The sequence below is a fragment of the Homo sapiens genome, chromosome 3 (assembly GCF_000001405.40).
Source record: "Homo sapiens chromosome 3, GRCh38.p14 Primary Assembly".
NCBI classification, from domain to species: domain Eukaryota; kingdom Metazoa; phylum Chordata; class Mammalia; order Primates; family Hominidae; genus Homo; species Homo sapiens.
In genome coordinates this window covers 107,988,995-108,249,168 of record NC_000003.12, presented here as the reverse complement: position 1 = coordinate 108,249,168, position 260,174 = coordinate 107,988,995, and the positions used below count along the sequence as shown (strand labels likewise).

The 260,174-nt window shown below is 39.4% G+C and overlaps 2 protein-coding genes and 5 long non-coding RNA genes across 17 annotated transcripts, besides 30 other annotated features; 4 read left to right on the top strand and 3 right to left on the bottom strand.

Moving 5' to 3' along the window:
• Window positions 1-24,684: 24,684 nt before the first annotated feature.
• Window positions 24,685-26,564, bottom strand: LOC124909405 (uncharacterized). The gene is made up of 2 exons (XR_007095999.1): window positions 26,483-26,564; window positions 24,685-26,223 (listed from the first exon to the last, which is right to left on the bottom strand). It is a non-coding gene; the product is annotated as an uncharacterized LOC124909405 (long non-coding RNA).
• Window positions 26,538-26,831: a silencer, noted in NCBI's record as "fragment chr3:107941185-107941478 (GRCh37/hg19 assembly coordinates)". NCBI's record gives its function as "represses an EF-1alpha promoter that drives an FKBP-Casp9 reporter gene in an ReSE screen in HepG2 liver carcinoma cells {active_cell/tissue: HepG2}" and the evidence as "EXISTENCE:reporter gene assay evidence [ECO:0000049][PMID:32094911]".
• Window positions 26,538-27,026: a biological region, named in NCBI's record as "ReSE screen-validated silencer GRCh37_chr3:107941185-107941478".
• On the top strand, window positions 26,745-88,357 carry IFT57 (intraflagellar transport 57). Its single transcript, NM_018010.4, has 11 exons — window positions 26,745-27,058; window positions 29,597-29,759; window positions 30,516-30,634; window positions 35,148-35,238; window positions 42,473-42,541; window positions 57,526-57,648; window positions 81,305-81,376; window positions 82,184-82,315; window positions 83,676-83,738; window positions 85,440-85,506; window positions 86,514-88,357. Exons 1-11 carry the CDS (start codon window positions 26,847-26,849, stop codon window positions 86,690-86,692), a joined length of 1,290 nt encoding a protein of 429 aa, NP_060480.1. The 5' UTR covers window positions 26,745-26,846; the 3' UTR covers window positions 86,693-88,357.
• Window positions 26,767-27,026: an enhancer, noted in NCBI's record as "active region_20217". NCBI's record gives its function as "activates an Ori minimal core promoter by ATAC-STARR-seq in GM12878 lymphoblastoid cells {active_cell/tissue: GM12878}" and the evidence as "EXISTENCE:reporter gene assay evidence [ECO:0000049][PMID:35858748]".
• Window positions 40,285-40,354: an enhancer, noted in NCBI's record as "active region_20216". NCBI's record gives its function as "activates an Ori minimal core promoter by ATAC-STARR-seq in GM12878 lymphoblastoid cells {active_cell/tissue: GM12878}" and the evidence as "EXISTENCE:reporter gene assay evidence [ECO:0000049][PMID:35858748]".
• Window positions 59,620-59,820: a silencer, noted in NCBI's record as "peak4761 fragment used in MPRA reporter construct". NCBI's record gives its function as "represses an SCP1 promoter by STARR-seq MPRAs in K562 erythroleukemia cells {active_cell/tissue: K562}" and the evidence as "EXISTENCE:reporter gene assay evidence [ECO:0000049][PMID:32103011]".
• Window positions 65,670-65,870: a silencer, noted in NCBI's record as "peak4760 fragment used in MPRA reporter construct". NCBI's record gives its function as "represses an SCP1 promoter by STARR-seq MPRAs in K562 erythroleukemia cells {active_cell/tissue: K562}" and the evidence as "EXISTENCE:reporter gene assay evidence [ECO:0000049][PMID:32103011]".
• A 22,201-nt stretch (window positions 88,358-110,558) lies between the features above and the next one.
• LINC01215 (long intergenic non-protein coding RNA 1215) lies at window positions 110,559-124,105 on the bottom strand. 2 transcript variants are annotated; one of them, NR_110028.1, is made up of 3 exons: window positions 123,261-123,348; window positions 113,819-114,025; window positions 110,559-112,855 (listed from the first exon to the last, which is right to left on the bottom strand). It is a non-coding gene; the product is annotated as a long intergenic non-protein coding RNA 1215 (long non-coding RNA). The 2 variants fall into 2 exon arrangements; NR_110030.1 differs by lacking the exons at window positions 113,819-114,025; window positions 123,261-123,348 and adding an exon at window positions 124,027-124,105.
• Window positions 112,457-112,596: an enhancer, noted in NCBI's record as "active region_20215". NCBI's record gives its function as "activates an Ori minimal core promoter by ATAC-STARR-seq in GM12878 lymphoblastoid cells {active_cell/tissue: GM12878}" and the evidence as "EXISTENCE:reporter gene assay evidence [ECO:0000049][PMID:35858748]".
• Window positions 115,087-115,246: a silencer, noted in NCBI's record as "silent region_14595". NCBI's record gives its function as "represses an Ori minimal core promoter by ATAC-STARR-seq in GM12878 lymphoblastoid cells {active_cell/tissue: GM12878}" and the evidence as "EXISTENCE:reporter gene assay evidence [ECO:0000049][PMID:35858748]".
• Window positions 116,915-118,114: an enhancer, noted in NCBI's record as "BRD4-independent group 4 enhancer chr3:107849902-107851101 (GRCh37/hg19 assembly coordinates)". NCBI's record gives its function as "activates an origin of replication core promoter dependent on BRD2, P300/CBP, MED14 and CDK7 cofactors, and independent of BRD4, by STARR-seq in HCT116 cells {active_cell/tissue: HCT116}" and the evidence as "EXISTENCE:reporter gene assay evidence [ECO:0000049][PMID:35650434]".
• Window positions 123,093-123,192: an enhancer, noted in NCBI's record as "active region_20214". NCBI's record gives its function as "activates an Ori minimal core promoter by ATAC-STARR-seq in GM12878 lymphoblastoid cells {active_cell/tissue: GM12878}" and the evidence as "EXISTENCE:reporter gene assay evidence [ECO:0000049][PMID:35858748]".
• Window positions 123,693-123,772: an enhancer, noted in NCBI's record as "active region_20213". NCBI's record gives its function as "activates an Ori minimal core promoter by ATAC-STARR-seq in GM12878 lymphoblastoid cells {active_cell/tissue: GM12878}" and the evidence as "EXISTENCE:reporter gene assay evidence [ECO:0000049][PMID:35858748]".
• Window positions 123,993-124,042: an enhancer, noted in NCBI's record as "active region_20212". NCBI's record gives its function as "activates an Ori minimal core promoter by ATAC-STARR-seq in GM12878 lymphoblastoid cells {active_cell/tissue: GM12878}" and the evidence as "EXISTENCE:reporter gene assay evidence [ECO:0000049][PMID:35858748]".
• Window positions 124,323-124,462: an enhancer, noted in NCBI's record as "active region_20211". NCBI's record gives its function as "activates an Ori minimal core promoter by ATAC-STARR-seq in GM12878 lymphoblastoid cells {active_cell/tissue: GM12878}" and the evidence as "EXISTENCE:reporter gene assay evidence [ECO:0000049][PMID:35858748]".
• Window positions 124,323-124,922: a biological region, named in NCBI's record as "H3K27ac hESC enhancer GRCh37_chr3:107843148-107843648".
• Window positions 124,368-124,868: an enhancer, noted in NCBI's record as "H3K27ac hESC enhancer chr3:107843148-107843648 (GRCh37/hg19 assembly coordinates)". NCBI's record gives its function as "activates a minimal SCP1, AML or CMV promoter by ChIP-STARR-seq in naive H9 embryonic stem cells {active_cell/tissue: H9 hESC(naive)}" and the evidence as "EXISTENCE:reporter gene assay evidence [ECO:0000049][PMID:30033119]".
• Window positions 124,533-124,582: an enhancer, noted in NCBI's record as "active region_20210". NCBI's record gives its function as "activates an Ori minimal core promoter by ATAC-STARR-seq in GM12878 lymphoblastoid cells {active_cell/tissue: GM12878}" and the evidence as "EXISTENCE:reporter gene assay evidence [ECO:0000049][PMID:35858748]".
• Window positions 124,663-124,922: an enhancer, noted in NCBI's record as "active region_20209". NCBI's record gives its function as "activates an Ori minimal core promoter by ATAC-STARR-seq in GM12878 lymphoblastoid cells {active_cell/tissue: GM12878}" and the evidence as "EXISTENCE:reporter gene assay evidence [ECO:0000049][PMID:35858748]".
• Window positions 126,023-151,632, bottom strand: LOC105374031 (uncharacterized). 3 transcript variants are annotated; one of them, XR_007095997.1, is made up of 8 exons: window positions 150,933-151,632; window positions 141,046-141,127; window positions 138,546-138,727; window positions 137,847-138,234; window positions 130,999-131,687; window positions 128,726-128,825; window positions 128,063-128,309; window positions 126,023-127,672 (listed from the first exon to the last, which is right to left on the bottom strand). It is a non-coding gene; the product is annotated as an uncharacterized LOC105374031 (long non-coding RNA). The 3 variants fall into 3 exon arrangements; XR_001740841.2 differs by lacking the exons at window positions 137,847-138,234; window positions 138,546-138,727 and having other exon boundaries at window positions 126,857-128,309; XR_001740843.2 differs by lacking the exons at window positions 137,847-138,234; window positions 138,546-138,727; window positions 141,046-141,127 and having other exon boundaries at window positions 126,857-128,309.
• Window positions 144,365-144,919: a transcriptional cis regulatory region, noted in NCBI's record as "candidate enhancer chr3.3177 targeted for multiplex CRISPR interference". NCBI's record gives its function as "positively regulates CD47 gene expression with high confidence in K562 cells {active_cell/tissue: K562}" and the evidence as "EXISTENCE:mutant phenotype evidence [ECO:0000015][PMID:30612741]".
• Window positions 147,734-147,803: an enhancer, noted in NCBI's record as "active region_20208". NCBI's record gives its function as "activates an Ori minimal core promoter by ATAC-STARR-seq in GM12878 lymphoblastoid cells {active_cell/tissue: GM12878}" and the evidence as "EXISTENCE:reporter gene assay evidence [ECO:0000049][PMID:35858748]".
• Window positions 148,884-148,953: a silencer, noted in NCBI's record as "silent region_14594". NCBI's record gives its function as "represses an Ori minimal core promoter by ATAC-STARR-seq in GM12878 lymphoblastoid cells {active_cell/tissue: GM12878}" and the evidence as "EXISTENCE:reporter gene assay evidence [ECO:0000049][PMID:35858748]".
• Window positions 157,525-157,584: a silencer, noted in NCBI's record as "silent region_14593". NCBI's record gives its function as "represses an Ori minimal core promoter by ATAC-STARR-seq in GM12878 lymphoblastoid cells {active_cell/tissue: GM12878}" and the evidence as "EXISTENCE:reporter gene assay evidence [ECO:0000049][PMID:35858748]".
• Window positions 157,595-157,644: a silencer, noted in NCBI's record as "silent region_14592". NCBI's record gives its function as "represses an Ori minimal core promoter by ATAC-STARR-seq in GM12878 lymphoblastoid cells {active_cell/tissue: GM12878}" and the evidence as "EXISTENCE:reporter gene assay evidence [ECO:0000049][PMID:35858748]".
• Window positions 157,665-158,414: a silencer, noted in NCBI's record as "silent region_14591". NCBI's record gives its function as "represses an Ori minimal core promoter by ATAC-STARR-seq in GM12878 lymphoblastoid cells {active_cell/tissue: GM12878}" and the evidence as "EXISTENCE:reporter gene assay evidence [ECO:0000049][PMID:35858748]".
• On the top strand, window positions 158,138-206,078 carry CD47 (CD47 molecule). 8 transcript variants are annotated; one of them, XR_924218.3, is made up of 11 exons: window positions 158,138-158,306; window positions 168,825-169,178; window positions 177,987-178,076; window positions 188,317-188,424; window positions 189,625-189,717; window positions 190,740-190,832; window positions 191,600-191,692; window positions 193,603-193,649; window positions 197,199-197,230; window positions 198,567-198,591; window positions 201,877-206,078. XR_924218.3 is itself a non-coding variant. In NM_001777.4 (11 exons), the coding sequence occupies exons 1-11, from the start codon at window positions 158,261-158,263 to the stop codon at window positions 201,879-201,881; spliced, it is 972 nt and encodes a 323-aa protein (NP_001768.1). In that variant the 5' UTR covers window positions 158,138-158,260; the 3' UTR covers window positions 201,882-206,078. The 8 variants fall into 8 exon arrangements, 4 of the variants coding, with proteins under 4 accessions (NP_001768.1, NP_001369235.1, NP_942088.1 ...); NM_001777.4 differs by lacking the exon at window positions 193,603-193,649 and adding an exon at window positions 199,518-199,550; XR_241522.3 differs by lacking the exon at window positions 198,567-198,591.
• A 3,163-nt stretch (window positions 206,079-209,241) lies between these two features.
• On the top strand, window positions 209,242-218,536 carry LOC124906265 (uncharacterized). The gene is made up of 3 exons (XR_007095995.1): window positions 209,242-209,812; window positions 210,597-213,371; window positions 214,941-218,536. It is a non-coding gene; the product is annotated as an uncharacterized LOC124906265 (long non-coding RNA).
• Window positions 222,086-222,607: an enhancer, noted in NCBI's record as "H3K27ac hESC enhancer chr3:107745409-107745930 (GRCh37/hg19 assembly coordinates)". NCBI's record gives its function as "activates a minimal SCP1, AML or CMV promoter by ChIP-STARR-seq in naive H9 embryonic stem cells {active_cell/tissue: H9 hESC(naive)}" and the evidence as "EXISTENCE:reporter gene assay evidence [ECO:0000049][PMID:30033119]".
• Window positions 223,132-223,655: an enhancer, noted in NCBI's record as "NANOG-H3K27ac hESC enhancer chr3:107744361-107744884 (GRCh37/hg19 assembly coordinates)". NCBI's record gives its function as "activates a minimal SCP1, AML or CMV promoter by ChIP-STARR-seq in naive H9 embryonic stem cells {active_cell/tissue: H9 hESC(naive)}" and the evidence as "EXISTENCE:reporter gene assay evidence [ECO:0000049][PMID:30033119]".
• On the top strand, window positions 233,226-238,312 carry LOC124906266 (uncharacterized). The gene is made up of 2 exons (XR_007095996.1): window positions 233,226-234,285; window positions 235,138-238,312. It is a non-coding gene; the product is annotated as an uncharacterized LOC124906266 (long non-coding RNA).
• Window positions 244,932-245,093: a silencer, noted in NCBI's record as "fragment chr3:107722923-107723084 (GRCh37/hg19 assembly coordinates)". NCBI's record gives its function as "represses an EF-1alpha promoter that drives an FKBP-Casp9 reporter gene in an ReSE screen in K562 erythroleukemia cells {active_cell/tissue: K562}" and the evidence as "EXISTENCE:reporter gene assay evidence [ECO:0000049][PMID:32094911]".
• Window positions 248,491-249,727: a biological region, named in NCBI's record as "Sharpr-MPRA regulatory region 1116".
• Window positions 248,791-249,566: an enhancer, noted in NCBI's record as "NANOG-H3K27ac-H3K4me1 hESC enhancer chr3:107718450-107719225 (GRCh37/hg19 assembly coordinates)". NCBI's record gives its function as "activates a minimal SCP1, AML or CMV promoter by ChIP-STARR-seq in primed H9 embryonic stem cells {active_cell/tissue: H9 hESC(primed)}" and the evidence as "EXISTENCE:reporter gene assay evidence [ECO:0000049][PMID:30033119]".
• Window positions 249,433-249,727: an enhancer, noted in NCBI's record as "tiled region #1116; HepG2 Activating non-DNase unmatched - State 24:Quies". NCBI's record gives its function as "activates a minimal TATA promoter and a strong SV40 promoter by Sharpr-MPRA in HepG2 cells {active_cell/tissue: HepG2}" and the evidence as "EXISTENCE:reporter gene assay evidence [ECO:0000049][PMID:27701403]".
• Window positions 249,433-249,727: a silencer, noted in NCBI's record as "tiled region #1116; K562 Repressive non-DNase unmatched - State 24:Quies". NCBI's record gives its function as "represses a minimal TATA promoter and a strong SV40 promoter by Sharpr-MPRA in K562 cells {active_cell/tissue: K562}" and the evidence as "EXISTENCE:reporter gene assay evidence [ECO:0000049][PMID:27701403]".

The following is a 260,174-nucleotide window of genomic DNA, read 5'->3' as shown; positions in this document are numbered from 1 at the left end:
GTCCACTGGTCTGTTTCTTCAGTCCAGAGGACTGGGGGTGGTAAGCACAATGGAGATGTCAATAAATAGGCCACATTTTGCAACATTTGAATAATTTGCCCTGTAAAATAAGTTTCTCAGTCACTATGAAGCTCTCAACAATTATACCAGGTTGGTGTAATTTTTCCAATAGGGTCTTAGTTGCTGCCATGGATGTGGCTTGTTGATACTGGCCTTTTACTTTTGGCTAAAGGACATGCCCTGGTAAGAGCATGCAGTTCTGCTTGTTGGGCAGAGTGGGCATGAGGAAAGTTAAATAAAGTGGTCAGATTAAGCAAGTTACATTGGAGGCTGGTAAGGCAAAGTGAGGATAGAAAGAAATCCCTGTAGTTTTCTTGAAAGCTTGTGATGTAAATTGAGGAGTGCCTCAACAGAGCATAGAACGTAGACAGTCAGGGGTGGCCCCATAACTATCTTTGTGGCTTTTACAAAGGAAGGGACAGCATCAACTGCTTTGAGACAAGGAGACCCTAGTATCCTGAGTCTAGCTTGTCCCCAGTTCTGAAATCTAATTAGAGAGTTGGTCAGATTTAAAAAGGGGAAATCCCTTGAATGTCCCTAGAGCATTCCTAGCCTGGATTGAGGGAAGAGGGCTGGGGGAGTTCATCAGGAATTAGTTAAAACCAAATATTAGGGGAACTGAGAAGAATTCAGGATCTAGTCCAGTCTACAGGCAGATAACAAGGACTTGAAGACAATGCACAGGGTTACAATCTAGTAACAAGTATACTTTTGCTTTCCTTAGAAACATAACTGTTTCTCTCCACATTGATCATATAGGAAATCTCAGATTTAGGACCTCTTGCAACTGGAAATCCAAACCAAGGCAAGCTTTAGATTTTACTTACCGTCTTAAGGTTCTTGGGCCTGCTAGGAAGTGACAGTTTTCATTCACTCACTGTAAAGCTGGGAACTCTTGAAACCAGGCATTTCATGTACATTTTAAAATGTGACATTTCAGTCCAAACTTTAGTAATATAACCAATGTTTCCAATAGTATCCTGCTTATAAAGAGAGATTTTTTTTTTTTTACTGGATTTACTAAATAAAAATAAGACCCACAATTTTGTAGGAGTCAAGAAATCAGGTAGAGGAAAAAAAAATGCTTCCACCATTGTTCACAAAGGATACTTTATCCAATTATTGCAAACTATAGAGAGGTTATGACAAAAAATTTCCTTGAATCTAGAAAATAAAACATTTAAGTCATAAAACATTATCCTTATCAATTACTTAATTTCATGTCATTAATTTTGTTTTGCTCAATCTTATTTGGCAATTTTGGACTACAGCCAATTGCAAATGCTTCCAGAGAAGAATTTAAAACAATAAACTGTGGTTGACAAAAACCTAGAACAGACATATTCAGAGATCTGATGAGAATTTACAATTGACAAGGAAATTTACATATTTCTTTGGCATGCAACCATCCAATACCATAATCATAATTATGACATGTATCTTGGCATATCAGTATTTTAGGAATCTCATACAATTTCACACCTCTTAATAACACACTTACATAAATATAACTTGAAGTTAAGCATCATTCCTTATTTGACAGCACTTTGCATATTATTTACCAAATAAGTCTAATCATTTAAAACCTCCACAAGGTGAGAAATATACTCTTTGATGCTCTCCAGGGGGCCCACCTGGAAAAATCTCAAAGTTAATTTTAGGCTAAGAGGCTTGAATTCAGATTTGGATCCTGGAAAATCTGCCAAAGATGTAAAAAATTAATAAATAAATAAAATCAAAGTACTTCCTTCAACAGAATCATATGTTGCTCCTACATAATAGTTACTCATTGAACCAGAGTGACAATCAAAAGACTTCTATAGCAATACAGGAAATTACATGGATGTAAAAACCTTAACCCTTTCAAAGCTCAGTTTTCCTAAACAATCTTTGCTTTTTAGGCCAGTAACCTTGAGCAGGGGAATACATTTAGTAATAGCATAGAAGTTCTGGTTACAGGAAACAGTTCAGACACATTAAGAAAAGACTAATACAAAATCAAGTTATACTGGAGTAAAACATTGCTTTTCTAAGACCTTCAAGATAAACCTGAAACCAGGGAAAATAGACAGTTCTCAGGAAGGAATGTGACAGAAATAGAAACTAATTCATAATTCAGAGAAAGGCTGTTAAAGAAACAGATTTCAGAATTAAAAATCAAAACCTCTCCCAATCTTATTAAGAACAAACCAATATTTTAAGAAACCCCTGTTTTAATATAGGAGGGCCAAAATTTTAAGTTCTGTATCAGTGTGTTTTAACATCAAAGTTCATTGTTTAGTAAGACTGTTAAAAATAATTATTTTACTTATAGCCAATTTAATCAAACCTGAAATTTCTTTCAGAAACTTTCTTTTTATAAACCTTATCATTACTTACTCACATGGTCAACAACATACTTGGACTTTCTGCCTTGCCTTATACTTTATCTTTCTTCAGTAATGAGTCGTTTCACACTAGGACAAAGATTTACTACATATGATTCTTCCTCATACAAACTATACATCTTCACATTTATAACTTTCTTCACGTCTCTCTCTCTCCTATTTGCTGGCTCCCTTCTATCTTGTTTCTAATTTCTTCCTAAATCCATATTTTAGACCTCCCTTTAAATAACTTCCAAATAAGACAAAATTACTCTTTTTCTCAATAAAGAACACATTTTATGTCTTTCTCATAATTTTTTCTTATTAATAACATCTTACTTTTGGCATACCTCATATATAGAATCACAAATTAGTTAGAATTTTTTTAAACTCTCAGTACTCCTAAATTTTATTTAAAACACAGTAAGCACAAAAACTTCCATTGTCTGTAATATATTAGTATTTTATACACAAAAACCATTTTATGATTTTTAGAAAAACATGTTTTCCTTTAGCATAATTTTTACACATATTTATAGACCCAAACATATTTAGTCTTTGTATTAGTTTGTTCTCACTCTGCTAATAAAGACATACTTGAGACTGGGTAATTTATAAAGGAAAGAGATTTAATTGACTCAAGTTCAGCATGGCTGGAGAGGCCTCAGGAAACTTACAAGCATGGCAGAAGGGGAAGCAAATGCATCCTTATTCACATGGTGGCAGCAGGAGAAGTGCTGCGCAAAAGTTGGGGAAGCCCCTTATAAAACCATCAGATCTCATGAGAACTCACTCACTATTAAGAGAATAGCATGAAGGTAACCAACCCCATGGTTCAATTACCTCCCACCAGGTCCCTCCCACAACACATGGGGATTATGGGAACTACAATTCAATATGAGATTTGGGTGAGGACACAGCCAAACCATATCATTCTGCCCCTGCCCCCTCCCAAATCTCATGTCCTCATGTTACAAAACATAATCATGCCCTTCCAACAGTACCCCAAAGTCTTAATTCATTTTAGCATTAACCCAAGAGTCTAAGTCCAAAGTCTCATCTGGGACAACACAAGTCCCTTCTGCCTATGAGCCTGTAAAATCAAAAGCAAGTTAGTTACCTCCTAGATACAATGGGGGTATAGGCATTGGGTAAATACACCCATTCCAAATGGGAGAAATTAGCCAAAACAAAGAGGCTACAGGCCCTAGGTAAGTCCAAAATCCAGCTGGGCAGTCATTAAACCTTAAAGTTCCAAAATGATCTCCTTTGATAGCATTACATCCAGGGCACACTGATACAAGAGGTGGGCTCCCACAGCCTTGGGCAGTTCCGCCTCTGTGGCTTTGCATGGGGTAGCCCCCGCTCCCAGCTGCTTTCATAGGCTGGTATTGAGTGTCTGCAGCTTTTCCAGGCATACAGTTCCAGCTGTCGGTGGATCTACCATTCTGGGGTCTGCAGGACAGTCGCTCTCTTCTGATAGCTCCACTAGGCAGTACCCCAGTGGGGACTCTGTATGGGGGCTCCAATCCCACTTTTCCCTTTTGCACTGCCCTAGAAGAGGATCTGTGTGAGGGCCCTGCCCCTGCAGCAAACTTCTGCCTGGACATCGAGGCATTTCCATACATCCTCTGAAATCTAGGCAGAGGTTCCCAAACTTCAATTCTTGACTTCTGTGCACTTGCAGGCTCAACACCACATGGAAGCTGCCAAGGCTTGGGGTTTGCACCCTCTGAAGCTACAGCCTGAACTCTACCTTGGCCCATTATAGCCATGGCTGGAGCAGCTGGGATGCAGGGCACCAAGTCTCTAGGCTGCACACAGCAAGGGGCCCTGGGCCTGGGCCAGGAAACCATTTTTTCCTTCTAGGCTTCTGGGCCTGTGATGGGAGGGACTGTGTCAAAGGCCTCTGACATGCCCTGGAGACATTTTCCCCATTGCCTTGGTAATTAACATTCAGCTCCTTGTTAGTTATGCAAATTTCCACAGCAGGCTTGAATTTCTCCCCAGAAAATGGGGTTTTCTTTTCTATTGCATCATCAGGCTGCAAATTTTCCAAACGTTTATGCTCTGCTTCCTCTTGAATGCTTTGCTGCTTAGAAATTTCTTCCACCAGATACTGTAAATCATCTCTCTCAAGTTCAAAGTTCCAAACATCTCTAGGGCAGGGGTAAAATGCCACCAGTCTCTTTGCTAAAACATAGCAAGAGTCACCTTTATTCCAGTTCCCAACGAGTTCCTCATCTCCATCTAAGACCACCTTAGGCTAGATTTCATTTTTTGGTCAAAGCCATTCAACAAGTCTCTAGGAAGTTCCAAACTTCCCCACATCTTCCTGTCTTTTGAATTCTTCAAGTCTATAGGAAGTTTCAAACTTTCCCACATTTTCCTATCTTCTTCTGAGCCCTCCAAACTGTTTCAATCTCTGCCTATTATCCAGTTCCAAAATCACTTCCACATTTTTGGGTATCTTTACAGCAGTACCCTACTCTACCAGTACCAATTTACTGTATTAGCCTATTTTCATGCTGCTAATAAAGACATACCTGAGACTGGATAATTTATAAAGGAAAGAGATTTAATTGACTCACAGTTCAGCATGGCTAGGAAGGCCTCAGGAAACTTACAATCATGGCAGAATGGGAAGCAAACACATCCTTCTTCACATGGCAGCAGCAAGGAGAAGTGCCAAGCAAAAGCAGGGAAAGCCCCTTATAAAACCATCAGATCTCATAAGAACTCACTCACTATCACAAGAACAGTATGCCCCCATGATTCAATCACCTCACACTGAGTCCCTTCTGTGACATGTGGGGATTATTGGAACTACTCAAGATGAGATTTGGGTGGGGACACAGTCAAATCATATCAGTCTATCAAATATAAGAAGCCAATCAGCAATTTGTTCTGGTTTTTGTCTAATTTGGAACTGAGCCATAGATTCAACGAGTATCTATTATTTAATTTAGGATTTCAAATTACATAAAAAATTTATTTATAGATATTTATCCCATTTACCTTTACCTAATTTATTTGTTTTTAGCAGTTTACCTAGATTACTTATGAGAACTGACACATTAGACAAAGCTAGTCATCATTACAAATTATCTGTTAATTACCTTATATAACTGCGTATCAGGTAGGTGTCATGAAAGTAAGAACCTTAAAGTTAAATTTCAAAAGACAAACATCCCCATCAAACCAACAGTTTTATTAAGACTTAAGAATAGTCTTATTCTCTAAATGATGACTCAGGCATGTGAACTTGAAAAGCATTGGCTTTTATTTGCTTAGTTTAGAAGTACTCATTTTTTTATATGCCAATTTGGTACCATAGACAAATACAGTTGGAGCTGTACGTACCACCAGATGTAAATAATGATCTTGTAGCATTAATTTTTAAAAACTTTAACCATGGGTTGGTACAACTCCCTACTTTAAAGGACAGTTAGATTCAAACTGTGTCTCTGTCAGACTAGAAATTTTAGCTGAAATTCATCTATCCCACATGGCTGAAGCCCTTCATCAAATTTTAGAGAGAACAAGGTAGCAAAGTAAAGAGGCAGAGCAGCAGGAAGGGGAGGCTAATGGAAGAAGTTTAGCTCTAGTGTCAGAAAGCCCATGAGTCTCTTTCCCACAGCAATTGTTACCCAGGGTTCCTAGATTGTAGAGGAGCCCCTGACCCTCAGGGTCTCATTATTTCTGGTTACTATCAGCAAACTGTGACATCTGCTGGGCTGATTGATGGGAAGCTTCTTTTCCTCCCTCTTCTATCTCCCAGAGACAGTTAGAATACTCCTGTTTCTAATTGCCCTCTAGTTTACAATATGCACATTGTTGTGGCCTCAAGGGTGGATAACCCTTTTGGCTAGGCAGTGGGGACCTTAGGGGGTCTTACCCATGGCTCTTTGTCTTTTCCTTGTGTGCTGGCTGGTTGCAGTTAAGAACTGTGGTAAGCAGCATAGCTTGTTTTCTCATCTCGAGTTGTTTTTGCCCTTCTTGGACTTGGTCATAGCTGTTAAATGCCTTAAAAGCAATCTTGACCAATTAACATATCAGCATTCCCAATTACCCTTCTACTTTTTGTAGTTTACTTGTATGACTTGTGCTGCTAGAGTCCTTTTACAATGTTTCTCATTTCCTAGGATACCTATTCAGGGTCTAGTGCAAGCCACCAGAGGCTTAGAGGCAGGATTGGTGGTGACACAGATCCCACAACTCTTGGCCCACTCTGGGTTCAACTATTTTTTTTTTTGAAACAGAGTCTCGCTCTGTCGCCTAGGCTGGAGTGCAATGGCACCATCTTGGCTCACTGTAACCTCCACCTCCCGGTTTTAAGCAATTCTCCTGCCTCAGCCTCCCTAGTAGCTGAGATTACAGGCACCCACCACCATGCCCAGCTAATTTTTGTATTTTTAGTAGAGACGGGGTTTCGCCCTGTTGGCCAGGCTGGTCTTGAACTCCTGACCTCAGGTGATCCATCCAACTCGGCCTCCCAAAGTGCTAGGATTACAGGCATGAGCCACCACACCTGGCCTTTTTTTTTTGTTTTTGTTCTTTTTTTGCATCAAATGCCAGAGCTCCAGTTTCTGGTGGGTGATCCAGGTTATGGCAAACAGGGCGCTAGGGAGACCAAGCCCTTCCGCCTCCTATGAAAGCCTGTCTCTCGACAAAACTAATTCCTAAAACTAGTCCCACAGTCAGCTATCTAGCTCCAGATTGCCCTTATCAGGACAGGAATGTCTCTGAATCCCCCAGATCACAAAGCAGCCAGGGACAGAAACACAATCAGAGATGTGCTATGCTTGGTCCAGAGAATTACCTTTCTAGTCAGCCCACAGGGCAAAGTTCACTTACTGCCCCAAAGGAATGTCAAACAAAAGGTCCCAGCGATCCATCAGGGTAGGTCCAAGCGACAATCCAGTGGGCAGGACACCAAGCTGGAGGTCGGTGGGAATGGCACCCAACCCCTCTCAGGCAACGTAAGTCAGTTAGTCCAGGCAAGCTGCCTCTGCCTACTGTTTCATTCGTAAGGAGCCTTAAAGGACTTTGGGATCAGGACCTGAGTCCCAATTCCATCTGGGTCACCAGAATTTTGTTACCTACATAGTGGGTTGGTTTGGACACTTAGCAGGTATCAACCAATGACCACAATGAAGGAAGGTTTAGCAAGGGGATTTTATGACTTGTAATAAGTAAGGAGAACACTGGTGATAATTCTCAAAGCAATGTTCCCCCAAGCTGGGGGCTGGGTCAGGTTTTATAAGCATGGGATAATGAGCTGTGACCTGATGGGATCTTGCAATGAGGTGATGCCAGGACGCATGATCTGACTGGATCCTGCCATGGAATGATGCCAGAGCTCTATCTGATTGGATCCTAGATCTTGTCATGCAATGTCAGCTTCTGAATTCAGTTCCCACTCTTTACGCACTTAGGCTTCCCCTGTGGTTGCACACTTGGTTCATCTGGGCATATGACCTAAGGTTATGTGACCTAAGAGTTCATGGCAACTGAAAAAACAATTTACAACTTTGTTAGATAAAAGTTGAAGCAGATTGGTCTGGTGCAACTACAAGCAGATATTGACAGAATATGTATATGATAAAAATGATCTAATAAATTTTCCTTATTTTTACAATAGTATATGATGATAGAGACTTTGGAAAATTAAAAAAGAAAAACATAATGCAATAATCATAATAAAATAACTTCTTAAAAATCTGATTTTTGTATGCATATATTTTTAGAACATGTTGTTTAACAATTTTCGGATCTACTTTTGTATTACATAAGTATTTTTCCATGTCATATCTTAAAACACCTTTTTCAATGTTGCCTAAATTAGCACCCATATATACTGTTAAGTATTAACTATGGACCACTGGACACATTAGATGATTCCAATTTTTTTCTATTATAGAAACTAATTAAAAATTCTATTTACATAAAACCTTGTCTGAGTTGACTATTGATATAGAAATGTTTGTATAGAGGGAGTATCAAAAAAGACAATATACTCTAAAATTCTTGATTTGCCTAGCAAATCCTTTACAAAAGGATGAAGCAAGGTTTTTAAGAAGCTGCTTTTTGGGGAGAAAGCATTTGTTCCTCTTGAATTAATTTCACTCTAACCAACATAAATTAATGTTTTTTGAAGTAGAAGTAATAGAAACTTTGGGAGAAAGTGAAAACACCTCACAATCTATTATAAGCAAAGAAAAGAATGTCAAGCACATTGTGAAAAATGTGCCAGATATAAGAAAGGTTTATTTCAAAACATTAAGAACATTGAAATGCCAGATAATCTATTATTGTGAAAGGCAGTTCCGTCCTGATGGGAGACTCAAACTAAACTCTGGCACCTGAATCACTTAGCAGGTAAAAGAGGAAAGAAAAAAGAGAAACATGTAAACAAATTCAACAACTCAGATTATAGTTTCAGGGAACAGGATATAACAAAAAACAATAAAGATTTGCATTAGGAAGTTGAAACTAGGTTTGCAGAAAAAGACAGCAGTAAAGACAGAATAGACTTTACTGCTTGAAAAATATTTTTAAAAAGTCATCAAGTGAAAGAAAGTAGAACTGTTTAATTTTGATTTTATTTTCTCTTCATAAAGGAGAAAAATCTTTACTGTAAGGTAGAATGGTATGAATAGGAAGTCAAAGCCCAGGATGAATGGAATGAAGTGAAAACTATGGGAGCAAAATTCACATTGCAAAATGTCACAGGGAAGTGTAGTTAATCTGACAAGCAGTAGCTTGTTAAATAGAAATAAGGTGGCTCTGAATTCTTATCCATAGCAACAAGATGCAAGCTAGGAGCAGTGACTTTCCTTGGAGGATAACTCCTAGCTGCATTTCAGAGTCAATGGCGGAAATTTAAAACATACAGACGTACAGCCTCCATCCAAACACCTACGTCAGAAGGCCCATGGTGGAGGATGGGCATCTGCATAGCAGCACAACTGCTGTTTGATGAACCAGTTTTCAATGGACCAGGATCATTTATACCACGTGTTTGAGAAGACTCCCATCAAATGGTAAATTTCGTCCCTAAAAGGATTAATTAATTAATTCTCAATTAATGACATGGGCTTCATAGCTAGAAACTACCAAGGACAAATAGGTATCACAAAATACATGTATTTCTGAATATACATTGAATGTTTGTATTCTCTTAAGACTTGGGTAAATTCAGTAAGTTTCTCAAACTAAACAAAAATCTTTATTTTTGCAGTCTTAATTGATGTCAGACATAGCTGCCCTGCTTCCCCTCTCTCCATAATTCTTAGAATTGGCCCCTAGTTGGGATATAGCTACCCAACCAGATGCTTTCTGGAGTCATAATACTTTTCAATATTATTTTAAGCTTTCAACCCAGTAGAATTTATGCTAAAGCAACGTAGAAGAGCTATTATCTCCCATCTCCACATATATATTCTCTCTTTGATCAGGCCTGCCAGAAGTGAGATAGGAAGATCATGGAGATAGCAAGCCACTTGGCTCTATTCCAGTCTGACTACAAAAACAAGGGGAATACAAGAAAGATAAAGGTGTAATCCTACCAATCTTCAAGAATTACAGGACTAAATCCAATAATTAGATTCTGCACAATTGAAGGCCAACCTATTGCTTTATTAAATCAATTACAAAAAGTATAGATTGGTAGAAAATCTGTTTTTCTAATTGTAATACATCCTTGTTTTGTCTTTAAAATTGTGTAAATTTCTTAAATTACTGAATTATGCAAATTGTCACAGCAAAATCAACTTCATAAATAAATGATATCTATTGCGGCAAAGGACTAAAGTGAGAATTTTGTATTTACTGATAGGTCAAAGCTAAGTTGCCAATAAGGATTTCATTGTGATATAGCTTTGTCCTGAGTTTTAGCTAGTCCCTGAGCCAATTTATTTTAAATGGTGGATTTTCTTATTTTCCCAACTCATTTTAGTTTGGAAAAACTGGTTTCATTCTGATACCTCTGAGTTCTCCAAACAATATCACAAATTAGCTAGCTCTTCATGTATAAATCATATGGAGATTAAACAAACTCAAGGGTAATTTGATGCACAGCCATAAGATGTATTTTGCTTTAGTTTCATTCATTTCCCTTTGCTTCTTTTGTTACTTTGCATGTTATCCATCGTGCAGATAGAAATTAAATACTTTAATCTATAATTCAATATTTATTTACATTTTGGTAAGATTTTGAGAGAGAGATATGACTAGTAAAATGTGAAATAATTTTTCTGAACATCCTTCAGGACAAAGTGTTGTCATTCTTCCTAACTCTCCTACAGTTCTCTTACCGTGGTAAACACATGGCTCTTGATTGCACTGAGAACACCCTTACGAAGTCATAGCTTACCTATTCAAGGCCATTTAATTGCTTTTGGGTAAGAATTCAGTTCCCTAATTCCCAGTTCATAAAGGCCATTTCTGGAGGCAAGTTTAGGTTTTGTTATTTTGGAATTATATGTCAGATTGTTGTTGAAATGTTTATCAACCACCTCAGAAAAAGAAAGAATTCTGAAACAGCTCCCTATAATTTGTTATTTGGATAATTCCTGGATTTCATTAACCTGGATTTAATTTATAATAGATGAGAGATCAAAGAAATCCTAGCTCTTATGGTATGATTTGGTCCACATGAACTTTAGATTTTATTTTTCTACCTTATACACTATTATATATGTTAATTTTGTGTCCAAAGTAGATTTAAGAGAAGAACAGTCAATTGAGGGCCTATTAAGCACCTGTGTACCAGGTGCAGGGAAAGAAGGAAGACTGAAACAGAAGTAAATAGGCAATACAATACAATACAATACAATAGTATTGTATCTTCAATACAAGTTGAAGATGGTTATGATGAGTATAAATCCAGGAAGCTAGCAATGGCAGGAGAGCTGAGAAGCAACAAATCAAGCTGCAGGTTTTCTAAACCTTCCTTACAGGAAGACTGTTGGCTGGTTGTGCTGCCTTAAAAAAAAAAACTGCCACGAAATTATTTGGTACTCCTTCCATCAAAAGGTGAGTAGAGAGTGGCCAAGATGGTCAACTCGAAGCAGCTAATGTGTGTGCCTCTCACGGAGAGAAATGGAAGGGTGAGAAAATACAACACCTTCAACTGAAACATTCAGGTACTTGCACTGGGACTAATCAAGAAAACAATCTGACCTATGGAAAATGAAGAAAAGCAAGACAGGACCTGGGAGCAACATGGAGCCAGGGGAACTGCCTCTGCCCAGGCAGGCGTTGAGAAAATGTGCAACCCCAGGAAACCACACTTCTCCCATGGATCCTTGCAACCCTTGGATTAGGAGATCTTTTTGTGAGCCCACCCCACCAGGGCCTTCAGTCTGACACACAAAGCTATGTGGAGTCTTGGTGGAGCAGCTGCTCAAGCATGTGTGGAGACCCTGGAGCCTTAAATACTCAGACTTTCCAGCAAAAGTAGTTGCAGCTCTGGCAAAGTGGGAGGGTAGACCCCCGTACATACAGTGGAAAAGATTGAATCCAGAGGGCTGAGCAGTAACAGCCTGCAGGCTGTACTTCCATTGTGCCTCAGAAAATCAGACCCACTGTCTTGGAATTTCAGCCACCCACCAGTAGCAGTATTGCACCTCTGTGAGAAGGAGCTCCTGTGGGGAGAGGTGGGCCTCCATCATTGCTGTTTGGGTGCCTTAGCCATTCCAGCCTTCAGGCTTTGGAGAGTCTGAGCCGACTAGGGGTAGAAGGGATCCCCTTGCAAAGCACAGCTCCTCTACCAAAATGTGACCAGACGGCTGCTTTAAGTAGGTGTCTGATCCTATTCCTCCTCACAGGGTGGGACCTCCCAACTGGGGCCTCCAGCCAGCCCCACTGGTGTTCTCCAGCCAACAGAATGTTGAATTCTCCTTGGGACAGTGCTCCCAAATGGAAGGGTGGGCTGCTATCTTTGCTGTTTGGGAGACTTAGCTGTTTCAGCTTTTGGGCATTGCAGTGTCTGAGCAGACCAGGGGCGGAAGGGATCCCCCAGCACAGCACAGCTGCTGTATAAAAACATGGCCAGACTGCTTCTTTAAGCGAGTCCCCAATCCCATTCCTCTTCACTGTGTGGGACCTCCCAACCAGAGCCTCCTGCCACCCCTGTTGGTGTTCTCTGGCTGAAAGAGATTTGTAACCTCCCTGGGATAGAGCTCCCAGAGGGAGGAGCAGGCCACTATCTTTGCTGTTTGGACAACTTAGCCATTCCAGTCTTCAGGCTTCGAAGTGTCTAAGGTGACTGGGGGCTGAAGCAGAAATGTGAATCAAAACCACAATGAGATATCATCTCACACCAGTCAGAATGGCTATTATTAAAAAGTCAAAAAGTAACAGATGCTGGTGAGTTAGTGGAGCAAAGGGAACGCGTCTACCATAAAAACACAGGCACACAAATATTCATTACCGCACTATTCGCAATAGCGAAGACATGGGATCAACCTAAACGCCCTTCAAGGACAAATTAGATGAGAAAATGTGGTATATATACACCATGAAAAACTATGCAGCCATAAAAAAGAACAAGATCATGTCTTTTGTGGGAATATGGATGGAGCTGGAGGCCATCATCTTTAGCAAACTAAACAGGAACAGAAAACCAAATACTGCATGCTTTCACTTATAAGTGGGAGCTAGATTATAAGAACTTAAGAACACAAAGAAGGGGACAACAGGCACAGGGGTCTACTTGAGGTGGGAGGAGGGAGAGAAGCATAAATGATAACTATTGTGTTATCACAATAATACTTGGGTGATGAAATAATATATACAACAAACCTCCATGACATGTGTTTACCTATGTAACAAACCTTCACATGTACCTCCAAGCCTAAAATAAAAGTTTTTTTAAAAAGGTATTTTCGTTCCCTCCTCCTGAGACTGAGTAGGCTTATGACCAATACAATACAGTGGATGCTATCATAAATGATGTTCCTTTCTCACTGGAATGCTTAAACTTGAAGCCCTAAGAAGTCTCACTACCCTGAAGTAGGCAGAGATATTTTAATGCTAAGCTAAGGCAAATCAATTTTGTAAGTATCAGTTCCCTGATGGAGAAAACCTGGAACTGAAAAAAGAGACTGAATATTCTGAGGAGGTTGACTCTACAACCTTCCAGATCCTGTAAGATTGCAGAGGTAGCCCACCTTTCCTTAGTAAGAACTAGTACTTCTGGAGCATCTCCCAGCACAGCAGGAGTCTTGCCCATATAAGGCAACAGATGATGCCCTGGAAGGCTACCTCTATTACCTCTCCTTAGCTCCCAGGCTAATAACTAGGGTTAAATCCCAGTGTAACCCACCTGGGGATGTGCTGGGCCTTATAAAGAAGGAAAGAGACTTTATACCTAAAGAATTATGTGAATGAGCGGGCATATATGAGCAGGAGTCAGTGAATTCCTCCTGAAAGTGGATTTTAGAAGTGCTTGATCAAAAAGGCCAGAAAGTACAACTGCATAAAAAGAATTCATTGACTTGGGAGCACTTTCTCAAGACCCAGGATTTAACACCCTAGCAAGGACTCCAGGGGATGGGTAAACTTACAGCTGGTGTAGCTTCTAGAAGCCTAGCCAATTCTCAATAAAGTGGGAATGTTCAAGGTGCCCTAGAAGTAGGGAGATGAAGGAGTTGAGGCTGAGGAAAGCAGACATGTAGAATGGATATACGCCATAAGGCCAGAAAACCCACCAGAAGATTATGTTCCTCAGAAGGGCCTAGAGAACACACCATTCCCCAAGGCCATCAGGAATATATTGGTGATAGGAGCACTAGCACCACTAAGGAACTCTATGATGGTTCCCTCTGTAGGCAAGGGATGATGATACTAGAGGCAGTCACATAGCTGGCCTGATTAATATCATTAAGATGATGGGGCCTTGATGTACTAGAGGCCAGATGGCAGCACTTATTATCAGGAGGCAGGAGGCTGTAATTACCATAATGACTGGCAAGGCCAGGGGGCGGCCAAGGCTGCTTGACCCACAGGGAATTGTGGAGATGGTTAACAGAGCATCATAGTTCTAGGGGCAAAACAGATGGGCAGTTAACAAGGGTGCTGCTTAACACTACAATGAAATAAAGACAAGAATGGAGGAGCAGGATGCTGGGTGGCTGCCCAACAATGTCACAGTTGCTTGCTTGGTCAGTTCCCAGACCACAACAAATGTTCACATCTATAACCCATAGGCTAAAGAAGGGCCTGGGGCCTTAGAAGAACTCTGCCTCACCACAGCAACTATGTTTCATGACAACAGAGTCCTTGAATGCATGAATAAAACTGATACATTTGGCAAGTAAAGTAATCCCCACACTAGGTTTCTAGCCTGTGGAGTAAGAGCTGTTACAGCGGGAACAGCCAAATGGAAACCTCTGAAACTGCCATCCCAAAGCAGTGAATAAATAACAATATAGTATCACCTGGAGAGGCAAGGCAAATATATGTGACAGCATTAAAGATCTGAAGGATGCAGGAATCGTGGTTCCTATTGTATCTCTATTCAATTTGCTACTTTGGCTCCTTCAAAAACCAGATGGCTCCTGGAGAATGACTGTAGACTATTACAGAATCAACCAAGAAGTATCCTAGTTTGTAGCTATTGTGCCCAGCGTGGTATCCTTGATAGAACAAATATGTCCTCAGATACACATTATGCAGGCACTGATCTAGTGAATGCATTCTATTTAAGCCCAATCAGGAAAGAGGATCAGAAACAGTTTGCATTCACAGGAATAGACACTATCTATTTAAAGTTTTCCTCAGAGCTGTGTTAACTGTCCTGTCCTCTGTCATAACAGAGTCCGAAGAGATTTGGACCTCCAGGACATTCCATAGAACATGACACTGCCCCATTATATCTGTGACATGATGCTGATTGAGTGGGAGCAAGAGGTGATTAGTATGCTAGAGGCCTCGGTAAGACGCGTGCACTCTAGAGCATGAGAAATTAACCCAACAAAGAGTCAGGTGCAGTCACTTCAGTTAAGTTTTGGGGATGCAGTGATTGGGGGCCTGCTGAGACAACCTCTCCAAAATAAAAGACAAACTATTGTATCTTGCATCTCCTACACAAAGAAAGAAGCACAGCATTTTGAAAGCCTTTCTGGTTTCTGGAGGTAACAGATTCCAAACCTAAGAATATTGATCTGGCCCATATATAGGATGATGCAGAAGGCTGCCAGCTTTAAGTGGGAGCCCTTAGACTGCATGGCAGCATAAAGCAAGCACTTCCACCCAAGCTTGCTTCCCTTTACTCTTCACTTGTGAACAGCCTTGCATCAAAATCTGACTGTGGTCCCTTCCCATGTTCTATCCCAGGCAAATAGCCTAATAAAATTTTTACATATCTAATCCCATTTTGGCCTCTGCTTCTTGGAGGACCCAACCTAACATAAATACTTTGAGAAAGGTCACAAAAGATAAAAGAATAAGAAATCACTGCTTTTTTTTTTTTTAAGAGGCTATAGAGGAAACAAAAGGGAGGACTAAAATTTACAGTATGAAGAGAGGATAATTATATAGGGTAGGACAAAATGACGACAGAATATGTGTAGCATTCCTATCATTAAATTTTCTCCAGTTTCAACTGGGGAAGACCCCTTGTCTGGCATGAGGGGTTAATCATAGGGCCATTAGCATGACTTTAGTGGTATTGACTGCAGAGCCAGACAAAGGTGTAAAAGATACAGAATCCAATCAGCCACCATTAAAATATCATTAAGAATTGTGACTCAGCCAGACAGGAAGATTGTTAAATAAATGTTTCAAACAGATAATAAAGGATTAATACAGGAAGTTAGTTGCTGCCTGGGTAGAGGGTTGCAATCTCAAATCACAGGAAAGTAATTTAACTAATTTTATTTAATTAGGTGATTTAAGGGCCAAACTTGAACCTATATGAAAACAATTTAGTCTTAAAACTATGAGCATAATATTCTCCTTTTAATGATGACTATAATAAAGGGTCAGCAAGTCTGTTTCTTGATAGGAAGCACCATCCTGGCTATATGCAGCCACCTTAACTCTTGAATTCTAGTCAGAGATCTCTGGGCTATAAGCAATGTCAGCTTGTTGGATAGTTACTTTACCTTGGTTGTTATTTATTTATTTAAGACAGAGTTGGTTGGTCTTAACTGGTTGTTGCCCAGGCTGGTCTTGAACTCCTTAGCTCAAGAAATCCTCCTGCCTCAGCCTCCCAAAATACTGGGATTATAGGCATGAGGTACCATGCCCAGCCTATCTTGGTCATTATTTATTGATCTGGTAACCTCACCTCATTTCAGATGATAAAACAATTCCCCAGTAGAGGCAGATGTACCAAGAGAGTAGCGCAGTTTATGTTCCAGGGAGCTTTACTTGCATGCTCCCTTCCAAAGTACTGTAGCTGATTTCAAATTCAAAATTTGGTATTTTTTATTAAAAATTATGCCTCCCTCACCCCCACCCCTACCAACTGTATAAGCTTCAAGCCCCACAAAGCCTGAATCTGTCCCTGGCGTTTACACAGCAAGCTAAGAAAACTGAATATTGTCCTGAATAGGGGAACCATGTAAGAATGTCGGGTAGTACAGAGGCATGTCCATATTTGCATTTCAGGAAGATTACTTTGGGAACAATGTAGACAAAAGACTGAAAGAGGGGTAGATCTGGAGGGAAAACTATAAGGAAGCCGTCATTGTATTCCAAGCAAGAATAAAGATCTTTTGCTTTTTATTTTATAAAAAAAGTTGGTGTTTCCTTTGAAAGAGCAAGATCCTCTGAGGCATTTCTAATTTTACTTATAAAAGCTCCCTCTTCCCATTTCAGAAGTATTATTCTTCCTTCAAGAAGCTGAGGAGATTAAAATCTTTCACAGTGTAATAGTCTGTTCTTGCCTTCAGAAAGTAAAATATGAAATTTTCATACTCTACAGTGCTAACTTACTAGCATAAGGAAAATAGCAAGTGTTTGTTTTAAAATAAAATGTCAATGTAATAATAAAAAAAATGAGTTCTTCTGTGACCTTCTTAGCCCAATAAGAGACTCAGATAGTACACACTGTATCCCTGGATGATATGCTCAATATTATCTATTAAAAGTATATTTAGAGTATATATTTCAAGATTAAATACATTTATAGTTCATCTTAAAAAATAAATGTACAGTAATCAAGAAGACTGAGAGAAAGGAAAAGGTGGGTTGTTCTACCAAAGAGCAAATCTTACTCTAAAGCCACAAAAACAGTTTTAGACAGCATAAAAATAAGCAAAAATATCTACTGAAGTCAGTTTGAAGTTTGAAGTCTAGAAATGGACCACATGAGCTGTCTTAGTTCATTTTGTGCTGCTCTAAAAGAATACCTGAGACTGAGTAATTTATAATAAACAGAAATTTATTAGCTCAGAGTTCTGGAGGCTAGGAAATCCAATATCAAGGTGCTGGCATCTAGCACGGACCTTCTTGCTGTGTCCTCACATGGCAAAAAATGAAATGGAGAGATAGAGCAAGAGAGGGCTGAACCCATCCTTTTATAGCAACACCAATCCCACCCATGAAGATGAAGCCTCGTGCAGCCTAATCACCTCTTAAAGGTCTTACCTCTTAATACCATTACAATGGAAATTAAATTTCAAAATGACTTTTGGAGGGGTCACATATTAACACCATAGCATAAGCATAAACATTTCACATTAATAGAGAAAGAATGAGCTGGTAGATGGTCAGCCATTTTTGCACAACTCTATGAGGTAAAAGGAAAATCATTATTGACTTCTACTTTATGGTTAAACTATGGGGAGGATCTCCCCTTCTTTCTTGAGGCTTAGATAACCATAAAGTCTACATTCAATTGTCTACTCTTCCTCAGAAAGTTGCTATTATAAATCCATGCTCTGCCTTGTGGTACTGGGTAGAAGGAAGAAAAGGCTTTTACAGAGCTTATAGTATTCCTCTGAAGTCTGTAGTAACAATTAAAAGAAAAAGTATACACTGGGCATGTAGATCAAGCAAAAGATCTAGTAAAAATTATAAGTTGTTAGGAAGTCACTAAAAATATTTTAGTTTATGCCTTTGATTTAGGACTTTTTTGGGGTGAGTTCTTTGGAATGAAATTAAACACGTTCCAATTCGAATTCTTACTGGATAGACATGTTGCTTCTAGATCCTGGAAATACATGACTATATCTGGCAGACCCCTTACTGAAGTTCTTAGCCAAAGAGAGTCAGCTTATACCCCTGTACACCTAGGCAAAATGGTAAACAGCACCAGCCTCCATATTAGACACAAAAGAAAGGAACCATCACTTTGCTCTGAAGTTTGCCTCTCAAGGCAGGATACCTACTTCAAATATATTGCTTCTTCTACTAATTTCCCTTGCCTAATTCTTCCTGATCCTTCCATGCACAGGATAAAAATGAGACTCCAGAGAGAGGAAGTACCATAGGCTATGGGGGTACAGAGGGGAAGAAATCAATTCTGTTTTTTGGAGGGGTTAAATAAATGTCTGGAAAGCTTTCATCCCAAACACTCTCTACTTCTCTAACATACTATGTTTCAGTTGCCAAGTACATGTGTCTCTGCATTAAAGCATGAGCTATTTGGGCATAGACACCAGGCCCATGAGTCTTTGCATTACCATCCAAAACCCAGTGCCTAACATATTATATGTGCTAAAGTGTTTGTTGTACCAAAATAAATACATAAATACATAAATCTTAGAAAATACTTTCTCCCTCTCTCTGTAGTTGCCAAAAAGCCAAAATCTGATCCCTGGATCTATTAGTTTGGTTTTTCACACTCTTACCTTCAGAAAGAAAAGAATCTCTCATTAAAATCTTACTAGATGCAAATGCAAAATGGATTACTTTTTCTCTTCAGAAGCAAAATGTACAGGTGTGGAGTAGGAATTCGTCTCCACAAATAGGAAGGAGCTACGAATAAAAATAAGGCATTTGGACTTAACATTTTATTACCGTGTAATGGTTTGGGCAACCGTTTCCAAAACCTCAAGATAAGGCGCCAATAACTATCTGTGAAACAGGCCATCAGAAAGTCTGGCATACTGTGCATTCAGATTCAGAGTTGTACCATGAAAGTATGATAATTACACAGGAGGTAGCATCTAGCAGATTCTGCTTTCGTTAGGCTCTAGGGAGCCCTATTAAGAGAGCTTTCTCCTATGACATTTATTTTTAACACTACTCTCTGTCTTAAATCTAATTTTTCCTTAGGGGAAGAATGTTGTGCCAGACTGTAAAATAAATTGAATCTTTTAAATCTAGCCCTTGAAGAATAAACCAATTTCTATTTAACCTTCAAAACTCTGACAGATCACATCAATCCTTCTTGTTAGTACCCAAAATGTATCAAATCAAAGTGTTACTAATATACATGATGCAATAGAACTCTTATCAGGAAACTAGGCTGAATGTTTCAATATTTGCAGTTACTTATATGCTATTTTTCCTATCTGACAGTTTGTATGGTTTGTACCTTTAGCAACCTTATTTTTTTTTTATCTAAGTTACACTACTTCAGTACATATTCCACATAAAGAAATTCAGAAGAACCGTATTTTAACGTCAACTACTGTAGCCAAAGCTGCTGGTGCCTGCCCAGATTCCTCTTTCATCAGGCTGCTGTACTCACTCTCCAGCTGCTATGAATATTGGCTGTTCAGTGTTCACAGCTGCATCTTTTTCCAGAAAATTACCTTTGGCCAATAAGAGCCACCCCAACCACAGATGTCTAGGGAAGCTCACAGTTTCCAGTGATACAGTGGTATAAAGACTACCTTTCTTACCCCAAAGTGGGCCAACTTCATAGTGCCTTTCATGCCTTAGAGAATATCTCATGGTGTCGGTTACTAAGTTCTGTTGAATCTGCTTCCTAAAGTCTGTTAACTATCATATTTTCACTATTGTAATTGCCACTCATCCTAGTTTAGGACAATCTCTCATTGAACTATTCAAATCACCTTCTGAATCAATTTTCACCTTTCTGTAGTCCCTTCTCTATATTATTGCCAGAACTCTAAAATGCAAATTCGAATGTCATCTACTCCAGCCCCCACCAGCACACACCTACTTGAAACCCTTAAATAATCATACACATCACTTACCCAGGGATAGTAACCTGAAGTCACTTCATACATACATTTTGTTTCTCCCTGAAGAAAATGACACCATGGAGCCAAACAAAGCCTTGTAATATGTACAATATAATTGGATGGCATTTATCTACCTTGAGAGCAAAAGTCAGCTGAAGCAGTTAACTATTAGGTCAGTGCAAAAGTAATTGCAGTTTAGACAAGAATTCCTTCTATGCTTGGCTCAGGAATCTCGCAGTATTAATCCATTGGATGGGGAAACTTCTTAGTCTTAGACTGGGATAATTCTTTCCCAGGCTGAATATATTTTAATCCTGGAATGTTTTGACATGAAGTACAGCAATGATGAAAGTAAGCCCATAGCAGTGATAATTCTGTTGAAGAATGATCTGTGCATATTTGATATTTAAGTATCTAAAGGTTGAAATTTTGGCCTATTAAAGAAACAGGCTGACTTGTGACTCCAGTTTATAACATGTAATTGAATAACTTTGACTTTTGGTTTTACATTGAAAGCTATGTTTACAAACAGGATTGGAATACTTAATAGAGCTTATCCACTGCATTACCCACCCCGCCACTACTACGCCCCTCCACCACCTCTTTTTCTTTTACTTTTAGATTTAGGGAATTTATCAGTATCTGGAATGGTTTGTCAGCCATTAAAGAGAATATAATGAGTTTATAAACAAGTAAAACCTCTACAGGAATTTAAATTGTAAACCACCCCCCACCCCCTTAAATAGCTGTAACAAATTTACTACATTTATAAATTGAACAAGATTTGAATGTCAAACTAAAAAGTTCAGAACAAGGCCTCTACATTTTGAACTTTAATGTATTAATAAATATCTTTAACAACTAAAGTGGCCCATGAAATATTTTCTGTGCAAAAAGGTCACCCTCAAGAGCATTAGGATCTCACACTGACATACAAATCTAGCTTCAGATCCTTGCAAAATCAGAACACATTGCAAAGTTGGGCTGCACTCTTGCCTGACAAAAATGCCCCCTCCTTGAGATGGTGCATGAATTTTCAGGGTCCCCATAAGTCTCTCACACACATGTCACTCATTTACCTTTACGTGCCTGGTCCTTATAAAGGCATTTGCAATTTCCATTCATGAATTTAGAGCAGTGGTTCTCAATCAGGGTGATTTGCCCTCCCACCCCCGCCCCCCGCCACCCACCCCCACCCCCGACCAGAGGCCATTTGGCAATGTCCAGAGACATTTTTCGTTGTTACCATTAGGGGTGGTGCTACTGGCAACTAGTGGGTAGAGGCCAAGGATGTTGCTAAACATCCTGCAATGCACGCACAGTCCTCCAACAATGATCCAGCCTGAAATGGCAATAGTGCTTAGAATGAGAAACTCCAACCTAAACGAACCCACCTACAATCCTCTAGAATGGCAGAGGCTTTGCAGTGACCTACTTGTGTATCCTGGAGATTAATCCATTGATATTACAGGGCTCACAAGTATCTTCTTTATTCACTGTTTATAAAGCCCTATTTTGTATCTGGGTTCTTAAATTTTTATAAGTTTCTCTTTTTAAGTCTTTTACGAACTCCTTCCCTACATTGAGGTTAAAGATACTGCTTTCTTCTACACATTACAAATATTTTACATTTGTCTTCAATCCATCTGAAATTTATGTGATGGAAATCATAGATGTAATTTTATTTCCATATGGATAGCCCATAGTTTTAATAGCATTTTGCGAATAGCTCATTTTTCTCCACTAGGAGGTAACACTGATTCTGCCGCAAACTAAGTTTCCATATGAATGCTCATCTGCTTTCAGGCTATTTTGTATATATTCTGATAATATCATTAATTTATACTTTTATTAGGAATCTTGCTATCTGATATATTGTAATTCCTACCTCAGACTTCTTTAAAATTTATGCTTACATATGAATTTCAGAATAGCCCTCCTGGAATTATAGTTGAAATTATGCTAAATTTATAGATTGGGCAAATATGCTGACTTTTCTCATTATAAACATTGTATTCCTATTTGAATTTTTCCAAAACTTTCAGTAAAGTTTAACAATCTCTCTATAAAGATAATGATAGGTTTGTTCCTGGGTGCTGTGTGTTGCTTATTATGAGGTTTGTTTTTCTAACTATCATCTCCAGTAACTTTTGGGGTTTTAAGTGCTTTTAATTCAAAATAGTCAATAGAATACTATGCATCCAATAACTCTTTTTAGTTTGGACCTCATATATGGCAAACTTGCTGAGCTATCTTAATAGCATGTCTGTAGATTCTCTTGGATATTTTAATTAATCACAGCAACTGCAATAGTTACTCCTATCTTTTTGTCTGAGTGCACTGGTTCTGGTCTATAGGGCAGTTTTGAAGAGGTAATGTAAATTGCTTTACGAGGCACCGCTTTTAAAGATTTACATATAAATATGATTTTTTTCCTTCTAGATTTTTGGCAGACACTTTTGATGAGGTTGAATGGGGCTTAGAACATGCCACCCCAAAATATGCTGCTGTTGCATACTGATTATTGTGATATGAAGGCACCTGCGATACAGCAGATATATGAAGGGCTCTCTGACCTTCCCCTTCCTACTTAAAAGCAAGTCATAAAATTTCCCATGAGAAAGAAGCCATCCCTGTACCAGGAAATAACATTTTTATGATGGGAGCCTGGAAATTAATGCTAAAATGGGTCTGCAGAAACAAACCTATTAAAATAATCTTTATCTTCCACTAATTTTACCCATATTTTTCCTAGTCACTTGTCTACAGTTTGTCAACCTTAAATCCCTTTTCCTTTGTCTTGTCACTTCCCTACAAATGTATCATTCTTTGTTTTCTTTAAAAAAAAAAAAGGCATATAAGCTGTTGGTCCTATCCGCTTCATTTTTCTTTTGAATGCTCCCATGTGCATGTAAAAATATTAAATAAAATTTGTGTGCTTTTTTCCTGTTTACTTGTCTTATGTTCATTTAATTCACAGGCCCAGCTATTGAACCAAAGAGGGCAGAAAAAGTTTTTCCTTCTCTATAGTTTCAAGGAAGATTTATTCAGTTAGCGATTTTCTAAGTTTTTAACAACCCAAATGGGTGGTACTAAGCCATTTATAACACAGCACAGCTTTGTTCTTTAAGCCTACCCAGTTTGCCTGAAGGATTTGCTCTTCTATTTGAAGGTGCAGCTGGAAAGCCTTCCTCCATTCTAGAATCTGCCTCCTTTTCACCCCCAGCCTTGCTAAGCACCTTTCAGGGAAATCCATTGAGCTTAAATTGGCTTTGACTGGGATACTTTTTTTTTTTTGAGACAAAGTCTCATTCTGTTGCCCAGGCTGGAGTGCAGTGGCACCATCTCTGCTCACTGCAACCTCTGCCTCCTGGGTTCAAGCAATTCTCCTGCCTCAGTCTCCTGAGTAGCTGGGATTACAGGCGCCCATCACCACGCCTGGCTAATTTTTGTATTTTTAGTAGAGACGGGGGTTTCACCATGTTGGCCAGGCTGGTTTCGAACTCCTGACCTCAAATGATCCGCCTGCCTCAGCCTCCCAAAGTGCTGGGATTACAGGCATGAGCTACCGTGCCCGGCCTGGAATGCTATTTAGTTTTCAGAGTTTCACAGAAAGATCCACGAGTTTTAAAAAGCTGAGGCAGGGGAACCGCTTAAATCCAGGAGGCGGAGGTTGCAGTGAGCCAATATCGTGCCATTACACTCCAGCCTGGTGACAGGGCAAGACTCCGTCTCAAAAAAAAAAAAAAAAAAAGTTACTTTCAATTACCTCACAGATAGTTTGAAAGAAATAAAAGTCAAAGTCAGAAGGCCAGCTATTAATAGTGGCGAATACAGTAAAACCAGGGATGAAATTGAGATTTTACAGGAAGAATGAACATGGCTCATTCTCTTCAAGCTCTAACTCCTTAGTCAACAAATAAACTAGTCCTGCAAACCAAAACAACAAAAAAAAACCTGATACAACTGTATTCCCCAAAGTTTCCAAGTGGCTGAAACAGCTAGAAGAGGATTTGAGTGCATTTTCACACACACGAAGAAAACTATCAAGGAAAAGATCTTTTGATGTGTTACAAACTATTACAGGTAAACAAGGAATCAGCAAAAATAATCCCTGGGCTTTACAAAACAATGAAATTTCAGTGTTCTTTCTAAAACTTTTTATTGGGGAAACATGCAGTATTGAACAGTTAGCTTTTTTGTTCTCTTTGTGCCACAATTACTGGAAATACTTTATATTTTTGGGTTTTTTTCTTCTTCACAATTAAGGGGGGAAATTATTCTGTATACTGCTTTCAGGCCAGGCTGTGTCAGTATTTTACCTGGGAAGGAAATGGCTAAGACCCTGGGAGTCGTTTTGTTTCCCCCAAGTTAAAATACATACGTTGCTGGAGGATTTATCAGCTAAAAAGCAACGTTTGACTATTTCATACTGTGTTACGTAACTTCCTGAAAATGTCAGAACATCTTAAGTAGGCAGCATGCCTGGCAGGAACATCTCCCTCCCTGAGTGTAATAAATTTACTTCCAAAGTCTGAGAGCTTTTTCAGAGTCATGTAAAAAGCCCCAGTTTGCTTGTTAGTTAACTTAGGACCCCAAAACATATCTAAGCTTTCATTTTTCAGTCTTATAAAGCCATACATCTATCTTACACTACTGTGACTGTTATACATACATATAACACCCCCAAGCTGCACATGTGGTGGTGGTTGGGGTATGGACTTATCGGGGAGAATCACTGTTTCAAAAAGGCAAAGACCAGGAAAGATCAATTTGGTAGTGGGGTAACATCAAATCCAATTTTCTCACTCAACTTTATTAAAAGCAGCTGGCTCATGACTTGTGGTAGGCAAGCAATGTTATTTATTTAAAAAGCAATTCTCAGTGGGCTGCCCTTCAGGTTATTCTCTACATAAGTCTGTAATTTTATGTACTTCCTTTCTTTAATGAAAAAATGGTATTTGCCCTTCTGACTTTTCACTTTGATAACCTTATTAGTATCAGAAACAAGTTAGCTGTAGACGGATTACAATGAAAAGTGTTCTCATTTTTTCTAATAAAAACAGGATATTGTAGATACATTTCAAATTTCAGTTGTCCAAAAATGTAGCCCTTCTATATTTTGTAGTGGCAGATACAAGAGATCAGAGAGCCCTTAAAAGTCACGTTATAAACATGAACATATGTTCAATCTCTTGTACTAAGTTTTCTTCCCAAAAACTGCCAGGCATCCACCACTTACCTCATTTTTTGCAACTGTTAAGAAAATTGCCTAATACAGAAGCCTTTTGAAAACTGTAAAGCTGGGCCATTTCTGTGGTCAGTTATGTACCTTTTCTTAAATTTTCTAGGTCAATAACTGCAGAATACAGTAGTAACACCCTATCTTTAGCCACCCTTAGAGCTTTAGGGCAGGGAAATTCCTTTTAAGACCATCTCTATTCTGTTGGATTTAACGAAGTACCCAAACACTTTATACTACATGTAATGGGTTTGAAACAGATTAAGCAGCAGGATGGAAGCTTAGTATTCTTGTTTTTGAAGTAAAACAAATCCTTCCAAATGCCTCCTTTTGTTCATTGTCTTCCTCATCCTTCCAACCACTTTCCTAGCACTGGAGTAACAGCCAGGCAACGTAATACAGTACTTCAAGCTTTACAATATACTGTTAAGTGCAGCATTGCCTAGTGAGAGAAAGATAAAATTAAAGAAAGAACGAGAGAAACCTCTCGTTGGAAAGTTCCTGCAGTAAAAGTGAAACCTATGGTATTGACTATCTTTACAACTATGAAAAACTTTTCAATTCTGAGAAAATAAAGGTATCAGTGAGCCAGTGCAGCCTTCAGTGCTACACGTCTTCACCTCCCTTTAATCTTTTTAACAGCTACTAGCTGACCCAGATGCCCGCTTAATTGCTTTTAGCAACCACCAGGTCCAACACACCTCAAGCCAGCTCAAGACTCACTAGGCAAGCGGAGCAGAAACGTAAGCCGGCTCCCTTCAGACTTTCAGCGAGGGAGAAGACGCAGCCGGCAGTGGGGCGCGAACGCCACGCCTCCATGAGGGGCGGGGCTGCTTCCCGACCACCATTTCCACAGAGGCAGGGCAAGAAGAGGGCCACAGGTGACGTCATTCAGGAAAGCCGCCCTGATTGGAGGGAAGGAGGCGGAGTCTAGTTTCCCTGGTGACGGATTGTCCGGTGGTCGCCTGGTAACCGGTCGTGGCTGTACTGGCGGCGGCAGGGCTGGCGGCTTAGGCCGCAGAGGTCTGTGGGCCTGAGCCCACGCTGGACTCTGTCCGTTCTGCGATGACTGCTGCTCTGGCCGTCGTCACGACGTCGGGTTTGGAAGATGGGGTGCCTAGGTCCCGTGGCGAAGGGACCGGGGAAGTGGTCTTGGAGCGGGGGCCCGGCGCGGCCTACCACATGTTCGTGGTGATGGAGGACTTGGTGGAGAAGCTGAAGCTGCTCCGCTACGAGGAGGAGTTCCTCCGGAAGAGCAACCTGAAGGCCCCGTCCAGGTGGGTGCCGGCGTCCCCGAGCGCCCGGGTGCCTGCTAGCCCCCAGGGAGATGCCCTCCTTGGTCCTGCTGGGAACCAGTTTCGTGAGAGCGGGTTAGCAATTCCTTGCCTCCGTCTTCCTAGCCAGGGAAGGGCACTTCACCCCAAACTCCCGGGAGGTCCGTGGAGCTCACGCAGCCCTGACTTGGTATTTTTGTAGAGAGAATAAATAAGTTTTGGAACGGCAGAAAGGATCGGAAGACAGCTTGCCTGTTTTTTTCCAACACACACGCATTACCAGAAAACACAAACTATATTTTCTGATTGTAAAGATGAAACAAATACTCATTGAAGAAAACTCAGAAAAACACAAGTAAATGTCTAGAAAAATTATAAGACCGTCCAAAATTCGCCTCCAGAGAGGAATGCCATTATCACTTAAGGCTTTTTTTCTAGTTTGGGGTTTTTTGTTGTTGTTTAAGACCCTGTTCATACAACTGGGGACCGTGGGTACTTAGGATCCTGTTAAGGAGCACTTTAAATGCGGTTAGTAAACTTGTTAACTACTTGCTATGGTTTAAAAGACTTCTGCCTTTGTAATAACCATACTCTCAGAAACTGAAAAGTGGAAAAGACGAATGACAACTATTGAATTGTCCCCCTATCATAGAACCTAAAGTTTTACCCTTGTTCCGGTGGGGGAAAAGTCCAACATATCCTGAAAGCAATGCCATTACTTGCTGAGGGTAGTGGTCAGCTAGGACCTTCTCCTCAAATCACTGTAGCTTAGCAGTAGCCAGATAAATCAGTTTTATAGCTTTTCTTTCACTTTAATACTTACATTTGTATATTTTATTCCATAAAAGGCAATCAGTATTAAGAATCTATAGTACTTAATGTCTACAGCCAGGCTCAAATAATTTCCCTTGATAGTTTTAATCTCATTCCACTGCTGTCTTCCAATAACTTGAATTGAAAGATATGTAGGCTTGATATAAACTGTTCATATTAAATTAGTCCATGGTCGGAGAAAAGATAAAGGAAAAAGTAGTGTTGCTTGATCCATGTTAGAAAAGGTAGTCCTGGGATTATTACTTAAAGTGAATTGATCAGGATAATATAGACAACCAACATTTCCTATGTTAATAAAAATGCATTTTTTTCCAAGTATATTTTTAAAATGAAAACAAAATGTCCTTAAGGTTCTGTTGATGTCATCTCTTGCACTGTGTCCTCAGGGGTTCAGCAGGATACTTTGAATCATGGATTTGTGTGGGGATATCCTAGTCCAATGGTTCTCAAAATGTGATCACCAGACCAACAGCATCAGCATCACCTGGGAACTTACTAGAAATGAAATTCCTCAGGCCCTTTCCCAGGTCTACCTTTTCAGTAATTATAGGGATGGGGCCTAGCATCTGTTTCAGTAAGCCTTCCAGATGATTCTGATGGACACTAATGTTTGGGAACCACTGTCCTAGGTTTACAGTATCTATTGGTGTTCATTCCTCTGCCCTAGAAGAGTTATCTGCCGATAAGGAAAAGATGACTTTTTGGTGGGTGGGTGCTTTGAAAGGATAGTGAGCATATACCTGGAAGGACTTCATGGCCTTTTTTCTTCCCAGCTTTCTGTTATCTTCCAGAACATTTACATTTATCCTGCAGGAAAAAGTTTGGGAAACATGAAGGAGTACACGACAGATTTTTATGACAATGGTTATAATAGTTGTAAATACATTGTAAACATAATAATGATAGCTACACATGAACAAGACAAATAAGATCTTTGATTAAACTGACTTGAATGTTGTTGCTAGTGAGTTTTATTCCTATAATGTTTAGGTATAAATCATACTGATCCTCGTAGAACTGTGTTTAGTAGACTAGGGGATTAAGCAAGAGCCCACAGATGTTTGACTGGTGATGTGACATTCACAGGTTCTTAATCCTGACTACACCTTATAAACATGTAGAAATCTTTTGAAATATACCCCATACTGGGCCTACTTTCACTGAAGTTCTGATTTAATTCATTCATGAGGGAAGAAGCAATGTTTGGTCAAGTACCAGTATTTTTATTAGCTCCTCAGGTGATTGAATATGCAGCCAACATAGAAACAAATGTTCACCATAGGTGATAGGTTAGAAACAGTAAAAATGCATAATGAGTAATCGTTGAGGTCTTTTTTAAACTCTGAGGTTCTTCCAGATTACCATTTTCATTCATAAGGTACTTACATATTATTACTGACACTTAAATCATTTTGGCAAAAATTCTACATGCTCTGTGCTCTAACATGCACTACATTTCCTGGGTGTAAGGTCTTTGATCTAATATTTTGGGTACAGTAGTAATTGCCCTAATCCTGCTGATTTAAAAACTTCAATGTGAGTGCTGTGGATTACTGGAAACTTCAAAGGGTGAATTATCGAGGTCTTTTGATGGCCATTTGGGGGGAAGAAAGATTGTTGGACAATTGTGAATTCGGCCCTATTAGTTATTATAGACTTATTTGCATTATTTCACATCCGCCCCCATTCCTCCTTGTTTTGAAACAGACACTATTTTGCACTGCCTACCAACCCTGGCGAACAGTTCTACATGTTTTGTACTCTTGCTGCTTGGTTGATTAATAAAGCGGGACGTCCCTTTGAGCAGCCTCAAGAATATGATGACCCTAATGCAACAATATCTAACATACTATCCGAGCTTCGGTCATTTGTAAGTGTAAACGACCCTTCTTTTTCCTTGTTCTCAAGTTATGAATTTTAATACTGGTAATTTAATAACAAATGCTAGCCATTTAGATGACTCCTCTGTAAATATGAATTTATTTTTAGGTAAAACCTCCTTAAAATAGTTTACATTATAATGTTAATGTCACTTCTGAAAATGTTCAGTATATACTCTTTATTAGTCCAAAGTAATATTTTTTTAAAAAAATCTTGATATATCTGAGAGGTAAATTTTGGGGTGGTTAATTCTTGATCTAAAAAATGATAATTAAAAAAAAATCCTACAAAGCCAAAACACTTCATATTCTGAAAGGGAACTTGTACTTAAGACCATGACAGCAGTTGTACTTTTTCATTTCTGACTTTTCCTGGGCAGGCAGTAAGATATTTTTGGCACAAATGTTATTAATTTTTGACAAGTGAATCACTCTGTCCTTAAACATAGTTGTTTAAATAGTTTTACTGGTTTCTTTTCACTCTAATAAGATCAATAATTTGTTCTGCTGCTATGATGTTATTGCTTTTTAATTTGATACTTTTAACAATAAAAGTCTTTGAGTATTTTTATGTATCAATGGGTTACAAAGACTTGAAATGGATTTGTATGAAGCAGTGTAATTACAGTTATTGTAAATCATTTGAAAGAAAAGTGATACATCCATTCAGCAGTTCTTTGCTTAAAATATTTGACATTTGGAGTATAACTAACAAATAATACCCTGTTTTTTCTTTTGTTTTTCAGGGAAGAACTGCAGATTTTCCTCCTTCAAAATTAAAGTCAGGTTATGGAGAACATGTATGCTATGTTCTTGATTGCTTCGCTGAAGAAGCATTGAAATATATTGGTTTCACCTGGAAAAGGTAAAAATTACCCACCCTGATGATAGTAATTTTATGGGCATAGCATTTGCCTCTGAGGGTACAGAGCTGTTCAATTGAACATAAAAGAATTATTCTTTTTGACTATTCTAAATTGAAAATGCCACAGATAATTAAGAAAAGCCAGTATAGACAAAATTAGAATGTCTCACGTCTTCAAAACTAATTCTGAAGTAATGTGTTACATATTATTATGCCGTTTTCCTGTTCAAATATGTAATTATTAAAGGTTTAACTGTGACTACATATCTTTGTAAATACTGGACTTTTTTTTTAAAGTCTCTTGTACATATGTTCACACACACAAACATAGTATATACACAGAGGGAACTGATAGCTACAGATTTAAGGAAAAATGGAAATTAATACAGTACTTTAAGTGGGATTTTCTCCTTTGCTAGTAGTTACTGGGCAAGAATAATACTGAAGAAACTACCTGACACTCTCCTAGACATTGTTCATTGCTTTTGTGTCCAACCTGACAGTGCTTTATTTCTATTATTATATTATATTTATCCTATGGTATAAAATTGTTCTTTACTATTCTGACATTCTTGCTAGAAATCATGAAATCTTCACAAGTACTCTGTTAGCATAATGCTTGGTGTATCTTAGATGTTTAATAGATATTGAGCATATAGATGAAATAGAACATTTGGAAACTCAATTTATAGAGATTATAATTAGAAAACATAAATTTTATGCTTTGCAGTTTGGGATTACTAATAGGTTAGAATGTAGAAGGCACTATTCAGGTAAAATGCGAGTAAGCAGTGTTTTTTTTTTTTTAATTAGAACTAACTTCGGTAGAAAGATTATATACACACACACACATATATATATATTATTCCCTGTTAATAACATTTTAATGTATATTCAATTATATTCTTTTAGATATAATCTCCCTATTAAGTTTAATAACTTCCTTGAATTAGGTTATCATTGGGATGAGCCATATGAAATTACTCATATTCATCTATTTTTAAACTAAAAAATGGCAATTTCATATGCTTCAATCCAAACATTATTATTTAGTACAATATAAAGAATGGCTACATGGTCCATAATACTTTATTAAATTTCAAGAGAAGATAAGTTATGAGATGTGCTGCTGTATTTAGCATTTTAAAAAACTGCTAAATTAATAGACTAATATATTCTAAATTCACCAGAAGCTATGGTGTAATATCTCAACCACTATTCTATTTTGCACTTCCTTTGTTTCTCAACACATCTTATTCCTGGCCTCTGTATTGTAAGTTGGATAATTTATTTTTTAGTTTTAATTGGCACATAACTGCAAATTTTGGAGTACAATGTGATGTTTCGATACATGTGTACAATATACAATGATCAAGTTAGTGAAATTAACATATTCATCATTTCAAACGTTTATCATTTTATTGTGGCAAGAAAATTCCAAATCTCTATGAGCTATTTTCAAATATATATTATTGTTAATTAATATATAATATTGTGAACTGTAGTCACCCTGCTGTGCATTGAACACTAGAACTTATTCCTCCTAACTGTAACTTTGTACTCACCCACTTTGACCAACTTCTCCCTATTCTCCCTTCCCCCTACCCTTCCCATCCTATGGTAACCACTATTATACTCTCTACTTCTATGATATTTGTCTTTCTGTGCCTGGCTTATTTCACTTGACATAGTGTCCTCCATGCTTATACAGGTTGCTACAAATGACAGAATTGCATTCTCTTTTATGGTTGAATGGTATTCCACTGTGAAAATATACCACATTTTCTATTCAACCTTTGATGGATACTTAGGCAGATTCCGTATCTTGAGTATTGTGAATAGTGCTGCAATAAACATGGGAGTGCAGATATCTCTAACATACCGATTACATTTCTTTTGGATATATCATCAGTAGTGGGATTGTTGGATAATAGAGTAGTGCTATTTTTAGTTTTTTGAGGCACCTCCATAGTGTTCGCTATAGTGTCTGTACTAATAATTTACATACCTACCAATAGTGTTCAAGGGTTACCCCTTCTCCATATCCTCAGCAGCCTTTGTTATTTTGGGGGGCGAGGGGTTGGGTAATAGCCATTCTAACTGGGGTGAGATGATATCGTGGTTTTGATTTGCGTTTCCCTGATGATTAGTGATGTCAAGCATTTTTGCATATATCTGTTGGCCGTTTCTATGTATTTTTTGAGAAATGTCTATTAAGATCTTTTGCTCATTTTAAAAATTAGACTAGTTTTTTTGTTGTTGTTTTGCTATTGAGTTGCTTGAATTTCTTATACATACTGGATGTTAAGTTCTTGTCAGATGGGTAGTTTGCAAATATTTTCTCCCATTCTGTGGGTTGTCTCTTCACTCTTTTGATTGTTTCCTTAAGTTTGATGTAATCGCATTTGTTTATTTTTGCTTTTGTTGCCTGTGCTTTTGAGGTCTTATCCAAAAAATTCTTGCCCAGACCAATGTCATGAAGTGTTTTCTTCCACATTTCCTCTAGTAGTTTCAGTTTCAGATTGTATATTTAAGTCTTTAATCCATTTTGAGTTGGTTTTTATAAGTGGTTAGAGGTAAGGGTCTAGTTTCATTCTTTTGCATGTGGATATCCAGTTTCCCCAGTACTATTTATTTTTCTTTTTTTGTTTTTTAGCACCATTTATTGAAGAGACTGTGACTTGGATAACTTATAAGGACTATGTTTAAATGAGGAATAAAAGGAGGGAGCTGAAAAGTAGTCAACATTAGAGAATATGTCAGCTCTGTAACATGTAAATGAGATAGACGTTACATATAGATGAATTTTTTATATATCTAAATGTCAAAATGAATCCTAGAAGAACATTGCCTTTGAGATATTTTCGAATTCTAATTAATGAAAAATTAGGAAATTTATTATTTAAGATGATTGATTTAGTTCATAGTATTTTGCATATTAGTAAATGTTGATTTTTGTATTTTTTTAACATGATTGAGGCATGGGTTTTCGTTTTTAAGACAGGGTCTCACTCTGTCGCCCAGGCTGGAGTGAACCTCTGCCTGCCGGGCTCAAGCGATCCTCCCACCTCAGCCTCCCGCATAGCTGGGACTACAGGTGCACACCACCACTCCCAGCTAATTTTTTATTTTTTTTGTCAAGACAGGGTTTCACCATGTTGCCCAGGCTGGTCTCAAACTCCTGGTCTCAGACAGTCCACCTGCCTTGGCCTCCCAAAGTGCTGGGATTATAGATGTGAGCCATCACACCCAGCCAGGTACAAGTTTTTAATACAAGTTTTCTCTCTAGCTTTGTTACTGGATTAAAAAAAGGAAAAAAAATATGTTTTCATAAATAAGCCCAAATACATTTAAGTACTTTTAATATAGGAAATGTGTCATTAATCTTGATGAATAAATGATTTTTTTCAAAGTTTAATGTTAGGATCACTAATTAGATTTTGGAAATAAGAAGAAAGCTGGACTCCTTCTTATTACCTATGTTAAAATAAACTTCAGATTGATCAAAGATGTAAATATGAAAAGTAAAACTATAGAAGTATTAAAAGACCAGAGGAGTATAGAGGTTGTGGTATGACAGAAAGCCTCTAATATATGATGTTAAAGCTAGGGTCTGTGCAGGAAAAGGTTACCAACTCTATCTAAGAAGAACTATAACAATCTTGAATAGCCAAGATTATAAGTAATACACTAGGGGAACAATTTTTGAGAGGTTAGGCAAAACATTAATTTTCTTAATATACAAAAAGCCAAAAAGTAAATGGTATAAATAGACATTTCACCTAAAAAGAAGTGCAAATAAGCAATTAAAATATGACAAGATATTCAATCACTTTCATGCTAAAGAAATGCAGTTAAAACAAGAATGAGATTTTTTTTCACTTGGTTGATTGGCTAAAATTAAAGTTTGTATTATATATCATATTGGTGAATATATGGAGATGGAGTTACTCTCCTTCAGTATTGTTTGGAGTCTAAATTAGGGTAACATTTTGGAAGCCAATTTTGGCAGTATATAGCAAAACAATACTGTACAAAGTTGTTTACCCTGCCATTTCACTTGAACAAATTTATTCTAAATGGTATGTGTAATGATAAATGTACAAAGATGATCTTTGCAATATTGTCCAGCAAAATAATTAGAAACCTCTATGTTCAGTCATAGGCTGCCAATTACATTAATTATGGTATTGATTGTTCAATGAAATACAGTGCTTGTATGTAAAAAATAATGAGAAATACATATGTATTTAAATATGGTGTATTAGTGAGAAGCATTAAGTTGGATAACACCATGCATAGTATCATCTCATTTTTTATAAATTTGGAGATAAACACTTTTGCTTTTTACATAGAAAGTTTTAGGAAAAATACATGAAACATTTAACAGTGATTATGGAAGCGGAATGAAAAAGGACAAAACCTGGCATAGAGGACATGATATTTGCATTATGATTTTTTTGTCTTACTAAATATTAAAATTATCACCTCATGTTTAATCTTATTATTTTAGGCCAATATACCCAGTAGAAGAATTAGAAGAAGAAAGCGTTGCAGAAGATGATGCAGAATTAACATTAAATAAAGTGGATGAAGAATTTGTGGTATGTGTGTAGCTGAACTTTCTGTTCATTTTCACCTTTCGGCCACTTCCCATTCTCTTAATTTCCCCCAGACTTCCATTATCTGGAATATATTTTATTTCATTGTTTCTAAAGAAGAAAAGCTTTTAAATACAGTGCTGAGTATCATCATTTAGACCTTTGGTTAAGTTAATGTTTGTATTCTCTAATGATTGAGGTCTGAATTTTAGCAGAGGTTCTTGAACTGTTCAGGGAAATATATACCACTAGTTATATGAGTAAATACTTTATTAACCATTCATGATGTTAAATAGACTGTGACTAATAAAGAATTTAAAACAGAACAAAAGAATTTAGGATTAATAAATTCTGCTTTATACGCATACCATTCATTTCTAAGGAATTCCTTTATTCATCTACAATTAGGATGAGTAGGAATTTTTTAATGCTTTTAAATGATCAACATTATTTAAGTTGTTTGGCAGAATCTACAACTTTTTACATGTTTTACATGCCATCCATAGTGTGCAGCTAAAGATGACAGAGACAAAATAACTTTTTCTCAAGATAATTCTCAGAACTAGAATTAGATTGACCCTGGTATTTTAGGAAGTGTGCTTGTGATTTGAAGCAGAAATGGTTGGGGGAAAAAACAAACTTTATAGTATACAGCTGACCCTTGAGCAATGTGGGGGTTATGGGCATCGGCCCCCACACAGTTGAATATCCACATATAACTCTGGACTCCCAAAAACTTTACTAATAGCCTACTGTTGACTTGAAGCCTTACCAATAACATAAAGAGTTAACACATATTTTGTCTATGTATTATATACTGTATTCTTACACTAAAAGTAAGCTAGAGAAAAGAAAATGTTACTAAGCAAGCCATAAGGGAGAGAAAACATACATACTATTAAGTGGAAGTAGATAATCATAAAAGTATCTTCCCTGTCTTCATATTGAGTAGCCTAAGGAAGAAGAGCAAGAGGAAGGGTTGGTCTTGTTGTCTCAGGGGTGGCAGAAATGAAAGAAAATTTGTATTTAAGTGGACCCATGCAGTTCAAACCCGTGTTGTTCAAGGGTCAACTATATTTTGCTGTCATAAACCAATTAAAATTTTTAGGTGATTTTTAAAATCAATAGATAATTAGTTTAAAATAAGTAAGTAATTGAAGTTTGGCATTGAGGTTAGTATAGTATAGTATTTAAGTTAGTATATGCATAATTTTAATAGCAAATGCTGAAAAATAACTATTAAATAGATTAGATGCTATCTGAATAGAGTATTATATAGCCATTTGTATTAGTCCATTTTGTGTTGCTGTAAAGGAATACTTGAGGCGCTGGGTAAGTTATAAAGAAAAGAAGTTTATTTTGGCTCACAGTTTTGCAGACCATACAAGAAGTGTAGCACCAGCATCTGCTTCTGGTGAGGGCCTCAGGAAGCTTACAATCATGGTAAGACAAAGTGGGAGCAGGCACCTCACATGGCCAGAGAAGAAGCAGAGGAGGGGAGAAGGACCAGAGACAGAGGAGGGGACATATATCCAAACTATATCACCATTGAAAATTGTTGGGTGGGCATGCTGGCTTATACCTGTAATCCCAGCTCTTCGGGAGGCGGTGGGAGGATTGCTTCAGGCCAGGAGTTTGAGACTAACCTGGGCAATAGAGTGAGTCCTCATCTCTACCAAAAGGAAAAAAGAAAAAAATGCCAGGCATGGTGATTGCTTCAGGCCAGGAATTTGAGACCAACCTGGGCATTATAGTGAGTCCTCATCTCTACCAAAAAAGAAAAAAATGCCAGGCATGGTGGTGCATGCCTGTAGTCCTAACTACTCAGGAGGCTGAGGTGGGAAGATCGCTTGAGCCCAAGAGTTTGAAAGTGCAGTAAGCTGTGATCATGCCACTCCACTACAGCCTGGGTGACAGAGCAAGACCCTGTCTCTACAAAAAATGTTTACAAAGTTTACAAAGAAAAATACAAAGTTACTGACATGGGAATGTAACTTATACTATATGCTATAAAATTAACTGAGATGATTCCAAATTTTATGTTGATATAACATTAACTATGTAAAATACGTTAAAAATAAATATATTAGCATTAATTATGGGTAGGAGAATTATGGATGATTGTTTTCTATGCTTTGTATTTTTAAGGTTTTCAACATGTATTTTTAACAGCAATGTAAATAAACATTATTTAATATATGTAAAAAAAGATGACTGTCATTTACAGAAGGAAAAAGACCATTGTAAAACTTATCAGTTTAAAAGATGTTTTTTAATGTGATGGATTTTAAAGGTCAAGACAAAGATATATTCATTCATTCTGCATATACTTATTGAGCACTTGTTATGTAGCAGGCAGTGGCCAAGGCCCTGACTGTGTAGCATGTGCCAAAGCTTTGAAGGCAGAAAGAAACTTAGCATGATCAAGGAACTTAGAGAAAACTACTGGGGCCAGAGCTCCTAAGTGAGGGGGAGGGTGGCATAAGATTAACTGGGAAGATAGACCAAGTTCAGATTGTTTTGGGCATGAAAAGTAGTTTAGGCTTTATTCTTTGTGTAACAGATCTTTCCGTTCAAGCTCAGAAATTAAGTACTCATATATTCCTAGTTGTTCACCTTATTTATTCCCTCATCTTGTCGTCTTAATAACTATTTAATAGTTATGAATAGTTTATGAACAGATACCTGGTTCTAGTACATTAACATTTAACTTCAAAGGCATATAACTAAGAACTGCTAGTCTGAGGAATAAAAAACAAACCCACTAGTCAGGAGGAAAATATCTGCAAGCGCAGAAACCATGTGTAATTTTTCTTATTGTTGTGTCTCCAGCTTATTGTGCAGGGCCTGGTGCATAGTACATACTCATTAAATATTTGACCATAAAATCAAACTATCGGCACATCGTTGTATAACATTTAGAAACTATAGCTCATTTTAAAGCTAGGAACCCTTTAAAGTTCAAGGCACCATGATTGGGGGTGTGAATTTAGAGAAATATACTGGAAAGCAGCCTCTTCACACATTTCTTCCCAGCCATGAGGTAAAGACCTTCTACTATCATAAGAGCAAACTGAAGGCCTTCCTCAAAGGGGTTGGCCCTGAGGCTATTCATTCCCTTGCATCAAGTCTCTTGAATTTCTTTTCTTCTTTATTGTCATCATATTATTCTAAGGAGCCCTCTTTTACTTCTACTCCTCTCTTTAAGGAGGACTGGGTCACCACCAAGAAGACTTTTGATGGTGGGATAACATGATTCTGTTGTCTGAGTTTGTGGCGTTGCTCAAGGATGGTAAAGGTTGGCCAGGTGTGGTGGCTTACACCTGTAATTCCAGCACTTTGGGAGGCTGGGGTGGGCAGATCACTTGAGGGTAGGAGTTTGAGATTAGCCTGGCTAACATGGTGAAACCCCATCTCTACAAAAATACAAAAATTAGACAGGCGTGGTGGTGTGTGCCTGTAGTCCCAGCTACTCGGGAGACTGAGGCAAGAGAACTGCTTGAACCCGGGAGGTGGAGGTTGCAGTGAGCCAACATTGCACCACTGCAGTCCGGCCTGGGCAACAGAGTGAGACTCTGTCTCAAAAAAAAAAAAAAAAAAAGATTATTTCTGACAGTCAAAGTTCTGCTATAATCATCTAGAAACTAGAAACTTTTAATTTTGAACTGCCCATATCAAGTTAGGACACATTAATAATTATTTTTATAAATATGTTGGGGTCATAACACAAAATATTCCCGCCTATTGTATGTAATCATATCCATAGTAATTGGCAGTCAGAATTAAGAAGGCATATTAGACAAATAGTAGGAAATTTTTGAGTGCCTTCTGAATTACTGAGATTAGAATCCTATTGTATTCTAATAGTTTACAAAACAATTTTCTAAGCCTGTTTACATTTGAATTCCTCTTGAATGCTCTCTTAATACTTAGTAACTTAATCCTTTTTCTATGAATTAGTTTGAGTTCTTCAGAGGAATAGAACCAATAGGAGGTACACACACACACACACACACATATAGAAAAAGACTAAGGAATTGGCTTACATGGTTCTGGAGGCTGAGAAGTCCCAAGATCCACAGCTATCAAGCCGGAGACCCAGAAGAGCTGATGGTAGTCCCAGTTTGAGTCTGAAGGCCTGAGGACCAGGAGAGCTGAGCTGATAGTTTGTTTCAGTCTGAGTCAGAAGGCAAGAGAAGACTAATGTCTTTAGTGACAATGAGGCAAAGATAATACATTCTCTTTCTCAGCTTTTTTGTTCTATTCAGCCCTTCAGTGGATTGAATAAAGCCCATCCGCATTGGTGATAGCAACCTGCTTTACTCAGTCTACTGATTCAATTATTTTTCGCATCCAGAAACACCCTCATAGACACACTCTGAATAATGTTTAACCAACACCAAGGCACCTTGTGGCTCAGTCAAATTGACACATAAAATTTACCATCAAAAGTCGACCCCTTGTCAACTTACCATCCATGTACATCTTCTTAAACCATAATCTTCAAATAAAGACCATACATAGCATGGTTATAATTTCATCTAATAGAATGTAACTGCTCTGCATACAACAGATGTTGCTCTAATTCCTTCTCCACAAGAGGAGATAAAGTCCATAAGTGATATTTACTCTTCTCCCTGATATCACTTAAATATTATAATATTAAAAGTAATAATACTTAAATACTGTGATATAAAGTCAGTACATCTATGTTACATGATAAGGGAATAAGAGTAAAGAAAACAAAAATACATACGAATATATTCATAACAATTAGGAAATATTCATAACAATCACAATTCTCATTTCTGTAACTGGTCACATGCTTGTAGTTTGTGTTTATAACTACCATCTTTCACTACCTATTCTGTATTCCCCTTGCCTTCAGTAAGCACCTCAGCTGGTTTCAGTTCTTTACCTGGTGGGGTGACTCAGACCTTTATTCCTGAAGTGTCTGGGCCATTAAGTAGACCTGCCTGGATTTGGTTGTTGTAGTTTTCTGTTGATTTTTAGTCACAGGGCATGGTAATACCATGCCTTAAAGGATCTCCTGTATTTTAGAATACTCTTCCTTCCATTTTGGAGTAGTCCAGTGTCCTGTTAATAGGATCAATCATGCCAGCCAGTACAGTAATTGCCTTCTTTGCCATGTTGATTCAGAGGTATGAGGAGCCCAAAGTGGCCAGGTAGCAGTCTTAATTTCTGTTCAATCAAATCATTGTTGTATCTTCTGGTTGAAGAATTCTTCCTTTTGGAACTAAGACCTCTAGGCCAGCAAAGCATAAGGTCATGGGAACAGGAAGCAAGAATTTTGCTAGTGGGCTACTAGGGGTAATAGCAAGTGGTTCCACTCCATTTCCACCCCTTGATTCCTGGACCTGTAAATCCTGGCTGTAGGAGAAACAGCACCATATATTGGTTGCTGATTCATTCTAGTAACTACTATTAAAGCTTTTTACCTATTGGTGTTCAGTCCAGTATAGTTTAAGAAGTATCTATTGATTGCTTATGTAAACAGTACTGATCAGGTTATTGTAAAAGCATTAGAAACTTGTCTCTTCTCCCATGAGCATTGAGTCATTGACATTTGAATCATTTACTCTGGTTGTTAAGTAGACTCTTACTAGTGCAAACATAGACTAGACTAAGCCATTTGACAAAAGTGTATACCTCTGCTTCAGTTTTAAGATATAAAGTGATCACTTTTGTCTGCACTTCTGTCCTACTACCCCACTCTAAAAAAAGTAAATGTCACTTGAGTGTATAGAATCTACATTTATGTTGTTTCCTATTTTACTAAAATCTTTCTGGTTTTCCAAGGTTTAGCATAGTTCTCATAGCTTACCTTAGTTGCCCCACCCCTATAGTTGCTTTTTTTTTTTTTTTCTTTTGAGACGGAGTCTCGCTCTGTCGCCCAGGCTGGAGTGCAGTGGCACAATCTCGGCTCATTGCAAGCTCCGCCTCCTGGGTTCATGCTATTCTCCTGCCTCAGCCTCCCGTGTAGCTGGGACTACAGGCGCCCGCCACCACGCCCGGCTAATTTTTTGTATTTTTAGTAGAGACAGGGTTTCACTGTGTTAGCCAGGATGGTCTCGATCTCCTGACCTCGTGATCCGCCTGCCTCGGCCTCCCAAAGTGCTGGGATTACAAGCGTGAGCCATCGCGCCCGGCCAACCCCCATAGTTTCTGAGGAGATATGGGATAGAGCCTTAGAATTTGCATTCTAAGGAGTACCTAGGTGATGCTGATACTGCTGCTCTCAGAACCATACTTGGAGAACCAGTATCTTACATATTTATAAATTGTTGAAGTTAAGAATTATCTTTGAAATCTACTACAGCTTTGTATAGTTCTACATATGGAAGTGTTCACCAACTGACATTCTCTTTTTTCCTTATAAAATCATGACTTGAGGACCCAGTTCCATTGGCTTTATTATCGTGTCCTTAAGGTTGAAATATCCTTGTTAAATTTTTGTTACTTACTATGGCACTTGTCACCACAAAGACATATGAAGAAAAGGGGAGCTCATGTTTTGTCCTACATGCTCATAGAACCTGCTCAGACTCCATATTTACTGCATATTGGGGAGGGAGTTGGCTCTCAAAGGGTCACTTTCTACCCCTGCCCTCTACATCCAATTGGTCTGCAGATAAGGATTAGCTCGGCATCCACCTATACTATCCTTTTTAATAGATTTAAGTACCATGGACCAACCAGTACTGGTAACCATTATTTTATCAAGCTTGAACATACCAGAGATGAGATGTCAAAAATATGTATCAATGTGATTGGTCAGAGAAAGTGAGAATATTCTCTGTCAGCCTCTCATTTTTGTCCATTTCAGTTATATTGCTCAAAAATATCCATTAATTCCCTCTATTTATACCAAATATGCCAGCCACTTGGGTTTGTTTCTTGCCCTGTTTTTATATTTATCTGTAGTTCTATAGCAATGGCTCCCTTCCTTTCCCTCCCCCAGTTTTTTTCCTTTCTTTATTGACTACAAAAATGGTTCTATTTAAGTAGTAGTACCATCAAAACCTCAAAAAACAGATGAACTGTTAATAATATTGTGCCCTACTTTATGCACACGTTCACTAGGCTTTTAAATACCCTTTTCTACACTAGTCTTTATATCAAGCTTAATATAGCTTAGTATAGCATATAGGTGGAAACTGGAAATATATTTTTTAATTATAATTTTTAATAATTTTTTAAAAATTTATTTTCTAAGGAAGAAGAGACAGATAATGAAGAAAACTTTATTGATCTCAACGTTTTAAAGGCCCAGACATATCACTTGGTAAGTTTCATCAGATACATGCAGGACCAACAAGCAATCAATGTACATGTTCTGCTGGAAATTTAAATGAGTAGAAACCGTTGTTGGCCATTGTTTTGTATGCTGTTTCAAAAGTAGCTCTCAAAATTGCTTTCCTATATATAAAATGTTATAATTATAGCAAATATAAAAATCCAGAGGAGTGAGTGAGGCAGCCTCCTGTCTGTATTATGGAAAATTGACATAGTGCTACTCATGCAGACTGAAAATAATTTGCCTGGTGACATATTTTATTATGAAAAGACATCAAATATTCTATTTCAAGTTATTTTCCATTTTAATAGGCCAAGATTTAATGATCTTGATTATAGGAAAATATTTAAATTGTAGCTCTTTAAATAAAATGGATTAAGACTGGTAGGTATATGAATAAGTAATCAGACATTGCTTTAAGTCTGTTTTAATTATGAAATAAATCTAATCTATAAAAGTACATATACAATGAGATATTTCAGATATATATTTTTACATTCACCATATATATTATATATCAATATATATTATTTATATATAATATATTATTATATATAAATAATATATAATATATATTATAAATAATATACAATATATTATATATAAGTAATATATAACATAAATATATTATATATTATATATAAATATATAATATATTTATATATTATAAACTAATATATTTATATATTATAAATAATATATATTAATATATAATTATGTATTATAAATATATTAATATATAATAAATATGTTATATAAATATATGTTAAATTAATTAAATAATATATAAATAATATATAATATGCTATAATATTTTGTATATTATATAATATGTTATAATATTTTATATATTATATAATATGTTATATATTAATCAAGGATATATACCTATTGTACCCTCAAAAAGTACATATGGAAAGTAATGCTCTATTAGTCCTTTATTTAATTTTTCTTATCTGAATCCTCAAGACAAGTTTGGATCTAGTTTTGGTTTCATATCATGAAGATTTCCTTGACTACCCCTCCCCAGGATGATCTTTGTATTTATAATAATGAGGATTAATAATACTAAGGCATCAATACTGCCTTAGTATTATTAATCCTCATTGATGCCTTAGTGATATTAATCCTCATTAGTTATTATTAATGATGCATATATGTGTCTGTGTTTTCTGCCCAACTTGAGATGTAATATAACGTTGTGGTCAACTTGCCTCAGTGTGTGACTTTACTCTAATACTTACTAGGATTCCAGATTTGGGCAAGTTTCCAAACTTCTTGTGCCTCATCTTCTTAAGCTGTAAATGAGATAAAAATATTACCTTTACCTTTGTCATAGGGTTTTTGAAAATTAAAGGAGTTACTACATGTAAAACACTATAATAATATCTGTCACATAGAAAGTACTCAGCACTGGCAAAAACCAAAACCACATCTTTCCTCCATATTTCCCCGTCTGAAATCTGATTTGTAAGCTCCTTGATAACGGAGATAGCTATCCTTTTTAATATTCCCCATAGTGTAACACAGAAGGTACTGAATAAAAACCTCTTAAATGAATGAAGGTATTTTTTATTGATCAATTGAAAATATATCAGAATAATATGTTAAAATTTAAATCTAAACTCCAGTTATATCAATACCTTACATTTGCAGATCGTTTTGTAGTTTTCAAGTACTTTAAAACACATTTCTTTACTGACCTTGTAAAGTATTTGGGTAGATGTTATCTCCATTTTACAAATATAAACACTGAAATTTATAACCTTGGGACAGTTTAATCTTTTAAGAAGCTAATAAGTCACAGTACCTGAATTTAAACTGCTTCTCCAAACTCCAAGTCTATTGCTTTTTCCGCTTTACCTCATAACAAGAGTTGAACAAGGTGTAGATATGTTTTGATTCCTGCCTTTAGCAAGTTGTAATTAGTAATGTTGGTGTTTACTTAATGTGTGTGTTGGAGATGATGATGACCGAGTGCTCCTCAAATGTGAGAAGAAAAATAAAAGTAGAGATGCACACAGTTATTCTTGGAAAGAAACTGTTGTTTGTGTTATTCATTCTTATATTGATGGTGTAAACAGAGAACTGTGAAGGCCACCTGGGATTCCTTCTGGACAAAGTAGTTTGAGTACTGAGAAGGAGCAAAGTAAATTAATTTGCTTCTGCCAGTACACCAATTCCTTATTGGTCCTGATTTCAATTTTTCATCGCAAACTACATGAGGAAGGGTTTTTCCAAATGGTGTTTTTGTAAATTATCTAAGTATTAGATTCTTTGGACAAAAATTATATAACATAACTCCTTTAGAGCTAAGACTATGTATAGTTGTATTTCCACAAGAGGAAGAAGAGTGAACACCAGGTGTTTGTGGATGGTCAACCATGGAGTACTAATGAGGCAGAAAACCCTTTCATATTTTAAAAAACCTGGCAAGCTCATGATATTGCCCACTAAAGCCATCTGCCTGAGACAGCTGTGTCTGACTACAGCTTATGATGGTTTGGGCTGCTCTTTCCCCAAGACAAAATTGCTATATAGGTTAGTATCATAGATTTAAGATTTTATGTCTCATGCAGCAGGTGGACTCACAATGCAGAGGAAATATTATTTTAGGAAAGTTGAGCATGATGAATTCTTCACTAGAACAAAAACAATACATACTGTCAAGGAAAGTGACTTTCTAAATGTATATGTGACTGTGCAAGCCCAGCCGTGTGTGGATTGCCGCATTTTCTCCCTGTCTATGGTTTTAAAACAATAAGATGCTTCTCCAATCATTCTCTGTCCTCTCACCCACCCTACTTTATTTTTCCTCACAGACCCTGGTATTGCATTATATTTATTAATTACTGATTTATTTTTTCTGTCGCAACCACTGGAATGCAAACTCCACTGGAGCAGGAGCTTTTTCACTGCTTTTTTCACCAGTGTCTTGTATGTAGGAGTTGCTCAATAATCAATAATATTGTATGAATACATGCCTGAATATGTGCTATTTTTGTACTTATGGTTTCATAGGCAATTTTCATAGAGAAAAGAACTTACTGACAATAATCATATCCTCTTCTGTGTACCATGTGGGCTAATGCAGGGAGAAATTACCTATATTCCTTCCTTTCATTAAATAAAGTGAAGTCTAGACCTTGAGAAGCATGCTCTTTAAGTATCATGATAATCCCAAGAGTTGTACCTACACAAGCATATTCCTGAGATTTGCAGTAAAATGAAGTGAGAATGCAAATGAAAAAGACATGTCATAAGCAGGTTGTGTTCTCTGGATGCAAACACTGAGACAGTTTGGAGTGCAAGATGTTTATTAGAAATAGACACATGTGAAAGGAAGGGAGAGGAAAGCAGGATTGGGCAGAGGGAGAAGTCATGCTGTGATACGGGCCTGACAAAGATTGGCCAACCTGGTAGAGTCAAGTGTTGCCTGCTTAGCTCACCCCCTGGAGGCCAGTTGCCCTGGGAAGGGCATACTCCAGGTGAAATGGCTCTCTGCGGAAGCTGACAGCAGGAGACTGTCTGCTGGCCACATTCTCTGAAGCTCAGCAGCAAGATCTTCCTTGAAAGAGGTCCTGGTGACCCATCTTCCTAATTACCACAGCATAGTTGAAGCCTGTAACTGCTAACTTGAAGAATTTGTAAAGAGATACCATCTGCCCATTGACTAAATTTTAAATGTCTGCCTAAGTGGATCATGACACAGCAGTAGTTTCATGAACACTGAAAAAGATATGTTCCTCCTACTGATGATGAATGCTTATAACAATGACATTGGTTTGTTTTGGAATGAGTTGCTTTTCAGAACATTTATTTGAGGTTTAAAAAATATATTTAAAGTCATTCTGTGTGATTTTCCCCTCTAATTCCCTTACCCCAATTATGATTTTGCCAACAACTGCAATTAGTGAGGCATTGCTTCATCTTCCACCATTTCATTTGTAATTTAATTACTTGAATTTTCAGATAGCTTTTCTTAGAAGGAAAGCATTACGAATGGATATTAGGCTTCAAGGCTAATCCACAGAATTCCACGTTCTTTATGTCCCTCTGATTCCTGAGTGTTCTTGAAATCTGAAATTTAGCCAAAGCTACCCTAAGAGTGGCCATGAGAAAGGACACTGGTGCCGAATTAAAGTTCTGACAGTTGGGCTGGGACTGTGATGTTTAGAAGTATAGTAGAATATTCAGCGCTGTAGGGAGTGGGAGCAGGAAAGGAAGACTCTAGTGATGAGGTGGTAGCAAGGTGTGCTAGTCATTTCCATTTCTAATTTGCATATGTCAGTTGGGCACTGCTTGCATGTTCACAGTGGCTATGCCGTAATTATGAGTAGTCTTTGTATCTCCCTTCACCCTTGTGAAACTCAACAGAATCACGGCAACAGCCTTCTGGCAGCATAATGCAGATGTGTCATTCTCCTCCCGCAGTGAAAAAAAGAGGAGAGGGAGCTGTGCACTCTCTGAATTCTATTTTTAAATGCCCATCACTTCATTTCAAAACATTTTTTCATACATGCCATAGATACTATTCTTCCTTGAGATGCTAAATTTGAGGTTTTGGAAACCAAATCCTGAGTTACACAGTGTAAAACCAAGTATCTCAAAAGGTTTAAACACAATTGGTTTTTAATTACTTAGCAAGAAATTCATTATACCAAGTAAGAATGAGAGACTTTTTAGCTTAAAAGGCAAATGCTGAAAGGAAGTAAAAATATGGTCTTAGAGTAAAAATGTCATTTCAGATTTAGTTTAGAGTTTCATCTAGGCAAAACTGCAGTATTGTAATCAAAGAGAGGAAGAAGATGGATCTTTTTTGGTTAATATCTTAAATACTTTAATTTTTTTAATTTTACATATGTTTTATATTTTTCTTTTAGATAAAATATTCTTACTGAGTAATCTAGGAGAAAAAACTGTTCTATGTACAGCTTGCCCTATCAGTTGCCATTAATTTTTGATTCCTGCTTAAGGAGAATGTTTTTTTCCTCTGCTTTCCTAAAACAGTTGAGTGTTAGGCCTCCTATCTGTGTTATGAGAGAAGTCTATGGTTGGTATTTCACAGGAGAAATTAAAATGCCACATGTTTGAGTGTGATGGGACACATTATGACTGAGTAAATGCTTTTATTTCTGTGGTAACTAACCCTTACCACCCCCATCAGTTTTACATCTGGAGGTGAATAGGAAATGTGGGCTAGAGAAAAAAGCTCTGCTTCTCACTGCTCAGTGGAGGCTCAAATGGCACTTCTTGCTGGGTGTAAAAGACAGTTTTGCTTGATCTTCAGTGTAGCTTTTCAACCCACTTTTGAAATAAGAGAGATCTTTATTTTCTTCTTGGTTTCATTGTGGGCCTAGCAAAAAGTAGGAAGCAAGGACTTTTCAAGGTCCCTTCCAGATCTGAGTCCATACCTTCAAGGTAGATTCAATGGCAGAAATAGCAGCCCGAGATGAATTCCTGACTCTGTGTCACTCGCCACATGACCATAGCAAGTTAATTAACTTCTATGACTCTGCTTTCTTATCTGGGGATGGGGCACAAATAATTCTACCCAGTCTTGTTTTGAGATTATTATAACCTAACCTGTGGACAGTACCTGACATTGTGCTGGCATAGAGTATGGGCTTCATGCATTTCTTATTTTGTATAATTTTTTACCTTTCCTAGAAACTGGAATTAGTTCTCAACATTCTTATGTGCCATAGAAGACTAGGAAAAGCCCCAGTCTCTCAATACAAAAAGTCCCTAGATTGTCATGAGTATTTTTGAGTAAGATACTTACATAGGATATAAGTTATCAAGAAGCTTGCATTTCTATGTAAATTGGGAAGCCCTGGTGATGTCATGGCTTTATTTTCATAATCTGTCACGTGGATTATTATTGAAGGCCCACTAGACTAAATTTGCTGTCACACAAGATCTCCCCTACAGAAATGACTCAAGGAGATCTGATGAAAAGTAATATAATGATTTTTTTAGGTATTATTTGAGAGCTGTCATTCTATAAATAGGTAGGTTATAGTTCCTTCCATCAACACTAGTAGCAGATATTTATTATATAATTCAATATATTAAATGGGTACCAGACTATATACATTTTTTCAGTCTTCTATAACTTTGTATTTTTTAAACCCACCCATCTCTCAAACCCTCATCACCACTTACCACCTACCCCTGGCAATGTTAGTGCTTTGAATATATGTCTGATTCATCTTTACCCAGGCCATCTCGGTAGTCATTAAGACCCGTGGATGCTGCCTTTGAAACATCTCCCATATCCATCCCTTCAGCTGTCTTGCAAGGCCATGTTCTTTTCATCACCTGTCTGGATTATATGACAGTAATGCTCTAAATAGTCTTTGGTCTTCCTCTTTCAATCCCACCCCCACTCTTTGTCACAATATTTTTCACCCTGCTACTCTGTCTGACTTACTGAAACATGGCTATTACAGGTCATTCTGAATTCAATGATTGATGGCTTTCATTGCCTACAGGTCCATTTATATAGAGTGTAGAGCAATAAAATTTTGATCTGGCTTTCAAGACCCTTAGCAATTTGACTGTTGTCTACACAGCTAACCTCATTTTCTTCTACAAACCCTTTATTCCAGTTAAATGGGTGCCCTCATAGGCTTTCAAACACCTTGTGAGCATATCTGCTCCCATCCAATGCTTCTCTTTCCTATTGTCTCTTTTCTAAAATACCTTCCCACTGTCTCTCTACCTGACTCAAATGTTCAAGGTTCAGCTCAAATTCTATCTCTTCTATCTCCTAAGTGACACTTCCCTTATCACCTTGCCCCATTTAGTCCCACAGCAAACCCAAAAATCTACAAAAACCCATAAATCTATAAAACATAACTAGCATGTTTTATTCGTGAGGATTATTGTTTTAGTCACTATTCCTGGACTGTAACAGTATGTGGAACATAGTGGGCACTAAGTAAATAGTTGTTGGATAAATATTAATAAATACAGTGATTGCACCTTGCCTATAACTTCTTGGCTTCTTTTCTGGCTGGAGGACAAAATTCATATTCCTTACCTTAGATTTGAAGGTCTTTCACAATGTACTTAACTCTTTTTTCCTCCCCAGTATTCACCTTTTTAAGCCCCTAGACTCTTTTCTCATTTTGATCTTCACAAGTTATATTCATTCCTATTTCAGTTTTTTGGCTTATGCCGTTTTCCTCACTGTAAACACTTGGCTTGTCTCTTTTCTGCCTGTCTATATTCCCATACATTCTTGTTAGGCTAAACTTAAAACTCATTATTGCATTAAAACATACTTGTCTTTCTCATTCAGACTCCTACAGCATACCACCTGTACCAGCTAGTTTTTGGAAGTTAATCAAATTTTATTTTTACCTGCTTATTGAAAAAACTTTATTCTTTTTTAAAGTAAAATATGTTCCGTGGGTTTTTTTAAAAAATGAAACAACAAAAGAGTATAAAGAAAAATGTGAAAAGTTTCCCAAATCTCAGCATTCAGATAGAAACATTGTACCCCTTTATTCATAATTAGCCCAAAGTTATGTAAGATGAGAACATTTGGAAGTGGTGTCTGAATGAAGGGTATATGGAAATTTTTTGTGTGATATTGATGCAATTTTTTATAAGTCTGAAAATATACACAGAAGTTAACAAAGTAGTATAGAATCTATAAAATAATACAAATATGTGGTAATGTTAGTATATGAAGCAATGCAAATCAGTGAGGAAAACTGAACTGTTCAATTAAATGGTAAAGAGATAATAGGCTAATCCATTTGTAGAAAAGGCTGGATTCCTCCCTCATACATTACACCCAAATTAACTCCACATGGATCACAATAACAAATAATAAGGCACAAAAATAAAATAAAAACACGAGGCCGAGTGCAGTGACTCACGCCTCTAGTCCCAGCACTTTGAGGGCCATGGTAGGTGGATCACTTGAGGCCAGAATTTCAAGACTAGCTTGGCCAACATGGTGAAACCCCATCTCTACTAAAAATACAAAAATCAGCCAGGCATGGTGGTGCATGCCTGTAGTCCTAGCTACTTGGGAGGTTGAGGCAGGAGAATCACTTAAACCCTGGAGGCGGAGGCTGCAGTGAGCCGAGATCATGCCACTGCACTCCAACCTGGGTGACAGAGCGAGACCCTGTCTCAAAACAAAACAAAACAAGACACACACACGCACACACCAAACATGAGGAGTGACAAGTGTTATAGTTTGAAGTAGGCATAATTAAGCATGACAAGAAAATCAAAAACATAAAATACAAATCTGAATGCATAAAAATTAAAACTTTATATTACAAGAAAGCAGAGTGGGGAACACCGTTAAGTTAAAATACAAGTGATGAACTGGAGAAAAATAATTATAGCCTATGTGCAAAGGGTTGATAGACATGTGCTAAGGTGTTTTAGAGCTTGTGCTCTAGAGTAACACTGCCTGACCTACCAATCACAAGATGTGACATTGAAAAAGTCATGTAACTATTCTGTGCCTCAGTTTCCTCACTTTAAAAGATGGTAATAAGACTCCCTGTTTCATGGTGTTATTATTGGGCATTTAACCCATATGTAAAAGCATCTAGTACCGTGTTTGGCATGTAATAGTAATGATAATAACTGCTAAAATATACCAGGGGTTAATATGTATTATACACTGTGCAAGCCTTTTAAATACATTGTCTCATTTAATGCTCACAGCAACCCTTCCAATGAGGAAGGTGCTGTTATTCTCATTTTACAGATGGGTACTCCGAGATTTAGAGAGGTTATGTAACTTGACCAACAGCTAGTAAGTCATGGAGGTGGGATTTGAGCAAAGATGTGATTCCAGACCCATCCTCTTAACATTTACACCATGCTGTTGTGACTCTTAAGACAACTTAGTTCCCTTTTCCTTGAGTCTTGGGAGTATTTAATCTTGAGAGTTAATTGGACTTTTAACACCCTCTCAGTAGGTATATGATATAAGCTCTTCAAATGAATCTGGACACTAGTATATCCATGAAGTTGCCATCTCATGTATATTTTTACAGAACATAGCCTTTCTTTGATGCTTGACCAAAGATTACTGGAACAGGATTCTAAGTAGGCTTTTAACACTGTATGTTTGATTCTTGAACTGACTTCGATGGTGTGCCCCACTGTTTGAGCCCAAGGTTACTTTATGGGATAGTGTAGACTGTTATTTTCAGTTCTTCCTTTGGCAGTTAGGATCAGTTCCCATCTCATCAGTTTCTCCTTTTACCTAGGACCAATTATTACTCCCATTAACTGGCCTCAGACTTTTCCTAGTAGTCTGCAAACTCTGCAGGCAGCATTTAAATCCTTTTAGCTTTCCACACCAAGCACAGTGCCTGAATTCTTACCTTGAATGTTGTAGGAGTTTAACAAATGGCTTATTAATTTAATTAATTATAAATGAGACTTCTAGATAACTTGTGTCTTATGAGCTTCTAATTGTTTCTTCTGCAGCAGTAACTGGAAAATGGAATTTCCCAAAAGCAATGCTTTATATTAGTTAATGTGTTAGAGAGGGACTTTGTCATGATGATATAAAATTTTGATTAAATGAAAAGCAGTTTATTTCTCTTGTACAAGTGACCCACATAAAGTACCATTTATGAAATGGAAAAACAATTGGGAAGAAAAATTTTCTCAAAGTATTATAACCAAGGCACAGTATAGTTTTAAAATGATTTATACTTTATATATAGGGCTTGCTCAGTTAATGTATCAAGTTATTAGGCATTAAGAAATGTTGAGTGAGGAATGAGGTTATGAAATAGATATGCAAACATGGATGTAGAAAGAAACTGTATAGTTTGAATAAGTTAATGCTGCTCTGCCAAACCTAATGTTCTCTTTTTGCCCTTTATTCACTTAGCAACTGGGCCATTTCCCCTAGTATATTAATTATGGCCTACGAGTGAGTGAAAATTTTTGAGCTCCTATGTTAAATCATTTTAGAACATTGGGAGTGGGAGTTAGCAAATCGTTGCTTAAGGGAACCAAATAATAAGCTAGTAAAGGTAAATGCAACTTACTAAAGGGCCCAACATAAAAACAAATAGCTTATGCAGTGGCATATCTTAATGCAGTGTTTGATCTTTATGTACCCTGCTGCCTCAGATTCTAGGTCTAGTTCAAATGGCCACTGCAAACCCATCTGCCTTTATGAAAAATGCCCTTCCTTCAGTAAAACATTTTGAGTATGTTATTCACAACTTGAACAATCCTACATCCAGGCCTGAAGAAAGTGGTAGTATGGACGGGTGTGCGCCCTTGTCTTGTTTGGTGATTCTGAACTTCAATCTTGTAAGGAGGGAAAGAAAGAGGGGTTGGAAATGAGGGTGGAAATGAGGGTTGGAGAGCACTGGCTTTGGGATTTAATCAACAGCATCTAGCTTCAGTTCACCCAAATGGTACTCCATAAATCAAACTTATTTTTATATATTTTTTATTTTTTTATCTTTAGTTATTATGAACACATAGTGCATATTTATGGGGTGTATGTGATATTTTGATACAAGGCATACAATGCGTAATGATCAGATCAGGGTAATTGGGCTATCAATCACCTCAAGCATTTATCATTTCTTTGTGTTAAGAACATTCCCGTTCCACATTTTTAGGTATTTTGAAATATATAATACATTACCGTTAATTATAGTTGCCCTATTGTGCTACCGAACACTAGGTCTTATTTTTTCTATATAACTAATGCAGTTTTAAATAACTATATTTTCATACCCAATAACCATTCACTTTTTATCCCTCCTCCCCGCTACCATTCTCAATCTCTGGTAACCATCATTCTACTCTCTACCTCCATGAAATCTACTTATTTTTACCTCCCACATATGAGTGAGAACATGTGATATTTGTCTTACTGTTCCTGGCATATTTCATTTAACATAATGACCTCCAATTCCATCCATGTTGCTACAAATGACAAAATTTCATTCTTTTTATGGCTAAATAATATCCCATTGTGTATATATACCTTGTTTTCTTTATCCATTCATCCCTTGATCAACACTTAGGTTGATTCCCTATCTCGGCTATTGTGGATAGTGCTGCAGTAAACATGCGAATGCAGATTTCTCTTTAACATACTGATTTCCTTCCTTTTGGGTATATGCTCCGCAGCAGCATTGCTAGATTATATGATAGATTTTTAGTTTTTTGAGGAACCTCCAAAGTGTTCTCCATAGTGACTGTATTAATTTACTTTCCCACCAACACTATACAAGTGTTCCCCTTTCTCCATATCCTTGCCAGCATTTGTTATTGCCTGTCTTTTTGATAAAACCATTTTAACTGAGGTAAAATGGTATCTTGTGGTTTTGGTTCGCATTTCTCTGGTGATTAGTAATGATTAGTGATCATTTTTTCGTATAATTGCTGGCCATTTGTATGACTTGTTTTGAGAAATGTCTCTTTTTGATCTTTTGCCTATTTTTTAATTAGATCATTTGGGTTTTTTTCCTACTGAGTTGTTTGAACTTCTTATATATTCTGATTGTTAATCCCCTTTCAGATGGGTAGTTTGCAAATATTTTCTCCCATTCTGTGGGTTGTCTCTTCATTTTGTTGATTGCTTCCTTTTCTGTGCAGAAGCTTTTTAGCTTGACATGATCCCATTTGTCCATTTTTGCTTTGTCTATCTGTGCTTTTGAGGTCTTACTTAAGAAATCTTTGCCCAGACCAATGTTCTGGAGTGTTTCCCCAGTGTTTTCATGTCATAGATTGAAGTGTTTAATCCATATTTATTTGATTTTTGTGTATGGTAAGAGATAGGCATCTAGTTTCATTCTTCTACATATGAATATCCAGTTTTTCCAGCACCATGTATTGAAGAGACTGTCCTTTCCACAATGTATGTTCTTGGTGTTTTTATCAGAAATGAGTTGGCTATAAATGCATGGATTTAAATCTGGATTCTGTATTCTTTTCCATTGGTCTTTGCATCTGTTTTTATGCCAGAACCATGCTGTTTTAGTTATGGTAGCTTTGTAGTATAATTTGAAGTCAGGTAATGCAATGATTCCAGCTTTGTTCTTTTTGCTCAGGATTGCTTTGACTATTCTGGGTCTTTTGTAGTTCCTTATAAATTTTAGAATTTTTTTTTTTATTTCTGTGAAGAATGTCATTAGTATTTTTATAGGGATTGCATCTGTAGATTGCTTTGGGTAGTATGGACAGTTTAATAATATTTATTTTTCCAGACCATGAACTTGGAATATCTTTCCCTTTTCTGTGTCCTCTTCAGTTCTTTCATCAGTGTTTTTGTAGTTTCATTCTAAAGATTTTTTCACTCCTTTGATTAAGTTTATTCCTAGGTATTTTATTTTAGCTGTCGTGAATGGAATTACTTTCTTGGTTTCTACTTCAAATTGTTCACTGTTGGCATATAGAAATGATACTGATTTTTATATATTGATTTTGTTCCCTATAATGTTACTGAATTTATCATTTGATGCAATACCTGCATTCTATTAAGAATCACTCAGAACTGCTGCTGAGAGGGCATGCTGTCTTGTTTCAGCCTGGTTTTGCAGGATTGGGATTGCCCATAACCCCTGGCAGGAGTAACCCTTTGTGTATACCCACACACATGCCCTGAGGTCAGGGCTCACATACCACTAGCAAGGCATATGTCCTCACTACCCCAGCCCCCATTAGTCTATCCTGTGTGGTATAGAAAATGAGAAGCTGGGTCTCGTAGAGTCTAAGACAGGTACTCAATGTGCCAGTGAATGTGCATATGCCTAGTTCTTCCAAACATATGCATCTTACTGATGCCAGTGTGGATTTACATGGCAGAGAACCTTCCCTATTGCTTTAGGTTTTGACACAGAGACCCATTATCTCTTTTCCTGCCATAGTACACATTCTCATGTAACTTCACATGTATCTGCTTTGTGAATGCAGCACCTCCTTCCCCAGCTATGATACTCTTGGGCTACCCTAGATCCAATATATATAGAAGTATACAGCATTAAGTACTCAGAATAATACAATGTTTCCATATTTAAATGTTTAAAGTAGAATCTTGAGCTTTTTTTTCACATTTTACTTAATGTTTTGTTTTTTTATACTTCTGGTTTTCTAAATGGAATGTAACTGAATACATTCAGACCACATATTATACAGTGTAAAAACATGTATTAGTTATCCATTCTCAAATGGTGAAGTTAGAAATATATAGTCCCTTGAATCTGAACAAAAAGCAGTATAGGCTTTAAGGCTCTGAGTCTAAACAGGACTTGCTGTTATGAGCTAGGAGGTAGGAGAGGCTTTCTTATGTTAGCTCTGTTCCAGAGTCTTAATTGGGAGTGAGTTCAAAGCCTCTAATGACCTCAGTCTCCCACAAAAATACAAACCCTAATGTAAGATTAATCTTCTGATTAGTGTTACATCTGATTGGAAAGACTAATCCAATGAGCTTTCATTTAAGAAATGTGATTTTAGTGACATAAATATATATTGAGAATGTAATTTCATCATGAGGTTGTTCACCTAGTTTTTGTTTTTAAATTTTGTGTTATGGAATGTTTCAAACATATACAAAATTAGAATAAGATAATGAACATGCCACGCTATCCAGTTTCAACAGTTGTTAACATTTTGTCAATCATGTTTTATTTAAAGCCGCCTCCCTTTTTTTCTTTGCCTCATAGTATTTTAAAGTAAAATTCAGACATTTTGTCAATTCATCTGTAAATATTTTAGCATTTATTTCTAACTTATAAGGCCCTTTTAAAAAAAACCATGCCATGTCATATCTATAAAATTAGTAATTTCTTAATATCATCCAGTATCTCCCATATTAAAATTTCACTGATTGTCTCAAAAATATCTTTTTATAGATTATTCAAATTAGAATTCATATAAGGTTCATACATTTTAAGTCTGTTTATATCCCTTTAGTATCTTTTTCTCTATATAAATATTGATATTTTAATTTTTTCTTTAGATTTACTTATAATTTATTAAGGGAGTTAAAGGGAAGAATTGGTACCAAAATTACTGCCTTAGATTTTATCTTTAAATCATTAATCTACATTATTCATATTTTCAGATCCATACATACTTAATGCTGAAATGTGAAGGGCTGAGAAAAAAGAAAAGAGTAGGCCTTTTTTGTTGTAATTCAGAAACAATCATGATTGATTTTTATTATTCCAATGCAGAAAGCAAATGCAGAAATTTGGCCCCCTCCCTAATTGAGTTCAAGTATGTCTATATTAAATTACGCTTTAAGCTATATTGTAATTTGACCTAATAAATTATCACTTCAATTATGAATACAAATTTTGTAAATAGTGATTCTTTGCTTCTGGAATTTTTTTATATTTTGTCTTTCAGATTTGGGGTTTGTATTTCAGTGTGATAAATTTAAGTGTTTCCCTTTTTTTTTTTTTTTTTTTTTTGAGACAGAGTCTCGCTCTGTCACCCAGGCTGGAGTAGTGCAGTAGCATGATCTTGGCTCACTGCAAGCTCCGCCTCCCGGGTTTACTCCATTCTCCTGCCTCAGCCTCCCGAGTAGCTGGGACTACAGGCGCCCACCACCATGCCCGATTTAAGTGTTTTCTTACCAAACATGAGTGAGTTTTCTTACCAAACATCTTCTCTACTGTTACCAATTAACATACCTAAATGGCTTGTTGGTCCATTTGATGGTATTCCTATTGAGTTCAATCTGATGTCTCAGAAACATTTTTCCTTGTAAAAATAGTTGAATCATATATTTGCTTCTTTTTTAATACATATTTTGCTATTCTACCAGGTTGGTGCATTATTTTCTTTCAACATTGTAGGAAGACAGAAAATAATTTCTTCTTCCACTATAATTTTAACACTACCAATTCTTGATTTAAATTGTGCAGTACTGCTAAAATGCCTCAAATTTTTACCATTTCTTTTTATAAACTCTCAATCTTGTGATATCTTTCCTTTCTTAGGATATGAACGAGACTGCCAAACAAGAAGATATTTTGGAATCCACAACAGATGCTGCAGAATGGAGCCTAGAAGTGGAACGTGTACTACCGCAACTGAAAGTCACGATTAGGACTGACAATAAGGTATCAAAGTGGGAACACATTTTCTTAAAAAAAAAAAAAAGTTATAAGGAAACTTCAGGGTTAGGGGTACTCCCAATTATAAAAATTATTAAAGAAGGGCAGTAGGATTCAGTTTTCAGCATTTTGTCTTAATAAGGATTTAACAAATTGTTGTTAAATAACTAAATAATGTAATGTGGTCCAAAAAGCAAAGCAAAGATCTTTAAAAGAGTGATTTGGAAGACATCATATTTGCCTAGTGTTGAGGGGTATTTTCTCAGAAGATTTTCTGGGAAATCATATTATGTTTAGATGAATAGGAATTCCATGACCATACCAACTGATTAGAGTTATAAGATGGTTTAGAGCTCTGCTGCATGGCAAAACAGAAAGCAGCCTGGAAGTGGTCTTAGATAATCTATTCAATACATGTGATTAAAAATAAAATGCTGGCCAGGCGCCATGGCTCACGTTTGTAATCCCAACGCTTTGGGAGGCCGAGGTGGGCAAATCATGAGGTCAGGAGTTCGAGACCAGCCTGGCCAATGCAGTGAAACCCCGTCTCTACTAAAAATACAAAAATTAGCCAGGCATGGTGGCACGTGCCTGTAATCCCAGCTACTCAGGAGGCTGAGGCAGGAGAATCGTTTGAACCCAGGAGGCAGAGGTTGCAGTGAGCCAAGACTGCACCACTGCACTCCAGCCTGGATGACAGAGCGAGATTCCATCTCTAAATAAATAAATAAATGTTAAGAAAATAATCAAGAAGTCATATTTAATAAGATTTAGGGATTAGACCAGATTAACTTGCCCATTGTATCAAGTTTCTACTTCCTTTCTAGTTACAATTTGATAAATACTGTTGTATTAGTTCGTTTTTGTACTGCTATAAAGAACTGCCCAAGACTGGGTAATTTTTAAAGGAAAGGTATAATTGACTCATAGTTCAGCATGGCTGGGGAGGCCTTAGGAAACTTAAACAATCATGGCAGAAGGCCAAGGGAAAGCAAGGCATCTTCTTTACAAGGCCGCAGGAAGGAGAAGAAGTGAGCAGGAGAAATGCCAGACAATTATAAAACCATCAGATCTTGTGAGAACTCACTCACTTTCACAAGAACCCCATGGGGAAACCATACCCATAATCCAATCACTTCCCACCAGGTTCCTCCCTTAACACTTGCGGATTACAATTCAAGATGAGATTTGGGTGGGGACACAAAGCTAAACCATGTAATTCTGCCCCGGCCTCTCCCAAATCTCATGTCCTTACATTTCAGAACACAATCATGCCTTCCTGACAGTCCCCCAAAGTCTTAACTCATTCCAGCATTAACCCCAAAAGTCCAAGTCCAAAAACAAGGTTAATCTGAGACAAGGCAAGTCCCTTCCACCTAGTAGCCTGTAAAATCAGGGTTTGAACTGCACAGGTCCACTTATAGGCAGACTTCCCAATAAACGTTACAACCAGTATGCCTGCTGTTCTGCGTCCTCTTCCACCTCCTCTTCCCCTTCTGCCTCTGCCACCTCTGAGACAGCAAGACCAACCACTCCTCTTACTCCACATGAAGACAATGAGGATAAAGATCTTTATAGTGATCCACTTCCACTTAATGAATAGTAAATACATATTTTCTTTCTTATGATTTTCTTAATATTTTCTTTAGTTTACTTTGCTGTAAGAATGCAGTATATAATACATATAACATAAGGAATACGTGTTGTTTATATTATCAGTATCATTTCTAGTCAAAAGTAAGCTGTTAGTTAAATTTTTGAGGAGTCAAAACTACTGCACAAAGTGATCAGTGCCCCTAACGACCAACCTCTGCATTGTTCGAGGGTCAACTGTAATGACTTCAGAATAAGTTAATAGGTAACTAGGCAATACTATTCTAGTGGTAGTGTAAATATCTCTACAAAAGGGGCTAAAGAGACATCTAGATAAAAAACTGAAGGAGAATTTTCATCCTTGGAGGAGGTTGTACATAAGCCCCCAGTGTTATGGAATGAGGTTCTAGATAAGCTTATCACTCTGAAAATGTGATCCTGTGTCTGCTTCCCCCACCAAAAAAACCAAAAAATCTTACAAACATTGCTGTTTTCAGAATGCCTTAGAAGCTAATTTATTCTTAGAATGTCTCCATTTGAGCTTGTACAACTGTGTCTCAGAGCAGGTAGGAAGTAAGCTAGATTCCTAGAGCAGTCCCGGGATAGGGCGAGAGCAACAGAGGTCTTACTACACTGTGAACAGCTGTAGAACAAATTCTATTCAATGTAAGTGGACAAATCCTGTAGTCCATTTACCTACTTGTTATAGAGGACAACTATTAATTGATTGCATTGCAGGTGAATTCTTTGTATAGCTCTCATATCTAAAAATATATTAATAAGAATTTCTTCTTCACTGATTAAGCAAAATCTTCTGGAAGTCTTCATTTGCAAAAATGTGATTTCTGATTTTTTGGTTTTGTCAGAACAAATTCTTTTCATAAAATTAAAAGTCACTATTATTGTGATTCTGGTTATAATGATGTGTTAAAATAATTGTATAGTTGGAAACTCTCAAGTACAGCTTAATCCCACAAGGAAGCAAGTTTAATTTGTTTACTTTCAAGCTAAGTAAACTCTGGAAGTCAGACATCTCATTTAAAGTCTAATAGGGATTTTTTAGATTGCGGTTATTGATTTTTGCATTAATAGGAGTAACTTAAGAATATAAATGTAACTGCTAACACACACTCTTTTACAAAACTATGTGCAGGTCAAATTCTATAACAGACCAGTATTGCCATCATCAAAATCCTGAGTTTTTAAATCATCAGTGTCCTCCTGATTTGGGGAAAAATTAATGAGTTGAAAGTTAGACCCTTATTCTCATGCCATTCTGTAGGCCTTAATCTTATGAGGATATACCCTGTCAAATTAATTATAAAATTAAGTTTTATGGCCAGCATTCCAAAATATCAGATAAAGGTTTTTTTCATTATTTTTTAGAATATGTAGATATCATTTTGAATTTAGATCTTTGTGGTAAAAACTACTGACCAAAGTCATATTCGATTGCTTTTTTAGAATTCTTCTTTAGATAGTTTGATCTTTGTGTCTAGTATTTTACAAACTTCTCTTTCTTTTAAGTCTTTCAGATATGGCAATTGGGAAATACACCTTTAGGGTCAGGTGAATTCTTTATTTAGCTTATTTAAAAATAAATGTATATACTGGCTTGAGAAAATAAGGAGCTAATGAAAAGTTTCTCATGCCTCAGAAATAAAAATAAACCATCTGGTTACATATGAGCTCTCTTCTCACAGACTCATTCTCCTCCAGAAGAGGTGGACTCCAGCATCGTGGTCGACCCTTTCCTTCTCCACTCCTCACTCTATCAAAATCAAATAGACACTTGGACACAGGAAGGGGAACATCACACACTGGGGCCTGTTGTGGGGTGGGAGGAGGGGGGAAGGATAGCATTAGGAGATATACCTAATGTAAACGACGAGTTAGTGGGTGCAGCAAACCAACATGGCACATGCTACATACGTAACAAACCTGCACATTGTGCACATGTACCCTGAAACTTAAAGTATAAAAAAAAAAAACAAAAACCTTTGTTTTCCCTTTGGCCAAAATAATAACCTTTCACTCAACACAGGCTATCTAGGACATCTAGAGATTTTACCTGTGTGTTTTAAAGAAAAGAAAAGAAAAGAAATGTATTATTTTGGGGTCAGTGTGTTTTACTGGTCAGTGTTGGATTAATTTTGAAGTGGTTTAGAGATGAGAGAGACAAGTAGTAAAGGACCTCTGTTATTTAAATTTGGTAGTAAATAAGTCCCATATTTATTTGGCTCTGGATCAAATATGTGTTTTGCGTTTTTCTCTCACACTTTTTTTTTTTAATCAGGCACCCTTCTGAGCCATAGTAGGCTCAGACACTCCCCCCCTTTTTTTTTTAACTTACATGAAAACAAGTTTAATTATTAGAGAAGTAAAGAAACAAAATCATGGCTACTCCATAGGCAGAGCAGTCTTCTCTCACACATTTATTCTTTTTATGCTTCCTAGCAGGAAATTACAGGAAAGTAAATCTCCTTCTCTATTCTTTTTATGTATTTCAATGTATGTGCTTTGATGAGATCTTATCATGTAACAATATTTTATTTTGTATATTCACCATAATATTGCAACAAGGTTTTTATTGCTAAACTAGCTTATCCCTATTGTCTGGCACCACTTGCTACTATTGCCAGTTCTCAAAGAATGCAAACTAATTTTAATATTAGCTTAAACAGAATACAATTAGGAAAGTAAATGTTGCCAAGAATACAAATAATATGCTTCACAGCTGAAGATAAAGAATTTTTGTTATATGCTGATTTGAATGGACCATATTAATGGTTCATTTTTTTTGGCATTGATTATAATGTTCCTGGTAATTACAGTTGACCCTTGAACAACATGAAGGTTAGGGATGCCAACCCCTGTGCATTTTAACTTTTGACTCTTCAGAACTTACCTACTAATAGCTTACTGTTGGCTGGACACCTTACTAATAACATACACAATTAACAGATATTTTGTATGTTATATGTATTATATTCTGTATTCTTACAATAAAATAAGCTAGATAAAAGAAAATGTTAAAAGAATCATAAGGAGGAGAAAATATATTTACTATTCATTAAGTGGAAGTGGAGCATCACAAAGGTCTTCATCTCCATTGTCTTCCCATTAAGAAGGCTGAGGAAGGAGGAGGGACTAGAGGAGGAGTTGGTCTTGCTGTCTCAGGGGTGGCAGAGGCAGAAGAAGTGGAGGAAGAGGAAGGGGAGGCAGGAGAGGCAAGCACACTGGTATAACTTTATGGAAATGCATTCTAATTTCTGGCTTTTTTTGCTTTTTCATTTCTTTAAAAACGTTTCTGTATATTACCAATTCTTCCGCAATTTGGTTTAATTTTTCATTGAAGGGTCCACGTTATAAAACAAGTCCAAAGTAGTCTTGAATAATCAGAGCCCTTCTGCCAGATTGTCCAGTATCAAATTTGTTTTCTGGTACTACTTCTTCTTCGTCTTCCTCCTCATTGTTTGGCATGGTTTGGAAGCACTTATCTCCATCAAATCATCTCCTATTAATTCCTCTGGTATTTTTATTAACTCTTGAATTTCTCCAAAATCCATATTTTGAAACCTGTTATCCCCACCAACATTTTTTTTTTTTTTTGGCATAGCCACAGTCTCTATCATGATTTCCTTGATTGTCTCTGTCATAAATCCTGTGAAGTCCTGCACAACATCTGGCACAGTTTTCTTCAGCAGGAATTTGTTTTAGACTTCATGGCTTTTACAGCTTTTTCTATAACAACAATGGTATCTTCATTGATATAATCCTTCCAGACTTTTATGATGTTCTCTCTTTTGGGGATCCACAGTGTTGACAATTCTTTCCATAGAGTACTATGTGTAATAAGACTTAAAGGTCCTTATGACCCCCAATCTACTAGCTGAATTGGAGATGTTGTGTTTGGGGGCAACTAGACCACTTCAGTGCCTTCGATGTTTAAGTCATGGGGTTCTGGGTGACCAGGGGCATGGTCCGATATCAAAAAACTTTAAAGGGCAGTCCCTTACTAACAAGGTACTTCCAGACTTCAGGGATAAAGCATCGATGGAACCAGTCCAGAAAAGGGGTTCTCAGTGTCTAGGCCCTTTTCTTGCACAACTAAAAGACTGGCAGCTGGTGATTATCTCTTCCTGTCAAGGCTCAGGGGTTAGCAGTTTATAAATAAGGGCAGTCCTAATCATAAACCCAACTATATTTGCATAAAATAGTAGAATTAGCTTATCCCTTCCTGCTTTAAATCCTAGTGCTGGCAGGAGAATCGCTAGAATCCAGGAGGGGGAGGTTGCGATGAGCTGAGATTGCGCCATTGCACTCCAGCCTGGGCAACGAGCGAAACTCCATCTCAAAAAAAAAAAAAAAAAAAAAAAAAATCCTAGTGCTCACATCTCTTAGTAATAAATGTCTTCGTGGCACTTTTTCTTTTTTTCATAACAGGGCACTTTAGTCTGCATTAAAAACCTGTTTAGGCAGATATCTTTTCTCCACAGTGATATTCTTAATGGCACCTAGGAACTCATCTTCTGCCATTTAGTCATCAGAAGCTGAGTCTCCTGTTATCTTGACATTTCTTAAAGCCAAACCTCTTTCAAAAATTATCAAACCATCCTTTGCTGGCATCAGATTCTCCAGCTTTAGATCCTTCACCCTCCTTTTGCTTTAAATTGTCGTATTATATCTTCATTTTTTCTTGAATCATAATGGAGGCTATAAGTATGTCTTTCTTATAGAAATCCTACACCCACATAAAAGCTGCATTTTCAGTATAAGAGAAAAAGTATTTTGCAAAAAGCGAAAGGTTTTTGTGCCTGCTGTCATAGCTGCAGTGATGGCTTCCTGAATTTTCTTTTTTTATAATGGTTCTTATGCTGGATTCATTTATCTTGAAATGACAAGAATCCTCAGCTGCAGACCTCAATCTACAGTACATGTCAAGCAATTCATCTCTTTATTGTAATGTCAGGACTTTTCGCTACTTCTTGGAAGCACTTCCAGCATTGCAAGTGACATTTGTATAGGTCCCATGGTGTTATTCAGGGTTTATGCTAAACATGAAAAATACTTGAAGATATTGCACTAAACATGAAAAGTACACGAAAACCTCAAGAAATAACTTTTTACTGTGATACACAATTTACTATAGAGACTAACTGCTCACTTGGACATGATTAACCTCACACATTTTAAGCAATATTTGCAACACTTGAGCTCATCACAATAATAAGAGGTGGCTACAAAATTATTATAGTAGTACAGATTGTACTACAGTTAATTTTATACACTTATGATTTAATACTGCATATCTACCTTTGTTTACATTTCTCTCAACTGTAAATGGTGCCACATACAGTCTGTGTTTGTGTGCATAAATTTTGGTAATCTTTAACTTTTTATAATAGTTTTTTTTGTATATTTATGGTAGTAAATAACATAGACTAGTATCTATGTATATTTTATGTGTTTATAACATACCTAACTTTTTCTTAATTTTTTCAATATTTTAGCCTGTGTGGTTCATCTGCAAGTTTTTTCAAATTGTTGCAAATCTCTAGAAAATTTTTTTGTATATTTATTGAAAAAAATCCGCATATAAGTGGACCCATGGAGTTGAAACCAGTGTTGTTTAAGGGACAGCTGCACTTCTAGGGTGGTTATGTATCCAGAGAACAATTCAGATCTGCCTCAAGTTGGAATAATGTGTCTAAAGATGCAGCCAGAAATTCTGCTAAGGAAGTAAAAATCAGCCAAATCCTAGCTCATGCCACTTTAGCAATGCCTCGGTTATGACCTAATGAGTATGGCTCAGGAGTCCATTTCTTAGAAACTGACTGTCTGAGGATGCCTAAACTAGAGTAGTACTTTAGGACAATTATTGAAGGATAATACTTTCCTACATAATTAAAAAATTTTAAATTCCTTATAGTAACATATAAACTTTTTAAATTTTTACATGAATCAATTGAAAGTTGCTGAGTTGAATATAACAATAGTTGAAGCTGAGCTGCCAAAGAATTCTCCATGTTCCATATTTCTGGAGAAATAGAAAAGGTGAATGCATATTCATATAAATTTTTACTTTCTGTAATTTTGATTAATTTTAAATTGCTAAAGAAATATTTAATGCTGTTTCTTGAGGAAGAATATTCTTTTTGAGTTTTTACTATAAAAAGCAAACCTTAGACTTTGTTAAAATAAATGGAGACCACGCAAGTGAGACCAAGCAAAGGCTATTTATTCAAAGCTTACTGTATAGCAAGGGTGTCAGCCACCGTCATGTGTGTTTGGCAAAGACTCAAAAGCAGGTAGGAAAATTTAAATGATTTTTAGTGGAAAAAAGGGAAGATTTACTATATGTTCAGATATGGCTGGTAATCTTCAGGTGGGCTAAACTAGAAGCAGGGTATAATATGTGACTGGCTGGTTAAGGGAGGGGAGGATATTTGGCTTGGTCTGGTTGGTCCTACATTGAAAGTGGGTGGCACACAAAAGTGGGGAAGCCAGCAGTCATTGATTAAACCCTGTTTGGGGCTGATTGCTACAGAGGCTGTGGTTTTGCTTCCCGGTCTGGCTGCTGCAGATTGTGGGTCAGAGTTATATATTTGTATATGAGCTGGCTGTTGTCTGTTGTTTATTTGTACAATTAGTGTCTCAACTTCATGTATTGACCCAAAGGAAAGTGGCTTCTAAAGTCATCAATCCTATTATTCTTCATGAAGAGCATGATTTTTTTTCAAGGCAAGTTTTTTTTAAATCACAATGGAAACCAAATAATCATTAATAATATTTATTCTTGTTCTCTAGAAATAAGGAAGAGCAGAAAGTGTGAAATCAGTTTTCAACTAAACCCTACTTAGGCCCTTTTCTTCAATTATGCAGTACTTATTACTAAATGATTGTGTGTTATAGTGATTTAATATTAGGCATTTAATGCAATGAAAAAATGTTCTAACATGCTTTAATGCCCTGTGGATATTGTAATTAGAATTTTGATTAATGACTTAAGTAGATTTTTTCCAAATTATAATTAAATGTTTCTTACTTTGTTGTTTTAAAAGATAGTTGGGTAGGTATCCCCTTCATTCCACCAAAATGTCTCTAGTATTAATAATTATGTAAATCTTCAGATTCATTACAAGAAATTTAGATAAAGAGATTATTTTTAAAAGGCCTTGGAAGTATTACAGTATGTTTTTCTAATTATCTCAAACCTTTGACTTACTGAACTGCTTTTTTTAATACTTACCTATTCATTTAGTGTCTGACTTAGAGTGCAGTTGTAAAAAGAACCTTAAACTTTAAATTTCAACTCCAAGCCATTGGATTTTGGTTTAACATAAATAAACTGTATAAGCGTTGCCTTGAGTGATTCACAGCAGGAAACATTTCTGGAAGAGTCATTGTGCTAAGGATGGAATCATTGCAATAGTCTTGAACCCCTGGGCCTCTCTAGTCACAGTGAGAGCCAAAACCTGAGAGGGAGAAGAGAGGCCTCCTTTAATCAGCAGGTAGAATTCCATTTGAATGAACCTGGAGGGACCACAGAATTGCTATATTAGATCTAAGTCTCTTAGAATTGGAAGCCAAATCCTGCAGAAATTTACAGTGGTAGGCGTTCTCATATTATAGACAAATCTGTATCCTCTAGAAACAATAGAGGATTTTTTCCCCCTCATTCCAAAGCAGTGGAGAGAGTAACTTGATTTGACCTTCTGCCATGGATGCAGTATAAGTGGGTATTAATAAAATTTAGCTTCTCTAAATATTTTTGACCTGCAGGGATTTATAAATTGTTATAATTTAGGAATGAAGAGTCTTTGTTAAGACTTATACTCTGGTTGTTAGTTAGGATATATTGATAGGATCCTTGCATCCATGAGCAAAAATATATATAAACTGTGGCCTAGAATATGGGAATACGTTTTATGTATATAATCGTTATTAAAATGGGACTCTGCCTGTTATTTGAATAATGGAGAAACTACAGTTATAATTCTTACAGATTTTCTGGTAGACCTCTGTTGAGAAATATTCACGTAATTTAAAGAAAAACAAGGTGCCAAATAAAAAAAATTAGCTTTTACAATTACCAGTAACAAATGTAAATACAGGTGGCAATAAGTCGGTCTCCACGTGGCTCAATGCAGGAATAATAGCTCCAATTACTGTCACAAATGTTTGTAATTGTATCTATTGCTGCCAGACAATAAATGCTTTTTAATATAGTAAGGCCATAAATGTACATGCTGCTGTTTAAACAAAATACAATTTTCAGCAAATTTATCCTTGAAACACCTGCTATAATCAAAAAGAGGTGAATGCTATTAAAATAAACTGCCTAAATTAACTAGACACACATACATTTTTAGAGCAGCTTGTATGATTACTCAACTGCCATGACATCTCAGAGAACGAGGGGAACTATTCACTGATGGACTTTTACAGACAAGCTTTCTTTAAGAGAGACTACATAAAACAGAATGTTGTTTTGGGCTGTTGTATTTTTAAACAAGTGTTATTTTGTGGACTTAAAGTTGTATTGCAAGGTCAGCTGTTTGTTTGTTTCATGTGGATCCTGGACAGGTATCAGAGTTGTGGGAATATTGTGCTTAAAATTATACATGTAAAAATACAGTAAAGGGGTGGAGAAAAACCTAGCTATTCTTAGCAACTAAAAAAGATTTTTAGTTGCTTCTGTCATAGTCTTGTTGAACATTCAGGATATTCTGTGTTTAAAGATAGTTGATGATGCCTGCCTTCCTATTTACCCTGAGTGTGATAAATGTTTCAACTGGATCAGAGAAAGGTTCCGTTTATCACAAGTTGAAATAAGAGAATGACTGTTTTTGCTTTAGAGATTACCGTAAGTTGTAACTAAAGAGCATCAAGAGTGGTAGCAGATTTTAAGGAAATAACCAATAGACTTCATGTTATATAAATACTGCAGAGGGAAGTTGCTAATGCCTCACTGTTGATATACCTCAACTAGATATTTGTGATTGAAAGCAGTGAATTAATACACATTGATTATAATTAAAATTTCTAGACTACCTAAATATTTTATGATTGCAAAGAATGATTTGTTTTTTAAAATTACTTAATATGAACTATGAATTGAAGCATAAAGCCTTTGTCATATGGACCTTGCTATAAAATATACTTTTTATTGGCTTGACTCATTTTTCTAATCAATTATATTAGAGTAGTTCTATCACTGAGTTTTATTAAAAATTTCTTAATATTCTAACAAATTTTACGCCTATGGTTTTTATCCCATTTATTTGATTTTGTTTCCTTCTACCAAGTAACAATTTATGTTTCTTGGTTTTTCAAATATGCAGGAGTTAACTCTTGTTTTTTAGAGTTTTTTGAGCTGGGAGGAAGTGGGGAGTTTTATCAGTATGAGATCCAAGTTTTGATTCATACATTCCTGAAGGTGGGAGTACTATTGGGGTCACCTGTTCTGGTGTTCCACTGTGGTTACTCAGCATCTTATAAAATAATTAAATTCTGATTTGGCCTCTGGGTGTTCCCACATTCTCACAGAGGCCTGATTCACTCCCTGTCTGACTTGCCAAATCTCTTCTCTTTGCTTGTAACTCCTTCTAAAGCCTGGAAACTCTCACACAGAAGATCGATGTGGCCATATGAAAGGGGTGTTAATGGAGTAAGCATAAATAATAGGTCTGAGTCAACATATGAAAACTCTTTAGTAACAGATGGTAGTTTGTAAAGATAGCCTTCGAGCGTGTTAGAAATGTAATTATTTCACTAAAAGGTATTATATTTAGAGGTTATAGATCTCCAGTTTCAATTCTGTGATAGGTAGGTGTGAGAATACCAGTGATTATCATAGCCTTCCTTACCGATGATGTACAGTGTTTTATTTTTCTCTACAATGAGATGAATTTCTAGAAAGCAGGAACATCCCTGAGGAAACACATATTTCCAGCGATCATGATTATTCCCACATTGCCTGCAACAAATACACCACAATATATACCACACATAGATACTTTTTTAAAGTAATATGTGTAGTTCTTTAACGCATAAAAATAAAAATTATGCTTTTACACCACAAGAGTGTACCATAGAAGACTTTAAGCTGCTGGCAATGGAAGAAAAAAATGTCAGATTTAAAAATTTAGGAAAGCCACATTCTATAATTATCCTGCAACCTAGTGGGCATTTTTCATTAGAAAAGTTATTCAATCTCATTTTTAAAAAGTTATTTAATTGAATAGACAGTCTCACTCTCTTTTTTGCTCTTTCTCTCACACATATACACTCACATACACAAATAGATACACAAACGGGGGCAGTAATGAAATGAGAAACTCTGCGAATGAGAAAAAGAAGAGATTGCAAATCTGCTTGTGCCAAGTGGCAAAAAGAGAATACAGATAATGTTCTTTTATTAGGGAAGGGAGGATTTTCTGTGGAGGACAGAAATATGCTGCTCATATCCTTGCAGAAAGCATGATAATTTATAGATTTTTGTCCGAGAAGTATTTCCTAGAGTAAACTTAGATATGTGCACCTCCTTCTATCATGGTATTTTCCTTGCCCCTTTTACTTAATCTGATTTTCTGCCATTCAGATTTGCAAAGAATTGTTGACCCTAGATGAGTTTTTAGACATGTCACAGGAAATCTCAAGACTTGTCACTTTTGGAATATAGCTCTCACTTGGCCCTACCTTTCTACCACTGCAACTAAAATTAAAAATCTAATAACTGAGTCTCTCCCTGTGGTTGAAATAGAGTTTGTTATCCAGATCCCCCAGGGCCTTGCTGCCCAGCTACAGAAAGTATGGTCAGCAGACAGCCTCTAGCTCTCCACTCTTTCAGTGGCGGATTTGCCTAACTCAAGGTCTCATCCTTCCTGCATCTGAGTATATGTGAGTTATTTCCAGTTTGGGACTATTATGCATAATGCTGCTATGAAAATTCTTCTATATGCTAAAACACATAGAAGAATTTTCATAGCAGCATTATGTACACATTTCTACTGGAATGTACACATTTCTACTGGAATTTCTGCTAGGAGTGGAATTGCTAGGTCATGGTGTAAGTATGTGATCAGCTGTAGTAGACTCTGCCAAATAAATTTTGAAAGTGGATAAAAATTATATTCCTGCCAGCACTGTGTGAAGTTCCAATTGCTTCATATCTTTGTCAACATTCAGTAGTGTTTTAATCTTTTTTATTTTAATCATTGTGGTAGGTATGTTATGATATCTCATTGTCATTTTAATTTGCATTTCCCGGTTGACTTATGAGGTTGAGCCACTTTTTCATAAGCTTATTTAGCTTTTGGATATCTTCTTTTGTGTTTAGCCATCGGGCCATCTGCTTTTCCTTTTGATTTATAGAAGTTCTTTATATATTCAGGATATGAATCCCTTGTCAGATATGTGTACTGCAAATATCTACTCTAGCTGTCCTTTTCCTTTTTGTATTATGATAAACAGTGACTTAACTTTAATATACTCAAAATGATTTTTTTTGGGGGGAGCAAGTGTGGCTAATACTTATGTTTTAAGAAATCTTTGCTTACCCCAATATTATGAAGATATTCTCAGACTGTTTTCTTTTTTAAGCTTTATTGTTTTGCCCTTCAGAAGATTTGCAATCCATCTAAGTTTGATTCTTGTGTATGGTTGTGAGGTAGAACTCAAGACTTACTTGGTTTTCATATGTATACACAACCAACCCAGACAGTTTACTGAAAAGGTTATTCTTTCACCAGTACACTGCTTTGTCATAAATCAAGTGAGCATGTATGTGTGAGTCTGTATCTGTACTCTGTATTTTATCACTTTAGTCTATTTGTTGTTATTTGATACTATTGAAAATGGTTTCTTTTAAATATATTTTATGTTTATTTGTTGCTGGTATATAGAAATACAATTTTTTATGTATATCTGTATCTAGCTGTGTGTGTGTGTGTGACTTGTTAAATTCACTTTAAACAGTAGGCCTGTAAGTTATTTTGACTTTTCTGATTTATAATTATGTCATTCGCAGATAACATCAATCGTCATTCTTTGTGAGCCTTTTGTGTTTTTACTTTCTCTTGCCTGCTATACTGGTTAAGAACTGTAGTCTTATTTTGGGTGTAAGTGGTGTTATCAGGGAGAATGCTTCCAGTATTTCAGTTTCACCATTAAGTATGATATTATCTTTATGTCTTTTAGAAATATCCTGTAGTAAATTAGGGAAGTTCCCTTGTGTTCCTTGTTTGCCAAGAGGTTTTGTCATGAAAGGACATTAAATTTTTTTCAAATTTTTTTTTCTTCATCTCTTGAAATGGTTATACAATTTGTCTCCTGTCCCCCCACCTTGTGTTGAATTATATTGATTGATTTTTTTGGTGTTAAACTAACCTTGCATTTTGGAATAAATGCAACTTGATTATGATATATTATCCTCCTTACATATCACTGGGTTTGATTTGCTAATATTTTAAGACTTTTATGTCTGTAATTACAAAAGGTATTGATCTGTAATTTTTGTTTGTTTTTAGGGATCTTTGTCAGGTTTGGGTATAATGTTATGCAGGTCTCATAAAACAAGTTGGCAGTTGCTCTCCGTTTTTTTCTATTGTATGGTAGAGTTTGTGTAAGGTTGTTAATTATTTCTTAAATGTTTGGGAAGATAATGAAGCCATCTGGGGTCTGGATATTTTTTCTGATAACACTGATAATTACATATGTTTATCCTAAGAATGTTTTCAATTCATTTTTATTGCATTATTAATATATGAATAACCTTCTTGTAAGAACTCAAATATTACAAGTGAACTGAAGTCTCCCCTAACCATTATCCACTTAAAATTTTTAGGTATACTTTACTACATTTTATCAAGGAAAATGATGTTATAATATAGTGGTCATTGCAACTTTGGGCTCTACCATGGATTGACCTGTGTGAGTTTACAGTCTGCTTAAAAATAGCTAAGTGTCCATTTCCTCATCTTAGTAGACATTTTAAGGGAATTATATGTGTTGATTTACCAGTAGTGCTTAGCATAGTGCCTAACACATACTAAGCATTCCATGAATGTTAACATTATAGTTATCATTATTAGATTTAAAAAGATCCCTGGAGGGATGTGATTGTTGAGGTACTACTCCATACCCAAGGAAGGAGAGAGAAAAAATTTCTAAGTAACTAAAGTGGATAACACAGAAGAAACTGTACTGAAGCTTTATGCATTTTGTTTGAAGGAGAGTCCTATAAATCCTTCTTTGGGACTTATTTATCCTTGTTTTAGTAATGGTTCTAGTAAGGTTATTTTATCTGGATTGTCTGTCTGCAGAAGATTAGAAGCAGCAACCTTCCCTCGTGTTCATGCTTTAGCAAAACGACCAGGATAATAAACATTCATTTAATGTACAAACTTTGAATTGAGAGTTATGAGAACTTCTTGTGCTTCTTACTGAAATTGGGTGACAAAGAAAGGAAATGAAGGAGGCTGCTTGATGTAATAGAAAACCTATAAGAGAGAGAAAAGATACTTGGTTTCCTATTCATTTTGTGATTGATGATGTTAAAAAATCACATGACCTCAATTTGTTACCCGATCTGTGAAATGGAGGTATAGGATTTCTTTCTCATACGTTAGAGTGATCTTGAAAATCTCTAGAGAAAATGAATTCTGTGTTGAAACAATGGCCTGAGAAAAATGCAGATGTCTTAAATGGAGCCGTAAGCGCCCTTGTAAATAGTTTTAAATTCACTAAAATAAAACTGCAAAACAGAACATTGAATTAAGGTTTCACCGGTAATTATAATGGAATTGTAATTACCATTATAATTGTGGGCAGTGAGAATAGAGAAGGGTAGAGTCAATGTCAGATAGAAGTAACGTTTTTTGATGGAAAGTGATTCAACACACATCAGAGCCTTGGAGCTCTGCTCTTGCTTTTTTGCAGGGAGAAGCAAAAAGTGCGAATAGACCTCCATGAACTGCTACAGTCAGTTGTGGTCTGGTGAGGGTTTTTTCTGAGCATAGAAAAAAGCATCCCAGCACACGGGAAGGTGACTTCCATGGCTTTTTTCTATCAATAATTCTTTAGCACTATGCCTCTCCACTCGCAAAGTCAAACTTTTTTTTTTTTTAAAGAAGGTTTGGTATTTTACAAGTTGTAAACTAATGAAACCGATACATAGATGTAAATTCCATTTACCATCTCTAGCTCTAGCTCATGATTTAGTTTCTCTTTTTCCTGCAGTTTCAGAGAGAAGCTTTAAGCATTGAGTTGGAGATCTAGACAAAGAAAATGCCTCTTCATACACAAAGGAAATCTTTCAAGTGTTATTGTGTTGAAGTAAAACCCAGAGATCCTTATAGTCTTGCGAGTCACCTTAACAGCTGCAACTACATCTCATACTTTTTGATTTTATGGTGTACTGTGAATCACCATCTCCAGATACTTCATCACAGTTTTTCAGTTTCTGAAGAAGGGAGATAGATAATATTATAATTTAGTGCTAAAGAATTTGGAGTGGGGAGGGGATCTATGGTTACAATGATACCTTTGCTATTTACCTAATAAGTGATAGCATTATACATGTGATTTCATATGAGAGGATTTTGAAACATAGAAATTCTAAAGAAATGATATACTGTAGTATTAGTGTTCTCAATTCCATTGAGAGAGAAAATATGCAAAATTGAGTGAAATATTCATCTTCAGTAGAAAGAAGAAATGATGCCTAATGAACACGTTAGAGCACTTTAGAATAGGTGACCAGTAGACCCCAGCAAGAACTTGATAAATAGCAAAAAGAATTCTCGGTTTATCTTATAAATTCTTTGGTAGTTTATTTTATCCCCCAAAAAAGCATTATGTAATATGCGGAAAATACACTGTTTTGAGATTGCTTTGCATTTTTCAGACATAAAACTTTGCCAAAGTCAATTAGCCTATCTGATTCTTAGTTTTTCTCACTATAAAATACATATATGTAGTTAATTTTTCTGCATAACAAACAACCCCCAAATCACAGTGGCTTGCAATAACATATTTATTTTCACATACAATACATATCTGCTGATATCTGCTTCAGCTGCACCTCTGCTCCAGCTAGATTCTATGTTTCTTACTCTCAGACCCAGGCTGAAAGGATAGTCCCTATGTGGGGCATGCTTATTATTATCATGGCTGAAAGAAAGAGCAGGAGAGCAGATGAATGGATGTTTCTGACAGCTTCTGCACAATCCTGGCATAGACCATGTCCACCATCATTCCACTGGCTAAAGAGAACCACATAGTGAAGGTCAGCATCAATGAAGCAGGAAAGTGTTCTCGTCCCACAACCAGCCAGCAAATCTCATAAACCTCTTAAAGAGAAGGTAGAAGTATAAGAAGAGATGACAATATCTATTTATCTCTCCAAACCTTTGGGAGTCTCAAATAAAGGAAGTCATATAAAAGTGCATTGTAATCTAATGGATTCTCTACTAATGTAAGAATTACTCTTATTGTTGAACAGTTCCTTTTAATGTTATTTATTTCAGGGATCCAGATAGATTTCAAGTCCTTACATATCATTAAAACCCACTTCTTCTTCTTCATTTTGACACAAACTTCTGTAAAGCTTTTAACTATCGCAGTTATGTTAATAGTTTTTCAAAAGATATATATTTTGCCTTTTTATATTCATGTTTTTAAAATGCCACAGTTATAATCATTTATATTTTTTTCCATTATAACTATATTAAACCCCTTTCAAGAACTTCTTGGGCATCTAGAAGGTTTTTGTCTTTTTTTCCTGATAATTAAAGTAATACAATTTCCTTATAGGAAATTTAGAATATTCTGGAATGGTAAAGAAGAAATTTAAAAGTACCCATATTCAAATCCCTGTCTTAAACACACACACACACACACACACACACACACACACACACACACACACACTCAAATATATGCAAATACTGATTTTTACTAAATAGGACACCTAATGAAAATACTCTTTTTGAGACTGTATTTTCCACTTTAATATATGTTGTTAGCATGCATGTTTGCTGTTCATTAAATATTTTTTGAGAACATGAATTTAACATTTTAATGTTTAATATTACTGTATATAATATACTATATTATATACACACACACACACACACACACACACACACACACACACACACAGAGTCCCTGACTTACCATGGTTCAACTTAACAATTTTTCGACTTTACAGTGGTGTAAAAGTGATATTCATTCAGTAGAAACTGTGCTTTGAGCACCCAGACCTCCATTCTGGTTTTCAATTTCTGTACAACATTCAATAAATTACATGAGATATTCACTATTTTATTATAAAGTAGAGTTTGTGTTAGATGGTTTTGCCCAACTGAGGCTAATGTAAGCCTTTCAAGCACATTGAAGGTAAGCTAGGCTAAGCTATATGTTCGGAAAGTTAGGTGTATTACATGCAATTTTGACTGGATATTTTTAGCTTATGATGGGTGTATCAGGTTGTACCCCATCTTAAGTTGAGAAGCAATTTTAATTATGAAGCCCAATAATAAACACACCCCCAACTTGAGAACTAGACCATTACCACCTGAAGTTAGCTGTGTGCTCCTCTGCTGCTGCCCCTTCCCACCCACAGTAATCACTATCCTCAAGTTTGTATACAGTGTCTTTGTGTGTGTGTGTGTTTGCATATGTTTGTATCCCCAAACAGTGTATCACTGAGTTTTACTTGGTTTCCAGATTTATAAAAACAGTATCATACCACATTATTTTTAGTAGTAGAATGAATATTACAAAATTAATTTAATCTGTCCTTTGCTGTTAGATATTTAGTTTTCTGCTGTTTTACTTTTATCAGTAACTTGTACATTAATCTTTGTGTATTCCCAATTATTTCTGTGAGAATAATTTCTAGAAGTTAGGGTAAGAATACTTTTTGACTTTAACTTTATATCAGGCATGTGTCCATCTAGAAGATTTTAATAAAACAAATATTCAGATTTGCCTCACAGGTAATTACAAATCATCACTGGCTCAACACTTTAATGGGCTTTATAAATACATGAATGTCCCAGTAGCTTATCAAACTTAAGTGCAAACACAAATTCCTAGTATTTTTAACTTCCCTAAAATCTCTGCTGTTCTTGTCACACTGTAGTATTAATATCCCCTCAGTTCCTCAAGCTGGAAACCTTAAAGACACATTGTCTCTACTACCCCACCTTCACTTCAGTCACCCCATATGCGTACTTCACTTTAGTCAGTCTTCAAGTTTTGCTAGTTCTGCCTCTACAATGTCCCTTGATGCATCCCTTCCTTTCTATTCTCACAAGCATTGCTCTAATTCAGACCTGGCTAATCTATATCATGTGGACTATTAGCCTTCTAACTGGGTCCCTACCTGCCTTCAGTCTCTTGCCTTTTTAATCAGTCCTTTACTCTGTTACTTTCTCAAAACATACACTTATCTTTAAAACTGAAACCAAAAATATCTGATAGCTCCCCATTATGTACATAATAAAATCTATACTCTTTAGTTGTTATAAGCAAAGCCCTTGATCTAATTGAACCTCTCTCTCCAGCTTTATTTTCTTGTGATCCATCCTCCCCAGCCCATCCCCAAGAACTTTGTGTTTTCCATGCTAGACAGCTGTTGGCTGCTTGGTCTCCATGTATTTTCCTTGTTCATGTTACTCCCTCAGCCAAGAATATGCTTCCTCCGCACATCTTTGCAGCCTGTTGAAATGCTACTCATGCTTCGAGGTTCCACAGAAATACCAGCCCCTCCATGGAGTTTTACATCAGTGTACACTATCGTAGTTATACCTAAATGAGTCAGGCATGGTTGCTTCTCTCGAAATGTTTTAAATGTCAATGCATGGCAAAAATATATTTATAAATAATGCTGGGTAGAAATAGCAGAACACAAACTATTTTAACATATCCATTATAATAAAAACTATATATTTGTATATGTATGTATGTATGCATTTTTCTAAATACATATATATGGAGAGAAACAGGCAAAGAGAAACAGAGACTGTTAGGAAGAGGGAAGCAATGTAAATACTTGAGCTTGGTGTTTATTAAGGCCTCTGAAATTCTTTTTGGAACCAGGCAGGATGAGTACTTTTTCAAAAAAAATTAATGATAATATAATGATGCGTGTTAGGTTCATTTTCTTTCATAAAGATGCTAACTTGGGCTCCAATAGGTTTCCATTTTGAGGCTCAACCATATTTGGTCCAGGTGCAGAAGGCCAGCCAGTTGTCCCTCCTCTCTATTCCAGTGTTGATTAGCTGACTTGGAGGGGCCTTGTTCCGTTGTCAACTCTGTGTAGTCATAGTCACGGGTGGTGAATAGTCCCCTCAACTATAAAATGAAAACGTTACACTAGATGATTGTTAAGTAGATGGATAGATGATCTCTAAGGTTCTTTTCAGCTCTCCAATTCTGCGATACTTTTTGCTCATGAAACAGAAAAATGCTTAAGGATAAAGGAAAGTGCTGATTTGTTTTCTACTCTAGCACCCTCACTATCAGGTAGCCAGTTGCCCCCTTTCTTTACGTCAAACTGCCAGTATGTGTTGTGTGGAAATTACTACATTTGGCTTCTATCCAGGTGCACCAATAGCTATGTGGCCTTGGGTGTGCCCCTTGCTGTCACCAGGCCTCTGTTTGCTTATCTGTGAAATGACAAGGGTGAGACTGGATGCTTTTTGAGGCTCTTTGCAGCTTTAATATATTATAATTTTATAATTGGTACATTTGAAGTACCCAAGCAGTTTCTTACCCTGCAGTCACTAGGCCATTTCAAAGTTAAATAATAGGTAGAATGGGACTATTCACAAAATATCCTTTTACTCACAAAATAGTGTAGTTAGCAAAGTGGAGCATCAGGGTATGCAAACAGATATGTGCAATGAAGAAATAGCCTAGTTGCATCACTTACTTTAACTTACTGTATTTTTCTTTTACAATGGGTATTTCTCAATTACTCTTTTAAAATTATTACTTTGTATTAAATAGGGAATCCTTTCCCCATTGTTTGTTTTTGTCAGGTTTGTCGAAGATCAGATGGTTGTAGATGTGTGGTGTTATTTCTGAGGTCTCTATTCTGTTCCATTGGTCTGTATATCTGTTTTGGTACCAGTATCATGCTGTTTTGGTTACTGTAGCCTTGTAGCATAGTTTGAAGTCAAGTAGCATGATGCCTCCAGCTTTGTTGTTTTTGCTTAGGATTTTTTTGGCTGTATGGGGTTTTTTTTTTTGGTTCCACATGAAATTTAAAGTAGTTTTTTCTAATCTGGGTAGAAAGTCAATGGTAGCTTGATGGGAAAAGCATTGAATCTATAAATTACTTTGGGCAGTATGGCCATTTTCATGATATTGATTCTTCCTATCCATGAGCATGGAATGTTTTTCCACTTGTTTGTGGCCTTTCTTACTTCCTTGAGCAGTGGTTTTTAGTTCTCCTTGAAGAGGTCCTTCACATCCCTTGTAAGTTGTATTCCTAGATATTTTATTTTATTTGTAGCAATTGTGAATAGAAGTTCACTCATGATTTAGCTCTCTACTTGTCTATTATTGGCATATAGGAATGCTTGTGATTTTTGCACATTGATTTTGTATCCTGAGACTTTGCTGAAGTTGCTTATTAGCTTAAGGAGTTTTGGGGCCGAGACATAGGGGTTTTCTAAATATGCAATTATGTTATCTGCAAACAGAGACAATTTGACTTCCTCAGTTCCTATTTGAATACCCTTTATTTCTTTCTATTGCCTGATTGCCCAGGCTAGAACTTCCAATACTATGTTGAATAGGAGTGGGGTGAGAGGGCATGCTTGTCTTTTTCCGGTTTTCAAAGGGAATGCTTCCAGCTTTTGCCCATTCAGTATGATATTGGCTATGGGTTTGTCATAAATAGCTCTTATTATTTTGAGATATGTTCCATCAATACCAAGTTTATTGAGAGTTTTTAGCATGAAGGAGTGTTGAACTTTATCAAAGGCCTTTTCTGCATCTATTGGGATAATCATGTGGTTTTTGTCACTGGTTCTGTTTATGTGATGGATTACATTTATTGATTTGTGTATGTTGAACCAGCCTGCATCCTGGGGCTGAAACTGACTTGATCATGGTGGATAAGCTTTTTGATGTGCTGCTGGATTTGGTTTGCCAGTATTTTATTGAGGGTTTTCACATTGATGTTCATCAGGGATAAAACTGGCTAGCCATATACAGAAAACAGAAACTGTACCCCTTCCTTACACCTTATACAAAAATTAGCTCAAGATGGACTAAAGACTTAAATGTAAAACCTAAAACCATAAAAACCTGAGAGGAAAACCTAGGCAATACCATTCAGGATATAGGCATGGGCAAAGACTTCATGACTAAAACACCAAAAGCAATGGCAACAAAAGTCAAAATTGACAAATGGCCTCTAATTAAACTAAAGAGCTTCTGCACAGCAAAAGAAACTATCATCCAAGTGAACAGGCAGCCTAGAGAATGGGAGAAAATTTTTGCAATCTATCCATCTGACAAAAGTCTAGTATCCAGAATCTAAAGGAACTTAGACAAATTACAAGAAAAAAAAAACCCATCAAAAAGTGGGCAAAGGATATGAACAGACGCTTCTCAGAAGAAGACATTTATGTGGCCAAAAAACATATGATAAAAAGCTCATCACCACTGTTAATTAGAACAATGCAAATCAAAACCACAATGAGATACCATCTCATGCCAGTTAGAGTGGTGATCAAAAAAGTCTGGAAACAACAGCTGCTAGTGAGGATGTGGAGAATAGGAACACTTTTACACTGTTGGTGGGAGTGTAAATTAGTTCAACCATTGTGGAAGACAATGTGGCAATTCTTCAAGGATCTAGAATCAGAAATACCATTTGACCCAGCAATCCCATTACTGGGTGTATACCCAAAGGTTTTTAAGTCATTTTACTGTAAAGACACATGCACACATATGTTTATTGCAGCACTATTTACAATAGCAAAGACTTGGAACCAATCCAAATCCCCATCAATGATAGACTGAATAAAGAAAGTATGGCACATATACACTGTGGAATACCATGCAGCCATAAAAAAGAATGAATTCATGTCCTTTGCAGGGACATGGATGAAGCTGGGAGCCATCATTCTCAGCAGACTAACACAGGAACAGAAAACCAAACACCGCATGTTCTCACTCATAAGTGGGAGTTGAACAATGAGAACACATGAACACAGGGAAGGGAACATCACACACCCAGGCCTGTTGGGGGATGGGGGATGGGGAGGGAGAGCAGTAGGACAAATACCTAATGCATGCAGGGCTTAAAACCTAGATGACAGGTTGATGGGTGCAGTAAACCACCAGGGCACATAGTATACCTATGTAACAAACTTGCACATTCTGCACATGTATCCCAGAACTTAAAGTAAAATAAAATAAAAAATTATTACTTTGTAGTAAACTGAAATATTTTTAATATATTTTGTAGGAAATTAAAATGTTGATGTAGATTTCAAATTTGCACACTAATTCAGATCAGTCTAGTAGTAATAGATGATATTTTAAAATACATGAACTCCAGTAATCATTATAAACTTCCTTTATTAAGAAAGGGACTCAAAAGGCTTCATGAAGATGAGGGCCCCATTTTCATTTCCAAGGGACAAACTAATCTTTGATATATGATATTTGAGTTCAGAATTGCTTTTGGCAAACATAATTGTTACTGCTTAAACAAGTAGTTCTTTTCTAGTAATTAGAATTTTTTTTTCATTTTAATGGGTAGTCATAAATATTAACCACCAGCAGTGCAGGAATAATTTAAATTGTCAGACATCACTCTGTGAACACGTGAAATAATTTACATTTATTTAGAACCTTTTATCCTAAAGTGCTCTACACATATTTCTTTATAATCTGATTGCAAGCTATAAATAGGGCTATCCCACCTGAAATAGGGCAGGAACCAAAGTAATTAAAGGTTACAACTTCACAAGAAGTAGGGAAAGATGGAAATGTAGTATTTTTTACATTATTTCTATGTGCTCTATGCCTGTAGGATTGGAGAATCCATGTTGACCAAATGCACCAGCACAGAAGTGGAATTGAATCTGCTCTAAAGGAGACCAAGGTATATGAATTACTTTACGTGAATCAATGTACATTTACTCATCTGTGGAACACCTGTTATAAGAGAACATGAAAGAATAAAAAGACACAATTTTTGCCTTTAAGGAACTTACTAATTGAATGTACCGTGTTACATTTCAACTGACCTTACATTTAAACCAACTAAAGAAAGCTAACTTACATATTAATAAAAGCTATATATATGTATATATATAAGATATATATGTATAATATATAGATAATACATATATTAGAGAGAAACATTTCATCATCCTTTCCTCTCTGAATCTTAAAGGAGGAAAGAACACCAGACCAGCAAGGTCTAGAACTTACAGCCTCCGCAGGCTTGCTGTCCTGCCAGAAACAAGGACTTTGGAGAATGTCACAAAGAAGCAAAGCTAGACTGAAAAGTTATGTGTCCCAGGCTAGAGCTATAGGCTTAGGGATCTATTTCCAACTGGAATATTTCAGTCACCTTTGAATCGTGCTATAGGAAACTCACGTTATTCCCTTACTTTGATTGTGAATGTTATATAATGCTAATTATAGTCACATAAATTTTATGGTATGTATAATGACAAATGAATTGACTAACACTGCCAGGTGCATTTTTATTCTAAAACTCTTCTAAGTGTGGTTAAAATATTTCTCATCACAGATATTTTGTGCTATTGAAAATTTCAAGCTGTCTTCTTTTGCACATGTAGTTGATTATTTGTAGAATGGATTGAGATGTAACCCATTTTTAATATTTTTGAAAAAATATGTTTGTGAGTTCTTCTATCTGCAAATTCCATGGAATTTCTAGGGATTTTTGGACAAACTCCATAATGAAATTACTAGGACTTTGGAAAAGATCAGCAGCCGAGAAAAGTACATCAACAATCAGCTTGAGAATTTGGTTCAAGAATATCGTGCAGCTCAAGCCCAGCTGAGTGAGGTAATTTAAGAATGATTTCCAAGGATTTATTCAAGTTAACAACCCTAAACCCTAAACTTGACACAATACTGTTCATTTGAGAATCATGAAATGCTTTTCATGAACAGCAAAACATCAATTTTCTGCCCACTTTAGGAAGCCAAGAGAGCCGAGTGAACTTATTTCCATTTCACATGTAATAGAAGTTGTTTTCTCCTGGAAGTCTTTAAATGCACGTCTTCATTTGATTTAAGTAAATGAAGGCATATGCTGTTGGGGGAACATAGCTTAGAACAGGAACAGAGTATCAGGACACCTGGTTTTGCTTCTATAAGTCTGTTGTTAATTTACCATTGGCGTAGGAGGAAGAAGAATAGTATGCATTTACATGTGTCAAAGGAAAAAGACAGTCCTTGCCATTCTGGCTTACAACCACATAATAAGGAATGTGAAAGCAAGATACATTCAGAGACAAGCAGTTTAATTAATAAAATGAGACAAATTTTTCATTCTTTCAAAGTTTTAGAATTTTAACCAAAAAATAAAATCACTAGACTTTGAAAGCACCAGTTCTTTGTCCCAGCAGTAGGGATCTAAAAGCTTTCCTTTGGGATTTGTGCCCCCTATTTTCTGATGTTAAAGAAGGCTAGTAAGGACAGTTGCAAACATCAGTTGAAGGCATATTTTTTGTCTTCAGCAGACAAAGTTGAGAAAGAGAAAAAAGTAGAAGTAAATTTGAGATACTTCTATACTTTCAGAAGTCCTCAAAGACTAAATAGAAATCTACACTTTTTGATGTTATTTGTTAAATGTATTATTCCTTCATATACACAATTACTTATGAATATTTTAACTATCAAAATGATGTAAAACTCTCTGATCAAAGCCACCATGTATTTGTCTAATATTAATATTATATAATTGATTGTTAGTTTCTGACATACTCCAGTTGAGTGTACTGTCTTACGGGATGTTAATCCTTATTCATCATTGAGCTTCATGCTCTACTTTGATTGATTTTTGGTTTTAGAACGGACTTTCTCTGCGGAGCATGCAAATTAGATTGACCAAGAGCCCCTCTCCTAAACTGTTTAGGAATGACCAAGGACAGTTTTTATTGTGAACCATGCCCATGCGAGGTACACAGTCAGTTTGTGAAGGTTAAGGTAGTTCATCATTTTGTAGTACTTAGTTAAATACATGCTGCCTATTAGGGACATAAAACAGCTACAGTTAAATGTCACTTTCACAAATGTATTCACAAACAAGGAGCAGGGTTGTCATAAAATGACCTGCAGAAATTGCAAACACAAAGAGGTCAGTCGTATTTAATCTGCTGCTGCTTTGAATTTGCCATTAAACAAAATGTTTTTCCTCTCAGGCAAAGGAGCGATACCAGCAGGGAAATGGAGGAGTGACGGAAAGAACCAGACTCCTCTCTGAGGTACACACTGATGCTCTTGCCCTGCTTCTCACCTGTCAGCTGGGCCCCAGCCATTGAGAACCTACAAATGGTTTAACACTGCTAATTTCAGTTGCTTCCTGTGCCTTTAAATCATTTTCTTTAGGAGATAATCCCTAATTTTCCTATGACTGAATCAATAATTGATACATTTCTTGTTTCCACAGGATGCCTGAAGTTTCTGTATTAAATTCAACATAAAACCTGCTCATAATATTAGCACACTTATAATTTTCCTCAACATTTTTTACATAATAATTATTATTAACATGGGGATGAATAGTAAAGCACTGACTTAAGGAATCTATAACAAATTTTAACGTTAGTCTGCAAGATATAAGGTTTATTTTTAGTGACTGTTATTGATAATTTGTGTGTGATCCTGGGTGTATTTCTCTGTCCACAATTGGGAGTGGCTTATAACCTCCTCCTTTAGAATATTTGCATAAAAATAAATAGTTGCATTTATTTTTATGATCTTGCAAGAGAGGTAGGACCTGATATATATTCCCATTTTTCACTGAAGAGCCAAAGGAGGAAAAAACCTTGAAAAAAGGTCAGTAGTTTATTTGGGACTAAAATCCAAGATGATCTTTGGTTACAATCCAGTATAATTGGAACAAACTTTACTGTTTTGACAGGAAAGAATTAAACCTCTTTTATAGAGATTATTTGAGGAATAAAGTTATTTTAAAACACTAAAAATATAACATCAGAAATATTTAGACTGTAATCCTGTGGTGCTTCTAAGCAAATAAAACAGTATGTAGAAGTAAAGTGTTCACTTATGTTAGGTAAATTAACACTTGAAGGGAGTCCAGGGAACCATTTACTTCTTTTGGAGTAGATAGTTATCCCCAGTTGTAACATTTCAGATGCCTGAAAAAATTAATTTGCTTTACTTGGATGAGCACTTTATTCCCAGGGAAAGTTTTACTCACCAGTATGATAAAAATAAAGCCTACTAAGTCACAATAATTATAGCTTAGTTGTAGATCATGTAAAAAATTTTCAATTTCTTAAAGATAGTATTTTCTACTTATATTAATGCTGGTTTGGAATTTTGCTAATAATAGAGGTTATAGTAGTATAATCGCCAGATAGAGTGCAGATAGGAACAAGTGTGACAGCAAAGTATGCCTCCTTGGAGTTCGGAGTTCATGATTTGGATAAAGCAATAAGAATATTCTTATATATAGCCATATGATATAAACATTTTTTAGTGTCCTATAGAGGAAAAAGTGACATAATGTCTTATAGAACTATAATATTAAGAAAGATACCCAGAAAAGCTTTAGAAATCTAAAATCTCTTCAGGATGTTTATACTATTTTAATTAATAACCAGTTATTAGAGAATTTCAAAGTATATGCGATGAGATAATTGCGAGGTTTGAGTGTCTAGTGACTAAAACAACTTTGATTGTGTTTAGTATATTGCAACATGAGAAAACAGATGTGACAGCCATTTGGTGAAGTTTAACATTAGGAGCATTCTGAAAAACTGAAAAGCTTTGTATATCTGCATACTTTATATTATTTGAATTATGTCCAAAATATTCCTAATATCTTTATTTTTCTATATGTGTGGCTAATATCTAAATTACATTTTCTTAACACATAATTCAAAAATTGTGAAAGTTTATTAAAATGTAATGCTCATGAAAACTTGTTTTCATGAAAGGTTATGGAAGAATTAGAAAAGGTAAAACAAGAAATGGAAGAAAAGGGCAGCAGCATGACTGATGGTGGTAAGTACATGCTCATTTTAGGGGAAAAACTGAGCAAGAGAAAAATAGCTCTTCAAGAAACCTACTTAACAAAATAGTATTAATATATAAAACAAATTATTTGTTGCTTGTTTGAAGAGAGATTCATTGTACAAAAATGTCTGATAATCAGCGTACTGTTTTTCTTATAAATCAGCTGAGAAGGGTAGGCTTTTTAACTATAATTTAGAGGTTTTTAACATTCAAACTATTGATTCAAAGAGTGGGAAATATTTAAATATGTACTTTGTTATGCCAGTTTAAAAAATAATATTGTGTTCTGTTTTCATCAAATGAGCTTCACTTTTTCTATTTTATATACAAAAGGGCACTAAGTATATGCCCAAATGACACTAAGGCAGTGATGTGATAACCCGTAGTTTATTTTCCCTCCTCCCCAGTAGAACTGACTGGGCAGGGGTCAAATAGAGAAGAATTAATCATCCTCTGGTAATCATCCTCCATTGTGAGCAGGTTACTTTGATATGGGCCAGTAGTGATTGCCGAAGGCTTTTCTATGCCCTAGAAAAATTTTCTAGAGTTCTATTGATATATACTGAATGATCTTGCAAAAGGGAATGTTTAGGATTTTTTTTTTGCAATATGTTTTAAGTGGGCCCATTATCTACATCTCAAAGATAATTCTCTCTTCCCCTTTTCCCCTTTTGTATTTCCTTTTCCTACAGACAAATATACTAGCTCATAAAATCATCTTGAACACATCCTTAAACACCTGTTTAGCAGCTCTTTCCCCTAGAAAAGGAAGAAAGTTTAGTCTCAATACATCAAACACTACATCATTTTTCCATCCTAAAAAATCTCAGGTGCTTAAAATGCCACAGCAAAACTGTGTGAATGTCAGTAAGTTTTTGGCTATATTTTTAACCCTATTTTGGGCTTAAGACAAAGTGAGGAAAATGTCATACAATTCTGTAATACACTGATACTCCAAATGAACATTTTTATTTCATGTTATTTTCATTCTGCAGCTCCTTTGGTGAAGATTAAACAGAGCTTAACAAAACTGAAGCAAGAAACTGTAGAGATGGACATTAGAATTGGCATTGTGGAACACACACTACTCCAATCAAAGCTGAAGGAGAAGTCCAACATGACTAGGAACATGCATGCCACAGTTATTCCAGAACCAGCAACAGGCTTTTATTAAAACATACTGGTTTTCATGTTTCTGATTAGTTGGGTTTTTTATATCAAACTATATTTCATGTTGCATAGATTTCAAAACATAATTTTATGTTCAATGGGTATTTTTTTACATATACATACTCACATATTATATCATGGTGATTATGATGGTTAAAGCCTTTACACTGAATGTAATGTTTAATAAAGAAATTACAAATTCTCACTTTCTAAGAAGCTTTCACTAATCATTACCTATGTTAAAGCTCCCACCTGGTGGCTCATTTTTCATAGCATTCCTTGTGTAAGCCAAGGTATATGACCTGCGTTTTCTGCAGATGCTGCTGCTGTCACAACATGAACTGCTGACACAGTCCTTTACCTTGCTCCACCTCTGCAGTGATCATAAGTGCTTTGTGCCCAGAGGCCACTGAAGATGGTAGGCAGGATTCTTTCCAAGAACCCAAACTGCCTTTGCCTCAGCTTTATGGTTACCTAAAATTGCCACTTTTTTTAGGTTAAAAAAAACTTCAGTATCCTCATTAACATTTGAAGTTGGTTTCTTATGAATATTTCGTGGCTAAAATGATTTTATAGGGAATCTATCTTCTAGGATCTAAGCCACTAAATAAAAGGATAAATGAATGATGATAAGTCAGTCACTCATGTTTGACTCTGTTCTTAGAATGAAGAGAAGGTGCATATGCATGTCTCAATTTCTACCTTTTTCTGTGGTATCGGCTATACTAGGGAACCATTTTGTAGAAGAAGGAACGATGACAGGTCGCATGAAGATCAGCCTCTAGTACTGATGATCTTTACTTATGCATCTTCCTGAGCAACTTTCTAGGCTAGGATTTCTAAATTGGTGAAAAAAGCAGCATTAGAGTGCCAGAATTAGCACTGGGGAAAACTGGCCAGGGGAACACAAAGCAGGAGACAGCCTGCGTTAATTTTTTTTTTTTAATAATTTTCAAAAGCAGTGGTAGAAAATTTGATAAGAATGCTTTATGTTTAGGACAACAAAAATAATTTTAAAAAGTTATTTTTTACCCTAATACTTTTCTCCACTGAATATTATTATTTTTTTCTTAGCTTTTTCTTTCTAGATGTATTCCCCAACATGCTCACATACACAGATCTTTCCCTTTCCTTACTAGACCTCTCTTTAGTTTAAGATAAGTTTAGACAGGAGAAAGTGTATGTAAACTACCTGAAAGGATGACAATCAATACAATGACAAATATGCCAGTTTATTTAATTTGTTTAAAAAAAAAAAGGCAGAAAACCCACCATGGGAAAATAAGCATTTTTTAAAATCTGAAGTTGCTCTTTTCCTGTGTGGTCTTTGGGAGGAGTCTAATACAAAAACTGAAAACCTTTGGTCCTGGGAATTTATTTTCATGGCTGTTGTCATGGCTGAGTAGTTTTTTGATGAATTCAATCAATGCAGAGAACGCTTTTAGATAAATCAGAACTCTCCTTAAAATGCATTTCAATCAGAAGCAAAGTACACCCATTATTTATGCAGACATGTAAAAAATCTAAAAATTCTTGCAATGAGTAGTATAAGCCACCTATTTTTACTTCCTTCTCTGAAATATTCCAGTTAACTCAGCTTGGGTTCTGTGCTCCTCCTCTCTTCCTATAGAACACTGTGCATACCTTGAATAAAGAGCTTATTATACTATATTGTTATTTTCTTCCATCCTACCTAATGAATTGAGCTACTTTAGGATAGGACAAAGTCTTTTATTTCCGTATTCCTTGCCAGGTGCCCAGCACATAGAAAGTGTCTAGTAAATGTATTGAGTTAGTAAATGGATGAGTAGATGACTGGCACTGTGTGGATCCAGGATACCTTCTAGCTCCCATTCTATAGCATGAAGAGTTTAATGACATTAAGCCTGTGTGCTTGGTATAGTTTCAAGATAGCGATTAAAAACAATGGGTTCTTTTCCTATGGTATTGGATTAGAATTAGAAACATCAGTATGAACTCATGGGTTTTTAAAAGTAAGTATAGATTAATAGAAATATAGAAATATTTAACATGTAGTAATACACACACACATATTTCCTAGTTGTGTCCTCTGATAGAGCCTAGTAGCAGTGACAGCCCAATTACAACTGTGGGCACTCAGATCTTGATGTCTAAATTCTCTTCTTTAAAAAAAAAAGGAAGTCTTAGATTTCTGATTCCTGGGCTGCAACAGGAAAAGCACAAGGTGAGTCTAAAATACTTGCTTTGCCAGAAAGGAAGTACTTAAATAATGATGGGAAGTATCTAAAGGACACAGCAGATTGAGGGTTTACCATCTGCCAATCTGGAACAATTTGAGCATCAAAGTCAATCGTCATAGTAATAAATAATAACACATGGAATAAGAAACCACAAGTCCACACAGATATAAATGAATGAAAGAATAAATGGAGAGGTGAGAAAGGTCTTCCTGCTCATGTAAAAGGAATGCTGGATTTAGAAAATCACCACATGGCATCTACCATGGTAGTAATTGTTTGGGCAAGACTCATCAGTGGATGCTAAAATTGGTAGGTGAAAGTTTGATAGAAACAGGATATTTACATAGTCTTGAATTATGTAAGACATTTTACAAGGAAAAAGTTGTTTACAGTATAGAAACCTGGTAGATACCACTTTAGGTGATAATAGTTAACACCACTAGTAATGGGACAAATAGAGACCATAGGCCTGCTGAGAAGAGCACACACTTACATGGTTCCTGCTGAAAATGCATAACCTGAATCTACTCATGAAATATCAGATGAATCCAAACTGAGGGATTTGTATAAAATAGCCTATATTCCTCAAAAATAATGTCATGAAAAGTTCTAAGGAACAGTTCCAGAGCAAAGGAGACTAAAGAGATAAGACAGCTAGATGCAACAGGAGATTCCAGATTGGACCCTGGGCCAGGAAAGGAAAAAATATGAATATTTTTAGTGTGTCTGCATATGTGTATATATATAATATATAGCATATATATGTGCGTGCACACACACACACACACACATATATATATATATAATATAAGCAGTCATCCCCAACTTTTTTGGCACCAGGGACCCCTGTTGTGCAAGACCATTTTTCCACTGACCAGGGGCAAGGGGGCGGGGATGATTCTGGGATGAAACTGTTCCACCTTAGATCATCAGGCATTAGTCAGATTCTCATAAGGAGCACGCAAGCTGGATTCCTCGCATGTGCAGTTCACAATAAGGTTCCCGGTCCTATGAGAATCTAATCATCTAATGCTGCTGATCTGACAGGAGGAAGAGCTCAGGCGGTATTGCTCACTGGCCCGCTGCTCACCTCCTGCTGTGTGGTCCAATTCCTAACAGGCCAGGGACTGGGAATGGGACTGGGACTGGTCCATGGCCTCAGGAGTTAGGGACCCCTGTTATAAAGGATATTATTGGTGCAACAGGAAAATTTTGAAGACCTGTGGATTGGATAATAGTATTAATGTTAATTTCTTGATATTTATGCTGTACATAAGATAATATACTTTTAACAATACACACATGTATTTGATTCTAAAGAGGCACCCTGTCACCAACTTACTCTCAAATGGTTCAGGAAAAAAAAAGGTATGTGTGTTTGTATATTCATACATATACAGAGAGGATAGTGAAAAAAATGTAGGAAATTGCTAACATTTTGGGAATGTGGGAGCAGGAAATACTGAACTCAATTGTACTTTTTAAAACTTTTCTATAATCTGAAATTATTTCAAAATAATAGTTTAAAAATGATAGTTCTTAAAGATTATGCGCTCTATATGGAAGTCAGTCTCTCTCTGAATCAAATAGCTAATCAATTTGTTGAAATAGTATTTCACTCTCAAAATTCTGTGGTCCATTGGATGCAACTTTAATAATTTTATAGTCATTGGTTTGCTGGACAAGTAAAACAATTTTTTGACAATTCTAAGGAAGTATTTTTCTACTGCCCTCTAATTTATCTAGGTCAGCACTTCCCATGAGTTTTATGCAAAAACAAAATTTGTGTAATCAGGGAAATTTGAGAATTGTTTCATTTTCTTCACAATTTCCTGTCTACACTGTGAATCTGCAATCAGCAAATGTCCCATTATTTTTTACAAATATATACAGTCACCTCTCAGTGTCCTTGGGAGATTGGTTCCAGGACCCCCGGAGGATACTGAAATGCATGTATGCTCAAGTCCCTCATATACAATTTCTCAGCTCCCTTCCCCTCAATTTTTATTTAGTCGGCTTGGGTAGGAATGAGGGGGGTGGGGTCAGAAATTTTAAAAAGCTGCTCATGTGCCTTTGATGCAGCTTATTTAGGAAGCACTTTAGGGAGCCACCAATCTAGAATTTTTCCCTGGCTGTGTGTAAACAAAGCATCTTAGCTCAGAAGGGGTCTTTAAATAGGATCTAAACTAGTGATTCTCAGTGTGGCCTGTGGATTGCCTTAATATTAGCCCTGCCTTGGAGATTTTTAATAAATAACCTAGATGACTTAATACACACTGGACTTTAAGACATATTGATATTAAAAACTATCACTTAAAAAAAATCAGAAAACCAAAGAGCAAGGTAACCAATTTCATGGTTTCCTAAATGGTTTTCAGTGTAGTTTGGAGCAGCCCTGTGAGAGCTTCATGACTATAGCTCCTGTCACCTACCTTGTCCCATATTTCAAGTCAAGATTATACAGTCATGTTTTCATTCATGCCCAGTGACTTTTATCCTCCCTATGTGAAGATTTGTGTATAGAATACACTGGGAATCCAGACACCTTGATTCCAATCCCAAATTTGCTAGTAAAAGGAAAAAAAAAGAAACACATTTTTTGTACTCACAGCACTTCTGACACCAAATGTGTGCGTTTTTTCACACCAACAACTAATTCTCCAGCTCTTTGAACGCCAGCTGAGTGTCCAACAATTCAATTCATTTCTGATACTAAACATCCAGTGTTAGCACAGACCTGACTGATTAAGAGCTCAATCCTGCAAGACTGCTCCCACTTTAGATGCCAATCACAAGTCAAGGCCTCCTACACTTCTGAACAACTGGCTGTAAGCTGGGGATTCCCATGACCTCCTCAGATTTGAGCATTTGCTATAACAGCTCATAGAACTCAGGAAAACACTTCACCTGTATTTGACAGTTTATATGATACAAATGAAGAGCCAGATGAGAGGGACATGGGGGAAGGTATTAGAAGGGATATGGAGTTTCCATGCCACTGTCCCAGCACTTCCATGTGTTCACCATCCTGAAAGCTCTCTGAACCCCTTTAGCTTTTGCGGAGGATCCATGACATAGGGATGATTGATTAAATTATTGGCCTTTGATGATTGAACTCAATCTCCAGGCCCTCAGCTCTCCCCAGAGGTCAGAGGGTAGGGTAGAAGTTCCTACTGTCTAATCACATGGTTCTTCAACCCGCTATCCTCCAAGAGATACCTCATCAGCCTGAACTCAAGTATGCTTGAAAGGGGCTTATTATGAATAACAGCTGATGCTCCTTTAATCCCTATCACTCAGGAAATTACAAGGGTTTTAGGAGTTTTGTACCAGCAACCTGGAACAAAGACCAAATATTTCTTACATCACAATATCATAGCTAGTAACTTTCTGCATGACTTTTAGGACGTCACTATTTTTCAGTTTAATCTTTTTTTCCTACAAAGTTAGGGGTAGGACTACAATATTCTGAGTGCTTTTAGTCCTAAACTTTCAGGATTTTAAATTGTTAGCAGACTATCTTTATTATTTACAATAGCTTTCAGTGGTGTGCTGGAGGCCACTCTTAACCATCTCCAAAAAGCAAACTGTCACATATTCAGAAACCTCAAAAGCTGGGTGTTAAACTTTTGGTATTTTAAAACCAGCCCCTTACGAGAGTACTGTATTTATATCATGGAAATAGGAAAACACTAGAAATCAAGGCTTTAAAAAGCAAAACAAAACATAGAGCCAGTTTACCAGCATACCACTGATAACAAGTGTTATAATGTTCCACAGACCAGAACCAGACGCAGTAAATACGTAACAGAATGCCCCACCATATTTTAAGGTAGATTATTATAGTACTAATTGAATTAGGGCAGATTTGTAAATTGTTCTAAAAAATCATTAAGTCTACATAAAGCTATTCAGTGTGTCAAATGTGAATCCCCTGCACAATTTTATTGATATTACTTTACTGCCTTCCTATCACCAGTTCCTTTTACTGTTCCTCAAATCAATAGGCTAAAGCAGCCCAAGCATCTTCCTATAAGATAGATTCAAATATCATGTTTGTACAACTGAAACAATGTAGAATGCACACTAGTCCCATTATATGACCATAAAAAGACTAGTTCAGCTCACTGCATCATTGATCCATTTAATTGTATAGCAGCTTCCTATTGATAAGAGGAAATGTCCCTGACCCAACCATGCTGAAAATGAAACTGGCCAGTTTTCCACAACCATAAATTTCAATAAGGATTCTACCTAATACCCAGGGACTAGATATCATAGCCAGAGTTTATTAGTTTTTTCTTTGTTTTACTGACCTATTTACCTTGTATGTGACCCAATTTCTCTTATGCTTCCTGGATTTCATTAGTCATTAAGTGTTAGCCTATACTTATGTTCATGACTATTTATTTATTTATTTATTTATTTATTTATTTATTTATTTTGAGATGGAGTTTTGCTCTTGTCGCCCAGGCTGGAGTGCAGTGGCACAATCTCGGCTCACTGCAACCTCCATCTCCTGGGTTCAGGCAATTCTCCTGCCTCAGCCTCCTGAATAGCTGGGATTACAGGCGTGTGCCACCACACCCGGCTAATTTTTTGTATTTTTTGTAGAGACAGGGTTTCACCACGTTGGCCACGCTGGTCTCGATCTCCTGACCTCAGGTGATGAGCCTGCCTCAGCCTCCCAAAGTACTGGGATTATAGGCATGGGCCAACACGCCCGGCTGTGACTAGATATTTTATTTCAAATAGAGATTGTGATAAATTTTAGACCATCTTTTCATTTGGAACTTGGAAAACATTCAGTGGCCTACAAGCATTACAGAGGGGGCTGTGGACCCAGAAGTGTCACTTTTAATCACATTTCTGGCCTCTTGGTTTAGGCAGATGTGACATGGTATATCCATGTCATGCAAATACAACAAACATTTGATGGCTACCCACTATATTTCGAACACAGTAATGGGTACTGAGGGAAACAAAAATGAACAAGGCACAATCCCTCCCTCCACACACTCATAGTCTAATGGGAAATATTTGTGTACATAATTAAAATGTTATAATGGTGAGTTTAATAATAGAGATATAAACACAGTATTATTGAAATGGGGGTGAAGAAGGAATTCTAACATGGAGTAAAGAAAGAATTAATAGAGTTGGTCCTTAAAGGATGAGTAAGATCCTGGTAGCAGAGAAAAATGGGAAGGACCATTCTGGGCAGAGAAAAAGACACAACGTTCTGAGGTCTGGAAGGGCATCAAGGGATCAGGTGGTGGAGGGAAAGAATTAGAAGACCACTGGGGGAAAAAGAAGAACAAAGTGGAGGGTTTTGAATGCTAGGCTAAGGAGTCAAGCAGGAAAAGTGGGCAAAGCAAATAGGCATAAAATAATAAAATATGATAACAAAACTATGCACAGTGGAGCACAGTTGAGAAAATATGTTGAGCCAGGTCTTTTAGAATTTTTCAAAATGGAAAAGAGAAGCAGCAGAAAGAGGAACTAACATGAGCAAAGGCACTGGGATAGTACTGATGATCATTTATTATCACTATGTGTGTCAGGCACTGTGCTGAGCATCCTACCTATATGATCACCTTTTATTTTGCAGTTGAGGGAGGCATAATTTCCATTCTACTGATATAAAACTGAGATCCAGAGAAGATAAGTAACATGCCCAAGGCCACATAATAGTGGACTTTATATGAACCCATTATGCCATAAAACCTTCAATCTGAGAAATGTAATGATACATGATACATGAGGACAATAGTAAGTCAAGATGGTTAACATGTAAAATTTTTTAAATTGTAAATACCCTTTATTGAGCAGCTACTATTTTGCAGGGAACTTTATATGTGTATTAAATCAATAGCTTGAAGAAAAAATTGACCAAAGTCACCTAGTCAGTAGCAAAGCTAGAAATTTCTCCCACATGAAAAGGGCAGAGGGATCTGGTGAGGGGAGGGAGAGAGGACTCCAGTCATGACTTTTCAGAGCGGTATCAGAGGAAAAACAGCAAAGAAGTTTCGGAAGCTATGGATGACTACTACACTATTCTGTGCCTACTGCCACTGACCCTTCTTACATAATGCAAACAGGAAAAGATCCTGATTCGGGGTCAAGAAGGAGACCCTACTAGATTTGAATTTTGTTGAATTTGAAGCATATTGGAAACGTCCAGATGGATATGCTCAATGAGTCAGCTGCAAATAGCATCAGACAATATTTGGTAAGGGAATATCTTATAATAGGCAATGGTGGGGCAACTGGACCAGAAACTATAACGAAATGTGAAGCAATGGCCAAGCTTCCATTCCTTCGGAGGAGGCAGCAGGGCAAAAACCAAGTCTGTCCAGGGATGCCATGATTTCATCTAGTTAGGAATGAGGAAGTGGCAGTCCTAGAGTTTCAATCTGGGGTAAGCAAACCAGGGATCAGGGCAGAAGAGCTGGTAGGATATCAAATACTAAACTTTGAGTAATGCCAGGTCGTAGAGAATGAGAGGAAGATATGGTCTTCCTAGCGCCTGAGGCTGGTAGGGAAATAGCAAGTGGGTAAGGATACTGAGTGAGATTCCCCCTACTTTTGGAAGGGATCCAAGAAGTCTGAGACATCAGAAAACTCTATGTGGCTCTCAGAAACCATTCAGCAGCCTACAAGCTTTACAAAAGGCGTGCTGATCCAGAGGCGCCCCCTTCAGTCATGTTCATGACATTTTAATTTCAGCAGATGCTATTTAGTCTTAAACTTACTGGGATTCTGAAGAGGCCAGAGGGACTTGCCTGACAACACCGGTTGCTCATGAACAATTAAGCCCGCTCATTTATGTGTTCAGGTAGCCTTCCGGGAGGGGGCCAGGCTGGCACGGTTCTGGCACTTGGGGTAGAATCAGAGCTAGAAATGGAAATCATCTACCTGGAAGCTGTGCTTCAATCCCAGAGTGCATAAGATCGGTCAGCAATAGAGGCTGAGAAAAGGACCAAGGCTTGGAAATGCTTCCCCTTAAGGACTGATCAGAGGAAGGAAACTAAGGAAGATTCATCAGAGAAGTTAAAGGCAACAGAGAAGAATGTAGCTTCCAACGTTTCCTCTCTCTTCTTCCCTCATTTCCTGTGTATCCCATTTATTTTTAGTTTTGATCTGTAACTGGAACAAACCTTCAAAAAGAAAACTGCCCTCTCTGGAAAATGAAGGTAATGATGCCTCCCTCGGGGGGAAGTTGTGAGAATTCAGTGGGATAATGTAGGTGTCTGCATCTATTTGGTTCTCAATCAAATGTGTATTAATTCTCACCACCCCAGCATCACTGCCCACTCTCCCCTTCCCAGGGGTTAACGTGCCTTCGTTTATTAGTCCTTTGCTCTTATCATCAAAACAGAAACAAGTCTGATTAAACTGGGTGTGACTGATTTCTACATACAGGCTTAACAGTGAGAGAGAAAAAAAGAAGCAAGTCTTTGGTTTTCAAATCAGCTTTCACAGTGTATTGAGAAGGTGCTCTTTGGCTATACCCTTTTATGGGTGAGAAAATTGAAATAATCGGCTGAGCAGAAGTGCCTTCTCCAAATTCATAGTTGTAGTCTGTGCCCTGGCCAACACTTTCCCGCCCATTGCTTACCATTTGGGACATTCCAAGAAGTGGAAATAAGCAAGATAATGAATCATTTAATACTGCTTATCCTTCCAATCCTGGAGCAAGCCAGTTCCCCAGAATCATGTGGTAAGATGTCTGTTGCTTAGCTATTACACCCCAGCACTGCATTTTACAAGTGCAAAGGTGATAATCATTGGCCTGTTACCCTCCCCCTTATCAGAAGTAGCTGGTGTTTATGTTTACTGGAGTCACCATTAGTTCCGCTTCATGGACCCACCTTTCCTGTAATACAGCTCATATAGTCTATCTTAGAAACTCACATGGCTTCCAAAGCATAATTCCATTATCCACATGTTAACTCCCTATGGCCAAGAGGACCCGTGATACTGGACACACCAAATGGGAAATCTAAAACAGTTCTAAAGCAGTGTTCCTCAGCTGCCAGTCCCTAGGAAGGTGACACATTTTTACATCTGGGCCCAGAAGCCTCTCTGCTTCCACCCTGGAGGTTGGGCTGAGCTCCAGGAGAGCAGGGGAAGTAGGAACTCAGGATCATGTTGCTGCAGTGCTAAGCTAAAATCACATCTCCCACTCCTGGCCTGGTACCACCCTCTCCCCACCAACCACCAGAGGACCCAAGGGTCCCCAAGGAGACCACTCCAGTTTGCCTCATGTCATGATCTGTGGTTGTAAAGGTATGAGTATGTGTATACACACACCAACATTCAAAAAAGACTTTCACATAAAAATCCAGATTGAAGATATCCTAAAAAACAAAAGATGCTACAATGCAAAGCCTGCATTCCCACCTGTGACAATCAGTTCAAGCAGAACACTGCTCTCCATTGTACCTCAGTCCTCACCACTCCCTACTCTCTTCCTGAAATGAGACCATCAGTAGCAGTTCTGAACACTAAATATAATGACCCTGGATTATAAGAATTCTTATCTCACCTGCTTTACTCTTCTGCATTATCTACTTAGCCCAGGTGGCATTCAAATGGAATCTAGAGATTCCATTTCTCCCCGCTGCCTGCTGGACTCTAATCATCACCTTAGCTACCAGCACCACCAGCTTCCATGTAGCCATCCACTTTCAGGGGGAAAAATAAAAGATCAACAGGTGGTTTTCCTCTCATTGAGTCCCTAGAGCTCTCATAATAAAACTCTGTACTAGGCTCCCAAGACCAACCAAAGGCCACAGGACTACCCTGAAGGATGCAATGCATGCTGGCAAGGCTCTGGGTTTGACATCTCCTAACTCTGCCAGGGCACAGAAAGCCAGTCCCCGCAGAGGCCAGTTCAATGTGCACTGACTGAAAAGATTTTTGTTGTTGTTATTACTGAACTATTATCCCTATATTTTATATCCATATGTGCATATTTTATATATATCTTTTATACACATTTTATGCATGTATAATAGGCCTACATGATTTTGCTATATTACAGTAGAAAATTTAGATATGTTACTGGTCTGTGGTTCAGTTGATAGGAAGCCCTTGCCTAGAGTATACTGGGCTTGTTTCCCAACATCTCAGTTTTCTTTTCAACTTGAAAAGTAACCTGTGTAGATGCTCATAGTAATATTAATCTTTAATGGACCTTATTCTGCTGAGCAACCTTGTACATCCATTCTCATTGGAATTTCCCATTCATCCACAAAGATGCTTGGGGCAGAAGTTATGACTACCTTGATATACTGAAAAGGAAACCGAGGCTCAGGTAAAGTGCTCAAGGCCATTCAGATGTTTGAGGTGGAGCCAGAGAAAAGCAGACTTCCTTGCCGGCAGCCCAAGGCACTCTCTGAGACCAATGACTCCATCAGAATTAGGTGAACATTTAAAACATATCTGCTAAATGGATAAACTACCCACTGTCTTTGGCAGTTAGTACATAAGAAGATAAAGCAGATTATTACAAATACATTTGCACTGTAGTGAAAGTTCCTAGGTATTGTATTGGAGTTAGAGGCTTAAAGAAGTTGTCAAGGTAGTCTTTAATGAAAAATGGTCATGGTTTGAATGTGCTCCTTTATCTCACTAATTCTATAACCCAATTTTTATCAAGGACCTCGGGCCTGAAGGCTCAAACTGCATTTTGAAGCTTATCTAATTAATATTCACCACCACAACCGCAAAGGGTGTGGAGCATGTATCATTAGCTTCACGTTTCAGATGGAAATAGGCAGTGAGAAGAAGCAGAGCCCTGTGTGTCTGGGTTCAGGAATTGGAGACTGTTTCCTTTTAGCACCATCGCCCATGTCTGATTCGGCTTTGCCCTCCCCCGTAAGGAACAACGCTGAGATAAACCACGTGGGGTGCTGTCATTTCAGCCTGATGTCCCCAGTATCAGAGTCTGACCAAAAGTAATAAGATCAAAGCCCTAAGGCTATGATGAAAATGAAAGTCCGTGATAAAGGGAGATTGGCAAAGAAGCCATTATGCGTAGGCCTGGGTACTCAAATGTTCTTAGAAAAATATCTAAAACACAGATATGTATTATTATACTATGGCAATTAAAACCTAAACTTCACAGTTAAAACAGCCATCTTAGAGATCTAAGCCATGGCCACACAAGAGCTGGGATTTTAGATTTGATTCTGCTCTGATCATTCAGCATCACTGTGAGCATCTATGTGTCAATTTCACTGCTTCCATCGCTTCTCACTATTTCTCATTCTGCAAAATCTCTCTGCATTTTTAAAAAAGCAGGCCAAAGACTCCTGGCATTACCAATCCCAATAAACACTGAAAGAACATACGCAGTGTCATACTGGGTAGATCAGTGGTCCATTTGATCAAGAATTCTGTCACCATTATCTGAGACATTCGTGGGATAGCATGACTTCCTAAAAACTAGTGTTGCACTTCTGAAAACTTTATCCTACAAATACAAAAATCACACAAGAAAATTCATTGCAGTGATGTTTGTAATGGCAAAAAAACCTGGGAATGAACTAAGCAACCCTGAATAAAGGATTGGTTGAATAAGTTGTGGTACGTATACAATGGAATATAACTCAGCTCTAAAAAAAAAGAATAAATAAAATTATGTATCAATAAAGAACAATCTCAAGGATATAATGTAAAGTAAATAAAGCAAGATGCGCACACTCAAGTGTGTATAGGATGCTGTATTAGTCTGTTCTAACATTGCTACAAAGAAATACCTGAAACTGGGTAATTTATAAAGTAAAGAGGCTCATGGTTCTGCAGGTTGTAGAGGAAGCATAGTGGCATCCGCTTCTGAGGAGGCCTAAGAAAGCTTCCAGTTATGGCAGAAGGCAAAAGGAGAGCAGGTGCATTCCACAGCAAAAGCAGGAGCAAGGAGGCAGAGGGACAGAGGGGTGTTACACAGTTTTAAATTACTAGATCTCACTCACTCTCAAGAGGACAATACCAAGGAAGATGGTGCTAAACCATTCATTACAAATCCACCCCCATGATCCAATCACCTCCCACCTTGTCCACCTCCAACACTGGGGGTTACATTTGAATATGAGATTCAGGCAGGGACACACATCCAAACTATGTCAGATGATATTAATTGTTTAAAATTGTGGGGTTAAATATTTTTAACCATTTGACATATATTTACTGAATACCTTCTGTGTCTCAGGGACCATTCTAACTACCAGGGATATGACAGTGGAGAAAACAGTTCTAACATCCTGTCTTCAGAAAGGTTATTCTATTTGCTTATTTATATGCATGTTTAAAAATCTTTGAAACAATACACAAGAAACCCATATCAGTAATTTCTATTTGGGGAGGCAGGGACTGTGCAGATGTGGGACAAATGTGAGACAGCAGGTTGCCACTGTGTAGACTTTTATGTTTCTTAAATATTTAAACTAAATAAAATACAAATGAAAAAATTAACAGGTAATTTTTAAAAAAATTTTTAAGTATACTTTAAGTTCAGGGATAAATGTGCAGAATGTGCAGGTTTGTTACATAGGTATACAAGTGTTATGGTGGTTTGCTACACCCATCAACCTATCATTTACATTAGGTATTTCTCCTAATGCTATCCTTCCCCTGGCACCCAACCCTCCGACAGGCCCCAGTGTATGATGTTCCCCTCCCTGTGTCCATCTGTTCTCATTAACAGGTAAAGATTAAGCACCTTTCTTTGTTAATCTGGTACTGATCTGCACTCATTAATTTATCCAAACCTGTCTTGAACCCCTTTATCGTTTACCTTAAGTGTTATGCCTTGTTAGCATAGCCTTTTCCATATATTTACTTGTGGAATTTAAATAAAATGGTATTCTTTTTGTTTCTCTTATAGAAATTTCTTTCTTAATTTCAAAACACCCCTTTCATCTAATATTCTGAGGTTAAATTAACAAATTCGTGTTTGTTGTCCTTGAACCATCCATTAACCTATTGTGATGGTTAATACTGAGTGTCAGTTTGATTGGATTTAGGGATACAAAGTATTAATCCTGGGTGTGTCTGTGAGGGTATTGACCAAAACAGATTAACATTTGAGTCAGTGGGCTGGGGAAGGCAGATACACCCTTAATTGGGTGGGCACCATCTAATCAGTCACCAGCAAATATAAAGCAGGCAGAAAAACGTGAAGAGGTGAGACTGGGCTAGCCTCCCAGCCTACATCTTTCTCCTGTGCTGGATGCTTCCTGCCCTCGAGCATTGGACTCCAAGTTCTTCAGTTTGGGGACTCAGACTGGTTCTCCTTGCTCCTCAGCTTGCAGACAGCCTATTGTAGGGCCTTGTGATCGTGTAAGCTAATACTTAATAAACTCCGCTTTACATAAAGATATACAAAGGGCTGTGCCAGGGATATGAAATAAATATATATATCCTATTAGTTCTGTCCCTTTAAGAGAACCCTGACTAATACACCTATAAACCTTAATGAAAACTCCCTGTTACCTTTGTCTTCTCTCACAGAAGAGTTCTGATTCCTGCTAACAAATTCATAATTTCCATACTGTTAGTTACATAAACTTTAATGTAAATGAAACCATCTTTGTTTGTAATTGAGGTGACTAGGACTCCATTTCTTCCTTCTACAAAAGCCGCCAGCCTCACTACCCCAGGACTACCTTTTACCTACATTTTTATCCATGAACTCCTTTCTCTCAGAAAACATCCAAAAATGATACTTTTGAAGCACAGAAAATTATTTCAAAATCCTAACAATAAATTCACCTCTTCCTGTCCCCCATCCTTCCTCTAGCCCCAGTTTTCAGCTCAGCTCTGACTCCCTTTATATCCTTGTCTGAGAATGATGCTGTGTCCATGTGTCCACTGTTGAGATTCCTATTCCAGCTCAGCTCCTAGTAGCACCAACATGCCTCTTTTCTCACCCATGCCTCTAATTGCCAAACTAAAAGGACATTTCCCCACTCAGATCATCCTTAGCTCTGCTGCAGTGTTTGACACAGTGTGAAACTGCTTATCCCTGTCACAGATCATAGGCTCTTATCATTAAAAGAGTTATTGCCTGCTTGTTAACCTCCCACATCCTTGGCCTCTCACAGACCCGCCTCTGGAGGATCCTGTGGTCCCCACTTACTCTAGTTTGGAGATATTCATGCATTCGCTGTAGAAGATACTATCAGGATGTGCCTGTGACCCCTGGGATCCATTTCTAGAGTGGCCAACTGTTCAGTTTGCTCAGGACTGAGGGAAGTTCCAGGATGCAGAACTTTCTGTTTTAAACATGGACAGTCCTAGGGAAACCAGAACAAATTGGTCACCCAAGCTTACCGTTGTCACACAGACTGCCTCTGGGTGTGCCTTCACTCCCAAAGACTGGCACCTGTGTCTCCTTGTTGGAGGACTTCCCTTAGGCTGCCAAATGCCCCTGTGTTTTCTCCCCCAGTGAGTGGGTCATGGGGACTGTTCCCCAGGGATACACTTCTCTGAAGTGACTGCGAGTTTTTGTATCCCTGACATAGCCCTTAACCAATGACTGACAGTTAAAGGAGTTTAGGTACTCTAGTGCCTTTGACCTGATTGGGTAATGCTGAGTTATGACTTACACTGTCTCCAAAACTCCCTGTAGGATTAAATCAAAGTTACCCTCCCCAGAACTTTGCTTGATAACACACCTGTTTGGTTTGCTTCACTTTATTGTCCCAATACTCCATGATGCTTCTGGTTTTCCCTGGGGACAGGTCGTAACAAATCACTTCCTTATCTCAGAAGCTGCTTCTGGAGACCCCAAATGGCTTGGTAATCTATTGCTGTGTGATAAACAACTGCGAAATATAGTGATCAAAACAACTTTTTAATTATTTCTCACAATAATTGACATCACAATTGGTGGGTCGGCTGGGCTCCGCAGGGTGGTTCTTCTATTTCACATGATGATAGGTGTGACTGCAGTCATCTGGGGGCTCTCCGGGCTAGAATGTCTAAGATGTCTCATGCCAGCACACTCATGTATCTGAGGCCCCCTTGAAAGTTCTGCATACTGGAATTCCCTCAGTCCTTGAGAGTTTAGTTTGCCTCTGTGAGGTCTCACATATCAAGACTTACCAAGCACATATGGTTGTAGTCAGACAGCAGCTAGTGCTAGAGTCAACTGAAAGGTTAACCAGAATGCTGGGATAGCTAGTCTTCCTCCCTTCTTCTCTTGGATAAGTTTCCTAGGGTTGCCATAGCAAAATGCCACAAACTGGGTGACTTAAAACAACAGATATTTGTTCTCTCACAGTTCTGGGGGCTAGGAGTCTAAAGTCAAGGTATCAGAAGGGCCATGCTACTTCTGAAGGTTCTAGAGAAGAATCCCCACTTGCCTCTTTTTAGGTGGTTGTTGACAATCCTTGATGTTCCTGGCTCACAGCTATATTACTCCAATCTCTGTTGCTGTCATCACATGGCCTTCTCTCTGTGTGTCTGTGTCTTCAGATAGCCAGGTCATAAGGACACCAGCCACTGGATTTAGGTTTTATCTAAACCAGTATGCTTTCATTTTAACTTGATTATATCAGTAAAGACCGTGTTTTCAAATAAGGGCACATTCACAGGTTCTGGGTGAGCATGAATTTTGGAGGGACACTATTCAGCTCAGTGCACCTCTCCATGTGGTCTCTACATGGACTCTCCATCAGAGAGAGAACTTACAAGCAGTTCAAGTTTCTCAGAAGCACAAAAGTGGAAGCTGCACAGGCCTTCTTAAGACTTATTAAGCACTAAAAGTGTGCATAGCCCTATTTTAAATGCTAAGGTGACAGTGGAGAACCAGATAGGCAAGGTGTCTGTTGTTATACAACTTCCATCGTAGTAGAGAGAATATCATTGACCATTTCCCTTACCTAGAGCTCTTTGAGTTAATGTGTTGTGGTACTGTGGAAAGAATAATGAAGTATATCTGACACCTGGACTCCAGTCTTGCTTTGGGTTCCAAACAGAATAAAAGATAATGTTGCCTATCTCCTGGCTTAGTCACATAATATCCCTGGGCCTTCATTTCCTCATTATATAATGGAGAGTTTGAACGAGATTATCTGAGGTCCTTCCAACTCTGATGTGTCTCCATCATTTATGCAACTGCTTTCCTTGTTCAAACAACTTTCTTAATTTCATCTCCTTCAGAAAGTCTTTGGGAGGAGGTAAAGCTTTGTGGATAAGTAGTGCAGGGGATGAAAACTTATAGAGGGAAAGGAAGAAAATGAATTTCCTGGACTGTTGAAAATTGCCTTTCCCATTACTTCCATATTCTTATACTCTTAAATTGTTATGCTTCCCTTAATCATTAATACACATCTGCTAAAATTGTGGTCTCCATCGCAACTGACCCACTTGGCAGAAGAGACAGTCTGCAAATTATAATGTAGGCTAACATCATATAATTCTTTTACCATTGCTATCTCTAGCATACACCTGTTACAGAGAACACCAGGTGTTAGTCTGCAGGTGTTCTTGAGACTCACAAAGAAAAACAGGTAATTGCTCCTGTATACTTCTTAGCACAAAAATACAATGATACCCATTACTGTACTGTAATGATACTGTAATGGAAGGGAACTGTGGATCAGCCCCTGTGATGGTATCTGTGTATGTTGTTCCAAGCAAGTCATTAGAAATGAGAATATAGTAGGGCTTTTTTGTTTTAAGAATAAGGGTTAATGTTGTTTTGAATAAAAGGTATCTCTCTTTTTTTTTTTTTTCTTTTTTTGAGACAAGGTCTTGCTCTGTCATCCAGGCTGGAGTGCTGTGGCGAGTAGCTGAGACTACAGGTGCACACCACCACACCGGGCTAAATTTTTTGTATTTCTCATAGAGACAGGGTTTCACCGTGTTGCCCAGGCTGGTCTCAAATTCCTGGGCTCAAGCGATCCACCTGCCTCAGCCTCCCAGAATGCTGGGATTACCAGTGTGAGCCACCATGCCCAGACAAAGGTATCTGAATGCCAGTATTTTTTCAAACTGCAAAACAGGGACCAAATGCCTCAGAATTACTTGGGCTGCATATTAAAATGCAGATTTCTGGGCTAGTCTCAGAGTATGAGAGTTGGTAGGCCTAGCACTTAATCATTTCCCCTGAAACACACTGAAAATAGTGATTCCTACCAGCATCTCATTCTTCCATGCAAATCCAATCATTTCCTGTCCTTTCTTCTAGACAGTTTGGATTTCAGGTCAGTGCTTCACAAATTCTCCTACTGCCAGGACCCAAGAATTAGTCCAGCCATCGGTATTAGCACCACCATCCCTTTGCCCCCACCAACCCCCAGCTCCCGACTTCTGCTGAACCTATAGGAACACAAAATTGAAAAAAAAAAAAAAGAGTTTGAGGAGTTGCCCCAGTCAAGTAGGTTCTGACATCAAGGCAGGAAGCTGGGAACCCCAGAAGGTGGAGATGCAGGGAAGTGTCCTGAGTGTGATGGAAAGCGGGCAGCCAGCCAGTGTCCTGGGGCAGCCTGCTCTCCCTCCAAACATCAGAGTGGGGACAAGTCTCAGGACCCAGGGAAGGGAAAGACCAGATCATGTTCTTCTGTCACATGCCACTGAGAAAATTAAAAGGATTATACAATGAGATATTCAGAGTATGTTAAGAAGTTCACGGCCGGGCGCGGTGGCTCACGCCTGTAATCCCAGCACTTTGGGAGGCCGAGGCGGGTGGATCATGAGGTCAGGAGATCGAGACCATCCTGGCTAACAAGGTGAAACCCCGTCTCTACTAAAAATACAAAAAATTAGCCGGGCGCGGTGGCGGGCGCCTGTAGTCCCAGCTACTCGGGAGGCTGAGGCAGGAGAATGGCGTGAACCCGGGAAGCGGAGCTTGCAGTGAGCCGAGATTGCGCCACTGCAGTCCGCAGTCCGGCCTGGGCGACAGAGCGAGACTCCGTCTCAAAAAAAAAAAAAAAGAAGTTCACAACAGAAGAATGGAGAAACATTTTAATTGACTTAAAATTTAGTATATGATCTATCATTCACCATAGATTTAGTTTTTACTCTTTAATCTGTTATATTTAAAATTAACTGCCAGGCACAGTGACTCACTTCTGTAATCCCAGCACTTTGGGAGGCTGAGGCAGGAAGATCACTTGAGGCCAGGAGTTTGAGTCCAGCCTGCGCAACATAGTGAGATGCCGTATCTACAAAAAAATAAATTTAAAAAAAATTAGCCAGGCATGGTAGGGCATGCCTGTAGTCCCAGCTATTCGGGAGGTGGAGGTGGAAGGATTGCTTGAGCCCAGGAGTTCAAGGTTGCAGTGAGCTATGATCATGTCACTGCACTTGAGTGCTGGTGACAGAGTGAGACCCTGTCTCAAAAAAATTAAATTAAATTAACTTTGTTGTGTTTTTAAAGTAATACATTCAATGAATATTTATCCAATGCCTACAGGGTATATACTGCTCAGCTGACATTGACCTGGTCCCTGCCCATATGGGGTTTATATTCCATTGGAGAAGACAGCCATTGCATAATCACATAAATAAAAGCATAATTATAAACTGTACTAGGTTTTATGACAGTGAGGTTCATGGTGTTGTAAGGGTATATGACAGGAAAACCTAACCCGGTCTGGGAGGGGGCCAGGAAAGATGTCCATAAAGAATTGATATATGATCTAAAAACTGAAGAATTAGTGAAAGTTAACCCAACTCAGGGGTAGAGAGCCTTCCAAACAGTGGGGGCAATAGCATGTGCAAAGGTTCTGCAGTGGTTTGAAGAGGTCCAAATGACAGAAGGCAACTGTGCCTGAGCGCAGAGCAAGCGAGAACAGATTTGGATGGGTTTGGAGTTCCAGGCAGAGGCCAGACTTTGCAAGGTCTCATGCTAAGCAGGTTGTTCTCTAAGAACAATGAGAATCATTAAAGAGTTGAAGCAGGAGTTGATATAGTCAGATTTGCATCTTGAAAAGATCACTTAGACTACGTGTAAAGAGCAGATGAAGAGGAACAAGGCTGTGTAGGAGGAGACCAGCCAGGTATTGTGATGGTTAATTTTATGTGTCACTTTGTCTCAGCTAAAAGCTGTCCAGATAGCTGGGAAAACATTATTTCTTGGTGTATCTTTGAGGGCATTTCCAAAAGAAAAGATCATTTAAGTGGGTAGACTGAATAAAGAAGATCACCTCACCAACATAGATGGGCATCATCTAATTTTTTGAGATCCCCATTAGAACAAAAAGGCAGAGAAAAAACAAATTCACTCTCTCTGCTTGAGTTGTAACATCCATCTTTTCCTGTCCTCATAAATTGGTGCTCCCTGTTATTGGGCCTTCAGATTCAGACTGGGACTTAAACCATTGGCCTGGTTCTCAGGCCTTTTGGCCACTGGCTGACTTGGGCCTCCAGCTTGCAGATTTCAGACTGTGGGACTTAGCCTCCGCAATCACATGAGCCAATCCCTCATAAATCTCTTTTTATACATCTATATATAGAGAGGATCCTCAGGTTATGATGAGGTCATGTTCCCATAAACCTTTGTAAATTGAAAATATTGTAAGTTGAAAATGCATTTAATACACATAGCCTCTCAAACATCATAGCTTAGCCCAGGCTACCTTAAACATGCTCAGAACATTTACATTAGCCTACAGTTGAGGCTGTAGGCTACATCAAACAGAAAGCCTGTTTTTTTTTTTTTTTTTTTGTGACGGAGTCTCGCACTGTTGCCCTGGCTGGAGTGCAATGGCGTGGTCTCGGCTCACTGCAACCTCCGCCTCCCATGTTCACGCCATTCTCCTGCCTCAGCCTTCTGAGTAGCTGGGACTACAGGCGCCCACCACCATGCCTGGCTAATTTTTGGTGTTTTTAGTAGAGATGGGGTTTCACCATGTTAGCCAGGATGGTCTTGATCTCCTGACCTTGTGATCCACCCGCCTCGGCCTCCCAAAGTGCTGGGATTACAGGTGTAAGCTACCACGCCCAGCCACAAAAAGCCTGTTTTATAATAAGGTGTTGTACATCTCATGTCATTTATTGAATACTGTACTATATTATGTCAAAACTGAGACAGGTTCACACCATTGTAAGGTCAAAAAGTCTTAAGTTGAACCACCCAAAGTCAAGGACTGTCTATATAGCCTATTGTTCCTGTTTCTCTGAAGAACCCTAACTAGCACAGCGTTATCCACTAGATTGGATGAAAGATAATGTGTCTTGGACAAAGGTGGTTGCTGCGAAGACAGAGAGAAGAGGACTGCTTTGAAACACATTTCAGAGGTGTTAATCACTGGACTTAATAATGGGTTGGGTACAGAACTGAAGCAGAGTGATGAGCCAGTGATGACACCGAGGTATCTGGCTCATCCCACTAATGGAAGATGATTTCCTTTCACTGATGAAGAAAACACGTAAGAAGATTGGGTTTGAAGGGGTTGGGGTACCTGAGTTCACTTTTCAATGCGGTTAGTTTGAAGTGTTCTTGAGACATTCAAATGGAGATGTTGAGTAGGCAACTGAAGTTTGGGAGTCATCAATGCTTTGATGGCAATTGAACTCAAAAGTGTGGATGAGATAACTTAAAGATTTCCATAGAAACCAATGCCAATATAGGGTAGTGGTTCAGAGCAGGAGTCCTAGAATGAAGCCATCTCAGTTTGCAGCCCAGCTCTGCTACTTCCTAGCTGTGCAACCATGAAGAAATTACTCAAATACTCTGAATTTCCCATATATTTAAAAACAGAGAATATACTATTCCCTACCTTATAATGCTGTTGGGAGTATTAAAATGGCTTCTTGCATTTGAAACTTTTAGCATAGTTCTCAGTATTTAGTAACCACTCAATTAACTACTCAATAAGTGTAGATTTTTCTTCTTTCAGAGAGCGTACAGGGTTAGTAAGTAGGCTTCCCTAGGACTAAGCCTTGAAGAAATCCAATGATTAATAGTTAGGTAAAGAAGGATGAGGAACAACCACATTATGGTCTGAATCCCTGCTGTCCCAAATCCACCCACAAGAGAAACTAGGACAGCAGCTGCATCTAGAGCCTGCTAGGGTGCTTATCCCTCCTAACAATGTGTATGTGTAGCCAGGAGGGAAGGAGCCAAGTGTTCTTGAAGGGATCCCAAAGTCAAAGGCCTGGTTCAAGGAATAAAGGAGGATATGAAGTAGGAGACTACAAAGCCAAGCTGGAAGCAGGTCAGTAGCAGGTCAGAAACCAGAGAAACAGGAGCTGGGAAATTACAGTTGACCCTTGAACAATGTGGAGGTTAGGGGCACCAACCCCTCATGCAGTTGAAAATCCAAGTATAACTTTTGATCCTCAAGAACTTAACTACTAATACCCCACTGATGGCCCAAAGCCTTGCCAATAACATTAACAGTCAGTTAACACATATTCTGTATATTATATGTATTATATACTGTGTTCTTACAATGAAGTAAGCTAGAAAAAGAATGTTATTAAGAAAATTACAACAAATATAGTTATTATTCATTAAGTGGAAGTGGATCAGTCATCAAGGTCTTCATTCTCATCATCTTCATGTTGAGTAGGCGGAAGAGGAGGGGGTTTGTTTAGCAGGAATAGCAGAGGCAAAAGAAAACCCATGTATAAGTGGACCAGTGCAGTTGAAACCTGTGTTGTTCAAGGGTCAACGGCACTGCTAACACATGAGACGCCCAGGACATCCTAATGAAGATAGGTGGACAGGATTGGAGAAACCAGAAGATTCCATAATATTCTTAAATACATAGATGCCTACTGCTCAGAACCACCTATCCTAGAAGTATTTAGAGTTTTCTGCTTATAAAGAATGAAATAGACCAGGTGCAGTCACTCATGCCTGAAATCCCAGCACTTACGAGGCCAAGGCAGGCAGATTACTTGAGGTCTGGAGTTCGAGACCAGCCTGGCCAACATGGCAAAACCTCCGTCTCTACTAAAAGAACAAAAATTAGCTGAGCTTGGTGGCATACACCTGTAATCCCAGCTACTCAGGAGGCTGAGGCACAAGTATTGCTTGAACCTGGAATACAGAGGTTGCAGTGAGCTGAGATTGCCACCCTGCACTCCAGCCTGGATGACAGAGCAAGACTCTGTCTCAAAAAAAAAAAGAATGAAATAGAAGAGTTTTATAGCCCCTTTATCAGTTCAGTGGTTTAAAAGTGTTCTGTGGCTGGGCGTGGTGCCTCACACTTGTAATCCTAGCACTTTGGGAGGCCAAAATGGGCGGATTGCCTGAGGTCAGGAGTTCGAGCCCAGTCTGGCCAACATGGTGAAACCCCATCTCTACTAAAAATACAGAAAAGTTAGGCAGGCGTGGTGGCATGCGCCTGTAATCCCAGCTACTCTGGAGGCTGAGGCAGGGGAATTGCTTGAACCAGAGAGGTGGAGGTTGCAGTGAGCCAGATTGTGCCACTGCACTCCAGCCTTGGTGACAGAGCGAGACTCCATCTCAAAACAAACAAACAAACAAAACAACAACAACAACAACAAAGTGTTCTTTATGTCAGTCATGCTGCAGTATGAAATTTTGATACTTATACGTTATGACAATATGTTACTTTAAAAAGTATATCTTCTCTGGTATTTTCAGCTACTGTTATTGTTTTGGGATATAATATATCAGACAAGAAGTATTTAACCAAAACCCAGCTGACAATTTCAAAATGTTCTAAAAATATTTATTGATATGTTGATAATGATTCCAGTAATAGTGATTGATATCATCAATGTTAGCATCAACATTGTTCAGTAACAATAGGATCTGGTCAAATGTGATATCTGTGTTATGAAAAGCTATACATGCATACTTCAGAGATAGTGTGAGGCAGTTCCAGACCAAAGTAATAAAGCAAATATTACAATAAAGTAAGTCACTTTTTTTAGTTTCCCATGGCATATAAAAATTATACTTAGGCTACATTTTAGTCAAGTGTGCAATAGCATTATGTCTAAAAAACAATGTACATACCTTCATTAAAAATATGTTATTGCTAAAAAATGCTGTCACAGAGGCAGGAAGTGAGCATATGCTCTTGCAAAAATGATGCCAATAGACTCACTCGATGAAAAGTTGCCACAAATCTTCAATTTGTAAAAAACACATTCTTCGAGAAGTGCAATAAAATGAAGCGCAATGAAACAAGTGTGTATGGTGTGTGTGTGGGGTGGTGTGTGTTCAGAAAGATAGGAGTGTGCAATGGCAAGGAAACTCAATTTAAAGCAAATTTGGATTGAGACCAAATATATAGTAATAGAATTTGCATTATTAAATAAAGTATTGACATTGACTCATACTCGTAGAAGTCTATTCTCATTATGATGATAGCTACTCTTTCTTCCATTAGATTGATGAATTGCTGAAGGAAGCAAAAAGTAAATTCATCTCAGTAAGTGAAAATCATTTCATTGAGCATGAATTTTTGGGGTCCAGCCCCATACTAAAATAGTCACAAGTTGAATACCAAATGGTCTCTAGCCTAGGCCATTCTCAGTCAAAGGCAAACATACAACGCTTGTTCAAAGGAAGAAATATTATTACCTGAAATTTAACAAAGATCTTGGAAAATATTTAAATAGGCTAAAGCGACTTGTAATTTTTTTTCCCCCGAGTAGGCATGTTGTTCTGAAAGCTCTCCGGGCTGACATTGCCTGTTTACTTATTGATTGCGTCTTTTTCACTGTGCCAACAGCATTCTAGCCTCAGGGATCATTTTCCAATGTAGCTTTTTAAATGTTTTTAATTAGGACATTGTAATGGATTAAAGGCAGGCAGAGACTGAAAAGTAGCTACCTTTCTACACACACCTTAGGCAAACACACACTTCAAAAACATTCCGTCCGCCCCCCTCCCCCCGCCCCCCCCCCACCCCAAGTTTCAGTCTCCCTGTTGCTGCCCTGCCCCTCTCTCTTCAAGAACCCTTGGTTTCGGTTGTTGGAGTTTGGGGGCAGGGTGAAAAATCAATCATCCAGCCCTCACCTTCCAGTTCCACGCAGTTAAGAACTTGGCAAAATGAGCAAGCAGAGGATCAAAGCGTGGTATCAGCTTTAGCAGTGGTAAAGCTGGATTGGATAACACTACACGTTCCAAGCACAATATCAGCTTTAGGTAATGGGCCAGAGAGCACAGGGTTCTTTATTAAACTGCAGGAAATGCAACTGGACCCACTTCCCTTCTGCTCTATGTCTGCACTGGGGACTCACTGGACCAGGACTTATTAGCCATCTTGAAGCAGAGAAGCAAGAACGAAAGACCCAGCAGGACCCACCTGTAACGAGCTGACTACATGGGGACAAAGACAGGCATGTACAGCTCCTAGGAGCACTTGTGAGGCAGGAGAATAGGGTCTGGAGGCAGGGAATGTAAGGCCAATTCACGCTGACTTCCTAGAACTAAATCAAAAGGAAAACCCCCACTTTCCACGCCCAAGTGCCCAAGTAACAAAAGGACCAGAGGCTACTCCCTTTGCAACACCCCTCACCTGCCACCCTTTTTCTGCATTGCAGGTGAAAAACTGAAAGTCCCTCTGATTGGTCCCCTCTCACAACCAATCAGGTTGGTTGTGGGCCAAGTCTTCATTTGCGTGGGAGTATTACTTTGTAACTTCACTTCAGCCTCTAATTGGTCACTTTCCACAACTAATCAGACGTTTGCATTCTGATTGGTCCCTTCCAACCAATCAGACTGATCACAGGCCACTACTTCATATACATAGGGTGTACACCAAGTAACCAATGGAAACTTCTAAAGGGTATTTAAACCCCAGAAAGTTCTGTAACTGGGCCCTTGAGCTGCTTGCTCGGCCTGCTCCCACCCTGTGGAGTGTGTTTTCATTTTCAATACATCTCTGCTTTTGTTGCTTCTTTCTTTTCTTGCTTTGTTTGTGAGTTTTGTCCAATTCTTTGTTCAAAGCGCCAAGAACCTGGACACCCTTCACTGGTAACACTTGGGTCTGAGAGACCTAGAGAAAAAGAGAAATGACTCATGAACACTTAACTTTGTCAGGTAAAGAAACCTGGCAGAGTGGGTATCAAGTTTTCCCCAGTCTCACCAATCAGAAAAACCATCTTTCTCCCAAGAAAAGAGATGAGTGAGCAGGGAAGGGAGGGGCTGTAGTACTTTCCCCAAGAAGGCCATAATTCTAGATACACATGGAGAAACAATTATATTCCATTTATCCACTAAAAATAATACACAAGTTTTATTTTTCCCCCTTTCATATCAAGCACTGGTTAGAGATGACCCAGAAATCCAAAGATGGAAAGAACTTTACTGAGGTAAAGTTTATTTATGTTCATCATTTGGATGATATTAACCCTCTTTTTCAATCGGAAGCAAAGGATTTTTAGATGGGTTAATTCAGTCTCTCTGAGGAGCTGATACAGTTTGCTGTAAATGTGTTTTGCTTCACAGACAATAGTGCTGTGATGGAATGGTTGGTCCATGAGTCTGTGAATAAATGAATAAATCACACACCTGTTAAATTGTGTGCTGCACATAATCAAGGGGTTGTGATGTTGTTTTTTTTTAAAGCAAAAATGTTGCTTCTCTCCATTTGCTGCTCCTAAACAATTTCTAAATGTAGTGTCTTGTATTTTCCCCATTTAGTGAAGTTCAAAGTACTTCATGGTGCTCACACATGTGAATTCTAAATCTATGTATTGTCCCCATCAATTCTCAGAGTTGCAAATATAAGCACTGTGATTTGGCATAGGAGCAAATTAAAATATACCAACATTCTAATCCTTCCCCAGGTCATATTGTAAGTCAGGGTTGGAGAAGTAGGAGTGATAGAGTCTGAAAGGATACCATGAAGCATGCCACTCACCTGGGCAGGCACCCCGTGGGAGTGTATAAGGATGTAGGATTCTGGAGGAACCCACAAAAGTCCTGGAGCCTTAGGCTCCAATTCAAGAACACCTACCATGAATGACATCTCCATGCCAGGAACGTGACCACTGTGTCCACTGGCCAGGCCAACAGAAGGAGGAAACCATGAAGCTGCTGGGTTTTAAAACTTATGCATGGATAGCTTCCAAGCTCTCAGTTGTATCATGTAGTTTTAAAAAAAATGTCCTCTTCCTGAGTGGGGAACTGCAATCCATTATGAATGAAGACACTGCATTGTTATCTAAGTAGACAATAATGACAATATTGATTTTTATTTACTTTGTACCAATTATCTCCCAAAATATTCAGAGAAAAGGGTACAGACTCTGATGCTTCAAATTCATGCTCCATATTCTAGTTGTTTGTCATTGGTCAAATGACTGAGCCTACCTGAATTTGTTTACTAAACCAAAAAAAGGGGAGGCATAAAATTTTTATAGAGTAGAGGTGTTGAGGGAATTAAATGAGTGTGGTGTGTGTGTGTGTATGTGTAAAACGTGTAGAAGTTATAGGCTTTTACTGGGTTTGGCCACTTTGTGTACTACTTAGTTTCTTGGTCTACCTGGTTCATATATATTTGTCTATGGCAGCATATAAAGACATTCTTTAACTTGATGTATGATAGAAAGAGAGAAAATGAGAAGGAAAAAAGGAAAACGAAAGGAAAGCAGAACTGAAAATGACTGAGTGTGGTATCACTAAGAACTACATCCAGTTGGTTATATAGCTGTCTTAGCCACAGTGCATTGCTAAACTCTGTTATATTACAATGCAGGTCTAATATAAATCTACAATTCCCCCTCACTAACAACTGAAGAAGACTCTCATGAGAAAGGTTAAACGAGTGATCTATAGTCTGGGGTAAAATTTCCTTTCCTTGTATTAATTCAGCTGAGCCTTCACTGCATGCTCTGAGAGGGTGCATTTTTCTCAGCCCACCCGTTTTCAGTGTTTCCTCATTCACTTGCTCCAAGTTCACTTTACTTTGAGAAGAGCCCTTATCACTGTGTTGCTAGTACATTGAGCCAAAACTCTAGCCACTATTTACTTGGAATGCCATTGAAATACTTTCTTATTTTTGTTTTCCCAAAGCCTTCTTTCTCTTTCTTATCTGAACTTTCTATGTCATCACTGTGGAGCTGAGGAGATTTTGTTTTTGTTTTTGTTTTTGTTTTCGTCCTCTGCTCCTTTTGATGGAAGGAGTAATTTCCATATTGGTTTCGATTTGAACAGTGGATTTTCTCACTGGGTAAAACAAGAATGCCATGACACTTTCTGTGTAATTTCTGTATATTAAAGGTATCTATGGCAGTAGCAGACCGAGGCTACCCTCCTTAACCATTTACATCCAATGCTGAGTGTGATTCTAAAGCACTTAAAGTGATACTGAAAACTATTACTTTTAAGTGGCATTTTCAGAGGTTTGTCAGTTATAAAATAACCAAGTAGGAAGCATCAGTGAAAGCCATCTGGCCTTCAAATACTGCTTGTCTCTCCCTCACTCTATTATCTTTCTAGAGTCCCTGAAACCCTTAGCTTTGTTCATTCTTCAACAGACAGTATTTATTAATGTCCTTCAAGTGTTCCATCAGGGAGCCGGGTGGTGGGAATTAATACAACAGTATATGTGTATGAATATACATGGGGCTGTACCCACAGAGCTTATTAAACAAGTGTTGTCAATGACGGGTGCCAAATACCATGACAGGAGAAGCATGCTTTACATAGGAGCCTTCCTGGGAACTTCTAATCCATGAGGGTAGAGGGAGGCAGAAGCTTCCTGGAGGAAGTAATATTTTTAACAACCCTACCCTGTCATTCTTTTGAACCAAGGCATTTATTTATCCTTGTTGAAATGCAAACTACTTACCACTTACCCAGGAGAATAACACTTTTAGATCATAAGAACTCTGGGTATGTTGGCATACATTAGCTTGTCCACAAGCTAAGGCCCTGAGGAAATGAATATTAGAATTATTAAATTTTAGATGGCAGCAAAAGGAAGATTAAGCCCATGGCTCTGTTTAAAGATCAGGAGGCCACTTCTATGGGGAACTTTTTGTCTGCAGAACTTTGGGGTTCTGGGGATTAAGATAGGGCTTAGGCTCAAGACACTAAAATAGGATTCAGGTTACATGGATGATTTCCCCTACATTATAGTTTTGCCTAAGCCTATTCTACTCTTGAGCTAGTCCTTACAACTCCCACTCATCAGGGAAAATGCCTCCACTTGGCTTCTGGATAGTGAAAGTGAAGTGTGAAATGTAAGAGGAAAAGTATCTTTATAAAATCTGATATGCCCAAGATAGTTCTGCACCAAGACAAGTTTAGCTGGAAAAAATTCATCTTTCTGTTTTTCTACAGGTTATCTCTATGATCTCTCCTTGTATGTAAATTATTTATAAGAGTGTGATTCTAAAACTCAAGGTAAAAATTCGTCACTCACTTTTTGTTTACATGAATACGTGCCAGAACCTACACTTCCCCATTCTTATAGCATTACAAAAATGCCGATACATGAGTCTCCTGTTTATTAACTGGAAAAGCTTTCAACTGAAAATCCCCACTGTGTAATTTATACAGGCACTTTGAGATGTAATAAAAATCCCTAACCCTAATCTCAACCTCTGTCCTTTTAAAATCCAATTCAGAACACTTGTCAAGTGATTGACTAGAAAGGTGCCTTCCATTAAGCAAATGCCAGGAGGTGTTTTCTTCTGAAAATGAAGAGAGTTAGCAAGTGATCAGCAACTAGGAATTTTGTCTCTATCCTTCCTGTTGTGAGAGCTCTAACTCTGAGCCAGGATCCCTGCCTCCAGCTCTTAGGAGTTTGAGTGCATGTGTGTGTGTGCGCGCACGTGTGTGTGTGTGTGTGTGTGTGTGTGTGTGTGTGTGTGCATGCATAGTCATGCTTTGGAGTGAAGAGGAAATTCAACTCTGAGTTTCCACTTTTCCTGTGGACAAAGATCTGTTCCTTGTGTCCCCACATGGCATGGTGGAAATGGGGCATGCGTCACAGAAAGGATAACATTTTATAGGCTACAGTGCACTAGAGCACGTTAACTTTTATCCCAACAACAAACCTGCAGAAAAAGAGTAGGTTAGTTACAGATGTTCTTTTGCTTACCAACTTTCAACCTATGGATATTCACAGATAAAATCCCAAGCTCTCCTGTGAGAACATACTACATGGTAACAGCAGATGATATGGAATGTACACTGCTGCCTTTTGAACTCAAAAACTGTGCTGTTCACCATCAATGCATTTGCTGTGTTTGTGAGAGTTTTTTTTGAGAAGTTTTCCCAAGCATTATTAACCACATCAGATTCAATAAATCCAAGAAAATGGAGAGTGTTCAAAGTCCTTGTTGATATATACAATTACCATGGAAACAGAAGAGATTTTTAAAAACTGGAAGTGATGAGAAAAAGAGGAACTCTTCACACGAATATAGGATGAATTATTCAATAGTAGAAATGATTATAAAGGGCAAAGAGCAAATCGTGCAACGTACAAAAGTGCTGTGCCTGTGTCCGTGGACAATATCAGCAAGAGAATGGAAGAGGAAGACAAAGGATGACTTCTTGAGTCGGCACCTTGACACTAGATGGGCAGAGGAGCCTCCTGTTCATTCCGGGGAGGGCTAACTTGGGAGAAGTTTAAGAGCTGGCCAAAGAGACTCTGCTCTTGAAACTGTTGCCTCAAGGCAAAGGGATGCCTCTTCCAGTCTGGTTCACATCCACATGAGGGGCGAGGCGACGAGAATGCAGGCTGTGGCTCCTAAGGACCTCCTCAGGACACTTGGGAGATCCCCAAGAACAGTTATCTGCCCCCACAGACTTCCAGCAGAGACAAATGACAAATGACAATAATTTTGGGGAAAATGTCCTTCACTCATTCAAAAGCTATATTTTTAGTGCCTTCTATGCACCAAACATTATTTTATCACCTAGGCAGACATGGCATTGAACATGCATAAACAAGAACACCAGCTTTTATTAAAAGCTTTGAGAAACTGATTCATGCTCCTATTCCTGGAAGTGCATTTGTGACAGCAAGCTTAGTCACTTTGGAATTTCCAACAAACAGATTCAATTACAACCATATTGTAAGTAGAATAGTTTCTGTGTTAGTAGTTGCCAGTCTAATAATGAGGAAACTGGGCTATGCAGGGCTTAAGACACTTGTCCTAAGTTGTCAGAGGTGGAATGGAGTCAAATCCAGCTGTTGATTTCAAACTAGTGCTCTCATCTATGCATCTCAATTCTTTACAATATGATCCAACATACTGTCCTATAGATGAACCAAAAACTGACTCTAAAATTTCCTTTCTCCAATTCTTGGAAGCCAATGACATGCAATGTCTTCAGTTTTATTTTTTGCATATGATGAAGAGCTACTTTCTAGTAACTTACTAAGTATTTACTAAGGATTACTACATTATGGCATAATGATCTAAAATTAGCACATTATTACAGTTTACCAATGACTTAATTCTGTGCTATACTAAGAAGATTGCATAGCACCAAAGAACTGTTAATTCTGGCATGTGACTCACTTAGAGACAAGGAGATAGTTTGGAACTTCTGTAATTTTTAGTAAATAGGCTATACATTTTGAGTGTTGTTATCATGAGTGGGCTGGAGATTTCCATTTCTGCCATTCTTACCTTTCATTATAACTCACTGTTAATTTGATTTTTAAATTCTCATTTAAATTGTGGTGGATTGTTGGGTTAATCCTACAATGAATAGTAATGTATCAACAGCATTTCACCTTAAATCTATCCAATGACTGGATTTTAAGACATAAGTCTATTAAAATTCAAAGTAGTAATTTATTTTGCTAAAGCACAAACGTGTAGAATCCACACTCACCTGGCAAATATACTGAGATGCTCATTATATTTATCAAATTCTTTTTATTAGAAAGCGGAAGTGAGTAGTAAAGGAGTGAACGCAGGATATTTCTGCTCATGCTTGAGAACATCGAGTATTATTTTAACCTCTAGAAAACTAGTACTGCTATCTTTTAGGTCTAAGTACCATTCCCTATTGGCAAGCTACCTAAAAGCTATGTCTAACCCCTTCTCCCTTGCTGCCTCCCAGCACAGAGGCTGGAAAATAAAATATGTGGTTTGCCCATCTTTCTTGAAGCTAGGGACAGTCATGTCATCCTGTCTGGCCCATGAAATGTACATGGAATTCTTCTGGGGGAGACTACTTAGAGAGTTTTATATTTCCTGATGAATTACCTCCAAATAATATTGAAGACAATGCCTGGAACAACAGCCATTCTGTAACTACAAGGAAAGTAGCAAGAGAATCACAAAGATCTGTTGCTAAAACCCTGAACCTATGCTGATAGTTGCCTACCTACAGATTTCTTTTTATGGGAGAAAGAATAAAACCCTATTTGTTAAGGTCAATGAGCACTGAGTTTATTGTTAGGATCCAAAAGCAAATGCAGTAATACTTATATATAGATAGGTAAGGATTTAGATGCTGACTTTTGTATATAATCCTTATTTGTAATATTGCCTCTGGGAAAAAGGTATTCTGGGTTTAAACAGATTTATTAATTAAAAAATTAAAACATAACCTTCTAATTGATAAATAATTTCAAGTGTGTATTTTCATCACCTCTCCCTCAATCTCACACTCTCATTAGCACCCTCACAAGCATTTGAGCACACACACCTGCTCCAAGACCTGTGTTTTTCCCCTATTACCTAGTGATGGGATGATAAATTGGTTTCATCTTAGGCGCCAATGGTGATAGATTGGGAATGGCTGTCTGGATCACAATGTTGAAAATAATTTTGAGGCAGACAACACAACTCATAAGGAAGAGTGCTGTGATCAATCGGCCAGGTCTGCCAGGGATATGAAAAATGGACTGGCAGCACCTGTGTTTTTGTAACAGTTGACCTGATCCAGTGTATCAAATTTTAATTGCTCAATCTAGCATAATCCCTTCTCTTCTCTCAACCCTGTAGGTAGGAATTTAGGATTTTCAAACTGGGACATTTGGTCTCTATGTTGGCTATAGTTCACTAACTAGAAAGTCAGGGTATAGTAAAGAAAACAATAGCCAGCTAAAGTATTTAAGTGGGAATTATATTAAAATGTCATGTCTTTAAAAATGTAAACATATATAGTCATGAGGTGCACCACTTGCTTTTCCCTTCAAGGAATAACTTGCTGTCGGGTTGCAAGATGTGCAGTTAGCCAACAGCATCCAGCTACACCGTCTGTAGAATCCACCTTAACTTTCAAGCCAAGGCCATGCACATCCTAGGCAGACCCAGACATTGCCTGAGCATGGAGGTTCATGGCCAGGCCAGGCCATTTCTATCCAGTGTGGGACTCTCTTGCAGGCAGTCTTTGCTATGGGACTTCCATTATATTGGCTAAGACTTCGTCAGATCTACATCATGGACTGAGACACTCCCAGCTCCATCCTGCTTCCTTCTGCCTCTCCTTTCATAAGTGGCACATCAGCACCCCTGTCTGATATGGTTGAGCTTTGTGCCCCTACTCAAATCTCATCTTGAGTTGTAATCCCCAGGTGTTAAGGTAGGAACCTAGTGGGAAGTGATTGGATAATGGGGAAGGTTTCCCTCAAGCTGTTCTCATGGTAGTAAGGAAGTTCTCATGAGATCTGATAATTTTAAAAGAGTGGCACTTCCTCACTCACTGGCTCTTCTCTCTCCTGCCACTATGTGAAGAAGGTCCTTGGTTTCTCTTTGTCTGCCGCCATGATTCTAAGTATGAGGCTCCCCCAGCAATGTGGAAATGTGAATCAGTTAAACCTCTTTCCTTTATAAATTGCCCAGGCTCAGGTATTTTTTTACAGCAGTGTGAAAATGGACTAATACATTGCCCCACCTTGATCAGTCTCCCTTTATCTTTCCCAGGTGTGACCCCCTCCTCCTCATACACTCGTAATTCTGCTTCCTGGAGAATCCAAACTGATACCTATACCTACTATGGATATGACTACTTAAATATACCAAGCACTTATCATGAGTGGGCACATACAACATGACCAAAGAGGCAAAGTGCTAGGTTGGCTTTTGCATCAGAGAATATTGATTAAAATCCCAGGCACAAATCATAGAGTGGCTTCGAACTAGTGTCTTATTCTTAAGGTGAGGATGATCATGGTGATACCTGATGGGACTGTGTGAGGATTAAATGAGATAATCATGAAGTTGATTTCTAAACTATTATGCACTGTATTACTTTTAGTTGTCACTATTATTTTATAATTTCAAGCAATTTTACATATCAATTACCAGCTGATTAATTAACATTCCTTTATAAATATTTATTAAGCCTTCACCATGTAACTGGTACTGGTCTAGGAACTGAGGAAGGCAAAGTTCCTGCTCTAGTGAATCTCAGATTTTCTAAATTAATCAAGTAAATATGAGTTTCATTTAAAATAAACTAAGCAACAGGTCGCTAACATAGGTGGTCATATCTTTGCTTGGTTCGATTCTAATAGCAGCTTGGATTCGTCCCAGGATTTGTCTTTGTTGATCTTTCCTGCTGAACTACCTTTTCTTTCTTTCGGTTTCACCATCCTTGATGCTGTGAATCCTGCAGGGAGCTAACAGGCTGGTGTGATAGCTTCTTACTACACCTACAGCTCAGCGAGTCCCGCCACTTGCTTTATACACTTTGATTTTTCTCTTTGCTTCTCTCTCCTATCTGACCCCCCTTTTCCTGAACACTTGCTGCCCCCTATTTCTCTTTTCTTCACTTTTGCTTTACTTCTTTTGCTGCCCCATTCCGTGGGAGACCCTATCTCTGTTTCTTCAGGTGGCCCTGTGGGTGTGAAAGAACAAACTTCTGGGCAGGCATACACCAGTGGTACACCAGCGGTACACAGGAAGACACCCCTCCCAGGAAACAATACCTCTGCCTCTGACACTTCCGGGAGCCTTGTAGCCACAGGAATCAACACATGTCTCTGCAACACTTCAAATTAACTCAGGCCTCAACAAGGCAGAGAGGGGTGTAGCCATACAGGCATGATCAGGGCCAGCTTATCACCATTCACTGGGAGACTGGCTGGAATGTGGATGTGCCGAGTGAAAAGTCAAATGTCTGCCTAATAGCAGAGCCCTCCACTCTGAAACACAAATGGCCCACTACATTCCTCACTCATAATTTTTAAAAATTTTTTAAAAAAATCTTTTACCCTAATGTCCAGTAGGCTATTGAACACTAGCTATCAATTTTTTGCCCTATGCCCTACAGTTAAAAATAAATGGCCAGGCAGGGTGGCTCACACCTGTAATCCCAGCACTTTGGGAGGCTGAGGCGGGCAGATCACAAGGTCAGGAGATCGAGACCATCCTGGCCAACATGGTGAAACCCCGTCTCTACTAAAAATACAAAAATTAGCTGGGTATGGTGGCATGCCTGTAGTTCCAGCTACTTAGGAGGCTGAGGCAGGAGAATTGCTTGAACCCGGGAGACAGGTTGCAGTGAGCTGAGATCATGCCACTGCACTCCAGCCTGGGTGACAGAACGAGACTCCATCACAAAATAAACAAATAAATAAATGTGTGTGCATAAATATGTACACACATATACATATGTATATTTTATATACACAAGTATTTGTATATCTAAAACCAGTTTCACAAAACAGTACCCTCATTACATGCATAGCTCAAATTTTTTAATTTCTTTATAATCTAGTTATCTTAATAACTTTTTAAAATGCTGGTTTTGACCTAGAGATTTTTAACCTTGTGTGTGTGTGTATATGTGTTTGTGTGTGTGTGTGTATCTGTTTGTGTGTATGTGTGTGTGTGTATGCATGTGTGCACGTGCCATTTCTACCCCATGTGATGAAGCCTATGGATCCTTTCTTGTAGTGTTTTTAAATGCATAAAGCAAAACTCTTAGGCTTACAAAGGAAATCAATGATATTGAAATACAATTCTATCCTTGGGCCTCTTGTGGGGAAAGGGCAGTGTCCACAGACCCAGGTTAAGAATCTCTGCATGGGTAAATTGATTTCCCAGCTGACTGCTGAGCCACAACCTGCAGTTTGGAAAATAAGGCTGTACAAAGCCTCAGAACATTTTGTTGTAGTTAAGTATTTCAGATGCTTATTATCCTGTCACGGTTTTAACCCTCTTTTCCCTCCCTTTCCCCATGCTCCCTCTATCCAGTCACCCACACCCCACCACATGCACATGCATGTGTACTCACTTACATGCATGCACATATATGTTGCCACATATCCACATACACATAGGCACACACATGCACAGGCACACACATGCAGATCTTAGGTCACATATCTGGAATGAGATGAGGCACTAGACCACTGGGTCCAGCCCCTCCTGTGACCCCAGTCCCACTCCCTGACTGCCTCTGTGTCACAGCTCCTCTGGCTCCTGCCTCAGAACTACTCTAGTGGCTCATTATCTCTGCAGGGCAGCGCTCACCATCACGACTTTCTTGTTTTCTTTCACAGCATTGTGAGCCAATAGGTGCATTCTGCCTCAGAATAGTGGTGGAGACTGGTGGTGGCACAGCCCAGAGCTCTTGACGTTTATTTTCTCAGGCTTCAGTGAACCTTCTGTGGCAGGTGTTTCCTTTTGATAGGCGGCAGTTCCTCCCTGGGTCACTCCAGCCTGCAGCTGAAGCCCTCACTTAGCTCACTGTGGCTGTACTGAACACACCACCTCCCAACATGGAGCAGCCTAGCCAGGGGGTGCGGGAAGGAAAGATGGTTGCTGCCACAAATGAATGACTCAGCTACCTTCTCCAATGGTTTGATATTGACGTTTCCTCCTGTCATAGCAAAAATGCCCAGGTGAACTGTTTTCTCCATCGCATGTAGAAAGATGATGGTTGTCTGAACTGGTTCCAGGTAATGGACAGTGGTAAGCGCTCCCTTCTCTTATAGTATGTTATGGATTGAAGTGTGTCTCCCCACAAAAAGATATTACTGGAGTCCTAACCCTGAATATTTCAGAATGTGACCTTATTTGGAGATAGTGTGTTTACTGAGGTAATCAAATTTAAATGAGGTCATTACAGTCTCTAATCCAATAAGACTAGTGTCTTATAACAGAAACGAACGCTTACAGAGGGAAGACAATGTAAAGAGACACATGGAGAAGATGGCTGTATTTCCATTCTCATGCTGCTATAAGGACATACCCAAGACTGGGTAATTTATAAAGGCAAGAGGTTTAATTAACTCACAGTTCAGCATGGCTGGGGAGGCCTCAGGAAACTTAGAATCACGGCAGAAGGGGAAGCAAACACGTCCTTCTTCAAGTGGTGGCAGGAAGAGAACTGAGTGAGTAAAATGAGGAAAGTCCCCTTATCAGATCTCCTGAGAACTCACTCACTTTCACGAGAACAGCGTGAAGGTAACTGCCCCCATGATTCAATTACCTCCCCCGGGTCCCTTCCATGACACGTGGAGATTATGGGAACTACAATTCAAGATGGGGTTTGGGTGAGGACACAGCCAAACCATATCAACAGCCATCTGTAAGCCAAGGAGAGAGGCCTGGAACAGATACTTCCCTCGCAGCTCCCAGAAGGAGCCAATCCTGCCGACACCTTGATTTCAGACTTCTGGCCTCCAGATTGTGAGACAAGAACAGCAACTCGGCCTGTGTTCTCTGCCCTTGAGGTTGAAACAGGGAGCAGAAGGTTTTTTTTCCCCTCTGTGTTGCAGCATGGAGTTCTGAATGACAGATGAGGGGTTGATCACCCTCCACACCCATGCTAAGCCTTATGGCTTCACGGGGTTCAGGCTTCCTGTGTTCAGTCTTCTGTGTTGCCAGAAAAATTTGCATACTCCCATGGACAAAGAAAGCAGCAGAGGAGAAAGAAGAGCTTTCATTCACTTCCTCTTTGGGGTGAGAGCAAGTCTGAATGCTCTAGAATTGATTCTATTAGAAAAACTCTCTGACCCCAAATATGAATATTTTCACCACACCCAATACTCATAATTTTAAAAATAGATCTTTTGAGTTTCATCCTGACTAGTAACCTAAAGATCACTGACTTCTGATTTATTTTTTTATCATGCTCTACAGTTAGAAATGCAAACATATAGACTAGAGAGGGCCACAGAGGTGTTTGATCCCATCACTTCATGTAGGTAGGAAGATGTTGAACCCCTGAGAGGGGTCGGAACTTGTCCAAGATCACACAGCAGGCAGAGTACATCAGGACCTCAAACCCATATCTTCTGCCCTCTCCTCCTAAGGTCTCCATCACTAACACCCTGTCACGGTCCATCCTGCTAAGGAAGTCTCTACTATAAAATCCCATACCTTGAAAATTAATTGTTTTTCCACTCACACGTTACCACCCTTCCCTCCTGCAAACATTTGGAAGTTGAAAGGTCGCACAGCCTTCATGAAATTAACCAGAAGAATTGAAAGGAAGCTGATGACAAAAGTACTTCAAAATCTGTTTTTCATGAAAACAGCTTTTTCTTTTCCCCCTCAGATCAAACTGAATTTTTCTTTTTATTTTTGCGGTATTCTTCTAATTGTGCCTTTTTAAATGTGTTTGAAATAGTTCTTTGTTTCTGTAGATTAATCACCTTTCAATGCTCTCCTTTTTTAAAAAAAACAAAATTTTAAAACTTTTAAATAAAATTTTCATTTGTTAACTCTCAGTCCTTCTCCTTTATCATAATTCACTTTTCCTATCATGTTCAGTGAATTATACAATTAATTACTTTTTCAGCTTGCAAATGGTTTGCTATTGTATATGTCATGTTTTCTTTTGGATGAGAAAACACTTATTTCACACAATAGTGCCATTGCTTTTATTATTCTTCCTGTCACTGAGAGGGGGGAAAGACCAAGAACCAAACAATAAGACTTTTATTTACAGCTACTGGAAAGCTGTCCTGAAGGTCGCTACAAGCCTCTGCCATTGTGTGCTTCCATCTTGGACATGCCATCCGAGATGCCTAGAATGGCAGGGGTCTTCCAGAGCATGGAGTCTTATCTCGTTTCACAGTTGAAGAAACTGAGGCACATAGGTCCTCCCAGGGCCATGCAGCTACCTAATGCCAGATCCGGAACTAAACTTCAGGTTCTTGACTCCCAACCCACTGTCTTTTCCACTGCCCAGAAAATCCCAGGAATTCTTTCCAAGCTCCCTGAATTCATCCCAAGCTAGTGTTGCAATCCATTTGCTTTTATCTCAGCAGCGTTGGAAAAAAGGGGCTGTCATGAATCCTGGCTCAATAATAGGAGTTTACATAATAATTTGCATAATCTGGTTGATTAGTTTCATGTTGCGCCAGCTCCAGCCTTCAAGTCATCTTCATAAGTTCTTTCGTGTATCAGAATCCAGAAGCTGTCAGGAGGAATCTGCACATGGGCTTGTGGGGGTAAGAGGATGGGATCTGGTGTCAGACCTGGGCAAGTTATTAACCTCCCTCTGCCTCCACTTTCCCTGATATAAAATAAGGATACTGAGAGCATCTCTGTCATGTTGCCTTTTTTCAGGATTACATGAAAAAAAAGTAGGCTTAATATTCATAACAACTCAATAAATATTTATTATTCTTGCTACCAATGAGGACATACTATTTGATAGGGGTTTAATAAAAGTTTATAAGGAAATATAAAACCGTAATTAGTGCAACTGCAACAGTTGTGGTGTGGTGCAGTAGAAATCATTCTGGGCTATGAATTGGGATATCTGAGCCCCAGATTCAACTTCACCATGAATGAGCTATGTGGCCAGCAAGGAGCTGTCTCTCCTCTCTCGGTCAGTTTCTTAACCAACAAATCTAATCCTAATCTCCAAATGGGAGAGAGGAACTCCCTGAAAAGTACAATTTAACTGACTCACAACCTGTCAAAGCTACCCAATCTTACAGCAGAAGAAGGGGAACCCCTGCCAAGAATTATTGTCCCCTGCTCAATGAGGAAGGTGATTCCTTGGTCCGCCTCCATGAGGAAGATAATTGTTGGGCCATCACTCTGAAGCATCCTGGCCCTAAAGCAGGAATAATTCCACCCTTGCCTTCATGGGAGCCACCTGCCTGAGCTCAAGCCGGAGAAAGGAGCAGATGAACAATGAATGTCACAGCAATTCGTTTTGGCAATTAGGCAGGCAATTAGTTCTGCAGCATGTAGAATGGGAGGAGAAAGTAAATCAGCACTGAGAGGTGACAGGGAAATATGATTAGGACATCAGGTGCCAGTGACACCCAGGTGGAAAGTCATGCATTAGGGTCCCAGCCTCCCCTTCCCCACCACCGCCACGACAAAGGAAGGAGCTTTCCAGAGACCCTGGAAAACAACTGCTTTAATAGAAGGGGCGTTCCACCCTCTGTTCTAGCCTCTTTCTCAAGGACATCTCATGCCTCCAGTGTTCACTCCAGGCTATGATCTTGCTGATTTCTCACCAAAAATTCTGCCCAGTGTCAAATAACTGAAGCAGTAGTTTCCTGGAGATTGTCTTCTCTTAGCTGCAAATACATTTGTTTTGTTTTTATAGCTTTGGTAGCTCCTTTCTAAAGACAAATTAATTTCACATTTTTCTTGGGGGTAGGTAGGAGGCAGATACTAAATCAGTGTATGATATTGTGGGGCATGGGGTTGTGCTTTGAAATCAAGGACCTGGGCTTAGATTCCAGCTCCACTACTTACCTAGGCTCCTACCTTTAGTTTCCTCAGCTCCAAAAATGGGCATAATAACAGGATTTCCAGGTAAAATACATGACATTTCCATATCTCTTGTCCAAGGACAAATTAATTTCACACTTTTGGGAGTGTATGTTTTATTTAAAAATCATTTGTTTTGATCTGAAATTCAGATATAACTGGATATCCTCTATTTTTATTTGCTACATCTGGGAACCCTAGAATAAAATAATAATACTTACATCAGAAAGTTAATGAGAAGATTAAATCAAGAACCATATTAAAAACCCCTAATGGTGTGCCTAATTGGGAAGTTGAGGAACAATTAAAGTTTCTTTCTTCTTGCTTTCCTCTGCCATTCTCATCTGAAAGGTTAGACATCTTCTGTACAGCCTGGAAGTATAGAGCAATGCCAGTAGCAGTGGACTGGTTTTGACTCAAGACAAGGAAAGACACTTCTAATGGGTTGACTGAGGCAAGGGGTCCAAGCCCAGGCCCAGATGCCTCCTGAAGAGAAGACTCAAGCATCAGAAGAGTGGCTGGACATGACATTTAAGGTCTCTTTCTACCTGAGTTTCTGAACTAGTATTTGGAGCTTCTTTTCTTACGATTAAGCACTGGGAACAGCTTCAGAGGACCCAGAAGTACAATTAGGAAGTGTGATGACACAGGGAGCACCCAGCGCAGCAGCAATTTGTCCAGAGCATTCACAGTGATTCTTAGGAAAAGTCAGGGATGGAATCCAGTGCTAGATTTCACACGTCGAGGTACTCTGCTGGTGTTCTGATGATCCTCCTCACCAAAGGCACCTTCAGGTTTTGTGAGGCATGAGGCTTATACAATTATGGGAGCCCTCTTTAAGAAGAAGAATGCAAAATTGCAAATACAAAATTAGGCATGAAAGCGAATATTTACTTAGAATGAGAAATTATATCATGACAAATTACAGGAGTGCTGGAGAATTAGTTCCTTTTCTTCTGAGATCCCTTTAAGCAATTTACCCAAAATGCTGACATAGAAATGTTTCCTGATTGTAACCCAGCTTCCTCTCTCCACCTGGAACTCTATCACTCTTAGCAACCCAGGCTCTCACAGGGGCCGTGCATGGGAAAGGACCTGTAACTCAGGTCCTTTATTTATTAAACTTTATTCATTTTATGATAGATCTTCTCTTGTAACCAAGTATTTTTGAAATATAATTTTATTCTTTTATTTTTAATTGATACATAATAATTATATATACATATGGGGTACAAGTGATATTTCCATACCTGTATACGATGTTTAATGATCAAATAAGTGTATTTAGCATATCCATCATCTCAAACATTTATCATTTGTGTTGAGAACATTCAAATTCCTCTCTTCTAGCTGCTTTGAAAAACACAATAAATTTTTATTAACGATAGTCATCCTACTGTGCAATGGAACACTAGAGCTTATCTAACTGTAACTATTCTTATTTTTTATTTTTTTGAGATGGGGTTTCAAAAATGTTTAAGCCTGTCACCCAGCCTGGAGTACAGTGTGTGATCATGGCTCACTGCAGCCTGGACCTTCCCAGGCTCGGGTGATCCTCCCACCTCAGCCACCTGAGTAGTTGGGACTACAGGCACTTGCCACCATGCTTGGCTAATTTTTTAAATTTTTGTACAGATGGGGTTTTGCTAGGTTGCCCAGGCTGGTCTCAAACTCCTGGGCTCATGCCATCTGCCCACCTCAGCCACCTGAAGTTCTAGGATTATAGGTGTGAGCCACTATGCCCAGACCACAACTGCTATCTTGCTCTTATCTAACTTCCTCCTGCCTAACTGTAACTTTGTACCCTTTCACCAACTTCTCCCCATTCCCCACCCCACCCTTCCCAGCCTCTGGTAACCACTAGTCTACTCTACTTCCAGCAACTTCCAGTTGCTGTGGGTGGACTCGTGTCACTCACGTCCCCCTGACAAGCCCATGGCTACATCCCCTTACCTTTTACTTTTTGGATTCCACATATGAGTGAGATAATGCGGTTATTTGTCTTTCTGTGCCTGGTTTATTTCATTTAACATAATGCCCCCCCCAGGCTCATTCATGTTACTGCAAATGACAGGTTTCATTCTTTTTTATGGCTGAATAATATTCCATTGTGTATATATACCACATGTTCTTTATCCATTCATCTGTTGGTGGACACTTAAGCAGATTGCATATCTTGGCTATTGTTAATCACCCAGCTGAATAATTTTACAATCATGTTTATTACACAAGCAATGTTGTAAGAGTGTTAATGGAAAACAAAAGAATAAAAAGGTGGAGAGGGAACTCTCATAATCCCATAATTTCAACCAACCATTTGTTTCTTTTTTCCATATTTCTTTTTCAGCCCATGCTTCTACATGCACAATTTAAGTACTTGAAAACATGGCAAAGATATAATTTCCTACTCTTTTTCGCTTAACATGCCATCATTTCCCTATGGCTCTCTGCTGTCTTAATCAGTGTGATATTTCAAGGCTGTATGATAATTCACTCTCCTGCCATTGTGATAAATTCATATTACACAAACAAGAATTATAAAGATGGGATCTGAATTTTAGCCTGACTATAGACGTTCTAACCACACACACACACACACACACACACACACAAATGCAAAGGAAAGAAAGACCATAGCAACATTGTAATTCACAGAGGTGTAAATAATCTGTCAATTTAAATAGAAGAATCAGTCAAACTCATTATTAGGTGTGGACAGATAAAGAAACTATCAGCAGGTTGGATTTCCACTTTTCAACTAATTTCTTCGGTTAAGAAATTGAAACTCCAGTGAGGATGACCCTTCTCATGGGGTTATGAAGAGGAATAAATAGAGATTGTCATGTGACTGGATACTACAGTGGATGGACATTTTTTCCTCTCTAAGGAGTATTTATTTCTTAATGGAAAGTATTTCTACTGGAGCCATACCATGCAAATTCTATGGCAATAATTCAATTATGCCGATTAGAATGCAAATTATTCCATAAAACACTATGAAGACCCTCCCTCTGAGAAACTTCTGAACAAAACATTTCAATAGTGCTCAGTAGCTTTCCCTTCCTGGGTGGAAATTACAAGTCGAGTACAATATGATTCATAACTTCATGGAACAGTTGCTGTGGGTGGACTAGTGTCACTCACGTCCCCCTGACAAGCCCATGGCTACACCCCCTTACCTTTTACTTTCTCAACTTCTCAGTGGGATGCAGCAACCAAACCACCCTGTAGGGTTTTGACTTTTTAAAACTCCAGTATAAAAGACAGGCTGTAAAGACGTGGCAACAGCATCCAAAACTCCTATTCTAAATTCTCTGTGTGTCATATCAGGCAGCAAGCTCAGAGTTTGAAATGTCTCTTCTGTGGTTTGGAACTGTTTCCACAGTCTACCAAATTTATAAGCAAAGGTGATTACAGCTCATCACAACTCACTTACAGCATTATACCAAGATGGACATAAGCTATTAAAACTACAGCTAAGTCATTTTTAGGATGAAGGTGCACACTAACGGGCATGACTCACCTTATTTTGGGATTCCTAATATAACAAAGGTTGTTGCAAAGGTTCCCTCTTGGGTTTTTAAATCTGCAGCTCTCATGTTCTCCTATTAAGGACAGGACCTGAGAGCACTGGAGTAGAGGCTGCGTGCAGGGCCAGTTCTGAAAGCACAGTCTCTGTTTTAGCTGGAGGTATCTCGGATCCTATGTTGTGACGATGTCAAGGTTTAGACACTCCCTAATCCTCAACCTGTAACACCCCCTCAGACTTTATGGCTTCGATTCCTTGCAATGAAAAACAGAAATTGGGGAGCAACTACAAATAACTGATTCCACACGGTCTCCTCATGTATCGATCTTCCTTCTGCATCAGGGACTCACCTGGCGTCGCAGGGATGGTGATGATCAAAGGGCTTCTTCCCGGCAAAGACAAAAATGTGTACAATTATTTTTTTCCTTTAATTTTATAAAAGACAACGTGTATGTGAACCAAAACTAGGGAATGACATTCTGACCAGCCAATTTTCTCACTGAAGCTTTTGTAAAATGAAATTTTCTTTGCTTCCTATTTTTATGCTGTCTTCTAGTGTGGCTGGCACGGGTAACAATCATACTTGGCACTTCTGTCGTGCTTTTCATCCAAAGATTTCAAAGTGCTCCACACAGGATTTCATCCTCACGACAGGGCTGGGAGGAAGGTCAGTTCTGTTATGCCTAGTGAGCAGATAGGATGCAGAGCAGAGACATGACTCATACGTGGGCCCTGCAAACCTTCAGTGACAGAAACAGGTTAGAGCCCAAGCTTCCTAATTCCTAACTCTGTCTGCTGTTCACTTGTCTCAGCTGATATGGCCTTTTCTTCTAAGGGCTGAACATTAGGCCCAGCATGACATATTATGAACAGCTTGTTAAGTGTCTGACCCCAAGGAGAAATGAGAAGCCCAAATAAAAATGGGTTTGATTTGTTTCTGAGAACTCCTTTTCAGTCTTTAAGAACTTGTACCAATAAGCCTTAAAAGTGAGTGCAACTCTACTGGGTGAAAAATGGCTACCAGATTTCAATACTTGAAAATATCAAAGTATTGGCAAGAAAGTCAAGCAACAGGAATCTTATATTCTACAGTTGGGAATGTAATTAGTACAGCCATTCAGGAAAACAATTTAGCAATGGCTTGTAAAGTTGAACATGTACATCCACTTCAACCCAGCAATGCCACTCACACATAATATACATAATAAGAATATAATATAATATATAATTTCTCTAGAAGAAATTCTTGTATATATGCACCATGAATACAAACCGACATATAGATGAGAAATGAAATAAAATATTATCCAGTGCTGAAGATGAATGAACTACATCTTCTCATAAAATATGGATAAACATACATAGTACTTACTGAAAAAAAGCAAGACTGAGATGAAGAGATAAAAGAAGAATCTAGTTTTGTAAAGCTCAAAAATATTAAAACTAAACGTATGCTTAGAGGCACAAACATATATATAATAAAACTAGTTTTTTAAAAGCAATCAAATAACAAAGGCAAAAGCAGGATGATAATTCCATATTGGGAAAGTTAGGGATCTGAGACTGGGGAGGAACACAAGGTGTATGTTCTAGTGTATGAACTAGGTATGTTCTAGTCCTTAAGTTGGGTGGTGGATTCATGTAATTTTGTTTTACCTTTTCTCTTTATGATTACATATGCATTACACATATTCTTTTCAAATATTACCAAATAATTTTAAGTCAGCACAGATGGGCTAAAAATGAAAAAAAAAAATAAAAAAGAGACTTTTAAAGGAAAGCATAAACCTTCACCAAGTGCGTGTGTATATGAGTGCAGGGCTTAAAATACTGCTTAAAGATCATAAACATCTAAACGTTTTTAGGGCATTTTAAGACATCTGTCAGACAGTGAGTCAAAAATGTATTTGAAACAATTATGACCTAAAAAGATTTACTGTAGTTAGTTTGTAAAGAGTTCATATAAATTGAGAAGGAAAACATTAAAACTCAATAAATGATCTGGAAAAATATATGCACAAACAATTTCCCAGGAAAATTCAAATGAGAAAGATATGAAAGAGGTTTGGACTCCATTAGTAAACAAAGAAATGAAGATTGTCTAGTATAACTTTTTTGAAAAAATCTGTAAGATTAGTGAAGATTGAAAAAATTCTCAGTGTTGGCAGGAGTTCAGTGGAGGGGGCATTAACACTGCTGACTTACCACCTTTTCCAGAAGCATTTTAGAAATAGGATTCAGCAGCTTTAACTAAGCCCATAACTTTTCATTCAGTAAGGTCCTAGAAACCTCTCCAAAAGAAACCATTAGAAACCTAAAGATGTTCACAGTAAAATTATCGTTAACAGCAAAAATTAGTTTAAATGCTGAACAATAAGAGAATGGTTAAAGTGTAGTACATCCTCGACGGAAATTATGCAAGCAATAGCAATGGTGTTTTCAAAAAATACTTAGTGATATGGGAAAATGTTTATACTAAGTGAAAATCAGCATACAGAATTGTTCTTACTGCACAATTTTAGATGTATAAAATATGTGTGTACACACACACGCAAAGAAAAACACAGAAGATGTTGAAAGATTTAAACAGTGACCTCTGCATAATGAGCTACTGAATGGTTTTTAGTTTTTTCTTTGTTTATCTCCATAGTTTCCATAGGGAATTTCCTAGGTTAATAATAAAAAAAATCAGTGTTTTTTGAAATAATGCAAAGTAGTTACAGTAGAGGGGCAGATATTCCTGTAACATAGCAATGCTAGGCCATAAAGTGTCCATTGTAGGGTGACCAATTGTCGCAGTTTACCTGTGACTCTCCCAGTTTCAGACAGGAAGAGTCCCATGTCCTGGGAAACCTGTCAGCCCCAAGGAAACCTGGGACAATTGATCCTCCTTCCAACGCCTGAGAAGCTTATCGGAGTGGAAAGATTTCCCCACCCTAAATCAACCATAGTCTTGATCATTCCTCAGTCTCCCTATAGAAATGGCTATTGCGACCTTGCCGTTATGAAGATTTTTTAAAGTCATATCTTAAAGAGCTTGTGGAAAACAGAGCAGATTGCATAAATGCTAAATAGGCTAGTTTAGCTGCATTATACAAGCTCTGAATGTGCAGTCAAATGGGTCAGGAAACAAGAACCAGCTCTTGTCTTAGGGAAAAGAAGAGTATTTATCTCCCATTTCGGTATTTGTGCTGTACATAGTCTTTCCTTTTGCAGAATGGGAGTGGCAGGTGTATCACGCTGCCAGAGGAAAACTGAGTGCTGGGGAATGCAGCTTACCGGGTGAAGCTAGTTCTCCAGGTTGGAGCTAAAGCCCTGGGGATGAATAGATTCAGGTTGGAACTGCCTTCACACAATCCGGGCAAATCTCCACCTACGCTAAATCCCCAGGAAGTTTTTCTACATTTCTGCTTAGGAAAGCATCTGGGAAATATCATAAGACTACGATACTGGGTATGCTAACAGCAATCTCTATATCACAGAGAAGAGCAGTGAGTGGCAGATAAGGGGGCGGCAGGGAGTCAGCGTGTCTATGTTTGAGGCGAGTCTTCGCTACCTCCCAGGCGCATGAATTCCTTTGGGCAGCCACTTAGCCAGTCTCTGTTCCTTAGTTTCCTCATGCATAAACTGAAGATGCTAACGGCACCCACCTCAGCGTTGTGAGGATTGCATATGTGTTAACAGGGTAATAAGAGCTGGGAGCAGTGCTTGCCGATGGGCACGCAGGCGGCTTATTAGGGGGTGCACTTACAATCAGCCCCAGGGACAGCAAAGGGAAGGAAGCAGGATTGAGCAGAGCAGAGCAAAAGGTCGAGCTGCGATGAAATCTTGACAGAGCCTCAGTGGGGACCACCACATCTTTCCTGACTTGGGGCTAGAGATGGGTCCTTGATACCCCTGCAGTCAATCACCCAGCCACCCCGCGAAAGGGGCTGGGCCTTGACTTGGCAACCCTGAGAGTCACCTCAGGTTTCCTCCCACAGCCCCCGGGGCTGAGATCTGAAATCCATGGCTGCGTTGCACCGCGTAGGCCGCGCCTTGTCCTGGATGCTCCCTGCCGATAACAGAGCCAGCGGGGATACTGAGGCAGGCCCCTTGCTGGGAGCAGGGGACTGATCTGATGGCTGATTTTTATCTAGAGACATCCCCGATGACCTTGCTGAATGTTCCCGAACCTTCACAGCGGTCTAGTATTCTTCTGCCCAGCCTTCCTTCCCTCTCTTCTGTACTTTGGATCAGCCTTCTCTGGCTTCCCTAAAATTGATGATGAACACTGTGATGTGTCACTCCAGTTCCCATTTAGGAACAATTTTAAAATTTGCTATTTTTAATCCTCTTTAATTTTATTTTTTGAAAATATAAAACTTTACATGGCTCAAAAGCCAAAACTCAACTAAACAAACAGAGAAAACCAAAAAGTATAATCAGAGAATTCAGGCATGCATTCTGAAAGGCAGAAAGCAGTGCAGAGAAATTGTTTTAGACTGAAGGAGACTAAACTACATGGCAGTCAATTGGTTCAGGAGGCGGGGAAGGGAAAATCTAGCTAGCTATATATCTTGCTAGATACGAAAAAACAAATAGAGCAAAATGCTAACAATTGTTGCTCTAGATTAAGAACATTGTAATATTATTTGAGTCTTCCTGTAGATTTTGAAAGTTTTTGTAAATATGAATTCTAGGAAAAAGTAAGACATTTCTTTTTGTCGAAGTGTCCAGTACTTGAGTTCTTCTTTATCTGCAAACATATTAAGACATAAAAGACAACTAACATGGCCTAAAGCATAGCAAATAAGTAAAACACTACACCTATGCCCTAATTTCTTAAAAGTAAAGCAAGAACTCGTAACGGGAGATTTCCAGGTTTAAATATAACACGCCTTTTAATTTTCAATGAAATTCTAGACAGAAGAGTTAAATATGTGATTTGTGAGCACTTAGAAAGGAAAGCAATGATCACTAAGAGACAACATATGTTCATTAAGAAAAGGTCATGCAAAATAAATTTTTTTTTCCCTCGGTGTGGAACATCAAAGACATAATATAATTCAATTACAACAAAGCATTTGAAAAAACTGATCGTACTGGCTTTGTGACTAAAATGAAGAAATATAGCTGAATTATTAGCTGAGCACTGCTTCCACCCTTCATTCTTTCTTTTGTTCAGTCATTCATTCAGTATTAATCATGTGTCCAACACTGTACTAAAAAAAAGCACCCTATTAAAAATTAATGAACATGTTAATGTCAATTTAGACCAAAAGGAAAATTTCGAAGATCTGTCTAAAGGCGTGGCCTAGGACAAAAAGCATCAGAATCAAATGTGGTGCTAGTTAAAAATGCACATTCCTGGAATCACATCCCAGACTTATTAAATCAAAATTTCTGGAAATGGGACTTGGGGATCTGCACATTTAGCAAATGTCCTGGGTTATTATTTTGCACACTAAAATTTTAGAACCACTACTAAAAGTGATTCTTTGTCTTCTATTCTGAAATTGTAAACGTTTTAATCAGTGAATTGGGTGAATTTCAATAAAAACTTTGCCTATCAAGCTTGTAGATCGCTGAAAGTTGGAGGTAAAGCTGATAGACAATATTAAAGAATCAAATTTGAAAAAGACCTTGGAAAAGGAGAAGGATGGAATGAAATTAACAATATACAATTTAATAGGGTTAAATGTTAAATTCTGCATCTAAGTTCAAAGAATCAACTACTTAAATACAAGGTAGAAAGCTTTGAATTGACAGCAGTTCACTTGAAAAAGATTTAAAGTTCAATGAGAGTCAAAAATGTGATATTATTTCCAAAAAAGACTGATACAAATTTTAGGATGCATTAATAAAAACCAAAACTAGAGAAGGGAGGGGCAAGGTTGTACCCATCATGTTCTGCAATGGCAGAGCATATCTATTTTTAAATATTTAAATATATACATATTTTTTAAAAAGACATTATCAAACTAGAGTGTGTCCAAGGGAAAGTGACTAGGTAGTAAAGTGCCTTAAACCCACATCATATGAAGAATTAATGAAAGAACAGACTATGTTTCACATAGAAAAGTGAAAACTTTCTTTAATAGCCAACCTTATAGGGTTGAAAGGCTATTGTGTTGGGGGAAGAAATAGACATTTTCTATATGGTTCTGCAAGAAAGAACTGAGGACATTAGGGCAAAGTTAAGGGAAAGTTATTTTTGGTTTAATGTATGAAAGAATTACCTAAGAATTAGCAAGTTCAATATATGAAATAGGCTGTTGCCCTTATGAGATAGTAAGTTCCAGAAGTATGTTAAAATCTCTATCAGAGATTGTGAAAAGGATTCCAATCAATCAACCAATCAACGGAGGTGCTAGGGCTTAAATGTTTTCGCCCCCTCAATGCAACAGTATTGACAGGTGTAGCCTTTAAGAGGTAGTTAAGTCACCAGGGCTTCATCCTAAAAAATGGTATTAGCATTAGGCCCTTTAGACCTCAAGGCTGGAGGAAGCACCCTTTTGCCCTCCCATCCCTTCCACCACGTGAGGACACTGCATTACCCCCCTCCAGAGGATAAAGCAACAGGCACCGTCTTGGAAACAGAGTCCAGGTTCTTACCAGACACCAAACCTGCTGGCATCTGTATCCTGGACTCCCAGCCTCCAGAACTGAGAGAAATAAAATTCTGTCTTTATAAATTACCTAGCCACTGATATTTTGTTACAGTAGCACTAAAGGACTAAAGAGGTGATGAACCAGTAGTAACGGTGGAATAGGAACTAAGAAGTATGTTTAACTGAAACCATTGTAGCTGAAATACAAAACTTAAAAAAAAGGAAAGGAAAATAAATAAGAAAGGATACCTGCAATATATAGGACATCTATCCAAACAGAGATTCATTCCATTCTTTAAATTTCTGTGTAACTAGTTATAATTTGGGGTCCATTGCAAAGCCTTCAAAGCCTTATCTGGTTATACCATTTGTTTATCCTTCCAAAGGAATCAGTTGCTGACATCTGTTAGTGGGGCTATTTTGAAGAAGGCAAGAGTCAGAATGCCCATGACACACTTCCATGGTCTTCTGCAGAGGAAACTTGACCACGGTGAATCCTTAAGTTGACATATCTCAATTCTTAGCCTGTGTTACCCTGCTACAGAACAACAGCCAGGCTTGCCAAAAGTGGGAAGTGAACTCAAAGTCAAATAACATGTAGACTGGCCGGTGCGATATGGACAGCATGGCACAAAATCTGTGTCAAAACAGGGATGCTGGTGATTAATTGAAGGAATGATATGCCCTCTTCGGGTGATTTTTTTTTTTTTTACATTTAATGCACAAATTAGTTTGAGCATTTGGAAGATGGAGCAGGAGCAGAAGATACCCAGAGAGAAAGTCAACTGTAGATGTTGTGAAAAGCCATTGGGTATATTGAAATTAGAAGTGGGCAAAAGTATAAGGAAGCTGTAACGAAAAGATAAATAAAGGGCAGGAATAGTTGAGTTGGTTGGTGGGAATAAGGACTGTTGAAGCAGATTATATGTATACCCTTGCCAGAGTTACCTAACAGCACTCTACTGCTGAGGTGATGTCAAGATAATTCAGTTGCTAGGGGTCATCTTGGATGTTTGGGGGAATTCTGTTCTTTGAGTAGCATTCCAGTCTCCAGTGTCAACTCTTGTGCAGTTCTTGTTCTTGTCCTTATTTCTATGTGAATCTTATACAACACTTTTCTGACTTTTCTGCTAAATGAAAGAAAAGAAAAGAAGGTGCTAGTACTACTAGCAGTCTGGGGCATAGCCCAAGAGGCTTATCACGAGCTTAGCATTTCTTTGCCATCTCATGTTGTTTTCATCTTCAAAATTCCATCTACATTTTCCTCCTTGAGAGATTGGTATTATTTTTTATTAAAAATGTTGTATTCATTTAAAATGGATAATTTAGAGAGACATGGCATATTTTTTGTTTCAGTTACTTCTCATAATTTTTGGCTAATGCCATGTAATCCCTTGAGATATGGCTACCTCGGTTTGAGACATATGATCTTACAATAAACTTATATTACTTTAGGTTATCTGGGTGACTGTTCCCTGAAGATCCTAACTAATGCAGTGGTTTTAGGGAGATATAAGTGTGTGTCTGTGTGTGTGTGTGTCCCATTCCAGAATGTTATCTGAATTACAAAAGTCAGAAAACAGGATTTTACATGTTTTTTAAAGTACTTGATAATTTATGATAAAATTAAACACATGCTACTGAACAATGCAGCATGTGAATGATGGAGTTTAATGTTCAAACCCAAATCTGCTCATTCGTAGAAATTTTATATCTTCTTGTGTATAAAAATAAATGATATTTTGTTTTTCTTAAGTCAGTGTCACTTTATTGTAGGCCTGAAGGAAGTCCATCTTCTTTCACATAAAACCCACTCAAGAATAGGAAAACAGAGAGAGAAAGCAGCAGGCATGAGCAATACAAAGAGAACCAAGGCTAAGACTTAGAATTCAAACTTGGTCAAGGTGTAGACTTCCATGTGGAGAAATTGTTTCCATTAGATTCTATTTAAAAATTAATAATGTTAAGAATTAAGCGTTCTTATATGCTGAAGTGTAATTGGTAGTTATTAAATGTTATTTATTAAAATCCTAATAAGAATTAGACTTTAAATTAAATACTGACTCCCACTCAATTAATTTAAATAATTAAGCCTAATGTTACTGGTGAGGGATGACAGGGAGGAGGGAGAGTCCATTGTGAAACCCATTTTTAATAAAAAGTTGTATATGTAAATAATGTGTTAAAAGATTATCATTTTCCAAGCCACTTTTTTTGTCCATTGCTAACATCTACTTTCTTTAGAAACTGGCTTATACTTTCCAGGCATTATTACAATCCATGAAATTTACAGAGAACCCGCTAATGACTATGCACACCAGTTCACTTCAAAAGTCTTTATTGGACCAGACACAGCGATGGAGCCCACAGCCTTGAGAGAGAAAGGGACTTGTAAACACACAGTTACAGTGCAGCACGATACGTGCAAGATGGGAAATATGTACTGGGCATCAAGTCGGGAGGCTTAGAAGAGTCTTCACAGATGTGGTGATCACTGGGTAGGATTTTGACAGATTACTAGGTAGGACTTTGACAGTTAAATATCAGAGAGGAGGATTGCAAGCAGAAGTACTCTGAGGTGCAGAGATGTGAACCGGCATGCTGTTTGAGAGACAGCTTTACTTCGGTAGGACTGGGAGAGGTTAGAGGAAATGAATTGTAGCCTCAGTGAGAAAAGAAATGGGATCAGGCTAGATTCACCTTCTCTTCTCTCTCTGTGACCTGAGGCAAATTATCTGGTCTCTACAAGCTTCCATTTCCTTATTTATAAAGTTTCTTCCTAGAGCTATGTTGTTTATGATTATGGACAAAGACCTGGCCCCTAGCACTCACTGAAGTCTAGCAGCATGGTGTTGGTGGAGTTTGACATGGTTAAGTACACGAAATGGGGACACCAGGCCTATTGTCTCATAGGACCACCTCAAATTCACCACCCTGCAAACATCTGTGAACCAGTGGTATAGTAAAGATAGCAGTGTAGGCAGGGTGTGTGTTGTGTGAGTAAGACAGACGAAAAGACAGAGATAGAAAGACCAACCCTGGGAAGCAGGAAATTTATTCCAACTGTGTCTCCTACTTTCTGACACCAGCTGGTTATGTGATTATGTACTTAATGTATTTTTTTCTTTCTTTCTTTCTTTTTTTTTTTTTTTTTGAGACGGAGTCTCGCTCTGTCACCCAGGCTGGAGTGCAGTGGCGCAATCTCGGTTCACTGCAAGCTCCGCCTTCCAGGTTCAAGCAATTCTCCTGCCTCAGCCATCCAAGTAGCTGGGATTACAGGCATGAGCCACCACACTCAGCTAATTTTTGTATTTTTAGTAGACACAGGGTTTCACCATGTTGGCCAGGCTAGTTTGGAATTCCTGACCTCAGGTGATCCGCCCGCCTCTGCTTCCCCAAGTGAATACTTAACGTACGTAAAAGTTAGTACTGCCCCTTTTCTTCTCACCCTAATGCCTGTGCTGGTCAGCCATGGAGCTTGTGGTGATTGTACATGCTCCTCCTCCGCTCTCTCAGAAATCCACAGAAGCCTGGCAAATGAACACACCTATATGAGTGATGCCTGTTATAATGAAATCAATACACTTTTAATAAAAGTCTTAACATCAAAGTTCAAACAGATATCTTTCTGGTTTTTGATAAGACAGGATCTCAAATTCATGTGTCTGAAAGCCAGTCTCCCCGAACTTTGTCTCCCCAGCTTGCATCTCCTTCTGTGCTCCCTGTGCTGGCCAATGGCATCATTATACACCCAGAGCACAAGTCAGGATCTTACAAGTCATCCTTGACCTCCCTCCTCTTCACAGTTCACACTCAATCACCAAGGCTCAGGAAATCTAACTCTAGAAAAACAAGCTCGTCTTCTTCCTTCCTTTCTTACCATGGCTTCCTCAGTTCAGGTCCTTATTACTTCTTGGCAACATAATTGGAAAAGCATCTTCACTGGACTCCCTGTGTCCAGCAGAGCCATCCCACATGGTGGCAGAGAGATCTAAATTATAGAACTCTGTTTATAATCATTTCAGGGTCCTCCATTGTCTACAAAATGAAGCCCAAACACAGGAATCAGGTCCTGCATGCTCTGACCCTGCCTCCCTTGACTGTCTCATCAACCATCATGTAATGCTTTGCATTTTGTGCTCTGATTATACCAAGTCACTGATTTTTCCCAGAAAAACTCTTCCAAACCTTCAAACCTTTGCACCTTCGATCCCCTCTGTCTAGAACTTTGCTACTGAAAATGTGACCCATGGGCCAGCAGCATCAGTGTCACCTGGGGGCTTGTTGGAAATGCAGACTGTCAGGCCTCACCCCAGAACCACTGAAGCAGTAGCCACATTTGAACAAAATCCTCTGGTAATTCACGTACATGTTAAAGTTTTAAAGTGCTGCCTAAAATGTTCTTCCTTCCTACTTTGCCCGTCTCACTGGTTCTCATCCTTATAGACCCATTGCTCCACTTGGCATATATTAAATAACATTAACCTGCTCTTTACAATCTTGGAATAAATGTTATGGATAACTTATACTATCTATACTCATAACTTAAAAAATTCAATATAATGCTTCCACTATAATATTTAAAAAGACAAGTAATGTGAAATAAAAGATCTATTTATTTATTTTTAACTATACTTAAAGTTCTAGGATACATGTGCAGAACATGCAGGTTTGTTACATAGGTATATATGTGCCATGGTGGTTTGCTGCACCCATCAACCTGTCATCTAGGTTTTAAGCCCTGTATGTGTTAGGTATTTGTCCTACTGCTCTCCCTCCCTATTTCTTTATTTAAATGTGTTGGTACAACTATACTCAAAGACATAACAAAGTAATGAGATGTTTGCTTAGGATCACTGGGGATTGACAGATACAAGACTGATTCAGGTGTATTACATTGGGCACACAAATACATGAGCAATGAGATAGTCAGTGATGTGATTTTCCAAGATGGTGAACTGCTTTTGGCAAAGTTCCAAAGATAGCTAAACAAAATATTCCTTTGATTCATAAGGCATTCATATTTCTGGAAAATGCAGCTTTCATTAAAATTGTGTAAAGTATGCTTTGTGTGTATATGTGACATGAGTTAGGTTTTAGGTTCAGATAATTATAACCACATTTTCACCTACATGGATATCTTGCGAGACATTCAAACATCATGCTGGATGCAGGATGATTCTTTGTTGTATAAGATTAAACCATAGCACAGCAGGACATCTAGCATATCTGGCCTTCATCCACCAAATGCCAGAGCTGTCCTGCCATCAGTGATGTCATCACTAGTAATGACCGCTAAAATTTCCAAACTCCCCGAGAGGCCAATGCCTTTCCTACTGAGAATATTGGTCTGCCTATAGTTTGGATATTTGACCCTCTAAACCTCATGTTGAAATCTGATCCCCAGTGTTGGAGGTGGGGCTTACTGGTAATTATTTGGGTCATAGGGGCTCATTCCTGATGAACAGATGAATGGCCTTCCTAGGGGAGGAGGGGTAAGTGAGCTCTTGCTATAAGTTCCTGAGAGAGCTAGTTATTAAAAAGAGCCTGGTATCTCCCTCCCCTCTCTCTTGTATCCTCCCTCTTGCTTCCTCCCTTTTGCCATGTGATCTCTGTACACATCAGCTCCCCTTTGCCTTCCGCCATGAGTGCAAGTGGCTTGAAGCCTTCACCAGAAGCAGATGCTGGCACCATGCTTCTTATACAGCCTGCAGAACCATGAACCAAATAAAATTCATGTCTTTATAATTTACCCAGCCTTGGGTATTCCTTTATAGCAACACAAATGAACTAAGACAGCCTGATACACTCTAAAGCTTCCTTCAAGCCTCATTGGAAGGAAGGAAGGAAGTCAATTGAGAGTGACACAGTTTCCCTCTCCATCCCTGGGGATTTCCTGGTTCTTTCCTTCCACGGTGCTCTCTCAGCTCCCCTAAATGTAGTTCTAACCCAGTCCTTTTTAGTGTACTCAGCTGTTAGCAGAGCAAGAGTCTCCCTCTCTCTGGCTTGAAAAGAGAGAAATTTGTTGTCTCGCAGTTGTGGAGGCCAGAAGTCTGAAATCAAGGTACTGGCAGGGCCACGTTCCCTCTGAAGGCTCTAGGGAAGAAGCTGTGGTTCTATGCCTCTCTCCGCTTTTGGTGATCTCAGGTATTCCTTGGCTTGTAGATGCATCACTCTATTCCTCTGTCTTCACATGACATTTTTTCCTCATCTCTGTCTGTCCTCTTCTTATAAGGACACCTGTCATACTGGACACCCATCAGCTGTTAAAACTGACCTTTCCAAATGGATGCTACCATCATGGTACTCTTCTCAAACTGGTGATTTGAAATTAATATTGTTGTCCTTTTCCCACTAATGCGTTGAGTTTGTTACTTGTACCCTGAGGAAATTTACCACTAAAACATATACTTCTTTTAGATCAAATAGTGGAAGAGGCTGTGAATATATTTTTTATTTTTAGGGGTGGGTTAGGAGACAGTGATAAAAAATTAAAATTAAAATACTTTCAACATGTTTAATCTTTAATAATTACAACATATCTCTCTGCCTCATTGTTCTCTGCCCCAGAGTATTCCATAGATTCTGCCATGTCTGAGCCATGTAACAAACATTTGTCGAATGAATTAATGCATGCATACATAAATGAAATGGGCTATATTTCCATTTGTTCTGAGCTTCAGAATTTTTTTTCTATTTACTAGGCTTTAAGGAAGTAAAAAATATTAAAGAGAGCAACCGGGAAGGTTTTTGTTTTTTCCAGTCGTAGAGTGAATGCTGTCTTTGAGGCACTGAGGACTTAAGGTCAGGGAACGCTGTGACCTTCCGAACCTAGCACAAAGGTGGCCTTTTTTTTCCCTCCTTCTCTTCACTGGTTTCATGAGCTGGTGCCAGCTGAGTCTAGATGGTGCGCCTTTACACTTGAATGAAACACTCCCTGCCCTCAGTTCTGGAAGCTCCACTCTGCTGCCTCCATCTGCTGCTTCTGATAAACGCTCATATTTTAAATATATTGCTATCAGCTCACTCCCAAAGTGGTTTGCCGGCTCTCCGTAGAGCAAACAATCCCACTGGCACACAGCCACATTTTGGGTGGAAAGAATTTGGGCAGACAGAAGACATATCTCCCAGTGATGAGAGATGAGAGAGAAGACAGAGGAAATTGCCTGTGGAAGCTAGTGACAAAAACCATGGCTGTGTCCTGCAGACATATAGAGGCCATCGGAATCCATGTGGGGCTCCAGGGCATCTCTACAGAGGGTGAGCACAGTGGAAGTGTGGCCATTTTGACCATGGAGTAAATGTGAAGTTTAAGAAGTTGCATTGCTCTTCTCTGAAAACACGTTAAAAATTAGCCTGCTCCACTGACAATACTCTATTACAAGTAACCTCCCAGAAACTAATATACACAGGAATTTGCCTCCAGCCCTCAAAGCCTCCTCCGGCACATATACTGTTTATGACACTCTTCCAAGTCCCCCTGCTAGTTTCAGCTGGCAGTTGCCTCCCTTTCAGCATTTCTTCCTTCCAGCAACTTATCTCTAGCCAACATAATCACCAATTGCATTTGGGAAGGATGGAGTAACGCAGTGTGGAAGGTCTCCCTGAAGAACATGATCACAGCAGAAGCCACTGGGGTAGACGTCATTCTCTCACAGTTGCAGAGTCATAGAATATTAGAGCTAGAAGGGGAGTTAGGGAACACTGAATCCAATTCCTTTACCTAAAGGAATCTCAAATTTTCATGTCCCAAATGGATTCCTTATACCTCTCCTCCTACCTACCTCGCCTTTTGGTTTTCCCCATTTCAACAGTGTGACTCTAGCTGCTCAGACCAAAAATCATGGAATATTTGGTCTGACAGCAAATCCTGCTGACTCTACCTTCAAAATATAGCCAGTATCTGACCCCTTCTTGCTTCCACTACTATTACAATTCTGATCCAAAACACCTTCATCTCTCCTCCAGATTATTGCAATAGCCTAAGGGTCAACATGGGCAAAATCTGTCCTATGAACTGCTTTGGTAAATAAAGTTGTACTGGAACACAGCCCTACTCATTAGTTTACCTTGTCTGTGACTCTTTCATGCTATAATGTCAGAGTCAGGGAGTTGCAAGAGACCTCACGGACTGAAAAAATATTTACCATCTCTTCTCTTTTACAGAAAAAGTTTGCTAACCCCTGTGATAGCCTATTTAAATTGCAAGTTGAATAATATTATTGTCCTGCTCAAAACTCACTCAGCGTTAAAGTCTTCTAAGGCCCTGTGTGAACTGAACTTCCCCATCCCCGCCTCCCTTCCCGCCCCTGCCCCTTGATCTCTCTGATCTCATCTGCTGCTGTTCTCCTCTTTCTCACTTTGGGCTGGCCACACTGACCACTCCCCGATCCCCGATCTTCCTGTAAAAACCAGGCATGCTCCTGTTGCAGGGCCTTGCATGGGCCTTCCCCTCTGCCTGAAACGATCTCTACATTGACATCTGCCTGGCTTGCCCACCCTTTACTCACTTTATACTCAAATGCTATCATCTAGTGAGCTTTCTCTGACCACCTTATTTAAAACAGCACCCCCTCACTGCTTTACTTTTCTCCACAGCATCTAACACCATTTAATACCATATTTTCCTTATTTATTGTGTCTGTTGTCTCTCCCCATCTCACCACTAAAATGTAAGCTCCATGAGGGCGAGGGTTTTGCCTGTTTTGTTTTCCTGATATGCCCACGGTGTATAGGCATGCTCCAGGTGTTTAATAAATGAATAAATCCTTTGAAGCAATAATGCTACAGCAGAGGTAAAATGTATCAGTGTCTCAGCAAGAGTCTCCACAAACAGTTGTGCTTAGGATAGTCACTAGGAGCCGTAGGCAGAAATGACCTGTGGACTTATAAAGGCATTTTATCTTCCACTCTCCCACTTCCCTTTTTTCATTTCGTGTCTTACCATATCACCGGTGTCATCATGCTATTCCTTAAGTCTGTGGCTTTAGTTTCTACAACATTTCAGAACTTACTCTTTCCTCTTCGACCTGTCGTTATTAAAACACATCTGTTTGGCTTTTTGGCTCCCATTACCAAAAGAGGACCCTGGCGCATTCTCTTCTAAGTTGATAGACTCATTAAAGCCCAAATATTAATGAATGATAATGTCTCTACCTTGTGGAAAATAATTTGCATTTAAACAACTTTCAATGCCTAAGTCCAAAGAGATAAGTGATTGTGAGAATTTCCAGCAGGCAGTTGTCCTGGACCAGCCGGGGTAGTTGTCGAGAGGTCCCTGAAGCAAAATCCAATCACAGCCCATGGACAGCTGTCCACTCTGTCTCTGCAGGGTGGGTTCAGGCATGTATGACACCCTCAGAGTGTGCATGCACACAGATATGCAGGTGCCAATTAGGGACACTGAGACCATCTTAACTTCCATGGAAAAAAGCTGTCACTTGTGATATGCATGCCACTTACATATATTCTTTCCCTTAGCACTTTGATACCTTTTTGTCTAGCTTACAGTCCCACTAGCACAAAGCATTTCTTGGAAGAAAAATGAGGCCAGATAGGCATAAGGCTCAGACCCTGATAGGGTTTGGCTGTGTCCCACCCAGATCTCATCTTGTAATCCCCATAATCCCCACATGTCTAGGGAGAGACCTGGTGGGAGGTGATTGGATCATGGGAGTGGTTTCTCCATGATTTCTCATGATAATGAGTTAGTTCTCACAAGATTTGATGGTTTTATAAGAGGCTCTTCCCTCTTCACTACTCACTTTTGCCTCTCTCGCCTGCTGCCATGTTAGATGTGCCTCTACCCTTTCTGCCATGATTGTAAGTTTCCTGAGGCCTCCCCAGCCATGCAGAACTGCGAGTTAATTAAACCTCTTTTCTTTATAAATTACCCAGTCTTGGGTATGTCTTTATAGCAGTGTGAAAATGGACTAATAGACCCCAAAAAGGCAGGCAGGATACAGATTATTAGAGCGCAAATCACAGGATTCTATTGGCCTTCTGGGGCCATACCACACTCCAAACCACACTGAGAGCTCTGAAAGTGGAGAGGAGGAAAAGATTAAAAAGTACAACTTTTTCACATAAAAACCACAAAAAATAATCCTGATTCACAGACTGTACTGTGCAAGAAACCAGTGGGTTTTCTCAGGCAATTCAGTACTATCAGACAAAATTAAGAGAATTATCCAAACTACTGAAGAAGTGGAGTTCATCGGTTAGGTCTGACTGATTTGTCTATCAGGAGCCCAATGCAGCACTTATGCAAGCCTTATGTAGAGAATGCTACTTTCGAGGACAGGGTAGGTTAGGATGAGCTCTTTACTTTAGTGTGCCAGAAACAGCTCCAGGTGGTCTAGCCCAGGTGGCTGTCACAAATGAACATATCATTTTCTTTTGAATTATGAGAGAGTATGACTCATTTCTCCCCTCTGCACACACTGCTTCATAGGACCCACTGAATTTGCCACCTGGTGAAATGGTTATTGATCTGTCGTTCCTCTAGGGGATCCCCCAGTTTCATTTCCTTCATTCTCCAGACAGAGAGACACAATTGTGTAACCATATGGACACTTTCTGCATTTTATCAAAATGGCATCTTGTAAATGGAAACTCACAAGAGATTAGCACAGATGTCAGACACAAAGTACTTTGATGGACACACAAAAAGGGCATTTTGTAAACTACAGTGAAACCAGTTTCTTAAAGTATTTCTAAACTCACCAAAACTATAGAATTAAAGAGATCCTCAAGCCACTTTGAAGTACACATTGGTTTCTATCAGAACAAAGGTAGAATATGTGCTGCTTTAACAGGAGATGTTAGAGAACCTGCTGTCCACATGAGAGGCTTCACTTGTAGCTGACTTGCTTCTGTCTCCTGGGTGCTGCACAACACCGACTGGCACTTGTGACCTGAAGCTAATATAAAACACCCAGGAGGCCAGGATACAACTTGGGTTCACAGGGATTCTCCACTCTACTACAGGTGGATTCCTCCTGACCAAGCAAAGGTGACAGAGGAACTGGTGATACTTTTACCAAGATAAATCATGTGACAGGCAGGCCACTTGTCTTCTGAGGTCAGACACTAAGTCAGTGGCTCACAAACTTTAGCATGCCCCAGAATCACCTGGAACACTCGATAAAACACAGATTGCTGGGCCCCACTCCAGTGTGTCTCCTTTAGTAGGTTTAGGGCTGGGCCCAAGAATTTGCATTTCCAAGTTTCTCAGTGCTGCAGATGCTGTAAACCCCAGTAGCATCCTTTGAGAACCACCCCTCTAAGTTCAGTGTTGATATAACATTTTTCTTTCTTGCTACCATTGCGGTTCCCAGGGCTTGTGGTTGCGGAAGAGATGAGGGAAGTTGCAGCTCCTGCAGCAGCAGTTAGCGTGTGGGAGCGGTCAAACCCAGGGGCTGTTCAAGATGGATTAGTGAGGTGGGCGGGGCCTGGAATCGGGCAATCTTTCTCATGATTCCAGACATGTCTGTCTGTCTTGTCTGACAGTTTGAACCTAGTTTATCCATTTTGCTTTTAAGGCCCCCCTAAAGATAGTTTGAGTCCATTGGCCCACACCCATAGCAATGAGATCAGTATTAGAGAAAAGAAGGTTGGCAGATGGACTCAGAGAGGCTCACGTAGTAGCATCAATAAACAAACTTCATGAGGTGCAGTTTCTCAAGTGGTTTTGCACAAGTGGTCATAGCAGGGCAGGGAAGGGTGCACCTAGAGAGCCCTGTGTAGGCAGAAAACAGTTTTCTCAGCAGACATTCCTGGCGGCTTCTGGTGGAGGATTCATTTGAAATTGTCAGTCTGAAATGCAGACAGCTACTCTGCAGCTCATTTCAGAGAACACCCATGTGCTCTAGCCTTCATTTTCTTTTTCCTACAAATCTTGTCCCTCTAAGGATACAAAAGGCAGTCTTTGGAGATCTACTTCTTTCTATACCTTGGCCCCAGAGAGGAATTACGGTGCAGTAAAATGTTGCCAATGGGGTTGGGATTAAAAGAAACAATGAGTCTGTAGAATGGTTTCGGTCAATTCAAGGGTGTTTGTGTGAAAGGAAGGAACTAGGGAGTTACTATGGCTGCTGGCACTATCTCTGAAGGGATGGGCTGTGGTCATTAACTACCGTACACAGCATACTTCAGAAGAGATGACACATTTATTTCTATTTATGTTATGTTTCCTTTGCAGGTCAGCTAGGGCTCTGCTCTGCCTCATCTCACTCCAGGACCCAGGCTGAGGGGGCAGCTGCTGTCTGAGCATTGCTGATTGCCATGGCAGAAGGAAAGAAAAAAGAAAAAATTGCATGCTAGGCCTAGAAACTTTGGTCCAGATGTACGTGGTTATCATAAGCAGAATTTTTTTTTTTTTTTTTTTTTTTTTGAGACGGAGTCTCTCGCTCTAGCGCTGGGCTGGAGTGCAGTGGCGCCATCTCGGCTCACTGCAACCTCTGCCTCCCGGGTTGAAGCGATTCTCCTGCCTCAGTAGCTGAGTACTACAGTACTTCCCGAGTAGCTGGGACTACAGGCATGCACCACCACGCCCAGCTAATTTGTGTATTTTTAGTAGAGACAGGGTTTCACCATGTTGGCCAGGATGGTCTCGATCTCTTGACCTCGTGATCTGCCTGCCTCAGCCTCCCAAAGTGCTCTGATTACAGGCGTGAGCCACCGTGCCTGGCCTCGTGAGTTGAATATTATCCACACCGCCTCCCTCCACAAATTCATGTCCACCCCAAACTTCAGAATGTGATCTTTATTTGGAAATAGGGTCTTTGCAGGTATATTTAGTTAAGGATGTCAAGATGATATCTAGGTTGGTCCCTAAATCTAATGATGGATGTCCTTATATGAAGAGGAGAGCACACAGAAACAGAGAAGACCCTGTGAAGACAGCGGCAGAGCCTGAAGTGATGCAGCTCAAGTTAAGGAATGCCAAAGGCTGCCAGGCTAGGAAGGAAGGATTCTTAGGAGCCTTCGGAGAGAGCGTGGCCCTCAGAATAGTGAGAGAATAAGCTTCTCTTGTTTTAAGCCTCCTGTTTATGGTAATCTGCTATGGTCGTCCTAGGAAACTAACACACTGGCCCAAGCGAATCCCACCGCCATACCCGATTTCAATGACACAGGGAAGGACAGTCTCACAGTGCTGGATAGTCTCTCTCAGATCCACCCTCTACCTTTCTATACTCTGCTCTGAGCCTGGAAAGTTAAAATTCAAGAACTGCATAAACAGACTCCCCTTTCCTCTGGCTCCTCATTAAGATTTGCCAATAGTGGGAGTTCAGAGGGAGGGAGGAGAGTGAAGTCATTTAGTTTGCCACCTACCTCCCTGCCAGGCTGGTTGTAGCGGTGTTCCACTATTGAAGGCCACAGCTCCAGCCAGGCATCCCCTCCTTCAGTTTCTCCTTTCTCTTGGGGTTCTAGTAACTGTTTCTTCCCTATACTCCTCCAGGCGTGGGGTGCAATAGCTGTTGTTAGCCAACATGCTCTGTCATTCCTTGTTGGTTTTACATTGCCCCACTCACAACCTTGTAAACAGTCCTTTTATTAATCTCTTCTCAATAACTTCATTTGAGCGTGCCATGTGTGTTCTGATGAGACCCAGGAGACACACATACCACATACCCAGGAGGAGAGTTAGAAATCTTTGGTGGACAGAGTGACGACCTTGCTAAGTTGAGAAGCAGCCCTAGTGAAACAATGGTGGGAAATGCAATGAGAGTGGCAGGTCACATGATGGCTTTTCTTCCACCCCTCCATCTCTGGCAGAGGACGGAGTGTGAGCTCTGAAGCAAGATTCAAACCCCAGCTCCCCCGTTTATCAGTTGTAATAGGAACCTCTCTGAACCTCAGTTACTATTCGTATATGATGAGTATAACAATGCTTTCTTTACGAGGCTGTTACATGGATTAAGGGAGAAAAATATGAAAATAACCTAGCTGTGGTAGGCAGAATAATGTCCCCCAAAGATTTCCAAGCCCTAATCTCTGGGAACTTGTGAATATGTTACTTTACGTGGCAAAAGAGACAGTGTGGATGTGATTGAGATTACAGACCTTAAAATAGGAAGATTATCTTGGATTACCAAGGGGGCCCATCTAATCACTTAAAAGCAGAAGTGGAAGGCAGAAGAGTTGGTCATAGAGATGCAGCACAAGAAGCGGAGACAGAAGAGATCCAGGGTCAGAAGAATTTAATATGCCATTCCTAGTTTTGGGTGTGCAGAGACTACCTACAATGACTCAAAAGAGGCCTCTAAATACCAAGGGAGATGCCCAGATGGCAGCCAGCAAAGGAAACAGACCTCAGTTCTATAGACATTGATTTCTGCCGACTACCTGGATTAACCTGGAAATGGACTCTCCCCTAGAGCCTCCGGAAGGGAAAGCAGCTCAGCGAATGCCTTGATTTCAGTCTTGTGAGACTTGAAACAGAGAAACCAGCTGCGCCTACTGGACTTCTGACCTACAGAACTGTGAGATAATAAATGGGTGTTGTTTTAAGCCCCTAAATTTGTAGTAATTTGTTGTAGTAGCAATCGAAAGTAAATCCACTAGCACAGCGAGGGCTTGGTGTGTGGTTTATGCCCACTGCACGTATGTTACAGGCTCTCAAAGAGGAGAGGTAGGCAAGATACAAAAGGGACTTCTCAGGACTCAAAACAGTATGTGCTCTCAAAGAAATAAGCCTGCTGCAATTTTGCAATGTAATATAGAAGCTGGCTTTCTCTAGTGCTTTCAAGCTGTCATGAATATGGGTGCCCTACATGAGTGGCCTCCAGCAGCCACAGCAGAGGGAGGAGTAGAGAATGTTGTGCATCTTGTGGCGGAAGCAAATTAATCCTTGTTATTCATTTGACATGCAGAGGAAAACGCATACCAGATCACATTGTCATCTCTGTGGCAGGATATCCCTTACCTAAAACCCTCAGTCCTATTATCCTCCTACCTTGAGGCAGTTCCTGCTTCTAATATTTGCCCCTAATTGGAACACAGGCTAGCAAGAAAATGATTTCCTGCTGCTGGAGCCTTCCTTCTGTTCTCCTAAGCCAAATCCATCTCTCCAACCCCACAATCCCATACCAATATCTTCCAGCTCCCTAACCATCCAAATCTAACCCTTGACCAGACAGCACAGACCTTCGTTGCTCTACTGCTTTATCTGATGACTGGGGTTCCTATGCTTTTATAGCTGGGTCAAGTTGAAATAGCATCCCAGGAGACTGGGCTCCAAGCCAGGTATCAGAGACATGGGTCCCTCAGCATTTAATCGCCAGTGAAATGTGAAGAAGCAGCAAATTAAGGCCTGCCCACTAGGCATAGACACGCTCATCTAGCTTCAATCAAAATTGTTGACACTTCTCCAACTCAAGGTGCTCCTTCAATGCTCCTGAGCAGCAATTGGTGATTCTTTTGATAATATTTTCACTGCCCTTCTAGGAGACCAATCTCACTATATAAGATGATTATTATAATAAGGGCTAATATTTATTGTGTGCCTACTGTGCCTCAGGCACTGCTCTACATAACTGTAAAGGTGTTAACTTATTACATTCTCAAGCCATGTTCAAAAGTTAATTTATATTATTTTTAACATCTTCGCTTTACAAATGAGAAAACAAGTGCTCAGAAAGTTTAAATAATGTGTCCAAGGTTAACAGGTAGTAAGTGGCTTGACCTATAACTCAAACCTAGGCTAAAGTGACTCTGTATACTACATACCACACTGTAAGTTTTCTTGATTGATTCGACACACGTAGGTCTCCACCAGGCACTATGTTTGACTTTGGAGATTGTGATGGTTAATTTTAGGTATTAACTTGACTGGATTAAGAGATGGGTGCTAAATCATTATTTCTGAGTGTGTCTATGAGGGTATTTCCAGAGGATATTGGCATGTGAGTTCGTGGACTGAGTTGGGGAGATCCTCCTTCAATGTGGGTGGGCACCATCTAACCGGCTGGGGGTCTGGATAGAGTGAAAAGGCAGAGGAAAGGCTCTCTTGCTCTCTCTCCTGGAGCTGAGACACCCTTCTCGTCCTGTCCTTGGCCATCAGAACTCTAGGTTCTCCAGCCTTTGAACTCTGAGACTTGCACCAGTGGCCTCCTGGCTTCTTAGGTCTTCAGCCTTAGAGTGAGAGGTGCACCAAGGGCTTCCCTGGTTCTGAGGCCCTCCAGTTTGGACAACCATGCTACTGGCATCCCTGTGTCTCCAGGCTTACAGATGGTCTATCGAGGAACGTCTCAGCCTCTTTAATCACATGAGCCAATCCACCTATCTCTCTATCCTATTAGTTCTGTCTCTCTAGAGAACCCTAATACAGACATGCAAATATACTCAGGACAAATTTCATTTTCTCCAAGCTAATGTGATAGAAGAGGAAACTATTATGTAGAAACAAATATCTACTGACACATTTTGTTAGCAGTATGAACAAAGCATCATGGGAGAGATAACTAGACCTATGAAATGATGGAGAATCATGGCAAAGAGGAAAAGTAGGGTTGAGAAAGGCTTCTTGGAGGAAGTGATATTTGATCTTGGCCTTGAAGAATGAGCTAGAATTCTCTGAGTTGAGGAGCAAAGAAGAAAACATGAGGGAGCATTATGAGAAGCAGAGCAAACAGCGTAATTGAAGCACAAAAGCCTGAAAGTAGCATAGTCCAGGCATGGAATAATCCAGTGTTGCTAGTGTTGCCTGACCATGCAACAGATGTTAGTTTGCATTCCATTGGCCAGAAGTATTAACAAGTGAAGAATCTTAATTACAAAAAAAAGCACATATTCAGAGACACTAAGAAGAAAGAGATAATACTCTGAAACTACAACCAGCTGATGACTGATAAGTCAAAATTAGGAATTTAATGATGCTAAGAACCTCTAATATGTCAGGTCAGCTCCAAGGTTAGTTCAATAGTTTCATTCACATATGTTGGCCAGGCACGGTGGCTCACGCCTGTAATCCCAGCACTTTGGGAGGCCAAGGCGGGTGGATCATGAGGTCAGGAGATCGAGACCATCCTGGCTAACACGGTGAAACCCCATCTCTACTAAAAATACAAAAAATTAGCCGTGCGTAGTGGCGGGCACCTGTAGTCCCAGCTACTCGGGAGGCTGAGGCAGGAGAATGGCGTGAACCTGGGAGGCGGAGCTTGCAGTGAGCCGAGATCATGCCACTGCACTCCAGCCTGGGCGACAGAGCGAGACTCTGCCTCAAAACAAACAAACAAACAAAAAATAAAAGATAAAACATATGTTTACACAACACCCTTTTATGCTAGGTGCTTTGTCAGACACTGATTGAAGATATGGTTCCTGACCCTGAGAGGTTTATTTACTCATTCAGTCATTCATTTATTCACTCATTCTATTTATTCTTTTAACAACGATTTGTTGAGTACATACTATGTGTCAGGCAAAGGGGCTAGCAGTAAAGAAGACTCATATGGTCCCTCCCCTCATTGAGCTTACAGTATAGGAAACAGTTATTACTGAACACGAAGACAGCTATATAAACATAATTTCAATAAAAGATGGTAACTGATATGCACCAAAGTAAGACTAAAACACAGAGAAGTGCACTTAACTTATACTGGCATTATCATGGGCCTTGATTTACTGTGGGATCCTTTGCTGTTATGTTCCCTTACGTTGAAAGATGCATCTGGCCCTACACAAAGCACAGACTATGAGTAGGTAGGCACATACAGTTCTAAGCCAACCCCTTGGGGCACCAGGAGACAGCACTGTCTCATGTCGTTGCATGACACACCACCATGGGGCAAAACATTTGCTGAATGAAGTTACAATAAGGATACAATTGTATCTACATAAACATTTAAAGATACTATCATATCAATACCTACTATGTGGCAGGATCTTGATGTTGTGTGGGGAGGAAGATAAAAGTAGATGTATCGTTGAGACAGAAATGAGGGCAAGGGAAATTTTTTATGCATTGAGAGAGGAAGTTTGTGAATTTTTTCGCTGGCCATGGAGTCAGGGAGACTTCAGTCCAACCACCGTCCCTCCCTGAGCTTGTGACCAAGCCTCACTTTCCTTATCTATAAAGGTGACAAGAGTGATTTTTTTAAGTTTATTTATCTGTAAAGGGGAAACTGTAGCAACTTTGCTATTATAGGGTAAAAAGAAAAAAGGATGAAAACCAGAACAAGGGAGAGAGACAAGAGAGAGAGCAGTGTCACTTATAACTGTGGGCAAAGTGCTCACCATTCCTCTTTCCCTTTGTTTCCTCATCTCAAAAAGGGAGATCATAACATTTATCCTTTCTGAGGTTGTTATGAAGATTAACTTAGGTGATATAGCTAATGTGTACTTCCTGTGTTCAAAACATTCTAATATGTATTATCCCCTCCCTCTCTACCCAAGAAACTCCTTACATACAGATAAGATGAGCTCAACATCCAAATTAAAATGCTTTGAAAAGTTAAAAGGCAAACCTTTAAAATGATTAAATACTGAAAAGAGCTTAAGGTTATCTCAGAGAGAGGATAATCAAACCTAGGCAGGCTGCTTTGGACTGTCTCTCCTGGGATATGCCTGCTTTTGCCCCACCACCAAAACATACCCCAGCTAGATTCCCAAGAGCAGCAGTGGTCACCCAGGTGGCCTCTCATTCCATTTTCTGCACAAAAAGACGTTAAGCATATAGCTCAGTAGCTCCCAGTGTAAAACAGAACATCACCCGATCTCCACCTCTGAAGGTTGGGGACAGTCCTTTCTAGTCACTCTTCAGCTTTAGGGGGGTTGGTTGGTATCAGGGACAGCTGACAGCCTTATTTAGCCAACCAGCTGCTCTGTGATACACAATGTCCCTAATGCTCAAAGTCTGGTGGATGATTCTTTTGTATCCACATAAGCAGCAGTTGGAGGAGAATCGATGAGTCCCTTTGGTTGCCTCGGGGTGTCAAGGCTGCCATTCAAATCATTACCACCATAATTATTAACCATTGTTTTAGTGAGATGTCTGCCAGGCAATTGTTTTTATTTTTCAATCATTAAAAAAGCAATCAAATTTCACTAGAGCAATGCCTGCCTCACGCCGCATCAACACATTTATTAAACCCCTTCTGTTTGCCGAGCTCAATGGAAAGTCTTGGAGGAGGGAATACTTAAAATGCTCTCGGATTTAAAAGAATTGATAATGCTGTGGGGAAGAGGTTCACACAAAAAAGCAATTACAGGAAGAAGCTCGATAGTATACAATACACTGGTACAGAGTGTCATAGACAGTGCCACTTTCATACGCTGGATTTTATTTCTGTGGCAATGGGATGCTTGGGAGGAGCCGCACTGTGTAGAGGATTTGGAGAAGTGGGGTATTGTGGTGGGAAATTGCTTTCTTTCCCAGGAGGTAGGAGGAAAACAATCAAGGAGGTGGACAGGATGTGCACTCCATTAGAGCAGCCACCAGAGCCTGACTTTTTGATAAGAGAGTACATCAGTTAGGATAACGGTTAAAAGTATCTTTAAAAGACTTTTGCTTCAGGATGAATGATGTGGCCTGTGTGATTCAGCGATAAATTCAAAAGCCTTGTCCCTATTGTGGCTTGCGGCCACATTTCGAACCCATTTTTCAAGCATGTTAAACCCAAGCGCAGCGCAGAGGGCTGCACATGGGGCAGTCACAAACCAAGCTCAATAACCTTGCTGGTGGGGATGTGTTGGATACGCTGCTAATGCCTGTTTGCGACAATGCTCGCTAGTCCCGGTGGTGGCGGTGTTCACAGGTAACAATGTTTACCACCGTGAATGGAACTTGTTTGATTAACCCTGATCAGAGGATGAAAACACTAAAGAACCAAGTGAGAAAGAGGGAAGAGAACCGCATAGGGAAGAGCAGAGCGAGTAGACGAGCCGAACGCAGAGCCCGCGAGGGGCGAGTGGAAGCTCCCTGCGGGCAGGTACCCGACCACCGCCCTGCCCTGGGCGTGGCGGCCTCGGGCTCAGGGACCGCTTCGGCGCTAGACGGCCGCGTCCGGAGGAAACGGGCGCTGGTGAAAGCCTAGGTGTCCTGGTCCACGCGCGCAGCCGGACGTCGGGTCCAGGGAGAGACGCGGGCTGGGGCGGGACGGGACCCGGCCCCTGAAGCGCGAGGGTGGGAGTGAAAGCAAAGAGGAGAAAAGTAGAGAGAGAGGACAGTGGGGCCCAGCGCCGCGCGAAAGGCAGGAACCGACCCGCGGACAGGAACGGGTGCAATGAGGTCCCCGGCGAGCGTGGGAACACAGGGTTCAGCCTCCTGCGGCGGGCGAGCACGCGGACCCCAGGGGCGGGCGGGTGCGACAGGACGTGACCTGGAAGCGCGGCGCGTGCCACCGCCCTGGAGCAGGCATCCGGCCTCCGTGGAGCGGGCAGGCGGGCCCCGGGTCTGGAGCCTGCGACTGGGGAGGGCGCCGCGTCAACAGCAGCGGTTGCGGGGCGGGGCCGAGTGCGCGTGCGCGGCTCTCGCGGGCGGGGAGCAGGCGGGGGAGCGGGCGGGAAGCAGTGGGAGCGCGCGTGCGCGCGGCCGTGCAGCCTGGGCAGTGGGTCCTGCCTGTGACGCGCGGCGGCGGTCGGTCCTGCCTGTAACGGCGGCGGCGGCTGCTGCTCCGGACACCTGCGGCGGCGGCGGCGACCCCGCGGCGGGCGCGGAGATGTGGCCCCTGGTAGCGGCGCTGTTGCTGGGCTCGGCGTGCTGCGGTGAGTGGCTCCTCGCTCCCAGCCCTGCGGCTGCTGTCGCTTCGCCCCCGCGGGCGTGTGGGCTGCGCCCCAGCCAGCCCGGCGGCGCCCTGAAGAGGGTGGCCGGGGCGCAGAACACTCGGGCCCTGAGCGCCCGAAGTGCAGACGTGGGAGGGCCCCACGGGGAATCGGGCGCCCCCCTTCTTCCTCCCTTCCTTTCCCTGGTCGTCTTCTTCCCCCTGGGTGAGAGCGGGGCTCATCTCCTCCACCCGGTTCTCCATCTCCAAATGCACACACACAGGAAGACTCCAAACCGCGCACCTCGCGCAAAAATTAACTAGCAAGAAAGGGCGCGATCAGAGGCAAGGGGCTGCAGCTGCTAGGGATCCCCTTCTTTCGCACCCCTCTCCCTTCTCAGTGCTTAGACGCATTTGGGGTTGAGGGAGGGAGAGTGGGAGGGCCCGGGCCTCTTGCGATGGAAGTGCGCATTTTGGCGAAGTCGGTGAGAAGGGGTTTCTGCCGTTTGCCTCCCACATGAACATAGGAGCGAAGAGGACGTAAAGGACACAATTAAGTTTCATTTTCAACTCAGCATTCAATCAGAAGAATCTTCCGGCCGTGTAATTTTTGCTGTCGTTTTTAATCCTAAAAATAAGCTTGCTGGAAACTCTTCCTTTCTCGTGACCCTCACGCCCCATCAGCCACTTGCATACATTCTAAATTGTACGTTGAAGTTTTTCCCACTTTATTTGGGGGAACCGTTTTAAAAGTAATCTGGTTTTCGCCTGAAATAGGAAGACAGTAACCTCCAGTCAAAACATGTGCAGCAGAATGGGATTTGGTGTTTTTCGACGCCAAAGAACCTCCACCCCCCCACCCCCACCCCGAGCTTTTGGAATCCATTTCGCTTTTGTAAAACGTGTGCTTCGTCTGTAAAAACTGAGCAAGGAATAGAAACATTCGTAGCTCTACAGTGAGTGCCTGTCACACTTCACATCCATAGAGCCTTTTGTGAACTTTTATAAGATTCAGAATTCAGCTTGAGCACCAGTGACAGCAATTGTTACATTTATTCTAGAATGCTAAATTAATTCGATTTTAAACTGATTATTAGCCTCGGTGTGCCGTTCCTAAAGGCTTGTGACTTTAGGTATTTCCAAGATGCCCTTAAGTCTCTGCTTACCACTTTCCTCCCTCCCCGAGCATCCTGGATGTTGGGACTGTGAATCCAGGTCTCCGTTATCTAAATGGTTGATGTTAGTGTTTCCTGTCATCACGTTTAGTATGCTTGTTGCCTTTACTATCATTATAGCTAAAATAATACTGCTTTCAGAGATGTGTTGTATAATCGCATAATAATTTCAGAACGCCTTCATATTGAACCAGATATGAAGTGATACAGTATCATTTATTCAAACTGCCTAAAAAGTAAAAAGTATAAACCATATACTATTTTTAAAACAGGTAGGTTAGATTTAAATCACGTAGTTTAGAACTGTTGGAATGGTACTTTGAGTGATAGGATTTATGTTAGGCCTTCTTTAGTAATAGTTAATATCATGTAATTAGCACTCGTTTACACACAATTTTAATGTGTTCGAATCCCTAGAGTCATCGAATTCAGAATTTATAGTATTTTATTTTACTTAGTTAATATTAACCTAAAAAAAAAGCAAAATACAGGCATTATGCAGTTGAGTTGTGTTAAGTGTGGACTGTAAAACAGGATAGTATTTGTTATAAAATATGTTTTTGTATGTGTTTAATATATAGCTTCAAAAGGACATGTATGAAGAAAGATGTCTCAGCACATAGGTAGTTATAAACCAAGGGTTTGAGAGACTGACTTTAGAATCTAGAATGAGTAAGAAAGTGATGGATCTGTACATTCATTTGTATTGAAGTTTGATTTTGCTTTCAGTTTCGTTAATTAAGCCCCGGGAATCAGGGACCTTTCCTGGCACCCTCTACAGTGTTAGTGGCCTTTGTGGTAAAAGAAGTTATCTCAGATACTCATTTCATGCAATTACAGGCAAACTGGAAGGCACCTTAATGGTATGCAAGATGTGAAATGAATTACTATGTTGCATTCCACTCTGCCCCCACTCATGTACAATTATACTTTGTTTAAAAGTGCATAGTTTCAGTGGTATTTATTAGCTAGCAAATAAAACTTTAAATAAATAATGATGGTGTTGTGAACTGTCTTTTCAGTGGTTGAATGATTCCTCTTTGTTCAAAATGAGTTGTTTTTTTTTTTAAATCAGGGTACATATGATTAAATAAAATTTTTTTCCATCGTCTAAGTCTAGTAGTAATTTGGCTTGTTTAAATAAAAATGTTTTCTCTTAAAGAATATATTATTTTTAATTACAAGTTGCCATTTTAAGGAAGTAAATGCCTATTTAAAAGTACGTATTTATGGGGCCGCCCCAGCAGTCTAGAGGCAGTGTTTTTTAAAGCATTACACTAAATGCCTACCATTAGGACACTTGCTCATGCTGTCATCTGTGTTTTGGCAGATGTTTTATCTTTGTCACTGAGTTGTTCATGGAGATTTGAAAGGCCAAGTTCTAAAGATGAGAGATAGATGACTTTCCCCCCAAATTGATACATATTCTAAATCCAAAATAATCACGCATATTCGCAAAACTAGATTTGCATTTCATAGTATGAATTCAGCTATAGCTAGTATATAGGCATTGCTTTTAATATAGTAATGTTCTTTTTGTGGCATAATTTTCAATCACTTTCCCTGTCTTAGGTTTCTGCCTACCTTTTTATACAAGATAAACATTTCTATTTTCATATCTTATCTCTCAGTCTGATTTTAATAATATCGTCTTGGGTTATCATAAAGTTACTTTCACTTTGTATACTAGTGTAGATATTTCTTCTGTGATAAAAAGAACAAGAATAATAGTGTAGGATCAGTTTTGTTAAACTCATTGTAGTACTAAAGTAGAAAATACAGAGCACCCAGGAAATTTGATTCTGATATACCTAGACTAAGACAATAGAATCTGGGTTTTTCCTCTTTACGATTATACAGTGTTGAAACAGAAATCAAGCTACACCCACCTCTGAATATTTCATTCCAAATCCATGGAGCAGTTGCATAAGACTCAGAATCTGGTCAATCTCATGGTTTGAGATTCAGATTAGGAGAATTAATGTGCATATTTGAATATATATCACACTTGTAGGTTAAAAGGTAAAGCAAGGGGTTTGGCTAGTTCAAGGCCTGTCAAAACCACTTTTTTCCATTTCAAGCAAGTATGAGCCTATACTACACACCAAGCAGTTTGCAAAGCCCTCTTTGGCATATAGACAAATTTCAGACAGTATGTCAGTATGTCTCTTAATGACTTAAGATGTAGTATATAGACAGTAGGGATATCTTGTTTTTATTCCCTCATGGTACTTAGGTGCTTGTTAAGGCCATAATTCTGGATGTTATTGACTTTAAACTGCCCTGCCCTTTTTAATTCTAAGTTGGCCTCTTCCATTCTTATAAGGCCACTTTTAAATTCATTAGGGGGATTGCGTTGGGTCAGAACTAAGTACAACTTGTGGACACCCCACTCTACCCCAGACCTTTATTTTAGTGTCCATTGAGGAGAGATCTGACTTCATCCTTTTTGTACGTAACCCAGTGTAGCTAGAGACTCCAGTTCTTCAAGCCAGACACTAGTTCTAAGGGGCAAAAGTAGGTAGGATTGCTTTCTGGCATGTGTCTTTACTGATGATCTTTGCTTCTTTACCTAAGAGGCTGCTGAGACTTCTTACTCCATTCCTGAACATCCATTCCCAGCAGATAATTAACTTCCTACTCTACTGCAAAAAATAGTGGTGTGTGGTTTGGACTCCCTCTGCTTCCCTCCCACCATTACTAAACTGATCTATAACATCTTAGATAACCTTCGTCTCATTCTCTTCCGTCATCCAGCTTCAGAAGAAAACCTACTCACTTTTCCAACGAAAGGACAACCTGTCTACCACCTTTTCACTTCTACCATCTTGGAGACCTGCTCAGTCAGCATAATTCTTCAGTCTTGCATCTTAGATCTTTCCCTCTCCATTGACTCCTTCCCCGTAGCTTGCACACATGATCAAATTTTACCCCATATTAAAAAATAAAACAAAAAACCTCAAGAACCAAAATGTCCTTGCCCTTGTTCCTGCCTGCACATTGTCAGTTGTTGCCTTCTCTGCTTTCTTACACTGCCAAATTTATTGTAAAAGAATCACTGCCACTTAATATATTTTAAGTGCTTGATAAAGCCATCTTGTTTCTCTCTCATTTCTCAAACATAGTGTGCATCAGATCTCACTAGTCCATTGACAGATGGAAAGATATTCTCCCCAAATATTTAAGCCTCTTTTCTCTATAATTAGCCTACCATCTAACTAGCTACACATACTATTTTGGTTCACAATTTTAATTTTCCCCTCTTTATCTCCCCTGCTTCCCACAACTAACTTCTGTTGATTACTGTAAGTTTTAGGTCTTCTCTCCAGTTGTTCTTTACCTGGACTATTGCAGTAGTCTGTTAACGGATCTCCCTTTCTCTTTTCCCTTGCTGCCCTCAGTCCTTCCTTTACACTGCTGTCAATGTTTTTTTTTTAATGAAATTAAATCTGAGTGGTTTACAGTTGTTTATGTTATCAAGTCTAAACTCAGCATGACATTCAAGGAAGCCCTTTAGAATTTTTCTTATTCATCTTTTCCAACCTCATTTCCTAGAGCTCACCTAAATAATTCTCTGCTTTCAGTTCTTCACTTTCTTTATCTGGCTGTACACGTTACTCTGCCTAGAAAGCCCCTTCTTTCCCATAACATTCTTACTCATCCTTTAAGACCCAGTTTAAACATCACCCTCTAGGAAGATCATTCATAGACACATTCTTGTGATTTTTAAGGAACTTTTCTATCCAACCATACAAGTGACTTGAGATTTTCCATGAAAATATGCAGCTTCATGATTTCATAATCAAGTCTATACAAGTGAGAAGCAGTGGCAGGTTCTCTTGAAATACAGAAGAAAAATCTATCTTCTCCCACATGATTTTTAGATTTTTCTTCTATGGAATTTATACTTTAAACTTTTTACATTCACAAGGAAGGTATTGAATCCTACTTTCTGGACCCTGTGTTAGATTCTTAGGATACCAAATGAAGACAGTGTCTTACTTTCTGAGCCTGGAGAGATCAGTTAAGTAAAATAGTAATTACACAGTAGTAGGTACAGTGACAACATTTGAACACAAGGCAATGGGAGCAATAAGGAGGGGAAGAATACAATTGAGTAATGGTAGGGAAGGGGAACAAGATTGAACAACTCAACTGTGCTTTAGTAGGAAGAGCAAAAGTTAGCAAACTGTAGCTGCCATTTATTGAGTACTTGCTGTATATGTGAAAGGTGATACAAAAACATGTTATCTTATTAAATCTTAACAATATCTCTATGAGGTATATACCATCACTATGCACATTTTATAGATGAGGAAACTGAGGAGCAGAGGTAAGTAACTTGCCTAAGGTTATACAGCTAAGAAGTACATGAGGTGAATCTTAAACTAGGGTCGACCCCTTAATGTGTGCACTTAACTATTATACACCCTATGTACTCAGTGGGGTAATAGTGTATAACAGTTAAGAGGCTATTTAGGTTTGAGGAACAGTATGTGCTAAGGCATGGGGATGAGAGTGCATTTGCATAGTCATGGAATTGCAATAACGTCATTATGATTGGAGCTTAGTGTGGAAATGAGGGAGTACAGGAGGTGGGGCTGGAAAGGATCTTGAAGGACCTCGTTTGTATTCCATGCTAATGTACTTAGAATTTAGCCTGAAAAGGGTTGAGGGTGTTGTTAAAGTATCTTAGGCAAAGGAGTGCACATTTGCATTTAGAACAGTTATTTTGGGAACTGTAGAAAATACATCAGGGCCAGGATGGAGAAACCTTGAGGATGGAGGCAGGGAGCTGGTTAGAAGGGTATGGCAGTAGTTCGAGGGGGGAGGATGAGTGTCTAATTCATTCATTCAACAGACATTGGATTTAGGAACTATTAATTAGGTTGAACCTACTAAGAATTCTCCATGGCTAAGGAGAGGGAGTAATCTAATGTGATTCTTAGGTCCAGGTCTGGTTCACTGGTAGATGATAGAAAATACTTTAGCAAAGTGATTTAGGCTGAGGGTAAGAAGTGGGGGTACGTAAGTTTTTGGACATACTGACTTTGAAGTAACTGTATTACATCCAAGTGGAAGTGCACAGCAGACAGTTGGCTGTCCAACATCTGCAGTTTAGAAGAAAGGCAGTGCATGATTCAGTTTTTTATTTAAAAGTTTGCAGGTGAAGAAAACCATGGGAGTCAGGGAAAATACTAGGGGGCAGAGGGTACTGAATCTGAAGCCCTTAGGGACACTAACATTTAGTGTGAGTCAAGGAATAGATTTCAACAAAGAAAGCAAACTAGGATGGGGTGGACAAAGCAGGAGGAAATTCGTAATCAGGAGATACCATGGAGGCCAAGAGAGAAGAGCAAGAAAGAGACTGCCCACTGGCTCAAGAACTGTGGAAAAGTCAAGACAGAAAGTGAACCATGCATATTTGATTTTTCACAAGGGATTGGTGGTGACTTTGGCAAGAGCTGTAGTAATGAAGAAGTAGGGGTGAATGGGTGGAGGCCACGTAACAGATTTAAGGAGTGAATTGGAAGTGAGGAAATGCTTATAGATTGTTAATTTGGGATGCTAGGGAGAGAGAAAGTATGAGGGATTTTTTTTAAGTTGGCAAATATTCAAGCAATTTTTAAAGACACACACAAAAACAACACCTTGTAAATGGAATGGGGGATGTGGGAGGCTGATAATCAACTAAGGAAAGTCGTTGAGGAGACTGATGGGTATGGAGGCAGAAATGGAAACTAGCTTTCAGGTGATGGGATTCATTTCAGAAAAGGAAGCAAAAAAAAAAAAAAGGTGTGGATAGTTGGGGTTACAGGTAGGTTTATAGGGAAGGAGTATTGGAAGCTTCAGGATTCTCCTCTGAAGGTTTCAGTTTGTATTAAGAAATAGGGAGAGAGGACTGTTGGAGAGTATGGGATAAAGGGCAGAAGGGAGTAATTTAAGAGTTGTTAAAAAGAAGCGAACATTTACATGAAATATGTAAAATGGTAAAGATTGAAGGCCCGGAGGAGCAGGGACTATGACATTCTTCTGTTTTTGCCTATTAGCAACATGAATTTTCTTAGAAATCTGTAAGACCAATTACTCTTCTGCCCATCCATAAGGACGTTGTCCATGCAGAAAAGATAACACTTGTAACCTTGTATTATATACTTATCATCGCCCATTTGAGAATTGTAAGCTCCTAAAAGATAATAACTATATTTTTTCATCACTATATCCCCACATCCTATCACAATATTTCATCACAGGTAATTCTTGACAAATGTTGATTGCATTTTTAAAATTTCTAACCTGAACTTGTGTGCTGTGACCACCATGGATTGAGTCTTCTCTGCCACTACAAAGCTCTTTTCTAGACTATGATATGAGATGGTTTGGGCTGATAGTCTATATTCACCAATACTTGTACAGTTCCAATGAAGGTTTCAAGTCTAATACTTTTGGCATTTGATATAAAATCATTTTCCCATTTTATTTGCTAATTTATCTATAACTCTGGCATTACTCTTGGTTACATTTGTCTGCTGCTATCTGATTTAGACTGCTATAAGCATATCTTGTTTATTCAGAGTTTTCTTATTCATGTTAATTATCTGTGTTTCTTTATTTGCTCTCTACATTTTAAATAGTTTCTTCACTTTGCTGTTTTATGAGAAGGGAGTAGGCAAAAGGAAAAAACCCCAAATCAGACAGTTTTACTACTTAATAGTTTTTTAATGCATCTTTATAGAGATTGAAGTTGTAGTTAACAGCTAGAGTGATATTTTTGGCCTGCCCTTATTTATTAATTACTAGTGCAAAGGTTATTCAAATTGTGGTTTATCCAGGTCAATTTTACTGTTATTTTTACTAATAGCATTTATTCTACTTAAATTGCTTCAGCTATAAAATGTTTTTATTGTAACAAATAATGCAGTATAATTATTGCTTTCTGTATTCCTTTGAAAATTCATTCTCTAAACATATGTTATGAAATGGTGGATTGTTCACCAACTACTTCTTACTTACTTAATTAAAGCCTTTGCAAAAAGTTTCATAGGATGACTGAGTTCTTCATTCGTACCTCTTTTTTTTAAGAATAATCTCTTGAAAGTCAAACCATGATTCATACAAATATAAAATGAACATGTGTCAAAGATTTTATTTCACTAATTAATTAACAAGCAAACTAGCAAGAAGGCAAAACCCTTTTAAAAGAAAATTGGAAAAACAGACACATTTATAGGCAATCAAGAATGCCTAAATGAATTTGCTAATAAATGCAAAATTGGTCAATATCCTCAGGGCAGTAAAATGTAGTCTTTTGGAATCCTCTCTTCCACCAGGTGGAAATCAATTGCAGAACAAGATTTATTTTTATCTGTATGGACAGCAATCCATTTGAATTACTCTCAGTTTTCTACAACTTATGAAACTGTAAAACAGCCCAGTCAAAGTCAGTGAAAGGCACAGGCTTCTATAGAGTCAGATAATTCCAAAGCGTCTGTTAGACATTGCCCAGCACTTGACTGAAAGGATACCCAGTAGTCTTTGTATCCCTTTCAAAATCTTCACCATATTTTCTGATACTTTCCTTCCTTTATAATTTGAACATCTTCACCCCTTTATTCTTCTCTGGTATACTATGTCCTCTCTCCCTCAGTGTTTCTCTCTCAGGGGAAATAATTCACAATTCCAAAGTTTTAAAGAATGCAACGGAAGTCCAGGTTTTGCCTTGGGCTTCCTAGTATTTGGGTGGCTAGAAATGTAGAAAACTGGGAAGAGGTGAGCTGTGGATGCCCACAATATAGGTTCAGACTGCAATTTCCCAGAAATATAACAATTTGGACTAGTCAAAGAGGGCCCATATCATTACATTAAAATGCCAGATTATCTAGTTTTTATAGTATCACCCTACATTTTTACAGCATAGTATTGTTTAGAGAGCACTTGCCGCTATGTTTTCCATGTTAATGCTCAACACAGTTCTGTGAAGTAGCCCGGTGTTTGTTTTTGATCCTCCTACTTAAGAGATCCTCCTATTTTAGAGAGTAAACCAAGGCATAGAAAAGTGAGTTGCTTAAGGCAGCATATTAAAAAGGGGCAGAAATAGTATTTTTACTCAGGTGTTTTGAACATTGTCCAGTACCTATATTCCAGTATGCATCCTTGCATTCAATTCATGGGGTATTTATTGAGTAAACATAGTGTTCTTACAATAGAAACATTCTATGCCTCTGATTTTTATTCCAGTTTATGTAGAAGTAAATCTTAAGTGTGAACTATTAACAAAGTTGATATTTTATTTATATTTGTTAGTAATTTGTGTTTTGTTTTTGTTTATGTTTTGAGGGGAAGGCCAAGTAGCTACTTAGGTAAAAGAGTTGCTGAGTGGCTGAAGAATATGGAAGACAACTACAATTCCTACACATTCTTGTACATTTTAGTTGAACAATGAGTGATTACATTTATTTACCCAGTGCCTCTTCTATAAGGCAACAACTGGTAGTTTATCCTATTGAGAAGCGTAGATAGGATGCTTATTAGCAGTAACTGCTCTTGGTTTCAACTTGCATCTTACTTAGCTTTTTCACCGTTTTGTGGTTTCTTGGAGGAAGAATACCCATAATATACATTTGGAGACTGTTGTTCTGTAGTGTCAATGAAATGTGGGGGTGGGAAAATGTCATTCAAGACTCCCATACAAAATGTCTATTGCTGCCTATATTTTGCTATGGGAAAGTAGCCACAGATAATGTTTTTTTTTTCCTCATTAGTATTTTAAGATTTTCCATCCTAGTGGAAAGATATGATTTGATTCATCCTATTTACTTTGTATATTAAAGTACAGTAGAACCTGCCACTTTTTTTGGAAATGCAGCATAAGGATAAAGATAAATTTCATATCAGTTCAGCAAGTTCTATTTAGCAGTGTGTTGAAGTTGAGACTGAATAAAATATTTGGTTTGGTTTTCTGTTCAAAATTTTACCTTGATAAGGACAATATTTTTCTACATATATCAGTAGGCAGTAATGATTACTTCAAAGCTTCCAAAGCCAGATACTACACCTGCATGTTCCAACATAGTTGCTGAATTTATTCCCAAGATGCATGTAATGTATACTTTGTATTATTGAGAATGAATAAAGAAAAGTCATAATGATGCCTTCCAGCTGTGCAAGTTAATATTAAAATATAATTTGTTTGCATATTTCACCTAATAGGTCTTCTTCATTGCTATACTGTTTACTTAAGTGAACAATGGAAATGTTGCTGTTTATCTTAAGGATTTGTAACATGCCTAAGATCTTACAGTACAGACTTCTATAATTAATGAAACATTTTTCTTTTTCCTTTCCAGGATCAGCTCAGCTACTATTTAATAAAACAAAATCTGTAGAATTCACGTTTTGTAATGACACTGTCGTCATTCCATGCTTTGTTACTAATATGGAGGCACAAAACACTACTGAAGTATACGTAAAGTGGAAATTTAAAGGAAGAGATATTTACACCTTTGATGGAGCTCTAAACAAGTCCACTGTCCCCACTGACTTTAGTAGTGCAAAAATTGAAGTCTCACAATTACTAAAAGGAGATGCCTCTTTGAAGATGGATAAGAGTGATGCTGTCTCACACACAGGAAACTACACTTGTGAAGTAACAGAATTAACCAGAGAAGGTGAAACGATCATCGAGCTAAAATATCGTGTTGGTAAGACTTCTATGAAAGCTTCTTTTTTTATTTGTCCTGGTGCAACCTGATCCTCTTTCGAGAGGAGGCCAAATGGGGATAGGTACTCCTTTGAATCAAAAAGCAGGCTGTTATTAATAAATGTTGATGTAATGTTTAGCAAGTTTAAGATTGTGATTTCTATCCTATTTGTTAATCTACTCTTCATGGTAAAACACATTTACTATTTAATTTGTATTACTTGTTAATTTGTATATTGTGTGGTTCTCAAACTTTTGGTCTAAGGACCATTTTATTTGGCTGATTGGTCCTGGGGTAATGTACTCTTCATTTCTGTTTGCTGCCATCCAAGTGCTTTCTTTCCTGTGACTAATTTTCAAGTCTCTTTCCAATTATTCAGCCTTCTGTTTTTTGTGTTTTTTTTTTTTTTTTTTTTTTTTTTTTAACCTTACACTTTGACCAAGGGATGACAAGTCCCAGCCATGCTCCCTCTGGAGAGAATAGAGGAGAGTCAGGAGATTAAATCACGTTATCATGGATGATTTCTTCAGATTTTCTGTGCTTAGCCTTACTTTGGTCTTCTTTTTGTTGGCCAAAATATGAGAGAACTAGAGATTCAAATTCATTTATTCAAATTCAGACTTGATGATAGCACCATGATTCTGCCCTTTTTATCACAAACTTGGGTTGCTGAGGTGTAGAAGGTAGTAAAATTAGCTGAAGTAAATAGTCTCCTCTCCTTGCTGTTTCCTGCTGTGCTAGCTGAGTTCTTCAACCCCATATGAGTATGTTCTTTCTGTTTTGAAATCTCTATTTAGAATTACCTGTCATATTACCGATCATGGCTTAACCACATTTTGAGAACCTTAACTCTAGATAGGTTCAGTTCTGTTCAGTTGGATCAACTATTTGCCTAGCTTTTATAAAATAATCTACTACCAGATTAGGAATGGGGTGTTTGGTTTGATGAAATGTTTGCACATTACTTAGGATTGAGAATCAGGAGGTCTGAGTTACAGCCCCTGTTCAGCAACTTACTATTCACCTGTGTGATCTTGAGAAGGTGCTTAACCGAGTCCAAGTTACCTCATGTCCGAAATGGAGATGACAATAGATACTTGCTTTTATGTATTCTACAGTCTAATGAGCATAAACCAAAGTGTGTTGTAAATGTTAGTTGTTTTCCTGGGATGTTTATTTTATGAAGTAAGGTATCAAGTTGTTGAAGTTAGCCTAGAGCATTGTGAGAGGGATTTGTGTGCAGTGAGGAATGGGCAAGGGATGGCTCCGAGTAGGCAAGGAGAATTTGAAAGGTCTTTCTGCTCAGAAATCTCTCTTACATTGTAGCTTTTACTATTGATATTAATTTGGGCAAAGGAGCTTTTTTTGTTGTTGTTAAGTATACCTTTAATGAAGGGTGTAATCAGTCAGTCATATCCACTGCAACTAACTGGTATTAGATCATCTAATACCTAGTTGAAATTTTTCTGAGGTAATGTACAATTTTGTGGAAATGAAAGAATAAGATATGGGGGAACAGTAACTTTTGGGGGGTAATGCAGGTCACTGAGAGGTAAACTGGAAAACTCAAAATATGAGATTTGAAAGGCCAGAAGATGAAATGAAGATGGAAGAGAAAGGAATGCCAGGATCTGAGATAAAAACAGTTTATTATTTTGCGTGTGATTGAAAGACTGTTTTATCTTTGTTTGCAAAATACCCTATAAAAATAAAAACTAGACTTATTTTGGGAGCCATTAAAAGGAGAAAGTATTGTTTTATTATAGAGAATGTAGAAAATTCTACCAGAGGTTTGAGACATTTGGCTTTGCATCCATTTTAATTTTTTGAAATAATTATTGATTTACAGGACGATTCAAAGATAGAGAGCTTCCATGTGCCCTTCACCCAGTCCCCCCAATGGTTTCCTCTTATGTGACACAATATGAAAATCAGGAAGTTCACAATGGTGCAGTGTGTGTTAATGGTTCGCTCTCATTTTATCACGTGTTTATTTGCGTAACTACCTACACAATCAGGACATAGACCTATCCATCATAACAAACATCTCCCTCATGCTTATTCTTACTAGTCATACCGCCACCTCCCACTGTCCCTAACCTGGCAAGCACCAATTTGTCCTCCATATCTATAATTTTGTCATTTCAACAATGCTATATAAATGGAATGATACAAGATGTGACCTTTTGAGAAGGGCTTTTTCACTAAGCACAATGCCCTTGAGATCTATCCAAGTTTTTGCATCTATCAATAGTTCTTTTTTCCTTACTTTTTTTTTTGCTGAGTAGTAGTCCATAGTATGAATATATCACAGTTTGTTTAACCACTTACCTATAGTAGGACATTTTGGTTGTTTCCAAGTTTGGGCTGTTACAAATGAAACTGCTCTGAACAATTGTGTACAGGTTCTTGTGTAGACACAGTTTTCATTTCTCTGGGATAAATGCTCAGAAGTATGGTTACTGGGCTGTATGGTAAGTATATGCTTAGTTTTTAAAGAAACTGCCAGACTTTTCCAGAGTGGCTATTTCATTTTACATTTCCATCAACAATGTAAGAGTGATCTGGTTTCTCCACATCCTCACCAGTATCTGGTGCCACTATGTTGTAACCATTTTTAACTGAAAAAAACAACAAACAAACAAAAACCAGTTAAAAAGTTATCTGCACAAAAAGGTTAAATGGGGCAGGACTCTTACTATGGAGTATAAGTTCTTTTCTAATAAGAATACTTACTTGTCACGGACTTTGAGGATTTAAGCATTAGAAACCATTTTTACTATGTCGTGATTTTTGCAAATACAGGCATAAATGAGAAACAGAATTTGCTCAATAGAGAAGTGAATTCTACTTAATAGAATGCAGATAATAGTGACCATTCTTTGTGCCTTTTTAAATTTTTTGGAGGACTAGGACTGAATACATGGAAACACTATAAGATATAGTTTTATATACCTCTGTGCCTATGTATGATATAGTCCATTAGAAGGAGCACTGGACTTGAAATTAGAAAGCTGTTTTCTAGACTTCACTGTTTAATAGCTTAAGAAAAGTTGGATAAAAAACTCAACCTATCTGTCCCTCAAATTCTTCTTAGTACAGTAAAGATGGCATCACCATCATGGAAATGTTTGAGATATAAATAATACCTCTCTTACTTAACAAAATTTTACTAAGTGCCTACCATGTGCCAGTCACCGTACTAGGCATCACAGATTCTGTGATGAATAAGACATTATTGCTGATTTCAAGGAAGTGGTTGCAGTACAAATATGAAGAGTGAAGTGACCTAACATTTATTTGCACATGTGCCACATACTTTATGTAAGTCGTGTCCTGTTATCCTCTCAAGAACTCTAGGAGATAGATGGAGTTCTTACCATTTAACAAATAGGGAAGCAAAAGAGATTCAAGGTATTGTTCAAGGTCAGAGTAATAGCCAAGAATTAAACCTAGATCTCTTTGGCATCAAAACCCAGTATTTTTACCACCGTAATATGTGGTTCATGTGAAAACACCTTGTAAATAACTAAATACTGAATGCAAATACTAGTAATCATAAAATTTATCATTAATATTTCTGTTCTATTAGCAATACAAAAACTTGAAAACTTAAAGTTTATTTTTCTCTAAGCTATTAGAGTTTTGTTTAGAAAGGTCAGTTCAAGTTCCGCAGTGTTGCCAATTCCATTATTATCAACAGGACATATGGTCTGTTTATAATGAAGACATGAAGGCATTGCAAGATCTTTGTATTAGTTTTCTAGTGCTGCATAACAACTACAAATATAGCAGCTTAAAACACTACCCATTTTTTAGCTCAAAGTTTTGTAGGTGGCAAGCCTGGTCATGGCATGACTGGGTTCTCTGATCAAAGTCTTAAAAGACTAAAATCAAGGTGTTGCCCAGGGCATACTTTATTTGGAGTTTGGGGTCTTGTTCTAGGCTCACATAATTGTGACAGAATTCAATTCCTTGTGATTGTAAGACTGGGGTCCCTGTTTCTTTGCTAAGTATCTGCCAAGGAATTGTAGCAGCTCCTAGAGATTGCCCTCATTTCTTGCCCCATGGCCCCTTGCATATTTAAAGCCAGCAAAGGAGAATCTTCCTCTTGTTGAATCCCTCTCACATATTGAGTTTATTTTGCCAGGAAGAACCCAGACCCTTTTAAGAGACCACTTGGTTAGGTCAGCTCTCTCTCCCTCAAAAATAATCTCTCTTTCTTAAAGTCAGCTGATTTGGGATCTTAATTACATCAGCAAACTCCCTTTTGCTGGGTGATATAATCATGAAAATGAAATCCAATACATTCACAGTCCTAGTCTCCCACACACAAGGGGAGGGAATTATAAAAGATGCATGGCTAGGGCAGGGGTTTTGGGACCACCTTAGAATTCTGGGTTTGATTAAATAAATAATGGGACTGTAGCCTAGCAAGTCGACACATCAGAAAAGCCATCACAATCCTGAAACATCAAGTAAAAATTTGGTTTGCATTTTAGGATTGTAAATGTTACTGTGGTGTATGCGTGTGTGTGTGTGTGTAACCTGGTGTTCCCTATGTTTGTGGGAGTTTGAAGGAGACACTTTGTTGATAGGAATGGTGTCTTCACTTTTTTAGGTTGTCTCATTTTTGTACAGTGATAAGACAAATGAGGTCCTGGGTTTTAATAACACTTCAGCTTGAAAGCAAAAATTAAACACTTATTCATTGACTACACCCTTGTAATATCACTTCTTTGCCTTTCCACTAGCAAGAAGTTCATTTTCGTGGAAGCCATTCTGCCTGTCCAGGAATTGGAGGAGAGTGATAGACACAGTTGTCAGCCATAGCTTGGGTAGAATAAGGATGTGAATGTCCTTGGCTTATCTTTATTAATCTTGTGATGGAAAAATATCTGACATTGTTCTTAGTCCATTTTAAGCTTAATTTATGTTCTTAGTGGCATAGAAATTCAGAGCTGAAAGAAGTATCATGTCTCACTCTCCCCTTGAGGAACAAGAGTTAACGTCATCTGACAGTACTACCATAACAAATCAATAGCTTAATAGGCATATAAGTGGCTTTATATAAAATGTTGGTTTTTTTCCCCCAGCATCTCAGTTGGTTCTTAAATATCTAATTCCATGATCCTCAAACTTTTCCCACTGTAACAAATTAGAGAGAGGAGGAACATGTTCATCAGTGACTGTAGTTCAAATACAGCAGAAATGTGCAGCAGTGATTTCAAACTGAGAGAATCCTGGATGCCCTTCTCCATTGTGTGCCCCCCCCCCCCACCCGCCCCACATATCAGGGAACAATTTAAAATCCTGGCACAATAATGAGAAGGGAGAGTGACAAACTGATAAGTTCCAGTTAAGAATCACTTAGACAGGCCAGGTGTGGCAGCCCACGCCTGTAATACCAGCACTTTGGGAGGCTGAGGCAGGTGGATCACCTGAGGTCAGGAATTTGAGACCAGCCTGGCCAACATGATAAAACCCTGTCTCTACCAAAATTACAAAATTTAGCTGGGCATGGTGGCGCCTGCCTATAATCCCAGCTACTTGGGAGGCTGAGACAGGAGAATTGCTTGAACCCGGGAGGTGGAGGTTGCAGTGAGCTGAGACCACACCACTGCACTCCAGCCTGGGCAACAGAGTGAGACTCCATCTCAAAAATAAAAAAAAAAGAATCACTTAGACAGTATTTTTTGTTCTGTAATCTTCCTCTCTGTCATTGAAATGTCTCATATTTCTTGTTTCACATAGAATCTGGGAGTCATCAAGTAGTCATCTAGTCTATCTCATCATCTAATTTACGAATTATTTCTATCACACCCCAAGTAGCTGGCGATTCAGATTTTTTACTGAAAGCTTGACATGATGAGACATTATTACTTCCCAGAGGATCTTGGTCTGTTATCAGGCAATTTCAGTTCTTCCTTAAATCAAGCTAAAACTTGCTACTATTCTCACTCACTGGGAGGGCTGTAGTATTTCTCTCAAGTTTATACCTCTCTGTGATGAAAATCTCTGTTCTTTTAGCCATTGCTCATGGTTTCGGGATCCCCATTCTAGTCATCTTCCTTTGGAGCAATTCCCTGTTAGATCTTCAAATGTGATGAGTAAAACTGAGCTCAGGACTGCGTTTGTTGGTCACACCCTTCTCCCTTCCAAATGACTGCTGCTGTAACTTTCTGACAGGTCCTGCTTCCCTGTAATCCATTCTCCATGTGGCTGCCAAAGAAGATTTGAAATAAGTCAGGTTATTTTTCTTCCCTATTTAAAGCCTTCCAGCCGCTTGTCATTGCTCTTAGAATAAAATCCAAACTCTCCCAACAAGCTTTTAAGACTCTACATGGTCTTGCCCCAGCAAACTCTTCCCATTTGATCTCATCACTGAATTCCAGTCACAATGGCCATCCTTTGGTTTCTCAAAGTTGCCGTTCCTTTGGCATCTCTTCCTCCCTGTCTTCACAATGTAGGCTCCTTCCCATCCTAGGCTTAGTTTCGTTCCTCTCCCTAGAGGCCTTTCCTTACTGCCTCAGCTTCTCCCACTCTGCACACTCAGGGTCCTCTGCATTGTTCACTGCTGGCCTTCAAGAGCCTAGAGGAGTTCCTCCCCATGGTGGGCTTTCAATAAGTGTTTGTGGAATAAGTGAAAAATGAGTGGTCACACCAGGATCGAATGCACCTCTTACTTTTGTTAATATATTCAAATTAATATTAATATATTAATATTCTATTAATATATCCTAAAATTTTGTTGTGTATAGGGGCAGGGACCAATGAAAGAACATTTCATTGTCAGCTCATCTTGACTATGAGATCAGATATTGGCTATATTTTGAAGGTAGAGTCAGCAGGATTTGCTGTTTAACTAGAGTGGGATGTGGGAGAAATCAGGGAGTCAGGTATAACTCCAAGGTTTTCAGCCTCAAGCAACTGAAGAAATGGGGTCACCACGACTGAAATGAGGAAAATGAGAGGGGGAGTTTAGTGGGGGATGGGGTGATGAAAATATCAGGATTCATTGTGGAACATGAACAGTTAAGATTAACTGAAGAGCCTGAATTCACTGTTCCTCAGTTTCTACAACTATAAGGAGGGGTTAATAATTTCTCACATCATAATTGTGAGGATTTGAGGAGTTGAGGTACACAATTAAAAACAAAAGCACAGGGGAAGTAAGGAAAAATACATCAATTAAGCATGGCTATTAGACCATACAGCCTTACCAAATCCATTGGGGATTAGATACAAAAATCCAAGCATGATCTCCAAAATTTTTTCCTGGTAGGGTTTTAGGCTATACTGAAGTGACTTTTCTTTGGCATAAGAAGATATTCAGTTATACAGTTGGAAATAAAGGTATTGATTTGGAGTATCCAAAAACATCTCTCAGTAGAGATCCACAACCAAAGAAGCATAAAAAAAAGTCTTCCATTCACTCGCAAAACTGTCTTATGACCATTGCAACCCTCAACAGCAAACATATGGAGTCTCTACTACATATAGAGGAAAATGCTAGATTCTGAAAAGCTAATATCTATAAAACAGAGTTTATGATGTTGTTATATTCTGGGGATTGATGTAAGCATTTTACCAGGACTTATTATAGCATTATAAGCTTAACACAAGAAATATGTGGCTATCATTATGGAGTGAAAGGCTGGAAAATTCCTCACCTGTGACCTGAGAGATAGTGCGTGGTAGAATTTGAAAGAAGTGTTGATTTCAGAGGAATGCTAGTGCTTGCTTAGGGCAGTATTCAGAAGAACTCTTCCAATCACACAGCCCCTTGTACAGGCAAACTCCGGAATACTTTCAGTACATTTACTTGGCTTTATTGTTAGAGCAGAAACTTCACAGCTAAAATTATGGTCTTAGGGGTTTATAAGATGCAATTAAACTTAATTTTTAAAAGTTCTCACAAATCTTATTTGAAGTCTTAATATCTTAATTTCCTTTATATAGGATATGTGGATATATTTTTATGATAAAAGTAACATGTGACCAACTTAATAACAGCTTCGTTAATATCCTAAAGCCACTCATCTTACTTTACATATAAACAGTCCTTCTGAAGCCTAATTATGCATGGATAATTGCAGAGTGAGTTTGGGAAAAGACCAACCGGGCACATCTCTCTCCATTTTAACCACAATGAGAAGAGAGTACCTAGTGGTGCATCTTCCTCGCTTAGGTTCCCTGAGTCTGTCTTTACAGGAAGACTTCATTGTTACTTGAAGGTACATTCTTGGAACTTTACACACCCAGCCACTCAACACATGAATACATACTTATTTTAGTTAACTGAGTACTTAGTGAGTGCTAAGCTTTGTTTTAAGCCCTTTGCATGTAGTTTATTAACTTTGTTAATAGTTACAACAGTCCTTCAAGATACATGTACTGTGTTATACTAGTGTAACAGTTGAGGACACCAAAGAACAAAGAGGTGTTGACACGTGGTCACGGTTCCATAGAGTGTTAAGTTAGAGTTGGGTTCAAACCCTGGCAGTGTGGCCACAGAGCCTTGTTCTCAGCCACTGCACTGCACTACCTCCTCCCGTGAAACATAAGAAAAATGTGAGAAATGCTTAAGTAAGTGTAGTTTTTATTCATAAATAAAATTTACATAAGTACATTATGTGTAATTTGTTTTATGTATATGTGTGTATGTATAAATAAATACATGTAAAAATAAGGCCACAGTTTTAATTTTTTTCCATCTCTATAATAAAGCATGTATTATAGACCATTAGCAGAATTTAAAGTGTTATAGTAAATATTAATTGTGACTTTTGTTTTCTTCTTCCCCAGTTTCATGGTTTTCTCCAAATGAAAATATTCTTATTGTTATTTTCCCAATTTTTGCTATACTCCTGTTCTGGGGACAGTTTGGTATTAAAAGTAAGTATTATTTCTACTTTTCATTTATGTTTCAGTGATGATATAGTTATTTCTACGAGACATTGTCAGCGAAATATTTAAAGTTGTACTAGGAAAAGTGCTATTATGATAAATATGAGTATGTAATTTGAATACTACTAGTCTCCTTGAAGTATATGTTGTCGCCCACATTTTGCTGCAGTTCACTTTTAATTCCTAAGAAGGTTGTTTTCACTTGGTGTTTTTTTAATCTCTTAAGAATGAATAGTAGGAATATTAGTACCAACACCTTAAACTCATGTCACATTTTAATATTCACAGAACATCTACACACACATTATGTTATTAGGTAAACAGGTGGTGACAGCCTGCATTAGTTTTAAGGTAGGACGTTATACTTTGGAGCATTTAGATTCCCCTCTTTTTATTTTCCCAGTTTGATTTTCTCTGTGTACACGTGTTCACCCTTGGAAAAGTCCAGTCGGAACTATGTTTTGTCATCCTCTGCGTGCAGTTCTGCAGCCTCTAAAGAAGCAGCCACCAGAGAGTTAGGTTCTTTGATCTTGCTTTCCTATAATAGTAACGTAACCAGACTTCTGAAGGCAGATCTTGATGCTGCATTAGATTTAGCTTCAACAACACAGAATTGTCATTACTAGGCAAATAGGTAATATGCATTACGGTTAATGTTTAATCAACCATATTTTCATATTTTGGTAAAGAAAATTTACAAAATTAATGAAGTTCTGAGGTGACAGTCTAAACTTTTAAGCTTTTTAAATACAAGATTTATTCCTTCTTTCCTTGTAGCATCCTGAAGACCAGTAAACATTTATATAAGCAAGGAATAAATACTGCTTATTTAATTTATTCTGCAACCTTTAAACACACAAAAGCTAGTAAACTATTGCAGTGGATTGCCCTGTTGTATATTTTATGAATTTTACTTTTACTCAGCAGTTTAAGCTGTCTATATCTATGGTGGTGTATAAACATGGAAGGGAGATGACTGATTGATTATATGTTTTAAGCGCTTTTCTCAGTGTATGGCATTCTGGAAATGCTTAGTGATTTCAGAAATGTTCTCAACTTTTGTCTGAAAGGAAAAAAGGGGGAAGAAAGGGGTGGCAGTGGCAACTGTCAAGACATTTTATAACTTTTACTTTCAAGATAGTGTCTAGACTTCTTTTGGAAATTTTCTTATAATCTCTTAGTTTTTTATGTCAAGAAAAGGACTGGTGTAGCATTAAGACCTATTCTGGCATCAATGATATTAGGGAAAGCTTTTAACCATATTGGCAGAGCCAGACTTTAAGGGCTAAGTCATATGACTTGGGCAGGGAACAGCCTTTTTCAAAGATCATGAAATTATTTCACATAGTGCGATTTTTTGAGTTTGGCTTGATGGATGTTTGCTGATCCAGACGTTATCATTGGTGACATTATTTTTAGTGAAATGAACCAGGAGTGAGTTTGTTCACTGTTGGCTGTATTTTTACAAAATGAGCTTTACAATATTTTTTCTGACTTAAAAAAGTCATACATATCACTTTAGAACACCTCGTACAAAGTAGGGAGTTATTTAAAAAAAAAAAAAAAAAACTCATCTGTAGTCCCCAAACCTAGAAATAAACTATTGGTATATTCTGGTGAATTTCCTGTTTCCCTTTCTGTCTTTTTCTATTCATTTTTGTTATCTTTTTTTTAAAAAAAGGTAACCATAAATGGACTCGTACAGCTTATATGCTTGTACGTTCTGATGTTCCCCCATGTCTTCAGAAATCTTGTTATAGCTGCCTGTGTTCTACTTTTGTGGATGCACTATAATTTACTTAACTCTCATCTTGATGGATTTTAAGGATGTTTCCAATTTTTTTGATACTATGAAAATAACTCTGCTAAAGATATGAAGCCTGGAATTGGCAGAGATATTTTAAGACTCTAGATACATACTGGCAAAATGTTTTCCAGAAACGTTTGTATCAACTACTATTGCAGATGAGAATACCTGTCTTTCACCTCAGTTATAATTCTGATATTATAACGCTAAAATCTCTGCAAATTTGATGGGTGAAAAAGCATCTTATTGTAATTGTAATTTTTGTGTTAGTAAGGTGGAATGTTCTTTTTTATATTTTTTGTACTGGTCATATTTTAAGGAACGTGCTTATAAACCTAAAGAAATATTTTGGTGGGAATTTTTTGTTTTGGCTCATCTTGAAACAGGTAGATGTGTGTGTATGTGCATGGAAGAGGTATGTCTATACATGATTCACCCAGCCTGCGCTCACATTTAAAGGTGTTGATGATAATAGTAGCTAACCATTTGTGGAGCTCTTGCTCTGCTTGACAGGTTCTGTGCAAAGTACTCTATATCTGAAATGACATTTATTTCTCCCAGAAACTCTATGGGCATAGACACTGTTGTTATTCCCGTTTTGTAGATAAGAAACAGGCACAGATAGATTAGGCAATTTGCCCGCAATCACCCAGCCGTTTCCTGATAGTACTGGGATTTGAACTAGTACTGTTTACCACTGCACTGTACTGCCTCCCCGTTTTGCATTTATTTTGAGGATTTTATTTCCATGAAGGGTGAACCTATATCTAAGCACATAATACTGAGTAGCTAAAACTTATTAGGAGAGCAGAATGTTGACCTGATTTGTTTACTTATTCTGCAAATACCTAGTGACAGGGTGCCTACTGATTGCTGGACACCAAGCTACATGCCTGAAATGTGGGTGTGATGTGCATATTGCCCTGGTTTTGTAGCACCCACATTTAAGCCAGGGAGACACGAATGTATGTGCATCCCATGCCTTGTCACATCTTTGAGATAGTCATGGATCCAAATCTAACTTTTCTGTTAGTGCCTCTGTTGATGGCCTGAGCATTCCACCAAATAGAAATAGAAAGCACCTCTATTCTCCACCTGCTTAGATGTATATTTTTTAGAATCCAGTATGGTAAATCTTCTAAAGCATTCATAATAACTCAGACCCATGACTTTTATTTTATAGATTTCTAGTTCTGCTTAACTTTTCCTGATTACCATTTATGGTCTGTACTTGGCTACAGGGGATTTCTCTCAGTGGTTTTTCCAGCTCTGCATGTGAGTCTTTGTGGTCCAAGACAAACCTGGACCTTTACCAGGCTAAACTTTCAGTAAAGACAGCAGGTTATGCCCTCATTTGCTCACTCTGAGGAGAAAGAGTTTCTTTATACCAGAGCTGTATCTTGAAAGATGTCTCAGGATGCCATTGGTCCTACTGAGGAAGAAGCCTGAGAAGACTCTTAAACTCCCAGAGCCCAGCCAGCACTTGGTGAGCCCTGGACCACGTTTCAAAGATAAAGGCCTCTTACAGGGAAATGTTCCTAAATACCTTCACCTTTAGCTTAGCTTTAACTTAGGAACTTTTAAGCAGAATCTCTATGCTTAGCAAACAGCTCAGAGATTGCTAGAATCAAACACCAAGGCTTAACTGATAGTATTGAATTTCAGACGCTTTGTTTGTGTTCTGAAAACTACACCAACTCACAGTTTGCCACTCTACTGACAATTAAGTTCCTGGCTGATTTTCAGGATTCTTCTTTCTCACTCTGATATCATTTTAAGTGCTGTCCACCTAGTCCTCCAGTTCCTGCAGGATTAAGGTCCAACTGTATGTAAAGAACTGGCTAACATTTTGAAATTCTTTGAGATAGGCCTATCTGTTCTTTCTTTGCCTTTGTAACTTTGTTTTATACAGGCAATACTGGCTTCGCACAAAACCGCAAGACCATAAACATGACCATGTAAGCTGAAATTCTGCAAAACAATCTTCATGATGAATGGGAAAAACTATTATTATATTGTTCCATGACCTTTAAAATTTTTTTTGTTGTTAAAACCTTAAAAACTCTGTTATTATCAATAACAACGGCATTGGGAAATGAAAAATAGTAAAGCTAGTATTTAGTATGTGGTAAATTAAATCATTAGAAACATCGAGAATGAAAGTGTGTTATCAAGAGTAGTTTGAACAACACTTGTGTGTTCTTCTTGCATAACTTTGGATACAGAGCAAGCATCTTCTCTATGGCTTGGTGAATTGTCATACCCCTTTCTAAGTTTGGATCGGTTTCTACCGTTTTATCCTTTGCACTCTCAATGTCATGAAAGAATTCCTTTAATGTTTTTTTGAATGTTTAAAGTTTATTTTATTGCCAGTCACTTCCTCTGGGACATCTTTATTCTTTTTGTTACATCCTCCTCACTTTCCTCATTTATATCAGTAAGTCCACCTTCGCTGAGTTCTTCTGGCTTCATCTCTAGAGTTTCTTGCATTGCAGTAATGTCGACATTCGCACAATCAGCTATTTCTTCTCTTACTCCATTTATGGTCTATTCAAATTTCACTCCTAGCATTTGTCAGTTTTTATTTCTTTACTCTTTCATCTTTCTTGCCTAGTTTCCTCTTTTGATTTATCCATTATAAAATGTCACATGGGTTTATCACTGGGAAACAAGGAGGTAACAAAACTCCATACTTTGCTGTCTGTGCATGACCTAAATATCAGATGTACAGTGACTAGTCACCAACAGTCTTCAAAAGAAGTGACATGGTTGATCACTGATCATGATGGGACATCTGCTATTTACATAGTTATTTTTGAACTGAAGAAATAGCAGTGAAGTTGTACTTTATGCAGTTACTCAGTTAATATATTGTGGTAATTGAAATTTGGACTGTTTATGAGGGATTTATTTGATTAAACCATGGTAACTGGAATTCATATCAGAATAGTGCAAAGTGAGGACTGCTGTACTTGATTCCAAATTTAAAACTGTATTCTAGGCATCTTTAATTTTTTTTTTTCAACTTTCCCCTCCCTGCTCAAAATTACTCCACAGAGATTTTGGTTACGGCTCAGATGTCTTTGAGTAGATGTTCCTGTAGAAATCATTGTTAGAAAATTCAAGGAAAAAAGTTCTCATTACACTACCTTGAGATCCTACCAAGTCCTTGAGTTTTGACTTGAGGACAGCTTAATAATGAAAGTAATTCAGCCATGAAAGCATATTTAAAATAAGTAATGGAACAGGAAATTTCTTCATAGATTAGAAAAATTATTCTGAAAAAGTGAAGACATAGCCTATCTTGGACTAGGAAATTTCCATCCAAGAAAGTAAAATATACAATAAATATTATCACAAAGAATCATTCTGTGACCTGGTTGATGGCCCCTGGTAATAAGACTTTGTTATTAAGTTTACTGTGAATTCTTTTTTTTTTTTTTTTTTTTTTTTTTTTTTTTTGAGACGGAGTCTCGCTCTGTTGCCCAGGCTGGAGTGCAGTGGCGTGATCTCGGCTCACTGCAACCTCCGCCTCCCAGGTTCAAGCGATTCTTCTGTCTCAGCCTCCCGAGTAGCTACAGGCTACTGGCGTGCACCACCATGCCTGGGTAATTTTTGTATTTTTAGTAGTGATGGGGTTTCACCATATTGGCCAGGCTGGTCTCGAACTCCTGACCTCGTGATCCGTCTGTCTCGGCCTCCCAAAGTGCTGAGATTACAGGCATTAGCCACCATGCATGGCCCCTTACAGTGAATTCTGTTCAATAATCTTGAACTCCCAGTGCTTTCCCTTGGTCCTGTCCATATAATGATCACATTCTGTTATTAAATAATGTGCTTATGTGCTGATTTTATTGTAGGAGGAATTGAACAAATCTATAGCTCAGCATTTTACTCTTTTGTAGAAATCCCTTGACCCTTTCCAAATCCAGACATCACAACCTTCTCCATATACTCAAAAATTGTGAAATCCACAAGGCAGGGAAAGTTGATAATGAAAAAAAGGAAGTTTGGTCTGTTGGACATCCTCTTCTTTCATCTTTTATGTTCAAAGTACTTGATGCACAAAGCCTGGACTCTTTTATCTCTGTCCTATAGACTGATGTCTAGTCAGTATTCATTGTGACAAAATTGTTTCATTAGAGCAAGTTGGATAGTGTATGGAGATTATTATAAAATGATTTAACTTGTCTTCTGTCAAGTAATTTTATAATTGGTATTAATGTTCATTTTTTTCCAGTACCAGTTTCAGAAGCTTTCATTTGTGTATGCATGTGTGTGTTAAATAAGTGTATTAGATACTTGAAAAATAGTAATTTAAATTTAAACAATTTAAAAAATGAAATTGTAATTTTATGTGTAAAGGTGTCTGATGTGCTTTATTCTGCACTGAAAACAATATTCATTTACAGCTCAACAGACACCAAATATATTCTAAAATTACTTTCCTAGAGTTATCAGAAAACAGCACTGTAATAATGAAATCAAACCCATCTTTCTTTATGATTTATTCTTAGTCTGATACGCATCAGCCTGGTAAGCCTTCCTGTCTCTCTGCTTACTTACCAATCACTCCAAATGTCATGTCTTTGGGCAGGCATTAAATTCTTGGGTTTTGGGTTTTGTTGGATGGACTGCAGTCTGTGTGAGCCTATATGGGTGTGTCAAATCCAGTCTTTGGGGTGTCATGGAAACTTAGCATGATAGACTTGATTTTATCCCCAAGTTGACTTGGTAATTTCATTAGATTTCATCAGTCACAACCTGCATTTTATCTTGTATGTGCTGTCTATTGGTCACAAAATCAGAAAACCTTCTTGTCCATTCATAACATTAGCTGTTTTTTCAGGTGGCTAGAGGGACATGTCATTGCTTCATCTGCATGAATTTGAAAGATTAAATGCATAAAGGAATTTTCTTAGAGTAGAGTAGGCCTTCACCATCTCTTTAACTGGGAAAGAAGTTTTGGGAGTAACATACTCATCACTCACACCCCCCTCCCCTCAAACACACACACTCACCCATTAGAATGTAAGGGCCTTGAGGCAGGCCTTGTGTTTGCTTTTCGTGTTCACTGTCAGCATTTAGAATAGTGATAGTCATATAGATGGATAGTGCTCAATCAATTATTGTCAAATAAAGTAATCTACTTGTTCCTTGATTTAGACTAGCAAAAGGGGCTGGTACATTGTAGGTACACAGTAAATATTTGTAGAACAGATGAATGAACCAACCCAACAGATTTCTTAGAAGTAGCCTGCTTTTGGTTACTAATTATTTTATAGAACATATAAAAGAAAATTTTAGAATACCTAATTTGTTCACAAAAATGTTATATTGTCTCCCCTGATACTTGGTATTCCTGTGTCAGGCTGAGCACTAAGGTTATACATTTTTTGTTAAGCATGTAATTACTGTTATTTCTCATGTACTTTATTTTGTGTATTGATTTCAGTAGTTGTAGCTGAGGGTAATCCTTAAGAGCATGCAGATTTTAAAAATTACATAGATTGCCTTGCCAAGCCGTCTGAAAGTCATACTAGAAAATTTGATAAGAGCCTGCTGTTAACAACACATTGAGTTATTTTTATCTTAATGCTAAGTGGAGAATTACTTGAATTTATTTTTTTTGCTGCATTTAATGTTTTGATACATTCAATAAATAAGGATAAATCCACTTACTGAAGGACAAGAAAAGATCAATAAGAGATCCTTGAGGTTATTGGGTTCTATGGCATCTATTATATCAAATTCCTTGCCCTTTCACTATACTGAGAAATTTGACGACTGGGCTAGCAACAAGATACCTACCCCACATTAGCTGTGGTACCTGCTGAAATGTGACCATGTGAGCAAAGAAAATGAGCCAAAAGAAACTCTTTCTGAAGATTCACTGAAGAAAACCTGGAGATACTCTTTCATTAGTAGACCCCACAGAGACAGGTGGAGTGTCCGTTATCCAGAATGCCTGGGACCAGAAGTGTTTTGGATTTCAGATTTTTTCACACTTGGGATCCTCAACATGTGTATTTGTTGGAAATGGCTACTTAATTTAAGGAAAAGTTTAAGGTGGCCTGGAAAATAAGTAGTAGTTGAACTAATCAACAGGAACCAAAACTACTTTCAATATATAGTGTACTTATACTCAAAGAGAGACGGACCATTTTATGGTGGAACCCTGTCTATGGTAGTATTTTGTGATGTTTTATTTTTGTTGCTATTGTTTGCACTGTTTTCTCCTATAACAGCTCTTCTAAGCCTTAAGAGGATAAATTTTATATGAGATTCAAACTCTTATTTTTGTTAAGAAGGATGTAAGTCACCAGGCATGGTGGCTCACACCTGTAATCCCAGCACTTTGGGAGGCCGTGGCAGGTGGATCATGAGGTAAGGAGCTCGAGATCAGCCTGGCCAACAATGTGAAACCCCGTCTCTACTAAAAAAAAAAAAAAAAGAATTCAAAAATTAGCCAGGCCTGGTGGCGCATGCCTGTAGTCCCAGCTACTCGGGAGGCTGAGGCAGGAGAATCATTGAACCTGGGAGGCAGAGTTTGCAGTGAGCCGAGATTGTGCCACTGCACTCCAGCCTGGGTAACGGAGTGAGAGACTCTGTCTCCAAAAAAAAAAAAAAAGAAAAGAAAAAGAAAAATATAGAAGAAGAACATAAGTCAACCTTTTTCCATGAAATTATACTGTACTCTAAGGCAAATTCTTGTTGCTTGATCTTAGTAGCTTTTTTATGCATTGACTTAAACCTGGAAGAGTTTCTTATGAATGTTTGATTGACTGTGAGGTGCATTTGAAACAGCTTCTACTTTATAACCCTTTGCAGAACTTTCAAGCTCTATTTAGATAACAATATATATGGGATTAAAATGGAAAATGTGACATATGTCTAGAGAAAGTTCCTTTTTCTGTGTATGTGCCTTTTGTGACTTATACACTCAGTTTCATTCTAGCCAGCATTTGAGCCTAGAAAATAGGGAAGTTATGAAAACTCTGTGCCTTATAAGAAGGCAAGGCTATGACTGAGTATTAGACACATAAGTCCAGGGCTGGGCGGAAGTAATGAATCAAATAAAAACTTGGGGAACTTGCCATAGGATGTTTTCTGATTAATATGGGTTTCTCTTCTCTGATTAATGTGGATTTCAGTTACTCAACTGTGTAACTGAAATCCACATTAATAAATTGGTTATTTATTGCTTAGGACTTATCTCCCCATAAAGAGACTAAAATTGAGGTTATAAATTATGGGTAGATAGAAATTCCAGAAATATTTAGGTACCTGTCATATACCTTAAACATAGATTTTTATCACAATCATTTAGGGGCTTATTTATTGCTTTTACTTTATTTAATGTTTGTCACTGTAGAAGAAAAAAAACTAAATGCTAAATATAACATTTAAAATATTTTCCCCTTCATGACAGCCACCAATTGATTACTGTCATGGAGACTATCTCTATGTGGATGACACACAGCAGCATTTCAATCACACGCTGTTTCTTTCCGCTACTCAGTTTGCTTTTAGGTTGCCTTAAACAACTTCCTTGGTGAAAAAATCAACTTCAATATTAACCAAAATTTAAAAGATTCATATATAGTAAAAGAACTAATATTCGCAGATTGACCCATTCCATTCTTTCAGAGAAGGTATGAGATACTTGACAGTGGAGCTAGCAGCAGAAACAATAACATGTATGATGAATCCCATTGAGTCTTTGCAGTTTATTTTTATTAAAATATTTTAATTGAACAATTTAAGCTTTTTTTCTTCATCAGGATTTCACAAGGGTGTAATCTGCCCAGTTTTATTCTGTCATTTTTTTCAAAACAAAATAACTAGATTTCCAGATTGTTTACTAATTTTTTATAAGGTAGGACAAAATTCTCTTTTTCTCAATATTGTTAATTAACCCATTATTTCCCATTAGTATTATGTACATCAGTGTTGTGTTGTCACTTGGAGTGGTTTTGCTCATCGGGGGCATTGACAATGTCTGAAAACAGTTTGATTAACATAACTGGCATCTAGTTACTAGCATCTAGTATGTAGAGGCCAGGGATGCTCCTCAACATTCTATATTATGCAGAGCAGTGTCCCCCCTCCCCCCAAAAACTTATCTAGCTCAATTTATTAGTAATACATCAACCGAGAAAGACTGATGTATAGAACCTCATTTGTTAGTGTAGGAAAATAAGGTGTCACCTATAAATTCACCATCCATATTTATACTGCCGTGACGTTATCCATTTGCTTATGAAAGAGATGTGAGGTGACTTGATGATATTAAGGAGTTGTTCCTCATAAGTTATTACATTATAGTACTTCTGTCAGTTTGTCTCTGTACCTTACAAGTTATTAAAATGGCTTCACTTGTGATTGAGTTCATATAATTCTTTGTTTTTCTTTTTTAAGCACTTAAATATAGATCCGGTGGTATGGATGAGAAAACAATTGCTTTACTTGTTGCTGGACTAGTGATCACTGTCATTGTCATTGTTGGAGCCATTCTTTTCGTCCCAGGTAAGATGTGCAGTTCCTAGGCAGGAACGCAGGAGGTAGATGAGTGCATTCCAAGGTGAGGAGGGCTGCATTAGTTTCCTAGGGCTGTTGGAACAGATGACCACAAACTGGGTGGCTTAAACAATAGCAATTCCCTTTCCATGCTGGAGGCCATAAGTCTGAAATCAGGACGTCATCAGGGCCACACTCCCTCTCAAGGCTGTATGGAAGAATCCATTTCTTGGCTCTTCTAGCTTCTGGAATTTGCTGAAGAATGACAGTGTTTATCATTCCTTAGTTTGCGGCAGCATAACTCCACCCTCTGCCTCTCTGGTCACATTGCCTCCTCCTTCCTCTATGTCTTTGCCTCTGTGTTTTTGTTAAATCTCCCTCAGCCTCTCTCTTATGAGCACATTTGTCATTGGAATTAGAGCCCACTCATATAATCCAGGGTAAGCTCCTCCTTTCAGATCCTTAACTTCATCATATCTTTTGCCATATAATGCAGTATTCACTCTTTTGCTGTATTAGGTAATATTCACAGGTTTTAGGGATTAGGAGGTAGAAATAATTTTAGGGCCATCATTCAACTCACTACAGAGGCAAACTTCATTGGCCAAGACATGAAAGTAGAATGAATGTGGGAACCAAGTCTGGAAATTGGCAGTTGCATTTGGAGGATGGGAATGTGAGTGGGAAATGAGGATATGTAGCACATGTAAAGAAAAGCAAAGGAAGGCTGGGACTCAACCTAATAACTATAGCACACCATCGTTTGTGGAGAAGAATGCAGTGCAGGTGTAATATTTAGGAACATGGGCTTGGCAGCTCTATTGGTATCTGAAGTTAGTGAAGACAGCAGGAAGAAGGAGGTGAATTCAGAAGACAACTTGAAGGAACAATTGATTTGACTTTGGGGCATACTGAATACAGCAGATGAAGGGAACAGTAAAAGATGAATACACAGTTTCTCACTGGAATTCTGTAAACTAGTTAAGAAGGAGGCAGAGCCAATTCAAGGTTTCAGCATGTTGAAACTTAAATGTTGAGATTTAGATGTCTTAAGTTTGGTCTTAATCAAAAAATAGTCACTAATTTTGTGTGAGGTTTTCAGGGAAACGTATATTTTTAAAATTTTCACAGTTGTCAAGCACAGAATTTAGATTAGTACATTTAAAAAGTATGTAGGAAAATATTTTAAATGTTTTTATTTATTGACAGGTGAATATTCATTAAAGAATGCTACTGGCCTTGGTTTAATTGTGACTTCTACAGGGATATTAATATTACTTCACTACTATGTGTTTAGTACAGGTGAGTTTTCATTGTTACAGTATGATTTTGTCTACCTTTTTCATTTACAAAACAGCAGTTTTGGTGAAAATGCTCATATAAATTTTTTACAACTCAATAAGAGTAGGTTTATTAAAAGATTTTTCATGCTATTCTTAGTGACATTTTCCCATTCATATTAATTTTAAGGTTATTCTAGGTTAGCTGTTTTGTAAAAAGTGACTTTCATATGTATTTGATGCCAATCAGCATAATTTTAAATTATGCCATATAACTTCTTAATGATTATTTTCATATTCTAATTTCAGTTTTTTGAAGTTATAAGTGGATGTTAAACGCAGTCTTTCTCTTCTTTTGCTAAGCTTCTGCTTCTGCATTAAGAAGACTGGTTCTATAAAATGGAATTATGAATCACAAATAGTAGAAACATATTTGTTTTAATTATTAGCAAACCTTAATACTGTAGTTTTAAGAGATGGTATGGAAATCCAAACTATAATCAGTATCATTTTCACTGCATTTTGAAAGTAGATCACTACCATATTTAGTTATTACTATTAAAGAGTCACATTTAACACTTGGTCTTAGAGCCTATCTCTGGCTCGTTGTACATTGGAAAGGTATTAGTTTGTTATAAAATGACATCTAGAGATAGAGAGCATGATGTTTACAGTCAGGTATTTGCATAATGGTTCCCTCAGCAAGAGCAATTCCATGTGCATGTGGAGAAGACATTCATAATAGCCATTCATATTGTAAAATGCACAAGTGTGGTAAAAGCAGCATTGTTCTAAGATTTAGGGTAAAAACTTCCAGTCCAGCTTAGCTGACTGTGAAAATTAAAGGCTGCCGAATGTGTGAATTTGGAGCTGACTACTTGTGTGGAAGGGTTAGATCACTGAGTTAACATCTACCGTCAAACAATGAACTCCAGAGTCAGTCTTTGGTCTTAGGAGATCCCTGATTATACCAAATGCAAGTGGAAGTTATTGCTTTTTAAATACTCTTGACATGCTTCTGTTACATCCTTTTCCTTCCTCCAGCGATTGGATTAACCTCCTTCGTCATTGCCATATTGGTTATTCAGGTGATAGCCTATATCCTCGCTGTGGTTGGACTGAGTCTCTGTATTGCGGGTAAGAGTCATCTTTCTGTAGACCTAATTTGGGTTACTTTTGGACAGAGCTCTTCTTCCTTTTTCTTTTTCTTTCTCTCTTTTTAAAAATATATAGACTTGATTTTTTTTTTTAGTGCAGTTTTTGGTTCATGGCAAAATTGAGTGGAAAGTACATTCACATGGATATTTTTATGTGGACATAAGTTTTCAATTCCATTTGGGCAAATACCAAGGAGTGCAATTACGGGACTGTAAAGAGTATGTTGAAATAAACTGCCAAACTCTCTGTATCAAAATAGCTGTACCATTTTGTATTATCACCACCAATAAATAAGAGTTTTTGTTCATTCATATACTTGACAGCATTTAGCATTCTGAGCTTTTCTTTTTAAACTTCCAATTTACCCCAGTGGTAATAGTGCTTTCCTCCTCGCTACAAAGATATTAGCTGTATATATGGCTTGGTGGCTGATTGTTCTAGCACCCAAACTGATATGCCTGTATTTGTGGAAGAGCTTTTAAAATAACTGGGCTCAAATTGGTTGGAGCCTTAGACTTGAAACACCAGTTCCCATTTCTTGATATGATAAGGTATGTGTTATGCAAAGGAGGGCTTTGTTCTTCTAATAATTTTGAGTCATTTTACTGGTTAAGTTAATAAACATATATGGATAATTTTTGTTTTTTGATCGTTAGAATAACTCTCTTAAAACTTGGGATTATTACTGTTTTTTAGTAAGTTATTTCATATGCTTTTCTAATACAGAATTTTATTTGTTTTTACAGCGTGTATACCAATGCATGGCCCTCTTCTGATTTCAGGTTTGAGTATCTTAGCTCTAGCACAATTACTTGGACTAGTTTATATGAAATTTGTGGGTAAGTCAATCTTATTTTCATTAACCTATGCCAATAATTTCAGATATATCACTTAGAAAATGCTTTTTAGTTTGTTCTTCCAGTTTAGGACCAAAAATGAGAAAATACAATTGGAGTGATTCGAGGATAATTAAAGAGGGTAGAAGACATATAGGATTTTTAGTTGGTTCTTCCAGTTTAAGACCAGAAGTCAGAAAATACAATTGGAATGATTTGAGGGTAATTAAAGAGGGTAGAAGACATATAGGATTAATGAAAATTTGGTTTCCAAAGTAGTTTAAAGGAAAATGGCTTTATCTATTAGAATGTGTACCTTTTTATACTAAGTAAAAGGGGAGAGATCTTTGAGGATCCATTTTAAGTAATAGAATAGGATTTTTAATTGTTCCAGTGTTTCTGTGATAGAGCTGTCCTGCACAGACCTGTTTGTTTGTCACTTGCTCTTTTTCTTGCAGACATAGACACCCCAGACAGGAATTAAAATTCACAATCTATCAATTTTGTTCATTTAAAGAGCAGTGACCTCTAATGCATGACTTTAAAACAGTTCTAGTTAAAACCAATATAATGAAAACATTGAGTTTCAAAATTTAGGCTTTTACTCCTTTTAAAATCAATTATTAGTAAGTATGGAATTTACTTCATTGTTTCTAACTTGTATATTTAATCTGCCAATTTTCAAGTAACATTTCTGCATAAATTCTTATTTTTTATTGAGATATATGTACACAGAGAGATATTTTCAATTGTGCCTGAAACTAATGTTATCTTACCTAAGCTCAAGATGTTCCCAATAATGTAATTTATATTAGTTTCCGTTTTTTAAAAAAATTATATTTTTATGAAATAAAACATACTCTTAACCACCTATCAAAATAATCAAAAGTTATAAATTAATGGAGTAAAAAAATAGTGTTTCTGCTTTGCTTTAGGTAAACTTTGCTGTATGTGTTTCTAAAACTTAATACGAAACTTGAATTGTTATAGTCAAATAATTTCTCATATGACTCACATAATAGTTTCAAAAAACTTTTACCTTTATTTCTGAACTTTGGTTCTTGATGATTGTTAATTGAATTCAATTCTGTCATATATTCTGTGTCTTTCTTTAATTAATGCTTATTAGATAAATAATTAAAATACTTAACTAAAATCTGCGTATCCTTAGCATATGAGTTCATAAGTCTTAGTTGTTGCTCAATGAAATTTTCTAATTTTATACCACATAATGCCATAAAATACAATGGAGACATCTAAAGCAGAATGGAATTCATGTGGTAGCTACAGTGAACATCTTGAATGTTGGTGCATATTCTATTTTTGTTACATCTTCCAATCACCATGTGTCTGGTTCTGGAAGATGACACTCCTGGTTTTGTTGCTCCCCACAAATGCCTGAGAATAGTGTGTGATTTGCAGTATCCATACAACTCTGGTGAAGTAGTATGAGATACCTTTGGCTGACGGGCAGCACGCTCTTATTTTTTCCTCACTATCTGGGTTGTCCTCCCTTTTACTCCCATGCCACCCCATGCCTTCCATATCTAGCATAGAATGATCTTCAGTACAGTTGCCAGCAGGTCTGGTGACAATGTCTCAAGTGGAACTAAGCATTGTCTATCTGCCACCTCCTTAACTTCACTCTCCTGCCTTCTCCATCACTTACGTTCCTCCAAGCCTGTGAAACCACTGTACTGTACCTGTCACTGTTCTGACATTAAAATTAAAATGACTTAAATCTTGACAAGTACCCCAAATTATTTTTTCTTTGTCATAGGTTAGCATATAAGTATACTATATGCTAAAATTTATGCTATATGTTTAAAATTTAGTGCAATTTTATTGATAGTGTCCTAATTTTATTGATAGTATCCTAAATTAACTTTTTAAATCAACTTGTCTGATGCCAGGGTTCAGAGGGACACCTACAGTCAGTTGAAAGGCAAGAAGAGACAAGGTACAGGAAAGTTGCTCTTTAGATAACATGGTAGACTAGGAGGAACATTAATATGGTTTGCTTATATAATCTGACTGTGTAAATCTGAATCTATGTAACATTAAGGTTGCAAATTTGAGCGTTTATATTAGGAAGTTAAAATTTTAAGTGTCTCCAAAATAATTTTTACTCATTGCACGTGTTCTGTTTTAGAAAAGCCTAATGATTGTGTTTTGATTTAAATGCAATAAAATCCTCAAATAGTTAAAAATCCAAGCTTTCTCTTCAAGAAGAAGTTAATGTCGCTATGAGATTTTTAACTTTTATAATTTTTATTATTTCCAACTTTAAATTTGTAGCCTTAATTTGCTATTTTAAAGAGTAGGCCTTTCACTTTCTACAACTTTCTGTGAAAGTGACTTTCACTTTCTATTTTTTAACTTTTTAAACTGTGTTGTATTTTTTTTCTTTTATTGGAAGCATTTTAATTTTATAAGATGAGAAAAAGGACTGGGCACAATAACTTAATGTGAAAGCATAGAAAAGATTACAAGAACCTAACCAAACTCACTAAAGTTGGGCTTGTTGTTTGTAGAGAACGTTTATATAATTATAAGGATCAATACTTTCTCATTTTTAAAGCCATTACCAGTTAGTTCAATATAAGGGCATATAGTGTTTTGATACAAATCAATCTGGTAGCAGTAAGTACCATATTTACCACAACATCCCAGATATTTTAGAATGATGCAGATGCAGAATATATACGTAGAATTTATATCTATGTATAGATACAAATTCAGATATTTTCTTGTTCAATTTAAGGAGAGGTAAATTTGGTATCAATAGAAAAAATGTTTCTGAAAAATTTAAACCCTGGAAATGTATTTATGGCATGGAGTCAGATGTTTCAGGGAGAGAAGAACAAATCAAGAAGCATTGCAAGTATGCTCATATGGAATGCTTAAGGCTTGTGGTTAAAAAATATATATATATGGCTGTCAATGTCTTAGGCTCATGGTAGCAGCAGAAATCGTAATAATTCTTTTGTCACATGGGTTATATCCATATTGGAGAGAATTAACTCAGGTGAAATTAACTTGTACACTGTTTGGTTTTATAATATTTAGAGGGATCACAACTGACTGATGTCCCTTTGAAGTACCATTCTTCATAAATCTTTTTTTTTCAGAATGGGCCAGCCAACTGTGACATCCCTTGGATCGGAGATTTAGAACTAGAAAGTATTCTTTCTACATTATTAGGGAAGAAAAGGAGTTACTTGGCGGTTAGCAATATTCTATTTTGTTTTGTTTTGTTTTTAGAGACAGGGTCTCATTATGTTGACCAGGCTGGCCTCGAGCTCCTGGGCTCAAGCAATGCTCCCACCTCAGCCTCCCAAGTAGCTGGGACTACAGGCATGTGCCACTACACCTGGCAGTGTTTATTCTGATAAATACATTTATGAGCTCAAAAATGTAACTCTAAAACCTTATCTCTGAACTTCCATATTACCATCAGAAATTTAGATAGTTGTTTAGTTCTCTTTTTCTTTGTAGAACATAGATATAAGGCATGGTTTCATTGAAGTCAGTTGTATATACATGTAACTATCCTGATGTTCCCAAATAAAGCTCTGTATTTCTGCTTAGTTTATTGGGGAGGCTGCTAAATGTAGTGCATCCCAACCCATTTTACCCTGTTCTACTTTAAAAAGAGGTTGGCTTCTTGTTTGGATACAAGGACCAAGTCACTCCCCCAGGTTCCTCCACAGTAAGGGAGGCCTATTTAAAGCCGCCCATGGCACTAACAGAAACTGGACTCCTATGAGCTCAGATACATAACTGGGCCTCACAGGGGTGGGACAGTATGTAGTCTAGGAATTGGAAGGATCCATTCCATATCAAAGAACTGAAGCATCGTGTTGCCCTCTCAGCAGCAAGAGTAAGGTGATGCCCCTGTCAGTTATAGTTCCTGAGTTCCTCTGTCTTTGATTCTTTGCCTATTAGCCAGCTAGCTCACCCTCTTGTTTATGCCACTGTTTTTTATCCTATTCATGCCTTCTCACAGACAACTTTTCTTACCTACAGCTTTGGACTCATCCTTGTCTCCTTTCTGTTTCTTTTTCACTTTCCCTTCCCATCACCAACTTTCTGGGTTTTTTTCTGTTTCTTCTTAGAGTCCAGTGGCAGGGAGAAACTTGTCAGTCCAGTCTGTTGCCATTTTTCCTGTTTGAGAAAGACTCACCAGCTTTTGGCTGGCTCACAGATTGGCTTTCCTTGGGTCAGGACCCACCCTTTTCCCTGCCAGCTTTGGAAGCTTGACAGAATTCGAGTGTGCAGTGGTGGTAAATAAATAGTAAGGAACACAGAGCAGTCCTGGAGGCGTGCCTCCATCTGCTGATGAGAAAATCCAGTGCTGTCATCCAGCCCAGGTCCCAGCGGAATGGGCCTCTCTGTTCAGTAGGATCCCCCTCCTGCTGAGTGGTTCATGGCATGTTTCTGTTCAACGCTTTTCCATCTGTAGGATTCTTATTCTGTATTTATTTGTTTTTTTGGGTTTTTTTATTTTTTGAGATGGAGTCTCGCTCTGTCGCCCAGGCTGGAGTGCAGTGGCACGACCCCAGCTCGCTGCAGCCTCTGCCTCCCAGGACGAGGGAGATCCTCCCACCTCAGCCTTCCACGTAGCTGGGACTACAGGCATGCACCACAGGCATGCACCACCACGCCAGCTAATTTTTGTATTTTTGGTAGAGACAGGGTTGCATCATGTTGCCCAGGCTGGTCTTGAATGCCTGAGCTCAAGCAATCTATTTGCCTTGGCCTCCCAAAGTGCTGGGATTACAGGCATGAGCCACCACGGCCAGCCTTCTCATTTGTTTTTTTTATAAGGAAGCTATCTCTTCTTCCCTCCCCAACTAGGGTATTCTTTTTCCCTTTCGTCACTTTGCTCATGTACTGTATTCCTTCAACTTCATTAATGAATCCATTTGGAAGCAGTGAAAAAGGCAACTCAGAAAGCTAAGAAGAAATAGATAGAGGAATACTCAGAGCTATCTGAGTATTTTCTTTAGTTTGTTAGCTCTTTGGAGCTTTGAAACTGGAAAGACCCAGGGAGTGATGTGGAGAAAGAGACTGAGCTTGTAAGACACAGGAGCAGTGAGCTAAGGGAGATGGAGTAGTGGGGACAAATTCTGGCACATTCTGTCTACACTCTGGGTAGATAGAGGAGGGAGGATGGAGCACCCATGGTGGGGGTATGTTGGTGACAGCATTTTCCCACCAGCCAGTGTAACAAGTGGCTGATTTGGGGGAAAGATGGCATAAACAAATGAGAGAATGTGTTTACTATTTGATGTAGATGGGTTATTTGCTTCATTTTTCAAATCAGTGTATATAATCAAGAATATTCAGCATGTTTGAATAGACTGTCAGAGCTGGAACTCTTTCATTAACATCTCTGGCACCTTTAGTTTTAGCCCTGAACATTTTATCTTAAAATTAAACATTACCAAATGCCTTAGTTTATTTCATTTATTAAATTTATATTCTTATTTGTTATTTATATCAGCTTCCAATCAGAAGACTATACAACCTCCTAGGGTAAGTTAAAGTTTATTAAATGAATTGTGAATGATCATTTGAGGGATTAGACTGAGGAACTTGGTAATTGAGATATTTTGCTATCTGTTTTGTCTCACGTCAAATTAAGAGAATGTTGAAGTCATTGCATGACCTTTGCATGAATGGGTCCAGTTCTATTTTAAAACCTGTGTTTGGTCATTTTAGTGTCAATGGGATGGAATAAATGATTTCTTAAGATTGTACTGACTTCTCACACCCAAAACTGGAAAGTAGGAATAATGGCTATATTATCTCTGCAATCAGAAGGAAGCTGATTCCAATATATCACCTCACCTGTTGGATTCATTGGATGTGCATACACAGAATGACAATTTCAGGCTTAAAAATGAGGAGAAATCTATACTAAGTTGACATCACTGATAATTATAATCTATAAAATAAATGTAAATATTGCTGAAAACATCTGTTCGGAGTTATGATTCGATCCTCTCCCATACAAATGTTTTATAAACATTTTTTCCCTTAAAACTGTGCTTAAGGTTTCATTGTACCTTAGATACCTTATTAAGCCATCTGAGGAAATTGCAAGAAAGGAGTAATTTTAGGAGGGCATAAATGAAGAGAAAAGCATATTTATAAACATAGACTTATCACAGTGACAGGCCCAAGAGGTATGTTGTGGACATAAGCTCTGGAAAGGATTATATTGTACTTAGCTTCCTATAACGGAGTGATGATAGATGTATCTGGAATGCCAAAGAGAGTCTTCTGTCTGTGGCCGGAGGTAGAGGTCACATATGCTTCTAAGTCTGACAAGCCTCATTGTGCCTAAAGGGCAGGTGGGGCGGGTATGTGTGTCTACCACAGGGGTATATTCTAGAAAGATTGGTGCCATAGCTATGTTGGTCACAAGAGGCCAGCAACTTAACTGGACCTGTGAATCCTAACACATTTTCTTTCCCAGTTACTGAGTTCAATTTGCGATACTTAAAGATGATTCTGTTTTGCTTCCACCTCTTCACTGTGTTATTTATTCTGTTGTTGCTATTTATGCTTGCACTTTCATATTTTTAGAAGTTAGAATTTCTTGAGCTGAGAGTGGTGAAGTGGGAAATTCTGTTTAGAAAAATAATATTAAGAGAATAATACAGTTATTATTAAACTATTAACCCGACTTGGCAAGCTTTGCTTTAACATTTACAGGCTTATTTCGTTGTTTTGTTTTTTCTTTTTTTTTTGACTGTAGGATTTACTGCTTACTACGTAATTTAAATATTAGCATATATAAGTTTTACTATAAAATGACATGACATAAATTATATTTTTATGTAAATATATTTTAAATATTTTTCAGAAAGCTGTAGAGGAACCCCTTAATGGTATGTGGTTATTTCACTCTTAATCCTTTACCAGATCATAATTTGATCTGGCCCGCAAAACAGTTAGAATGCCCTGTCTATGCCTTAGGAAGAATCTAGGTTTTTTTCCTCTTTTTTTCTTTCCTTGGCATCTCTACTCTTGATTATTCATCAAGAATTATGGGCTGGGTGCGGTGGCTCACGCTTGCGATCCCGGCACCTTGGGAGGCCAAGGCGGGCAGATCACGAGGTCAAGAGATTGAGACCATCCTGGCCAACATGTTGAAACCCTGTCTCTACTGAAAATACAAAAATTACCTGGGCATGGTGGTGTGTATCTGCAGTCCCAGCTACTCGGGAGGCTGAGGCAGGAGAATTGCTTGAACCCGGAAGGCAGATGTTGCAGTGAGTTGAGATCATGCCACCGCACTCCAGCCTGGTGACAGAGTGAGACTCTGTCTCAAAAAAAATAAAAAAGAATTATGAATATTACTTTTATAATATTCTCACCACTGGGAAAAATGCACTATTCTGTGTCTAAGTAGCTGCTTACCTTAACCAAGTGATATTTGGGCAAGGGGATCGTTGCCTTTTGCTACTGGTTGAGACGAAGCATGGCACCCCCTAGTAGAGAAGGATCCCAATTACTTCCAATTTGTGATGTACACATTTTAGAAAGATACAGGCTATTGCCACAGAGATAGACCAAAACATCTCATTTTCTTTCTTTGTAAACCTAGATCTGATTTCCCAACTAAGTCTGTTTCCTTTGTGAATGCTGTGGGTATGATCCACAGAAAGGCTACATAATGAAATGATAGCTTTACAATTAATTTGGCTGTAGAGTTGTAGACTAGTTAGCATATCATTGCATATTTGTTTATTTAGAAATGATTTCCAATTGTGGAACCTCACTAACTGCCTGCTTGGCTTGTTACTAATCCTAGCATTCAAAGAATCAAAAGGAATGATGAATGATGGTAAGTATAAAATGCACTTAATAATTATAGATCAGTTAAAACATGGACATTGGAAAACAAAAAAGCTTCTTGAAAATGTGGCTCTTTTTTAGTAAAAGGGACACTGTCAGATGATAAAGGTTCACATTTCTTGATGTATACAACTTAAATCTACTTTGCTAAAAATTGCAAAACTACTACTGTAAAAACTGTAGGGTGTCACGAATCAGACTCCAGTCATATGGCTCCCAGCAAAGAGAAATTACCACTTTTTGTAAAATGTTTTTCAGATTCCGTGTCTGGTGACTGTAACTTTAAGATGCCTTTTATAAGGCACATAAATAATCTGGCACAAATCTTTATCATTTTGACAGAGTTTCTTTTATGCTTGTGTTGGTGATTTTGTTGCATTTAACCCATGGGGACTTAACATCTCTGCTTTTCCAATCAGGAGCTTGGTTCTAACCTTTTGGGAGATGATTAAAGAGAGAGGTTGAGAGAGAGAGAGAGAGAGAGAGAGAGAGAGAGAGAGAGAGAGAGAGAGATGTTTCGTCCTCAGCTTTTGCTTCCATTTTTTTTTTAAGAACTCTGGGCTAATAACTTCTAATCTTTATAGAATATTTCAAAGAAATATATTTGTTCTTAAAGATACATAGGTTTGAGATATTGAGTGCTACAAGCATTTATTTTGGTTTTACCTTAACATATTATGATTCCTCAGTTTTGTTGGCATTTAGTAATTATGTTTATGTTTTTATCTTATCAAAAAATGTCTTCTTACCTTTGATATTTATAATCACTCCTCGGTCATGTAAATAGTTTGCTTTATATTTTACTGTTTTAAAGTCTGTGACCTTACCTGCCCTCTTCTGTAGCAAAGTGCAGCATTTAACTCAGGAAGCTATATTCCCCCCAAGTGTCATTAATATTTGCATAAGATTAAAAACACTCCAGTCGGCCGGGCGCGGTGGCTCACGCCTGTAATCCCAGCACTTTGGGAGGCCGAGGCGGGCGGATCACAAGGTCAGGAGATCGAGACCATCCTGGCTAACACGGTGAAACCCCGTCTCTACTAAAACTACAAAAAATTAGCCGGGCATGGTGGCGGGCACCTGTGGTCCCAGCTACTTGGGAGGCTGAGGCAGGAGAATGGCGTGAACCCGGGAGGCAGAGCTTGCAGTGAGCCAAGATCGTGCCACTACACTCCAGCCTGGGTGACAGAGCAAGACTCCGTCTCAAGAAAAAAAAAAAAAAAAAAAAAAAAAAAACACTCCAGTCATGCATTGGTGAACAAAGTTTAAAACAACGTGTATTCAGCATGGAGTCACAGAATGATCCTACTTTTGTATGTTTGTGTCACAGCCTTTAAAAGCATGTCTTGTTATATAAGCCATTACCCTCCTAAAAAAGACTATAGTTCACAGGAATAAGTTAAAAGACATAACAAAACATAAAATGACTAGTACCAGGAATTGTGACCATGGTTTGTTCTGGTAACTGTGGCATGGCATGGTTTGTTCCAGGAATTGTGGCATGGTTTGTTCATGTTTACATTCTGATGTCCTATTTTTTTTTTTTAATTTCTATGTCCTTTCCTTTTCCTTGGTGGTGTCATTGTTCTGTAGCTGTATGAAGAAACTAAACTTTTCTCCATTTTCAGGAAAGCAATCTAAGAATCTTGAGTGCCTCTTCCTTTGTTAATTTCTCTTAAGATGTGACTTTTTTAAACTACTGCATCAGGAAATATTGTAAAACAGTTTTGCCTTGAATATTTGTGATGAAATCTACGATGATCTTCAAGATTCTCTTAATTTTGCTAATATTCAGCTGATCAGAATTTGTTTTTAAAATGTCTGGCTGGTGGGTACTTCCCACTGACAACTGCTTATTGCTTACAGTATGTCTGCCTTGTCAATGAATGAGGTTCAGGGTGCTTCCTAGGGATCAGAGTCAGTACCATTTTTCTCTTTCATCTACAGCTGATCAGATGTTTATTTTACTTACATTAAATGAATGATGGAGATCCAAAGTGAATATTATAGAATATTATTCTAGGATCAACATCTTTTGCTTTGAAAAATCAACATCTCTTGGCTTTTCCTCAGCCAACCCAGCAAACAGAGATTATCAGACTCTGTTGATTTTTTACTTTCATTTGGCATTGGCCTTTTTCTTACTGAAATTAAAAAGGCTAATGATTTGCCTGGTTTCTGTCTCTGACCTTTGCAGGTCTATTTTCTTAATTTTTAGATACTATATATCTGAAACTTTTTTTAATGTGTCAACTTTTTAATGGATAGAAAATAGACACGAATAGTGATTATGTGTTCATTTTTCAATTTTCCAGAATAACTGAAGTGAAGTGATGGACTCCGATTTGGAGAGTAGTAAGACGTGAAAGGAATACACTTGTGTTTAAGCACCATGGCCTTGATGATTCACTGTTGGGGAGAAGAAACAAGAAAAGTAACTGGTTGTCACCTATGAGACCCTTACGTGATTGTTAGTTAAGTTTTTATTCAAAGCAGCTGTAATTTAGTTAATAAAATAATTATGATCTATGTTGTTTGCCCAATTGAGATCCAGTTTTTTGTTGTTATTTTTAATCAATTAGGGGCAATAGTAGAATGGACAATTTCCAAGAATGATGCCTTTCAGGTCCTAGGGCCTCTGGCCTCTAGGTAACCAGTTTAAATTGGTTCAGGGTGATAACTACTTAGCACTGCCCTGGTGATTACCCAGAGATATCTATGAAAACCAGTGGCTTCCATCAAACCTTTGCCAACTCAGGTTCACAGCAGCTTTGGGCAGTTATGGCAGTATGGCATTAGCTGAGAGGTGTCTGCCACTTCTGGGTCAATGGAATAATAAATTAAGTACAGGCAGGAATTTGGTTGGGAGCATCTTGTATGATCTCCGTATGATGTGATATTGATGGAGATAGTGGTCCTCATTCTTGGGGGTTGCCATTCCCACATTCCCCCTTCAACAAACAGTGTAACAGGTCCTTCCCAGATTTAGGGTACTTTTATTGATGGATATGTTTTCCTTTTATTCACATAACCCCTTGAAACCCTGTCTTGTCCTCCTGTTACTTGCTTCTGCTGTACAAGATGTAGCACCTTTTCTCCTCTTTGAACATGGTCTAGTGACACGGTAGCACCAGTTGCAGGAAGGAGCCAGACTTGTTCTCAGAGCACTGTGTTCACACTTTTCAGCAAAAATAGCTATGGTTGTAACATATGTATTCCCTTCCTCTGATTTGAAGGCAAAAATCTACAGTGTTTCTTCACTTCTTTTCTGATCTGGGGCATGAAAAAAGCAAGATTGAAATTTGAACTATGAGTCTCCTGCATGGCAACAAAATGTGTGTCACCATCAGGCCAACAGGCCAGCCCTTGAATGGGGATTTATTACTGTTGTATCTATGTTGCATGATAAACATTCATCACCTTCCTCCTGTAGTCCTGCCTCGTACTCCCCTTCCCCTATGATTGAAAAGTAAACAAAACCCACATTTCCTATCCTGGTTAGAAGAAAATTAATGTTCTGACAGTTGTGATCGCCTGGAGTACTTTTAGACTTTTAGCATTCGTTTTTTACCTGTTTGTGGATGTGTGTTTGTATGTGCATACGTATGAGATAGGCACATGCATCTTCTGTATGGACAAAGGTGGGGTACCTACAGGAGAGCAAAGGTTAATTTTGTGCTTTTAGTAAAAACATTTAAATACAAAGTTCTTTATTGGGTGGAATTATATTTGATGCAAATATTTGATCACTTAAAACTTTTAAAACTTCTAGGTAATTTGCCACGCTTTTTGACTGCTCACCAATACCCTGTAAAAATACGTAATTCTTCCTGTTTGTGTAATAAGATATTCATATTTGTAGTTGCATTAATAATAGTTATTTCTTAGTCCATCAGATGTTCCCGTGTGCCTCTTTTATGCCAAATTGATTGTCATATTTCATGTTGGGACCAAGTAGTTTGCCCATGGCAAACCTAAATTTATGACCTGCTGAGGCCTCTCAGAAAACTGAGCATACTAGCAAGACAGCTCTTCTTGAAAAAAAAAATATGTATACACAAATATATACGTATATCTATATATACGTATGTATATACACACATGTATATTCTTCCTTGATTGTGTAGCTGTCCAAAATAATAACATATATAGAGGGAGCTGTATTCCTTTATACAAATCTGATGGCTCCTGCAGCACTTTTTCCTTCTGAAAATATTTACATTTTGCTAACCTAGTTTGTTACTTTAAAAATCAGTTTTGATGAAAGGAGGGAAAAGCAGATGGACTTGAAAAAGATCCAAGCTCCTATTAGAAAAGGTATGAAAATCTTTATAGTAAAATTTTTTATAAACTAAAGTTGTACCTTTTAATATGTAGTAAACTCTCATTTATTTGGGGTTCGCTCTTGGATCTCATCCATCCATTGTGTTCTCTTTAATGCTGCCTGCCTTTTGAGGCATTCACTGCCCTAGACAATGCCACCAGAGATAGTGGGGGAAATGCCAGATGAAACCAACTCTTGCTCTCACTAGTTGTCAGCTTCTCTGGATAAGTGACCACAGAAGCAGGAGTCCTCCTGCTTGGGCATCATTGGGCCAGTTCCTTCTCTTTAAATCAGATTTGTAATGGCTCCCAAATTCCATCACATCACATTTAAATTGCAGACAGTGTTTTGCACATCATGTATCTGTTTTGTCCCATAATATGCTTTTTACTCCCTGATCCCAGTTTCTGCTGTTGACTCTTCCATTCAGTTTTATTTATTGTGTGTTCTCACAGTGACACCATTTGTCCTTTTCTGCAACAACCTTTCCAGCTACTTTTGCCAAATTCTATTTGTCTTCTCCTTCAAAACATTCTCCTTTGCAGTTCCTCTTCATCTGTGTAGCTGCTCTTTTGTCTCTTAACTTACCATTCCTATAGTACTTTATGCATCTCTGCTTAGTTCTATTAGTTTTTTGGCCTTGCTCTTCTCCTTGATTTTAAAATTCCTTCTATAGCTAGAGCTTTTCTTTCTTTCATTCTCTCTTCCTGCAGTGTTTTGCATACATCAGAAGCTAGGTACATAAGTTAAATGATTGAGAGTTGGCTGTATTTAGATTTATCACTTTTTAATAGGGTGAGCTTGAGAGTTTTCTTTCTTTCTGTTTTTTTTTTTTGTTTTTTTTTTTTTTTTTTTTTTTTTTTTTTTTGACTAATTTCACATGCTCTAAAAACCTTCAAAGGTGATTATTTTTCTCCTGGAAACTCCAGGTCCATTCTGTTTAAATCCCTAAGAATGTCAGAATTAAAATAACAGGGCTATCCCGTAATTGGAAATATTTCTTTTTTCAGGATGCTATAGTCAATTTAGTAAGTGACCACCAAATTGTTATTTGCACTAACAAAGCTCAAAACACGATAAGTTTACTCCTCCATCTCAGTAATAAAAATTAAGCTGTAATCAACCTTCTAGGTTTCTCTTGTCTTAAAATGGGTATTCAAAAATGGGGATCTGTGGTGTATGTATGGAAACACATACTCCTTAATTTACCTGTTGTTGGAAACTGGAGAAATGATTGTCGGGCAACCGTTTATTTTTTATTGTATTTTATTTGGTTGAGGGATTTTTTTATAAACAGTTTTACTTGTGTCATATTTTAAAATTACTAACTGCCATCACCTGCTGGGGTCCTTTGTTAGGTCATTTTCAGTGACTAATAGGGATAATCCAGGTAACTTTGAAGAGATGAGCAGTGAGTGACCAGGCAGTTTTTCTGCCTTTAGCTTTGACAGTTCTTAATTAAGATCATTGAAGACCAGCTTTCTCATAAATTTCTCTTTTTGAAAAAAAGAAAGCATTTGTACTAAGCTCCTCTGTAAGACAACATCTTAAATCTTAAAAGTGTTGTTATCATGACTGGTGAGAGAAGAAAACATTTTGTTTTTATTAAATGGAGCATTATTTACAAAAAGCCATTGTTGAGAATTAGATCCCACATCGTATAAATATCTATTAACCATTCTAAATAAAGAGAACTCCAGTGTTGCTATGTGCAAGATCCTCTCTTGGAGCTTTTTTGCATAGCAATTAAAGGTGTGCTATTTGTCAGTAGCCATTTTTTTGCAGTGATTTGAAGACCAAAGTTGTTTTACAGCTGTGTTACCGTTAAAGGTTTTTTTTTTTATATGTATTAAATCAATTTATCACTGTTTAAAGCTTTGAATATCTGCAATCTTTGCCAAGGTACTTTTTTATTTAAAAAAAAACATAACTTTGTAAATATTACCCTGTAATATTATATATACTTAATAAAACATTTTAAGCTATTTTGTTGGGCTATTTCTATTGCTGCTACAGCAGACCACAAGCACATTTCTGAAAAATTTAATTTATTAATGTATTTTTAAGTTGCTTATATTCTAGGTAACAATGTAAAGAATGATTTAAAATATTAATTATGAATTTTTTGAGTATAATACCCAATAAGCTTTTAATTAGAGCAGAGTTTTAATTAAAAGTTTTAAATCAGTCCAATGTGTTTCATAATTATTTTTTAATTTTCTCCATGGTGCAGTGAAAACATCACATGAGAAAGCAGGAGACCTGGGTGCTAGTCCTGGCTACACTACCAGCTAGCAGAGGACCTGGGAAAGCTACTTCCCTGGATCTCAGTGTCCGTCTCTGCCTGTAGAATGAGATAAGTCTCTTCAAGACTGAAATGTATGGTTCTCCATTTTAATTATCAGTTAGGACTATTGATTACAAGTGAAAGAAAACTTAAATCTAAGAAAAATGGGATCTATTGGCTAACATAACCTGAAAATTCAGACACACAGCTGGATCCTGGGCCTCCAAAAAGTGTCATAAGGACACAATATCTTGCCAGTTCTCAGCTTCACTGTCCTTCGTGTGGCTTTACTCTCCCAGGTTCCTGTGATGGCAAATGGCAAGCTGCAATCCCAAACCCATTTTCTTCCAGGTTCAGGGAGAGTAGAGGGGTAAAAAAGAGCGCATGTCTCTCTCTTAATAGTCCTGTCCACCTTGGGTTGCACCTCACCTCGGTGCTCTGACTGGGTCACGTGCCATGCCTCCTTCAGTCACTGAGGCCAAGTGTCTCTGGCGCTCTGATCGGGCCTGGCTGAGTCCCGAGTCTAGACTGGAGTGGAGGTGCTGGGCTCCATCTGAGCACATGTACCTGGCTGGAGGTGCCAGGCCGGGGGGAAGTTCACCTGAAGAAAACTCTGGGGGTCTTTCCAGATGATGAGATGTCATTTGATTTGGGGCACAGTATTCCTAGTCAACGCTTCATTCCTTCAGGTCTGTACTCTATGATTCTGCATTATATGTGTGATCGTAGACCATTTGAACAGACAATAATATTTGGCAGCAAAATACCGTCTCGTTCTTACCTCATAGGCAATTTAAATTTTATGCACTTACGAGAACTTTTCACTCTCAGCAGGGGTAACTAATGGAGTTCAGAAAGCATTTAATGGCCTGCCTCCTGCACTGAAAGCTGCTCTGTGCAGCACAGAACTGTACTCAACCTGATTGAACTCCCACGGAGGGGTAGGCTTCCAAACGCAACTGAATTTCATTTTGGTGCAGCACCTTTCTGCCTCAAGGCCTTAGCTTTGATAGCTTTAGAAAATAATGGATATGGTAACACTATGCAGGTAAGACATGGTTTTACCAGTGGCTCAGAGATTTAAGCCCAATTGGCAGTGTTTGGTGTTAGAAGTAATCTTTATTTTTTGTAAGCTTCATACTAAGTACCCATTCACCAAATCAGAGGGAAATGAAGTATTTACCCCTAAGTTATGGATACTTGGCCTGGTTATTTTATGTATCTATGACTATATAGAATAATGGACTTAATGATTAGAACTCTTATATACTTAGCAAGTATTTATTTAATCACTTGAATAGCAGGCAGCAACTTTTCAGCTCTGATGATAGCCAGTTGTGAAAGACTAGGCATATTTTCCAAATCTGGATGATGAGAAATGCTTGGTAAGAAGTCCAGTTTGGACAGAATTGATTTGTAAGTCTAAAGACAGCAATTTTATGTCAGTTTTGAAGCCAGACTGCAATATTGCTACCATTGCTCACTTAATGGACAGGCTTTCTGGAAGCCTCTACTGAAAATAATCTTATCTGATCATAGGCCTCCCTTAATAAAAAACAAAACTATAATGTTGCTTCCTAATTTTCTCTGGGTTGCCTAAGAAATTCTTCAAGATTAAACTAACAGCCTGTAAGTGGTTTGACTTTCTAAACAAATGGATTATTTGAAAAATTTTAATGTATTGTTTATAACACATGCCAGACACTTCCTCACGCCTATAATCCCAGCACTTAGGGAGGCCAAGGTGGGTGGATTGCTTGAAGCCAGGAATTTGAGACCAGCCTGGGCAATGTGGCAAAATCCTGTCTCTACAAAAAATACAAAAAATAGCTGGAGGTGCTGGTGGGCACCCATAGTCTCAGTTACTTGAGAGGCTGAGGTGGAAGGATCGGTTGAGCCCTGGATAGAGGCTGCAGGAAGCCATGATCACAGCACTGCACTCCAGCCTGGGAGACAGAGCGAGACCCTTTCTCAAAAAATAATAATAATAATTAAAATAACAAAGCATGGAATATGTCTTTCATGGAGCTCTCTAAGTTTTGCTCATTTTTATTAAAAATACTGTTTGTGGAGGGTGTTGTAGTTAAGCTGCACTGTGGGCAGAGTGGACCTGCACAGGTCCACAGGACCTGTGTCCTGTGTCTCTACCAGTCATCATATATGTCACAGATTCTGTGGGGAAATATGTCTCTGGCATGCTAACTGGGAACAACTGGAACCTTTGCTCTCCCTACCATTGCAGCCTCCTCCTCCAGCAGTTGTAGGACTAGCGGCCCCACCACATGGGATGAGAGCCCTGTGGCGGCTGCCTCCAGCCCCTGCCTCCCAGGCAGCTCATTCTAGGAATGCTCCTTATTCTCTGGGAAGTTTCCATCCACAGCTCAACCAAACGTTTTTGGAATGTGATGTTTATAATTGTCACTTGTGCAAGTTCTATATGTTTGGTAACCTGAGTAAACCTTTGTTTATTGCAATACTATCAAGTATTCACTTCTCACAATTGAATTGGTTAGATACATATCTTAGGTTTTTAAATTTGATTATCATGGATTCAGTAGAGCCCATGTCTCTTCCTGTCTTTAGCTATATGCCTAGCTATCAGTGGGAATTGTCTGCTAACGACTATTACTCCATGGAACAGAAAAGATTACCATGGATCCTGTGCGGGAATATGTTTGAAAACATCCACAAAAATCAGTTTTTCTCATTTCTGCTCAAGGAAAGTTGTCAGAAAATTATGGAACCTTTCTGCTTTAAGTTGATGATGATAGAAGATGGGGCATTTATTAATTGCCTAAAAGAATTATCCTTGAAGTTATACTGAAAAATTTTTTTTAAGTTTTTTCAAAAACACTATAGTAAAATTAAATTTATTTTTTATTTATTTATTTTTTTTGAGATGAAATCTCACTCTTGTCCCCCAGGCTGGAGTGCAATAGCAGGATCTCAGCTCACTGCAACCTCTGCCTCCCAGGTTCAAGCGATTCTCCTGCCTCAGCCTCCTGAGTAGCTGGGATTACAGGTGCCTGCCACCATGCCCGGCTAATTTTTGCATTTTTAGTAGAGACAGGGTTTCACCATGTTGGCCAGGCTGGTCTTGAACTCCTGACCTCAGGTGATCCACCTGCCTGGGCCTCCCAAAGTGCTGGGATTACAGGCGTAAGCCACCGCGCCCAGCCAAGTAAAATTAAATATTCTTGTATTCTTTTTATATCTCTGGAAAAGTATTAAATACATTCTTCCAGAAAAACCTTCGCTGAAGGGCTTGGCTGGACTAGTTTCCCACAGCTTATCCTAGGGCCTCTGGGTAGAATTGTTTTTCTTTATTGTGTGGATAGATCAGACTCAGTACGGAGACCAACAGGCTCTCTGTCTTCTCCTCAGAAGCAACTGGGATTCTCCAGAGCAGTCATAAGGTGACAGAAAGGCCCCAGAACAGATGTTTCGTGTGTGACAGAGCCTCCAGGGAGACGACTCTGTTGCTTTAACAGTGCTAATGAGGCCAGGTTGCCAGTGGGTCCTCACCTGAGCCAGTTACTTATTTATATGACTCCATCTTATTCCTCAAAGGGTTTAAAGTGCCCTGTTTGGGCCAGGTGTCTTCACACTGAGAAAAGCGGCGTTCCACGGTCACAGCCAGGTGAGTGCACTCGCCCATCGGCATGGGCATCCGAGGAGAGCAGGGCTGTGGTGGGTAAAATGCGCTCTGCGAAACCTCGCCTCTAACTGCCTTGCTCAAAGCAACCTGCCACAGAGGTCAAGAGCGTCATTTACTCATATAAAGAACAGTTCTTTCTCCTCAACCCCTGAGAAGCAAAGCCACCGTAATAATTTTCACTATACATAGGAAAAAATTTTTGTAATCAAAAAACGAAACGAAATTCCTGATTCAACACATTCCGAGGGCTGTCCAAATCAACCTGGCAGTGACATCAGTGCTGGTGAAAACCACATTTTATGACTCTGCCTTCACTCGTCCTCCTGGGCATTTTTTATTCTTCAAATTGGAGATAAAAATAAGGGTTGGTCTCTCAAGGTTAGGAGGGAGAGAGCAGCATATGTTCTTCAAAAGACTCAATAAGATAATAGATTTTTTTAAAAGCTGTTGCTAGTGTAACTTACTTATAGTTTCAAAGGGCTTTTTTAAAATGAAATCTTTGCAAGCAATAGTAAAGAAATCTAGAACCCCCTGAGGTGATGGTTAGAGTCCTGTCACGGATTTAAATCTAATTATTAGCCTGAAAGTAAAAAGGAGAAAAAACCGGCCGAGTGTCAGCCCGGAAAACAATAATCGCCGTGGTGGTGTTCAGCAGCCCAGTTATTAGTGCCTTCAAGGATAGTTCACCGCATTTATTCTTGCCCTTGAAAGACAGCCACAGAAGCTTCGATGTTTTCTGATAATTGCTTCTTTTTCCATGGAGTAGAGGTGCTTCCTGTGCTCCTAGGTTTCATCTCTTCTGAGCACCTGATGAAAAGCATTGGCTGTCAGTGCAGGCACTTAGAAGAGAGGCAATGTGCACAGAGCCGAGTGCCCCAGCCTGCACTTCCCCACCTGTGTGACCTTGTGCACGTAACCTGACTTCTCTGTGCCTCAATGTCTTCATGTGTAAAATGGAGATTAAATGAGAGAAAGCATGTCAGGTGGGTAGCATGGTGCCTGGCTCAATGTAAGTTCTCAATATGTGTAAGCTGTTTATCTTTTTCCTCTTATTATACTTTGGCCAAGGTGGAAAAAGCTTACCATGACACAGTCTAGCGATGAACATAACATATGCTGGAATATGTATTTTCCTATGCTGGGTTATTGGCAAAGAAGCAAACAGGACACAAAATGACTAAGAATATAAAATAATATAACAAGTGCAGCTAAGTTGCAGACATGTTCATTCCAAGCACAATATTCATGTTAGGCCACCCTCCGGTTCCTTAATGAAAGCAGAGGACAGAAGGTGACATTTGGCATTGGGTAATCCTATTTGCCCTTTCCTGGAATGCAAAGAAGGTGGAAGGAAAGGATCCCACTCCTGTAGCACACACAGAGGCTTTGGGACCCCGTGCCTCCTGCCAACATCACTCAGCTCATTCATTTATTTATTCACGTCAGTGACAGATTCTCAAGACCTCTGAAAATATGTTAAGAGCAGGCTCTCCAATCACACCAGAAAGAATATGATTAAGAACTTAGAGCTGTCTTTAGGCTAATAACCAGCAGAAACTAAATCCAAGTATTTGGGAGTGAAGATGGTTGTTGAAAATATTGAGGCCTAGTAAATATTATTTAGCAAATGGAAGTATTTCAGTCGGGGGTTTTGAAAGGCTTAGGTTTATACTGTAATCAGCCTGCTCTCTTCTCTAAAATGATTAGAGTCCTTGTTCCATCAGTCCTCCTGAGTGGCTGCGGAACGCAGAAAAGGCAGCTGGTGACATGCTGTGAATTGGAAGTGGCTTCTATTTACCTCTTCTCCACCTACTCATATGGCCACGGATGGTGCCCAGTTCAAGCAGGAATAAAACACCACGCGAGGCTAACTGGCCTAAGTCCTTCGAGTGGAGCGCAGAAACTTGCTTTAAGAGAGCCTGATTAAAGGCCCCAAGTCCATTTTAAGGCATGGTTTTCTATTAAGCCTTTAATGCTTACAGAAGTATACATTTTCCATAGAAAGGGAACCTAAACTGTCCTAATATGTGGGCAGTTTAGCTCCTGACTCCCAACTTGGCCAGAGGTGTGGTGAATCAGCATGTCACATTCCACTAAAAGATGCTTCCCTGTTTATGTTTGTTTGGTGTTTAGGAATGTAATAACTATACTAGAGTTCTTTCTTAGGCTGTGGTCTGCCTCTGAGGGAACTGAAAGTGATGCAGAGAGCCAAAACCAGCATCATGATTCTATCAGAAAGCGTATGTTTGTGTCCTTCATTAGGAACATTGCCGTTCTATGCTACCGAATGAAGAGGATCTTATTGATACCTCCCTCTCGCTTCTGCCTCCAAACCAATCCCTTGCTTCCTTCCACCCAGAAATAAAAGGACACTCTGAGTTATGGCATTATCAGTGAATTTTCAGTGGGTAGGATGTTCTGAGCAGTGAAAACTATAAATAAATTGGTTCTACGCTGGAATTAGCTGTGGAGCCGGAAAGATAAACACAGGACAACTAATTGCAGCCGCACGATTAACAAGAATGTTGTTCTAAGGAGAGAAAAAGTCAACAGCATTAATGAAAATTAAGCAGTATCTCAATGGTACTAGTAAATAAATAAATATATGTCTATGTTTAATTAAAAGCAAGACCCAATTATGTCTCACTTCTTACTGAGCTACTTAAATCAAGACAGTCTAATGTTAAATGAGAAAAATCAACTCAGGACACTGTCATCTGCATTTAATCAAGACTTCTGTGTCTCACACAAGCTTTCAAGATGGGTAGCGGTAGGGGTGTGTGTTTAGGAGTCTCATGCAAACTTCCCATTGCCCTGCAGTGGACAGGTCTATAGATCTCCAGTTGGAGTACAGAAATCTTCTAGAAGAATTGTGACTGTAAAGCCACTTCTATAACTCTTACTCTGTGATTCTGATGCAAACATACCATTTTGGGTTAATATAAGCAAAGCTTGTATCTAGAACTATAGCTAAAAGTATCAATGTGGTGTTATTTTTTTTCTGACAATAAAAGCAATACATAAATGTGCAGCAAAATGTTTACTTAAGGTTTTGCTTCTTTTCAACTAAATTTGTTTAGTACACATTAAAGGTCAGATGTGGGGAAGATAGATTGGGGGTCAGGGGTTGTTTCTACCTGCTTTGTCTAAATACCTTACCGCAGTCAATGTCCTTAGTTGTTTTGTGTCTACCCCCATTAACTGAAAACCCAAGGTGAGAAAGTCTTCCTTGCTGAGTTTAGTGACAGTTCTCTCCCAGGTGAAGGGGATGGGGTAAGAGGCAGAAACCCCTGTCTCCAGAGGAATCTGAAGAGAGAGTGTGCTTTGATGACCCCGGGGGTGCAGGAAGGAAGTGGGGCCCAAGCAGGCAATGACTATGCCTGGCCCTGGAGTTGCGTACTTGGCCCTTACTGTATCATTTCTTGTCTCACTTCCTCTCACTTGTCAGGAATGTTGCCAGGACTGGTGAAAAGACAAGTGAGATACCACGCCAAATAAAGCCAAATCCTTGAAAGAAAGATGCGATGGTCTACAAATCAAAGTAATTTCTTCTTTCACTATTACTGATGCAAATGTCTTTCTTTTCTTCATCTCACAAGGTTTTTTTGGTGTGTTTTTTTTTTAAATCTTTCATGAAAGGCTCATCATTTACTGGCTCTCTTACCCTGGAAATAACATTATCAGAAGCTATTTATTGAGCATTTCTTCTGTGCTGGGCGCTATGCAAGGCCGAAGAATACAGTCAGGATCAGACACAGTCCCTCCAAGATGGGGTATATAAATTTAGTAAATTTCTTACTTTCTCTGAACCTTGATCCCCTCATTTATTACATAGGACATTTTTTAAAATAGTAATACATACATCCTGAATTTTTTTTCCTAAAACAGGGTAGTGCTGTGTCACCAAGGCTGGAGGGCAATAGCATGATCACGACTTACTGCAGCCTTGATCTCTTGGGCTCAAGCAATCCTCCTGCCTCAGCCTCCCAAGTAGCTGGGACTACAGGCATGCACCAGCACACTGGCTAATTTTTTTAAAACTTTTTGCAGAGACATAGAGACCGGGTTTTACTATGTAGCCCATGCTGGCCTCAAACTCCTGGGCTCTAGCAATCCTCCTGCCTTGGCCTCCCAAACTGCTGGCATTACAGGTGTGAGCCACCATGCCTGGCTCTGGAAATGTTTTGAGGACTACATAAAATAATGTATATAAAAGGGCCTAGCAGAATATAACTAGAAGCTCAACAAATGTTATACATTCTTCCCCCCCAGTCATAAGCAGGAAAACAAAAAAAATTAAATCCACACATTTCCCCATTTCTTAACAGTTTTTTTTTAAAGGGTGGTGTTGGGAGAAACTTGAAACTTTTGATTAAAAAAATAGCTACTTAGGATTAAATAGCAAATCATAGGTCAGAAATCACAGGACAAGCAATTCTTTAAGCCAAGCTTTCCCTGTCAGGATACCTTCCACAGGGGAGCAGCCCCTTCACTGGCAGTGAGAAAGGTGCTCATTTGAATATCAAGCAACGGACCAGTGAAAATTGGTAGAGAGCCATGGAAATGCTACTGCTAGGTCTGTCCCTCATGACCTGATAGGCTCTGTGGACATGGGCAACCCCAGACCCTGGTGACAAAATAAGCAACAGACCCGTTTCCGGGTGCATCTCAGGTGAATTCTGCTCACAGCCAGAGGAAAATGAGTGTTTCTGATTCTTCCTCTCCCTTCGTCAGCTTTTCCTCTGGCCTTGCCTAGGTCCCCAGGCTTAGTACTAAAGTCCCATCATTCAGTCAGTTCAAATCCCAACTAAACTCCAGAGATGGCTGGGAGGGGCTGAGTGTACTTGGTGGAGGCAGAGGCCAAAAAGCACAGTGGATGAAGCATCGGGTGGTGGGGTGGGAAACATGGGATCTCACCCCTTAGCTGTTGCTGATGAACTGGGGACCCAGATAAGATGCTGTGGCTTCCTGCATCTCAGCTTGTTTGTCTGTAAAATGAAGGACTTGGCCCAGATGTCTCAATGGCTCACCCAGCGCTATTCTCCTATCATCTCTCTCGGGAAGCTGGTCAGGTTTCCAGGATCACCTTTCTTCTCTAATCTCCACCCAGGCAAAGGCCAGAAAAGCGACCTTCAGAAGGAGCCAGCACCCCAGCTCCTGCCTCAGGGCGATATGAAGACCCCAGGAAGGAAATTATGCTGAGAAAAGGAGATCACACCTCTGTCCAGCCTGCACCGGCCCCTTGGCATGCCCTGAAGACACAAGGCCTAAATCAAGGTCAAAGACACAGCCCTCCTGGTTGTGAAGATTCCAAAGGCTCCCAGCTGCATGAGGAGGGTTACCCAGAATGTCAGATTTGGAGCAATTCAGCGAGAACCCTTCAAAATTCAGTGTGGTATGTGGAAGGTAAGAGGCAGACAGGCCACCAGGAGGTGGGTTTTATTTCGTGTGCACAAAGTTTTAAAAAATACATGTGCACCATTAAAAGGGAAAAAGAAGAAAAAGAAAAACAGCAAAAGCAGGAGACTCTACGTTTTTAAAAATCTGGATTTCCAGCTTCTTTTAAATAAAGAAGTAGAGGTTCTGGCTACACTGGGCCCACATTACTCCCCTCCCTGAACGGTGAGCTGGAGTTGCACAGCTTAGGTCCTCTTTGGGTAGAGTACATGCTTCCCAATTCTCCAGGGCTCCTTCCACTGTTGCTACTTCAGCCTATATTTTAGTGTTTTGCTTGTAGTGCAGAAATATTTCTCTGTGCTCATGAATCTACAAAATGTGAGAAAACAAAACATATACCCAGAGGACTGTGTGTTTTACCAGCAAGTGCAGAAAGCGCCTTTGTGGAAGCAAGGAATAGTGCTAATATTTACTATGCAAACCCCCGGCATGCACCACTCATTCTCATTACCTGCCTGGCTCTTAAGGGTATTTTATTTTGTAGCCTCTGCCTGGAAGACTTGGAAGACGGAAATCTGTAGATAGTCTGCAACTATTTATCCACCCATTTCTGCTTACATAGGTCATGGCAGAATTACCGTGGCACGCTACTTTGGCAAGAGTTCTGCTGTCTTTAGCCCTTGCATAGTTAATCACCTGCAGCAAACTTAAAGAATCTTATCCATCGGTCTTCAAAGGGGTAGGAATTTGAGAGACCAACCTTTAGCTCTTTTGCTTGGAATACTAATAACATGAATTTCTACAATGGTCTTCTCCATCTTTCATATACATGAGGAAGTTCAGGCTCAGACAGATAAATGACTTGCCCAAAGGGTGAAACTGGAGTATTAGCTGGTCTAGAAAGAAGGTTGGGAAGGAAACATTTCCTTACTCCTTCACCTGGGGAAAGCAAGTTGCCCTTCCCCACACCCTCTTCTGTCCCCCAGCATGCATACAATATGTACACACACTAGCCCACTGGTTACAGGCTGGCTAGCTTCTCCCAGCCTCTCTCCAGAGGGTCACCCTCATCTAGCAGATGTGGGCAGGAAGAGAAGTCCACTTGTGCTTGCTGCCAGAGGAGATGGCCACTGCCAATTGAGGCTGATCATGAAGAGTGGGTTCCTGGAGTCCTCAGCAGAGCACTGGCTATTCATGGACAAGGACAGGTGAGAAGCCCTCCTGTTTTCTGCCTCTGGCTCTGTAGTGTTGCCTAGTTCGCATCAGATGGGGAAGGAGCTAAATACTCATCCCAGCTCAGAAGTGGAACTGAGACTGCTCCGCCAGGGCGCAAATATCATGGTGCATAGAGAGCATATAAACATCCTAAAGGCCAGGCACGGTGGCTCATGCCTGTAATCCCAGCACTTTGGGAGGCCGAGGTGGGTGGATCACCTAAGGTCGGGAGTTCAAGACCAGCCTGGCCAACACGGTGAAACCCCGTCTCTACTAAAAATACAAAAATCAGTAGGGCATGGTAGTGCACATCTGTAATCCCAGCTACTTGGGAGACTGAGGCAGGAGAATTGCTTGAACCTGGGAGGCAGAGGTTGCAGTGAGCCAAGATCATGCCACTGCACTCCAGCCTGGGAGACAGAGCAAGATTCCATCTCAAAAAAAAAAAAAAAAAAAAATGCTAGAAAAAGAGCAAATGCATAGCATTGGCACTGGTGGTGTGAAAGCACAGCCCAGGATGCCTCTTCAGTCACAGTCACCCACTAAAGCTATTCGATGAGCACCTAGCATGGGCTAGGTACCTAGACCAACACACAGTTTCACCAACATCCCTGGCTAAGGTCACGTGATCCACAGAGATGCTTGTTTGCTGAGCATGAGTCAGATCTGGAGAAAGTCCTGAGAAAGTCCCAAGGCTTCTATGTCTGAAGTTCCAAGCCAGGATGGAAGCAGCCAATTCACCTGCTATAGACTAAGTGTTTGTGTCTTCCTCCCCTCAATTTATATGCTGAAACCCTAACCCTCATGGTACTTGGAGGTAGGGGCTGGGTTAGATTAAGTCATGAGGGTGAGGGTGGGGCCCTCATGATGGGCTGAATGCCCTCATTAAAGAAATGGAGAAACATGAGATCTCTCTCTCCACCATGCGAGGATACAGCAAGAAGACGGCTATCTGCCAACCAGGAAGACAGCCCTCACTAGACACAGGATCTGCCAGCACTTTCATCTTGGGCTTCCCAGCCTCCACAACTGTAAGAAATAAATGTCTGTGGCTTAAGCCACTCAGTCAATAGTATTTTGATATAGCAGCTTGGGCTGAGATATCACCTGTATCGATTCTTTGGCAATGGATTCAGCAAATGGTGGCTTTGTAGAATGATCAGTTAACTGCAGGGATCAGTCGTCAGACGGAGCTAAAAAGTCCCATGCTCGGGGAGCCTCACCGGAGTTCCAGGAAAATGTTAAGAAGAAGAATAACAACTTAAGCTTCTACACGTCCTAACCCTGCACCAAATGCTTTAGGTACGGTGTTATTCATTTAAATCCCAGAACATGCAACAGCAGGTTTCATCAGATATATTTTATCCAGGGGGTATATAAGGCTCAGAGAATAAAAAGGATATCCAAGGTCACCAGGTTGCAACCAATACAGGCAGGTTTCAACCCAATTCCTCTGACTCAAAGCCCTGGCTCTGTTCTCCACGGCTGTGCCAAGGAAGACTGTGCCGAAGATACCTTTTTGGTCTCAGATTGTTGAATTTTCCTTGACTCCTGGGAAACAGTTTAAAGCAGCCGCAAACATGGTTTCCACAACTGCATTCCTGAAGCGCATACCCAGAGTTACTTCTTGTAACAGCACTTTCTTCCAGATGACTGAGATGCGTCTGCTGGTGATAAGATCAGATTAACCTATTTCAACTTGATAGCTAGATTCTGACACACTGAAGAAAAAAAAAAGAAAGAAAAAACTATAGGATCAAAACCACAGTTACACTGGACACAATATTTTCCCTTAGGATGCCCTCAGACTTTACAACCAGATACTTACCATAGAGCCAAAAGAAAGTAAGAATCACCATTCTTCCTTGATCTAAAGATATATAGTTTGGATAGTCTGAAATTAGAATGTGTCTCAAAATCAATGTTTAATTTTAATATGGTGGGCTTTTTTTCCCCTCTCCCACTCCAAGTGAGCATTGACCTTCGGGATACTTCAAAAGCTGCAATTAATATAATTGTGTGTCTTAAAATAAATGACATTTTATTTTATTTTATTTTGTAGAGACAGGTTCTCGCTCTGCCACCCAGGGAGGAGCGCACTGGCATCTTCTTAGCTCACTGCAGCCTTGAACTCCTGGGCTCAAGGGACCCTCCCACCTCATCCTCCTGAGTAGCTGGGTCTATAGGCACATGATACCACACCTGGCTAATTTTTTTTACTTTTATTTTTGTAGAGATGATGTCTCCCTATGTTGCCCAGGCTGGTCTCCAAGTGCTAACCTCTAGTGATGGTCCCACTGCAGCCTCCCAAAAATCTGGGATTACAAGCATGTGCTACCTTGCCCAGACGAATGGCATCTTACAAACAGGAAATAAGAAGTAATGATAAGCAGTCTGGCCGGAATGCTAATTTGTGTATATGTCTCCAATCCCTAATGTGCAACATGATTTCAACATATGTTTGTTGAAATGACAAATACATCTGTAAAATAGACACTGAATTTTTTTTATTAGGCAAAATTTCAAACATATACCAAAGTGTGGAGTGTATTACAATGAACTCCCTTCACTCAGCTTCAGTATTTTCAACTTATGTCCTATGTTATTTCCTCTGCCCGTACCCACTCCCTCTCTGCCCCGGATAATTTTGAAGGAAATCCCAGATGTTAGAGAGCATTTCATCAGTAAACGTTTCAGTGTGGATCTGTAAAAGACAAAGAGTGCCCTTTTTAAAAGCAACTATGCAGCATCAGGACACCTCCCTAAGAATCATCACAGCTCCCTAAAAACCAATATTAATAATTCTGTAATAGTATCAGATATTCATTTAGTATTTACATTTTCCTGATTCTCCTATAAATAGCCTCTTTCTACCTTGCTCTCTTTTCTTTACTGACAGTTTATTTGCCTCAGTATCCCTGAGGCATGAAAACTCCATCCTCTTTTTCCCTGTTTGCTGTGTTGTTGATGCTGTTAAAGGAACTAAATCTTCTTGTCTGGTAGTCTCCCACATGTTGGCTTTGGTTAATGGCATTCCAATAATAACATGGTTTAGTACGTTTCCTTTTCTCCTGTGTTTCCTTGGCATTGGTACTTAGAGCTGGAGGTTGTGCAGACTTAGTTTGCATTCTTTTGTACTATAATCAGGAGGTGCATAATGTCTGGTTGTGTCTCTCTTTGGATGTTATCAGCTATTGATGATGATTGCTTAGGTCATAACAAGCACCTTTGATGTGACTGTCCCATGCCAAAGCTACCAAAAAAAAATACATTAAAAATAATGAATCTGAGATGTTGGGTATGTTACCTGTTCAGTTTTAGGTCCTTATGATTACAAGGGAGAGCAATTCCGTTGGGTTGGCCCAAACGACGGCAGGCTCTAGTTTAGTGCGTTCTGCAATGATGTGAGGGTGGTGTGCCCAGGCAACCTTACTTTAACAAAAACAGCATTATACATACTTTTGTTTCAGTTAACAAAAAAAAGAGGGGCATGGGGACTGCAGGAATCTCTGTAACAAAAGCATTGTTTATAGTTTTAAGTATATAGCTAGAACACTGAAATTGTAAACGTAAAAATATGGCATGTGATTCCATCTAGCTCTTGCTCAAGAATGACGTCTTAGGCCATCACAATACTTCTTAGACATTTCCATTGCTTTTAGCACAACAAAGAGGCTGTGGCACTTACACAACAGGCCTTTCTCTCTGCCCACACACTCTACTTCTGTATGGGTCAGAAGAGGGTCTACACATGTCCCCTAGTTAATCAATCATGTTATGTCCCATTTAGCTTATGGAAACTCATGCTGTGTATACAGATAGGAAAGAAAGGAAAGAGTTATCTCACAGGCAATCAGGGAAGAACGATGTGTATGAGGAGACCTCCTGGGGACCTCAACTCGTCAGAGGCAATGGTAGGGAGCAGAGTAGCCACTGTGAGTTTGCTTCCATAAGTCCCTTTCTTTTTTTGGCTCTAGCCATTTCTTTTCCCAGTACAGACTAGCTTCATCACGCTCTGCATCTCTTTGTAAGTGATTCAGGCATTAGAATGGCTCAAAACATACAGCACAAGCCTTCAAATGTTTTTTCTTTTATTTTTAGTTGACATATAATAATTGTACATGTTATGGGATACAGAGCACTATTTGAATACATGTATATAATGCGTAATAACCAAATCAGGGTAATTGACGTATCTATTACCGCAAACATTCATCTTTTCTTTGTGTTGGGAACGTTCAAAATCCTCTCTTCTAGATTTTTAAAAATATACAATAAAATATTGTTAACTATATTCACTCTACAGTTCTATAGAACACTTAGAACTTATTCCCCTATCTATCTGTAATTTTGTGTCTGTTAAGTCTGTTAACCAACCTCTCCACTATGCTTCCCAGCCTCTAATAACCACTAGTCTACTCTCTGCTTCTTAGACACCAACTTTTTTTTAGCTCTCATGTATGAGAGAGAACATGCAGTATTTATTTTCTGTTCCTGGTTTATTTCACTTACCATAATGTCCTCCAAGCTCATCCATGTTGTCACAAATGACGGGATTCAGGATTTCATTCCTTTTTTTTTTTCTGAGACGGAGTTTCGCTCTTGTCGCCCAGGCTGGAGTGCAATGGTGTGATCTCGGCTCACCGCAACCTCTGCCTCCCAGGTTCAAGTGATTCTCCTGCCTCAGCCTCCCGAGTAGCTGGGATTACAGGCATGTGCCACCACGCCTGGCTAATTGTGTATTTTTAGTAGAGATGGGGTTTCTCCACGTTGGTCAGGTTGGTCTTGAACTCCTGACCTCAGGTGATCCTCCCACCTCGGCCTCCCAAAGTGCTGCTATTACAGGCGTAAGCCACCATGCCCCCCCAACCAATTTCATTCCTTTTATATGGCTGAATAGTACTCCATTGTGTATACATGCCACATTTTCTTTATTCATTCTTCTGTTGATGGACATTTAGGTTGACTCCATACCTTGGCTATTGTGAATAGTGCTGGAATAAACATGGGAGTGCAGATGTCTTTTCCATATATTGATTTCCTTCCCTTTGGGGAAGTAGTGGGATTGCTGAATCATATGGTAGTTATATTTTTAGGTTTTTGAGAAACCTCCATATTGTTTTCTATAATGGCTGTACTAATTTACATTCTTACCAAGAATGTAATATAAGAATTTCCTTTTCTCCACATCCTCACCAACATTCGATTTTTGTTGTTGTTGCTGTTGTTATTTTGTTTTTCTGATGGCAGCCATTCTAATGGGAGTTGGATGATATTTCATGTGATTTTAATTTACATTTCCCTAATAGAGATGTTGAACATGTTTTCATATTCTTGTTGACCATTTGTAGGCCTTCTTTTGAGAGATGTCTATTGAGATTCTTTTCTCATTTTTAGATTGAATTATTTGTTTTTTCAAACTTTTTTTTACCATCATTTAATGAATTTTTATCATAACCAAGTACACACAAACATGTAGGTGTGTAGGTCAGCATATATGGTGTGAAATAGATATATAAATAGACACACATATTGTCTTTGAAACCAAAGTTTTACATATTATCATCCTTGCCATGTGTTATATATCCTGATACTTTCTTTTCTATTCGATTCCTTTGTTAAAAAAAATACTGGTTGTGGCCTACTAAATTTATTTCAAAACCCATTGGTGGGTCGTAACTTTCATCTTGAAAACCACATCCTATAGTGAAGGTAGAACTTGAAGAGCATCAAACTGAAGTTCTTGGGAACTAGACTGATTCCAAATACAAGAATTATGGCTCCTCCCTCTCCCTCTCCCTCTCCCCCCTCTCCCTCTCCCTCTCCCCACAGTCTCCCTCTCCCTCTCTTTCCACCGTCTCCCACTGATGCCGAGCCGAAGCTGGACTGTACTGCTGCCATCTCGGCTCACTGCAGCCTCCCTGCCTGATTCTCCTGCCTCAGCCTGCCGAGTGCCTGCGATTGCAGGCGCGCCACCACGCCTGACTGGTTTTCGTATTTTTTTGGTGGAGACGGGGTTTCGCTGTGTTGGCCGGGCTGGTCTCCAGCTCCTAACTGCGAGTGATCCGCCAGCCTCGGCCTCCGGCCTCCCGAGGTGCCGGGATTGCAGACGGAGTCTGGTTCACTCAGTGCTCAATGGTGCCCAGGCTGGAGTGCAGTGGCGTGATCTCGGCTCGCTACAACCTCCACCTCCCAGCCGCCTGCCTTGGCCTCCCAAAGTGCCGAGATTGCAGCCTCTGCCTGGCCGCCATCCCATCTAGGAAGTGAGGAGCGTCTCTGCCCGGCTGCCCATCGTCTGAGATGTGGGGAGCGCCTCTGCCCCGCCGCCCCGTCTGGGATGTGAGGAGCGCCTCTACCCGGCCGTGACCCCGTCTGGGAAGTGAGGAGCGTCTCTGCCCGGCAGCCACCCCATCCGGGAGGGAGGTGGGGGTCAGCCCCGCCAGGCCAGCCGCCCCGTCCGGGAGGTGAGGGGCGCCTCTGCCCGGCCGCCCCTACTGGGAAGTGAGGAGCCCCTCTGCCCAGCCACCACCCCGTCTGGGAGGTGTACCCAACAGCTCATTGAGAACGGGCCATGATGACAATGGCGGTTTTGTGGAATAGAAAGGGGGGAAAGGCGGGGCAAGGATTGAGAAATCGGATGGTTGCCATGTGTGTGTAGAAAGAGGTAGACACGGGAGACTTTTCATTTTGTTCTGTACTAAGAAAAATTCTTCTGCCTTGTGATCCTGTTGATCGGTGACCTTACCCCCAACCCTGTGCTCTCTGAAACATGTGCTGTGTCCACTCAGGGTTAAATGGATTAAGGGTGGTGCAAGATGTGCTTTGTTAAACAGATGCTTGAAGGCAGCATGCTCGTTAAGAGTCATCACCACTCCCTAATCTCAAGTACCCAGGGACACAAACACTGCGGAAGGCCGCAGGGTCCTCTGCATAGGAAAACCAGAGACCTTTGTTCACTTGTTTATCTGCTGACCCTCCCTCCACTATTGTCCTATGACCCTGCCAAATCCCCCTCTGTGAGAAACACCCAAGAATGATCAATAAAAATAAATAAATAAATAAATTTTAAAAAAAAAGAATTATGGCTGAAGAAACTGGAGCATCATTACACTGTGAATTAGATCAGAAATTGGAGCATGTCTATATTTGTCACATAATAAAACATTATGTGACATAGGTAGTCAAACAGCCCTTTGGTTGTAATGTGTGATCAGGTTAATCTTGGAAGTGAATCAATATCCTACAGTGATCCATTGGAGGAGAGAAGCACACTGGCCTGATGAAAGCCATCCAGGAGCCCTGCCTTTTCTATTGTGGCCTTGATGGATTGGCACTTCCAAACACTCATCATCCATCACACCAGCCCAATTCTATTTTTCTAGCTCGACAGAACACACTGTGCTCTCTGGAGCCACAAAGAGAAGAAAATATTCCCTCCAGCACTCCTGCGTGATGAATTTTTCCACCTCTACATTAAGCTCTGCTCACAGGGCATGTCTTTTAGGCTTTTTGAGTGTCCCGACTATGAGAGGAGAACTGGTAGAAGACCAGTAATGCTGCTACCATCACCAACCCATATTGCCTGACATTTTTCACCTCTTTTCTTATAAAGAGCTCCCAGCCCCAAGAAGAGAAAAAAAAGATAAGAGGAAAGGAAAACCCACACAATATCAATAAAGTTTACCCTTGAGATTAAGTCACATTCTCAGATGGTGTTTTCACAACATAATTTTTTATGCATTCTGCTTAGATTTTAAGATATTTGGGCAGAAATCAAAATTTCTCTCCAGTTTTTATTCTGCATTAAGTGCTAGGTTTCTGCCTCACGCACACACACTCACACGGTTATTAACATATGTGGAAAGTGACTTCTATGATAGAGTTAATTTCCCATTTACTATGAGCAGGGAGTTTTCTTCTAAAATATGATCAACTTGGCGGTGCTAGTGTATAAGTTTAATAATATTTTTGGTAACTAGAAAGGAGGAAATAACCCATGAGTCATGAAAAACCTGAAAAGACTATTCTGATGTTTGTTTATCTTGAACTAAATTTGCAGGGAAATAAAATCACTCTAGCAGCTAAAACTGCACACTCACATTCTTTTGTATGAATTAATTATACTTAACTGCTCTGTAATGTCCTGATTAATTATTTCCTGTTCCAGTCAGTTCATTGTGCATTTTGATACAAAACCTGCATTATGATGAGGATCTTGGATCTATTTCTCATCTTGCAAATGGCCCCTGTAGAGCTGATCTGAATGACTAGCTTCAAAGGAAGGCTACATCTTCATCAGCACCCCAGGAGAGCTGTGTCGGACACAGGCGGTGACAACGGAACTGTATTTTTGGCCCAGGGCATGGAATCACCACTTATGCATGAGGAGCAATGAGCTGGGGCATTTAACACTGCACAGCTTGTGAGAAATATGACTCTCCACCCTGCACAAACTCTGGTGACTTGTCTCCCACCAACAGACTGTCATGTGTATGGAGGTACGGGGCTCTCAAGAGCAAGGTGAACATTGCTAGGTAAGTCCTGAAGACAGGAGAAGCCAACTGTATCTGTTTCCGATTGTTGAGAGGGGGGTAAAAACAATGCAAATTCATTATCTGGCAGTTCTGTATGTCAGAAGTCCTAAAATCAAGACATCAGAAGGGCTGTGTCTCTTCTGGAGGCCCTAGAGGAAAATCTATATCCTTGCCTTTTCCAGCTTCTAGAGGCTGCCACGTTCCTTGGCTCACGGCCCCTTCTTCCATCTTCAGAGCCAGCAGAATAGCATCTTCAAACCTCTGACCTCTATATCCACCCTCACATATCATTCTTTCATTCTTCTAACTCCTTCTTTCCCTTATAAGGATGCTTGAGATTACATTGGGTCCAAATAATCCACAATCATCTCCCCATCTCAAGACATGATTAATCTAATGACATCTGCAAGATCCTTTTGCCATGTAAGGTTCATATTAAGATGTGGAGGTCTTTAGGGGGCTGTTATTCTGCGACCACACTGAGTATCCAGATTGAGGAGGGAACAGTGAAGATCAGGCCAGAGCCTAGGCACCTGCCCCCACAGTAGTAGGGTAGTGTTTAGTCAGGCCTTCACAGCACCAGCAGAGTGGGGCAGGAAGTCTGTAGGTGTGAGTTCTAATCCTAGCAAAATGACTTACACAATGGCCAAAGCTACCCTGTGTTTTACCTGGTTACAGGCAGATTTGCATTCAGCATTCCCTAAAACCATAAAGCTGTTACTGACAATCCATGATACCAAATTAGCTTGTAAGTCTGGGTAGGACTGAGGACAGCAGGAAGGTGCCACCAAGAACCTGAACAATGAGTTGCCCCTGTTAATTTTAAATTCTTAAAATCAACACAAACATTGATTTTATAAAGTTGTGTGGTCAATAGGCTAATCCCAGGCTCCAGTTAGCATTCACACATTGAAAAGAAGAGTGTTACTGAGGGTTTTTGGGCTCTCAGTGCACTAATTGACATGAAGCCAAAAGAGTTTTCTCAGACAAGACTTCATTGGAGTTTGTGTCTGGACATAAGGGTGGCAGCACAGGAGAGAAAATTCTTTGGCTCTCCAAGATGATTGGGCTTTTTTATTAGGCAAAACACAGGAATTGACATCAGGAATAGAGTATGCAGGCTGTACTTGGAAGGGCAAAGCACTGAGGGGTAGGGTATACAGGTCAGCATATTTGGTTTCAGAGGTTATCTTGAGTAATGGGCCTCCCAATGGTCTGACCAGTAGCAACAAGGCTGTAAATAAGTTGTTCAGCATTCCTTTCTGAGGTGAAACATTACACAACCTTGGTTTGTATATCTGGATTTCCTAAGGCCAGTCCTAGACATCTTTAAGTAAAAGGCAGGGTTAAACCTAATGATGTCAGTGAGGTAATGGTGTAGGGCTTGTGATCAGTGGGAATGCATGAAAGAATGCTCTAGTGGAAATGACCTGAAGCTGTTAGACTAGGTAGGTAGGCAGACATGAGCAGGGCAGGAGAGGCCCCCACCCCAAGGAATGTCAGGTGATCACCAGGTGATGGTCAGGCAGTTGGTGCCAGGAAAAGACAGTCTCCCGATAGAAAATACCTGATGCTCACAATCAGCAGCTTCCTGCTAAGATCTCACAAGTTGGTCAAGTGGGCTCAAGCATGTGCACTAAGAGGCACAATGGCAGAATTTAACTGGTCTATGATCTTCCTCTAGGAATGCTCAGCTGCTAAGGGAAAAAACACTTCGAGTGGGCATGTCAGTAAACACACTGCAGGTGCGGCACCTCCCAAGTGCTGACAGGCCTCTGCATAGGCAGACAGCCCAACCCAAGGGAAAAATCAAGGGAGGAGAAATGAAAACCCTGGAACCATGTCAATGTATGAAACCCCAAGTCAGGGCCAAACATGGAACTTGGACCCCTCAAGTTACCCACTTGGCCCTCTTCCAAGTGTACTTTACTTCCTTTGGTTCCTGCCCTCAAACTCTTTAATAAACTTGCACTCCTACTATAAAACTTGCCTCAGTCTCTCCCTCTGCCTTAAACCTACTTCTGCCCCTTGGCCAAATTCTTTCCTCTGAGGAGGCAAGGATCGAGTTTGCTGCAGAGCAGTCAGATTCACCACCAGTAACAAAGCCAAGCCTTGTTCCTACTCTGTCTCAAGAGTATGAGAATCAGGAGAGTGAATGAGCTTTGGCACAGAGAGGCACAAAGAGGTTCCCATGGGCAGAGACCCCACATTGCCCCTTTCCCCGACAAGCCCCCTGAGCCTGTCCCCAGCAGGCGGCGAATACATCAGACACAGAACCTGAGGTCTGTAAATCTTCAGGTGGTGTAATAACTGCTCTTTCCTCTGATTTCAGGCTCGCAACGAAACCCTGGGATAATTGGGCTTCCCAGGGAGCCCCTCACACAGGAGGGGATGGGCTGTCAATCTCTGGTCTACTTGACAGATAGACTCTGTTTCTCATAGAAAATTAACAAGCCAGCATGCTGGCTTGCATATATTCATGTGTTGGGAGTTTAGTTAGTATGAGTCAGCACCTCAAAGCTGTCAATCTCTGGTCTGCATGACAGATATACTCTAATTTCTCATGAAAATTCACAAACAGCTATGCAGATTTATATTTATTAATGCCTTATGAGTTTAGTTAGCATGAGTTGGTATCAACTCTGATTAGCTTAGAGGTCTCTGTAAGACCTGAGCTGCAATGAGTTCCCCAAGATTCTCCTCTGGCCAAAAAAGTCCAACCCTGCCCCATGCCCCACCTTATTTCCCAGCCCTCATTCTGGGCCATTTTCTTGCACATCTCCAGGGGCCCATTGACAGAATATGATGTAAGAGGCGCCCCCTGGAGTTGTGCCACCCTGCAGCCCTGCCCTGAATAACTCCACAGGGCTCCACTTAAATTCTGCTTCCTTTGCAGGCACCTGCAGAGTGAAGAGCCCCCCCGACAGAGTTATTTGGCTTCCTTGTTTTATGCTCTAAGTATCCTGCACTTTCCTTTCTTGCACTTTTCACCCTCGTTTGCCATCTATCTGCCCCATCTTGAAGGGGGCCAAGTTGGTTTTACTGACTCTTAGATGCCCAATGATTATCATAGTATCTGGGACAAAGTAAGTACTCAATAAATATCTGCTGAACAAATAGATAAATGGACGCTGCCCTGACCTCCCCTTTTACCTCTTTTTCAATGACTAGAGAGTGGAGAATGGATCCTAACACAACAAAAGATTCAGGAGCCACTATTATAAATTGAGGGAAAGGTCACATTGAAGATAAGACAGAGAATGCCTTCGTGGAGTTAACAGGAGGCTGTCTTCCCAGGAGAAATGGAGAGACAGCCCATCAGGACAGACTGTGACAGGACACTGCTGTGGCAGTGACAGGGTAGCAATGATCCATCTCTAACAAACAGCTGGACATTTCTATTTGAATGTCCTGACATTACCACAACTCAACACATTCAATCTCAACTCCCAAATGTCCCGATTTCTAGGTGTCCCTCAGCCTCCTAACACACGAGTTGAGATTTCTCTCTCTTTAAAGAGACCAATTAATAAACCAACAAGTCATATAGGTTTCTAACCTTATCACTACCTTACTCCAAGTCCCACCCTGTCATACACCTGGGCAACTGTCACAGTATCTTGAGTTGGCTTCTCATTCCTGGTGTCACCTTTTCTTTGTGCCTTAAATATTTTTTTGAAGAAACAAATACCACTTTAATAACCTCAACTCCTATTTCTCCTCCTATTTGGAAACTCTTTCAACGGCTCTATGACTCCACATTTGCAGCAGACTGGCCTCTAAGCCCTGCGCATCTGTGGTTTTTTCCATCCTTATCTCCTACTGTTTCATACCCTAACCCTGCTCCTCTGTTCCCAAACTAGTTCTGCCTCCTCCTCTAGAGCAGATGAATTCTATTCCTTTCCTCTAGGTACCCCTCCCACTCCTGCCCCCATGTGTTTGTTCAGGCTGGATGGACTGTCTTTCCTTGTCTTTCTTCCCTGTTGAAGCCTGATCTAACTCTATGGCTCAGCTTAAGACCCAAGGCTTTCACAAAATTTTTCTTGATTGTTTCAATTCACACAGAGAGACTTGCAGAGAAGTACCCAGTGTTGAAAACATGTAGACCTCAGGGTGCGGCCTCCCTTTACAGCTCAGGAAATTGAGCCTGACAGAGCCTAACCATGCTCCCTTTCTGAAGCCACCACTTTTCTTTACCATTCATTATAACAAGTAATCATCATCTTTCTTATGAGGGAGATTGGCCCCAGGAAGATGAGGAAATCCATTAGGCTTCCTCTGTAGCAACCTCAACATCTCATTCAGTGAGAGGCTTAAAAGACTCTCCATAAATTAACATTGAAGGATACTCAGAGAGAAAGTGAGCTGTGCCAGTATAGGGAAATTAAAGTAAAAGACAAAGAGCTTGGCCACAGGTATTGCCAATCATTGCCAGGTGACAAGGTAGCCTAATTCTCAGTGACCCATCCCAACATTCAAGCCAATATTCAGGTCACCTGGTCTAACAGAGCTCTGCTATGAAGAGGATCCCACAAATGTCTTGGAGTTGGAGATTGTAGTGGATTGGATAGTGCCCCCCAAAAAAGATAGATACACCTCCTAACCCCCAGAACTTGTGGTGGTGACCTTATTTGGAAAAAAAGTCCTTTCAGATATAATTAAGGATCTGGAGTTGAGATCATCATCAGGGTGGGCCCTAAATCCAGTGACACATGTCTTTATAAGAAACAGAAGAAAAAAAGACCCAGAGAAGGCAAGAAGGTCATATGGAGACAGAGATCGGATTTGTAGAGCCACAAACCAAGGAACGCCTGGAGCCACCGAAGCTGGGAGAGGCAAGGAAGGATGCTCCCTTAGAGCCTTTAAAGGAAACGCAGCCCTGCTGAACACTGATTTCAAACTTCTGGCCTCTGGAACTGTACAGAATACATTATAGTTGTTTTAATTTGTTATGGAAGCCCTAGGAAGCTAATACAGACAACAAGTGCCTCCTTGATGCCATGCCTGAAAGATGCATCTGTCTCTGCCACACTTTCCTCAGAAATACCCATGGACCTATCAGGCATAAACGGCATTGTCACTTGACATGAGGGGTGTTTCTCATGTTCATTCTCATGAAAATTAACAAACAGCGATGCAGATTTATATTTATTAATGCCTTATGAGTTTAGTTAACATGAACCTTTAGAAGCATTTAGAAGTAGCATGAGCTGGGAGACACACTTGTCTAATTGGTGATCAGGTAGGGGGAGGAACGGCAGTCATGGAGACAAGGAAAGGGAGCCTGTTCAAGGAGACCAAGAACTGAGTCTTGAAGAATGAGAAGACATCATCTAGGGGAGGAGGCTGGACGAGGCATCAGGCAGGGAGAACAGCACAGCAGTCCACTATTCACGAGAATCAGTGTGAGGCAACAGTGAGGAAGGCTGGAAGTTGAGATAAGGGCCAGGTGTTGGAGGGCTTTGCAAGCTATATTCGGAAGTACGTACTTTTCCCTTAGAGATTATTATCAGCTGAGGCGGCATAGGGCATCTTTGGAAATTTGTGTGTCGGCATTTAGTGGCCTTGCAGCCAGGGAAGCTTACTGTCTTTCAGTGTGATGGACAGTCCAGCATAAGCAAGATGTTCGTGTCCCTCCCCAAATTATAAAAGAGCTCCATTCCCTTGAGAAAAACTGCTGGGTGATGATTGGAACCACTGAAGGGGTTTAAAGAGAGAAGTGACAAGACAGGAATTGCGAACAGATCATTCGGGTGCAATGGGAGTGTGAGATTGGAGAGACAGGAGTGAAGGCTTGAGAAAAATTAGGAAGCCACAGTTCAAGTACTTTCAAGGATAATGGAAATAATACAGTCTCGGCCAGGGCAGGGGAAGGAGGGACGGCAGGAAGGGAAAGAGTGATGAAAGGAAGGGGCTGGGAGGTTTAGGGGCTGGGAGGTGAGAGATGTTCAGGTAAAAACAGCAGGATTTTGTATTTGAATAAGGAGTCAAGAGTGCATCTCGGATTGCTAGTTGGGAGGTTTCATTAACAGATATTAAGAATAAAAAGAGAGTAACAAGATCATACTTTATTTGAAAAATGTTATTGAATTGCCTGTGGAGATTGCTAAGCAGAAATGCCCTTTAGGCAATTGGAACCTCATAACATTTGAAGGATGCATTGTAATCTCTAAGGAGGGTATTTTCAAACAGGCTAGCAGAAGGTGGAGGTCCCCATAAGTGGACAATTTGGAGCCTATAAAATTACTAGTCTCACACTAAGTGGACCGGGTGCTTATAATTTAGTGCCATTTCACAAGAAGTTGGTTCCTTTAAATAAAGGGCAAAAGAAACTCTTGACCTTCAAATGAAGGGCTTTGTTTGCACTCAGATTAGTTAACAAAGGAAGACAACTGCTTGGGTGTTCAGCGGTCACGCCACCTTCATAATGAAGACGTAGGTTGTTTCTTGTGAAAAAAATAACTGGAAAAAACAAAGTGTTACATCAGTGTAGACAAGTAAGACTAAAACAAATGTTGACTCTTGCCCTTTGAAAGAGGACCCTAGACTAAGGAAGATGGTATTTCATTTTCTTTATTATGCTACATGGAACACTTGATATTTCTATCAGCTTATGTTTGACTGTAGAAATCACTTCACTACTTTACTTCTTTGCTTCAATTTAGTGTGGAGGAAATTCCCAGTACTATCTTTTTTTTTTTTTTTTTTTTTGAGATGGAGTCTAGCTCTGCCACCCAGGCTGGAGTGCAGTGGCGCAATCTCTGGTCACTGCAAGCTCCACCTCCTGGGTTCATGCCATTCCCCTGCCTCAGCCTCCCGAGTAGCTGGGACTACAGGCGCCCACCACCACGCCTGGCTAATTTTTTGTATTTTTAGTAGAGATGGGGTTTCACCGTGTTAGCCAGGATGGTCTTGATCTCCTGACCTCGTGATCCACCTGCCTCAGCCCCCCAAAGTGCTGGGATTACAGGTGTGAGCCACCGTGCCTGGCCTTTTTTTTTTTTTAAAAGCTCCTTCTAGTCCATGAGGGTTCCCAAAAGGTTTATGAGCTCATTCTCACTTCTTAATTTCATAGCTATATGTAAAATCCGTTAATGCAGGGACCAGATCTGTCCAGTTCACCATCAAATCCCCACAGTTGGCACACTGCCACACACATAGTGGGCACCTAGGCATCTGGTAAATGTTTGATTTTTTAAACAACAACAACAAAAGCTTAGGCAACTAATTACAGCAGTAATTCCTAAATCACCTTTAATGAAGTCTGCTGAGGGGAAAAATAGGTAGTGATGAGAAAGAATAACTGGTAATATTGATCTATTCTGGGGAGAGGGAGACTTAGTTGAGAGTCATTTGAGTTGAGGCCTAATGCCTAAGATGAGAAGCTTTTATGACAGGAAGAAGGAGGAAGCGAGGCAACGGATGATTAAATGCCATGATGGGTGATACAGATGAGTGATGGAAGCAGGAGATTAGGAGAGAGAGAGAGGTGAGGCTGTCAGCCTCCATTTCCTGAGCTATAAAGGGGGAGCTATGCCCTGATATCTCAGTGCTTTCAATACCCCGTCCTGCTCCGTGAGTCTCTGTATGTGGGTTGAAACAATCAAGGAAACTCTCATGAAAGTCTTGGGACTTAAATTGAGCTGCGAAGACAGATCATGCTTAAACAGGGGGCTGAGAGAAGGGAGGATATTCTAGGTGGTAGAAATACCCTAAGCAGAATCCCAGGAACAGGAAGGAGCATCGACCTTCTGGTTGGAAAAAGGTAAGATATGCCCATTCAAGAGGAGCGGGAGAAAGGAATAGAGGAAGAGAGAATGGCTTATGGTAGAAAACACTAGGTCTAATCACTTACTGAGTTAGGAACTGATTATCTCATTTAACCTCACAAAACTCTGTGAGATCAGGACTGTACTCTTAATATCCTAATTTTATATTGCAAAAATGAGAATACTAAGGCACAGGAAAGTGAAAGAACATGCCCAAGACACAGCACAATCAAGTGGTGGGGCAGGAATGCGGCGGCACGGGCTGTCTGACTTCCTAATCCATCACAGGAAGAGAGGGGATGGCCTCATGGCCGAGGATAACCAGAAAGCGGCATTTCTTATTTCTCATTTCAGTCCTGCCTGATGCCTCCTAGCAAGATTTAGGTTATGTCCCTTCTCCCCAATAAGGGTATAAGCCCTGTGAGTGCAGGAAGAAAGACTGTAATGTTTCTTTTCTTTTTCTTTTCCTTCCTTCCTTCCTTTTTTTTTTTTTTTTTTTTGACTGGGTCTCTCTCTGTCACCCAGGCTTGTGGAGTGCAGTGGTGCGATCATAGCTCACTGCAGCCTCTTACTCCCAGACTCAAGTGATCCTCCCCCCTCAGCCTCCCGAGTAGCTAGAACTACAGGTATGAGCCACCATGCCCAGCTAATTCTTTTTTTTTTTTTTCTATATTTTGTAGAGACGGGGTCTCACTCTGTTATCTGTTGTCTGTTGTCTAGTGAGCAATACTGTTGAACTCCTGGCCTCAAGTGGTCCTCCCTCCTCAGCCTCCCAAAGCGCTAGGATTGTTCTGAAGGGCAGGCTTGGCTGCTCACCACTTGCAGCTTTGCAAGCAAATGGCAAGGATGAGATTCAATAAAAAGAAAGTTACTTTATTCCAGAGCTTAGCAGTGGGGAGGTGACCAGACTCACCTCTAAAGGAACCATTTCAGATTTCTGGGCAGAAAGCAGGGTCTTAAGAAGGGAAATTTTGGTACACAGGGCATGCAGGAGGGGCATGGAGGTGTGGCACCTAGAAGACTTGCTCTGAGGACTTATCTTGAGCAATAGGCCATCTGGTGGTCTGGCTGGCACCATTGTGGGCATGACCAGGTTGTAAATTAATCATTGTCTTGAGGCAGTCTCCTGGTGGGGGATAATTTTGAATGTACCTCATTTGTCTTAAGATTCAGTCCCTGGAACTTCTAAGCAAACGTATAATTAGGTAAGCTAGCAGTCCTTGCAGGGGAGTACCTGGTGGAAAGAAAGGAGGGTAGAGATTACATTTGCATTACTAAAAGGTTAATACAAAGAGCTGCAGAAGGAAAAGGAAACAAGAAACCTTCAAAATAGGTACTCAGTTTTAGGATTACAGGCCTGAGCCACCACACCCAGCCCCCAAGTTTCTTCTTGTTCTTTATAGCTCTAGAGCCTGGAAGAGGACTCACTCCTATATTTTTCACTGGAGAAGAGACTCCTACAATTGCGCCTGCCCTACCTGGGACCTCCATCTTCTCAGGTGCCGTGCCAGTCTGGCCAAGAGTGGACACCTTAGTCAAGGTCAGTCTGTGATGACCTTGAGATTAAGTATTGCTAGAGCTCTTACCAAGAAAAATGATCTCCACTAGATTAGAGTATCTATTTCAATGTATCAGACCCTCTTTTATATGGAGTCTGAAAATGAGATACTTGGAGACAATCATCAGTCAGTAGCAAGGCCAGAGGCCAGGTGACATACAGAAAGAAGGCAGTGAGCAGAAACTATAAAGCAGAAAAAAGCAGAGTAAAGTCGACAAACAGTGAAACAAGAAATTGAAACAGGGAGTGGCTGAGTTACTATAGAAAATTCTGGCCGGGTGCGGTGGCTCACGCCTATAATCCCAGCACTTTGGGAGGCCAAGGTGGGTGGATCACTTGAGGTCAGGAGTTCGAGACCAGCCTGGCCAACATGGTGAAACCCCGTCTCTACTAAAAATACAAAAATTAGCTGGGCATGGTTGTACATGCCTGTAATCCCAGCTACTCAGGAGGCTGAGGCAGGAGAATCACTTGAACCCGGAGCCAGAGTTTGTAGTAAGGTGAGATCGCGCCATCACCCTCCAGCCTGGGTGACAGAGACTCAGTCTCAAAAAAAAGAAAGAAAGAAAATTCTAGGACAGAGAAAATATGACTCCCAGAAGGACTGGCTTCATGGGCATGTGACCTGGGCTGAGCAATGCCCCCACTTACTGTCGCTGGCTTGAAATTCTTAGGGGGCCTGCATTTTCATTTTGTACTGAGCCCTGAAAATTATGATGATGGTGGTGACCACAACGACAAAAATGATTACTATTTTAAAAAAGGAGTCAGGCACTATGCAGACTTGAGATTGGGAGATACTAATATTGTTCTTTCCATTTCTCTTGCCCTCAGGTCTCCAGACCTACCAGTCATGCCCCATGCAGGATTCTGTGAACTGTCTCCAGATCACTTCCATTTAAATCCTTCAATGGCTACCAATGCCCTGTGTGATTTTGAACTTGACCCTCTGCAATTCCCCGTCCTCATCTCAGAAGTAGGTCAAGAGCAGGCTTGGAGCCATTCCATTGGAGCAGCTTCTCTGAGAAACACCAAATGTAACCTGGCATCAAATTGTTAGTAGAGAAATATCTCCTCTCAGAGATTACTGCATGTTTTTGGAAAGCTTAAGACACTTGGGGATGGGTGAGGGGATGAGACCCTCAAGGGGTATGCTGGAGGAACAATAGATGGTGGCTGGAGTGAGGCACGAGGTAGGTTAAGAGGGCCAACTTAGAGGTGGTAGATCCTATTTCCCATAGACCTTCTGTTTTGCTGAGTTGGCCATGATGTTTGAGGTCGGAGCTAAATTAGAACAGTGGCACAAATGAGCGCAGCTTGTCTTCTGCCCTTTTCCCAGGCAGAGTTCAGCCTCTCATTTAAACAAATGTTGGATAAATATTTAAAGAACAAAGTTTTAAAGGGTGCTAAACCATCAGACTGCAGCACTAGACAACGTGTTTCTCTCTAGCCTTGCTCACTCCTTCTCCCTTCTCTGTCTGTCTTTCCTTTCACATCCATATTCCTTTGCCCTCCCCTTCCATCTGCCCTGCCGCTCCCCGCAGTGGCCAAGGACACAGGCTGGATCGGATGCCCACATTGGATTCTCAGCCTCACCATTTAATAAGTAAGAGTCCCTGGAAATGGTGTTTTTTGTTTGTTAGGTTGTTCTGGAGTTTTGTGGGCTTTTTCTGCACTTTTGAAATTAATCTCTGTGTCTGGTTTCTCATCTGGAAGTTGGGATAACAGTAGTGCCATACCAACTACAGAGCTGATAGGATTAAATGAGATCATTTATTACCTGGCACCATAATTGGGTAAAACATTTTTATTATTAACACTGTGCCTGACACTTGGAATTATTTTAATCCACTCAACCCAGTAAGCACTTAATAGATGTTCCTTGCATTGAATTGAATGCTAAATCCCATTGCTAATCTCCTATCACCTCATCCTCACCTTTCTCTAACCTCACTCTCCCCCTTGCGAGAACTTCTTATCTGAAGTCAAGATAAGAATGAAAAGAACAATCCAAATTCTGTATTCCCAGATCCCATCAAATATTTTGAATTGCAAACGGAAGCAGAATGTTCTCTGATGGAATACTCTGCTATATTTTCCTGAAAGACTATTTTAAAATATTCATCTACCCTAATTAGTAAAAGAAGGTCGATTTGCAAAGCAGGTGAACGATATTTTGAGGCTCACTCTTGAACAGTAGAAGAGTGTCAGTTCGTGGGACTTTATTGTATGGAGTTCCTAGGGCCTCAGGGTCATGATGTTGGCATTTAAACCTTAGCAAGAAGAGCGCTGAAAGCAAAGCTGACATATATAAGAATGAGTGGGCCCCGGTGCTGCCTTTTTGTTCTTTCAGAAAGATCATAGCATACTAATCGGAATGACTTCTGATTGTTCCTTGGCGGCTGCCACATCACTCTGAACACACCACCCTTCAGTTCTCTGGATGGTCTATTTGGTTATGACGGAATGAATTTTAACACGGTCCTTCCTCCTTCCTTTCCTCTTCCCTCCTTCCCTCCTTTACTCTTTCTCTCTCTGTCTTTCTTCATTTCTGTCTTCCTTTATTAATTCACTCAAGGATATTTAAGGCTGTCTACCACAGGCCAGGCAGTAAACCATATTGAGTTGGTACTTACTCTTGTGAATCTTACAATCTAGCTAGGAACACAGACATTGAATGTTAGTAAATTAGAAGTTGCCATGGGAGTAAGAAGAGATAAGACCGAACCCATTTCTGCAGGATGAGAGAAGTTCCCCTGGAAGAAATAATTATCCCTGGAGATCTGAAAAATGAGCAGTTCAGCTAGGAGAAACAGGCTAGGAAGAGGGAGTGTGGGGGCCAGCAAGGGCAGTGGGAGAAGAGTATGGGAACTCTTTTGCACTCAAGCAGCAGAAAGTGCTCCTGGCCTCAACCTGCAACTGCTCTGGGGGATGCCTGTGGCCCTGAGCACTTCTGGAAAATCTCTTCTACTACCTCTGTGCTAGGGGTGGCTTTGCTTAGAGATGAAATCAGCTGCCACGTCCTGCTGTGAGGTGAGAGGATTTTGTGCCACACTCTGGGCTTGGTCATCTGTGACCACTTCCAGTTTGCACACGTGGAGGTCTAGTCTCTGAGAAGCAAAGCAACTTGCCCGAGACTCAACACTCTGAGAGGCAGAGCTGGAATTAGAACCCAGGATTGTCTGTCTCTAAAACGTGTGCTTTTTCCACAAGACTAAGGTAACTCCTAGAGGTTTTCTTAGGCAAACCTTCCTGCCTGAAAATATCATCTTTACACAGGTGACTGCAACCCTTCCACCAGAGAAAGGTTAGGTCTTAGAAAATAACATAGTTCAGGAATGCCGTCTGACCCAGCAATCCCATTACTGGGTATATACCCAAAGGATTATAAATCATTCTACTGTAAAGACTCATACACGCATATATTTATTGCAGCACTATTTACAATAGCAAAGACTTGGAACCAACCCAAATGCCTATCAGTGATAGACTGGATAAAGAAAATGTGGCACATATATGCCATGGAATACTATGCAGCCATAACAAAGAATGAGTTCCTGTCCTTTGTGGGGACATGGATGAAGCTGGGAGCCATCATTCTCAGCAAGCTAACACAGGAACAGAAACCAAACACCGCATGTTCTCACTCATAAGTGGGAGTTGAACAGTGAGAACACATGGACACAGGGAGGCGAACATCACACACCAGGGCCTGTTGGGGGTTGGGGGCAAGGAGAGGGAGAGCATTAGGACAAATACCTAATGTGTGTGGGGCTTAAAACCTAGATGACGGGTTGATAGGTGCAGCGAACCACCATGGCACATGTATACCTATATAACAAACCTGCACATTCTGCACATGTATACCAGAACTTAAACTAAAAATAAAAAGAAAAAAGAAGAAAATAGCATGGTTCTTTTCCCATGCCCCTGTTGTAATTACCAAAACAAACACTGGGCAAGCTTCGAAATGTTGAAAATGCTTACAATAAAGAAAACGGGACCAGCAGCTTCTTCAAGCTGTCCTTACTGTTTAAATTATGAATACTTTTATATCTTGAATCTTCTTTACCTTAAACTAATACATTCAAAAACCTTTTTGATTGTAAAAAGCAAATACTACTTGGGAGGGGTGACCTATTGAGTCAGTAACACTTAAGGGTGTATATGTTTACTGGGATATTTTCATCCCAACAAGAGAAATAAACGCAGTACACAAATTATAAATGCCCACAAAAGTTGGAGATGGAGAGGCAGAGATTACAGTGCTAAATATAAATGTCACATTCTTCAGGATTTCACCTTGTACCAACTATTTTAAGTTATTATAAAATATTCTGAATTCCCTAAGCCTAGTTCACGTTTCCACTGAACATTTGCTCAAAGTCTTTTCTCCATGTGGAATATCTTCTTACCCCTTGAAATAGATTTTACCTCCTCCAAGAAAACGTCTCAGATCCCCTTAGTCAGAAATAGTCTGTGCCCCCTCTCTCTTCTCATGTTATATGGTGATATGTCTATTATTAAGGCTGATTGCATTTGTTCTCGTCCTACCTAAGGCTAATTAGGCACTTGCCCATTCATTTTCCCTTCTAAATTGTGAAATCTCAGGAATCATAGCTCATTAGTTTGTGTGCCTTCCACAGGGCCCAGCCTAGTGCTATGTACATGATAGGGGCTTAATCAATGTTTAAAGACTTGAAATGAAAATATGTTCTCCCCTGGTTTGAGTAAATCTTTAGTAGAAATTTCTCCATAAATAGTCAAGATGAAGAGTTTTTCAGCTTGAGCAATCCATTTGTAGGATTGCTCTGGCCTTGATGAGTTTTCTTTGATTAAAAAAAAAATGTAACCCAAATGTACTCTCCTATGATAAGCGTCATAATTTCAAGAGACTGAGCTGTTCACAGCCAAACATTTTGAATTCTGTACTATGTTCTGAGCCAATTAGAAGCAATTGGATTTATGAATTTTTTATTTTCCTGATTGATTTTCTATTTAGTTTCTCCTGAATAAGTACTTAAAAATCTCTCCATAACATTCACCCTTTTTGTTGATTTCTAGCCCTAGAGAACCAACCTTTCAGCAATTATACAATCCCTTCACACATTTTTTTTGCATTCCACTTCTTTTAAAGTAGTTTATTGAAATCCTCTCCAGATAAAAACCTTGAAATCATTAAGCAGATCACTGTTCAGAACCACATTAATTCTTCTATTTTTCTTCTTAAAAGAGATGGTTGGTAGACAGATTGGAATAGCAATAAGGTATGGTATTTATCTATAATACCTCTTCCATGATGAATAACTAATTTATGAAAAATCTCATTAGTTGGAACATTTCAATCACAGTAGAATGAGGTCTCTGATCTGGGTCCTGGTTAATTTAGAAATGGCCTCTCTCCCTGGGGACATTCAGAGCTGCTGAAGCCAGCTGGTGATGGGGCCTGAATTTGAATACTGCAAAGCTAGGAGTATGAGCCATAGCTTCTTAATTCCTGGCTTAAAATAGCCTGCAAGGTCTGGGGCCTTGCCCATCACCATTGTTTCCAGGGATTTGGGCCCCTGTCCTGAAGATTCTCTCCCTGTCTGAAATGGTGCCACAATGGTCCTGGGTGCTTCTGTGTCTACTGGGGATTGGACTTCACTGGCACTTAGAGCTGTTGAGCTATGAAAGGCTCAGACTTCTGGAATCTCCTCTTTGACCACAAAATGCTTCTTTCAACACAGACCCTGGGAATCCCCTCTTTAACTACAATCTCTCCTGGCCTGGTTCCCTGGCTCTGACAAGCCCACTGCTTCCTTACTTATAGAGGAAGAGAGTCATAGAGTCCTAGTGGTGGACGGACCATTTGAGAGCATCCTGCTCAGGGTATTTAGCCTAGGAATGCTTTCCGCAAATGAATCATACATGGAAGTCCCATAAGAAAGAACGGAGCTGCTCTGACTGAAGCATATATGTAGACTTCAAACCACTGATTTCAGCCTATGTTCTGGTTTTATACATCACCTGGGATTTTGAATACATTGGCTTAATAGCCCTAGGCTTTAATTCCTAATAGCGAATAGGGGGGTCTCTGTCCCTGCGAAATCCCCCTTCACTGCCACCTCTTCCCGAATCTTCCTGGAAGGCTCCAGAGAATTTCTCACCTATGATCATGAATGAAATTGGCCAGCTCCCCACACAGCACCATCTCCCGGCCTTTGTCACCCTCTCGACTCCATGCAGGGTGGAGTCTATGCTCCTAAATCCAACAGGCATTGCTACTGCTTTTGCTGGGCACGTCTGCTGCCACCCTCTGCAGTGAGTATCCCTGCTACGGCCGTGGAGATGGGGAGGCTCTGTCTAAGGTTGACCTCCTTCTTTTATGCATTACATCCTGTTAAAAGGGCACTAAAGCCAGAATCATCATGAAAATAAACTTTTTGTATTGGCTCACAGGCTTTTCTCTCCCTGTGACAGCATAATTGAGTCAGTCCGGCTGGGATGAGGACCAATCTGTGTCACTGAGGACTGTGGCTTTGGTCCTAGATCAGGTTTGTGGGCTGGATTCTTTCTGCTTTCCAAAATGAGTTCCATCTGAAGGCTCTTCAGTGTCTCAGGCAAATTATTTCTTCTGGCAGTTCACTAGATGCATTGAATGGCAGCGGTCCATAAGCTCAGTCATCAACTGGGCCATCTCCTTTCATCCTTAGCCAGGGACCCCTCTCTACTCACCTCTGCCCCCAAACACAGAGTAGGAAAACAAGGTTTGTAAGAAACTTTTAAAGTCTGAGATCTCTTGATTTGTCTCTCTTCAAGGGAAAACACATTTCTAAAAAGTGATCATTTGTATTTATCACAGCAATGAGAACTGAAACCTAAGCAATTAATTTAAAATTTTGATCAAGCAAACCAATTATACCGTGTGATCTAGAGACAGAACAAGGATATAACTAGTCACTAGGATAAAAAGTCACACCACACACACACACACACACACACACACACACATTTCCCTAAACCACAGAGGGACCTTTCCTCATTCCCATTTTTTCCCCTTAGGATTGGTTTAAAGCTTTGCTACTCAAAGTGTTGTCCACAAACCAGCAACATCAGCATCACTTGGGAGCTGGTTAGAAAGGCAGACCTTCAGTCAGACCCCACTCCAGAACCCCTGGATCTGAACTTGCATTTTAAAAATGTAGGGGCTAGACACAGTGACTCATGCCTGTAATCCCAGCATGTTGGGAGGCCGAGGCGGGTTGATCACTTGAGGTCACCAGTTCAAGACCAACCTGACCAACATGGTGAAACCCCGTCTCTATGAAAAATGCAAAACAAAACAAAAAAACATTAGCTGGGCATGGTGGCATGCGCCTGTAGTCCCAGCTACTTGGGAGGCTGAGGCTGGAGAATAGCTTGAACCTGAGAGGCAGAGCTTGCAGTGAGCCAAGATCATGCCACTGCACTCCAGCCTGGGTGACAGAGCAAGACTCCATCTCAAAAAAACAAATAACAAAAACAAACAAAAAAAAGTAGGAGGTTCATACCTACATTCCAGTTGTGAAGCACTGCTCTAGATTTTATCAACCACTTACAGATAGAGACAATATGTTTCTGAGCCTTTGCTGTTCACATGTGGATGAGGTAAAGGAAGAAACAAGTCTTGGGGAAGTTGGAGGAGGATCAAGATAAAAAGTGCTAAAGAAGGATGCTGGGAATGTTCGAAGGAAAAAACCTTCATACTTCTCAGTTTTGCCAAAAATTGGCTCTGGGCACCAGCTTTTATAGTTGAAGCCAAGAGAAACATCATCCAACTGTATAATTTCAAATAGGAACTGTGGTGTTTTCTCCAATTCCACTGCTAGGCTCAGATCAGGGCCAGCGGCCCAGCAGACCAGGACCTCAATTTCCCCTTTCCTGACAGATGACAGTCCCAGAAGCTCTGTTTAAGAATTTAGGAACTGGCTTGAGAAAGAAGATATAGTCACCATTGCTTTTTCCCTTGACTGCAATCAGTAAATGCTCTGACAATGTTGAAGACATGTTGCTGGGGGAAGAAAATCCTAACATTAGTAAGTCACAATGATATATCCGGAGATTTTTTTCTGTTTAATCCTTCTTATGCTAGGGCATTTAGATATCTGCGGAACAGAAGTAGGAAAGTACCTGGCTTTGCAAAGTAATGCTGTTTTATTTGCAGAAGACGGTGAAGCTTAGCAACTACAGTGTCTAAAAACAGACACCACTTCCCTGGACTCAGATCTCACATTCCTGGGCATCCTGTCCTACTGATGAATTTCTCACTGGGAGAGCACCAGATAATGGCATTGCAGGAACAGGGGTGAAACCTGCACCAACACGCCTTTCCTGTGCCTTCTCCAGCTTACACTTTGTCCAGTGATGAAATCAGTCAGGGATGGAAGTGCAGCTGCACATGCACCCTGTGCTCACACCCTGCTCTGGGTAAATACCACTGCCCCAGATCATTTTCTTTTCCACTGAAAGAATCTTATCTTGGTGACCCAGGAAATCCAGGGCTTGCAGCCAGATACGGTGCTGTGGGTGTGGTGCCTCCGCTTGGCCAAACAGCCGCATATAACAACACAGAATTAGAAGTGGAGTCAGGGCAATGCGTCTCACTCGCCACTCTTTTATCTCTGGAGACAGGTTGCTATTAATCACTCCGACCACATCTATCAGGCTTCTCTGATTTGGCCACGGCTCATAGTCACAGAGGCACAACCAGGGTCTCCTGATAAATCAAATCCAACAGTTCTATGATAAGGACGACACAGGTGAATGAAGGGCAAAAGCATAGTCGTAGCCACGAGTCCATGCTATTAAAAAACTGGAGGAAGAAAATTTCTGCGCACTGTTAACCAAGTGCCAGAGACTATTAATTATTCTGTCTCTTTCTCTCTCTCATTTCTATCTTATTCTTTTTATCTCTCTATATACGTAAAAAATATATATATATATATTTTTTTGAGCCAAGGTCTGGCTCTATTGTCCAGGCTGGAGTGCAGTGGCACAATCTCGGTTCACTGCAACCTCTACCTCCTGGACTCAAGCCATCCTCCCGTCTCAGCCTTTTGAATAGCTGGGACTGCAGGTGTGCATCACCATACCTCACCTATTTTTGTATTTTTTGTAGAAACGGGGCTTTGCCATGTTGCTGAGGCTGGTCTCAAACTGCTGAGCTCAAGCGATCTGCTCCCCTCAGCCTCCCAAAGTGCTGAGATTAGAGACAGGAGCCACTGCACCAGGCCTTCTGTATATAATCTTATTAAACCTCCACCACAACCCTATGAAGAAGCCAGCATTATTCCTGTTTTAAGATGAGGAGACTGAAGCTCAGTGAAGTTAAGAAATGTGCCCAAGATCCTGGGCGCGGTGGCTCACGTCTGTAATCCCAGCACTTTGGGAGGCCGAGAAGGGTGGATCATGAGGTCAGGAGATCGAGACCATCCTGTCTAACACGGTGAAACCCCGTCTCTACTAAAAATACAAAAAATTAGCCTGGCGTGGTATTGGGCGCCTGCAGTCCCAGCTACTCGGGAGGCTGAGGCAGGAGAATGGCGTGAACCCGGGAGGCAGAGCTTGCAGTGAGCCGAGATCGCGCCACTGCACTCCAGCCTGGGCAACAGAGCGAGATTCCGTCACAAAAAAAAAAAAAAAAAAAAAAAAAAAAAAAAAAAAGAAAGAAAGAAAAAAAGAAATGTGCCCAAGGTCACACAGTTAGTAAGTAATGAAGCCAGTATAGGATGATAGCAGAAAGAATTAGAATAGAGAGGAAGATTGCATGGTAGGAAACTGAGTCTGGGGGGCAAAGAGAAAATGAAAAGAGAAAGAAAAAAAGGGAACAAGAAGACAAGTCCAGGAGCAGAAAGCAAGCTGCCTGTGTAACCGGAATTCCTGCACTGGGGCCTCAGCTCTGCCACACACAGGCTGGTGACTTGTGATTTGTGGTACAAATCATATAACCACAGTTTCTTAATCTGTAAAATGAGGTTAGTAATGAAATGGGAAGAGTTCCCTTATCCCCCTCGCAGGGCATGTGATGGGGGTGCGGTTGCTTCTTTGGTGCCCCGCTGCTCAAAACCCCTAGGGGAAGAAGACAGTCGGGCAAGTTGTGGGGCTCCGATCCCACGGCAGGGTCTGGGGCTCAATGCTCACAGCTCCTGAGGCCCCAGTGGGCATGTGTTACAGGGTGCTCTTTTAGCATAGCCGTCCGTAGGCCGCTTATGTTTATCAACTCAATTAGACCCCCTGCCTTATCACAAGGACAGAAGGCTTTCTGTATCCCAGGCTTTCTTGCCCTGGTGTATGGGAAGAATCGGCTCACACGTGGGCTTGGAGAATGACTGCAAGGTTTTACTGAGTGGAAGTAGCTCTCAGCAGATGCGGGAGCCAGAAAGGAGATGGAGTAAAAAGGTGGTTTTTCCCCTGGAGTCACGCTGCTCAGCGGCCTGGGGTCTTCTCTGACCGCACCGTCCAAATTCTGGCTCATTCTGCCGGTGGATGGCCTGCCGGCCTGCCTGCATCTGTGTGTGTCTGTCTGTGTGCTCTTACGCAGCCGCGCCCCTCTTGACGTCCAGCCACTTGTGCCTTCTTCTGCCGCTGCGTTTGTTTCTCTCCACATCCAGCTGCTTGTGTGTCTGCCCGCTGGGGTCTCAGGGTTTTTATAGGCACGTGATGGGGATGTAGCGGGCCAGGGTGGTCTTGGAAAATGCAACATTTGGGCACGAAAGCAGGAGTACCTGTCTTCACCTAGGTCCACGGGCACAGGCCCAAGGGTGGAGCCCTAGCCAGGGACCCGCCTTTCTCTTCCCTGACCGCCCCGCTCTTGTATCAGTGAGATCCAGCCAACTGCTTCACTGGTTTGTTTCCAGGATCAAATAAAAATATATGTGAAAATGCCTGCAAATGGAAGCTATTATTCAACGGTGTTTTAAAAAAATAATTTAATTAATTAATTAATTTATTTATTTTTGAGACAGGCTCTTGCTCTGTTACTTAGGCTGACGTGCAGTGGCATGATTACAGCTCTTTGGGCCTCAACCTCTCTGGGCTCAAGTGAGTCTCTCACCTCAGCTTCCCAAGTAGCTGGGACTACAGGTGTGCACCAGCACGCCTGGCTAATTTTTGTATTTTCAGTAGGGATGAGGTTTCACCATGTTGCCCAGGCTGGTCTTGAACTCCTGAGCTCAAATGATCTGCCTGCCTCAGCCTCCCAGAGTGCTGGGATTACAGGTGTGAGCCACCACACTCAGCCTTCAGTGGTGTTTACAGGAGCTGTGTCTATATAAGTCATGTGGATAGATTGAGAATCAAAAGGCCTGGCCTCCAGGTCACAGCCAATGGGAACATCTACCAAGTGGTAAAGGGAGCCCAGAGGAACCCTGCCTCAGATTAGGAGCCACATTGTGTGAGGGCCTGCAAATCTCATTTCTTATAGAATTGACCCCATATAGGGAGAGGTGACCCTCGTGGTTCTGGCTACTTTTTCTGGGCAGAGACAGCAGAGAGATGAACCTGCCGGTCATTTTGCCACTGAGGTTTCAGAGTGGAAACCCCTTCTCTCAAATCCTGCATGAGAAACCGAAGTAATCACCCTGTTCTTCCTGGGCCAAGAAAATATCACTGAGTAGCCCAAAGCTTGTGTTTCACACTTTTATTAATGACAGCCTAGGAAAAGAACAAGAAGTGAAAATGTGGTGAATGCTTCCTGCTACTGGGAGCTGGGGATGGAGACGCAGGAGGGAGGAAACAGGAAGCTGGAATATGAGGGTCCATGCAGGATGACGGTCACACAGTTCAGAAACTGACGAGAAAACACTGAAACACTTTTCAGTGAAATAGAGTCTAGAATGAAGAAGCCAGAGGGAAATAAGTTAGTTGGAGATGCTTCTCTCGTATTTTTGTCCAGAGCAGAGTGCCAGAAAGAAGAAAGATTAATTTGGGTAGTTTCTCCGAGATGAGGACCATGTAGGAATTTCTGACACAAGATCAGGGAGCTTCTGGAAGTGTTGTCTGGCCTGAATTGGAAACAATGCAGTACTGAGTTCATTAACTTTGCCCAACTAAAGAGGACAACACACCTGCGTTGGTAAATAACCACCTTTTTAGTGTGTGCCTCAGTTTCTAATATTTGCAGGGGCACTGCCCGGAAGATACTGAAGGAAAGAAGCTACAGAATGAAGGGGAAAGACCCAGATCTAAAGAGGTGCTCCTGGAGGAGGAGAAAACACAAAACTTTTCTTTTCTTCCAGGTCCCAAGAAGGTGGCGTGGGCTGAATGGGATCCACACAGACACGACCACCTCTTAATCCCTGAAAGCTGTGAATGGTATCTTATTTGGGGAAAGGGTCTAAAAGCCATCACTGGTAGCCTTTGAAGAGTAAGGCGGGGGGAGATTAGACAGACGCAAAGAAGGAGCCAGCGATGTGAAGATGGAGGCAAAACCTCCAAGGAATGCTGGAGTCACCAGAAGCTGGAAGAGACAAGGCAGGATTCTCCCCGAGAGCCTCTGGAGGGAATGTGGCCGTGCTCACACCTGGATTCTGGACTTCTGGCCTCCAGAACTGGGAGAAAATCACACTGATTTTGTTTAAAGCCACTAAGTTTATGGTAATTTATTACAGAAGCCACTGGAAACTAATACAGGTGGTCATGCGAAGAAGTTGCCCAGTGGCAGAAGCAACTCTGAATCTTACGACTTTTCTTAAGTCCAGGACTGGGTCCATTTATCAGACCAGGAAGGTGATGGTATTGTCTGGTGCTTGATCTGTGCAGAGGACAGTGCCGAGTCACAGAGGAGAAGGAGACCACACAGTGCATGCTCTGGATGGAGGTGCTTGCTGAAATCAGAAGCCAGTGGAAAGAGTTAAGTGCAACACTCCTAGGGATGAGGAAGCAGTAAAACTGTAGATGGATATCCAGGATCTCATCACACCCCTTGTGAGTTGGAAATTGAAGATCAGAGAGTTAAATGGCAGAGGAGTTGATGAGACCCTGGTTCAAACCCTAGTTCCACCACTTAGTTGCTATGTGACCTCTTCTCTCTGATTCCAGTTCCCTTGTCTGTAAAATGGAAATTGTAAAACCTATGTCACAAGCTTGTTGGCGTAAAGTTCACAGCACTTCACAGAGCACTTGGCTCCCTGGCAGGGCTTGAGAAGTGGCTATTGCTGTTATTGCCCAAGATTATAGGGCTGGTAAGACAAGCCTGTCTGCCTTGGGAACTGTGATCCTTCTAGATCCTGAGGCTGACTCATCATGCAGGGCTCAGACTATCTCTGAGAAGGTGCTCATTTCCACTGCCACACAACACTGGTTTGTACAGGAAATTACCTGCCATGTATAAACCCCTATTTTTCTGCATTCTCCTCCAGTCACAAGGGCTAGAAACCTGCAAACTACATTTCTCAGACTTCTCTGCTAGAGGGTTTCAGTTTAGATTATGCCTACGGCATGAGAGCAGGAGGCAGGTAGAGGGACTCTCATTCTGGCTGCAGCTCAGGGGCAAGTGACTTCACACAGGGATCAAACAGGTAAACTGCAGGCCTGATCTCCAGGCAGCAATACTACCCTCACTCCCATTTGTGTTCCTCCTTTCCTTATAACAACTTGGGAGCTTCACTCCTTATATTCAATCCCTCCTTGCTTGAAATACCTAGAGAGACTTTTATTTTCTTGAATGAATCTATAACCAATACATCAGTCCTCTGCAAAGCACAGAGGCCATGGCATAGAGATTTTAGGGGCTCTAGAAGGTCATCTTCACCAGAAAATACAATCTTACATTCTCAATTAGAGATAAGCCTTAACATGAAAATGTGCCGGGGATAGCTATCATATTTGCTCAGATACTTACAGGGGATCATTTGATTGTATCAGAGTCTGTCCTTAGAGAAGGTTTTCTGTGTCAAGGGGGAAGAAGGTACAGGGTGCTAAAAGCAACAGGGTAGGAGGAGGAAGCTGTAATACGAAACAGTAAAGAGAGAAAAGCCCTCAGCTTGAGGAAAAAGTATCAGTAGAGAAAAGTGCAGGCCTGCCCAGGCAGCTCTAACTATAATTTAACTTTTCTTTATGTTTTAAATTTTTGTAAAATATACGTAACATAGAATTTGTTATTTTCACCATTTTAAGTATATAGTTCAATAGCGTTATGCACATTCATATTGTACAACCATCACCACCATCCATCCCCAAAACTTTAACGTATTTCCAAACTGAAATTCTTCATCATTTATACAGTAACTCCTCATTTTCCCCTCCCCCTAGCCCCTGACAACCACCATTCCACTGTCTGTCTCTATGAATTTAATTAGTCTAGGAACATGATATTAGTGGAATCATACAGTATTTGTCCTTTTGCGTCTGGCTTATTTCACTTAGCGTAATGTCCTCCAGATTCATCCATATTGTAGTGTGTGTCAGAATTTCATTCCTTTTTAAGGCTGCATAATACTCCATTGTATATTTATACCATATTTTGTCTCTCTATTCTTTCATCGATGGACAGTTGAATTGCTTCCATCTTTTGGGTTATTGTGAATAATGCCACTATTGAGACGGAGCAGGGACCTCTCTTTGGGCCCTGCTGGCCACCGCCTCCTCAACCCCAAGGATGGAAATAAAGGAAAATCTTGAGTTTCTTCAAGAGAAATTCCAGGGACCTAGCTAGCCTTGTGAAGGGAATGAGCAACTTGATGTGCATGAAGGTTAATAATAAAACAGTTGCCACCCAAAAAGGTTAGAGCCACAAGCTGTTTGGTTCCTTATAGAAACTAACTATAATATTTTTTTTTTTTTTTTTTGAGTTGGAGTCTCGCTCTGTCGACCAGGCTGGAGTGCAGTGGCGCCATCTCGGCTCACTGCAAGCTCCGCCTCCCGGGTCACGCCATTCTCCTGCCTCAGCCTCCCGAGTAGCTGGGACTACAGGCACCCGCCACCATGCCCGGCTAATTTTTTGTATTTTTTAGTAGAGGCGGGGTTTCACCATGTTAGCCAGGATGGTCTCGATCTCCTGACCTTGTGATCTGCCCGCCTTGGCCTCCCGAAGTGCTGGGATTACAGGCGTGAGCCACCGTGCCCAGCCAACTCTAATATCTTGACATGTGTCCCCGAGTTGTTTTTCAGAAAGCCGGACCGCCAGATGGAAAATGCTGAGCACGGTCACATAGACCTCAGGTAAGAGGGCACTGAGGACTGAACTCTGAGTGCCACTTTTTTGTTCTAAATTTCTCCTTGGAGAGAACACGCCTGGAGAGTCATGCCCACAGGCCAAACCTCAACATTCCTTTCTGCTGACCCAAAGTTTTAGACAAGGCTTTATTTGCTTAACCAATTGAAATTCAAATAATCTCTGAATCTACCTATGACCTGTAAGCCCTCACATCAAGATAGCCTGCTTTCCTGGGCCAAACCAACACAGAACCATTGTGTATTTGATTTACAATTCTGCCTGTGACTTTTGCTTTTCTGAAATGTAGCCCTGTCTTTAAAAACCCTTGCTTGTAAGCTATGAGGGAGGTCAGGTCTTAAACATTCCCAATTCTCTCTGCATGGTGCCCTGCAAATGAATGCCCTCCTTCCTCTCTCTGCAAACCTCCATGTGGATGTTTGGCTCTACTGCACCAGGCAGGCAGATCCAGATTCTGTTTGGTAACACTATGATCATTAATGTACAATTATATTTTCAAGTCTCTGATTTCAATTCTTTTGGGTAGAAAAATTCTACATGAAAGTGGAATTGCTGAATCACATGGTAATTCTAGGTTTAATTGTTGAGGAACTATCATACTGCTTTCCATAGCACCTGTGCTATTTTACATTCCCGCCAGCAATGCACAAGGATTCCAATTTCTCCACATCCTCACCAACACGTGTTGTTTTCTGCTTTTTAAATAATAGCCATTCTAATGGGTGTGAAGTTGTATCTCATTGTAGTTTTGATTTGCATTTCCCTAATGATTAGTGACGTTGAACATCTTTTTATGTGCTTATTGGCCATTTATATATCTTCTTGGGAGAATGTAACTTGACTTTGTCCATGAATTAAAAAAAGAATAAAGAAATTTAAGTCTGTAAGAAAGGGAAAAAAGTGATTCCATTGGGGCCTCAGAAATTATGAAAAAAAGATTTGTAAAGAATGTGTGAGATCACATTCCTTACATAAATTGGGTAGGAACGAATGCAGATTGGGACTTCTCTGCCTAGTCAAATAAACTTATCAGAAGGCAGATTCCAATATAAACTCAAACAAGCAGTGAAATAAAATGCATTAAAGCACATGAATTTCTATTAAACACGACATAAAACCCTATAAAAATAAAACTCTCCTTATCATTCAAATTGCAATTTTATGCCTCTGGGCTTCAAATGATGGAAAGTTGCAGTTCAGGCTCACGGGATAAAAAGGAGGGCAAATGTGATGGGCACAGCAAGTCAGTTAAAAAAAATAAAAATAAAGAGAACTGCTTTCTGGCTTCTCTCTTTCACATCACACTGAAGGCCCACACAAGTGGTACTTGGAACTGTGCAGGAGAGAAGACTCTTTGGTGGAAGTAAGGAGGAGGATCACCTGCTCACGTTTGCTAAGGGCATTTGCTTGAAATGCGTGTGTGGGAGGGAGTCTGTCTTCAAACCTAGACACAAAAGAGATTTTATTTGCTTTCATGATTTCTTTTCTCTCCCTTCTCATATTTTTACTCCAAAGTGTGTGCAAATTATTCAAGCATCTGGGACCTAATGCACCATCACTCACTGCAGCTTTTATTAAACTTTGTGCCATTCACAACTGAATAGCAGTGAAGTTAATTAATGGCCAAATTAGTTGGAAGTTATTTGGAATCTATATTGCATCAATTTCTATGTTTTTGGCAAGAAGAATAGAAAAAAGAAAAAAAAATTGCACCAATGATAAGCAACTGAGTGGCTGACACATAACAGATGTTCCATATTATGAATGGATGGGTGAATGAATGAACAATTGAAATAATCTGGGTGACAGTTGATCAGAGCCTGAACTAAGCTGTGGCAAGGACCATGGGGAGAAGCAGAAATGCTGTAGACTTAGTTAGAAGGCAATAGAACAACCCCTGATGATGGACAGGAAGAGGAGAGTGAGCAAAGAGGAATTAATCTTAGCCCCTGCCATTTCTTCTCTAAATTATTACAATTGCTTCATAATTGCTCTCCTTGCATTCCACCTAGCTGCTGTCCACCAGACGATATAAGTAGGAGTCACCCTTAATTCATCCTTGTTCACTCTCCTCTTCCCATCCATTAGCAGGGGCTGTTATATTGCCTTCTAAGTCTACACTGTTTCTGCTCCTCACCATGCTCCTTGCCACAGCTTTCTGTTGGCCCTGATCAACTGTCACCGAATTATTTCAATGGCCTCCTCACTGTCTTCTTTTCTGACATTCTCTCTATATCTAATACATATGCTAAAATTTCTATTTTTGTTTTTTTATTTTTATTTTATTTTAAGACAGGATCTCACTCTATCGCCCAGACTGGAGTGCAGTGGCACAATCTCGGCTCATGGCAACCTCCACTTCCTCAGCTCAAGTGATTCTCCTGCCTCAGCCTCCCGAGTAGCTGGGATTGTAGGTGCACACCACCATGCCCATCTGATTTTTGTATTTTTAGTAAAGACAGGGTTTCACCATGTTGGCCAGGCTGGTCTCAAACTCCTGACTTCAAATAATCCACCCACCTTGGCTGCCCAAAGTTCTGGAATTATAGGCATGAGCCACTGTGCCTGGCCTAAAATTTCAATGCTAAAATTTCAATATGGTGGCCTTCCTTTACAAATTGAATGACATCAGGAATATCACTTCTAGAAGCCTATGTAACAGAAACAACAAGCATGACTACATGAAGAATATATGTCTAATGATGCTCATTGCATCATAATTTGTAGCTTAAGAATTGGAAACAAACCAAATATCTACCTATGAAAGAATGGTTAAATTGCCTATGAATGGAATATTATGTAACTATGACAAAGAATTAGGTAGGTCTATATGAACTAACATGGAAAGATATCTGTGTCATCTTTAAAAGAAAATTCGCAGACAGAGCAAAATGGCATTTCGTATAAAATGTACAGATAAATTGTGCAAGAAAGATTTAACACAAGAGGCCTGACTGCTATCCTCTGAAAGGTTCTTGGCTGGCATCTGGGAACTTGGAAGTTAGGAGAGTTCTTGCCATTACCAACTGGTAAGAGCGGCTCACTGCACCCAAACTGTTTATAGGAACCATGTGGTTTGTGCTGAACATCTGCTTTCCTGTGGCACAGTCTGAAATTTTGATATATACCTGTTAGAGGCGGCCTGTGTGACCAGCCCCCAGTAAAATGCTGAACATTGAGTTTCTAAGGAGCTTCCCTAGTAGACATTTCACACATGTCACAACTCCTTGCCTGGGGAATTAAACATGTTCCATGCGAATCCACTGGGCAAGGACCCTTGGAAGCTTGTGCCTGGTTTCTCCCAGCCTTTGCCCCACGCACTTTTTCCCTTTGTTGATCTCACTCTATATCCTTTCACTGTAATAAATCTTACCAGGAGTAAAACTATATGCTGAGTCTTTGAGTCCTTCTAGCAAATCAGAGAACCTGGCAGTGATCTTGGGGACCCCCAACACATGAACACATGGCTTTATTTATACACATGCACAGGAAATCTTCTGGAACCGTTGAGGATGTTTAATTCTCAGTAGTGGGTTGAAATGCCCACTTTACCTCTTGCTATATAATGTTTTTAAAACTATGAGAATTTGACTGATTTTGAGTTTTGCGTGTCTTCGGTGATTTACCATGATGTCATGATTGCTCACATGTGTGTCCCTGTATCATGATGCGTCTCTTGGTCCTGTCTCAGTTTTTGGAACATCTCCAGTGACTGGCATTAGGCCTAGCACATGGTAGGTGAAAGAAATGATGGTACTAATTGAATTTGAAGGAAAAGCAAGTAGATGGACATAGAGATAATTTAGAAATAACCTCAAAGGCAGTACTGACATGTAGAATCTCCTTTCTTTTGATGTTTCAGCTTTTCAAGACTTTTGATTTTCCAGCTAATTTCAAGCCTTTCCAGTTTTTATGCCCATTTGGAAGAGGGGAAAGGTAAAAATAAAGAACAAAAAGAAGAGGTGAGAGATAGATGAAGCTAGAAAAATAACTACAATTTAAACTTCACCTCTCTTCAACCCAGCCAGAGGCAAGCAGCTGGTCATTTCATTCGACATAGTTTATCCTAAAGAGGACGGCATGCCTTCCTCCTCAAACTACTCTCTGTTGGCAGCATGACTGCTGTATCAAAGGAGGACATTGTCTGTGTGGTAGGTAGGGTATGAAACAAATGTGGAAAACTGTTCCATTTTCTTCCTTTTGAATGTACTGTTCTGTAAGACTGATTAATTACATGGTTAACTATAGGGTACCATTATGTAAATATAAATGAAGTCAAGTGTTTATTCATTGCCTCAGGTTATAATTGAGACTGTTAGTTTTAAGAATTTCAGCTGGTACATAAAAGGAAACCATCATAGATTCAAATTCTGGTGCCAGATTCTGAAGACTTAGAGTATAGATTTTGAGGAAATATGCAGAAATACTCAACTAATGAGTGGAACGATGGGTCCAAGACACTTTGAGTTTTAAACTCTGTCTTAACTTGGAGTCTATAATTCAAGCTGGCATTGAGCCAGCATTTTCTAAATTTCTTCTTGCTTAATCATAGATTAACCATATATAATATAGACAATTACAAATTGAGATGGCACAGAATTCTTTACCTCGCATATGTGTATGAATTTTGTATCTCCATGTTGCAACCAATCTGTGAAATATTCTAACTTGAAAATGAATACATTCAAGTGGTCAGGCTGGCCTTACCCAGGTTCTAAGAATAATTTAGAGGTATCCAAAACCATAATTTAAAAACCATTAAATTCCTACTGCTGCCATGGGCTTCCAGCCATAGCCTTGAATAGGTTTTTAATCCTTGTGAAAGATCAGAACCTGTTTTGCATGCTGAAGCTTTGTAAAAAGGTGAATCCATCTAGTCCAGTTATAGAAAGTCAGAATTTCCTTGACATTTTCATTGCTAATAGCCATTTTTCAAAATAAATTCACACTTCAGTTAGTTCTTGTTGGTCATAAATGGTTGTCAGAACTTGCCCAGGGTTCATCTAGATATTCCCTTGAGATATTCTTATTATCAAGTGGACCTATTTCTTCTATGTGCCATAATATATAAACCACATGTGGGCAAATACAACATCTTTAAAAAGGAGTGTGGGGGAGGAGAGGAGTTACCTGTGCAGATTTATGGGCAGTTTTCCTCTGTCTTTTACGCAGGTTTAATTGATTAATGAGAAACAAAAGCTTAAAGTCAAATACCTGGATTTAGAATTCAATGCAATGCAATGGAGCAATTATTTGAATAAAGCCCAGTAGGCAGCGAGTCATGTCTGTACTTTGGGGAGGATCATTGCAGGCAGAGCAAACAGTGCAGAGGCCCTGTGGTTGAAATGTAATGAGCTAGAGAAGAGTAGCAGAAGAGGAGTTCAGAGAGGTTCCAGAGGGCCAGATCTTACAGGGCCTTGTAGCCAATTGTTCATTGTAAAGACTTGACTTTACTCCACCAAGTTGCAAAGCCATTGATGGGAGGGTTTTAAACAGAGGAGTGGCATGATCTGATTTAATTTTGGCAGCATCAATTTACTGCATTGATTAGACCACAGAGCAGCAAATGTGGAGCAAGAAGGGAGATGTTGGAAGCTGTTGAAAGAGAAGATAGTGTTTTGGACCAAGTTGGAAGCAGTGGAGGTGGTGAGAAATGGTCAGACTCTGGATGTGATTTGAAGGACCAACTCTGAGGTTTTGCTGGCCCGTGGAATGTGGGGTGGGAGAGGAGTGAAGGGTAATGCCAAGGTTTTTCATCATGAGCAACTGGAAGAATGCAGCTGATGTGCTGAGTTTTATCTAATTTCTTCTTTCAGTAAACTTCTCAGCTATTAGTTTTCTGGGAGTCATGAAGATACAGCTTCAGTGAACCAATATGCAGGCAGGGTCTTTCTCAGTCACAGGGCAATTTCAAAAGTGTGCCATGGCATGTGTATACCTACGTAACAAACCTGCGCATTCTGCACATGTACCCCAGAACTTAAAGTATTAAAAAAAAAAAAGTGTCCCTGGGGTCTGGCCCTGGGCACATCTAAGCTGAAATCAGTATGAGCCTGGGCAAATTGGTGCGCCCAAGGCACAGGGTGAGGGGGGCAAAGGCTGGGGCGTGGGGCCCTAGGAGTCTGTCTGAGGAACTGAAGCGTTTCCCAGAAGAGAACTTTCCCCAAGGGAAAAGAGAGTAAGAGTCACCAGACTGATGACTACTTAGTCATTAGTAACAGAAGGGGTGGGGAACTTGCTGAGTCGGCACAGGCAGCTCCTGGCCCCTGGGTTTGTCCCCAGCCCAGAGCTCCACTGACTTTTGTCTGGGTCCCAGGGAGGAAGAATGATGTGAATAACACCTGAAAGAGAGCAGTGTTCTTTAAAATCTCTATAGGGCCCCCGCCCTGAGCAGAACCTAGCCATGGCACTGCGTGGGAGTCCCAGTGCCTGTACCTCATCCTCTCCTGCCACCCTATTGGGGGCTTCCGGGTTTGCACAGAGAAGGACAGGGCTGGGGAGAAGAAAAACAGGTTGGACAGAGTTCCTTTGTGAGGAAATGCAGGACAGTTGCTGGAAACTCCCAGAAATGCCTGGTGGGAACCACGCCTGCTGCAGGGGCTGTGTAGGTCTCCCATTAAACAGTGGCTTCCGGAGAACCTGTCATCCCATCAGACCTTGGAATAGGATTGGCAGCCCATGCCCAGCTGGGACAGCCCCAAGTATGGCCAGGGTGACAAGTGCTATATGCTAAATTTGGGACAAAAACAACAGTGGAGATCCACATCAAAGGTGGGAGACTTCAAAGGGTTAAAACATTGAGATGAGAGTTTTTCAACTTTTTTTTAAGTTTAACTCTATTCAATTTTTTATTTTATTTTATTTTTTTATGGAGTCTCGCTCTGTCACCAGGCTGCAGTGCAGTGGCACGATCTCGGCTCACTGCAACCTTTACCTCCCAGGTTCAAGCAATTCTTCTGCCTCAGCCTCCCGAGTAGCTGGGACTACAGGTGCGTGCCACCACGCCTGGCTAATTTTTTGGATTTTTAGTGGAGACGGGATTCACCATGTTGGCCAGGATGGTCTTGATCACTTGACCTCGTGATCCGCCTGCCTCAGCCTCCGAAAGTGCTGGAATTATAGGCGTGAGCCACCGTGCCTGGCCCACTCTATTAGAATTTTTAAAAATTTGTTTACCCCTTGAGTGAGAATTAAGTTGCAAAGTGAGAGCAGCTATCATGTCAGGAGGAGAGGAGTAGGAGGGTGGTCTCAGAGGACGTTTTTGCCTGGACTTGAAGCACACATAGTCTCTGCTCTGGTCCTAGCAGCCACTGAGCACAGTGACCCTCAGGATGCATGGCGTTGATGTTACGCATAAAGGCAGGTGTGGAAACTTAGTGGGCAGGGCTCCTGCTCCCTCTAACCTCCAAAATGTTTCTGCCAGCTTCCAGGATCCTTAAATAATTTCCATGGAGTATAGTGGTTTCCTTCTACAAATAGGAAAGAGGTGTAGGGGTTTAAGATGGTACCAGAACTCATCGGTGTACAGGTGTAATAATAGGTATTGGAATGATGAGTGAAAGGGACAGGTATCACACACAAATTGGGGCTGGCCAGTCTTAATCCCAGCTTCACTCCCCAAAGTCTGTAGATCTTAGGCCAATTATTCAACCCAGTACAGTGGAGCTCCACCTTGACCATACATGAAATGCACCTGGGGAAACGTTAAAAATCCCTGTGCCTGAACCTCATCTCAGCTCAACCAAATCAGAATATGTGGGAGTGGGATCAGGGATCAGTATGTTTCTAAAGCCCTCCAGGTGTTTCCAATATTCAGCCCCTGTTAGGAGCTGCATTTATTCTTAGGCTCTACCCCCATGCAACTAAAACAGCCTCTATGGGGCAGGCCTGGGAGTCCACATTTTAAAAAACTCCTTGGGTGATTATAAAGTACAGCGAGGGCTGACAGTCATAGACTCTCATTAGTAATGAGACAACCATGTCTAACTCATTAGGTTGTTGTCAGAATTAAATGAAGTCATACATGTAATGCATTAAGCGTAGTGCTTGGTTCTCAATAAGCATTTAATAATGGTATTTTGAAAAATTACCATTATTGTTGCTATTGTAAGATATCACAAGGAAAGAAAAGGATGCATAGAAGTAGATTGGAGGTCATGAACACAAACTTAGAGTCATTCTAGGTTGCCCAAATCTAGCTCCACCAACTTCTGTGTTAGGCTGAGTGTGGCGCCTGTGGGAGCCCAGAGTCCCTGACTTGGTGGTTTGCCTAAAATCATCTCAGTCCCTATTCTGCCACCCTCTGTGGCCTGGCTCAGGAAGAGGAGGTCAGGGAGGGGAGCAGGTGGCCTAGGGTCCAGCACAGGGATGGGAAGTCTGAAAAGAGAAAGGCAACCAGACTATTCATTATTTGGCTTTGCAAATCTACCTCTACACTGGCCGCTGGGCACTGCAGTGGAATTAAATTAGAGAAAACAGTTCATTTGTAAAAGGCTGAAGTGCCTGTGACAAGCAGGCTCTGCTGAGTGCTATAAAGTGACTCTTGAATGGGATTTATAAAAGGACAAGAGAACCCAGGTCACCTGGGAGATAATGGGTCCGCGGGGACCTCTTTCCTCCCCAAGGGAAAGGCAAAATCACAGCTCTGGATCTCGTTTCCTTGACCCTCTTGAAACTCGGCATGCTGCTTTTCTAAATCTGTTTCCTCCTTGAAATTGGACAGGGCTGCCACCTACCACCTATTTTGTTTGGACAACATATATAACCTCTCTGGACCTCAGGTAGCTCAACTAAAAACTGGACTCATCATACATACTTGGAAGTTTACATTCTGAACAAGAAATTCATTCAATGATTGAATTAAATTCAGTGAAATGAGAGCGTGTATGTCATGTAACACCCATCTCATGATGAAAACTCCTGAAGCGCTATCCTTCTGCTGGATCTGGACTTTTCTTCAACAGAATAGTCTCTTGCTTTGACATCAGAAGGGATCTTCAGTGGGGAGCAAGGGAAGTGCAGTTCGCTTGATTAAAAGCCGCTCATAGGGAAGGAACTGGTTTGTCCTGCTCTGTCTGGTGGCTCCCTATAAACAAAGCCTTTCTACGGTGAAGACACCATGTTGGTCTCAAGAACTGAGTTCAATAAGGACATGGCTGAAATTGCAGTAAGGGGGGACAAAAGCTGCTGCCGTCTGAAAGGCCCATCAGACCCCATCCACCCCAACCCTGTATGCCCAGGAAGACGTTCCTTTAATGACTGCTCACTAGGCGATTACTAGGAATTAATTCAGTAGAGAAGATAATCAATAGATGGCCCACTGAGTGTGGTCCATTAAAGCAGAACTGCTCTTCTCTTCAGGTGTGATAAATAGTGCATTTAAAGTGTTCGATACCATAATAAAGGTCGTAATTAAGTGAGGCAACTTGGCATCTTAATAACTGCATGCTTGTAAAGATTTAAACTTCAGACCCAGACACAGAGTAACATTCATAATCCCTCGAATGGGTTTCCTTTCTAGAAGAGAGAAATTAATGTCTGACTCTTCTCCTGAGAAGCTGACAAGGCAGATCTGTCCCCAGATCTTTATGGAGTTAAGAGTAAGAGGTGACTTTGAGCACCTGCCACTGAGTCTTTAGTTCTCGTGTTTCCTTGCTAGCTTAATTATTACCGTATTCCTAGTGGAAAGAAGAAGGCAGGAGCAGGAGCAAAAAGAGAGGCCTGGGGGAATGCAGTTCAGGGAGCCGGTAGCCCCAGCAGTGTGCAAATCACTTAGCCAATATACAAATGACTTTGCAGAAGTACAGTGAGGCTTCCCAGACCAAATCATCTCCATTTGTTTCTTATTATTAAAAGGGAAGCACTTTCTGCCATCACTGGTTCTTTCGCCCTCCCCTATCCTTTGCACAATTTACATACACATACACAGACAACATGCACACACACTTAAAATTCAATGTTTTCCTTTCCCTGTAGACTTTTAGTAAATTAAAAAAAAAAACAAAACCATAAACTTCAGATATCTTATAATTACAAATCTTCCATTCAGCAGTTTGCAAAACAGATGCATTTTGTTAATTTTCATCCCATCTGGATGACATGTAGAAGTTGCTGGACATTTGAAAATGGATGTTGACATCGTCAAACATCCCCCAAGACTTAGGATTGTGAGCCTAAGGAAAGACTCAGCAAAGGAAAGAAAGAAAATGTGTTCATTCTAACAGGTCTTTGTTTAAGTGCACACTACTTTTGATCATAATCTGTGGACAATGTTTACGGAAAAATCATATGCTAATCAAATGGTTTAGTCCTGGGAAACTTTAAAGCCCTATAGACAAGCAAAGAGCCTGCCCAAGTACAACTGAACTCTCTCTCTGCCACCCAGCCCCAATTCAATCACAATGCTAGTGTGACCTCCAATTGCTGATATTCCAAATTCTGAATATTATATTTAGAGATCTCTAGTGGAGATCACAGATTTCAAAAGAGTGAAACAAAATGTGGAGACCATAAGGAACATTGTAAAGCTTAATACTGTTACCAAAGTTCAGCTTCGTATTAGGTGAAAATATCATATAGGGCTCGGTTCTTCTCTGTCTGTGAGGCAAACAGGGCTGCCCCAAGATGCAGGGGAAAGCAGAGCTTTCTTGCAGCTTCTCCTTCTCTGAGTTGAGCCTGG

Excerpts from the sequence above, each read along its gene's own strand:
- CD47 (NM_001777.4), top strand. The coding sequence starts at position 158,261 with ATGTGGCCCCTGGTAGCGGCGCTGTTGCTGGGCTCGGCGTGCTGCG. Across the intron at positions 158,307-168,824 it reads GCTGGGCTCGGCGTGCTGCG|GATCAGCTCAGCTACTATTT; the intron begins GTGAGTGGCTCC and ends TTTCCTTTCCAG. Across the intron at positions 189,718-190,739 it reads CTACTATGTGTTTAGTACAG|CGATTGGATTAACCTCCTTC; the intron begins GTGAGTTTTCAT and ends TCCTTCCTCCAG.
- IFT57 (NM_018010.4), top strand. The coding sequence starts at position 26,847 with ATGACTGCTGCTCTGGCCGTCGTCACGACGTCGGGTTTGGAAGATGGG. Across the intron at positions 81,377-82,183 it reads CTGCTCTAAAGGAGACCAAG|GGATTTTTGGACAAACTCCA; the intron begins GTATATGAATTA and ends TGGAATTTCTAG. Across the intron at positions 82,316-83,675 it reads CTCAAGCCCAGCTGAGTGAG|GCAAAGGAGCGATACCAGCA; the intron begins GTAATTTAAGAA and ends TTTTCCTCTCAG.